This window comes from Pagrus pagrus (assembly GCF_965226575.1).
Source record: "Pagrus pagrus genome assembly, chromosome: 19".
NCBI lineage: Eukaryota > Metazoa > Chordata > Actinopteri > Spariformes > Sparidae > Pagrus > Pagrus pagrus.
This window is the reverse complement of record NC_140203.1, coordinates 1,320,035-1,581,900: the sequence shown is the minus strand read 5'-3', so window position 1 is coordinate 1,581,900 and position 261,866 is coordinate 1,320,035. Positions and strand designations below refer to the sequence as shown.

At 42.9% G+C, this 261,866-nt stretch overlaps 12 protein-coding genes across 13 annotated transcripts; 6 read left to right on the top strand and 6 right to left on the bottom strand.

The window, feature by feature from the left end:
- Window positions 1-31,437: 31,437 nt before the first annotated feature.
- Window positions 31,438-92,741, bottom strand: ap3b1a (adaptor related protein complex 3 subunit beta 1a). Its single transcript, XM_084382458.1, has 27 exons — window positions 92,392-92,741; window positions 84,660-84,735; window positions 84,474-84,548; window positions 80,287-80,382; window positions 79,906-80,066; window positions 78,396-78,462; window positions 73,076-73,258; window positions 72,280-72,435; window positions 71,295-71,392; window positions 71,148-71,202; window positions 70,988-71,059; window positions 70,668-70,730; window positions 70,451-70,583; window positions 70,259-70,368; window positions 69,975-70,151; window positions 68,061-68,247; window positions 65,691-65,821; window positions 64,165-64,309; window positions 63,772-63,949; window positions 60,218-60,374; window positions 58,305-58,353; window positions 57,544-57,647; window positions 49,146-49,374; window positions 46,449-46,533; window positions 45,439-45,536; window positions 42,529-42,667; window positions 31,438-31,802 (listed from the first exon to the last, which is right to left on the bottom strand). The coding sequence occupies exons 1-27, from the start codon at window positions 92,526-92,528 to the stop codon at window positions 31,649-31,651; spliced, it is 3,315 nt and encodes a 1,104-aa protein (XP_084238584.1). The 5' UTR covers window positions 92,529-92,741; the 3' UTR covers window positions 31,438-31,648.
- A 1,167-nt stretch (window positions 92,742-93,908) lies between these two features.
- Window positions 93,909-109,990, bottom strand: LOC311275428 (secretory carrier-associated membrane protein 1-like). 2 transcript variants are annotated; one of them, XM_084383985.1, is made up of 9 exons: window positions 109,689-109,990; window positions 103,433-103,510; window positions 102,415-102,522; window positions 101,837-101,948; window positions 100,335-100,463; window positions 98,476-98,635; window positions 98,275-98,376; window positions 97,314-97,431; window positions 93,909-97,199 (listed from the first exon to the last, which is right to left on the bottom strand). In XM_084383985.1, exons 1-9 carry the CDS (start codon window positions 109,743-109,745, stop codon window positions 97,050-97,052), a joined length of 1,014 nt encoding a protein of 337 aa, XP_084240111.1. In that variant the 5' UTR covers window positions 109,746-109,990; the 3' UTR covers window positions 93,909-97,049. The 2 variants fall into 2 exon arrangements, with proteins under 2 accessions (XP_084240111.1, XP_084240112.1); XM_084383986.1 differs by lacking the exon at window positions 109,689-109,990 and adding an exon at window positions 105,326-105,415.
- A 4,527-nt stretch (window positions 109,991-114,517) lies between these two features.
- Window positions 114,518-152,655, bottom strand: lhfpl2a (LHFPL tetraspan subfamily member 2a). The gene is made up of 4 exons (XM_084383762.1): window positions 152,445-152,655; window positions 137,320-137,385; window positions 121,004-121,760; window positions 114,518-114,920 (listed from the first exon to the last, which is right to left on the bottom strand). The coding sequence occupies exons 3-4, from the start codon at window positions 121,422-121,424 to the stop codon at window positions 114,664-114,666; spliced, it is 678 nt and encodes a 225-aa protein (XP_084239888.1). The 5' UTR covers window positions 121,425-121,760; window positions 137,320-137,385; window positions 152,445-152,655; the 3' UTR covers window positions 114,518-114,663.
- Window positions 152,656-158,274: 5,619 nt separating this feature from the next.
- On the bottom strand, window positions 158,275-176,572 carry arsb (arylsulfatase B). Its single transcript, XM_084383456.1, has 8 exons — window positions 175,738-176,572; window positions 174,299-174,485; window positions 173,940-174,130; window positions 171,981-172,188; window positions 168,249-168,492; window positions 166,907-166,977; window positions 161,389-161,502; window positions 158,275-160,526 (listed from the first exon to the last, which is right to left on the bottom strand). Exons 1-8 carry the CDS (start codon window positions 175,996-175,998, stop codon window positions 160,261-160,263), a joined length of 1,542 nt encoding a protein of 513 aa, XP_084239582.1. The 5' UTR covers window positions 175,999-176,572; the 3' UTR covers window positions 158,275-160,260.
- Window positions 176,573-176,820: 248 nt separating this feature from the next.
- On the bottom strand, window positions 176,821-191,980 carry dmgdh (dimethylglycine dehydrogenase). Its single transcript, XM_084383445.1, has 16 exons — window positions 191,760-191,980; window positions 191,277-191,445; window positions 188,803-188,901; window positions 188,558-188,722; window positions 187,976-188,180; window positions 182,486-182,734; window positions 182,184-182,382; window positions 181,823-181,992; window positions 181,579-181,732; window positions 180,317-180,482; window positions 180,066-180,196; window positions 178,865-179,082; window positions 178,396-178,553; window positions 178,050-178,109; window positions 177,831-177,965; window positions 176,821-177,576 (listed from the first exon to the last, which is right to left on the bottom strand). Exons 1-16 carry the CDS (start codon window positions 191,879-191,881, stop codon window positions 177,364-177,366), a joined length of 2,613 nt encoding a protein of 870 aa, XP_084239571.1. The 5' UTR covers window positions 191,882-191,980; the 3' UTR covers window positions 176,821-177,363.
- Window positions 191,981-198,663: 6,683 nt separating this feature from the next.
- LOC311274805 (betaine--homocysteine S-methyltransferase 1) lies at window positions 198,664-202,875 on the top strand. Its single transcript, XM_084382798.1, has 8 exons — window positions 198,664-198,812; window positions 199,020-199,152; window positions 199,243-199,355; window positions 200,023-200,214; window positions 200,505-200,652; window positions 201,528-201,710; window positions 202,106-202,334; window positions 202,409-202,875. The coding sequence occupies exons 1-8, from the start codon at window positions 198,789-198,791 to the stop codon at window positions 202,587-202,589; spliced, it is 1,203 nt and encodes a 400-aa protein (XP_084238924.1). The 5' UTR covers window positions 198,664-198,788; the 3' UTR covers window positions 202,590-202,875.
- A 6,328-nt stretch (window positions 202,876-209,203) lies between these two features.
- On the top strand, window positions 209,204-210,972 carry LOC311275342 (tripartite motif-containing protein 16-like; the record flags this gene model as incomplete). Its single annotated transcript, XM_084383808.1, has 1 exon — window positions 209,204-210,972. Exon 1 carries the CDS (start codon window positions 209,302-209,304, stop codon window positions 210,970-210,972), a length of 1,671 nt encoding a protein of 556 aa, XP_084239934.1. The 5' UTR covers window positions 209,204-209,301.
- A 2,679-nt stretch (window positions 210,973-213,651) lies between these two features.
- LOC311274833 (betaine--homocysteine S-methyltransferase 1-like) lies at window positions 213,652-224,483 on the top strand (the record flags this gene model as incomplete). Its single annotated transcript, XM_084382830.1, has 3 exons — window positions 213,652-213,709; window positions 214,354-214,536; window positions 224,220-224,483. 3 exons carry the CDS (start codon window positions 213,652-213,654, stop codon window positions 224,360-224,362), a joined length of 384 nt encoding a protein of 127 aa, XP_084238956.1. The 3' UTR covers window positions 224,363-224,483.
- On the top strand, window positions 220,603-222,446 carry LOC311275339 (tripartite motif-containing protein 16-like; the record flags this gene model as incomplete). The annotated part of the gene is made up of 1 exon (XM_084383805.1): window positions 220,603-222,446. The coding sequence occupies one exon, from the start codon at window positions 220,603-220,605 to the stop codon at window positions 222,292-222,294; it is 1,692 nt and encodes a 563-aa protein (XP_084239931.1). The 3' UTR covers window positions 222,295-222,446.
- Window positions 224,484-227,804: 3,321 nt separating the features above from the next.
- LOC311275340 (tripartite motif-containing protein 16-like) lies at window positions 227,805-230,360 on the bottom strand. The gene has a single exon (XM_084383806.1). The coding sequence runs from the start codon at window positions 229,934-229,936 to the stop codon at window positions 228,248-228,250; it is 1,689 nt and encodes a 562-aa protein (XP_084239932.1). The 5' UTR covers window positions 229,937-230,360; the 3' UTR covers window positions 227,805-228,247.
- Window positions 230,361-234,302: 3,942 nt separating this feature from the next.
- LOC311275341 (tripartite motif-containing protein 16-like) lies at window positions 234,303-236,585 on the top strand. The gene has a single exon (XM_084383807.1). It carries the CDS (start codon window positions 234,501-234,503, stop codon window positions 236,178-236,180), a length of 1,680 nt encoding a protein of 559 aa, XP_084239933.1. The 5' UTR covers window positions 234,303-234,500; the 3' UTR covers window positions 236,181-236,585.
- Window positions 236,586-237,170: 585 nt separating this feature from the next.
- jmy (junction mediating and regulatory protein, p53 cofactor) lies at window positions 237,171-258,993 on the top strand. The gene is made up of 10 exons (XM_084383799.1): window positions 237,171-238,468; window positions 244,089-244,262; window positions 253,351-253,501; window positions 254,179-254,348; window positions 254,770-254,935; window positions 255,659-255,849; window positions 255,942-256,031; window positions 256,149-256,241; window positions 256,961-257,489; window positions 258,000-258,993. The coding sequence occupies exons 1-10, from the start codon at window positions 237,683-237,685 to the stop codon at window positions 258,308-258,310; spliced, it is 2,661 nt and encodes an 886-aa protein (XP_084239925.1). The 5' UTR covers window positions 237,171-237,682; the 3' UTR covers window positions 258,311-258,993.
- The last annotated feature ends 2,873 nt before the right edge of the window (window positions 258,994-261,866 follow it).

Genomic DNA, 261,866 nt, shown 5'->3' with positions numbered 1-261,866 from the left:
GGCGTGATGAATGGCAGCACCTTGGCTCCATTGCATGCCCTATTGATTCTCCTTCTTTATTACTCCTACAACCCAGCTGGCTGCTCCTGCCCTCCCTACACTCTCTCCTCTCCACTGAGGGGGGAGGAGGAGGTGATGGTAGTGGTGGTGTGGGGGGGTCTTCTTCCTACTGTAAAGCCCCACCTCTTACAGGAAGACTATGTGTGTGTGTGTGTGTGTGTGTGTGTGTGTGTGTGTGTGCTCGTGGGCTGCTGGGAGTTCACGGGTAGGAGGAAAAATGAGTTTTCTGATTAGCGGATTAGAGGCCAACAGTCTAATAGGGACTCTGCTCAGGTGACAACGAGGGAAGAAACACGAGGAGGAAATCAGAGCGGGCTGTAAAAGACTTGAAGCGAGGTGATGAAGGACGAGGACTTTCCTCGAAGCGTCCCACAGATGAGATTATGGGGATTGTCCTCTTGGAAGCAGTCAGGAGCGGAAAAGATGACAAAAACAAAATTATAAAGACTCAAGCAGAATCTGCTGAACACCTGAAGCAGCTGGAGACTTGATTTAAAACAGAGAAACAACAAAAAAAAACCCAAATCATCAAATGTCTGCTGTAATCCAAGTTTCCAGAAGCCCCGAGATCACAAATTTTCACCTTCTTTAAGCAGAAATCTTCACTGTAGCTGGTGAGCTATAAATAACGTCTTCAAATCAGTTTGTTCTTCTGGAGACTTGGATCACAGCAGACGAGCTGTGTGAAGACATTTTATGTTCTTTGTTTGCTGTGAGGCTCCAGAAATAAAACAAAAGAAAAACCTTAAATCTTTTTTATATCAGATCTTATTTACGCCACAGACTTGTGGTCCAGCTCGTTCGTCCACTTCAGACGAGGTGAACTGTGAAGATTTTGGTTAAAAAATGGTGTAAATGAATAAATCCAGCTGTGACAGTGTCGGCTGTTGATGTTATCACCTTGTGTGTGTGTGTGTGTCGTCATGGTGTAATGAGGTCCTACAGAAACCTTCTGCAGCAGGAAGATACTGAAGCACAGAAGCAGTTTAGTGTTTCTGGTTCTGTTTCACCAGCGGACTCTACAGGTGTGTGGTTGAGATCAACATGAAGGCCGAGCTCCTTTATTTACTGGAATCACACGTGTCCTGTTCATTCAGGGCCTCCGTAGTGAGCGTGATTACACCATCATGTGCTGGAGATTTGTTAAGGAAACCCATGTAGTTTCTTCCTCTGATGGTTGTAGTCGAGCTAGTTTTGGTGTTTATGTTCAATGGATCATATATTTCTCTGAAAATGTAATAACCTTTCTGTTTACGAGGCAGGAGATGAAGGATCACACCAGTTTTTCACGAAAAAAAACATGGGGGATAATATTATAATAAATGGTTGTAACTTGTTTGGGAAAGATCAAAGTTCATCTCCATGAACATCTCCAAAACAAATGTAAAATTGGGACTTTATATGAGTGAGACTGAAACTTCAGGTTCTCCTGAATCAGATGATGTGTGACACTCGATGCTGACTGAGGGAGGAAACATGAAATAATACAGGAGAGTCAGGCGCCTTGAATAACTGACTGTAGGCTGATATATTTCACAGTAAATGACGTGTACCTGTGGGACAATGTTCTTCATTTGAATGAATATGGTTGATATTTACAGAGCTGCTCCTCTTTGTGTATTTAAGAATAAGACCAGCACACCGTCCTGCTGCCACAAACACCAACTGTGGATTAATCTGCCGCTGAAACAGTCCCCAACAAGTGCATTATTATTCTGTTTCAGGAAATCACTGAGGAAACTACATATTTGCGACCTGTTTAACTATTATCTTTGAGACCCACTTCACCTGCACATGGCAGGTTGGCTTTGAGGTAAAACAGATGTGTCATACATGAAGCCACGTGAGTGACAGCGGTGTGTTTTCTCTCAGCGTGGAGCCTTCAGATGATCTGAAAACACATCTCCCCAGGACTGTAACCTCAGTCCCACCGGCTCCGTCAAAAACAAAGAGCTGTTCATCCATCCGTCCTCTCATCTGAGTCCACGTCTGAGGGACCGGGCCTCGGCCTGGACAGCAGCTCCCGTGGGGTTTGGACGTCACTGGGGTGGCTTCCAGTTTACCGTGACGTCACTGGACAGCAGGAAGAGGGATTATATAACGGTCATGACAGGAGAGATGTGAAACTTCAAGACACTGGGATCATCCAGAGTCTCTTAAACCCACTTTCACGTGGTTGTAGTCCACGGAGAGTGCATGGAGAGAGACAAGGTGACATACGAGAGAGGAAACAAGGAAATACTTACCACACAAAAGACCTGTAGGAAGTTACTAACTGTGTAACTCCTGTATAAATGTGACATGGCGTCCATTTTCCCTCCACGCTTTGATGAAACGTTAACATGTTTGCTGACGTGCTCAGAGTAAATTGGTGAAATTGGGATAAATCAATACTACTAAACTGCTGTCATCATGCTTTTGAAATGCATGATGGGTGATTATTTACAGTAAGGGGAGTAAAAATGTTACATTACAAGGAAATACTGTTATCAGGATACAGCCATACAGTGCTAACATGCTAACAACAGACTAACAGGCCTACAAGTGGTCAAACAAGGTACACATGCTAACATGCAGACAAGGTGATATGCTAACAGGCTGACATGCTAACAAAATACAGCTCCAATCAGCTCCAGCGACCCGTATTGCGGCCTTGATGGGCCCTGGTGGAAACTGGGGGTCAGGTAACGCTGGAGGAGTCGGTTATCCAGGCGAAGCTCCTGAAGAAGACGGTGAAATTCAGAGAGCCGGGTGCACCAGCACGAGTAACACCAATAAAAATGATTAAACTTGGTGTGTAACGAGAGGCGAAATCCTCTTTGTGTTTGGTCTGAATGCATCGTTTACATCGGATGAAACTCCCCAGTAACATCTTTTAACCATCTTATCAACCAACACATTGAAGTTTAACAGGAAGCAGGACAGGTGACCGAGCTTCATCCAGGTACCAAGTTTGCTTCAACCTGTAACTGGAGCACAGAGCGAACAGGTGCAGGACTCTGGACGGGTCGATCACTACAGTTGGACTAAAACAGAATCAATCAGGTGCTGGTATTCACATGCTGCAGAGCGTCATGTTCCCACATTATGTTTCTTTATGCATCATGAACAACAGCGTTCAACTGGTGTCAGTAAATCTAAAACACAGTCCCTGATTTAAAAAACAATGCTCATTGAAAATAATGGACAATCTCTGCAGCTGATGAATTAAATTTCGATTCATTTCCTAAATGGGCGATGCAGCGATAGAAATGATCCCGAGCAGTAATATGCATTCACACGTTACCCTCCCAGGCACACACACACACACACACACACACACACACACACACACACACACACACGGTTGCTTCCTCACACACACTCCAGCATATCCACACAGCCATCTTCCTCTCAGCATGGCCTGTGCGAAGCTTCCCAGACTAAATTACAAATGTTTCAGTGGATTGGAGTTGCAGGACATAATGAAGCAGTGCAGCACGCTGAGAGGTAATTACCCAGCAGCACTCCTGCCGCTCTGCAGCCCTGCGAGGTGAGAGAGAAGATGAATAGCCAAAGTACAAAACCACTGACCCCTCAAAAGTTTCATTTACCATCTCCCCCTTCTATCTCCCTCCCCCTGGTTTTGGGGAGCTTGGAAGAGGTAATCATCTAGGGACAGTTTTGGTAGCTTGATGAATGGTGTGTGTGGCTTTGGTGCTCGTACACACACGCACACCTATTTATCTGCCGCGGCCTAAACCCAGCCGAGCGGGGCTGGAGATGCGGAGCATGCTGAGCCTTATTGAGTCACCAGGGCTGGTTGAGGGGAGAGACAGGGCCGAGGAGGAGGAGGAGGAGGTGGAGGAGGAGGAGGTGGAGGAGGAGGAGGGATGGAGCGATGGAAGGAGGACAGACTGCCTGGCTGGGAGACGTGGAGCCGATCAATTTTCCCCTCCAGCCTATCAGTCATGTCCTCTCACTCTGTCCGTTTCTGCTGATGACACACTTTCTCTGCCCATCGGCCCATTTCCAGGCCAAGAGCGAAAAAGTCTAGGTGTGTGTGTTTGTCTTCAATGTGTGTGTGTGTGTCAGTCAAGAGAGAGAGAGAGAGAGAGAGAGAGAGAGAGAGAGAGAGCACCTGGGGGTTGTCCATGTGTTAGGCGGCAGCAGCTTCTGTCAAAGTTTCCTCTCCCCCAGGAGTGCGAGCGAGGACTGAGGAGGGGGCGAGCAGAGCCGAGGCCCCTCAGGTGAGGCCGGCTCAGCCTCCCCGCTCCCAGGCGAGCCGGCGGAGGTGGCAGGATCCAAAGCCTTGTCAATGCATAATGCATTAGAGGCCTCCTTCTACTGACAGCCCCCTCTGCCGCCTTCCACTCCAGCAGCCCGCCCGCTAATCAAAAACGACACATCCGAATGTCCAGACATACACACACCCAAACAGACACACACACACACAGAAATTTACTAATCAAAAAGTGTATTTCCTAGAGGCCGACTCCCAAGAGAAATCCAGCTGGAAGAAATTGGAATAATTTATTAGCTTACAAGTTTTCGTTGACAGTTAGCCCGAGGCTATTTATCTCAGTAATAGGGAACGTCTCCAATGTGGCAAAATTGACCAAATCAAACAGCTTTGATCAGAAAATGAATCTGGCAAGGCTGTCTGTCTCTGGGTGTCCCACGAGGCGAGCGGGGAAACAAACAAAACTGAGAGACGGAGAATAAGACGGAGACGGAGAGAGAGAGATTATTTAACAAGTGACCACAGAGTGAAGGATAGACTCACATAGCAAGTGCGATAAATTATTATTAATTCAACAGAAAAAGAGGGGAGCTGGAGATATTTCTAAAATGGAGGATAAATAATGTGACAACGGCAGAACATCAGAGCAATTTGTAGAGTTTACGGTCTCTCTTCATCGAGTTTGAGATGCAAAAAAATCGTCCTGCTTTTTCATATTACAGCAACAGGACGACTAATTCACTTTGTCAGCTGCGAGAACGGAGAGATGAGAAAGACAAAGGCTCGACGCACTGTAAAAAAAAAAAGGCAGCTGGGCGCCAAAAGATCCTGTAAAAAAAACAGGAAAATACTGTAATATTCTGTGATTGAAATGTAGGTTTTAACTTCATTATATGTGAGATCTTGTTTATGTTTTGGGGTTATTTATGTGTAATTAAGAATATTTACACATTAAAACACTTTAAATAACCCTCAATAATAAATTACATTTATTGTTATTTCAACTTTAGTTCAAAGTTATTTTAGTGATACCAGAAATTGTATTTTTTAGACGACCAATAACTCCCAGCTTCTCTTGGACGATACTGATCAGATAATCGATAATGTTTGTATTTTAAAAAGACTCCTGAGCTGCAGTTTATTCACAACTGAAGGTTATAAAGGCTCAGATGTACTGAACAAAGATGATTTTATATTTGGCTTCATATTAACGTCTTTATTTATCAGTTTAGTTTCCTTTTTATTTTTGCACAATTTTGAAAAATACACAAATGACAAGAAAAACAAACACAGAGATACAGAGGGCAGGAAGAGGCAGAAAACATGACAGGAAGTTACAGAAAACACATAATTAACATTCAAAAAATAATAAGAAAACATGAAGAAGATGGTAAAGTAATAATAAAGGGCTTCAACATCAGCTATAGTTTCACTGATTCAATAAATAGCTGATAATATAACTTTAACAATATCGTGCATCTGTTTATAAATCTTTACTACTGCTTAATAAATGATGTATAAAACATTTAACTTTACTAACAATCAAATAACAATCAACTAAAGTTTAATTAACGTTTACTATTCATTATGATATTATTATAAAGTGTAAAACTATTAAATTAGCTTTAAAGAAGATATGAAATATGGTTTAACACTGAGCATAGCAACTGCAACTACTCAGCACAATGCATGATGGGAAAATTGGGACATCTCTGGTGGAGCAGAGTCGAGCAGAAAGTTTGTGAAAAACACGTTCATTCAACGTTTTTATTGAGAAAACAAATCTATGAAACTAATTTACTGTTTACTCACTTATTTGATCTAAATGTGACTAATTTAATTGTTTGTAATTGTAATTTATAAAATGTTGATGAATTTGATAACGGAAAAAAATACATTTTCTTTTAACAGTTACAGATTTTTAATGTTATCTTACATTAGACATGTCAATTAATTAACTATTTCTTGTAATTGTATTGATATTTTCATGTGTTTAGTAAAAATACAGGAAAACATTTATTTTATTTTTACAGCGTAGTTTGTGAAACACAGCTGGAACCTTGTTGTTTGTTGTGTAAACTAACATAAATGTAGAAAAGATATCAGTCAGGTAAACACACTGATGTAAAACTACAGAATTATTGTTATATTTATTTTGTGAAATAAAAATATACACTTTCTTTCTTTCAGCAGTTACAGATTTTTCATGTTGTTTTACATTAGAAATGTTTTTTTTTCATGCATTTCAAGGAAACGGCTGTAAATAAACAGGAAACTCCTGTAAAATCAGATCTGCTGTTCACAGAGCTGCTACCAAACATCCCGTCTCTCGTCCACTGTGACTCAACCCCGTCTGTGAACTCCTGCAGGATTCAGCCGACACTGTAAAGCCGGATCTATTTCCATTCCTGCAGAGTATATCTCTGTCACTCCGTCTCAGTGACAAAGACACTGAGGCGAGCTGTAAAACATGCTTTTGACATGATCCCCAGGCATGCCTCTCACTGTGAGGGACATATTCATTTGTCGGGGAGACTGACAGACAGTTCAAAGGGTCGTCAGGCTGACACCGAAAGGGGACAGTAAACACACCACAACCGTCTCAATTAGCAGCCGGGGCCTTTGATTCACAGCCGTCACGCCGAGATCCCGGAGATAGGTCTCATTATGTTAAACGCATGTCAATCACACACGCCTCAGGGCAACAACACGGTGGTGGAGGAGGTGGAGGAGGAGGTGGAGAGCTGCTGATGGATCACATGTTGGAAAAAAGATCAAAATAAGTTTCACTGGAGCAGAATGGATGGAAAAAGTGGGCCTCGCAGCTGAGCGGAGAAGTTTACAGAACAACAACAAAGTCTTTCCATAAGTGTCGAGCCGCGCCGTAAAGAAACAATGATTGGATCACAGAGGGAAATTTCTCCAAAGACTGGCATTAGCATTGACCCCCATCCCCCCCTCCACCTGTTCTGCTCCGCGCCTCCTCCCTCTCCTCGTCCTCTCCAATCTATCCGCCTAATGAATTTTTACCTGGCACAGACTGTTTTAAACTCCATTTGGACCGGTGCCTACAATTACCTCCTCAGAGTCTCCAAAGTAACTGCGCACAGCCTAATTAGTATGCATTATCAATTAACAAACTTAATAGCTGGCAGATTGATTGGATCCTCTGTAGGAGGGGTGGGGGTGGCGGTGGGGGGGGGGAGCTGAAGCGAAACACAAAATGAAAAATCATCTCCCTCCACACTTCTCATTTCTCTTGCACACAGATTCACGAGTTTAAAGACTGAAGCAGGGTTTTACAGAGTGTTGTTCATGTCAGCGTTGGCGTGTTTGAGGCTTTTATGTGCGAAACATTCGTAGAAATATGAAAAATAAAAGTGGATTACTATAAAATCTAAGATACATTCACATAATAATGTATCATTGATGAAAAATACAGCAGTGGAAGAAGTATTTTGATGTGAAAACACTCCTTTATATGTCAATCTACTGCATCAAAAATCTGAAACGTACTCGAGTATTATTTGCAAAACGTACTTTGAGTAAAAGTACTTGTCACGTAATTATATATTTAATTGTTGTATTGATATTTCTGATCATATTTCTGCTGCTGCAGCTGGAGGACACGGAGCTGATTTCAATCACTTTAGATTTTTTTGATCTGCAACAGTTTGTCATATTTTATTCGCTCCTCAAAGGTTTAGGATGTAAAATCCTAAAGGAACAGTTCACCCAAAAACATAAATGCAGTCATCATCTCCTCCTGGAGCTTCACAGCAAAACAGAGTCGCAGCATTCTCCTGAACAGCTGAAGTAGCTGGAGACGAAAAAATCATCTTAAAAAAATAAACATCAGCGAACTCCAGAAGCCCCGAGATCACAAACTGATTTGGAAAGACGTTATTTACACGCTCTTTTATGCCCAAATCTTGGGTGCACAAGCTCGACCGCACATCCAGGGTGTAAATAGTGTTTTGTTTAATCAGTTTGGGATCTCGGGGCTTCTGGAGACTTGGATTACACTGTAGGAGCTGCATGGAGACATCTGATGTTTACTTTTGTTGCTTTTTAGTCTCTAGAAGCTCCTGGATACCAAACTGATTTTTAAAAGAGACATTATTTACATCCAAGATTTGGGCACAAAAAAGGTTGTAATAACATCTTTTGAAATCAATTATGGATCACCCGGCTTCTGGAGACTTGGATCACAGCAGACGAGGTGTATGGTTGTTTTTACCTTTTAAATCAAGTCTCCAGCTGCTTCAGGTTTTCAGCAGAACGCTGCAACTCTGTTTTACTGTGAAGCTCCAGAAATGTTTTGTGGACTACGAGACTTCACCTGACTTTATATCAGCATGGAGGGAGGAGGTGATGACTGGATTTATATTATTGGGTGAACTGTTCCTTTAAGTAAAAGTACAGACATACAACACAGAATGAAGGAAATTCAGAATGAAACTGCAAACGTGTGTAGGTCGTAGTAAAAAATACTTTAAGTATAAAAAGTAAAAGGGCCCCTGTTAGTGTTATATATTATATTACTAATAAATATCATACAAGTTTATTATTACTGATGCATTCATGTTCATGTGAGTAGTATTTGACTGTTGTATTTCATTTTATAAACCCTTTAATCTATAAAAATGCTTCATACATTTTGTTTGTAAAATCTCAACCTACAAAGTAACTAGAAGTACAAGTACACAGCAGGAAATACAAGTGAAGTATCTGTAAAACGTAAGCACAGTACTTAAGTTGATGTACTTGGCTCCTCTTTACCGATGTAAACATTATTTTACACGTCATGTAAATGTCATAAAATATGTACTGTGTACATAATATACCCAGTGGTGAAGGAAGTATTCAGACCAGAAGTAAAAGTAGCAATACTGCAGTATAAAATAAAAAATGTAATTTAAGCAAAGCTGCGTGGGTACGTTTTAAAAAGTAAAATGGCCGCTGATATATGTCACGTGTTAAAGTAAACAGCTGTCAAAGGGAACAAAGCTAGTGGACTACATGTATAAAGAAGTAAAAGTACCTCATGTTTGTACTTAGTTACATTCCAGTCCTGCATCTTTCTATCCTCCCTCTCCCACAGCGAGCACGAGGCCCTGCTCTGTAAACACGAGACGAGGCGGCGCGCAACACTTCCTGTAATTCAGAATTAGGAGCTTCATGAAGAAGAAAAGGCGTCTGATGGAAGCCGGTGAAAAATGAAAAACGGAGGCTGCTTCCCCGGGAGGCGTTAAGTGGCAGCCATGGGAGGCATGTTAGGCAAAAGAAGCCAATTTGTCAGGGAGATGAAAACGATAGTTAAAGCAAGCATCCATTTTCTGGACACTGACGTCGCCATTAAATTCTGCTGTGTGACATAAAAGTCGCTGAATGGAGAAGAACGCCTGCATTTTTCACTCGTCTGCTCATTAACGCCACCTGTTTCCCCCTGAAAAACCTTTTAGGAGAAGAAAACAGATCACCTGCAGCCTGAAGCACACGCCCAACCAGACTACCATGTTAAAAAGTCCGAATTTAATCTCATCATCTGTGGTGATATTCTCCTGTTTGTCAGTGTTACAGTCCTGAGCTGCAGAGTGTGTGAGGAGGGGAGAATAATCCACCTTAATATCACTCTTTATCCACGCTGCTAATGCCTGAATAACATTCATAAACGCATTACCAAAACATGTTTGACAGACTCGTTTTAGATGCAAATTGGCCAATACGTCCTCGCCTTTAAGAGTCCGCGCCGCTAAAAGAATGAATGCTGCATTGATTCTCTGCGTGAACGTTGTAATGAATCCAAAACTATTTCACCTGATTCCAACGGTTTGATTAAAGGAACTCGCTTATTTACATAAATATCAATAAGAGGACATTATGACAATTACCCGCCCTATTGGCCACAAACTTTATATGCTTGAAAATATACTTTATTTTCATTAGGAGGCATGAAATGCAGTCATTAGTGCATTAATTAAGGCCACTATAAACAATTATCTGGGTTAGTTTTTCAGTTATCCTGTAATGGGTCATTGTTGTGACAGAATCAACACCGCACTGAGACTAATTTCTACACACACACTCAGGACAGAACAAAGGGCGCCGGTCCTGCAGCCAGAACATGAACAAATAGAATAATGTTTGGTCTTTTATGGGAGGTTTTCTGCAGTAGAAATGGTTCCTCAGCACATCAGCAGCAGCTGCAGGTCCAGAGGATGAAAAAAAAAACAATCCATTACCTGGTGCAAACACCGCTTGTCCAGATAGTTCATAGCGCGGTAATACAGCGGCAGAAATGTGCTGTAAATGCAGGGAAGCAGCGAAATTGAGGAGTCACATACAATGAGCGTCACCTCAGGGGGGGACAGTGGCCTCGGGGTGGGGGATGGGGGGAGTCGGGGGGAGTCAGGGGGACAGATTCAGCAGAACTTCCTCCAACACTGCAGCAACTTTAAAGAAATAAGAAACTTATTGTTCCTGAAATGTAAAATACTGCAGAGATTTGAACATTTTCTACAAATGAAGTCGGTGGAACAGCAAAGTTATGGGCGAAGAACACAGACAAGAAGATCAGTGTGATTCACTTATACCTGATTAATCGGTTAGTCGATCACAAATTAATCAGCTTTCAAGATAAAAAAGAAAAAAGTACTCCGGCTCCTCCACTGTGAGAATCTGCTGCTTTTCTGTGTCAAATATGAGAACAAAGTGGATATTTTGGGGGTTTTCGGACGTAAATGAGACAAAACAAACAGAAGACGTCACCGACTCTGAACCTCGATGTGCTTTCTGCAATTTGCAGATGAATCAACAATGAAAATAACATCAGCTGAAAGTCTTTACTTCATGTTAGAGCTGATGATCACCTTCGTCGTAGATTAATCTGTTGACTAATTTCCAGATTAATCGATCAGTTGTTTGGGTTATAAAATGTCGAACAGGATGACGTCCTCAGATTTCTTGTCTTGTCTTCAGTTTGCTGTCAGAGAGGAACGAAACCAGAAAATATTCACATTCAACGAGCTGGAATACACAAACCCATTAATCAATGATCAAAATAGTTGACGACTAATCGATTACACGATGAACTGTTGCAGCTCTACTTCATACTGAAATATTTATTGTTATAATATCTCATGTTGTCGTGTTATATTTGGGTGTTTGTGCTGTTTTTACTTTTCTCCCATCAATAAAGCAGATAGAAAGCAACTGTGCTCGTGCAAAAATACTCTGTTACAATTAAAAGTACTCCAAATGTCCTGATGTCAGAAATCAATCAATTATTATTATTTGTATCACAAGTTCTCTCATATTTTATCTTTAAATATGCAAATGAGGCATTTTCTGATTAAAACTGACTAATTTGCATAAATGTCCACAACAACACGAAGCATGTAATCTGAAAAGTAACTAAACTAAAGTTACTAAATATATATAATATAGAGGAGTAAAAAGTATCAATTATTCTCTCCGAAGTAGAAATACACATGTAAGGTACAAGTACCTCATAATTGTACTTAAGCACGGTATTTGTGTAAATGTACTCAGTAACATCCCCCTCTGATATGAAGTGTAGTACAAGTTTAGAGTTGCATTAAATGGAAGTACAAATACTTTGAAAGTTGGACATTACTTGAGTAAATGTACTCAATTACATTAAATCATTGATAAAAAGCACAATATTCCTCTGTGGACAACAGTAAAGGTGCATGGAAGTACAAGTACCTCAATACTTTACGTGAAAACCAGGATCAGGATCAGGATCAGAATCAGGATCAGGATCAGGATCAGGATCAGAATCAGAATCAGGATCAGGATCAGGATCAGATTCAGGATCAGAATCAGGATCAGGATCAGAATCAGGATCAGGATCAGAATCAGGATCAGGATCAGGATTTACTTTGAAGGAATGTGTCAGAGAGAGAGAGAGAGGGGAGAGAGAGCACACAAGGGCATGTGCTTCAGTGTGTGAGGCTCCTTCATCGTCACTGTGTGTTTTTTCTCTGCACTGATGTATATTTCGTTGTCCGCCGGCTTAATTTTGATTTATAGTCCGTCCATAAATTAGAAAAATATGTTTTAGAATTCCATCCCGTGGAAAAAGCGGCCCGTGATGTCAGGGGATTGGGTGATATTTAAGATGTCAGAAATACATATTGGATTAGTGCGCTTTGTTCCCCCGCAACAGCAGGTGTTTAATCATAGCTGATGGCTGGAGCGAAATGCGTTAGGACAGGCCGGGCACCAAAAAACTGGAGCTGCGTTCCCATCGCGATAAATCATACGGCCCAGTGTTGTTACACTCACCCTCCTCCCCCTGTCCTCCCCCTGTCCTCCCCCTCTGCCTCTCTCTAGGTATGTTGACTGCATCACGTGGCCCTCACACCTTTACACCTGCAGGTTAAATCAATTGATCAGCGGTGTAATTGAAGCAATAGTCCATTATGTGAGCCTGATGTGATGACAGTAAAACAATTAGACTCTAATATTCATTTAATTCTTCGGCCTCACAACACTCTGCTTTAAATCCTGTTTGTTCTCTGTGTGTCAGTGAACGCAGCAGCAGAGGTTGGACGAGCAGCTGAGGACAAAACAATACAGGCCTGTTTAGAGATGACAAGGATCTAAATGTCATAAATTAAAGCAATCCATCAAGAAAAACATTAAAGGAGCAGTTCACCCAGAAATTAAAACAATTCAGTCATCATCTCCTCCCTCCACTGTGATGTGATATCAGGTGAACATTTCTGGAGCTTCACAGTAAAACAGCGTCGCAGCTTTCTGCTAAACAAAACAAAACTAAAAAAGATAACATAAAATAAAATATAACATATATAATATAAAATGGCTCCATATAGCTCATCAGGTGCAATCCAATGTCGTTTTTTCACAACTTCTTCACAATAAAAGCAAATAAAAATCATTTAAAAGCTTTTATTATGAAGCAGCATCACAGGAAACGTTTTGAATGAACACGATGAAACATAAAAAAACCAGATGTTTGAAAGAACAAACAGGACGAGAGAAACTGAAGAGATTCAGTTAGAAGCTGCACTGACTTTTAAAACCAAAATCAGTGCGATTTTCCAGAAGCACCGAGATCCAAAACTGAAATTTATTAACATCTTTTTTTAAAGTTGATCATATTTACGGTTGTTGTTAGGCGGCAGACCGCCTCTAGTGGCTGTATTAATTATTACAGCTGCAAAGGAGGATGTCAGGATGGACGGTCGGGTCAAACAAACACAGGAGCTGTTGTTTGTGTCCACTGTGAAACCAAGAGTCAACGCTGAGTTATTCAAGCTGCGTGACGAACATGAGAGTAAATCTGAAGTTACAGAAGCAACATCGTTATTTTAAGCCGACCCACGATGTTTTCTGAAAGCAAAACAAGTAGTTTTGTTGCCCAAATCTAATCAAAATGCGAGTGTACATCGAAGGTCCGGTACGCCTGCCGCTCATGCGCAGCATGTTGGTTTGGGGCTCACTGACGGAAGAAGCTGGAGAACAAAACAAATTCTCCATCCGGTTTAATCCAAGTTTCCAAAAGCCCCGAGATCCCAAACTGATCTGAGAAGACGTTTGATGGTTTTTTTTACGTTTTAAAACAAGTGGAGCACGGAGGGAGGAGATAACGACTGAATTTTCACTGTTGGGTGAACTGTTTTCCTTTAAATACACACAGAGGTGAGCTCCGCTGTCATTTCGTCGTGTTAGCACGGATGAGCGGCTGAGGACAAACCCGACTAAAGGCCTTTTTAAGCTGATGTGAATCCAAACAACATAAATTAATGTGATCCATCATCGCAGAGCTTCAAGGAAAACATTAACTCACGCCTCTCTGGAAGTGTCATTGATTTTTCTGTTGATATTATTGTCTGTTTTGCCTCTGATCATCATGTACAGAAAGTCACATGAACATATTTTTTAAGAATCCACCTTTAAACGCATCATGTTGTCGCCATCGTCACCATCTTTGCGCCCAGCGGCGGCCCGTCCATGGCACTGCGACGCCGGCGGCTCTGTTTTCCCTGGGATCAGATGAGAGGGGCTGCAGGGAGGGGCTGCAGGGAGACGTTTAGGAGAGCAAACATTTTCAAGGTCACCCGGTGAACTGGAACCAGGGAGGGGAGATGCATGGAGAAAATAGTGCGTTTTGACACCAGCGCGCCGTTTGATTAAAAGGCAAAGTAATGGGTTTAAACACACGCACCGAGAATGCCGCCAGACTCTGTTGGCTTTTTTCCCCGCAAATTACTTAACGGTGCAGTGATGGAAATAAGGTTGTAATGTTTGGTAATGGAAAAGAAAGCCTATATATTCTTTTTTTCTGGTCTTCTTGTTTTCTGACATACACAAAATAAATTGGCCGAGCTAATAACCATGAGATTTTTTTTTTCTGTATCTGTTCTCTGGAGCAGGAGCAGGAGCAGCGTTTCATTTTACATTCGTTACTATGAACAATAATGGTCAAAATGATGAGACATCAATCTTGTAATGTAACACTAACGGTTGTGACTGCTGAGACAAATAGCCGGCGAGGACTTGAAAGAGGAATTAAAGTAGAAGAAAGAGGAAAAACAAAGAAAATGTCAAGCTTGCAGTTGAAGTCGGAGCGTTGGAACCGGCCGGCGGTGGCACCGGGGCACCTGCAGGATGAAGGAACCTGCAGAGCAGAACAAAGCAAAGCACAGGAGATGATTTAATGCAGAGGCGTGTGGGGAGAACAACCTCCAGCACATTAGCTTCTGGAGAAAAAGTGCTAATCATGCATGCTCGCCTGGCGGGAGCACGCCTGGCTAAATATGGACTTTATTGAACATGGAAATTCGATAATCAAAGTGTGTGTATAAAGCGAGGCGCAGAGGGCGCTGGATCGTCTCCGTCTCCGTGTTTATCCTGGAACCACCTCTTCAATGAGTCTCTTAATTCCTCTCTAATTCTGCGTGTCAGGGCCGCGTGTCCCCGCTGTCCCGCCCAGTGGCCCTTTGTCGGCCCGCGCTCGGCTCTCCCAGCATTACTCAGCTCAATGACACACGGCAAATTGCATTTAATAAATTAGCTTAATGGATTCGACGATCGGTTAGCGGGCACAGTGTTTCCTCTGGTTAGGCAAAACATTTATATCCCACAATCCCTCTCTCTCTCTCTCTGTGTGTGTGTGTGTGTGTGTGTTACATCACACACATCTCTGCAGGAATATGAGTGTGTGTGTGTGTGTGTGTGTGTGTGTGTGTGAAGCCCTCAGCTCTCTGACATCACCACCATTCATCCATAAGTTCACGTTCACGGTGATGTTTTTACTCCAGCTCATCTCCAGTAATGTCTCCTGCTCCGAAACACAGCAGTGGAATGTAACTAAGTATATTTACTCAAGTACTTTGAGGTGCTTGTACTTTACTTGAGTATTTCCATCGTCTGCTACTTTATACATATGAAGGGGGCATTGCTTCTTTTATCAGTGATTTATTGTAACATTGAAACATGTACATTTACTCAAGTACCAAATTTAAGTACAATTTTGAGGAACCTTCATGTTTCTGTTGTTGCTTTTTACCAGCAGTCTAATGTAAGGAAGCACATTTACTCAAATACTTTACATTAGTTCAATTTTGAGGTACTTGTACTTCACTTGAGTGTGTCCATGTTCTGCTACTTTTTACTTCCACCACATTTTTTGAGTCAATTATTTTACTTTTAACTCCACTGCATTGTGTTACACTTGATACATTTAGTTAGTTACTTTACAGATTACATGCGGCATTAGAGCCAAAGTAGATAAAGATAAACAAACAAAACAAACAAACACTGACTCTGAGCAGCAGAACAAGCTGTAAACAGGATCCGGCTGTTTTATTAATTACAGATTGTTCCACATTTTGTAAACGTCCACGGACACAAAGAGTTCAGTCGAACTCTCAGATCGAGCGAGACGTCTCACCGAACTCATCAAACTGTCTGAACTCTGTCACTGTTTCTCTTCTGAAATGTTTTCAGAAACACATTTCAGTGGACTGTTAAAGTAATAACTTAATATCATATTGTTTGTTACCAGCCGGCTGCGTTTTACTGTTTCCTGTTTCAAAACGAACGGCGAGCGAGTGAACCGAGCGCCGCCCAGCTCGCAGCACGTCACCCGTCAGAGGAGAGTCGACCTGCAGAGAAACAACAGCCGGTTCCTGTTTTCTCCGTCATGTCGCACCAACTTCAGAAGTATTTGTGTCTTTCTGCTGCAGATTTATAAACTACAAGTACATTAATCACCAGAAAAGTACTTTTTGATACTAAACTACATTTAACATCAGATACTTTCAGACTTTTACTCGAGTACTCTTCATATTTGTGACTTTTTATTTGACCGGTTTATTTTAACATGATATCTTTACTTTTACTTGTTTTAGGAACATAAACAGTTGTCGCTCACCTCCGCCTCGTCTCGACCTGTGTGGAGGTGATTCAAAAACATCTGAGCCTATAACTCACCACCACCATCATCATCATCATCATCATCACCATGAGCATCATCTTCCTCCCTCTCATGTGCAGCCACGCTGACTGCATGCGGTTAAATGTCATGACACCACCTCCTCCTCCTCCTCCTCCTCCACAACAACCCTTTATGGCCTCTGCATGTTTGGTTGCGCAAAACAATCTCATCGGACATTATTGATGTTACAGATGTTATAGTAATCAAATTATCGGCGTGTGAAGGGCCCCGCTGTCACCGCGCCGCGTGATGAATTATAGGAAAGGTCACAGCCTGCCGCCGCTTTATGGAGGGTTTGTACGGTAACGCTCAGGTGAGCGCCTCCAGGGCCACGCACACACACACACACACACACACACACACACACACACAGGTTATTCGTTCAGGTTAAGGGGCTCCTGCACCTCTCGGGAGGAGGGTCACCTTTTTCTCATAACACAACTTTACCTTTTGTGTTTACAGGTAATGGGAGCTTAACTTCCCATGAGCCTCTGGTGCTGAGGGAAAGGTTTAAAGGAGCAGTTCACCCAAACATCATCATCATCTCCTCCCTCCGTGCTGATGTAAAGTCAGGTGAAGTCTCGTAGTCCACAAAACATCTCTGGAGCTTCACAGTAAAACAGAGTTGCAGCGTTCAGCTCCCATCGGACGAGCTGTTTGGAGACATTTGATGTTTCTTTTGGCTGTTTCTCTGTTTTAAATCATCTCCAGCTGCTTCAGTTGTGGATTTTATTTCTGGGTGAACTGTTCCTTTAAAGTGAGAAAATCTGATCTCTAAATCTGTTTTTATTTTTATTATTATCATAATCATCTATCTTCTTCCTCCATTGTTGTCCAGAAACTATTAAAAACACATTAGTGAACACAAACACCGTCCTGCTGCCACAGATACTGACCAGAGCACCAAATGTGGATTCATCCGCCGCTGAAAGTAGTCCCCAAACAGACACACGGTTTATTCCTGTTTAGGAAACGTTCGCTTGAAGCTGAGAAGTCAAAGTTAAAAACATTTAGAAGAAAGAGATGTTTGTTACAGCTGTGTTCATCTCTCACTCCCACGATGCCGTTTATAAACTCTTAACATTTTAATTAACTTATATATCACCTGTGTGTGTGTGTGTGTGTGTGTGTGTGTGTGTGTGTGTGTGTGTGTGAGCGCTCTGTTTACTTTGCGATACATCCTGATCGACGGTTTCACTGGAAATGTGTCAGAGTGAAAAGTTGTGTTTGATCTCAGATCTTTATTTAAACCTGTACGTTAACATGGAGCCGTGTTTCCACCCTGACCATCATCATTACAACGAGAGCGTCACACACGAGACGAGAGCACGACTTTACTGTCGCATTGTGTCAGAAACAGGCGCTTTACAAAACTTTCAGGATAAATGCTGAAACGATCCGACGATCATGTGACGATTAATCGCCTGATCATCGAGTTTTTGTTTAAAACGATCATTTTGATCCAATCGAGCTTCTGAAACGTGACGATTTGCTTCTTTTGTCTGCACGTCGCTGCAGACTGAGCGTGATTTCACCTTCTGGACGATCGAGACGAACATTTTCACTGTCCTGATATTTTATTGGTGCAAAATGTGAGAATTTAACTTGAAAACGTTCAGAAATGAACTTCAGTGAACAGAATGTGAAGAAATCACAGTTCTGACGTCATGATGTCTGTGAACACAGTGAGGGAATGTAACTAGTACATGTACTCAGGTACTGCAGAATACTGAAGTACAATTTGTGTAATGTAATTTACTTGAGTTTTTCCATTTTCTGCTCCTTTATTCTTCCTCTCAGCTTCACTTTAGAGACAAATATTGTGCTTTTTTTTGTATCATCAGCTTTAATTTTTTCATCTGCCGACAACAGATGATGTAAATTTTCGATTATCGGGCCGATAATTTTCCCGTCTGATAAACATCGTGCATCCTGAGAATCATAAAGTCATACTGGAGTATAAGTAAAGATATGGTGTTAAAATATTAGTCTACTCGAGTAAAAGTCTTAAAGTATCTGATATTAAATGTACTCAAGTATCAAGTTAAAGTAAATGATATGTCTTCATGTGTTCTGTGGGTCGACCCGTCACCAGATCCAGTATTCAGAGTTTCTTATTAAATCACATTGAAGTACAATCTTGTACTTTACTCGAGTATTTCCATTTTATGTTACTTTATTCTTCCGCTCAGCTACATTTTGGAGGCAAGTGTTGTACTTTAGTTACAAGTTACTTTGCAGATTACTGCTGCTTCAGAGCCAAAGTAAAACATTTTTAATTATTTTATCAGCAAAAAGGTTAAAAACAAACAGATTCTGATAATCAGTGAACATTAATACCCACAGTACAGTTCATACATACGTGTAAATATATACGCATATTGTACTTGTACTTTTGATACTTAAGTTTATTTAGTATCAAATACTTTCACTATTTTTTCTAATTTTTTGACGCAATAAATTTACTTTAACTCAAGTTTGACTTCCTGCTCTTACAACCAGTGATTATATGAAATGATTTATTGTTTATATATATATTAATGTCACTGTGAGGCCCATCAGATTAACTCTGTGTTCAGTGTGAACCAGCACAGATGATTCTGCTCGTGTTACAGTCTGGACCTGCAGGATACGAGGTGTTCGTGTTCCCTGTGGTTCGGCTGCAGGACGGGACCCTGGCTGCTCCGCTGTCAGTCCGGCCCACATTCATCCAGAACACAATTACGTGTCAGAGCTGCGGCTCTCGGCCGATGATGGCCTCGGCAGAGAGCCCTAATCAGGAGAGTAAACTCCGCTATATTTCAATTTGGGAGCGCGCTCTTCCGCTCCGGGGGGCTGTGGCACCGGTGATAAATAAAACGCCCATTTACTCTCTGCGTCCGCCGCCGGCTGTAATCATGGCCGCCGTTTGGACTCTGAACATAAATCACACAATTGGAAACGCCATGATTAGAGATGCCAAACTCAAACAAATGCAGCGTGTAACCTCGTCAGCGCAGAGCTGATGCGCACATCATCTCCACTGAGGAAGGAAAGTGAATGGAACAATTGACACTCGTCCAAATCTCAGGCTGTAATCTTAACAGGATTACAGCCTCCTCGGTGTAATCCCTCAGTATTATGACACATCTGCTATTAACAAAGGTGACAAAGGTGCCTGCAGCCTCTCAGATCCTTTCACATGTTAACCAGCATGTTCCTGAAGCCGCTGGGAGTGTTAATAGGCTGATTGAGTCCATTTATCTAATCCCTGCGCTCCGGTGTGCCCTGCGGCCCCGCGGCCCCGCGCACCGCCGGTGGATTTGGGTGAAGTGCTGCACGCGATCTCTATTCAAATATTTCCATATGACAACTGCTCGCAGGACTCTTCAATTAAAGCCCAGTCACTCTCTATTTAAGGCGCCTGAATGGAGCTCCGCTGTGTGCGTGGCGCAAACAAAAGGATCTTTCCGAAGCGTTTAACTCCCAAAAGTGGCTCCGGACGACCCGCCCGGGCCTCGGGGGATTAGAGGCCGGGCCTGGGGGGAGCGCGGAGGTTGTTACACTGCCTCTCTGCCCGCAACAGAGGCGGGAGGAGGAGGCTGCGTGTGCGTGTGCGTGTTCAGCACCGTGGAAATGAGATGCGCATTTAAATCTGAGAGCAGGTCCACCGCCTGTGGCCGCGCGCTGCCAGGACACCTCCCCCGCCCCCCGCACCGCCCCCGCACCGCCGGGGTTAATGATCAGCCTCGCGGAGCTGCGGGAGGAGGCGGAGAGGCCAGAGTCTGACGCGCTCTACATCTGCGCTCCATCCACCCTCCATCCACCCAGCGGCCGCAGAGGGAGGATTTTTAAACAGCAAATTAGCATTCAGATGAGACGCAGCGTGACGTCACTGAGACGCTGACACCGGCGGACCTGAGCTGAGAGACACGTGACAGTGTGGGGAGGCACGATATGGATCTTTATCACTGATACATAACCGATAATCAGCTGACTCTCGTGGCCGATACGATAAAACAACCGATAACAGAACAGTTTTTATTGGCTGCTCACAAAACACCTGTAAAGGTGCAAACCGCCACCTGCTGTGTGGAGACGCTGCACTCCTCAGGTGTAGTTTGACGATCAGGTGACGATCAATCGACTGATAATCGAGTTGACGTCATTTCACAAACAAAAATGTGACGATCTGCTTCTTTTCATTCAAAAATGAAATAATAAAACACGTCGAGAGGAAGCATCCGATCATCACAAAGAAGTGAAACACAAACACAGTTCATCTCTCAATCATCTGACGGATCTTTAAACCAGCCCGACCCGACCCGACCCGACAGGTAGACACTGACTGAACCATCCCACTGTATGTAAAGTGTTCTCCACCTGCAGCAGCTCCAACAGTAACATGCTGCTCTGATGCAACATTTATACATAATAACACGTCAGTCACAGGAGCACGTTCACTTCTGATACTTTAATTACAGTTTAATTACAATAATTACAGTAACTGAGTACTTCAGAACTTCAAAAAAGTCCAATTTACCTTCAGACAAAAACCAGCAGCTGACTGTCACGTTTCAGAAGCAGAAACCAAAACATTCAGATTATTGATTTTCTCTTGAGATTAATCGCGCCTCTATGGACAAAACTGGGAGAAACGTTTACTCAAAATGAAAACTTTCTATTTGAGGTATTTCAAAAATGTCTCTGGCTGCAACTGATTAATTTCATCGTCAATAAGTCTGTAAATAATTAAACTCATTGATTGATTACTCATTTGGTAAAAAAAATCCCAATCTATCAATCAAAACTTCCCTGAGACCAATGTGACGTCAGTCCAAAAGTCCAATAAACAATACATTCTCACACGTGAGAAGCAGGAACCAGCACATTTTTTGGCCATTTTTGTTTTATACTGACGATCGACTGGTCGATTAATCGACCATCAATCACTGCAGGTCTGATTATTATGAATCAACAGTGAGAAATAAACCCACGTAAACAAAATGTGCTCGACAGCTTCGACTGTGCTGAGAAAACATCAGATGTTTCTAAATGTGAGTAAACAAACACACAGAGGCACTTCTGAGATCTCCAGGCTTTTATAATGACGGAGAGGACGGAGGCTGACGGAGGCTGATGGAGGCTGATGGAGGCTGACGGAGGCTGACGGAGGCTGATGGAGGCAGATGCAGATGCAGAGAGGCCGGCGCTCTCTGCAGCTCGCTCTGCTTTATTGTCGCACACAGGTCTTCATTAGCAGCGTCTGAGCCTCCTCTGTGTGCGTGAATCACGGCGGTTTATGTGTCTCTTGCCCCTCTAACACTCCGGCGTGTCAGCCGAGTGTGTTTTAGTGCCGGGCTTTATGGGGGCAAATTGGTGGCGAATAGGACAGCGGAGCACTTTAACAGCACTCACCTCCTCCTCACCCCTTTTAACTTATTAACTTATATTAACTCGCTTTAACCTGTCAACAGCTCTGCATCTGTATCGCAAATAAATCACAGCGTGTGTTTGTCCGGGTGCAAAACAAGCGGCTTTTTTTTTTTTTTTACCTCCTCGTCAGCGTTAATGAAGCCGTCCTGACTGTGTGATCACTTTTTAATGCACTCGAGTGTTTTTTAAAGTGCAATCAAATGTTAATTAAAGGCTGGTGGGAGGTGTTTTTTCTTTCCGGCCGACCATAAATGCTCTTTCTGCCTGTTCTCCTTTGTGCACGCTCGCACTATGAGTCGATTGTTAAATGCACCTGCAGACGGCCCTCAGCGAGACGCGTGTCTTTTTAAAGAGGACACAAAAAAATGGAGAGTAAACACTGCGATGAAAGCAGCTTTCAAAGAATCTGCACTGATTAGTTTCTCCTTCCTCTCTGAGTGACGGCTCAGAGTAGATCGGTGAATAAAAGCCTCGACGCTGCTGTCAACACTTCCTCACCCAGACATTCATATTAAACAATATGACGTCTGTAATGTTGCGTTTAACGCTACATAAAGCTAATTGTTGGTTTTAAAATCAATCACTGCGAAACATCACAGATCATATCTCAGATTTATGGTCACAGGCGTCGAACGTTTACATTTTTATCACATTTTAAGAGAATTTTAAAACCAAAACGTTAAAATCTTATTCAGGGACAAAGCTGTGTCGTATACACGCTGTCCTGTGCAGGAGCTGGTTTACTGAAGCTCAGGGTACAATGGTGTTTGTCCTGACCTTCATATCTGCAGGTGGAGGGACGGCGGTGGAGTTGCAGGTGAGAAGGCTGTGAAGCCACTGACCACTGTTCAGGACTGTGTTCCCACATCTGTAAGCATGAAAACAACAGACTGTGAGGAGACGTCTGAATGTCTTCGCACCGCGTTGTCACAACATAACAATTAATAACCGGACGTAAATAAACGAAGTAGAACAGCAACATGTCGATGGTTTGCAGAAATGTACATCACCAACATGTATTCTGTTGTTTGAGGTGGTTTTATGCAGAAATATGATTATTATAATGAGATAAGTTAAAGGAACAGTTCACCCTAAAATATAAATCCAGTCATCATCTCCTCCCTCCATGTTGATGTAAAGTCAGGTGAAGTCCACAAAACATTTCTGGAGCTTCTTGATCACCGTCTGCAGAAGAGACGAGATCACAAACTGATCTGAGCTCCAGAAATGTTTTGTTGAGCTTCGAGGAGAAAACGACTGGATTCACATTATTGGGTGAACTTTTTCTTTAAGTATAAAATAAAAAAAACTGACAAACAGAAAATTCATGGTGGATAAATTAAATAAGATAAAACGTTTGTGGCGATAAAGAACTTGTTGATTTTGATGTTTTTATTTTTGTTTTATTCTTTATGTTGTCTTTATATTTATATTTGTAACTGATCCTTTAATACTCGTTTCCCCTCGTCACTCTTTCATTGTTTCACTGTTTTATGAACGTGCGGCACTTTTATAAATAATGTTATTACAATCGTCATTAATAATTATAAAACTGAATTTAAGACCAGTGAAGACGTTCAGTCACCTGCATCACTGCATCACTCGCAGCTCGTCGCTTTAACGTCGAACTCAGGGTCCAAAACGAGGGCGACTCTCAGCGTGAACGTTCTGCTCTTCATCTCCGCTGGACTGTAGATTGATAAATGTGGGACACCAAAAAGGAAAGTGAAAAATCAAATCAGCGGCGCCGAATGTGTCTGTCCCCTTAATGAGCTGCTGATTGAACATTTCAGTGGGGACACATGTAGTCATTAGTCTCCATGCTCCAAAGAAGCATTAAAGAGAAACTTCAGCAGAGGAAAAAAAACAAAAACCTAATTACAATACAGGAGACACAGGAATAGCTGTGAAGCATCAATTTAAGCATAATCACCACAATTACTGCTCCCACGGCTCTGCTGGAGTCACACATGATTGTTTTGGGGGAGAAATTGTATTTGTGTGGATGTGACTCCGTCTCCTCCCGTGTCACACGTCTTCACATCAACGCCTCTCGGCTTTCAGTAAAATGTGCTCAGCTCGTGAGGGAAACATCACTTTGTGTTGTCGGAGGATTAACTGTGTCAGCGACTGGTGAAATGATCAGTTACAGAATCTGTAATCTATTTATTTCACCTTGAACAACAAATTTCAGAGAGAAATCCGCCCACATTAAAGATGAACTGACTGATTATACTGTTTAAAGGGCCAGTTCAACCAAACCACAAAAACACATGCTGTTCCCTTCATCCCCTGGTGGGTGTCTGTCAGTGATACAGGGATTTAGTTTGTATCAAAGCTTTTTAGAAATCTGAGAGGGAATTAAGACCTGGAGTGACCCAAACACGCACATCACCGAGACAAACGATGTTTTATACACTGACAAAGCAACTGACTTTGCTGCTTGTTCCCCACAAGCAGCAAAGAAGTCGCCTATACTGGTTACAGTTTAGTGTATCTGTAAAATGTGACATGTTTAGATCAATAAAATGTTTCTTCTTTCATAAATTGAGTGGCGTAGATATGTTGGGTTTCAGTGCGTTTCTCCATCATCTCCCATTGACTTCAATACAACTGACACCACAGTCTGAAACCAGTGATATTCAGTAATGATCCTTCCTTCTGCTTTAGGTTCCTTGGATCAACGAAGTGAAGTTTCACGTGATTTTTAGTCACTATTCACTATTTTTTGTCCGACTAGGATTACATCATCACAGTTTAATGCCTCTGTGCAGCAGTCAGGTTGCTGTTCCAGGTGAATAACGGCCTGAATGGTCATTTTAGGTTTCATCATTTTATCCTTTCTACTTATTGTATGAATTCAGTCTGATCTGGCTGGTGAGCGTGAGATCATCTTCAGTTTCTCCCTCCAATCAATATAAACAGCTGCGGAGGCCGACATGATGAAACCTGTCATCAGAACTGAATATTACTGTTGTGACAGGAGCTAAAACTCTCACTGATAAGAGGAGGAGATCTATAACTTAACATCCACATCACAGCCTGCGATCGTGTGTGTTGTATCTTTGCCTGCTCGCTGTCAGCTGATCACAGACACGCCGGCTAATGAGAAGCTGCTCTCGGTGGTAGGGTCAGACAGGCGTTTCCTCAGCTGGGATCCTCCTGCTTCGCCCCCTCCTCCCCCTCCGACGGCTCTCCAGCGCTCTCTTCAAACACACACCGTGAGAAGACCAACTGAACAGGCCCATCATGTCACTGTGCTGCAGCCCAGAGAGGCAAAGAAATCAAGCTGTCACCGCTGGAGGGGAAGAGAGGCAGCGCCCTGTTCTCTCATTCCCTCCACACAGCCCATTATAGCAGGTGCCAACAGCAGGAGATGGATCACACACACACACACACACACACACACACACACACACACACACACACACACACACACACACACACACACAGGACAGCCTGTGAAAAACTCTCTAAAAACGTGACTTCATCTCAACTCTTTTCCTGATATGTACTTAAAGGAGCAGTTCACCCAAACATGGAAATTCAGCCCAATATAAAGTCAGGCTCAGTCATCGTCTCCTCCTGATGATATAAAGTCAGGCTCAGCCATCGTCTCCTCCTGATGATATAAAGTCAGGCTCAGCCATCGTCTCCTCCTGATGATATAAAGTCAGGCTCAGCCATCGTCTCCTCCTGATGATATAAAGTCAGGCTCAGTCATCGTCTCCTCCTGATGATATAAAGTCAGGCTCAGCCATCGTCTCCTCCTGATGATATAAAGTCAGGTGAAGTCTCGTAGTCCACAGAACATTTCTGGAGCTTCACAGTAAAACAGAGTTGCAGCGTTCTGCTGAACACCTGAAGCAGCTGGAGACTTGATTTAAAAAAACAACCAAACATAAAGTGTCTCGTCCCAACCTGATCTAAAGAGGCGTTATTTACAGCGATGACTGTCGGGGCGTTCATCTTTTGTTTTCTGAAACTGGAGATGATCAGAAAACGACGTGTTGTTTATTCAAACGTGTCCAACACTCGCTGCTCTTTTCTTCTGTTTACGGTTATAATTAATTAAGATTATGACAATGTGGGGTTTTGTACACTGAGAGCAATTAATGGAAATATCATCGCAACGGTAAACATAAATAAATGAAGCATTGTGGAGCTGCAGGTTTCCTCCAGATCAGCAGCGCCCGAACTGAAACTGAACGGTGGGCCTCGGGCCAAGAGCAAACACATGGAGCCCGTTTCAGCCCGTTTCAGAGAAGAAACTGATGAAAAGAATTAGTATTGACGACAAAGTTCCCATAGTGAGTCATACATATGAGAGAACTGTTGACTTTTTATCTCATATTTGGCTTTTTTATTGATCTATTGTGGGAATATTTTACATTTACAGAATGTTTTGTTCATCATGGTTAATTTTCTGGCTGAAGTCGACAAACATCTATTGTATCATCAAGATGTAAAATGGTACCAGGACCCAAAGTTTTCCCTTAATCAATTGAAAAATAATCAATAATCAAGGATCCTTCATATTCAAAGAGCATTTCAACTCGTGAAAAATAAAACAGCATAAATAATATTGTAATTTTTAATACACGTGAGGGAGTTTGCTTGTTTGGTACCGACGCCAACAAAAATCATATCTTGATCATTTTTTTCAGTGAAAATGAAACTTCCCTCACCACCACCGTGAGTCGGGTCGCAGTCCCAACACCTCATAAAATAAATGTCATAAAATAATCATAACATGATGGTTTCTTTGCATTTCATTCAGACCTGAGCAAAAAATGTCTGTCCAGTATTTTGATTTATGAATAAATAAATAAATCTTGTTTTTTTAAAGCCTTGCTGTCAGTATTTCTATTTTGCTTTTTTGTTTGATTGCATTTATTTGACATTCATCGTCATAGTGTAGTCACAGTAACGGGTCACATAAACTGGCCGACACTGACGTCACTACACAGGTACTAACACCTTGTGTTTCGTCTTTATAAAGATGCTGCAGGTACAACTGCAGAATCTTTGGAGGGACTTGACCAAGAAAAAATAAAGTGGGACTTGTTTGAGATCGAACGACTCGGTCACGTCCACCTTCACTCTCTGACTCCAATGAAACACCTCAAGTGATCTTGTGGATTTCTCTGGTTTGAACATTGTTTAAAACATTTGTGATCATGTGAGAACCGAACTCAACAACATGAAGAACAAAGATCGAGTCGTTTTCACACGTTTTAATGCTGAAATCTCATATTCGATCTTTAAAGCCTCCAAATGTTGAAAAGCGAGCGTACATGTTGGGTTTTTGTTCTCTCTGTGAAGTAACTTGTAAATCGTGTTTCTGTGGATGTGTGTGATACGTATGATGTGTGTGTGTATCTGGCAGCCTGACGCAGCTCGTGTGTGTGTGTGTGTGTAATGGGAACAGCTGGCTGAGGGAATGAGTACAGAGGGAGAGGTGATGGATGCGAGTGGAGCTCCTGTGACAGATGAGCTAACAGGTGTTCACCACAGCCCTCAGAGAGACGCTATTTATGAGCCGGAAAAGACAGCCAGACGCAGAGCACAGCGCGCCGCCACCGGCTAAAACACATCACGTACGTCTGCACAACTTCACTCAACACTGCAGAACTGTCTTTGGGCGGCGGAGAGGCTTCGTTCGGCTAAAATCTTCTTTACCCGACAGTCGAGCTGAGGCACAAAGTCCTCGTGCACCTTCTGCTACGTGAATATGAACGTTAAATAAATACTACACTGGTTCTTCTTCCAAATGATTGACAGGGCTGATAATATCGTGACCAAACGGGGCCGGTCCGACCAAATATCGGTGATGAGACTGTGGTCACACTGCAAACAGGAGCCTTCCTGTAGTGAAGTGGAGGGACAAACAACGTGTGGATAAAAAAATCAGCTCTCTGAAGTTTTTCCATGTTCTGGAGGCAAATCTTCACCTCCATGACTTCAGTACATCTGACACCAGTCTGGCACCAGAGCAGATTTAGTGACGTACTGACCCGTCCTTCTTTTTCAGGTTCTTTGGTTCAACTGAGGAAGTTTCATGTTGATTATTAGTTACATTTTTTACCATTCTCACCATTTTTTGTCCAAACAGAATCACGACATCATGGGTTTATACCGCCCGCACCCGTCAAGCTGCTGATCAGAGCTGTGGCGTTTCACTTAATTCATTTTATCCTATTAGACGTTATTATGTCACATTTTATTGTGCTTATTGTATGAATTCTTGAGTTTAGGCCAAAAAACCTGTTTCCTGAGGTCACAGTGACTTTTGACCTTTGACCACCGACTTCTAATTAGTTCATCCAAACGTCCTCACTTCACTACACTGGCAGACGTTGCGGATGTATTCGCGTGTAGGCTAGAAATAATATTCAACCACATCATGATACAGAGACATGTAGAAGTACAGACGGTCGAGGGATCAGGATGTTTGTATTATTGGAGTCTTCAGGCCTGTGGAGCAGAGGCTGATATTCACCTCGCAGACTTGACTGATGACAGTAAACACGACTGATATTCAGCATTTTCCGATTATCATCTGTGATTTTTCTGTCAGATCGCAGATCAAATAAACTCATTTAAAAACTTTGGCTCTGATGCAGCATCGTCTCTCACAATGTCCCGCCCACAACAATATCTGCTGGTAACAGTCACAAGTTACATCTTATAAACACTGAAGAATCTGAATCTGCAAAGTAACTAGTCACTAAATTTATCAAATAAATGTCGTGGAGAGGAAGATAAAGCAGCTAAAAATACTCAGGTTAAATGTTTTAAAACTAATTAAAATGATCACTTAAGTAAACTGTACTTTGTGTCAAAATTTAGAACTAGTGATGAAAAACACCAAAGATTTTAATATTTACTGGAAAATTAATATCAGTCTCAAATATCGTTTTTCTCCTGCACGTCTTCTTGATTTCTAATAATCTGTATCAGCCATGAAAAAGAAATATCAGTCGACCCCTCGTACGTACGAATTAAGTCTGCGAGGATTCAGTCTGAGTCCGGAGGGTGCAGATGTGGATTCAGACACTCTCATTTTTACCAAGTTTGAATAAATTCCCTCCAGATGTTTCTGAGACGTTCACAAGAGACGGACGGACGTAAACATTTGCTTTTTCTCAGACTCGGTGTGAATCTCTCGGTTTTCACAGACGACTTTGTTCATTTATCATTCACAGCCTGAGTTATAGAACATTTTATTCTGAAAAACATGGACTGTCTGTTCCGACCGTCACCGATTTGTGTCAAACAGGCTGAAGACATGAAACTAAAACTCAAATGTACAGTGTGCTTGTTTCATTAAGTGAAGCTGAAGTTGCAGCTGCAGTTTATTTGGAATAAATGCTAAAAGTTTTGATGCTCGCTGCTCGCTAACAACAGAGTCGACGGCGTTTGATGGAAACACGGAGGAGAAGACGAGGAGGAACATATGTGAGCGGGTGGAGTGACAGATTCATCACAATCATGATGTCATGAGTACATGGTGAGCGCCTCAGCCTGCCAATTAGCAGCGCTCATCATTAACGATTTTGTGTTTGAGCCACGTTCAGCCGAGTGACCATCAATCACCGCAGTCAGCCTGAGCGGAGCAGCGTTATTATTAGCAACACAAAGAAACAAAAAAAAAAGTTTGGTTTTAATAAATTCACTTTTTATTGTTCAGCAAAAGCGATACAGATAAAAAGACCTCGTTGGTTTGAGTCTAAGGTTTGGTTTTTCTAAATTACATTATTTTCACGTAGAAGGCACTTTGATGAGGGCGGAGAGCTGGAATGTAAAACTCACTCAGGCACAGAGAAGAGTTACTGTTGAAACAGCGTCCGGAGTTTAAGGTGTGAGGACAGCGGCTCTGAATGTCGTGTGGAGATCCTCCTTTTCTCCTCACGAACACGGGTCGTCTGGCTCGGACACGAATGTCGATGAAACACAGTCAAATATCAGAAACGTGTTTTTTTTAAAAAACATTGAAGAGAAATGGGCCTGTTGGGCAGCGATGTACTCGTTCTCCCACCGCGTGATGGCGCTGATCAGAAACACCAGCTGATTTCATGTTTTCCTGATGGCGCAAGTGTCACATTTAAAGGAACAGTTCACCCCAAAAATACACACCTTTCCTCTTACCTGTAGTGTTTTTTTTTAAATCCATCTAGAGTGTTTTGGTGTGAGTGGCAGATTTTGAGAGATGCGAGTCTTCTCTCCATTATAATGGAACTAGACGACACTAAACAGCAGCAGAAATCCTGACCTGGTGACTCCAGATAATCCAGAGACCACGCTGTGAGCACTTTCATGTCGATTCAGTTTGATACATGTCAGTTAAAATAGCAGTTTTGCTTGGATATGAAAGAAATCTCCTGGTGCATTATTAAAAAATGTTTTTTCCGGTTTTGGAGATTTGCTGCCTCTGGAGAAGTGAAAGGCATTTTGTTGTGATTTTAGCATCTAATCATCAAAAATGCAGCATTGAAAGAAAGAGAAAGTAATGACGGGTGTGTGACTGTATTTCAACAAGGGAAAATAAGAAAACATTTAAATGTTGTGTTTAAAACGACGGTGTGGCCTTCAGAGCCAGAGCCATTTTCCTGCAAAATGGAAAATTTACCAATATTTGATGCTTGATGGCTGTTAGACCCTCACAGGCATCAACGGGAGGAGGTATACGCTGAAGATCAATCTCAGGATTTACTTGGATCATTCAAATGAAGATGGATCTTTTAAACCTGGTCTATTAGCGGCATCCTCGCCTGCTGAGCTGTTACATTAGCTAGCATAGTTAGCTGCTTCTCGTCCATGAGTAGATGCTCGCTTCCTTCAGAGCAATGATACAGAAAGAAAATAGTTCCTGCTCACAACAAGGTCTGTGGATGATCTGGAGTGATCGAGACATGTTTTCTGGAAAAAGACATTTCAAAGACATTTCATTTTTTTGGCGCTTTGTGCATCACAAGCAAAGTGTCTTCTACTTCCATGACATTGGAGAGAAGGCAAACATCTCTACGGCTGAGATCTCCACACATCTGTCACTGAAAATATAAATATATGTATTTTTGATTTCGGGGTGGACTGTCCCTTTAAGCGACACATTTTCAAACGTATAACCACTTCAGTGTTGCCTTCTGTGAGTTTTAAAAGGAGAACATGACCTAATTCAAGACTTCATGAAGTTATTTCTGTGCTTCAGGATCAGAAAAGACAGACCGTCAAAAATAAGAGAAGCTGAGTGTTGTTCCAGTTTATTCTCTGTTCAGGCTCCAGTTCTTCAGCTGCTGTGTTTTGGATAAAGGTGCTACATGTTAAAGTACCGCCGGACTCGTCCTAAAGCACAGAAATAAAATACATGAAGTCTTTCGTTAGGTGTTGCTCCCCTTTACCTTCACTACAGGAAGAAGGGAGGAGGAGGAGGAGGAGGAGGAGGAGGAGGGGGGAGTCTACGCCTGAGCGAGGGCTTGTTTGAGGTCTCGGAGCAACATGGACGCCATGACGCTCTTCTCTGTGTTGATGGTGAGCAGGGCGGCGCACGACTCCTTCTGCTCCAGAGACACCAGGACCACGGCGGCGCTGCTGACGGTCCGCCCGGCAAACCTGCAGGTGAGTCAGAGGACACGAGTCAGCTTCACTAAACATCGAGGACAGACTGAAGCAGGAGGAGAGAAGAAGTAGCTCCAGTTTGTCATGGAACAGAAACAGTCTTTATCCACCAGTTTCCTGGGGACGATACCGGGGTTTCAGTGATGACGTACATCTGGAGCTTTCAAGGCTGCAGAAGCGTGAGCTTAGTGGGTTTAACAGTAGTAACAGTGTTAGAAGTATTCACTCAATACAGTCGCTAAACTAGATCTTCATGTACGAATGATACGCCGTACCAGTGGAGCGTCAGCGTCCTGTTATTATGGCAAACGCTGGTTCCAGTTAAGTGAGAGGACGTGTCCATAATTTGTGCAAGGCATCATGGGAGTGAGGAGTGAGATGAATAAAACCAGCTGACAGCATGTTCTGTGTTTCATCCAGAGGAACACGAGACAAAGCAGCTCGTTTCTTCAAGTTTAATTACATTTTTTTTTAAAAAGTAACTTCTCTGCTGTTTTTCCGTCGCGGCAGATGTTTAAACGTGGTAACGTGAAGGAAAGCTGACAAACGGAGTCAAAACAATTTTAAATAGCGACTGAATGTTTCCATCCATCTGTCGACCCCCTTTATGTGATTTTTAAAAAAATGTCTGCAAAAATAAAATGTGTGAACGTGCAGGAGAAAGAAACACAACACAAAATAATGACTTCATTTTAATTACGGTGTCTCGTCTGTCACTGTTCAACAACTGGTTACAAATACTGAGGCGACAAAATGGCTGAAATATCAGTTTGTGTAAAATGTGAAATTACTCGTATTTTAATTAAATACATTTTCTCAAACCAGTATTTTGTTTTATTTGGTTATATTTGAAAAACAAATATCTGTAATCTGTTATTGTAAAATACTCTGTAATACTGTAAAATCTCTTATTGTGGATTAAAACATTTTAACTGGTTAAATTCGTAACCGTGATTAATCATTAATCATTAACATCCCTGCTGCGCAGGACGAGGGCCTGTTGGTATTTCATGTCACTTAAAAATAAAAATGTACGTCACATTTCTCTGCAGGAACAAGACGACGGCTGTGGGATGAGACTCTGCAGCTGCAGCGGTCCAACAGTGTCACGTTCACTCTCTTATCTACGTTATTGAGTTTTATTCAGTGTAACTACAAAAATAAATAATAGTTTATATAAAACTCCATCTCTGTCAGAACTAAATATTATGTGAAATTATAATAAAGTGATTGTTCAACCAAAAAAACCTTCGAAAACTGCCCTTAAGACTCCATAATAATAATAATAATAATAATAATAATAATAATAATAACAATAATAATAATAATAATAATTAAATGTTACTAATAATAATATTTACTGTGATACCATGATGGTCGTCGTACAGTCTCAGTCTAACTCGTACACTGAATGAGTCGACGTCTTTATTTCTATTACTACATTTATATTCTTGTAAACAGTAAAGAACCAATCACAATGTTTGTTTATAAAAACCTCTGTTAGCTTACTTACAATTAGTTTCTTTTTTCACCTCTAATTAATCTTAAATGCATGTTTGATGCTTTAATACATCATTAATGAAAATACTTTCACTAAAAGGACGGCTTGAATTTACCCACAATTAGCAGTTAATGTAAGATGTCGCAGTTGTGAAGATATTAAAGACGCCGGCTAAACAATATAGTTCATGAAACAATCATCAGGTGGCTCCGACTCGTGTTTAACTACACATCTTTAAAAGTTACACTTACGGCTGAAAATGACAACAGAAATAAACAAGTTTGCTGTTGTTGCTGTTGCTGTTGCTGTTGTTGTTGTTGTTGTTGTTGTTGTGAGCACGACGTCACAGTGATTCCATCTTTATAAAAGGTGAAATGTGTTTTCATGTTGAATTTTAACGCCGTGCCTCATCTCTGAGACTTCCCCACTTAAAGAAAGAGCAGATGAGTTTGTCCCATCACTGAAGAAAATGTCTCCTTTTCCTTTTCAATAACAAATAAATCACGTTAAACATCAGGACGCGAAGCCAACAGCTGAACAGATAAATATCAAACAGAAAAAGAGATAAATGTGTCGCCTAAACACACATCCACACACTTAACTCACATTTCTCCCTCAAACTCATAAATCATCACGTTAGAAAACCCTCCAACACCTTGTAATGACTCTAAAGTGCGAGACAAAGCAGGAAAGTGATGTGACAGGAAATACAGAGAGCGGATCAACAGACAGTCTATTATCCCAGCTGACTAAAGAGCTATTAGGGCGGAGACACGCCCTTCAGCCTGGTTTTATGGACTGTGGGTGTCTATGATGGGAGCCTCTGGACGCCCCGTCCCACCCGCTCCCTCCGGGCCATCGGGAGGATTCTCAGTCCACCGTTTCCTTGGATACGGTCCCTGCAGACCGGGGCCAAATCTGGGCACACATGGTCCCCATTGAGAGTGCTAACAAGAGGCAGACAGGGGCTCTGACCCAGTGTGACCCTTTTTGAGGGGCGACAGAGGACCTCTGCAGCTCGGAGCCTCACGTGGCTAACTCCCAGCCATCTGCCTCCATTTAGCACTACATCCCCGCAACAAAGACCCCCCGTGGCAGCCCGCTTAGGCCTGACAAACAGCCCACAAAGAGCCCCACTTAGGCCTGACTAAAGCCTGTGAAGAGCCCCCGCAGGACGGCCTCTGGACAGGCGACGGCGTGCTGCGTGGCAGCAGCGACTAGCACGTCCACCAATTAGCACGCACACGTTAAAGACGGGGAGGGAGGACGGGGGACACCGAGGGGACGTGCATTCACAATGAAGCAGCGCTGGCTCGAAAACACAGTGTGTGTCTGGCTGCGTCTCTGGGGAGCTGCTAAATTACCATCAACAGAGGAGAGGGAGTTTATCAGGGAGCTCTCAGGGAGGAGAGAGAGAGTCCTCCTCAGGCTTAATTAAAATATTAGCCACTTCAGCAGGAAACACAAGCCATTCAACAAGAGGACTCATTTCTCTCAAAAATACCAACCCCTCCGCTCCGCGCTCGCTTCTTTAAATAATTCAGAGGTTGTATATCAATCCAAGTCTCTCAGTGTGAGCTCAGGATGTTTCAACCTTCAGAAAAACACCAAAATATTCTGCAAACTCAAACACTGTTACCTTCTGTGTGTTCTCAAATGACTCAAAGAGTTTTATTTAATGTGACTTTAACCTAAATGTAAATGACTGTACACGTGTTTTAAAAGCGTCGGAGAGGCTGCTCTTATTTTCAGTTTTGTTTCTTTAGCTGGATTTAAAATATTATTTTTGTTAATTTGACGATGTAAAGTTCTTGTATCCATGACGATGTTTGTGTTGAAAGTGACTGATGCATTTAAAACGTCTGTTTTATTGTGCGACATGAAAATTGGCTGAAACATCCTAAACACCAGAATAGACGTCGGCAGTGTTTCTGTGAACCACAGACGTGTTGAAACTTTACATTTCTTCAGGCTGAAATCTCAGTTTTATGCGGTGACAACACTGTGCTTGAAGTCTGGTTAGGTTGAAGCAGAAAACCAGTTGGTTAGTGTTAGAAAAAGATCACGATTTGTCTCAATATATCTGGTTCTGTCTCCACAGACTCGGCTGTAAACTGTCCCGATGTCTCGTTAACGTCTGACGCTGCGGACTGGTCGTACACATGAAAAGCAGTTGGTCACGCCGTGTGGGCCACGAGACTCTTAAGATAAATAAATGTTCAGTTTTGTAATTAAGTTTGAAATATTTAGGATTAAATATTTACATTTACAAACGGGAGTTAACTTCAATGTTATTTTTGATTCATCTGACCTGTTTTTATTCAGTGTTGTGTTGAAGTCGGCTTTACAGGAAACACAACTCTTATATTATTAGACTGGGAACAGACTTCGACACGTCGACAAGTATCTTATATCACATTAAAGACGGCGAAGTGTAACTGCATGTGTTTGCAGGTGTTCACAAAATGTTATGTGTAAGCAGATGGATTATTAATCTGCAGAAAGATCTTCATCTTCATCTTCAACAACTAAATAATCAAACTCTTTGTTTTCATGACTGAATAAACAAACTGACCTTAAAGGACAACACAATTTATACTGTTTTACTTTGCTTATATGTGGCGGACCCTGCCACCTTTCTAGCTATGGAAAAAAACCATATTTCTGAGTTTGTATTATTACTGCGTTAATATTGTAAATATTAAAACCTCTCCAAAATCTACAGAGCGCTCCTGTGACTCCAGTTTGTAAGTGGCCGATGTGATGTGAACGTGAATGAATCTGTGATTTGCAGAAACGTTAACTACCAACGTTTTATTCTGGCGACTGAGCTTGTTAAAAAAAAATCACCGTCAAAAAACAATAAAAGCAAAATCATTTTTAAAAATAATTTTCCTGACTAATTTTCTGTGTTTCCGTCGTAAACACATGAAAACATGCTGGTCCCGTCTCTTGCCCCCCTCCCGTCAGCAGCCCGAGGTGTCTGTGTGGTCCCTGTGGCTTCGCTAATGGATTTAGGATATAAATCTATCATTTACTCAGCCAGTTAACACCACCCCGAGGCTGCTTTCATTCCGTCTCAGGAGACGCTGCTGTGGGCCTTTGTTCATGTGTGGTAATAAGAGCCAGTGAAAGAAACAAGAGCGTGTTGTGATTGTGTTTGATTTCCGAGCGTATTCGCTTTGAATATTCTCACTTTGCACGTTCAGGTGCACGGAGCTGATCCACATCACATCAGACCTAACACAACATCAGTGCATTTTTAGCTACTAGAAGGGAAAGATTAAGGACAAGCGGGCCTTAAACGGGTCATTGGTATTCTCCTGCACTCTTCACACACCGGGCTAAACACTGGATTAATTGCAGTGTATGGAAAGAAAAGCAAAGCATAACCCCTGGACTTAGAGCAGGCGGATTGGCATCGATCGTCAGGGCTGCGGCTAAGCATCGCTCTCCAATTATCTGCGATTCTCCTCAGTGCAGAGAGCCTGTGTGTGCCATCTGCCTCCCCTCCACCCTCCACCCTCCACCCTCCACCCTGCCACTGCAAACACAAAATGGGCTTCACCTTTACATTCGCCCTCATGCAGAGAGGACAGAGGATTCTGCAACCGAGAACGCAGGACTTAACCCACAGCGAGTGCACGAGGCCCCGAATCTTAAACAAACATCTGACAGAACGGAGCCGCTCAGGCGCTGAACGCGACCGCAGTGTGTGACGATTATAACTAAAATCAGAAAAACCAAACGTGTGGCGGCTGCTACTGTTTCCAGGCCATGTGGACAAGTGGACGAGTGTCCTTCAACTGAGTGGTCAGTGAGGCCAGAGCACATGCGAGCAGACTCAGACCAGGCAGATGGCCAGAACTATTAGCCCCAATTAGAACCAGGACCTCTCCACACATCTCCAGAGCTCGGCCATACGGACAGACCGCAGCGCCGCGCTCCAAGGGCAGGAGACGACAAACGACTACCGAGGCTGGAGAAGAATTTAACTCAGCGAGGACTCGAGGATCCCTACGACTGGTTAAACATGCAAATACGACTGCAGCACAACCGTATCACAAGTGTTACACTGCGCTCCTCCGAAGATAGATCATAACCAGAGAGCAGACGTCTAATTAGTCGGGTTATAAATGACAGCCAATTAAATTTGAAATAGGAACAAGAATTCACTGAAGAAAGGAGAATTCAGTGTTTAGAGGAACATGATCTAATTATATCAAAGTGTAAAGTAAAGAGAAAGCATAGCTTATAAATCAAAGGCTTCAGTTTTTTTCTCTTTTGAAAATTAGGCTCTAACCAGAGGGATTGGCAATGCATGCAGGATTCGATCAAATTTGCTTTCAAACGGACTGAAAAATAGAGCACATTTATTCTATTCCGCCTGTTTAGACATAAACAAGAACAGCGTTTTCTACATTTGCTTTCCTGCTTGATTTATTGCCATCCTCCTTTCCAGCAATCAATTTCTGTGTTTCAGTGGCATCCACCCCCCCCCACCCTCCGCCCGGCCTGATGCCTGTTTGGGAAAAGCAGTGCTGCACCCTGCTGATGGACGAGGGGAGTGCAGGCTGCTGCTTTGTTAAACCGAACCCGTGTTATCTCCTCTCGTTCTCAGGCTTCGTATTAAAACCCAAACCGTCCCTCCCTCCGAGAGCAGAGCCTTCGTGTGATCGTAGCCGGATCAGAGGAGCTTTTCTCTGGGGAGATCAGAGGAGAAGAAGACGGCTCCTGGATGGAGGTCACCTCACATCACGTTTAATACCAAGTGACCTCCACAATAAGCTCTCAGTGGGTGCATCCGATCAGATCGATCTCTCTGCTCTGTGTGTGCGTTATTCAAAGCATGTAGAGCAGGAACACACACAAAAACGCCACGATTACAATCACTAAAATGATTATTTGAACAACATTAAAGAGGCCGAACAATCTCTGGTTTCTGCTCCTCAAATATGAAGATGTGTTGCTCCTCTAATATACTGCAAAACCCAAAATCTTACCGATTATATGTGTCGAAAATATCTCATTACACTTAATACAAGACACAACCTCCCAACACGCCACATTTCAGTGCGATACAGGGAAATGTCTTTAAACATCAAATCTGATCTAAAGAAATTTGTCGCTTGCAGATTTGTATTTACTTATTACAATAAAAAACACCTTGTTTTCTTTTGAGTGTAATAAATTGAATATTTCTGCGATCTTTAAACTGTTGTGCAAACATTAGCAAACATCATCTTTGACTCTAAGAACCAGCATTTTTCTCTGTCATTTATTTTTACAATTAATTTCAGATAAACAGATCTATCAATAACATAAATAATTGCTGGTTATAGTTGTAATTATTACACGGCTCTTGTTCTCCAGGACTCTGTGGGGATGTGTGCAGGAGAAAATGAGCAGTAAATAAATAAAGAGTACAGTGAGTACAGTATGATGAACGTTAAATTGTTTTAAATTGGACGTCAAATGGAAAATGAAGCTGTTTCTAAACAACACAAACAAAGAAAAAAACAAACAAACTGGAAGGAGCATGATGACAAGGGCTGCAACTAAATATTATGTTCATCATCTATTGCTTGATGGTAAACAGTGTCCATCATATGTTCAGTTCAATTAACTAACAGAAAATTAAAGATTTTCACATCCGAGAATCTGAAACGAGGGATTGTTTTCGCTTTAAAATGACTTAAATGATTAATTAAATAATGATCAAATTAGTGCAGATAACTTTACGTCGATCAACGAATCATAATTCACAATAATTCAATCCGTTAAAGCTCCGACGCGTTACTTTCATTTGTGTTGATTCTGGCGGCCCCTGTGGAGGAAAGCAGTATGACAACCGCCACCTTGTTTTTAATATTATTATTTTATCTATTTAAACACAGATGTTTGCAAGTGTTTATAAGTGGTTATTCAAAACTAATAACTGTAATATGACGGTGTAACAAAGTCAGATTTGTTTTAGTGCCGTAGCACCAGACTACAGAGCAGCTTCTCCTCAATTCAACCTCAACACATAAAAAACAGTTCCTCTGCCTTTTCAGCTGTATTTTGTCTTCGCATTGTGATGTCGTTATCTACGTATCGTGAATGCCGGTTTGAAGCGACTCAAGTCTCGGTGGTGCGAGGAAACACGTATCAACGGGGGAACAGACTTCGACACAACACCGGAGTGTCGCCATCCAGTGAATGTTCTTCCAGTTGTGGCACCGTTACCTGGGGACAGTGACCGAGGAAAACAATGCCTCTTCCTGTTTGGTCGCACAATGGCAGATGTGCTTTTTTGTTTCTACAGCTGTTACACTGTGACATCAGTATTTACTTCAGAACGATAAGTCACAGTTGTCTATCGCCTGTTTAAATAACCTAAACACAAAAGCATCAAGTCCTGCTTTCTTCGAGATGTTTTCTCAGAAACACGCCTGTCAAACCTGCTTGTTTTTTGTTTGAGGAGACAAGGACTGACGATTTTGTCAGCGAGGAACCTCATCATCTCTTATAAATGGACCTCCTAAGGACAGCATGCTCATCATGAGGACACCAGCGGACAATATGGAGGAGGGTGTCTTCATTATTATACGACCACGGGGCAACATTGGGAGACTGTCATCCTGTTTAGCTGGAGAGAGATTGATAGCGGGGCGTCATTTGAGTGATTGGTTATTCTGAATGAAGTATGAGCTTATTGGACGCAGAGCTAACATTGATTTCCACTCACTCCTTCTACTCTCTGTGCCCTTGTGCTACCGTCTCACCGTCCCTCACTGATCCACCGTCTCCTGCGTTTTCCCTCCATTCCAGTTCACAAAAAAAATGATCACCTGAGACGAAGAGACGCGGGGAGACGTCTGCAGAGCGAGGTAACAAAAGACAGGCCGAGAGACGACGAGGAGGAGGAGGACGGCGCATGGCGCAGAGGGATGGAGTGAAAGACAAAGAGGAAGTGAAGGAGAGACAGCGGCGTGGAAGGAGAGACAGATGGGGGTGCAGAGATGAAGTGAAAGAGAGACAGAGCAGGAAACAGAGGGAGAGAGGGAGGTGTAATTATCTATCAGGTGTTCGGGTGTGCGTGACAGAGGAGGAAGCTCATTAGCACACTCTGTGTACACCAATTACACAGCCAGGCTTCTCAGGGCATTCCCCTGGCATGTGTGTGTGTGTGCGACTGCAGGGGACACACACACACACACACACACACACACACACACACACACACACACACACACACACACACACACACACACACACACACACACACAGTTTAACTAATCTCCACCTAAAACACAATCGTAACAGGCACATTCATTTTGTCTCAGACGCAACAAACAGACTCAGATTTATGTGACTGTGACTCACGACAGAGTCAGAGAGACTTTAGGATCTGATCGTTTCTGTGGGTTTAAATATCGACTGCATTCATAAAAGCATAGTTATTAAAGTACCAACACGTAGTAATAGAGTGAAAAGATAAAGACATGGTGTTAAAATATTACTGAAAGTCTGAAAGTATCTGATATTAAATGTACGTTAGTATCAAAAGTACTTTTCTGACAATAAACAGGCTTAAAGAAGTATTTCACGTAAAGTAAATTATACATATACTGTATTTACATTTATGTACAGTATATATTGGGTTGACTGATTATAAGAATCAGTGTTTTTTTATTTTATCAAATTGTCAATAAAATAAATGAATTACTTCCACCAAGGAGGTTGTTTTCACCAGTGTCTGTTTGCTTGTTGGTTAGTTCGTCAGCAGGATTACAGAAAAAACATTGAGCCGATTCCCATGAAAACTTGGAATAAGGACGAGTCTCGGCCCAGAAAAGACGCTGTTAACTTTTGGTGAAAAAGGGACAGATCGATGCAGATTGATGTTGACTTTTTCTACATTTTTGTTTAAAGGGGCATTATGTAGTTTTGGAGAAGAAATTCAAACTGAGAATTTTAATATTTACAACATTAATGAGGAAATAATACAAACTCAGAAATATGTATTTTTGCTATCAGTGAATAAACAAGCTGCTCTCAGAGGAAAATAAGGGCCCAGAACACTGTTTGAAGCTAGAAAGGTGGCAGGGTCAGCCACATATAAGTAAAACAGTATAAATTGTGTTTTTGTCCTTTAAGGTCAGTTTGTTTATTCAGTCATGAAAACAAAGAGAGTTTGATTATTTAGTTTAAGTCAGTGAAGATCTTTCTCTGAAAAAACTACAGAGTGCTCCTTTAACTTCTCACAGAATAATACATGGATCTTGAGGACATTTCTTTTAGGTGGCTGGTATCTATCAGTGAGTAGAAAAGGGGACTGTTGGGCCTTGGCGGAGGTATGCGCTCTACTGAGTGCCATGCTGGTTTGAGTATGCATGCAGCATTCAATCTGCAAAGTAACAAGTAACTTAAGTTGTCAAATAAAAGTAGTCGAGTAAAAACTACAGAAAAGGTTGTGAAAGAATTGCGACAGATACTAAAGTGCATCTCGTCTCTGGAGGATAAAATATGCGTTTCTAATTTACATCAAACATACAAATGATATTTTCACTATAATTTCTTGTTATTTATGCGCCAACATTTACACCGCCGCCGCCGACACCGACATATCTACAAGAAGCTCACATCCAGTTGACTTTTCATTCTAGTTTCTGATTTCAGATCCACTATTAATCATAAAAATGAAACATATTTATCCATGAGATCATCACAAACATATGAAGCTGCACGAACACTAACAAAGCTGTATTTCATTTAACAACATTAACCTTCAGATACATTAACAGAATCTATTCCCACCGTAACAAACTGATGAACAATAAAAGTTCAATTATGCATCAAACATCCGACCAGTTTAGGAAATTAAAACAAAGGTCGAAGTTAATCTGATTTAGGTGGAGTCTCACATGATAACAGAGCAGCGTGTGTTTGACTCCTCTGTTATAAATCCTTGTGAATCTCTCACTTGTTGTGAATACACTCTCCTTTCTTTATCACCTCGTGGCTGAACCTTTCCAACAGCTGATATGAAGCTGTAAACACCTGTCCGTCAGTGTGAAACGCTCTGACAAGTCTCCCGGTCTTTGGCTCATTTAGGAGAAACGTGAAAGATTTCCACAGTAATGATCACAGCTCGAGGGGAGACGACAGAGACCCTCACATTTATCTGAACAACATCAGGCTGTATGTCACGTAAGTAAGCGGAGGTACATTCACCTGTGGAAGTTGTTCTGGCTCGATGAAACCACCCCGATGTTGGCGACAGACAGGACCTGCTTGCCGATGGCCAGGCTGGACGTGTTTGCTGTTGCCATGGTGATGGTTGCCGAGGTCTCGTTCATGCCCAGGAGTTTACCTGAGAGGATGCAGAAAACGTTCAGCCATCAGACGTGGACCCAAAAAGGTAAATTATGTCTCTACTGTGGTTCTGCCTTCAACATTTCCACTAGAGATGGAACCGTCTCAGACAGTCGCAGACTCAACAGATCATTCTCCCGTCACCACATCACCAGACACACGACCGTTTCAATGATCATCCTTCACTTGTTTGATTACGGGGACACGATTGTATCATTCTTCTATCTGATTTACTACGATACTTCCTTCAAAACACACCACACCTTCTTTATCCTCTCGTCAAAAAGCTCTCGTCTTAACAAACACTGGTTTACGATTATTCACTCCTACTTAAGTCAGTTACTGCAGCTAATATTAGTGGCCAAGTACAGTTAGTGGTGCCACAATACTGAATACCTCAAAAACACTGCTATTTAATACCATTCTCGATACCAGAGAACATTTACACAACATTGAGGGTGTACAATTTTATTAAAGGTTAAATATAACAAGGCTAAAATATGACGAGATGTGACTTTTATGTTCTTGGATTGTAGCAGAGAGCAGAATGACTGTAGTTAACATTTAATATCATCATCACTATTTTAAAAACAGTTTTTTAAATCTTAAGATCAGAAGAAGATTTAGAGAAACTTGAATTCAGATGGTGGACGGTTGTATTTTTCTGTTTAGAAGGAAAATATGTGTCAAAATATTTCCTTTCTCCACTGAAGTGAACTGGCTGCTTTTACATCTCCCAGCTGAAACCACGGGGCTGTCAGACGCTCACCTCTGAGCTACAAAGAGGTGTTAGGAGCTAGCTGGTTAGCATGCTAACTTCAGCAGACATCACTGTAGCACAGAACAGAGACGTCTCTGACACAACGTCAACACTGTTGTTTCTTCACTCTGTTCATGATGTTGGTTCATTTTTTGAATGTTTAAAACTAAAATTCTGGTCACATCTTACAAATCGTTCCTTTAAGGGCCGACCTATGGATTTTTGTAAATGATACTTGATACTAATAATAACATTTTCATTTTGTTGAATTCTTCTCGCTCTTCTTTGTCGGTTGTTCGTTTGTTCGTGTCTTCTGGCTCTTTGTCTGGCAGTCGTCGTTAATACGAATTTGTTCTCAGTGTCTTTCCTGGTAAAACAAAATAAAATAAATGCCCTGCAGAAAAGTTTGTGCTGCCATGAGCAAAATTAATATTCTACAGTCAGTGTTACACATCTAAAATGTCCTTTACCTTGCTGAGTATTTCAAGACCTGGTTTCAGGACCATCAGTGATGGACCAATAAGATAAAATGGATTTAGACGGTAACTAAACATTAAAAAAGGATTCCTTCTTCAATAATGCAAACAGGGCTTTAAAAAAAGGCTCTTAACTGGAGGCAGAGGGCGAGTTCATGTGCACTTAGTAATGAGCAAGGGTTTGAAAGAAAGAATGGAGATAAATATGCACAAGTTAGGCAGAAATAAAAGAGGTCTTAAAGGCAAACACAATGAAAACCTGTTGACTGAAAGAATTAATTAACTTCACTCAATGGGTATAAAGCAGCAATTTGCCAGAGAGAGAAAAAGGTCCAGTAAAGCGAGTTGTTCGACTCTGTTCAATCCCGTTTTTTGTCTGAGTGCAGGTTGTATTCAGCAGAGCTCAAAACACAGTGAATGAAGATTAATTAAGGCAGCAGCAGCATTTAGCGGGCACTTAAGAGCACACTGATGGCTCAGATATGAGTACGCTCTCAGCTCTCAGCGGCTGCCGCAGTATGCAGCGCTGCAGGTGTGTGTGGTTTGTATGTTTGTGTTGGAAACACCAGTAAGTGCTTCGTAAGAGGCAGGAAGTGTGCCTTAATGACAGAGGGGAGGACGTGTTGGTACGAGGCAGGTTACTCAAATTTTATTTATTTTATTTTATACTTGTATCATGTTTTTTTAGACGGCAACTTTTTCTGTGACAATTAAATCACCTTTAAAGGATTGTTCTCACATTTTCCTATTTTTTTTATTTCTATCGACAAGGGATCATATTTCTTCTTCCTCTGATCCATAGAGCTCCACTGTCGTCCAAAAACTATTTAAAACACAGTAATGAGCCTGGCTGACATGTTCCTTCTGTTCTCCAGCTACAATGATATTTTATAATGGCAGATTTTGGTGAATATTGACGATAAGTGTGAAAACTGAGACTTGAGGATATTTTCCAGCCGTGTTTGTGGCGACAGAAGCAGATATTAAGGCCAAAACATTATAGTTAGTGTTTTTTTTGTTTTTGCCTTAACCTAACCAGACCTCAAGCACAGCGTCACAGCATAACATTGAACATTTAAGGTAAAGGCACTAGTCTCGTCAAAATATCTATTTATCGGTGCGTATCGATTCTGAATATTTTAAACAGTTTCAAGACATCTGTACCAGCAGTTAGCGTAGCTGCGATAGCGTCAGTTCTTTCAGAACTGGAGAGTTAATTTCATTAAAGAAGAGCAAAGAAAGACACTGGAGGCTTTTCTCTATTGGGAAATAGTTAGCTAGCAAATAGGAATTTTGCTCTTCTTCCAACTGACTTCAGGAAGAGTTTGACTGGTTGAAGTCAGCAGTAATAGACGCTGATAGACAGATGATTCGTCCAATCACCTGCAGAGTATTTATTTATTTTTGTGTCCAGCGGTGCCTTTCCAGATGCTTCTGTGTAACAAACCATCCGGCACTTGATCTTCAATGTGTTTTCAGCTTAAATGTTTTCGTATGTTTTATTTTGCAAACACTGATGACAATCTAACTCACCTTGCTCCTTGCTGAAGTCCTCTTCTGTCATGGTGCTGGGCATTAGCAGCTCTCCTACAGCCGGCTGGATGGACACACTGAACTGGTCCTCCTTGGTGCTGAGGGAGGAAAACAACAACAAAGGAAGACGACTTGTTTGCAGGAGCTCTGACAAACACAGAAAAGAAAAACAGAAAAAACCATACACGCAGAAAGCCCAGAGATCCCAAATAGATGTGAAAAGACGTTATTTACACCCTTTTAGAGGCCAAAAAGCTTCACTGTAGCTGCTCAGATAGAAGCGTTGCCGTGCACCCCGTTTGAAGTGGGCGCACGAGCTCGACTGCACATTGAGGGTTTAAAAAACATATTTCCTTTGTGAATGCTGCAGCTCTGTTTTGCTGCGAAGCTCCAGAAATGTTTTGTGGACTGGAGCATGGAGGGAGGAGATGATGACTGGATTTATACTTTTGGGTGAACTGTTCCTTTAAGCAGGAATCTTGTAAATCACGACTTGTTGCTGAATATTTTCTGTTCTGTGATTTAAATTCATCTTGACGTGATTGAACATTTGAGGACTTGCGGTGTAGTGTGTGTGTTTTGTGCACATTTATTTGTTTGTGTATTAAACATTTCTCCTCTGATTGCCTTGCGACTCACGCTCTGTGAATGGCATTTTGGGCCCGATTGATTCCCCCCATCCTGAACAGATTTTCTGATAAGGTTATTGATCGGCTGAGCGGTGGTGCCGATGGCATTCTGCAGGTTGATTTGGGCCGGGGCTGATTACTGGAGGAATAATTGTTATCCCAGTGAACCGGGATCAATCGTGGCTGATGTCTCACCTGGGAGCGCTGGCACAGAGCGGGTAGGAAAAGGAGAATTAACAAAGAACAAATGAGAGAGGCGAAAGGTAAGAGAAGAAGAAGGAGACACTTGAGGGAGAAAAAAAGAAGGTGAAAGAGATGTACAGCTGAAGGTCTGAGAGAGAAAGAAATGACTTGATATGAGTGGATGTCAGGTTGTCTCACCACAACTGGAAGTTGGCCGCTTGTGTCGAGTCGCTGAAGTCAATACCCATGGAAACCGTCACCGAGGCCTCTGGCTCCAGCCGCTCTGAGGACGGGAGAGAGGGGAGGAGAGGGAGAGTGAGTGACAAGGGCACAGTGTGCAGTGTGGAGAAGGATGGAGCAAAGGGAGAGAGGAGGAAGAGATGGAGGAGGAGGAGGAGGAGGGCAGCAGCAGAGTGGAACAGACAGGCATCCACACCACTTGTGTTTTCTACTTCACAAAGCAAGGCCACCGTGTGTGAGAAATCTATCCTTCAATCTCACTACACACACCTCTAGCCTCGGGGAAAAAAAACACATGAAGGACTAGCATATTTCCAAAACAACAGGCCTGTCAAAGAGAGCATCAGCATCAAGAGAGACGGGCTGAGGGAGACAGACAGAGCGGGAGAAACGAGAGCGAGACCGAGAGTTAAAGTAAAGCCAAAAACTGCTGAAGAGAGAGTCTGGAGGAGGAGGAGGAGGAGGGGGAGGTTAAGGATGAGAAGAACACAGACAGACAGAAACATCCTCCACGCTCCCCCAGTCGGCCGGTGCTTCTCTCTCCGTGGAGCAGGGCTGTTGTTCTGTATAACTCTTTCCACAGACAGAGGAGGCTCCAGAGGAAACCTCTGAAAACAGAGCCATCATGGACTCACTTACAATCCGCCTTCACAGATACTCTACCCGCCATTTTCTGCTTTTACCTTTCCGTTTCTTTACAGTCTCTGTATCGTTCTCCTGAGGCCTCTGCATGAGATAAACTATTCAGATTTCTATCTGACAAGAAACTGAGAGACAAGATTCAATAAGGGCGTTAATTAAAGCCGCAAAGTAACCGGTGTGTCTGTATCAGTACGGATGTGGACATTTCTTGACTCTTGATGGAAGATTCTGCCTCGATGCAGAGACAGATTATAATCTGGTGATAGCAGACTGTGTTGATTGCTGAGTTTCTGACCTCAGCTGGACAATAAAGTTGTAAAGTTACATTCACTCTCTTGCATTTAATTGCTGATGAACATTCGACTGCGTTACTTGTTTTGGAGATTTCACAGAGGGAGGCAAAGATCAGCAGTGAGGTCTTCTGAAAGTCGACATCTCAGGGTTGGATTTTATGAACTGACTAACAAACTGGGCGAGACACGACACTGTGTCACTTCTGCCTCGCAGCAGTTACCAACCAAGTCAGCTGTCTGCTCAGAGAGACGTGTGTGCAGCAGTCATGTTTGTGATGTTTGTCCAGTCTGAGAGCTGCTGTGTGAAAACGACGTGTGATGCACTGCAGACGGATTCATGTGTAGTTTTTCTAATGTTCATGTACTGATATGAGTCACGCACACGATACGGATGATGGCCAACATAACAGAATAAAACCCATCCGGTAACACAGATCACATCAAACTCACAAAGCTACTTGGTGTTTAATTTTCTTGCTTTTATGTATGAAGTGTTTAAAAGGACATGTCAGTTACCAGTTGTTACTAATTAATTAACGAGAAAGATATTAATTGATTATTTAATAACATGTTGGTGAACCAGTGACCAAAATATGTGTTCATTTGCTGCTACGACTTCAACAAACATTCATGTGGAGAAGAGCACAATGGACATTATCATGCTGCTTTTAGAGGCGACGTGCAATAATACTTATTAAATACAAACCCTGTCGTGTATTATAACTCACGAACACACAAAGCAGCTTTACAGAAAGCTTTGTCTGTATTCATCCTCTGCAACTTATCCGAACCAACTGCAGCCAGCAGCTCACAGTGTCCAGGCTCAATCGATCCAAATTACCCACTGTTTGGCTGCTCGAGTTCCTTCAATGCCCAATCAATCCGCTGCAATCGACAGTTTTAACGTGCTCCACCGCACACCATGCCTCTGTGTGTGTGAGTGTGTGTGTGTGCATGAAAAGAAAGTCTTGAGGGAGCAGCGTTCTTATATTATACTGAGTGCAGCGATCATACAACAGTGTGACAAGAAATATGGAGACAGTGTCTGTTTGTTTGTCCTGATCGATACTAATGAACAGGGATTAGCTGGAGTAATATTGGCTGTTTCAGGCTGGAGGAATGGGACGAGGCTGAACGCAAACAGGCTTAAAGGTTCCTGATAACATACTGATCATTTAATATCTGTCTGAGAAAACAATCAGAGTGTACGTAGAGCTGAAGACGCCACGATGAATGAGGAGGAGAGACGACAGGAATGGGGTTGTTTACCTGACAGAGTTCAGGCTGGAGTCGTCACCCAGCATGTGAGGACTGACGACTCGTTTAAAACTCGGCAGCATTATATTATAATGAGAACAGGGGATAATACAGAAGGCCACATACTCATTTTCTAAATGAGGCTCTAAATCTGCCCAACTTTCTTGGGAGAGCTGGAAAAATCAGTCAACAAATTGTTGTCATTTAAATGTGCTGGTTCCAGCCTCTTAAAGACATGATGTGTTATATTTCTGCATTTAAATGTCTAAAAACAACTTGACCTTCGTTATATGTGTTGAGTTGTGTACCCTAACAACTGTCGAAATAAATCCTAATGTTTCTCAAGGTAACGGTGCGTTTCATTTGGTCGCCTGTGACTATAACTTCCAGGAGAGACAGGAAGGAAGGATTTATTATAAGCTACTTCGTAGAAACACGCTGATGGAAGTTCTGTTATACTCACCGATGGTGTTGAAGCAGTGGATGTTGAGGCTCGCTGGGCTTCGGTCTCCTATATGGATCTCCTCCAGGCTGTGGTCTGAGCTGTTGGTCAGTATGACCTGCACAGCCACCATACTGGGCTGGTACAAACAGGGCTGCCGGGGGAAATGGTACTTGGCTGACAGACCTTTTCCTGTCATGTGGTGAAGCAGCTCATAGGTTTTCACGGGGCCGAAAGATGGAGTGGTGACCTGGAGGGACACATGAAATAAAACCTCCACAATCTCTGAATCTGAGCGGGGTATTGTACAGAAGTTTTGTGCAAACAAAGAACACAGAAAAAATAAATCAAACTTGTTGATTATCAGAGAAATGAACTGCAGTATGGGCTGAATTGAGCGCTGCAGGAAACAAAAGCCTGAGAGCAGAAGCAGAGAGGGAAGATGAGAAAAACAGTACACACAGAACATTTTGCCCAGAAGCATAAAGCTCTCCACATCAACAACGATATCCAGGGACGCCTCGTACATTACAGCGTAAATGCATCCACACAAGAGGACAGATTAATACAAGAAGCTCCGCTCTTTTCATCACCTATATTCATGCAATTCAACGCGTCCAATCCGCCGGCAGAATGCAGCACTTCTGAGCGGAGTGGGACTGAGGGTTGGCTGATGACACCCCGCCAACCCTCCCTTCATTAACTCTGTAGGGTAAAGAGGAGCCCATTTAAGAAATGTCCTCAATCAGCCCAGTTAGGTGGAAATGGGCTGGATGCTCGGTCAAACCCGGCTGAATAAAAACAACCTCTAATGAATAGAAACACAAGTGCCTGCATGGGCCCGACCCGCCTCTCACAGGCCTTTTTTCAAGGGGCTTTTACCTTTTCAGAGGCAGGAAATTGCATTACCTTTGAGAGATGTAGAAGAGAAGGGAGGTGGAAGTGGTGGTGGTGGATTTTTTTCTCCTCAAAATTAACATCTTGTTACTTGGATGAACATTGTTCACACTTGGTGGCAACTGTCAGCTCCCATTAGAGAGACGAGGTGGGTCGGCCCACACAGCGCACTGTCAAACGTGAGAATATTCACATGACAAGGAGAAACTTAAGAAACACCTCTCGTGTATCGCAGTCGTATAAAAACATCACAGAAGTCTGACAACTTTGATTTTCTCCTGTCGTTTTCCACACAGGTCAAAGAGGTCTGCCTGTCTTGAGTGACGGCTCTAATTGGTTCAACACATCAGGCAGGATGCAGCCTTTTCACACCTTCTCATACACTTAGCACCTCGATGGTTTCATAACACTCGGATGTATGTCGGAGTTCAGAGACTGAAAAACTGTTATTTATTACCTCAGAGGGATAAAAACAAACGACCCATCCAACTCTGACACAAGTTGTGAGAGTGACAAAGAGGAGGGTACAAATATTCAAAAATATCACGAAGCTTCACGTGAAAAAACAACAACCAGTGGTAGAAAAACAGATGTGATAAATAACAGACTTAAACGATTACGCATACTGATTAAGCTAATTGAATAGGACTGATAATAAGATATGAAGTGCAGAGCTCACAGTGTTGAGTGGTGTCAGCGTACATCGTTTCACTGAAGCTGGATGAAGCGGCAGTGTGTTCGGACTCAGCTCAGAAGTGTTCGACTTGTCACGTCGGTTTGTGAGGATGAAGAATCGGTTTGACATACAAGAAGAGCGGCGGAGATGAGTTTCAATGTGTTCACTTCACTATCACTGTACAGTAGCACCAAGACGTGGCTGGTTTGATGGTTTAAAGATTAGATTTATTTACGGAGTTACAGATGAGTCATTATCATAAAACATGAAGCTGGACTCTTCAGTCCTGTTCACTTATTATCTGACAAACTGTTTCAGACGTTACTCAAAATCACAGAAGCTGCAGTTTTTGATAAATATGTGAAAAACAGCATTATGATGACGATCTTGAGCTGCAGAGACGTCCTGTTTGGTTCAGACCCAACAAATGTCACAATTATGAACATTATGACGTCACAGTGAATTTAACCTCTGAAAACATAACTTCTCTGGCCACGGCGATCCAGAGCAGCCAAAGCTGATTTAACTTATTCTGATACAGACTTTTAGTGTTTTATGCTTTTTATTTTAATTCTCTTTATGAATGAGTTGTGCTCCTTTGGAGTCCAAAAACTATTAAAAACACATCAGTGAGCCACACTGAGGCGCCGGGCGTAGGGCAGGGGGGCGATGCCGCTTTACAATAACACTGCAATATTTTTTAGGCTATATATAATCTGAGTATCAGTGTTTATCAGCAGTAGAGCACTTCATCATGACACTGTTTGTCACACATTTTACCTTCAACAAAAAATTGCAGCTTCCTCTTATCCATTTAAAAATGTGGATAATATTTTGATAAATCATGCAGCCCTAGAGAAGGCGTTATTAAAACAAGCAGGAGCAGTCAACGTTTGACAGCAACGCAGCCTTTAAAACCAGGAAAAGACACTTACAGTATTTAATATCACCTGATAATCATAACACCATAAATCTAACACCTTATAAAGTCTCATGTCACGTTACGATATAATAGCGATATATTGCCCGGCCCTACTGTGAGGGCTTGTGTCTGAGTTTGGGCATCGTAACGTCTCCAGTATTTAAAACATGAAGTCACTTTACGTACAGAATAAACAGTCCGATCGCACCGCTATCTTTCAGTCCTCCTGACAGAGCAGCAGCGTCTCTGAAGCGCCTGTAAAGGAGGTCAAACAAACATTTGTCGCTGTGCTGTAACGCCGCTGCGCCCTCACAAGCGCCCGTCACGCCACCGCCGGCCTGCAAATTTATTGGGCCACTTTTGGATGTGTCAGAGCAGTCGGTGTCGATAAAGCTGGCCATAATGTTTGCCACCCCATCACAGCAGAGATTTACCTCCCTGACAGACACATCCAGCTTCAAGGTCCCGTCTGCTGCCTCGGCCCGGGCCGGTGGCGGCGGCTACGACGGGAGGGACGGACGGAGAGCGGGACGTGGCTTCAAACTGCTTATCATCACCAATTTGACACAGTGGACAGTTAAAGGCTGACACGAGTTCCCACACGAGCCTGTTGTCCAGTTACACACCTCAACTGTAAATAAGAGGAGAAGAAGGATGTAACCTTGACTCCTCTGTCAGTCTCCTGCTCTGTGTTTTTTCTCTTTGGCTCTCGTTCTCCGGCCCGGACAGGAAGGAGGGAGGTGACAATGAGGGAGGAAGTTGATTGAGAGGCTCTATTATGCATCAACTTAAAGGAAGCTCCTGTGATGGATGACACAGACACCAGTCACCTTCAGAACCCGGACGCCACGCTCCCAGCATCCTCTCTGGCAAATGACCTGAAAATCCCGCTGACATATTCAAAAAGGGCTAACCGGAGCTGGTAGCCTTGTGCCGTGTGCATAAGACGGCCAATTTAAAACAAAGTGGTGTGTGGGGGGTGCAGGGATGTATGGGCATATATTGAAAATCCATTTCTGTTTTTCAGACGCCGTCTGCCTCCTGCAGCGGCGACAGGCTTTCATTATGCTCTACAAGAGTTGTGAGGACTGAGGTAAGGGACATGTGTTTGACTTTAGCTCCTAATTGTTCCCCTCAGTCAGGAGATGACAATTAATTGAGGGGCGTCACAAAGACCTTGACTGCAAATTGAATTAAATAAATGTTACTACAGCCATCTAAAACTACTTTAATGTAACAAGAAGTCTCTCCGGCGCATATAGACAGAGGTTAGTTCATTTATGCCAATTTGTCAGTAAATTGGGTATTCTGAAATGATTAATTTTGAAAATTTCCATTAAAGAACATTAAGAATAATAGAGGACTGTTATTCAGAAAGTATTGTCCTTCATCGTGCTTTGCAAGTATTGTTAATAAAACTGCCAACAGTTTCTTTGTATCAGCAGGATATTTAATCAGCTAATGATTATTTTAAATCACTGATCAATCTGCTGCCTCAAAGAATTGATCAATTGTTTGGTCTCTTGAATGTTTGAGAATATTTATAAAATGTCCACAACTTCTCACAGTCGAAAACCAAAACACATTTTACTCATTAACCCAGAAGGTAAAGCTGGGATCAGCGAATCTTTGGCACTTTTTCTAGAAAAAATACTTCAAAACCAAAAATGTTGCTTATAAATTTTCAGTCAAGCGATCAAATGTTTCAGCCCTCAACAGAATGAAAAAGCTGACAGGGATTAAAAAGATGCGATCCAATACTCAATTTATGAATAATGTAGATTTAAACACAGAAATAAATAAACGATATAAGCATCTCAATTTGAAGACGTCGGACGGGAAATGGTGATGAGCTTATTTTCCCCCATTTTTTGACATTTTATAGACTGAAATTTTAATTGTGAGATAGTTCAGAGAACACAATGTTTTCCTAAACCTTACCAAACAGCCAGCATACAACAAAGGTCCGGTCACTGTTACCCTTCAACAGTCATGTTGTTTAAGATAAGATGTTCCTTTATTGATCCCCCTCGGGAGAAATTCACAGGTAACACAGCAGCACAGAGGGAAATAAGTAGCATCACAAGAGTACGTCTCAAAAAATAGAGTCAATAATCAGGAGATATTGGAAAGAATAAAATAACAATTTGAATAATTGTTAAATGTTTCTTTAGAATAAAGATAAACATACTATATATATATATATATATATACTATATTATACTGGAAGACTCTGATAATCGACCAATTCAGTCGTTCAGGTGCGAGGATGTGTCGGCCTAAAGCTAACCGACCTGAGCTCAGTGTCACAACATGAAATTGAAAACTGAACCGAAAGAAAAGTAAAGTTGAAGCATAGCTGGGTTTTTTTTTTTTTTTTTTAGAAAAATGTACATCGTCAACATTAATTCTAGCAATTGTGTTGCGCTCGCTAATGATTGCAGCTTAAAAAGTGTGTAAATAACATCTTTACAACTCAGTTTGTGATCTCTTCTCTCCTGCAGACTGTGATCACAGCAGGCGAGCTGTTTGGAGACATCTCATGTTTCTTTTGGTTGTTTTTCTGTTTTAAATCAAGTCTCCAGCTGCTTCAGCTGTTTATCAGAATGCTGCAACTCTGTTTATCGTGAAGCTCCAGAAATGTTTTGCAGACTACGAGACTTCACCTGACTTTCCATCAACATGGAGGGAGGAGATGATGAGTCGATTTATATTTTGGTTGAACTTTAAATCAGACCACATTATGTGATGTTGGACTGACTCCTCTTGTAGATCAGTGATGGAAAGCGAGAACTGTGTGAGTTAATTTGTCTTACTTGACATCGCCCATCCCGTGATGTGACTATTTCTGTGATGTGACTATGTGCACAATGTTAAAATTATATAATATGCAGCCTCAGCGTCCACTAGACCACCGTCACAACCTCTGTTACCTCAGAAGAGAAAACACACGAGTGACAAAAGGAAGAAGCTCTTCTGTCCAAAATAAAATGCCTTCACACAAACACAGAGTCACAACCTGTCCTGTCATGCTGCAGTTACTAAATCAAACTAATAAGAAACAAAAAGCTGCATTCAAACACAAACATTTCCCAAACTGTCCACTCGGCCGCTGCACTGGCTGCCTCTCTCTGTGTGGGCATTTATTCCTATTTAAGAGGCAATCTCTGCAGTTTGAGTGGCAGCGTGAGGTTTGGAGGGCAGGGGCTGCTATATTCGTGGCGCTCGGGGTCCTTCTGCTGATTCATAATTAGACGTGAACCCAGAGCGCCCACTACGGGGAGGTCAGAGGGGTGAGGAGGGAGGCGAGGGGGGAGGAGGGGCCGAGCTGGCGCCCGCCTGATGGACACCAAATGAACAAATTATGATGGCCCCCTCTGGGCGTGATGGGGTCAAACGCCCCGCGCCCCGCCGCTGACAGTTCAATTTCCCCCCAACGCAGCCCCATTCGCCGACTGCTAATTATGAATGAAAAGTTATCAGCCTGAGCCACGGCGCCGCACACACGGACAGCGGGCGGAAGAGGTGCGGGGCGGGGCGGCAGGGTGGGGGGGGATTTAAGAGGCATTTGTGAGAGATCCTAATGTCAAAATGTTATTAGAGAGAGCGGCAGCATGCAGAGAGCGGGGAGAGGAGGAGGAGACAGGAGAGGAGGTGGGTCAGAGACAGTGACCAGGGTTAATCTAAATGCCTTTGATAACCATGCAGTAATTCTCTAAAAGGGCCCGAGCGCTCAGCTGAGACAGACTCGCTGCCTCTGTGGGCAGATTGCTGAGAAATAGAAATGACACTGAGGCCAGTGTGTGTGTGTGTGTGTGTGTGTGTGTGTGTGTGTGTGTGTGTGTGTGTGTGTGTGTGTGTGTGTGTGTGTGTGTGTGTGTGTGAGAGTGTGTGCGTGAGCTGATATGTAAGTGTGTGCATGCAGAGGGAGGGGTGTGTGAATAAAGGTGAGGTTATTTACCCTTGTCTATGAATCCCGATGCCCATCATGTATTTATGCATAGAATTGACTCTAAAATCAGGTGTTGATGTGTGAAAAGTTCCCTGTTCTCATCTGCATTTCTATTCTCTATTACCGCACGGCCTTCACCTGAGGAGGAGAGACGACTAACAAGACTCGCGCTGCATAAACGCTGTCCTGAGAGCAGCTGTCAATCAAACTGACTGACAGGCGGCCGGGACCGACGGCCAGACTTGGAATATAGAGTAACTCACCACGAAGCTCGGTACAACACTCACACAGCTGCACGGACCATGCGTTCACAATATGGACTCCTACAGCATCTTCAACATGCTTCTTCTGTGACTGTCAGACTTGTGAGCTAGCTGCTTCCCAGTCTTAATGTTAAGCTAAGCTAAGCTAATTGGCTGTAGCCTTATATTTACTGTACATTATTGACCTTTTCATGTGATATTATAACTCTACTCCTTCTACTTCTGTCTACTCTGCAGATACAACACCTGCTGACGGGGGATCCCTCCTCTGAGTTTCACCACTACAGCCTACAGTATGTGGTTTAGGGTTACTGTCAAACTATGTGAAACATTTATTAATGCCGATACTGAGGAAAGCATACTGAGATCATATTTTGAACAGCGGGCGATTTGGGAACTTCTTTCTAACGTTTAAATGAATCAAATAAAAACTCCACAGATCAATCATTAAGCAAACTACAAGGCGCTTTTAACTTGTTATGAAACAGCCTCTGTTTAATACAGATGCCTCTATGTTTGACAGATTGGCTTGTCCTACATAAATATTCTTAATTCCCTTCACTGGGTTGGATTCTGAACATTAAAGCTACATTTTAATATCTGAGTGCAGAGGACAAATTCTCAGAGTCTGAGGAAAGAAGCTGTGGTCTGATGGGACGGCAGCAGATACTTCTGTATAGAGTTGTAGCGATATACCAAAATTGATGGTTATAATAAGAGTATTTTCCAAGGAGGGAGCTGCAGCATTATAGTTGCAAAAGATACAGTACACATGGCAAACAAGGCACACAGCGGCACTCCCACACACGAGATCCTCCCACCGACCTACTCCAAACCCACCAAGTAGAACGTGACATGATCGATCTGGGCAGTGTGCACAAATCAAAGGAGAAAGAAAAGCTCATTTTAAAAACAAACTAAAAAGAGTAATTTATCTAGAGCTTTCAAGTGATTTCCATAATAAAAGCACATGTCAAACACCTGTGTGATTGCTCTACACCTTTAAGAGGAGCAGAGTTAACACAGGGTCGCTCTGAGACACAAAATAGACACAGCAACAGCAGAAAGAATGGTCTGGACGTTTCCCTCCCGAGGGGAGGACAGGATAGAAAACACACAGACGTGCGAAGGCGCTCACACACTGAGGAGAGAAAGGAGCCGTCACACGAGGAAAGGTCAACCATCAGATATACACAACACGGAGACACGAGGGACACAACATCTGACAGAGAGAGATGGAAGGTGACAGAGAGGGGGAGAGAGGGGGAGACAAACGCAGGGGGAGGACTTATAGATGAGACGCAGAAATAGAGTTCAAGGGTGTGGAAGACAGAGGGTGAGAGAGACAGACTATAAGAGATACAGGAAACAGGCGGAGCAGTCGCACCGTCCTGACTGGCTATAAATATAAGAAGGCAGAAAAGGTCAATAGTTGCCATCGGAGGCAGAAATGTTCCACGAGGGAGAGAGGCTCATTTCACCATCTCAGACGCCGCCCGGCCGCTCTGACAGAGGAACAATCGACTCTCAACACACAGTTTGACAGAGGAAATGTCATCCCTGTGTGACACACACACACACACACGCACACACGCACACACGCACACACACACACACACACGCACACACGCACACACACACACACACACGCACACACGCACACACACACACACGCACACACGCAAGCACACACACACAGGTGGACTCACCTGCATGGTGGAGGAGACGTTGGACAGAGAGAGGCCCTCCAGGTCGGACAGCAGGCTCGAGGAGATCGCAGACGACTTCGGAGCGTTTGTGGGTGCAGGAGAAACTAAAAACAACACAAACACACAGAAACGTAACAAGCCTGTGCGTGTTTTCTCATTCTGCCACTGGGTGGCGCCACAGAGCAGACTTTTCAAATTCTCGTCACTGAAGCTTTAAAGGTCCTGTGTCGTAGAAAGTGAGATTAATTCATAAATACTGTGAAAGCATCAGAACACTAAACCACACAGCCCATATTCAGAAACTGCTTCTTTAAACGATCCGTCAGGAGTTCCGTAACATTGTGATGTCACAACTATACAGTGCTCGCATCAGACACGCCCCCAATATATACCAATATGTTGTATATAGATATTTTATTCAGGGCCGCCTATAAAAAAGCCAAGCCAGAGACAAGCCACTGTTCGAGAACAACTTTCAACAAGTGAAGGTGTGAAACCACTGGATATTTTCATTTTCCAGCTGTGTTGGTGGCAACAGATCCAGGTATTTTAATCCAGAACATGATATTTTCTTCACCCTAACCAAGTGGTTTTTGTGCCTAAACCTAACCAGACCATAGGCACAGTGTTGTCACAACATAAAGTTTAAATTTGAAGCTAAAGAAACTGGACACTTAAAACCACAACAACAAACACACTGAGCTGTGGCAAAGCTTATAAATGTTGGACATTCAGTGTTTTGACAGTGGAGATGAACTCACAGTCATCCAGATCCAGTAAGGACACTTCCTTCTTGGACTTCACCTCCACCTGAAAAACAAATGCAGAAAAATCACGACTCAAAACAAAAGAACTGATATTGTGTTGTTGTACTCAGAGGATAAAATGTTTCAATTCTGCTGACAGTCGCGACACATTCATCCCAAAAAACTGTATTTATCTGTAACATGTCTGGATTTTCCAACGACCACTCATGCACAGTGTCGTGTCACAACCGACACGCGCCACTTCGTGCCGCTGAGGCCGACTTGTCAGCTGCTGACTTGTGGGAATTACAACACACGGCTCCAGCTCGCACCGCTACAGGCTCAATAAAAACGCATTTAAACATACGAGCGCTTTTATCAGCGCTTCTCCGCAGCCTCCTAACCAACCACGGCTCCACTCACGTCACATAAAGAACCATAAAATTCCACTCTGCGTACTCCGGGCCGAGCAGCCGGGAAGAAAAGACACAACAACAGGACGGAGGAGGGAGAGAGGAGCGAGAGTGAAAACAAACAATAAAGTTAGAGGCCGTATCTTATCAGATCTTCTCTGACTGACGCGTGCTGCTGCTGGTAATAGAGACGGAAACCTTGTTAGTAAATGGAGGTCTGGAGAGAGAGAGATGCATAATTCATAGGCCATGTCCAAATGACAAACTGGATGAAATGAGAATTTCATAGTGCAGAAAAGGAAAGGGAGGGTGAAATAATGTGATGAGCAGAACAGGTGAGAAAAAGACGCCGAGGGCTGAAACGGGGACGAATCAAAGACTAGAGGAGAAAAATAAAGCTGATAACAGAGGAGCAGAGTTATATCCCACAGTAAAGATTGTGAAGTCGACGCTCTCGCCACATGTGCACCTGGGAACTCCCTGGGAGAACTTGGTGTTTTCTCCATTATCCTGTTCACAATAATATCATATTCTACAGTAAATACACGAGATATACTGTAGAAAGTCTTAGATGTGGGATGGACATTAAACTCTGATTGAAACTGAGGTGAAGCTACATGTTATATTATGACAAATGTAGAAGCCTTAGGTCAAAACTGCACTTTACATGTTTAAAAACAGCGTGAAAGTAGCATCTGTTGTGTTCAACACACCATTATGATCTAGAGTTGCATGCAGTGTGTTGCCACGGCTACAAAGATCTTTATAAACTCAGTTAGGGCTGCAACTAAAACTTCTTTACATGACTGATCGTGTTAAATGTCAAAAAAATTGAGAAAAAGGCTCATCGCAAATTCCCAGAGCTCAAAGTGACGTCTTCAAACTGCTTCTTTTGTCCAACCAACAGGTGAAAACACAAAGACTTCATTAACTGTCCTAAAGGACAAAGAACAGCAGCAACTCTTCACATCTCAGGAGCTGGAACCAGACATGACTGAAACAATTAATCTGCTGTCAAAAAACAGTTGGTGATTAATTTCCCTCAGTTCCTAATTCTAACTAATTTAAATTAATTCTTGATGTTTATGCTTTTATGAAAAAAGTGTATCTTGGCATTAGTATGCTCCACTCTCTTGGGGCTGTCTAATACCACCAGCCATTAAAACAATTATCCCCACATAATCCACTAACTTTGGTATTTTTAATCAAAGAAATATTTAAAATCTTCTACTTTGAGATAGACTCTGGATAAATTAAAATGCTCATAATGAAAGATAATCAGGTGCTGGAACTTTTAAAGAAAAGCTAATTTAAGTATGTTTCGGAAAATAAATCAAAAGTCTGCTGAAAGTCACACGACTAAAAAAATACTCTGAAACATCATCAGAGAGCGTCCTAACGAGGAGAAGACAGCTGACGTCACTGTGAATAAGAAAGTTAGAAACTGTTCTGCTCCTCAGTTATTCATCCTTGATCCACATTAGCTGTCTGGGCCCAGATGAATCATAAAGTCACCTTTGGTTTGGACTTGACCTCGCTCTTCTTCTTCTTCTGCGCTGTGATGTTGTCTGAATCTGAGTCGTCCTCGGAGTCGGACTCTGAGCCGGAGGAGCTTTCAGCTGACGAGCTGCTCGACTGGGCCACAGGTCCGTTACCGTTTTCATCCGAGTCACTGAAACACAAGAGAAACTGGCCTCAGACATGGAGTCAATAGATGCAATAGAACAGAACAGGGTAACATTTTATATTAAGGTCCTTGTAAAGCATTAGTTAAACAATAAGTCTCTTAACATTAACATTAACACCACAGAAGTGTTATTAACTGCATAATAAACATGTTTTATGAGATTAAAAAAAGCATTAAAGCATAAAAGCATTACAAACACATGTTTTTGAGGGTTACTGAGCTGTTTTGTTGCTTTATTAAGATTATTACTCTGCATGGATCACATGGACACTGATAACACAGACAGTGTTTACAAAAACAACTTCATAACCAAGAATCAGGTGACTGACAATAATGTCAATAGTTAAATGTCACTCTTTTCATATTTTGAGACGGGAGTAAATTAGCAAATAAGAAAAGTTGATATTTACAACCAGCTGCAAACACTCGCTTCAGTTCGGTGTCTGCTGACGGGACGTTAAACACAAACTGGTTTGAAATTAAACAGAAACCAGTCGGAAGGTTCCTGGAAATGTAAAAATGACATTAGCAGCTCTATATTAGACGCTTGTCGGAAATCAGCAGACTTTTGTTATTAAATAATATTGGGAACATTTTTGCTGTAATTTTGAGTATTTGAAACATGTTGCTTGGTTAAAACCAACTGCTTTACCACAAAGTTTCTGGACCTGTGAAAAAGTCTCAAAAACACCAGGACACTTGGCAATATGTTGTTTTGTCTTTTCCATCCAGACTGAAGCGTGGCCGCGTCAGAACAACAGCGATCAATCTGTTTGTGTTTGTGAAGTTAATTCACTCAAAAAGATTTTTTCCATCTTTCTCCTCTCTCTTCCACTCGCTCTGTCCCTCTTCAATTTGTCCCGATAATGAGTGTTTACTCCGCCTGCCTGGGATTTTCAGCCGTTAAATTAATGAGGGGAATTGTGACGGTAACTGGCTTTTTAACTTGGGCGATGATGAAAAGCCAGTATTAATTTGGCCTACAGATTTCATTTGCTGCGAACAGGAAAAAGTGATATAAATCACTGTGGGCCTGATTAGGCCCTGCCTGAAATGACTGGGCCATAATGAGGGCATTATGCTGTGTTTGTTGTGGAAGCACTGGGGTGAGCTGCTCTAATTACTGTGTGTATGTGTGTGTGCGCGTGTTTGTGTGTGTTTGAGCACTGGGGTGAGTTGCTCTAATTATACTCTCTAATGGAGAGAACAGGGTCAGCCGCCGGCCTGTCACACACCGAAATCAGGTACACTCGCTGTGAGTTTGTGTGTCCGTGAGCAAATGAAGTAGAGTGCACGAGAAACTAAATTTGCCGGTGTGTAAGAGAGTGTACGTGAGCATATTCAGCAGTAATGACTCAAATCTCATTCATTGGTAACACCAGGCTGCTAAATGACCAATCAAAAGTCATTATCCATTAGCCATGTAAATGTGGGCTACGCTACTGGAGGAAGATTCTCCTTGATTAGCTTGTTAATGGGACTCGCACTAACGATATTCAAGCAGCTCTGCCAGCCTCGTGTGTGTGTGTGTGTGTGTGTGTGTCTCACAGATTATATTAAAGTTGGTGTAAGGTTACTGCTGTGTTTACATGCACACTAGTTTCCTGCTTTTGATCAGGCTGCTGTACTTTGACGTAAGCGTTGTGGTTCGCGAGGTCACTTCAGGATTCATTCTGGGTTTTTTAGTGTGTTACGACTCTGGTTCACTTTTTCGCACATCGCCATGGTAACATAGCACCGGACAGTTGTGTCGACGGCATCTATTTTCAAAATGCACACTGGTTTGTGTTGGTTTACGTTTACTTTTTCATACATGATTACCAAATTTTTAATGTTTTTGTTACAATTTTATTCCTTTTTTTCAGATTTCCTCTCCAACACTGAGTTGTGATGTTGTGCTGGTGTAATCTTGAGACAGACTCGGATGTGTGCACTTACCCAGTCGGCTGCAACAGGATCTAAAGGTTAGACTCTTCAGTAACTAGAAATAGAGGTCTGGTCTGTTCATTTATCTAAGTATGAGGCGTTTTAAGATAAGAGCTTGTGTCTCTGCTGAGTGCGAGGAGGACGATGCAGCTGAAGGATGAAAATAACAGCAAGGTCACAGAAGGAAGCGAAGAGAAAACAACTGACAACAAGGAACTTCCTTTAACAGTCAGCCCGGTTTGAACATCAGATCAACTATCGACAAATAACAACAAACACTGAGTGAATAATTACATCAGTGTGACATGGGAGTTGCATCCACGCACAGCCGAATTAGGCATGGAATTGATAAGACAGCATCTAATACCACTTTTACACTGAAATTAGCGCGTATACGGAGGTTTTTAAATCAGCAATTAACTCTGTTCACATTGAGTTTGCCTTTGTTTTTTTCCCCTTGTGCGTCACGTTCGTCATCACAAACACATCAGAGAAACAGCAAACTGTAGCAAGCAGGAGATCATATACCTCATCAGAATAAACCCAGAAGACGTTAAAGTCTTAATCAATAATATTCTGAATAAGACGCATCGTTTTTTCCAGAGCTGATAGCTGAAGTTGCTGATGAGTGAGACATCTCGCTTCTTTCTGATCTCTGATGAGTTGCACATGCTCAGTACGATCAGGCAGCCGACAGGAACTGAAGCCACAAACAACGGCTACTTTTTAAATATCTTTAACTTCAGTCTCTCTTTCAAACTCAGCGCGAGTGAACGATGTTCAAGCTGCTCGACGGCAATAGATGGAAAGATATCAACAAGCTAATCACCTCAACTGCAACACACGTCACAGCATCGCGTGAGAGTAAATGAGCTGAGCGGGAGTCAATAAAATCCTGTTACTACTGCAGGGTTAATTAAAACTTGATATACTTTCACACTGCACACAAAAGCCAGATGTTAGCGGTATTGAGTGGGTTTTCTGGCCTGTGTGAAAGGGGTTTAATTCTGTTTTCATATTTCTGACGGCCAAAATCTCGTTTTTGGTTGCGATTCTTTCTTTTTTTGTTTTGACGTCCTTGTAGTCCGAGCAAACATAAAAATCCAGCAAGTATAAGAATCATATTTCCTCACGACGTCAGATTTTTTGTGCTGGATGAAGTATTTGTGAGTTCAGGTAGGAGAAGATCAAACTGAACAGAAGGACGTCTCACAGCAGCAGGTGGGTTCTCATGCAGACAATAAATATGGCTAAAGTTGTGAACAGATGGGAGTTCGAGCTTATTGATGCAGCAAAGCACTGATCACATTTGTTGTCGACTATGACTCACACAGACACACACACACACACACACACACACACACACACACACACACAGACACACACACACAGACACACACACACACACACACACACACACACACACACACACAGGACAGGTGGGACTTCACTGTACCTGTCAGCAGCAGTCGGCTTGTTCTTCTTCAGTGGTGCCTTCTTGGTCTTTTTCTTCTTCTTTTGTTCTGCTTCAGATTCACTGGAGCTCTTTTCAGATCCACTGGAGCTCTTTCCAGAATCACTGGAGGTCTTTTCGGACTCTTCGCTGCTTTCCTCCTCGCTCTCACTGCCCGACTCTGTAGAGACACACATACATTACACATATCAAACATCAGCCTGATGAATTAAAGTGATAATCCTCATATTATCTTATTATCTCCCTTCCTTTTCTCTGACTAAGACGAGACGCTGACGAGTAAAAAAATTGATTTAAACTATTGAGAACAACAGATCTTACCACATCTAAAGGATAAAAACATACATCGTCAACAACACAGAGACAGAAACAAACCTTCATCACTGCTGCTGCTGCTGCTGTCTTCACTGCCACTGCTCTCTGATCCTTCCTCTTCTTTCTCCTCTTCATCGTCAGAGTAGAACTTGTCTTCAGATTTGGATTTCTTGGTCTTCCCAACCAACGGTGCCCATTCTTTCACCTGAACAGATACAGTGGAGGGAGGTGAGTCAATTAAATACGAGATTCATACTTTAGGGATGAGTGTACATCTGTATTTTTAATCATTTTAACATCTTATTCAAAGGCGGTATTTTGCTTTGAAGGAGCTCAGTGGGCAGAAAATGAACCATTTGTCTGTATTCAACTACAGTGTTATTATTAAGACCAAAGTGAGGAGGAGAAGAAGAAGGAGAAGGAGACGAAGACAAAGACGACAAAATACATTTTCTGTTAAATCCAGATTACATTTAAAACTAGGGATAAAGTCTGTCCCCATTAGCTGCCACAGAGTAACAAAGATGAAGTCTGAGCTGGTGCTCAGCAGAATCAAAAACTTCTGTAATGTTTGTTCTTTAACTTATAACGAGGCACCAAAAGTTGAATGCGGGTTAATTTCAAAATGAAGCATCCTTGAAGACGAGGTTTGAACGATGATGATGTTGGAGGTCAGAAGATGTCTCGAAGTTTAAAACATTTTCTGATCGCCGCTGCCTCTAATTACATCATCATTCATATCTTACACTCTCCTGCTGTGATCATATTTTCTCTGCTGTATTTCATTTCAACTTATTTTTATCCTTTAATGATCCAGTCCCATGCATGTGTATATTTTCATATTGCTTTGTGTTTATTTCATAACTTGTCTCATGGATAAGGTCGGTGTTATTCTTTATTTTTCTTCTTGTCAACAAATCCTCTGAAAAGACTGAACCCAACATGTGTTAATCGACTCTCGGTACTTTCAGACTTCTCTGTCTGACACACACAGAGTCTTGTTATTTACTTTATATTACTGGAAGGCAGATAGCTTTGTTCCAGCAGCTATCACTCAGATGGAGAATCGTACCACATTTACACGGATGCTACAGAAGCAACATCTTTTTATTTTCTTCAGTTTTTACTGGATTGTAACGTATTTATTCTAGTGGCTATTGATTTCAGTGTTTTTTACTGTTAGTGCTCTCTTACGTCCCGACTAGTGGAGCCATGAGTACTTTTATCATCTTCATTAATGTTTGTCTGTTGTCAGTGTTGTTGTCTTAAGATGGACGCCTCGTCTTCTCCTGCAAACCAAATCTACCTACAGGTTCAGATAAAGTCTCCTGAGCCTGAATCTGAACCTGAGTCACTTATCAAAATAGTTTCTGATTAATTTTCTGACGATCAGCTAATTAACTAATCAACAAATTGTCTCAGCTCAATAAGCCATGACAGTGAATGATGATGTATCTCACACCACTACAGACTGAAAAATGCCTCATTACGTCTGACAGAGACACTGAAAGTGAAGAGAGGGTTTAGAGTTGGACACATGAAGCGTAAGTATGATGAGGAGTGTGTGAGGAGGCTGGACTCCTCACCGCCTCAATGACCTCCACGTTCCTCACAGACTGGTCCGGAGCAACAGCTGGCCAGTCTGACAGCTCCTGGTACCCAGTAGCTTTAATGTTGAGGCTGTGGGAGAGGGTGCCCAGCTGGAACCGGTCTCGATCTGACAGCAGAACAGAAAAGAGAAAAGAAACAACAAAGATGAGCGTGCTGAAAAACAAACGGCCAGCGGTGGAATTTAACTAAGGACATTATTTATCTACTTCTTCTCCACTACATCAAGAGGAAAACTTAAAATATAATGTCTTAATATAAATAAAGTACACAACAGTTTATACGAGTAAACCACCTCAGCTACAGCAGTATAAACCTGCTTTTACATTAATGAGAATCATTAAGAGTATAACAGTCTGCAGGGACACTTTACTGCATTACTTTGAATACTTCAAGTACATTTTCCTGATTATACCTTTATACTATGGACCAAAACTGCCAAAATAATACTTACACAAATAAATGACTCAATAAATAAACTAATATCCTGGTAAATGCATGAGAAATAAATGTAGGCATTAATTATAAAATGTGACAAATGAATATTCCTGCTTTGATTTGCTTCTGTGTTTATTTACATTTGTATTAATTCCCCTCTTTATTTACATTCCCATTTAATTTATTTATATTTTTTGGAATAACAATTTATGATTCTTATATATTAATTTATGTATTTATATTCTGTTTTATTTTCCCTTTGCATTTCCCCCCACTTACTCCCACAAGCCTTTACATTTCTGTATTATTATTATTTTTGCATTTCTTCACGCATTTCTGCTCCATTATGCAAATGAGAGGGGCTGCCATTCAAAGCCAGTCACAATCAATCACAGTTTGGTGGGACTGGGGGGGGATAATGCATATTTGCATAATGAAGCACAAATGTATAAAGAAATGCAAAAAGAAAAAAACATAAACCAGAATGGGACTCAGAAGCAGCAGCTTCAAATCATTTTCACTCATAGATACCAGCCACCTAAATACGCCTGATTGTTTTCATCATGATCCGTGTGTGACTCCCTAAAATCTAAAGCAAATGTTGAGAAACGCCTCATCTCCCAGTGTTCAGGAGGATGAGAAAGAAAATCTGTCCCTTCATCTGGATCTGCACCAAAAGGTACTGAGGTCTGTTCTGGACCGAGACTCGTCCTCCGTCCAAGTTTAGTGAAAATCGTTTTTGTGTCATCCTGCTGACAAACCAACAAAAAGACACAGGCGCAAACAAAACCTTCTTGGTGGTGGAAATACGTTTGGGGAAATAATAAGGGTGAAATGTAAAGTTATGTAAAATTATCCAGAAATGATTCAGAAATAAATACGTAGTTAATAGATTAATTCAAAAATGAAAAAAAAATAATAAAATTGACAACTTAGCTAAATTGAAACCGAAATATCAATTTATGTCACATTTTATAAATTACTTAATTACTACATTTGTTACAAATGTTTTTGTTTGATTTAATGATGAACAATAAACACATTTATCATTTCTAATTTATTTATTGAGCCTTTTATTTATTTTATTTATTTTGGATTTTGGCAGTAATGTTCTTCCGTACCATACTTTTACTTATAATTTGATGAATGCAGGACTTAGGCTTGCAACAGAGTATTTTCACAGTGTGTATTAGTACTTTTACTTCAGTAGGGGGAGGTAATTAAAGGATAAAGGACATGTTGTGTGTGGCAGAGAGATCATTCTCTCCTAACGAGGGAGCCAGTGGTTAAACTCTCACTGTATGCACACGGAAACCTTTAATGAAAGACCTCAGCTCTCTGTTTCTGTGTGCACACATTCACTCCTCTCTCACACAGGAAGGTAATCAGTATCTGTGCCTGGGGAGGTCTGCTCTAAAAACTCTGCTTTTCTAACAAAAAACGAGAGAAAAAGACTTCACTTGTGAATATTAAGAATGACAGGGGTGGTTAACGCTTTCCATAAACATCCAGTAGGTGCAAACTGCCTCTGAATTTTAATGCAGCGGGAGGCAGTTTCTGTCCCTTTTGTCAAGGAGGGAGAGAGAGCGAAGAGACAGCTAAATGAGGAGATTTTTTTTCCCTCCGAGTGTCTGAAAAAGGTTAGCATTAGCTCAATTATTTACCCATCTCATTAGTCCAAGGTAAAGGGGGTCTGACCTAACTGCCCTTCAGAGAGACAGACACACCAGAATAATAAAACCACCACCTGAATCAACGCTGCGTACTTCTTGAGATAGAGCCAATAGACGAGAAATAGATGAATTACCAGAGAGGAATGGTTTTTAATCTAGAAACGTTCAGCGCAGTGAGAGGATTTAATACCTTTCAAAATAAAGATAATGGGCTGATATTACAAATGTATGAAGTACCTTTGAAGGCAGACTCGAGCACTGGGGCCGGTTTGGGGGCCAGCAGGATGCGTCGGGCGTACTTGTTGAGGGCGCCGCTCTTCTCATTGGGCACGATCAGCTGTCTTATGAAGCGTGTTCGGTCTCTGATGTCGTAGTTCTGGTCGTACTTGCCGAGGTTCAGGATGTACTGGGTCAGCAGCTTGGTCTGGAGCCAGAGAGGAGGCGAAGAGATTGGAAGAGAAAAGTACGATGAGATGTTAGAGAGGGGAAGAGGATAAAGAGACGAGCATTTGGGAGTAAAAGTTTTGTGAAGGATGTTCATGAAACTGATTTACAAGCAGGAAAAATAACATTAAAAGGAATATTTCAACATTTTATTTGATATACTTATTTTTGTCCGTACCGACAGAAGATCATTACAACCCTCACGTCTGTAAGTCAAGTATAGAGCTGAAATCTTTCCAGGAGCTCAATGTCACCAGTCGCTTTTTGCCAAGACATACAGCAGATACATCACATTGATCTCTGCGAGGCAGCTGGATTTGTGAGATCATATAATCATTGGCCAATCAGCATCCTTTCAGGAACTACTGGCAGCCACAGGTGTGGTTTTAAGATGTGATGAGCAGCGAGAGAAGCAACTGTTCCTTAAAAAAAAAACAAAGGCGGCTCCTCAAGAGGTTAGCATAGCTGCTAAAGCATCAGTTATATCAGAGCCAGAGAGTTTATTTAATTGAAAGAAGAAGAAAGAAGGTTTATTCCTTTAAAAATCAATAAGAACTAGAGTATTGCCATAAACTTCACATACAACCTCCTCTCTGCTCCCATATTCTGGTTCTTCTCTCAACCTGCATGAGTGAAAAACTTGTCCCGTCTAAAAGCAGGGAGGACGATCACTTACACTGACGTATATCATTGTGGCAGGCGTAAAAACTGAAATTACTGCTGCCGTGAAGCAAACATTATAACCCAGATCCTTTTCTTTGTCTCTCCCTCTCTCCTTCTCTCTGCTCCCCGACACATTACGAGGAGCTGGAGGTGTAATGATGTGCTCGTTTGAGGAGGCTCGTCTGGGCTCATAAAGCCGCTCAGAGGCCAGAATCACCTCATCTGACTGAATGGGCCTGTAGACACCAGGCTGTGCTCGGAGATGCTCCATTACGTTAAAACCGTCTCGTTCACAGCTCTATGTTCAAACTGAGCAGCACTTCGCTCTGAGCTGCAGAAGTGATGAAGACACGGCTGCATCTTGAGAAATAAAACACTTCAAGGAATCATTCAGATTATCAATTTCAATATTTTTGTCAATATGTTTTTCAAACTGTTGTTTGTGCATTTGAAACAGAAAGCAAATATTACACAGCTAAAAAGCAACATCATTATTCTTCGGAAGGAGGACGAGCTTTAACTAATGTTATGTCAACAATCAAGAGGAAGACTCGTGGATGTGTTTGTCATCAGCCTGTATTAAATGACGAAGGACACAAGACTATAAAGAAGATGTGACAAAAGTGACCAACACGACCAATTTTAGCGGGAGTCTCTCCATTTTCATCCCTTTCTCTCGCTAATCGCCTGATTTCGTAGTGATACAAATCAAAAATGTGTTTCTCAGTTTTTTGTGTGAGACGTGTTGTAAAACAACGCTGCCTTCAGTTTGTCACTCGTCTCCGCGCTCAGTTTGTCCCTGAGAAAAGACAAAACTGGTCCCAGAACCAAAAAATATCTTTCAAATTTCAGTTCATTTGGTGAACGACGTTCTCCTTTATTGACATTTGTCTGACTTGCACCACAAATAGAAGCATTTGAGCGTCCGGTGTATAAAAGGCCTTTAAACATTTACTGCCAATTTCAGAATTGTTGTGTTAATCCGGCACAATATTTGCTCATTGTTCAGTTTTCAACATGCTGGAACAGGATTCGATTTTCTACCTGCTTGGAGTTGGTCAGGTAGAGTTTGGCTGCCAGGTTGACCGTCTGCAGCTTCACTATGTCCTCCTCCGCTGTGAAAGTCTTCGCCATCTTACGGAGGAGATCAGGTGCAATCTTTGGCACCCTCTCACAGTACTCTCCCATCAGCCACAGGATGCTGGCTCGGGCCATCGGGACCTGACAAATCACAGAGAAAGAGCAGGAGTTAGGAGCACAAACACTTCTTCCTGTCTAAACTTTCATGTTGAACAACCACACATCAAAAGTACAAAGACGAAACATACAGTGATGTTGTCGAAGAGCTTGGCCATGTGTTTGATGATCTCACTGTGCTGCGTGGGCTGAGTCTGAAGCAACTTCTTGATCACCACCACACTCTCAGCCACCACAGTCTCTGCAAAGACAATCGGTCACAGCACATTAATACACTGAGGAAGGTAAAAACACTGCGAGGCTGCACAATGAAGGCATTTTACCGTCTCTGTTGGAGAGCAGCAGCACCAGACCGTTGAGACACGTGTCCGTCACCTCAGAGATGTTGGTGGCACACCTGCCGATGGCCTGAATGGTGCCCGCCGCAAACGCCTTGTCCTGACTCTTCACATAGGTCTGAACAAAGACAAAGAAACAATGTAAGTAACCAACCTCACTTAACTGTGGATATCAGCGACAGGTAATCATTAAGAAACAAACCTGGAATTCCCTCAGAATAGTGGAAATGTTGGCTTCGTTGGCCAGGTTGGTCAGGATCTCCAACTACAAAGATCAAAAAGGAGAAGGTGGTTGACGTGAAGGCTCAAGAAAGAATCAATAACATTTTGATCTCGTCAAACAGTGTTCAGAAATAATTGTAAAGCCTTTAATTGCGCAGGAAATCACCTTTTGTGAAACTATCGAAACTGCAGGAGAGAATCAAGTTTGTAAATGTGAAGAAAACATTTAAATAACGCTGATATGATCTGTGTGTTGTTCCACCACAACCAAACTTTTCCTCACATTAAACTGGTGTTTACCTTCAGTGTTTTGATGTGTGTGGCGTCTGTAGATCTCACATAGAAACTCTTCATGAAGGGCTCAAACATCCCCTGGTTGTTTGGAGATAATTCAGTATTATTAGACCGCCTGTGTCGATGCAGTGCACCATTATTGTTCTTCACAGCTGTGCAGACTCACCTTCCTCTGAATGGACATCGTGGCTATGTTCTGAAGCACGATGTACTGCACCTCTCTGTGAAAAGACACAAAATAACAGTCAGACATCAACAGCAGCTGACTGACGATGAGGCAACAGGCAGGTGCAGCATGGTGTTTTGTCATCACCTGTGGCTTCTTAATAGTCGAACCAGTGACTTGGTGACTATGTTGACTTCATGTTTTGGGGCCAAGTGCCAGTAGAGCTGAGCGACTGACATCACCACCTGAAACACACCAAAACACAGAAATTAGATGAAATTAAAATGTGTGTATTTGAATCTCTCAGGCAACATTCTGGGTGATCAGTCTGATTTTTCTTTTTCCTGTTTTATCGTGCTCCACACTTCTCATTTCTTATCACTGTAAAAAGCACTTTGTAACTTTTGCTTTATTTCTACTATTATTATCATTGTTAATAATAAACCCACTATAGCATATCCCTGTACCATCTGTCCACCCGAGCTACAATTAAATGCCTTCTTCCTCCTCTCAGCGCTCTACAAAGACGCTCATGACATGAATCTGTGAAGGTAATTTTTCAGCAGAGCTTTAAATAGCAGGCGGACGTGTGTCCATCGTTGCAGGCAGAATGAAAGGTTGTTCAGGCGTCTATGAAGATGGAGGATGTCACTGTGTTGTCTCGAGTAAAAGACACAGCATGTCACATTTTAATCAACACTTTCATTTGGGAGCATTTTTCCTCCCGCTGCTACACAGCGACAGAGACCTTGAGGCTGCTGGGTGATGGAGATCTGCACTCACTCTGGTTTTTATCTTTTTTTTCCTACACTTGGGGGGTGTACTCTGTCAGGTATGTGTGTTTTTGTGCTGTGTGCCCAGGTGTGCGTGTAGCAAAGTATAGTATACTGAATTTTGAAGTGCCTGTACGTCCATACAGGACCTTTTATTTCAAAGACAGCGGTGAGATACAAGCAGAGAAACCTTGATCAATGTTTATATCTCTCAACAAGTTAGAAACATTTACACACCCTACACTTCCTCACACTTTGAACAATATATTTCAATCATCTTTATGTCAGTCGTGTGTTGACTCTACTGCTTGAAAATAGCTGTGTGTGTGTGTGTGTGCGTGTGTGTGTGTGTGACTCACAGCAGTGTTCCTGCTCTGCAGCAGAGGTTTGGTGTTCCTGAGCAGCAGTCGGTGGTCTGGATCCATGATGTAGGGTTTGGCCTCCGTCTGCTCTTTTCTCTCCTCAGAATCAGACTCGTAGAACGTCTTCTCATTGTTCTCATCAAAGATGGCGCCCTGAAACACAAACAACACAAAACGCACTAAAAGGGTTAAAGGGGCTCAGAGGAACTTCTGTGTTGTGTTGGACGAAGGTCGTTACTTCATGTTAACGGACTCCATTCTGAACTAGCTACTGTTGCTCTCTGTTAGCGGAGCCGAGAGGCGAAGACGAGGAACTTAAGGTGCATAAAGTCACATCCTTCGGACTGAGTCCAAGCAGCAATGAACGACTTAAACAAATTATCCACAGGCTGGTATAGACAACAGAGAGAGACGGGGAAGGTCTCACTTTTCATGTCACGTTACAATCTGCTCACATACGGCCGATTAAAAACTGATTAATACACGAAAATTACTACAAATTGTTACATAGAGCTCCTTTAACCATCTTCCATTAATATCCACCTGACTGACTGTGAGGTGGATGATTGCGAGTGTCACTCTGCCTGCCGTGTTCAGATTATTAAAAAAAGTCAATAATAATTAGGAATCATACATATTTTTAGACATTTCTACCTCACATCAAGTAAAGCAGCATGAAGAGCGATCATATTATATTTATTTTTATTTATTTGTGTTTTATTTCGCTAGAAACATCTGGCGGGTGAACATCACAACAACACACTTTATGGATCTGATATTGGTTTCCCCTCACCTCCTTCCAGGGGCTGGTGAACTGCGTCCTAGCGTAGCGCGTCAGCATGGAGATGATGACCACCTGGCCCCACTCCTCCACATCCACCAGCAGGTTACACAGCTTCCTGTAGTTCTTATGAATCAGGTCGATGCGATCTGGACACACTTCCTCAAAAGCCATCACCACGCTGCCGGCCACCAGCTGCAGAAAACAACGAAGGAAAGTAGAAACAACTCGTGAGGGAGACGCTGATGTTTTTCATTTATTTCTCTCATTTCAACACTTGAATTAGTGGAAGTTGTAAGAATATGTAGCAGTTCAATTAAACAAATACTTTTTCTCTTGAGCAAAAAAAAAAAAGCAGCACTCTTGAGAAATGAAAATAAAATAGTGACCCAGGTCAAAAAAAGTAGTATTATTGCACTTAAAAAAAATACAACAACAATTTACCACTTTGATTACAACACACACAGTTCAGCCGCCGAGTAGTTAGTTGATAATTAGAAAGAAATGTTTGCACTTTAAGTTTTAACTGGCAATCCTGTGAAAGAAATCCATCAATTAGATTCTCAGACTCAACCTTTAAATAGTATTTTTTTCTTTCTCAGGTACAAAACTCATTTTATGTTCAATTCATGGAGAAGAGAGGACGAGGAGGAAGCGGCAGCTGAGGGAGCCGATAATCAACCGTGTTTTATTGGTGGAAGGAAAAAACCCATTTGGCTTTTGCGTCCCCCTCCTCCACCTCCTCCACCACCACCTCCACCTCCCAACTGCCTGCTGACTGTGAGACTGAGTGAGTGACATGGTGGTGTATTAATATGCAAACAGCATTATCACGGGCAGGCGAGGGTGAAGAAGAAGAAGAGAAAGGGAGCTGAATCTGGTCTTCCCAATTAAAGCCTTCTGGCCCCTGGTGGCCCTGTGGGAAACCGGTGCATTTACCCATCAGCATTGTCATGAGCCTGCATTGATTGTGTGTGTGCATGTGTGTGTGTATGAAATGTGTATGTGCACAGCTGCTGTCTGTAGACCGACTGAGAAATCTGGAGTGACGATTAGCTTCCCTGACTTTGATGAGTGGATTACTAGAGGGATCAAACATCTACATTTTATGGTATCACACTGATGTATGAGGTGATTTACTGAAATACTGTAAATACTGATGTCACAGTGTGATGGCTGTGGAAAAATGGCACCATCCACGTATAGATCGGTTCCCTATAAACCTCACTGTCACTATGCTGTTCAGTTTGACACCGCGCTCGATTTGAAGGCAGCATAAAGGCTCATTCATGTTCTCGTTGGATACAGATACAAACGGAGCCTTCTGTCCGTACTGTGTGTTCATTTTGTCCGTATTTCTGCATGTTTTCGTAAAGCTTACGGATACAGACCAACGGTGCAGTACCTCTGGTAGTCATGGGGGGGCAATGTAGACAATAGTTCATGTGAGACACAAACACAGGACGAGAGCAAGAAGTTTTAAAAATGGCGGAACTTTTTGAGGTTATGAGAGTTGTTGAGAAGTTTTAAACATCTGTATAATGTACTGGACAGGAATCATGTGCGATGGACACTGGCAAAGGAAAAGTGGAGGTCTGTGCAAGACCAGTTCGACTCTGAGCGGCGCTCTGTAGTGGATGTATTATTTAGTGGATGCCAATGTGAAGGACACATGGAAGCATGTGCAACCAAAACAGGAAGTGGCAGTGTTTTCCCCGGTCGCTATCACAAGGTGATGGTGGAACAACTGGAATAACTGTGGAGGAGGTGAAGAAGGTGAAGAAGGTGAAGAGGGAGAGCGAGCGAGCAGTTCCCCCATTGATATGTGTTTCCTCTCACCACCGGGGCTTGAGATACTTCAAAACCGGCATTCTGGCTACGGCTGCTAGCGTAGCCAGTGCAGAAATATGGACGAAATTATCATTCTACATTCATAAAATGAGCCTTAATCCCACGGGGAAACATGAGGAGGGGGGAAAGTTGAAAAGTTGCTTATTTCTGCTTTAAATATAATTAGTCAAACCTGCTTTCACTGGCACGACAGGTCAAAATGCCTGTTTGCTAAGGTTTTGGTATTTAGACATCTCTCAGAGACAAAAACCCAACACAAAGGAAACAATATCAATAACGGCAGGCTATATTTCCAAAAACACTTCCTTTGAATAATCCAGAAAGTACGACACAAACTGTTTTATACTCGTCTACAGTATCAACAAATCATTTCTAACAGGTTTGCACATATCTATTCTTAAAATAGCTTCACAGCAGATTGAGAACAGCGTCAGTTAATATCCGTGCCAACACATCCTATAGTAGATAAACCTACTCAGAGCAGTCAATTAGCATACATTCATCCAGCCTGTATCGCTGTGTATTTCTGCATCTCGCTCCCCTGACGCTCTCCTGTCTCTGAGGCTATTACAGGCAGCACTGTTTCTGAGCATCCTGCTGTAAGGCTTTGTGCATTCTCCACCAACTTCCCCCATTAGACACAGCTCCAAGGTAAACTACATGCACCATCAACAAAACTGACACCCCAATCTATGGAGTTCATACACCTCCTCCTCCCTCCTCGACCATATTATCTACCCTGCGTGACAAGCCGGTAATGGAAAAATCACACTAAGCAAATGGTTCTTCTAATAACAATAAATTTCCTATAAAATTATGAAGGGCCCAAACCGTTTCCTTGCATCTATTTTGCTATGAATTCTAATTAGGGTGCCAGAGAGGCAGAGAGTGCTGGGTCATCACACCAGAGACAACGTGCGCCTTTTTGATTGATGGCCCGGCGTGGGGTCGGCCTATCCTCCCTTCCCCTGCTCTCTTCCTCCTCCCTCCTTCTTTCTCTTAAATTAATGGGCATCTCACCTAGCCCCTAATCATAGTACCCCCCCTCAACGCCTCCTTTCTGTTCTCATTTCAATTTTGCAGAAGGTGCACAGGGAGGGAGGATGGGAGGGATCGATCATTTATCTTGTAATGGCTGGATAATAGATCCATCACGGTAAAACAGCTGCACAAACTCCTATGTTGTCTCTGTCATCAGGCCTTCCCATTTTCTCTTTAAACCATCTTCCCTATAAGCACCCCCACCCGCCCCTCTGTGTGTCACAGCCATTTAACCAAACAGGCACATCTGTAAAGGTGAATGTCAGCAGGCCTGGACACCACCACAGCCTGGAACAATAACCAAATGTTTCCTCCTTCTACAGGCAGCACGGCGACATCAGCTAAACAGCATTTAGCTAAATGAATTCACTTATCTGTGGTTAAATTGATTAATTAGCATCAGATGTGGAAAAACTGTGTTACAAAGCTAAAGATGTCTAGAAAGGTGGCTGCCAAAGTAAGGTGGCGTCAGAGCTTTTGAACCACACATGTTTTGAAGTGTCAACACAGGAAAAGCACAGATAATTAATATTATTAATAACAGTTGAGATCCATTCAGGTGAGCAGGATCCAGATTACCGCAACTGGCATCCCGGACTAGACTAGAACACACTTCTGACATCACTGTGTTGTTCCTGGAGCATCATTTAAACTGACTAATCACATTTTTGTAATGTCCTAGCTTAGCAACTCGTACTCACACTGGGGAAGTTATCGTTTGTAACATGTCGTTCATGTTGTTAAAGGATTTATTTTAACCCAAACCTCACCAAGGAGTTTTGTTGCCCAACCCAAATTATTTTAGTTCTTAAAATCGCAACAGGGCTGGAGAAGCTTTGATTATATATGAGAGGTGAGAAGTAACAAAGTACAAATACACGCACGGCAGACGAACGGGGAGAAAAGGCGTGTTAGTGTCTCGTATCTGCAGAGAGTTTCTTATTTTCTCTCTTTGTTGCTGCTCGGGACGCTTTACCAACCCAACATGTGGCTATTTGACGTCCTGGGAATGAGACTCAACAATCAACTATCTTTGTGGTGCGTTCAGGAACAGCTGGGACAAATCCTACTGACTCTACCTTTAACTTTAATGGTCTTTGAATTATATTAATATGACGTGAGCTTCAGTTAGCTTTGACCACAAATGTCCTTCAGAGGGAGACTTTTTACTCTGATACTCTGAGTACATGTACAGAGCCTGTACTCTATTACTTTTACTGGAATAAAGAAGTTGAATCAGTACTTCCATTTTTACCAGTACTTATCAAGTATCTAAACTTCTACTGGAGGAGAGACTGTGTGAAGTTAACACCTCTGTTATATATATTATAACTCTCATCATGTACGATGCACATATTTTTGTTGTCTTCACTCGACAAAATTTTATATTATTCCTTTATAAAGATCTGCATTCTTCACATCATTCTGGAGCATTATTTTTATCATAACGGTGTACAAATGGTTGGAAAAGCTCAAGTGGATAACAAATATTCAGCACCTAAAAAGCTTTATGAGAAAACCGGCTGTAGACGTGCAACCACAGATCTGTAGTTTAGCTTGTTTTGATGCTCTTCACACGGGTGCTGCGCCTCAGCTTTAAGACGGTGAGGAAAACGCTGATATTATAGAAAAAGAAATGGCAGGAAGCCGAGCCATCATCGTGGGACATGTAAACATGAAATCATCCTAGCATCACAAACACGCATCGTTTGGTAGCCATTAAGTATCCACTGTGTTTGGTTTTCTTCATTCATCAGCGGCTGATAGTGGCGGTGTCTGTGTGATGATAGTGCCCTCTCTCTCCGTCCCCCTGCCTCACACTGTGAGCTCCAACGGGGAGAAGTCATCTGTCTTCGTTAGCGTCTGGGGCTAAATATGCTATGCATCTGGTACTGGGCTTTCCATCCCCCCTTGGCCTGAGTGGCTTTGTTTTGTTTGTATAACCGTAGGTATACGCTATGAATACATAATTGCACCAAACTGTGCACGTACAAACACAACATGCTCTGCATTCTGTAGCCGACGTCTACATATTTGAAATTGGCATTTAAACACCCTTAGTATTCACTGTGACCTCCTCAAATTAATATGCTGCCTGCTGACTTCTAATGGGCTGCCTGCATTGTGTCTGTGAGCGGCCGAAACACAGGATTTGAGATTCCAACTCATTTACGGTCCATTGTGGAAAAAAAGAGAAGAAGTTGGCCTTTGAGAAAATTAAGCTGACACTAGCATCAGTGCGAAAATTCCTTCCAAATGGACACTTAACAAGGAGCATCTGAAGATGTGTGGGTTTAAGTGGGTGTTAACAAACCATGGCATTGCCGAATGAGCTGTGGGATGAGAGCTGAGGGGAGAAGTGCTTGACTGGGGCGCCCTCCAGTGGTCACATGATGCGGAGATCTTACTGTATAACACTCACAGCTCGGTCTGTACTTACTGTGCTTTTGTCTTTCAGCAGCTTCTCGATCACTTCGATCAGCTGCTCCTTCTGGTCTGGATCCAGGCTGAAGACAACAGAGAGAGAGAGACAATTATTCACATAACATGAAAACTTGATGACTTACAAATTAAATTATGTCTCCTCTGTGTGCTCAGACTACAGAGAGGAGACTGTGTGGTCCCAGTGGCTCGGGTCGAACTGTCCATGTTTCATCTTCTGATCTGATCTGTGACAAAAATCAGACCAGTTCACTGCTCCATATATAAAAACAATCAGTATTTTATTCTAAAGTGAGCAAGAAACTGAGATTTCTGTGACTTGTGACTCATAGATGTCGTGTTGAACTGCACTGCGGGAGTCTTAACAGAAAGGAGCGAAGATGCCACGGACTACAGCTGCAACAATTCGATCAATCGATTGGTAGAGGGGCTGCAAAGTAAATCAAAACATTAGCAAAATTGGGAAATCCAAATCACATAAGCGGATTTTATGTAGACAAATCATGGTGGGTCCAAAGTGATTGTTCTGTTTGTCCCTGTGTCAGAATTCAGACAGTTGGTTCCAGCTTCTAACAAGGTTTGTGAGCTAATAGTAGGACACCGCTGGTATCACGTGGTTTCTGTGTCGTCTTGGTAGTTGTCAGTTTCTGGAAGAAAAATGTAAAAATGGCTGAGTTCTACAGTATGAGCCCAGCATACTGTACTTAGCTATGCTTTTTGGGGTTTCCCTTTTGTTTTGTTTTTTATTGCTCTCGCAGGTCTCTTAGACAAGACTGACCTGGCCAAGAATGGCAGCAACACAGAGTTAACAACAGTAGATTAACAGAAAAGCCCACTCAAACAATCAGATAAAACATTTGCACACAGCAACGTTGGCTAGTGCAACAAACTGGTAACCACTTGAGGGGGAACAACAGCGTGTTGTGGAGTAACTGCGATGGAACGAAACACTTAGTGGCTGAATGTTTCAATAACACCTTTAAAATAGTTGAAATGTCTGGTCCATCTACAGATCTTGGTATCAAAGTCTGGTTCCCTTGGACTTGTAATCGAACAGCACTGACTGAGAGAATAATTGGCGTTACTCAAAAATGAAAATAATCCTAAATTGCAGATGCTTTTTTCTGCATTGTAGAAACTTTTTGACACCATTACATAATGAACACATTTCACACTCAGACAAGTTAGTGGTGCAAAATGATTAAAGAGCTTGATATAGTAATTGTGAAGTCTTGTAAAGAGCTCTACCACCTGAAATCAACCATTAACTCAAATATTCAACTGATCCACTCAGTTTTACTACTTTCCTCAGATTTAAGCACTCATTCATTCTTTGATCCACGTCAGGCTCAAAGACTCAGCTGATAAGAGTAAAACAGCTGCAGGGTAAAACCCCTTATATCAACATTACCCAACATTTATTGTGTTAACTGCTCAGCTCATTGTTCAGGAAAGAGGTGGTGACCAGAGCCAGTCGAGCTGCAGCGAGCAGCTGAACAGAACTGTACCTGTAGAGCTTCTGGATGGCGTGGGCCGACGTCTTCCTGACGTATGGGGACAGGTCAGCAGCAGCCTCCTTTATGGCCAGCATCATGATGGGGACGATTATAGGGACCCGGATGCTGGACAAAACCCTGAGTGCGCTGGCCCGGATGAACTGGTTTGGGTCCTGCCACAGAAATACAGATTGTTTCAGTGCTTGAGAGGATGTTTTCTGCTAATTATGATCACTGCGTCAGAAGCATCGAACAGAACATGGTTAGAGATTATTTACAACTTTTCCAGAGGAGCTTATGTACGACAGCAACACTAAAGTCATATTAACCACTGAAGCTTTCACCATGTTAGTAATAATGAACAGAGACAGACACCAGAGGTGGAGACGTTACCTTGAGGGCCCGCTGGAAGGTGCTGATGGACAGCAAAGCCAGGTCCTGCTGCTCCTCTGCATACCTCACCAGGTACACGTACACAAGCTTCTTCAGCTGCAGATGACAATAAAATCAAACAGAGATAAATTAAAAAAGCTCTAAAGAGTTTTGTTAATAATTAAACACGCAATATGTAATTTCTGCCACCAGGGGTCTCTCAATCAAAACAAAAAGACACGTAAGCAGTGTGGGATCATGGGAGTTCTTCTGCTGATGAAGATCTATCGGTGACTCAGACACAGACGAGGTAATGTTTTAAAGTTTTATTCACTCATTCGCCGTTTTCCTTCCTCGATCTCTGACTCTCCTGGAAGTTATAGCGACAGGCGACCGAATGAAACACACCGTTACCTCGAGGACACTTGTGGATTTCTCTGGTTTGAACATTGTTGGAAACATCTCAACAAAATATAGAACTAAGGTCAAGTCTTTTCACATTGAAGCAGGTTTAAATGAGTGTATTTACATCTAATAACAGGCTTGGTTCAGCCTCCTAAAGAGTAAAAGTCAAGAGTCTTTATCCTCAAATCTAAATTGTACATATATACTGTATATAAAAGTGTAACTGGGAAAAGTCAAGTTTACAAAATAAGAAATATGGCAAAGTGCAATATGCAAGACGCTGCAATTTTTGGTAAAGATAAAATGTTACCAGACAGCTTATAATGTACTGTAGTACTGTAGAGGTACTGTGTTGTGCATCGTTATCAGCTGTTTATTTACTCTGAGTGCATGTTTTCATGATGATTATTTAATTCTTGCTAAAAGAAAAGTATGATAATGGGATCATTTCATTTCAAATATCAAAAGATTTTTGGTTTACATGAGTGATTATATCAGTTAACAACCAGATTGTGTTAAAAATCAAATGTTTTACGAGGATTATATTTAAATTCAAGCATATTGCTAAAATTGAAAAAATAACAGTTAAAATTATCATTTTCCAAACTTTCAAGACTTTGTATGAAACCTGTAAAAGATTTTTTTTTTTTTAAACTTACAAAAGGAGTAAAATGAACAATAATGAATGGGAGGACAGGGAGAGTTTCCTTTTTTTCTCCAGGAAATTTGAGTTTATTATTTCAAGAGGTGGGAATAAAGTCGGTATAGAAAGTTTTCCTGTCTTGATATCATGAGCTGCAGACTCCATCCACTGTTGTTTCAGGCCGAGGACGAGGTTATGTGTTTTTGTTCATTTGAAAAAATGACCGTTGAAATATTTGCCGCCCCGCTGTCTTGTGTTTTGGCTTCCACACTTGTTCTTTTCTCGCAGGAAAGCCTGAGATAACATTTGTCTGACGAGTTCAACTGGAGGTCAAAGGTCGCTCCTCTGCTGATTCACAGCAAGGATTCAGAAGAAGAAAAAAAAAGAGGAATCGTCAAAGCTGATTTCTGCCTGTGAGGCTGCAGATTCATAAATAATGGAACTGGTGATGAAAAATGATGATTTACTTCAGGAAGTATTTATAATTTCATTTAACGACTGATCTGAGGTCGAGGTCAGAGGTAAGGTCACACTTTAGGTACAATCACAGAGAGCTTAATTAGTAATCAGAGCCGTGCTTTGTAATGCAGCGAGTATCGACCTGCAGCAGCGCGCCACAGTTCTCAATCATCGTTCTGGTCATTACTGCTGGAATTAACGGCATTACTCACTATAAAAAGGAGACACAACCCATCTGCCCTCCAGAATCTGGTTTCTATGACCACAAAGCACACGACTGATTTCACTCTGCACCGATAAAGAGGCGATTAAATGCTCTACAACTTCAACTCAGCATCAAATAAGATTCTTGGGTTTGTATTATTTCTCTTCTTGAACAATCTTTATCCATCTTCATAATCGATTATTCTGCCGATCATTTAGTCCATAAAATGTCCAAAAATCGTTAATGTCATAAACGACAAAGAGAAGCACAGCGCGTTTTGTAGTTTTGGTCGCAGTGTGTTTTGTTTTTCAATCGATTATCAGAATAGTTTGTCAGAACGATCAGTCGTTGCAGCTCTGCTCGTCACATGACTATGAACTGAAGGCAAACACACACACGTATGGTTTTTAAATGAGGTTCAGCAGTGATTAAAGAAAATTAAGAGCACCGATATGAAATCACGCAACACTGTCAATAACCTGCATGCACCTGTGCTGTTTTCTTTTTACTGGGGATCAATGGCAGCTCACAGCGATGAGCCGAGAAGGTGGGAGTGAGAGAAGAGGCCATTTTTTAGTGAGATGTACTGCAGGTGAGTAAAGCGTGGACGAAAAAAACGGGGAGAGAGAGAGAAGCTGGCACTACCTCAGCAGCTGGTGTGTGTGAGGTGGAGACAGGAGACGTGACTGTGGGCTCTCTTCTGCCAATTACATCCACCCACCTGCTCCCCTACCCTGCCACGAGCTGCTTCGGCTGCATGCCTCGCACACAGCGGCCGGCTTCAGGCCCCCCGCTCACATGCTGCCCCTCACGCTGCCTGATTATTCTGCTGCTGCTGATCAATATTCACACACAGGCTGTGAGCATGGGAACCCCTCTTGAGTTGTTGCTTAGTGTTTGGTCATTCACTGGAATAGTCTGTGCTCTTGGCTCGCACATTACAACATTAGGAGTAGTGTATTTACACAGGCCCGCAGTGTTTAACATTACCTTTATGCTGCTGCAATTACTTAAAACCTATTTTCTTCTATTGATTGATGAGGAAATGTACTTTTTATGTTTTCTCTGATGAAAAACAAGTAGGTCAGACCTGAACTAAGAATTAAAATGAACAATTTCGTCTGGTCACAGTTAGCAGACATTATCACAACTAGATTTACTTCTCATAAAAAGGACCGCTGCATAACATAATTAAGTATAATGTTGTAATGGGAAATAATAAGACTAAGACTGACATAGTTTAAGGAAAATAAGACTGCAAGCTAGGGCTTCACTATTCTCCAAATCCATGATTTCTGTCTCAACATTGTTTTCAGCTCTGCTCTGCCAGTGTTAGACTGGATTTATGAAGATTAACAGATCGTTGGTTTTACATTTACATTTTTAAACTTTTAGTATTTTACAGCAACAGCTTGACTCGATCCTGGTGTCTTTTTGTAGGTCAGACCAGCTCAAATAATATTTACTATAAATGAAGATATACCAGCCTTCAGTGATTCAACAACAAACTACAAAATAAAAAAAACTTTTGTTTGTTACAAAGTTCAGTTTCTCAAATCTGTCCCGAGTAAACCCTCTTTTCCAAACAAATCAATTACGGATCACTGAAAATAAAAAATGAACCCAACGCGCCGGCACCAGCCAGTTAATAGTCTTCATACACACAGGTGAAGTGTCTGGAGGTGCAGCTGCAGGCTAACGTGAAGCTAGCTGCGTCATCTTTGGAGTGACTAAAATTTAGAGTCAATGTGTCACACGACCTGAAAGTTATTGCAAAAGAAATTAAAAATATGTTTAAAAATAAAAATAAAACACTTAAATCCCCCAAAAAGAGGTGTGTCTCATTCAAACACTACAGGAAGACATTTTGACATCGACTTTGAGTCAGTGGGTCACATGACCCGGAAGCTATTGAACAAAACATATTAATAAAAAAGTAAAGGAAAGATACAACATATTTTTAATCCTATTTTTCTTTAACACTTAAGATTAATAACTGTAATATAATGATGGTGGAACGAAGTTTGTTTTAGTGCCGTACCACCAGACTCCAGAGTCTGTGAAACTTATTCTCGCCTTAAAAATAGTTTTAATTTTAAGACGACAATAACTACATAGAAATAGTCTTCTCACTGATGGTCTCTTTTGTCAGGCACCAGTGTTCAACTGAGACTGCTTCATAACCAGTTAAAAGTCCCTTGGTGTGTTTAATCTGGTAAAAATTGCACGAATGTCTTCTGATACGTGCACAAAAGATTTACGTACAGTATAAAATTACATCACTGGTGTATCACGGGGGACATAAGACATGTCACGGGTATGTCTTCGTACAAACTGAATTAAGGAAAAGCTTTCAACATGATCCTGCTATTGTTCTGTCTGAGGAAGTTCCTTCTGTAACGTCACGAGAGCCCACGTGTTGAGTCACACCACAATTAAATGAATCATAACAACCGACTGTAGTGGAGAGGACTTCTTTTTTTAATGATGTCGTACCTCGATGTTTTTACTCGCCACGTTCTTCACAACAGCAGGAAACAGCTCCGATGAATTCTTCCCTTTGGCAATCAGCTGAGAACAAATCAAACAATACGACAGTTTTATCCACCAGCAGCTGGGACACGACACACACAACAATGCTGTTAGTGATTTTAAAAACGTGGATTCCCATGATGCACTCACCCCGACGATCCTCTTCATGGCCTCCAGTTTGAGCGACTCCTTGTTGCTCTCCAGCATCTCTTTAAGGTCTTCATTTCTGAGGACGGACAGACAGGATCGTTATGTACTCTTATCATGGTCGACATTACAGAAGGCACAGTGAGCGCCGCTGGGACGACTTCACTAATCAGTTTCAACAGTTAGAGCTTGACCAAAGGTACTGTGAACGCTCTGTGTAAACCACATCTGTGTCGGCTTCACAGATTAGAGCGCACACATGTTGAGGCTCCTGTAGGCTAAACACTGTTTGATCTAAACGCTACACTGACAATACACCCAACCAGACAGCAAGAACATGATCCTTAATGCAACAGAAGCATCACACCGATTTCTGCTACAACTGCCCTGCACTCACATGACATGACGAAGCTCATTCCTTGGCTAATGCTAACAGACAACAGAGCAGTTTGTTTGCTCCACACAGAGGTAAACACACAGAGAGGTAACGACCAGATGGAAACATAACAGGAATGTAAGCGATGCAAACGTGTTGCTTTCTGGGAAATAAACAGAGAAATGTGTTTTAGCAATAGAAGCTGAGACTCCAGGGGTGGAAATGTTGGTCTATAAACGCTCCCAGACTAAAATATCTCAACAACTGTTGGGGAAAAGGCTGTGAAACTTCTTACAGAAAATTACGACTGCCAAACGGATAAATCTTAACATTATTCTGACCTATTTTTATTAGCTATGATAGCAGGAGCTCGGTGCATCACTCAACATCTACTTGAGGGATTTTGATGTGCAAATATTCATGTTTCCCAAATCTTCATGTTGACTGACTTTAGTGATCCTCTAACTTTTCTTCTGGAGACATCATCAGGTCAAATGTTACTGGAATGACCTGATCCCATCAGCCTCGAGCGGTGGTGTCAGGAGTCTCCAAATCCACAACAATCTTACTTTTGATTATAAAGGTAAGCTGCAACTTACGATCATTTCTATTGTTGACGTCAGCGGGATTTTTGAATAAGCTTTCGGTTAAATGCCTGAAATAAGATCTGGTTGACACAAGGTTATGATATTTTCATGTTTGTTCTGCGTCATCCACGGTTGGATTAAAAAGTCTCTGACTTGAAGTAAAGTGTGTTTCGTACAGCGCAGTAAGATGATTGGTGGTGACGTTGAAGTCATGCGACTGCGATGTAAATCGTTTACAGCCTAAAGTTAACTTTTTACCTCCGGCAGTGGCAATTACAGTTAAAAACATTCATGGAAGTGAAAGATTATCTTGCTGATAGATTTAGGCTTGAACATCAGGATAGCACACCTTCAGAGAAAACACTTTTCTAAACATGATTTTAACATTTATTATATCTAATTTTAAAGCAACAGTCACTGAAGAGACACCGTTTCAACTTTTTCAAAAGTTTCACATAATTTCTGTTGACATTGCACATGTGGGTTTCCAGCTGACCAACACACTGAGGAAACAATTCAATTAAAAAAACACAGTTTTGACAGTTTTTCACAGTTTCCCATCACCAGAGTGCTGTGGCTGATCTTACAGTACCCGTCTTTGTGTGTCTCCTTGGGGCTACTCTTTGTGAGTGTGAGGGCCTGTTCCTCCTGACTGAGCTCAGTCTTCAGAGACAGCTGTAAGTTCTCAGCAGACACCAGCGCCGTCCTCATGGCTCCCACCGCCTCCGAGCGCAGAGAAGATAAACCAACATCCATACCGAGTCCACTCAACAACCACTACACTTATTCTGTGTGTGTGTGTGTGTGAGTGTGTGTGTGTGTCTGTGTGTTAGCCGTCCACAACCCAAGCTGACTGTATTTCAAGTAGCTGAAGAGTGAAAGCGAGCAGTAGTAATTACTTTCCTTCAGGCTGTGTGCCCTGGCTTTATTTACAGTTAGTCTTCCCGTCTCGTTCATAACTGTCAAAGCTGGGAAGAGTGGAAAAACAGCTCAGGCTCCACTGGCTTTGTGCCTGTCATTCACTCCTTCTTCCTCTTCTCTCGGGCAAAAAAAAGTCACAAGATGCTCCGTCAGCTCGCTAATGACAGCTCATACTTCTGGTAGTAGTGCTGCTGCTCGCTGTGCTGCTGCTGTCGTCCACGCTCCTGCTGAAAGGACCTGCCGGTCAGCTGTCGTCCGCTCTCGTTAACTCGTCTCTTCTGTAAATTTTCCTTGTGGAAACGAGGCCGTCTCACCTGCCTTCAGGCTGTGTGTGTGTGTGAGTCTGTCTCTGTGTGACTGTGGTCACTTCCCTCTAGGGGAAAAAGGAGGGCCTTATCTACACTGGTGGGTAAACACTGGACTACTTTTCATCACCTCCACTGCACAATAATGGACTTTAGCTTGACACCACTGAGAGCACATTCACTGCCAACAGGACAGGCCCACATCAAAGATAACAGAACCGGGCTGAATGTCAGGAAATACCCTCGAAGATGTGAACGTTACAGGAGGAGTTTGGAGGGTGTACAATGTGCTTCCTACCCTCTCTGAGGCAGAACATGACTGATGTAAGCAACGACTCAGGTCACTTTAACAAGCTAATACATATTTCACACAGTCAGGATCTTGACGTGATCCAGGAAACTATTTTTCGCAGCTCAGTCCTAAAGCTTTTGGTTCTTGAATAACTATTGACTAACATTTCTGACTTAATCACAAACCTCAAGCCTTCAGTTGTTTTCATAATTTAATTCCATGTATGCAGCAGACAATTCAATAGCATTGTTTAAACCTGCACGAACTGATTTTTAGCCATGTGGAGGCAGCAGAAACAAGCTAATGCTTTTACTGGGAGGGACATTACGAAAAACGACAGGACGGAGCTAGCTGGTGAGCACGCAACACAATACATCACCATCTTTAAAGTATCGTCAGATTTCTTATTTATTTGCGTTCTGTTTATAATTTAAATCCGTAGATATCGCACCTTTAAGGTGGCACGGCAGGACTAAACTTATTTAAAATTAAATGTGAAGTAAGTAAGTAGTTTAAGTAGTCAATTATTAGGTTAAGTTAATATCACTGGATCAGAAACACTTTACTCTCAATCACAAAATAAAATATCTGCGTCACTTCTGTTTCCTTCTGAGCTTTTCATATCTTTGTCCTTCCATCACTGCTGAGATTTATGATAATATCATTTATCCATGTCAGGCTCCTAATGAATATTTATCACAAATGTACCACATGTGCATCCATCTCATTTAATGCCATGCTGGAACATTTTTGATTTGATGATCATTATTTCAGCTCCGGATTTCAGCACAATTTTTGGGGGATTTCAACAAACAAGATTTTGATGATCTTAGAAGAATTGATTTGTTTATGCACAGACAGAGTTATTGTCAGCTGCTACATGTACACACAGGTCTGTACTTTATGTACGTTATGTATGTATTATCTTGATTTATTTTATCACTCTTCTTCTTATTATATTATTATGAAGGTGGCCAAGGCAGTTCCTCTTTATCTTTTGTGTCTCCTACTGTATGTTAATGCCAATGTAAAGCACTTTGTGACTTTGGTTTGTGAAAAGCACAATTCAAATAAATGTATAATTATTATATATCATATAAAACTCTTTAATTCAAGTGAAGTATGAAGGACAGACTGACTGCAGAGACGAGCCAGCAGTTACAGTTCCTCAACTCACAGGAGCACGGCGACGTTATACTGTAATATTTACAGTATTAATGTGGTAAGTTGTTCTCAGAGTAAAATAAGGTCCCAGAACACTGTTTGAAGCTAGAAAGGTGGCAGGGTCCGCCACATATAAACAAAGTAAAACAGTATAAACTGTGTTGTCCTTTAAGGTCAGTTTGTTTGTTCAGTTTAGTCAGTAATCAAGACAAAGACAAGAGATCTCTCTCTGCTCATTAACATTTCTTCAACAAAACCACGGACTGCTCCTTTAAATGGTTCGAGTACATTTATAACAAAGTCCAGTTTCTCTGATTCCAGCGTCTCAAATGTGAATATTTTCTGGTTTCTTTCCTCCTCTGTGACAACAAACTGAACATATTTGGGCTGTGGACAAAGCGAGACATTATCTTCAGGCATTTCTCACCATTTTCTTACATTTTTTTAGACCAAACAACTAATCAAATAATAGAGAAAATCAGATATGAAGCAAACAAATAAATCAACAATGAAAGTGACTGTTAGTCGCAGCCCTTCTGTTACATACAACCAGAGCAGTGAGCCCCAGTGAAACCCATCTTTAGTCACGGATAATAAGCCTGTAAGACGACAGAACGCTGTAGGAATGTGACAAACACTCAATAAATTCAAATAACGAAAGCGACTGAAACAGCTTTAATTCACAAATATGTAGCCGAGGAGACACGGATACTTCAGGATGCACAGGCCGCAGCATTGTGAATTGTGTGGGGCAGAGGAGCAGACAGAAGCATCATTCATGCCGCTGTGTTCTCACTCTGGTCTTCCAGCTTGGCTTAGAGGTAGACAAACATATGACCTAGACTAGCCTAACTGGGTAGATGATCATGTGAGACAGCTTAGAGGTTCACTTTAGCATGCTAAGCAACATTTAACGGTTTGGCAAAAGAAAGGCTTCGAACTGAGAATCGTAACAGACAAAATCCTGCAGCAGAGAAAACTCCAGACAGACCGAGAAGCTGCAGGGTCAATGGGCAGGACAGATGTGAGGGGTTTTAGTTACGACATTTCTAGATAAAATGTCTACTAAGGTCTTAAAGTCTGTCTGAGCAGCTCATATCTGGATCTGCTCTGGTGTGTACTTCACATTCCCACTCAGGAAGCATCAAACTGGAGCAGCTCAGCAGCAGGAACACTGAGTTTACAAGTAAATTACTAAATGTAAAGGACGGATATACTGATGACTGGCTGCCCTCTAGTGGCAGATTTCTGGGATGAAACTCTGACCACAATCCAGTTTCAGTTTTATACACTGGAAGACTGATTAGACATGGTTTTGACAAGTTAATGTAGAAGCTAGCTGTGGTGTGATGTTAGCATAGCACAGCAACAACAGAAACGAGACTGCTGTCACTAAATGTCTCATGTCTTCAAACTCTAAATATGTAAATCCAACTTCAGATCACTCTCCTCACTCAGACATGATGACGAAACACAGACTCAGTTGGTAAAGTATGTAAAACAGCTGCAGATAAATTCAAACAGGTCGCACAGTTTAAGTTCCTACGAGTTCAACTCCTCGTCTAAGACAAAGCTCAGGGTGCAAACTAACATTTATACTTAAAATTGATCCTTTAATCTCAACTGTTTTGTTTGATGGATCAACAATTAATCGATTAGTTGTCAACTATTAAATTACACAGCAACTATTTTTGATAAACAACAAAAAAAAAAGGTAAAAATTATCTGACGTCAGTTTGTTAAATGTGAATATTTTCTGGTTCCTTCCTCCTCTATCAGTAAACTGAATATCTTTGGGTTGTGGACAAAACAAGACGTTTGAGGAAGTCATCTTGGGCACTTTTCACCATTTTCTGATATTTCATAGACCAATGCAGCCCTAAAAGTATCGGCTGGTTATTCATCTCTGTGTATAAGTGGTGATACTGAACATTAATAAACCGCTGGTAACAAGCAGAAACCTGATTACAGCTCCACAACAGTATTCTGTGCATATTGCAGTTAATGGAGGTTATAATACATTTAGACTGCTGTATTCGTCTTTTATTGGAAAATCAGCAGCTGCACTCTTCAGTCACTTCCACAAATCACTCCTCCAAACCAAAGACTTGCAACTTCCTCCTGGTGCGAGCCACAAAGACACTTTAAACTTTATTTGAGTATGGACAGTTATAAAAAATTATGATTAGGGACTAGTTAATCACTGAATGCACATGTCCTCTTACTGAACACTTAAGTCTTCGTCTTTTAACAAAGATGCATCGAATGCAATTTTCGATTCAGATTTTCTTCTTATAAGTATGATTAACAGCATACACAAAGATTTTTGTAACCTTTTTGATTAAGGAAAATTCAATCGTAAGTTTGTAATAAAACACCGACTTTATATAACTAATAAAAACAACACTTTCTATGCTGACGTGTTGGAAAAGCAGAGCACAGCTCTCTGCATGGTGCAGGGAGAAGGTTAAAAAAAGTGTACAGAGGTCAAAACTCCTGCAACACTTGTATACAGAACAATAAAGTTGTTCTACTTGTTGCCGTCTCTGCCAGGACTCCCTTGTAAAAGAGGTTTTTTAACCTCGATGGGAAAATCTCCTGGTGAAATAAAGGTTAAATAAATAAAAAATACTAAAGTTACAGCATTTAGAGGAACTTCGTGCAAGATAAGCTCATCAGAAGTTTATATATGATCTAATTTAACTAGAAAATCACATTGACGTTATTACTATTCATATTATTATTATTAATCGAGGGTGAGTAAGTAATGTTTTGCAGTCGTCTCCTCACTTTCCTGTTCTGGCTTGTGACTGCAGTCTGCTGAGGCATGCAGAGGTCAGTGGGATCCACCTGCAGGCCGACATGTTATTATCATTTCCATATGGTTTGGACACGACTGCTCATTTTGTGCAGGTTTAACACTGATGTGCTGCAGGAGGGTTCTGGTAATCGGCTGTTTTTTAACATGTCTGGGTTTGAAAGTAATTTCAATGTGAATATTTGGATTTACTGAAATTTGACCTCTGAAAAATGGAAACAGCAGTCTGACTCGCTAAAATAGTCCATCTCGCATTCTTTTCCAGGTTTTTGAGACAGAGTTAGTGAATTTAAACATCAAAATTAAAACAAATACTACAGTGTTTGGATCACACCGACACCAGAATATTTCAGGGTTTAGTTGAGCCATTCGCAGCAGATCAAACCTCTTAAAACAGCTCGGTGGGATTCATATCACGCTGATAAATTATCGGCCTGGTATTGAGAAATTCACATTATCGGCTACTTATTGATGTGGCTGTAGTTCTATCTGATAAATAGAGGCGATAATATGAAGCCAAATTGCTTTCATCGACTTATTTAGAGCAGCATTTACAAACTTCAGTAAGCAGCTGCTTCCACCTTTAAGGTTGGTTTATGATCCAAGAAAAGCACAGAAGAAGAAGAAGAAGAAGAAGAAGAAGAAGAAGAAGAAATCACTGCATCATCCATTTTGTCACTACATCTTAGCCTTTTCACCCTCAGGTGTGCAGAAACTACAGGGTAGGAACTTTTTTCAAGTGTGTAATTATCGTTTATTGATCTTATCACCAGGAGGAGCAGGTGATTATCGGTTATCGGCTGACAGAAATCCATACCGTGCATCACTACTTCTCCCAAATCACATCCTCATCCTCAGCAGAGGAAGAACAACAGTTTTCAGGTGTGAAGCTACTTTCAAACATCATTAACTTCATGATAAACATAATAAAACCTGCAGATTTCGGTCTGTAACTTTAGACTTTCTGTTGCAGCTACCGTCTCTGATGGAAAAGTGAGTTTATGTCAAAGGACAGTGGCACACAGGGGACAAACACAGCTGAACACAACGTATCGACGACGCTTCAGAAACATGTTGACAGTTAACCGACAGCTAACGGTCAGTTAACCGACAGCTAACGGTCAGTCGCCATCACCGCCTAGCTTGTTGATGCTGCGGGTCATTCCGGCCTCTCTTCGGGTCAGCTCCGCCATAAAGTTCACCACAACTGCCCAACTTCAGCACACATTAACGACGTTCACAGCAGACGGAGCTCATGCTAAGCTAGCTTACTTTTTGAAGTCGGTGCTGAAGAGTCCGAAGGCAGCTCCGGTGCTGGAGGAGGTCGGGGTGCTCTCCTGACCCGCTTCCACGGCAGCCTCCGCTCCTCCCTGGTCGTTGTACAGCACCGCCGTCGACATGTTCCGCATTCAAACAACTCGAAACTCGAACTCTCACAAACTCACAAACTGCTCATTAACTTGACAACAATCTTCCTGTAAACTTCTCCGAGATTTCACCCAACTTTTACACGCAGTAGCGGAAGTGTGAGCTGGACAAGTCGGCGTCACATGACGGGGCTCCAGCTGCACACGGCGCGTAGATCCGCAGCGACTAGAAGGAGCCGCGCGCTGACAGTCACAGTGTCTGTCCCTTTAAGAATATCTAGATCTATGGTGGACACGCCCCGAGCCGTCGTGTTGCCATGGTAACAACGAACGGCACTTGGAGCTTGTCAGAGAAGAACATTACGTACTAATGAACGTGTTTTACGTAAATTAAAGGAAAATCTCTTTTATTGGTAATAAGTTATATCAGTGTTGTCTTTTTAATTGATATGAGGTGAGATTATTGGCTTTTTATTCTGTCAATTAGAAGTATATTTACTTTAGAGTACTGCACTTCAGTACAGTTTTGAGGTGCTTGTACTTTACTCGAGTATTTCCATTTTCAGCTACTATGCTTCCACTTCACTACATTTCTGGAAATATTGCACTTTTTACTTTATTTTATGTGGAAAATTGAGTTACTAGTTACTTTACAGACTACATGTCGCATCAGAGCCAAAGTAGTGCATCTTTAAATTATTATATTTTAGCTCAATCTGACTTGAAAAATCAAACAAACACCGAGAGAAGAGTTTCAATATTTTTCAATATTTCTGTAGAATATTTACAATAGTAATGAGGTAATAATACAAACTCAGAAATATTAAAAATTTTTCCATCAGTGAGTAAACAAGCTGTTCTCAGAGGAAAATACAGAACACTGTTTGAAGCTAGAAAGGTGGCAGGGTCCGCCACATGTAAACAAAGTAAAACAGTATTAAGTTGTGTTGTCCTTTAAGGTCAGTTTGTTTATTTAGTTTGTTAAGGCAGAAAAAAAATGATCCGACACAAGGACAGAACGGGACAACATAATTTCATACCACTCTACTTTGTTTATATGTGGCGGACCCTGCCACCTTTCTAGCTTCAAACAGTGTTCTGGGACCTTATTTTCTTCTGAGAGCAGCTTGTTTATACACTGATGAAGAAGATACATATTTTCTTGAGTTTATATTATTACCTCATTGATATTGTAAATATTCTACAAAACCAGAGTGCCCCTTTAATAGAAAGGTAAATAAACACAGAAGCAAATAAAAACAGAAATATCAATTTATGTAACAATTTATAATCAACGCCTACATAAATGTTTAATATTGGTGCATTTAATGCCATTTGAGTCAAGTCTTTCTTTCTTTCTTTTCTATTTAGGCACTTTTAGTCCTCCATAACTTGACACACGAACAGAAACCATAAAACACGTACAGAAGAAGAGTTTTATTCAGTGTTAATACAATAAATATACAAAACTCAAACTACTCAACATGCGACTGAAGGTGAAACCAGAGTGCTTTTCAAAATTACAGCAAAATTCAGAGCAAACAGCCGACCGTCTGTAAATTGTACAAAATATACAAACATTCCTCACTACTTTTTATCAATAATTTCAATAAAGTTTTAATTGTTAGAGACACTTCTGAAAACACAAAGTTCATTCTCAGTGTTTCTACCACAAACCATGTTGATTATGAAGCTTAAAAGCCACGGTCCATCGACAGAACATCACAGTTCACGTTGCAGTGCAGTCTGACGCCTTTCTCACATTTATCTTTTTAAAATAACAGCAAATTTCTGTTGGTGCAACTCAGTCTGATTATCTTTAAAGGAACAGTTCACCCAAAATTTAAAATCCAACTTCAAAAACTGAGTAAATAAAGTCTTTTTGAATCAATTTGTGACCTCGAGGCCTCCGTAGACTCTGGATGAACTGTATGGAGCCATTTTATGTTGTTTTGGCTGTTTTTTTAAATCGAGTCTCCAGCTGCTTCAGTTGTTCAGCAGAATGCTGCAACTCTGTTTTGCTGTGAAGCTCCAGAAATGTTTTGTGGACGACGAGACTTCACCTGACTCTCCATCAGCATGGAGGGAGGAGATGATGACTGGATTTTCATTTTTGGGTGAACTGTTCCTTTAAGAGCACACATGCACTGGTCCAGATTAAGACAGTGTGAAATAAAATAAAAAATAGAGAACTGAGCAGAAAACAAGGCATGTCGCAGGAAGCTTCAACAGATTAAAAATCTCCAGATGGTCCAGAAGGATCTGAGACTCTGACCCGCACACAGATTAAGACTTGAAGGCCAAACTCCGTCTTATTTACACTCCGACACAACACACACATACGAAGGCTTCACTGGTTTAAACATGACACACACAGACAGAGTGATCGACACATTCAGACCTCTGTGCAGCAACATGAGGTCATGTTATAGAAAAAGACACATTCGAAGAGGTCCAGATTTGATGCGTTTGATTGGTGATAATCAGATTATGACATGCAGGCATTGATCAGAGCATTACATCAACGTTACTGGCCATGTTTGTCTTCTTTTTAACTTGTTTTTTTATTGCAGTATATTGATTTACAGCACGTATATTTAAAAACAGGGCTGTCTAATTTCATACAATCTCATATCATTTTTAACCTCGTCATGCAGGTGAAGAGTACATCCTGAGTTAAACTGAGGTAAGTCTCCAGGACACGAGCGGATCTGGAGACGAGTTACACTTTCCTCTTCAGATCACCTGTAGAAACATGCAGCTGTGCACACGGAGCGGTGGCTCGTCATCAATTCATTTCTTCGTGTGAGAGCTGTGCTGAACTCAGCTGGTGAACGTTACGTGTACGAATTAACGAGCAGGAAGGCGTCATTACAAACATCCTTCCCTCTGCACACAAAGAGTCTAATGAGCGGATTTAAAGTGCGACTTGGCTTTAATTTCACAATGGATATGTAGACTGTTATAGGCAGGAGATTTCAAGCAGATAAATACTTTAAAGTGATCGAGAACCAAAATCAAAACATCTTCTGAGTATCAAACACTGCCTGTAGACAACGACAGCTCTGATTGGCTGGAACTGAGCCGGTTAAAACAGATTAAATATATGTTTTTATTATGTTCTCTGTGCATCCACACGGTCACTGAACAATGAAAATAGGCACATTTTCATGAAGATGACGTACTGGAGCTTAATTAATCAACTAGTCAGTTAACCAAGACATAACTGAAGCCTGATCTGATTTCCACAGAAATTAAACAGACGCTCGTTGTTTCTAAGTTATGCATCAGACAGTCAGTCACGACGGCCATCTTACCTGGTGACAACATTTCACTAAAAACTACGCGTTAACCTTACGGTGGCCCTAGAGGAAAAGCCTGGCTACCGCCACAGTCAGTGTGATTCTTCCTCTGGGGAACATGAACATCTGTATGAAATTTCATGGAAATCAAGCAAACAGACTGACAGATCTGTTATCTCATGCTGCTAATGTTAATGTTGTAAATATTTGTTGGTTTTCTCTTTCTTACATAATTTAAACATATTTGCTTTGTTTTTCAAACAAATCTGGATTAATCAGCTGATGCTCAGATAATGATAACCGTCATGAGCCCTACAGCGTACAGTGTTTGATACTTAATAGGATGCAGGGTGACACTTTAGGGCCCGTGTCCTCATAGGGGATTTTTCGGGCAGAAAAGTTGAAGATGAAGCTTTTGACTCTGCCCCTTCGTGGTTAACTATCTGTTTGTTTTTAACCTGACATCTGGACATCAGAGCGAGGGGGTGTGGGTGATGACATGATCCACAGGAGACAAAAATACGGTGAATATAATCGCCTAGGCCAGGAAAAAGAAAAAAACGACGTCACCAGAGCCTTTCTGAAAAGTTGAGAGAAAGGAAAAACCTCTATGTGGACACGGGCCTTTAAGGAGTAGGACTACACACTTTCTAAAACCAAATTCAGAGGAAAGCAGGAAGTCGAAGGCAAGGCAGTGAACTGGAATGCACAGCATTCATCTTCAACAGTAAAGAGTCTCTCCACCGGGGGGCAGCAGTGTCGACTTCTGTACTTATGGAAAACAGCAAAATAAACCAGAGAATAATGCTGCGTGTGCATCAACTGAGAGAAAGTGCGAGACGACCTCCATCTGTCTGATAATAAATTAACTTTTAAAACAGGAAGTAGTGATCAGATCGACGAATCAAAGACACACAGGAAGCCGATGATGGCCAGGTGAGTTCAGACAGTCGGTTCAGCTACATCAGAATCTGTCACACACAAACATTCATTTAGTTGAACACACACACACAAACAAACTCACACAGAGCAGACACAGTAGAGCACGCTGGTTGAGTGGTAGGAGTGCAGCGCAGGTGAGGGGTCTGTGATGACGGTGCACTGCACGTGTGAACCACTTGAGTTTTATCGTCAGAAGGCTGCGGGACTCTCCGTGTCAAACAGGCCAGCTGGCTCAAAGGACGCCGGATGAGCAGAGATGAGGGAGGTGGAGGGAGGGGTGAGGGGTTGGACGGAGAGATGAGCGAGCTCTCTGGACCAATCAGATCTGCTCCTTGAAGGTTCCCTGTGCGGCCCTGGAGGCGGCGTTAGCAGCGGCCGTCTGGACCGTCTTGTTGGACATGACGCCTGTGGCGAACTCCTGCTGGGCTCTCTCGAAGCTGGCGTCGGTGGTTCGGTACATCGCATGGACCTGAAGAGGAGGAGGAGGTGATTTACAACTGTGGGGACTTTAAAGGAACAGTTCAGACATAAATAAATATCCAGTCATCAGATGATCATTTAAACCTCCTTGTTGTGTGTTTACCTTTTTGAACATGATGAGCGACATGACAGCCAGGGAGGTGAAGAGGGCGGCGATGAGGATCATTATGATGCCTACTGGGATGCTCCGATTCAGGCCGGTCAGAGCTGAGATCCACCCGCTACGGAGCAGAAAGTCATTCAAGGATGAAGAGGGTGAGATTATAGAATTTTCTTTTCATAAACAATGAACACAGACACCAACACACACCGTCCTGCTGTCAGTAATACTCGAGTGTGGATTCATCCGCAGCTGAAAGTAGTCCCTGATACAGGCGTCATTTTGATTCTAAACAAGCTTCTAGTTTCGATCATTGAAATCAAAAGTAGGACTGAAGCAGATCTCCACCCAGCCTACACGTGCATGTCCGGGGATGCAACTATCAATTATTTTTACATAAATTCATCCATCGTTTATTTTCTCAATTTAAAACATCAGTCAATATTTTTGGCTTATCAAAGATATATCGTATCAGTGTGCGTGTTGTCTGATTTGTGCAGCTATGAAACCTATATATGGCACATAACACAGAAAAGATTCTTGGGGCAACAGTGAAGTTCAACACTGATGTCTCTGAAAATATAAAGTTTAGACTGTAAAATATTCTGCCTCCGTTACAAACAGTGTTAATTTCCGTATTCCAAAGGAGAATTAGAGACACTGGAAAAACTTTTTGGGGTTCTGACTTTTCTTTTCACATTTTTTTCCCAGAACTCGAGTCAGAGGAGAAAATGTCTGGATTCAGAAAAAAGTCTGAATTCTGCAGAAAAAGGTGAGACTCAATTTCTTTTTCCAGCGGCCCTGATCCTCGTCGGTACATATTTGAGGGGTCATTCCAACAAAAAGGTGCAGTTATCTTTTTATTCTGTGTATACAAGTATCAGCCAATGTGTTGATATCACATTTTTTTTCTGGCTACTCATTGCTGTTTCAAAATGTTGTTTCGATGACTGTTTCTCCTCACCTGGCGCCCCACCCGGTGATGCCGATACACTGCATGACGTAGATGCCAAACTGACAGATGTACACGAAGAAGAACGCAAAGAACCTGAAGGAGCTGTCACTCCTGCAGAGAGAGAATAAACAGGACATGAACAACACGATGAAGGAGTGTTTCGTGTGTTCATCCGAGGTAAATAAATGTGTTCTAATCTGTGTTGTTTACCTGAATGCTCCGTAAAGAGGTCTGTACCAGCAGACGAACGAACACGGTGTGAAGAGCAGGAACCAGAGGATGGACAGGCCAAAGTCGACGCCACGCGCTGCGTCCACACAGAACCAGGCCATGCAGCCCACCATGTTCGCCAGCAGCGTCCCTGTATGAACTGAGCAGGGAGAGGAAAACATGTCCAGTAAGTGTCTGTTCGAGAGCTGCAACGATTAATCGATCGGGACAATTAAGCGCCAGCTATTTTGATAATTGCTTCAGTCATTTTTAGGCAAAAACAACAAACACTTCTTATATGTGAGGATTTGCTGCTTTTCTTTATCATTTCTGACCCAAAATGAAGATGTTTGGGTTTTGGGCTATTGGTTGGACAAAGGAAGTAATTTAAAGACATCGCTTTTTGGCTTGGGGACTGTGAGGAGCATTTTTTCACATTTTAAAGACAAAACAAAAAATAGTTGGTAGATTAATCGATAATGAAAATAGTAATTAGTTGCAGCTGAGGTCTGTACGGAGCTTTTAGTGAAAGTGGGGCAGTGTGGCAGCCTCTCTGTGTCACTGTATATGTCAGCAGGCTGTTCATCAGGCTGCTGCAGCAGTGTCCAGTGTCCAGACACACACTGACGCTTAATATTTCAACATGCAGCACAGTTACACACACACTCGCACATTCAATAATTCATTCTGACCATTCGTTCTCAGGGTCCTGACAGTGACTGTGTGGTTATAAGAGTGTAACACTGAAGGGATTTTACATCCCGGTGTGAAATATGACATGAGCCTGCCTGCTGACACAGCAGCAGTGAACTCAACATCTCAAAAAAATCAGTTTGTTCTGTTTTTTTCCAACAAATAGTCTGAAATCATTTGCTTTCATCGACACTCATCTGTAACAAACCAGTAAAAGAATCAGGGAGGGACGTATCCGTATCCAAACCGGCCTTTAAGAGATCATCTGACCGAGTCACTTCATCGGACCACATGACTGCAGCACGTGCCCTCATCATGTGGCCACTGAATGCCATTTGAAGCCATTCATTCCCTGAATCTGTGACTGTCTCAGCAGCATTAAGACGGAGCAGTGGAGGGTGGAGGGGAGGAAAAGCAGCTGCTCTTATTCAGGGGGTCGGGTGGAGGTTAACTGGAAATACACATGCAGTAGGTTTAATAAGAAGTTATCAGTTTGGTACCAATTTATATTTATATTTTATTCTATTTCTCTATAGTGTGATATTTCTATTCTAAAAGGAGCTGTTGTAATGAACCAATCTCCCCTCAGGGATCAATAAAGTATTTCTGATTCTGATCATACAAACAGGCGGTCATTAAAAACAAGCGTGCTGCAACGATGAGTCCATTAATCGATCGGTGTGAAAATTTAAATGCCAACTATTTTCAAAATTGATGAAGTGTTTGAATCATTTGTAAAAAAAAAAAATATGACAGCAACGTGTAAGTAAGAAATCCTGCAGTGTGTTTAATCATCACGTTAAGATTCGACATCACAACAACAGGGATGAAATACTTCTTTTGTCCGAGCAACACCAAGAAATTCAGTTTATGATCATATAAGACAAAGAAAAGCAGCAAATTCTCATAACTGAGAAGCTGGAACGAGGAAAGATTGAGATTTTTGCTTTTGCTTTTATCAGAATAGTTTCTGATTATTTTTCTGCCAATCGGTGAACAGACTAGTCGACATTGTTTCAGCCCTCGATGAACGTCAGCAGATTAATTCAGGTGCATCTTCGTTCTCTTCATTGACTCGCTGTCCTTGGACTGACACTTAAGATGCAGCAGACCTCCTGAATATCATCAGGAGAAACATTAAATGAGGAATAAAAAGAGCTACTCACACATCCAGAGGTAATACATGATCTTGACGGTCTTCTGAAACTCTACAGGGATGTCCACTGTGATGTCGTGGTAGAAACACGGACCCACAGGGAGGTTCTCTGGGAGAGGAGGCCAGTTGTTTTTCCTGCCTGAAACAACAAAGAAAAAAACCTGTGAGTCACTGAAGCTTATAAAGAAATTAAAGTTTTACAGTGTGCCCAACAGGAGGGACAGCGTAGCACTGATAGCCGAGACTTTAAAATGTGTTTTACAGTAATGACTTACTGGAGATCATGTGATTCTTGGCGCCATGACTCGGGCCTGATGTGGTTTAAAATGGAGGCATGTAGCAACACACACGCTATCAGAGCTTAAAGGAACAACTGAACATTTTGGGAAACAAGCTTGTTTGTCGAGATGAGAAAAAAGGAAAAAGTAAAAGATGGGGAGGCTTCATGTTGTAGGCAGCAACATAAAGAAAACAAACAGCGGCAGGAAGAAGAGAAAACATGTCTCCTGTCAGAAAGTTCTGTTTCTGTGTGACAGACAGCGAGCGACGGACCTCACAGGACCATTCACACATGAAAAATCTTTTGATCAGTCGACCCTTACGGACTAAAGGAATATAAATTATTGAAGAATGACTTCTTCAAAAGTAGAGGTGGATTACGTTTCACTTCTGTCCAGACAGCTTAACAAGCGTTCCCACCTGGGCTCACCTAGTCCTAGCAACCCACATGAAGGCCAGTTGGATCAACGACCCAGTGGCCCTAGTGACTCTGAAACTCAGAGCTCACACACGTCCTCTACGACTCTGTAAGGACACTCCCACACAGAGTTTAAAGCCTGCAGCTCCTCCGGTTAGTTAGAAGTGAAGCAGCCTCTTGGATGAACTGAAACACGTCCAGTTGCCTACGATACAACACTTAGGAGCTCAAGTACAGTACTTCAGTAAATTATAGTTGGTTACATTCCTTCACTGGTTATTCTCGACTTTGAGACCAATATTTTTATTTTTCCTGTAAATGTATAACTGTGTCAATTAGCAGTTATCAGTCTCCTGGGTTACATATAAACAGTATCGCTATCGGCCCTGAACAAACCGTATCAGTCGACCCTTAACTCAAAGGTTTGGAGTCGCCTCTTTTCTCACCCTGTACAGCATGTCCACACTGACAAAAACACGTGTTACTGTGTGTTCTTGTATGTCTGTACGCTGTCTGCTGTATTTTGTCTGTCTGTCTGACGGTGCTGTGAAAGCCAAAGACTTTTGTAGTGCGTTAACCACGAGCACTGTATGTTTCTGTTTCTGTAGCCGGTTCCATCCACTTCCAGTCTTCATGCTAAGCTAGGCTAACTGCCCCTTGCTTCAAGCTTCATATTTAGCGTACGGAGTGGTATCGAACCTCTCATCAAACTCGGTCAAACTATTCTTTAAATATATTAAAATATTATGAAGTTATTGAATGTTTGGCAGAAACAACAGTTATGACGTGAGGCTGTATGTCGGTGAGTCGCCGACCTCCTGAAGCGCTCAGCGACTGCATCTCTCTCTCCCGGCGGTCCAGCTCAGCAGCCTTCCTCTCCAGCTCCTCCTGCCTCTTCAGCAGCTCAGCAGCTCCTCTTGTCTGCTCCTACACACACATACACATATAAAAACAGACGTCAACACTCTGGTCAATGCACAGGTGTGTGTGTCAGACATGTTTGGTTGACTACTTTCTTCATCTCACGACAAATTCTCTGTTTCTTCTTTTAGAATAAATCCAATTCTCTACAGGGGCGGCAGCAGCAGGAGGAGAGACATGCCGACGACATGTTCCCAGGAGCTCTGCCCACAAACAAGTTTTTTCCTCCAGCTGCCTGGATCTCTCTCCGACTGCGTCTCACAGATAGAAACAACCTCCTGCTGAGACACTTTTCTGTCCGCAAACTCAGCATGAAACCAGCCGTCGTGTTAATGGATTTTCTGCCTTCAGTACTGGACTGAAGCACCACACATGTCACAGTCTGCACTCAGTAATATCAGCATGGAGATGATGTTTCTCAGTGAACCACAGAGAATAAAGCTGGAGACAATCGGACAGTGTTTTTTCTTACCTGCGCCTGAAGCTGCGAGTAGGCCGGAGGCTCCTCTGTGGGTTTCATGATGGCGGGCTGTGTGTTGGTGGTGGGAGCTGTAGTTTTGGGCGCCATACCTGCAGGCGTCTACAGAGGAAGCATAAGTGCATTAAAAGCATGTTCAACAGTCAGAAATGGAAAGAAATGAGGAAGTGACTTTTCTTAAAATGGTGAGTATCTGTTGCAATACAGGTAAAAAAAATGTAACTGGTATCAGTGTGAGGTCAGTTGAGCATGAAGGCATCAAAATAGAAAGCCACATTATTGTTAAGAGTGTTATATATGATCACTAACTAAAAAGGTCCCATATATTTGAGGTGTCGACTTTTCTCATACTGCAGCACCTCTATTCACCCTCTGTGCCTGTCTCTTTAAAAGCCCAGTCTGCTCTGATTGGTCAGCTCTCACAGGCCTGAGGAGACACATCAGCTCTGTCCGTGTTTGTGTAACCACAGCAGCGCTGAGGATGGTGACTGTACAGTTGTGACATCACAAGTCCTGACGGCTCGTTTAAAGAAACGAACTGTGTATCTCATTTAATACTTTCACAGTATTTATACATCATCCGGATCTGCTTTATCATCAAAAAAAAAAAGGGAAATCTTTTATTAAAGTGTATAGGATTGAGAAAATGTCAAAAAGCCTCATACTGGTGACTAAATATCACCGAAAAACATTAATTAATGTGTTGAGAGCACAGGCTATGTAACCTCTTCAGCTACAGGAAAAGGTTTTATAGCACTGGGGGACAAAATAATCTAAAAATATTAAAAAGTCCTGAAAAGCTGAAGCGTTGAGCGGAGACAATTTTAGTGAGACAAGTGAGTTTAAACAACATGAACAGGAAGTCATCAAGCATGACACTCATCACCTTAAAACAGGAAGACCAAATACTTCATGATGAACTAAGACTGACTGTTCGTGCCGATGCTTGATGACTTCCTGTTCATGTTGTTTAAATCTACTGGATCACTGGATTCATTGTGAAAGTACTCACTGATTTGGCGTCTGCAAAGGGATTGTACTCCTCCAACCCCGGAGGAGCAGCCTGCCGTACCTGCGTCACTGATGGATCCTGAAAAAATAGATTCAAGAAAAAAAAGATCAACATAAACTGTAGAAGAAAAGCTTAAGAAACAGTGTTTTTACCATGAACAGCAGTAGAAATCTCTACAGTCAGAGTAAAATGGCTCACACAAGTGTAAAAACCCTCCATTATTCTGTCAGATCAGAGCCAAACAGCACCTCATTATTCAAAACGCAACAGGCCTATAATTCAATACTGGCAAAGACGGGATGATTCCAATAATTTTCACGGGAAGACGTCTATAAATAGTTTCAGGAGGGGTGGGAACGCTTCTGGCTGCTGAAGACAGAAATAAAAAAGGGAGGCCGGGTGTTTTTCTAGTTGTGCTGCGCTCGGCACAATAACTGCTAATGCACTCGATCCTTTGGAGCACATTATGATTCGCAAGAGAAGCAAATTTAAAAAGAAACCAAGTCCACACAGAAGCTTTAAAATGTCAGCTTTACTATGTAAAACACACAGAGTGGAATAAAGGCTGCAGCTGAAACAGTCAGAAAACAGCCTCTCGGTGTGCATTCAGCTTCAGGGTCGCTGGATGTCAACTCACTCAGAAGTCAGAACTTTTAACAGTTCATGTCATTGACTTTCTCGAAAGAAAATTCATGTACAACTTCTAATAAATCCTGTCGCTGTTATACAAATACTTTTTTAGCTACGACCTTTGGAAGTTTGGCTCAGGAACTAAGATTAATATCTTTTCCAAAATACACAAAACAAGATGACATCATCTAGTATGCAACAACCCAAGCCATTACAAGCTTGCAAATTTTCTGTACCCAATGAAAAACAGGCTCAATAGGTATGAGGTCTGCACAATTAACCGCAATTAATCAATCGCAATATGACTAAGTGCAATATCCAAAACTGCAAATATTTTATAAAAAGGTCAAATGTGTCACAAAACAGTGTTTCAATCACATGTCTTAGCGCTGCAGAGACGCTCTGGACTACAAGGCTCGTTCTCCAGATGTAATAAAACATGTTTGTTTGACAGAGACCGGGAGAAATTTTTCAATGACAATGAAAATTGTGATGTTAAATTTAATCATCTGTAATAATCATGAATCTTATTTCAATATCTGTCAAAATAGTCGCAATAATACGCAATACTCAATAGGTATCACACAAAGATAAGAAACCTTGAAGTCGATATAGTACAAATAAATCCACCAAATGTTTGAGTACTACAACTGTACTCCAAACACTAAGCCTCACATACTGCTCGTTTTAAAATAATAAAATAAGATTTGTGTGATGAGCGAAAGAACTGAGATTACTATTTTATCCACGAAGACAAGATGACATCATCTATACGCAACAAATCAAGCCACGATGAGCTGCGACTTGCAATTTTTTCATGAACCCAGTGAAAAACAGGCTCAATAGGTATCATACAGAAAGAAAAACAGCTGAGGTTGAAACCCTGTTAGTGAGTGAACTGAGCTTAAGGACTAAGATTCATATTTTGTCCACAGTGAACAAGTCGACGCCAAATCAACCAAGCCACCGCGAACCCAATGAAAAACAGGCTCAATAGGTGTCAGACAAAGACAGAAAACCTTGAACACAGTACAAATAAAAACTAATGAAAAACTAATGGAGATATGTTTCTTTCTAGAATTAAAGATTCTTCGTTCAAATTTTAAAAATTGATTTACCGTTATTAGATACAAGATCCCATTCATTTAATAGACATTTTGATGAATCTAAAGCTCCAAAAAACCTTTAAAATCATCAATATCCCTTTTTGCTGCAGGCTTCTGTTGAGCTACATTATCACACTGTTATTAATAATTATCTTACCATCAGCTGCTGTCAGTCACAAACCAGTTTCATTCAAATTGCTGCTCAACATTAACATCCAGTCTGCGTTTGCCTGCAGTCCGATCCTCGTCGAGTCTCAGTGCGTCTCTGAGACTCTTTAATTTCTGTGAGCGTCTGTTCCTCTGCTGCACACTCAGGCTGCAGCTCGTCACCAGACCAGGGTCGTTAATATTTCAGTACATGTTGTGTTTAAAGTTTAATGTTGCCCTGTTGCACAGCCAACAAACACATAAATATTCACCACGTGTCAAGTTTTCATCTTGAAATCTATTCTTGCAAAAGTAAAAAATCAAATCGCCCACCTGGCGCCCGTGTGAAAAGTCATTTCAGGGATTTAGATCTCCTGTGATGTTACAAGGTACAGATTAGTGAACGTGCAGCTGCCATCAGGGCTGCAACTAATGAATATAAATTATTATCAATAAAATGTCAATCCGTGTCCCTCAAAGCCCAAGATGACGTCTTTAAAGGTCTCGTTTAGTCCACAACCCAAAGATATTCAGTTTACTGTGATAGAGGAGTGAAGAACCCAGAGAATATTCACATTTAACAGGCTGACATCAGAAGATTATTAACTTTTTTTATTGAAAATATTTGTCTAACCACCAGATTGACCTTTCACCTCTTGAAGTACAAAGAGGTATTAGGAGACAGGACTGGTTGGGGTTAGCTGGTTAGCATGCTAACTTCGGAAGAAAATGTTTGACAGAAAAGATGAACTGATCATCAAATTAGTTTTCCAGGACTTGGACTTCTGTTCGGTATTTGAGGGTGAAGCTGCAGTTTGTGTTGGACCAGTTGGACTCAATGCTCTGTACGTATCTCACTTCTGATTAAGCTACTAAGGAAACACAATGTGATATCTGTGCTTTTAAATGACGGACATGGGAGAGTGATTTCTGTAATTAGCCCACATCCAGAGAAATGGGTCAAAACAGAATCTGATGCATGACTGGGAGTGATGAAAAATCAGCAGGAAAGTTGCCAGAGGGGATCGGAGTGCCACATGTCGCCATGGTGGCAACATATGATTTCATGAAGTATTGACGATCGCTCAGAGGAGGGAACAAAGCTCCGGTTCTCCTCCAGCCAGCGAGTGTGAGCCAACAAACGAGAGAGAAGTGGCAGAACAGCGGGGGGTCACCAGTCATGTCAGTATGTTAATGAGGCGCGGTGAATAATTCACTTCTCCTGCGTCTGAAGGGTCAAACTGTGCCGTCACACACACACACACACACACACACACACACACACACACCACACACACACACACACACAGCCTCCAAAATGGGATATAACCCTTTCTGATCATTAATTCATCATTTTTAACCATTTTTCAAAAAATGTCCAAAGTTTTCTGATTTCAGCTCCTTAAACGTGAATATTTTCTGGTTTCTCTCCTCGTCTCTAAAGTAAACTGAATATCTTTGAGTTGTGGACAAACCGAGACATGTGAGGACGTCATCGGCAATGTGGCCTTTCTGCCACTAGGGGTCTCTGTATCAAAACAAAACAAAAGACGTGTGCCGAGTGTTGTGTGAGGGGGATGCAGGTCCAGTCTCATCAGATTCTGCTCTGATCCAGAGCCGTTTACCGACGGGAGGAGAGCTCAGAGATTACTTTGTAACTTCACTCCTGTCTATCAGCCTGACTGCAGCAGTGATCCGGAGGTGACCTCCACTGTCGGGTGTTTCTGTTCTGTAATGTTGACTGCTGACTGGAGCTGGACGGGAAATGTACTTTACTTCATGAACGTAGCGTTACAGAGAGGAGAGAGAGAACCAGAACCAGAACCAGAGTCTCTGCTGAGTGCTGACGTCACTCAGAGCTTCACCTGAATTCAAACACACGGCTAATGTAAAGTAATCTGACTGTTGGGGCCAATAAACACAAATAACCCTGCGGTCAAACTCGTGTTGCAGGCGTTGAAAACAACATTAAAACAACCATCATTTCTAAATCTATCTGACGTGACTCGGGCACAAATGACAGACGAGGTGTTTTAAAGTTTCAACCACGTCATGTTTCGTCTCGTTCTGACTTCCTTCCTCTCTCTGACTCTCTCCTGGAAGTTACAGCGACAAGTGACCAAATGAAACGCAGCGTTACTTTGATTTCTCCAGTTTGAACATTGTTGGAAACATTCTGGATAATGTTTGATAACTGTGACTCAGTAAGAACCACACGGGACACTTCACAGCTGAGAAATAAACTCGTCACTCACTACTGTCCAGTGATAAGAGACATTTCTGTTCTTTAATTTCATGTCAATGAGTTAATAATAGCCAATATATGTGTATTGGTTTGCCTCTAGACAGAAAATGCACATCACAATTTCATTTAGAGAATAAGCATTTAAAGATTCCCAGCACTTTTATCTCATTTGAACCTGAAAGGATAAATTCACTATTCAACAGAGGATTCGCTCTCTGAGTTCCTCCTACACTGCAGCTCAGCAGAGAAACTGTCCGGGGAAACACAGAGGAGGTAACTTTGTGTTGAAAACAGAAACTGAACCTGAAGAAGAAGAAATCCAGCACATATTCACATGTGAGCAGCTGGAAGCGGATCGTGTTCAGGCATTTTTGCTTGAACAATCACTCGATTACCACGAGAGTTAAAGATTAATTTTGTGTCGTCTTATCTCTTCATGGAAATGCTAATTAGGATCTACCTTCGTGCTCATGTTTAGTACACCTGATGGCCTACGACGAGATAGAGAGGGAAGCACCACTGCAGGCTTGTTGAGGGAGGGAGCTGCTGCCGGGCTGAAGATCACATGATCAAATAAATACTTACACCATGACAAACACAAGGCCGACAGCATAACGAAGGCATGACAGCAACCACAAATTAAACTGTATGTTCTGCTCTCATTTACCTCTGTTGTGAAGAGCGACTCACTCAAATGACTGTTCTGAACAGCCTTTTGAAAATACAAGTCATTTCCTCAGAAACATCATTAACTAACCTGTGATGAGGTGTTTGACACAGACAGACACGTTTTGACTGGCCGGGTCTCACAGGTCTCTGTGGACGACCTGAAGCCACAGATCTCTTCTCTGACTGTCCTTCATTCTTTGGGAAAGTAAATAAAATCATAAATTTGGGGATTTTTATTGTTTGATGTGAAAAATCTAACACAGCGGCTTTTAGGCATGTCACTACTAGCGGTTATCAATTTGGCGCGAGCACTTTTAAAGCGTTTGTTTTCACCAGAAGGGCAGCGTGGTCGTTCTGGTGACAGGAAAATGACGTGTGGCTGCTCTCATCTATACCATTAAGAACTTTTAGTCTATAAAAATGTCCCAAAAACTGACAAAAGCTCATCACACGTTCCCAGAGCCCCAAGTCACATCTGTAAATCACTTCTGTTGACCAACTTAGAGTCCAAAATCAAAGCTCTTCCACTTGTTTGCTTAAAAATATGACTGCGACAAGTAACCAACTATCATAATAGTTGGTGATTAATGTTCTTCCAATCGATTAATCAATTACGTGACTAATCGTTGCAGCTCTAGACCTCAGGTTAAAGGAGCACTGACTTAAACAAACTAAATTAACAAACTGTCTTTGTTTTCATGACTGAATAAACAAACTGACCTTAAAGGACACAATTTATACAGTTTGACTTTGTTTATATGTGGCGGACCCTGCCACCTTTCTATTCACTCATCTTCAAAATCAGAATACATATTCTGATGTTGCATTATTACCTCATTAATATTGTTTGAATGTATTTATTGTTAGTGCCCTTTAACTTGTGTCTGTGTGGTTTGTTATAGAAAGTCCACAACAGGAATCCTGTTCCCTGAAGAATCAATGTCCGGTCCAGTCAGACAGGGAAACCAAACATGCTTGTAAACAGGAACATTTGACCCACAGCTGTTTAGTTCATCTACTTGTGTACACAGATGTTTAAGCTACCTTCACAGGTGTGTCAGGAAAGACTGTCAGACAGGTGTAAAACAGGGAATCATAAAGGAAACGTCATGTTTTATAAAGACACCACACACCTGACCCGAACCTGCTGCTGTCTGACTCAAGACAACACAGCTGTACCACTAAGGCTAACAGAGGACAGCTAGCTAACAACACTGCCTGCTACCTTTACATGTTATGTCACAGCAGCCAGGCAAAGTACACACCGACTCTGACTGACGCCTACAAACAAGAGAATTAACGTCTTCTACCAGCTCATATCACTGTTATTAACCTCAAATAGCTTCATAACAGCTGCTCGACACAGAACAAACAGTGTCTGAGAAACGTCAACCTGTCATGAAAGAGAAATAATCAAGACGCTAATGCTAATGCGGCTAACGCAGCTAGCTGGCGTTACCTGAAACGGGTGGCTGAACTCCGGGTCCGCGAACGGGTTGCTGTCGAAATCTGACATTTCTCCGAGGAGGATGATTCGAGTCGTTCCCGCTGAATGTGTCTCAAAACTAACAGTTACTATAAAAAGTTAGAGAGGGCGACTTCACGAGACACACGACGCGTGTGGAGGAGGAGGCAGCAGTTACTCGGTCCGGGGTGAAGTCCGGTGTTGACTGTCCGCAGCCTGAACGTCTCATCCGCCCGGAGACTCTACCGACGGGAGGATTGGTCACCAGCGGCGGATCAGCTGAGAAACAACCAGAGGCTGGGCGGAAGTGAAGAAACGTCACATCCGGGATGTAGAACAATATGAAAAATGGCGACATCAGTCTCCCTGATGATTCTTATATGCTATCTGATGAACAGTTACTAATTACCTTTTTTTAAATAACGTAATCCAATTATCACAACATTTAGTTAGTGTAATCTGATTACTTTCTATTACCTCTATACCAAATACATGCAAATAAAGAGCAAAGACATTTGAATAAGATGACGTTTATTTAATCTTAGTAACGTTGTTCAATGTTAAAAGCACCCAAAAGTCATACTTGAGTAAAAGCAAAGTATGAAATAGCATACAATGAAAATACTCTGAAAACTGTACTTAAGTACAGTACTTGAACATTTAAAAAAGTATTTTGAGTCAATTGATCACATGACCTGGAAGCTATTGAGCTAACATGCTAATATTTACATATAAAAATTAATAAAAAATATTTAGAGACGTAAAACGTAAAAACAAGAGGTGTATCTCATGCAGCCAGTGTAGTTACATGATCCTGACATGATTTTGAGTCAATTGATCACATGACAGCAGCGATGTACGGGCCCAAGCAGTCCACGTGCGTCGCTACATGCTGCTGTCGGGGCTTGTTCATGCAACAACTTCCGTTGAGGAATCAAAAGTGAAGGCAGTCAAGCTGTTCTTTCGTCATTTAGCAATAAAAGCGCCCCCTATTGGCCGATTTGCACCAAATTCTTCACAAACTGTCATCGGGCCATGGAACACAATTTAAAAATGTTAAGTGTTCATGGGACTGTATCTCATCAAGATATGCAAGACTGTCTGTTTGACCACAATGTGAAGGAAAATTGTTGTTTTATTTTTGGGGCATTGTTTGGACTATCACAATTCTTTTAATAAGTTTTTATCAGGAGGGTCCACAGATGCTGTGTGCAAAGTTTGGTGCAAATCGGTGAAATTGCCTGGGAGGAGTTTGAAGAATGAGGTTTGCGACATTTGGCGAATTTGAAAAAAAAAAAAACAGTAGGCGGAAATGGGCGATTTCAGGAGATTCAGCACAATTCACTGAACGCTTGGATATGAGGTTTTCGAATGTGCGGCAAAGTATATGAGTTATTAGCCAAAATGCACTTTCCTTGATTCTAGCGCCACCTAGTGGTGGAAATTCACAACGATGAGGGGATTATAATTTTTTTGCCAGGTGTGTGTTCCAAGTTTGGTGACTTTTGGGGTATGTTGCGGCCACCAAAAATGCTTCTTAGGGATGGAACAATAATAATAATAATCTGAGCAAATCCAATAGGGCCTCGCACGAGATTCGTGCTCGGGCCCTAATGATCAGATCTGATCTTCAGCTTTTTCCTGATTATCAAGTTCAAGTTCAATATTAATTGAAATAATTATTAATATTAATATTTGCCTCCAAAATGTAGCAGAGTGGAAGTATAAAGTACCAGTATCTCAAATTGTACTTGAGTAAATGTACATGGTTACTTTAAGTGATGTAAAAAGTACCCAGTATTAATACTTGAGTAAAAGTAAAGATATTGTGCTGAAAGTGAAAGTACTCGAGTAAAAGTCTTAAAGTATCTGATATTTAATGTACTTAAGTATCATGAGTACAGGTAAAAAAAATTTATTACTTTACACATGTGTACAAATACTGTAACAGATTATTGGATCAAATATTCAGAATTATTCTGATGATCTAAATCAGTGTTTTTTTCATCCGATTGAGTGAATGAACGTAATCTGTAAAGTAACTAGTTATCATGACCATGTACTTGAGTAAAAAGTACAATATGTCTCTCTGACATGTTGTGGAGTGAAAGTGTTAACACCTCAACATGGAAACAATCTGTTGTGTGTTAAAGGGTGAATGCAGAGTGTCTGCGTGAGCCTGCAGCAGCAGCTGATGACCACATGAGGTCAGCAGTGATCAAAGAACAGCAGATACAGACGTCGCTGCAGAGTTCAGATGTTCAGTTTGGAGTGAACAGAAAACATTTGAATTAAACATGAGTCAACCATCAGAAGGATCTACTCATCCTCTGTCCATCCACTACTTTTACTCCAAGTACGTCTTCCTGATATGTCTTTAATATGAACGTATTGATTAGTGCAGCTTTAAGTTCTGAAACATCAGAATGCATCTTGCTGCCTGTCTGAGATATCTGTCTTAAGTTTTAGACATTAACGTGTCTGTTACTCTCTGTCATAAGTTACTGTGCTGGAAGAAGTACTCAGATATTTTATTTAAATAAAAGTAGAAATACTTCAGAGTCCTGCGTTTAAAGTCTCAGGCAAGTATTAGCAACAAATTGTACTTTAAGTATCAAAAGCAAAAGTACTTAATATGCAAAATGGTCCCAGTAACATTTATTAAATCTTTATCCTGTAAAAATCTTTCTGTGACAAACAAATAGTAAATTGAAGAGTAACTAACACTGTCAGATGAAGTAAAAAGTATATTTCTCTCTGAATGTAGTGGATTAGAAGCATAAAATGCAAATACTCATGTAAAGAATCTTAAAATTGTACTCTGCTCGAGTAAATGTACTTAGTTACACTCCAGAAGAGGAAACAGAGCGAGTCTCTCCTGATTCTTGACTTCTCTGACTTTCCCCATAAAAAGGAAAATAAAGACTTCTGGAGACTTTGATTGCACCTGACGAGCTGCACGGACACATTTCATGTTTGTCTGGTTGTTTTTCTGTTAAAGCGGCGCAGACGTGTTGATATCAAGCTTCTCCTCACAACACTGGAATGAATCCTTCGTTCATGAAGGTTATAAAGTTCAGTTTTTACTGAAGCAGTTTTATTAACAGTAAACTGTGAACAGGTGGCCTGTACCTTCATCATCCAGCTGTTGTTGTTCATACTCAGTAAACTACTGCTTCTCCATTAAAGGAACAGTTCACACAAACTTAAAATTCAGGCATTAACTCTTTTTTTTATACTTCCGGAGTAACCGGTGGGGAGACCCCAGGCCGTTTTTGGAGGTCAACATCTGTCCGTCTTTGCTGAAGTAAAGTCAGGTGAAGTCTCGTCGTCCACAAAACATTTCTGGAGCTTCACAGCAAAACAGAGTACTGAAGCAGCTGAGTCTGCTGTAATCCAAGTCTGCAGAAGCCCTGAGATCACAAACTGATCCGAGAAGATGTTTTTTAAGATGAAATCTTCACTGTAGCTGTAAGCGTTGTTGCCTGAAGTGAGTGCACAAGCTCGACCGACGAGCTGTTTGGATCCTTTCAATGTTTTTTTGGTTGTTTTTCCGTTTTAAATCAAGTCTCCAGCTACTGACACGGAGGGAGGAGATGATGACTGGAGTTTCATTTCTAGGTGAACTTCAGCTGTTTCATCAGCTCATCCTGTTTACTTCTTTATGTGAATCTTCATTTTTTATTTCAGCTGTCAAATGATTCAGTGGAGTATAAATACTCAAGTAATGCACTGTAATTGTGCCTCACAATGTAACTAAGTACTTGAGTAAATGTTGTTGAATTTGAGGCGTGCACACACACACACACACACACACACACACACACACACACACACACACACACACACACACACACACACACATACACACACACGTAGAGTTCAGTTCTGCATCAGTGGAAAAACTGATCACCCGCCCCCACCTCAAGGGCCAAACCGAGGTCTCAGCACCAGGCTGGCTGCTCCACTTGCTGCACCTCCTCCTCCTCCTCCTCCTCCCTCCTCCTCCTCCCTCCTCCCTCCTCCTCCTCCTCCTCCCTCCTCCTCCCTCCTCCTCCTCCTCCTCCTCCCCACAGCGAGGCTTCCACTGGATAAAAAACTGAAACCAAACGTATTTTTTCCCTTCTCTTTATTCGTTTGGCAGAAACAAATGGGAATAGATAGGACACTATCTATGGACTCGACAGACTCCCTGAAACCAGACGTCACTAATAACAGCAATACTTCATTTATGAGTCCTCATTATCCGGTCCAGGACCAGATCCTTCACCGTCCAGGACCAGATCCTTCACCGTCCAGGACCAGATCCTTCACCGTCCAGGACCAGATCCTTCACAGTCCAGGATCAGCTCACTTCATTTCAGGACAAACAAAACACATCGCGGAGCTTCGTGTGCTCGTCCTCGGCGTGAAGAACAACTCCCACTGATACATTTCAAGGGTCTGCAAACACATGAAGTATTCAAACAACAGTACATTCTGAGAGCTTTACAGGACATCAGCCACTCTGATGCTGGGAGTAGTTTATTCTGACTGTTAGTGGTTCCCTTGTTGAGTTCATACTCTCACACACGGTTCACAGGTCCAGGCTCGCTGGTCGTGTTTTTAAGGCAAGAGTGACATCATCAGCGCAGCCTGGATCAAGCTGACCAATCATTCTGCGATCATAACTATCTATGTACAAAATATATATAATCACACGTATTTACAGGACACGCGGTGGACGCGGAGACGAAGCCTCTCCGGGCGTCCGACAGGATTAACAGACACAGCACCTCTAGTGGCAGAAAGACAAAGAGACACACTGAGAAAAAAACTTGGCACTTGTAGATTTCTCCCACAGAAACACAAAACAGACATGTAGAGTCAGTTCTAGTGGTAAACAATGCACACGGGCCGGCCTCGAGGAGGAGGCAGCTGCTGACTCTGATTGGCCCGTTTCTCTTCTTCTTCTCCAGAAGGATGATCCTCAGAGGAGGCAGATGAGGCTCTTCCCCTCCTCGATCTCCTCCTGGACTTTGTCGCTGGAGGTGGCGATCTCGGCCCACGCCGAGAAGACGGCGCAGACGAAGGTGAGCACGGTGCCGCCCATGGCGGTGTAGAAGGCCCAGCCCATGGAGCAGAGCCCGGCCCGGTACGGAGCCGCGTCGGGGCCGCAGTACAGCTGGACCTTGTTTGAACCCCAGCCAGCAGGGTACAGCATCAGACCCAGGATCAGAAACAGACCTGAGAGAGTGAGCAGAGAGACGAGCGTTAACGGACGGACGTTTATCAAAATGTAAATGACACAGCAGTCCAGACGACACAGTGGTGAGACATCATTCTCGACTTCAGAACAGTTCTGGATCATGTTACTGACATTAAAGGAAGTGAGTTAAAGGTGGCTCTTTTCTTTAAAATCATTATTATGATTGTGGATTAATCATTTTAAATGTTTGTCAGCCTGTCTCGCTGTTTAACCTGCTATGAAATGACATTTACTGTTTGTCGACCGTACGCAGTCTTATTGACTTTGAATGTTGCTAGCATAATGCTAGCTGTCTGAGCGAAGGGTTCGATGAGCTGAGCGGACTCCCGGTGCTGAGTCGTATCTGAGGTCCGTCCTATTTACTGGAGTAGCATCTCCTTTACACATGGACCTGATGGGACTGTACTGATTGTTGTTGCCAGGGAAACGGAGTCACTGCTTGTGAAAACGTTATATTTTGATCACAAAACACACAAAAACAAACAGAAATGGTCTCAATGTTTTTTTCTTTGTTGAGTGATCGTAGTATAAACGGGATAATGACCGACGAGGTGTCGATTATCAGGAATTAATGGGCTTTGCAGAGGAAACCTTCACAGCGTCCATTAATTCGTACTGACCCAACTCACTGAACTATCCGTCAGCAGAAACCCTTCAACAGGTCCAATGTGCTTCGGTTCTGAGGGACTGCAGCATCATCTCTTCTCTGCTACGAAAACATTTCCTGCCAAACTGCCGTCACGGCATCCAAAGCATCCCATCAGGACGTAAAAAAATGTTACACCAGGCAGAAATGATTTCCTGCCGACTGTCTGAAACTGAAGATAATCAGAGCGAGACCTCCAGGACGGAGAGACCTGAACCTGGATCTTGACACACGTGTCTGTCAGAGAGCAGAGAACAACAGGAAAAGGTAGCCTGGCCCAGTCACCGGCTGACCCTCCGGCGTCCTGCGTCTCAGGGGAAGGATGAGGTCACTTCCTGACCCACTTGGCTTCACTGACACAGAGTCCGGGTCTGAAAAGTGAAGCCAATGCAGAAGTGCAAAAGAGTGATCCAATCACACGTGGACAGCTCTGAGTACAGGTGTGAATGAACACATCTGAGATCCAATCACTCAGAACACACTCAGAGGTCCATGTGGTTCACTGTAATGTAAAATGACATGTTCGGTCTCTGTTAACCTGCCGATGTTTGTGAACACGCCGTCTGTTTCAACTGATCCAACCACTGAACTAGTAACCACAACATCACCAGACTCCCTTAACAAATGTAGTGATTTTAAGAGTTGTTTCATGAGGAGAAGCTTAACGAACTTTGTGAAACAGAAGTAGAACGTTTGCTGAAATAACAAGAAGGCCCAAATAATTATGAATGTGTTGTACACAAGTTTGTAAAGTTCCTCCTAAATCAATTACTCATTAAACTGAGCAGATTTCAAAGTCTGGGGACTTTCTCCACAATGACCAAGATGCTTGTGGAGAAAGTCCCCAGACTTCCTTTAAAAATTGCTCAATTTTGTGAGTTGTTGACTTAGGAGGGACTTTATAAACGTTGTGAAACGCTGTCTCTGACTAATTCTTCATTATTTGGGCCTTCTTGTAAATTCAGCAAATGTTCCACATGAACTTCTTTCTTTCTTTGTGTAAAAAACATTGTTTGTCCCGGTGATGTACGTTTTTATTTGCATACAGAGCAGGAAGCTGACAGATCAAGACTCATGTGAGGTCTGAAGACCTTCAGTTAGATGCAGCTGACTGTAATAAAACAACTTCCATTATTTAATAAGTCTTTTCATGTCATGAGGTCTCCATCCTTTCCTCTGCTCTGAACTTCCTCCAGACGATCGGCCCTCCACCAATCACAGCTCGGGAGGAAACATTTACCATAACGCGATTACAGATAATAAACGAAGCGGGTCGCTCTCACTGCTTTTCTTCATAAAAACAAAAAGTGGAGGTGAAACTGTCTCGCTCTCCTTCTCATTCTCTCCTAATCTCTCTCTCTCTGCTTCCTCTCCCTCTCCTCCCGTTCTCTGGCTCTTAAAGCGCCCGATATCGTATTAAACAAGGAAATGAAAACTAGGTCATAAATTCTTTCCACATGTTGCTGCACTGCCCTGACGTCCAGACCGGCTCCAGTGATGGATTGAAGGTATGGTTTTAATTCCCAACCCCACCCCTCCTAAGACCCCCCTCCACACACACACACACACACACACACACACACACACACACACACACACACACACACACACACACACACCTCCTCCACCCTCCTCTCTCCGGGCTGCTGGACCTTCTAACCTAATATCCCGCTGCACTCCACCCGTCCAGCCTCGCTGCTCCCTCTGCACTGGCTCTCGTCTCCGTTAACTTCCAGACTGTCAATTCTCCACCATCAATCCGATTGTGATAGCTGCCTCCACCTCCTCCTCCTCCTCCTCCACCTCCACCTCCTCCTCCACCTCCTCCTCCCTGACCTCTGCTCCCACAGCCTCCACCCTGTAATGCAGCACAGCAGGCCTCCTCTGAGAAACCTGCCCACCCTGACCTCCTTTCCAGGAAAAGAGGAGCTGGAGGAAAATAAGGAGGACAGACAGCAACAGGAAACTCTGCCAATCTGTCACTTACAGTGGTTACAGTGAACCACTGGAATGTAACTAAGTACATCTACTCAAGTACTCAAGTAAAATTAAGAGCTACTTGTACTTGTTGTACTTTGAGGATTCCCATTTCCCACTACTTCATACCTCCACTTCACTACATTGTGGAGGCAAATATTGTACTTTTTACTCCATTACATGGAGGGAGGAGATCATGACTGAGTTTACAGTGAACTGTTCCTTTAAAGTATGTTGTGATTAATTGGCTGTAAATGATAAAATCTTTCTATTGTTACACGTTAACTCTACATCTGGTTTTCAGCCACACCTCCACTGTCAACACAGATAACCAGGAGGAGCTTTTACATTCACAGGAATCAGTTCTCTCGTCAGTCACAGCTGACAGTTCTGCGTTTTTGAGTCAAATATCATCATCAGACAGTAAACCTGCTCTAATTCCTGTAAATCATTGTTGTGTTTCCCGCTCGTCCAGGTCACAGTCAGCTGTTAAACCTGTGATAAGGTCTGTGATTCACGGCTGGAGGGAAAGTTTACGGAAGGTAATAAAAGTCTTTCGACACTGAAGAACTGCAGACAGTTTTACGGCCAAGTTTGTTTGCCGTCCTGTCTCTAATCCTGAGTGACGACGAGTGAGCAAGGCGTTCAATAAATGTGCAGAGAATCACTTACAGGCAGTCAAACCGGAGGACGAGAAGTCTCCAACTGCGAGGCTGCCGGAGACAGAGTTTACCCGTCTGACCCTCGACAGAGGAGCGTCTGTTTTAGTCATCCGATTACGTAAAGCGAAGGGAATGGATTTACCTTCAGCCTGACCGTCACTTTAATGGCATCTGAGAAACTGCGGCCATCATAAAGTGTGTCACAGGGGACGAAAAGAGCCTGAAGTTAAAAAGTACAAGTGACATCAGTGTATGTGAAGATTGGGTTAATGGGCTTTGGGGCGAATCCAGTGCAATGACGTGACCATCTCTGGCAACGGCTTCACAATCTTCCCATCTGAGGTCAATCACTTCCCCAAACATCTGCCGTCTGGCTCCAGTTTTCTCATTACTGGAGGGTCGGCACGAATAGTGGAAATAGTGATTAGTAGAAAGTCAGTGTGGTGGATATCAGTGAGAGTGATATCACTCACAGGCCTCGAGGAAAGAAATCAGTCAAATTAAAGACTCATGCATACAGAATGATTGATCGAAGAAACATCGGCAGTTAGACTATCAACATCTGCCACGAGTGATCCTATATCCAAGAAACACGTACATCAACGGGACAAACAGTGTTTTTTACACAAATAAAGAAACATCTGCATGTAGAGCATTTGCCGAATTTACAAGAAGGTCCAAATAATGAAGAATATGTCAGAGGCAGCGTTTCACAAAGTTTATAAAGTTCCTCCTAACTCAACAACTCACTAAATTGGGTGATTTTTAAAGGGAGTCTGGTGACTTTCTCCACAAGCATCTCTGTCACCTGTGGAGAAAGTTGCCCAGTTTAGTGGTGTTGAGTTAGGAGGAACTTTATAAACGTGTGAAACACTGTGTACAACACATGTGTAACTATTTCTGTCTCTGTGTAAAAAACATCGTTTGTCCCGGTGATGCACGAGTGAGGAAGTGAGATCCGGTCAAGACTCATGTTAATGGCAGGTCTGAACCGACGGACTTGAAGCTGTCTGCTTGTGATCGGGTCACTCAGAGCAGATAAACACCAGGTGTGACGGGCCTCAGATGTCAGACAGAAGGCATTGTGGGTCTAATCTCTTCCTGTGGTTGAAATGAGTGAAGGGTTATCGGCCTTCAGCTCCACCGGCTCGGAGGAAACCCTCCCGCCTCCTCAGCTGTTTGAAGCTCCTCTCGCCCCCTTTCCTCTTCCACATCCTCATCCTCTCCACAATGAGGAGCCTCAGCGGTGAGTTTCCTCACTTTCATTACCTCGGCCTGTGTCTCAAACACAGTCCTGTATATAGATGGTAAATAGAGGGCTTTCAGGTTATGTAACTATCTCTGGTGGCTGTATTCTTGTGGCGATGAGCAAACTCCGTTTCTACATTTGAAGCTTGACAATTGAAAAACCTTCCTCCAACAGTGATGGTTCAATTACAGCCTTGTAACCATAACTAAGCACCAGGGTTTCCATTAGACAAAGACAAGTTAACCCACTAACCCTAACCCACGTCCCGGAGAAATGGAGGTAATTAATCTGTTATTGAGCCTGAAAACAAATCACAAAGGTCGCTGATGCTGTACCTGAACAACTGAAAGCGTCTGTAACTGACAACATGGAATAAGACTCAAAAATCAACTGTTTTTTAAATCCTTCCCAACACGCCCACCAACTTCTGTTTGGCCTGCACCAAATAAACAAGCGTGGGAGGAGGACAGCCATAATCAGCAGAGAGCTGAGAGCTACACTGAAGGAAGAGGAGGTTCAGTCATGATCTCACGGCCTCCTCCAGGCCGTAACTCACCACAGCGAGCCACCACCGCCGACACACCATCACACACACCCCTCACACAGATACGCATGCGTGTTCGACGCTGGCGTCAGAAAAGCTCCAGCTGACGAGGCGCGAGGTAAATATTTGCGTGAGGGAGGAAACAAACCGCCGTGTGTTTTAAACTCCTGAGCGGTCGCTGGTAAGAGTCGACAGGAGGCTCCACGAGAATCAAACACATCATTGTGGCCGTGGGAGTTGTGGCGCTCGTAATGAATGTGTTCAGCTGCAACTTTTCATTTACCTTGATGAACGGCGGACGCCACAGGAATGAGGACAAACAATAAAGGTTAGAGTCACATTTAAGACTCCTCTGTTCTCTTCAGGAGAGTCACAGAGACGAGGAGTTAGTTTGGATTTATTGTACACAGTCTGGTGTGGAGGTGTGTAACGCTAGAAAATAACTAGTTAACACAACGTTTTGTTCGGCAGAAACTTTGTCAGTCTTCTTTATTCAGGTTTGGGAAGTTGAAGCTTCAGAAAATGGAGCTATGTTTCCTAAACTTGACAATTAGTCCTCACGCTTTTAAATAAATGAAATACATCAGAAAATAATCAATATGATGGAAACAGTTAATATAAAGTGTTTTGAGACGCTTTATTCGTTTCAATATTAAGAAACGGTTGATATTCTCAGACAGTCTCTCCTGGAGGACATTCATGGAGCTGCACTCTGTTGTGTACATGAACATCGACAAAGAAATTGTGTAAAGAAATAAAGGAGAGAGAACGTAAACCCTGCCGACCTCCACACGCCTGGAAAATCACAGCATGAAGATGGTGAGGATTGTTTTAGAAATCGTGTTTGACAATCTGACAAGCAGCTGTGATAAGTGATGTAACGACACCGAAAACTCACGGTACGATATCATAACGATACGTAGTCCACCGTACGGTTTTTATCACGATACTTGTATATAATGTATGTGCGGTGTGCTCCTCACCTGCGATCCCTTGCAGCAGTCCACACACGTTGAAGATGCTCTTCTTCATGATGCTCTGGAAGCACATGGTGAAGACGGAGATGAACGCCACGGCGCACAGCAGCAGGATCCCCGCCGCCAGGAAGATAGACGTGGCCTGCCAGAACCCGCTGGCAATCTCCCCGAAGTGAATTGCGTACGGTCCACACAGTATCCCCCGCTGCAGGTGGGGCAGCTTTATACAGCGGCCGTAGATGCCTAAAGTGGGCCTGTAGGCCTCCCCGGCTGTGGTGGCCCCATGGGGGCCGTAGACGGCGTCGGGCGTGCGTGGGAATCCCACCAGCCAGTCAGTGCTCATGAAGGCGATGAGCTCTCCGAACGCAGCCACAATACTCAGCAGAGTCCACAGCATGGAGCGGCAGGTGACGATCACATGGCACATGCTGACGGCGGCTGGAGGCTCCGTTCAGGTTCAACACTGCTGAGAGGTGGAGTGAGAGCCGAGGCTGAGGTCCTTCACAGGAAGGTGACGCAAAAGGTTCAAGTCAATGATTCACAGTCTGCTGCTTCCCTCTTCTTCTTCTCCTCCTCCGCTTCTTTCACTTCTTCTTATCTTCCTGCTGGAGTCGTTTCGGCACAGCTGTCGTTCCTCCTCCGTGGACTCACCCTCCCTCGGTCGGCTCGGTCTTCGGACTCTCTTTCAGTTTGGTTTTTGGTGTCTACATTGTATTGAAGTCGTGTTCCCTGAGCCAGCCAGCTGGCGTCACATCAGACACACCTAAGACATAAAACAGAGACAGAACAACTTTAATTGAGTGTATAAAACTGTGACTGCTTTGATAAAAGAAGCTCAGACGAGCAGTAATTTCTGTTTGATTTCCCCTCTGTCATATTTGGAAAAAGCAGAAATGCTAAGTGAGGAGGAGGAGGTGGAGGAGGAGGAGGAGGAGGAGGAGGTGGAGGAGGAGGAGGAGGAGGAGGAGGTGGTGGAGGTGGAGATGGAGGAGGAGGAGGAGGAGGAGGTGGAGGAGGAGGAGGAGGAGGAGGAGGTGGTGGAGGTGGAGATGGAGGAGGAGGAGGAGGAGGAGGAGGAGGAGGTGGAGGGAGGCTTCAGGAGGCTATAATGAGCTGTTGAAGTGGGCCTCTTCTGTTTTCAGTGTGTTTATGTTTGAGGATTTGTGATCAGGGCTCTCGTCACAGATCTGCATGACTGAGGCTGTAAAGATGAAAACCAGGAAAACATGATGCATGTCTGCCTCAGTGTGTGTGTGTGTGTGTGTGTGTGTGTGTGTGTGTGTGTGTGTGTGTGTGGAGGTGGGAGGAGTTTAAAGAGACGTGGAGGAAGCGGAGTGAGAAGTGAATGCAGACGGAGAGTAAAAACAAGCCGGAGGCCTCTGGCGGAGCGGCCCACACAGCTGACCCGGGGTCGGCCAACGGTCGACAACACAACGGCCGTCCGGCTGTCACATGACCGCTGATAACCTCGCTGACATCAACCCGCTGCCCTGCTGAGTCAGTGACACCACGGTACGACCAGGAAGCTGCAAAACGGTGTCAGGTCATCGAGAAGTCACGACTGACACACACACGTCTGTTCGGATTAAAACAACTTTCTACATTTAGGTTTTTAATAAATGTCTTCTTTGCTCCTGATTAGTGTTGTCAGTAGAAAACGGTTAATTATCAGCCATTACCTGCTCCATACATACTACATACTTCCACGTGTGCTTTACATTGAGAGTTGTGTGCTGTCTCAGCTACGTAAGTTGACTCTCAACAAATAAATGTCAAACTATTCCTTTAAATGAAGGTTAGTCTTCCTGCACTGAGACTTTTCCGCTGAATCAAACTGTAAAACCATTTGCTGTAAAAGCTCCAGTCCTTGACGTAAGTGTTATAAACTGGCTTATTTCACTAATAAGATAATTACAACAGAGTTACGAGCCTCATTTTCACACCTCGTGACGGTTTCTTTACGGATGAAACGGTGAAGATGTGAAGCCTCTCAGATGAACGAACGCTAACTCTGTTTAAGTTATGAAAAGATTTGATGTATGAGAGACATTAGGAGACGTTAAACACAGAAGATTAAAAGATGCTTATGCTGTGCAGGCCTTTGTGCTCGCGTTATGAACAGCTCTCCGGGCCGAAGCCGACAGTTGTTTCTTTTCTCTTCGAGTCTTTCTTTCTGTCCTGGTTTCTCTGCCGTCTCTCGGGAGTCTGTTCGTCATTCTCCAACCGGCGTTTGGCAGCAGAGGGGCCGCTGCTGCTGACACGTGTGCCGCCCGCCCTGCGAGGTTTCCATCAGTCGTGCCCTCAGAGCGAGGGTCGTGAGATCCACGGCCGTCCTCTGTGGTGAGGGTGTGTGTGTGTGTGTGTGTGTGTGTGTGTGTGAGTGTGTGTGTGTGTGTGTGTGTGTGTGTGTGTGAGAGAGTGTGTGTGTGTGTGAGTGTGAGTCAGAGCTTTACACAAACTTTGATCTTTGTCATTCTGTCGAGAGATCAACAACAGCTCTCTTTTTTTCCAGCGGAGAAAATGACCCAGATCTGTGGTCTGTGTGTGTGTGTGTGTGTGTGTGTGTGTGTGTGTGTGTGTGAGCGTAGCGTATGTTTGGACTGTGTAAAACAGATGAGATCATAAGAACAGGCACAGACAGCCGCCCTACATGGATTTGGACCAACATTAATTTTATGAATCACAACGTTCTCGTTGCTTCACTGTGAGCAGATGCAGGAACAGATGCAGACACATTCACCAACTGGACTTTTTTCTGAAAAACTCCTCACAAGAAGACCGTTGACGCTCGAGGAGGAGGATGAGGAGGAGGAGGAGGAGGAGGAAGGCTCAGAGTCCCAGAGGTGCTTTGACGAGACTGATGTTTGACGTTTGGATTTAAGACAAACGGGCAGTCCGAAGCTTTGAGGTCAAACATTTGCTGGCCAGTTGCGAAGGCTAATTCGTCACTGACAGGGATATTGTTAGAAAACACTTTGGAGCTGAAACAATTGGAACCAGCTGGAGAGATACGGAGCTTTAAAGACCTGCACACTTAACCTCTGACCTCGCTCGGCTGCAGTGTGTTTGCATCACGAGCCCGCTGGTTACACAGTTCTGACCAGTCTCACTTAGACGAGACTGTTTCAGTCACTTGAAGGAGCAGTTCGGTCGTCGGTTCAGGTGAAGTTTCACAGTAAAACAGCGTCGCAGCATTCTGCTAAACAACTGAAGTAGCTGGAGACTTGATCTAAAATGGAAAAACAATCAAAAAAAAAAAAATCTAATTCTTCGTTCATTCTGGAGACTTGGATTACAGCCGGAGTCTCCAGAAGCCCCAAGATCCCAAATTTATTTGAAAGACATTATTCACAAAAACAAAGACGTTATCAAAAATCTTTAGCCCGAGGAGGTTGAGCAGCGAGAGTGAAGACAAATCCAGTTTTTAAATCAAAAAGTGTAAAAAAAACTAACTCTGTGTTCCTCGACTCCGGGTGTTTATTCCTCCAGAAGCCCCGAGATCAGATTCAACGCTGTCAGCTCAGCGGCTACAGTGAAGACTTCAGCTTAAAAAAGGGCGTAAATGATGTAGTTTTCAGATCAGTTTGTGATCTCGAGGCTTCTGCAGACTTGGATTACAGCAGACGAGCTGTGCTGAGACATCTGATGTTTTTTTGGTTGGTTATTTTTGTTTTTTGGAGAATGCTGCAGCAATGTTTTGCTGTGAAGCTCCAGAAATCTGAAACATGCTCCCCAAAAACAGTCAACCTGGAGGAAACACTAACTGATCCTAAGTTACATTTGGAGAATTGATTTAACAGTAAATGCTGCAGTGAAACTGTGGAGACGGTCTCTTCTAGCTCTCACTTTAGGGGGAGCATGTGTCCGATGGCAGGGAGTCCTGTAAGTGTGTGTGCTCATGAGGATTAGTGTCGGGGGTCAGCGGGGTGGTGGCTGCAGGAAACTCTTCAGTGCATGTAAACCGAGCCTCAAATAATCCAGGGTCTCCCCCGCCGGTTACTCCGGGAGTATAACAGACATCATAAATCCACCTCAGGCCTCACATACACACACTGCCATGCTTCACTCTATCTTGGGAAACTTCTGCTCCTGATAACAGCTCAGATCTGTTTGTCTGGGAGCAGCGAGCCGACGTCTGGATGTGTGTTGATGTGACAAATACCAGGTTCATTAATAGAAACAGACTCGTCCGGGCTTGTTTTTTTTTAGATCTGCTGAACCACATTCGAGCAGCTTCAGACAAAGTGACAGACATGTTTAAGTCCTTCTGTCCGAGTCTCAAACAAGTTCCAGGTCATTTTTGTTTGTTGGGGAAGTGAAGTCACAGGTTGTGTCAAGTCTGTTCCAGTTGCAAAATGCGAAAGTAGTTTCATTTGTGCAGCCAGAATTAAATATTAATTATAAATGTTTTTTGTGCCTAAACCGAACTAGACCTCAACCACAGCGTCGTCACAACGTAAAACAGAATTATTCAAATAATAACGGCCATTTAATGCAGCGTGAAATGACATGCTCGCAATGCTAACACACCGATGTTTAGCAGGTATAATGTCTGCTTCTAAACACAGAGTACAGGCGAGGCTGTTGGGAACGTCTTTAGTTTTGCAGGTCATAAACCAAAGTATTCACAACCTTAACTTGCAAAACACGAGTATTTTGTTTTAACACGTCATTATGAAGTAAATGGCCGTTGAATACTGAAATCATCGGCGTTAGACTGGTTCCCAATGACCCTCGTGTTTGCCATCTTACTTTGTCTGCCACCGGATGAGAAAGGAAAACATTTTTGAACTTCGTAGAAAGTCAGACCAGCTGTTCTCCTCTGCTTCGAGTCTTTATGTGAAGCTAAGCTAAAAGCTTCCTGCCGACATAATCGGTTTGTCCAACTCAGTAGCATTATGTGATTATAATTATTGTTCTGTTACCATTTGGATTCAGCTTTTCACGTCTTGCTAAATGTTTTTTGAAAGCTCGAGGATGTAGACGACACAGAGCACGACAATCAGACATCACGGGGAAAAGTGTCGCTATAGTTCAAGCGAGACGACCACAGGACACGACAAAGTGTCACAGGCATAAATAAGATTAAAATCAAATCCAAGTCTTTGGGGATTGTGAATATCTGCTAATCCATCAAGAAAAATGTGAAGTTGTGTCACTACAAGACAAAGAACATCAACCTCATGGTACACAGGAGGAGTCAGTAGGGTTCATCCTCTGGGGATCGTGAATAGAAACCAGAAGTTCTTTTCAATCCATCAAAATGTTGTTGAGTTACTTCATCACACATCAACATCTCTGCGGCCACGCTGGGAATAAAGGCTAAAGAGCCTGAGTACACAACTCATGTTCAAAGTGTCCACTCAGCCTTTCTCTTATCACAGCAGGAAACGCCTTTCTACACCGCCACTGACAGGAAACAATCTACATATCTATGGACATGCCGTGAGTAGAGCGCCGCGTCGCCATGGAGAGTGTTTGTTTAGAGCTGGATGAGGGTTTTACGGAGAGGAGAGCTTCTACGACCGGTGAGGAGGACTCTCTCCAACTCTCAAATAAGCAGCTTGTTTTTGGGTTCCCAGCGTTTCCAGCCCACACGTCTCTCGCCTCATGTGACCCAACAGCAAAGCAATTTTAAAACAAAGGCAGTGCTTATAATCTGAGAGGATCTGTTTGAATGAAAAGCCCCCGCAGCTACTGAGGGGGAATGCAGGAGATGATTGGTCACAGAGGACCTCAAATACTACACGTTGGTGTCTAATAACAGCTCTGCTGGGTTAGCTGCAGCTAACGGGTACTTTACGGATTAATCGATTAGTTGTTCGGTCTGTAAAATGTCAGAAAATGCCGATCAGTGCGTCGTCCTTAAATGTCTTGTTTTATCTACAACCTGACGACTTCAGTTTACTGTCACAGACGAGGAAAACACCAGAAAGTATTCATATTTAACAAGCTGACATCAGAGAAACTGAGAAAGAGATTAATTTAATTTAATCGACCGCTTGTTGCAGCTCCAAACCACATGGCAGAAGTCTCCTCATGAGGTCTGTGACAACCACGTCAATAAATCAAATCCAGTCTTGTTCTTATTGTCATTCAACAGTAATAACAGCAGGCAGAAATAAAGAAGCTCATCGTCAGGTTTTCCACAGTAAAGAAGCCAGTCTATCCAAACACTTCTGCACATCTGCTCAGCATCCTGACGCTCTTTGATGCTTGTGATTCAGACCGAAACATAATATTTAGATCCTATAACATCAGCGAGAAACAGCCGTTCACACGAGGAGCCAGCTCGGTGGGCTGAGAGTGAGATTAATGCAGGAAAAGAAAGAAGAAGACAAGACAACAGTCCAACCTGTCTCCATCGGTCCGGGGGTAATCCAGCTCTCCTGGAGATGTGGCTTCTCTGCCCTGACTCACACACTTTAATGCCTCTCTCTCTCTCTCAGACTCCGACTCCCCGACCCTCCCCACGTCCCTCCTCCCCGGACCGCCACGTCTCCCCTGATTGGCCGGGCCGACCCTGGAGCCACACTTCTTGAGAGAGTCCACATGGTGGCCATATTTCAGTGCTGAATCTGGGTTAAAATAACAAAGAGCTGGAGCTGCAGAGGGTCTCAGTTTCTCTCACCTCCTCGCTCTGTTTTCATTTCTCTCTGCACACTTTTAATCAGCCGAGGCCGACTTCTTATTGTCAGCCTGAATGCTTTTTCACCTCCCCGACAAAAAACAAGTTAAGTATGCTTCTGTGAATACGGACGGTTGTTGGATAAACTCCTGGTAGACTTGTAAGTGGATTAGTTTTGTTCTTAATTGGACTAAATTAGCCTTCATTTTAGTTCATGTAAGTGCACTTCAAAGTATTCTGTATATTAAGTGCATGCTATCTTACTGCAAAGTGTAAAACAATGCCAATTATCCATCCAATTATCTCTAGTAGACGTTCAGATACTTGTGTTCACACAGACTCTGGTAAAAGTAGAAGTACTGATTCAACTTCTTTACTACAGTAAAAGTAATAGAGTACAGGCTCTGAAATACACTCAGAGTATAAAGTATCCCTCTGAAGGACATTTCTACAATAACAATAATCCATAATTCACCTCAAATGCATCAAATTAAAGTAACGAGCCTGTTTTGAAGCTGTGAGGAGGAGAAAGTTCAGATATTTGCGTTCTGAAGTCACAGAGATACTCAGGTACAGGACAGATACCTGTGACATCTACTGAAGTACAGTTATGAAGTATTTGTACTTCTTTACTGCCCACCTCCATATCTGTAATAATCATTACGATCTCATGAGGCTCATACGCAACAGAAACATTCACCACTTCAGTAAATAGTACGAACCTTAAACATGACTTAACAACAGGAGATGAACTAGTCCCACCGAGCCGACAGAGTCCTTTAGCTCAGCTATTAGCCACAAAGAACACGTCAAGCTAGCAAGATAAGTCAATAACTTTGCGTACGGTTAACAAAGTGTAAATATAATCTGATGTGTTTAACAACAAGACAAGTCATTGTCCCAAAATCAATATCAACTTTTTAATAAACAAATGATAGTCGACGTGTCGGCGACTACAGTTAAGGTAGATTTGTGGGTACACTGGCAGTAAAGGGCCACAGGTTGAGGACACAGCCTCTGAACAAACTGAGCTAAGCTTTAAAGGTTACTTGAGGTTAGAGCTGTAAAACCTGCACGCTCAAAGACATAAAGCTCGTTGTCTTAAACCTAATACATGACCCTCATCACACACAGATCCTGTGTCATCCTCCCTCATTCAACGAGTATCTGTCTGATCAGATAGCTGCCTGGATGCCCGGGTTAACTGCCTGACGGAGCAGCTGGTTCACTGTCTGACTAATGGATTACCTTTCTGGCTGATGGGAGCAAAGTGTCCCAGGATTGCTTACAGCAGCACTGGGGTGCATTGAGCCAACGGTGCAGTCAGCCACAGCGTTTGTCTGACTTTTGTGTTTCGCTCACACAGAGGAGACAAATTAGTTCCATATGAAGACGGAAAAAGGGGCCGACTCAAACAGGAAGAGGAGCCGATAGGCCGAGGCAGCGGGGAAAAGCCTGAGGAAGAGGCCTTTCTTATCAGACTGAATGGAAGTTCAGCCATTACAGTTCAAAAATAGGTCCTTCCAGCACACATGCATGTATCCTGAGACTAATAAAACGTCTCCTTTGACCCGTTCCCAATAAATCCTGGTGACTCATCCTCACCCTGTGGTTGTGAATCGGATGGGAAGAGGTTAATGAGCCATTTTAAAGCCACAGTCTCCCCAAAATGTCTAGAATATCACAAAAATGCCTTTTCTCAGCAAAACAACAACTAGCGGATCGCTAACTCCCATCCCCCCGCCGAAACTATTGTTGTGCCTGTCAGTCTTTCTTTTCTTCTCAAACATTCACAGTTTACAACTCATAATTCTTTAAACAATGGGTCTTTGATTTCAGGCTGAAGTAGGCAAACGTAGATTTTTTATTTCCAGCCACAACCAAGATATTGCTTCTCCGCTAGCTGTTTGCTTCTGGTAACGACGACACTTTCTGCTTCTATTCTCAGCGCTGACTGAGCGGACCTCGTTCTCACAGATCATGTTTTTGATTCAGAGATACAGATCAGACCGACACTGACTACATATCGTCTTACAGGCTAATGGAAAGCCGGCAGTGCTGCCTGTAAGATGCTGCAGGAGATTTCTGTTGGCAGCCTCGGGAGCTCGGACGCAGCGCAGGCCTTCACATCAAAGACCGGAGGATCAGACGAGACAGCGGAGGAAGATCCTCAGCAGTCGTTACTGCAGCAGCACGTCCACACACATGTACACATGCCAGGCTGCGTCATCATTCATACAGGTTCGACAGAGCGCTGGGTAGAGTCTGGCTGCTGGCGCGGTGGTGCTTCATCTTTTCTTGTCAGACTCGGATCAATCGTATCTGGTAGAGCTGAAGAAAGTGGGTAAGTGTGAAGCAAAGCAGGGTGGAAACCTGACAACAGTCAGATAACAGAAAGCCACTGGATGGTTGATCTAAGATGTGGATGAACTTTGGTTTCAAACTTAAAAATAAGATACCATATTTTAAATCAAAGGCATGAATTAAAGGCAAAACATGTTTTTGGCATTTTTGCTTGAAGAATGATCAAAATAGTTGCTGATGGATATTTTTGTCAACACTCTTCTCATTGGATTGAAGTGGGCCTCGTTGGAAAAAAAAGGTGATGTCATCAGTTTCATTCAATTTCATAATTACAAATATTCAGAGTTGCACTAATCACGCTGCCCCCAAGTGGCCAGAGAAATCAATGAATGCTGCTCCAGGGGTTTCAAAGATACAATAAGTAAGAATTCGGCATTAAAATGTCCAAAAATGACTCGACCTTGGTCTATATGTTGTTGAGTTGTGTTCTCACATTATCCCAAATCTTTCCAACAAGGTAATGGTTTCTTTTGGTTGTCTGTCGCTATAACTTCAGGAGAGTCAGGAAAGAAATCGGCAAACAAGACAGATTTTCATCAGCGACGGTGGTTTAATGGTATGTTCAGCGAAGCAAGTTTGACCACAGGATTATGTTTATTCACCCCAAACAGTCGGATTACTTTACTGTTGATCAGGTGAAGCTCTGACTAAACTCAGCACTCAGCAGAGACTCTGGTTCTGGTTCTGGTTCTCTCTCTCTCCTCTCTGACGATGGAGGTCACCTCCAGATCACTGCTGCAGTCAGGCTGATAAACAGGAGTGAAGATAAATCCACTCTTTAATCCCTGAAGTTACAAAGTAATCTCTGAGCTCTCCTCCCGTCAGTAAACGTCTCCGGATCAGAGCAGAATCGGATGAGACTCTGGGTGTTTATTCCTCCAGAAGGTCTGGCTCTTCCCTCCAAGACAACACTCAGCAAACGTCTTTTGTTTTGTTTTGATGGAGCGACCCCAAGAGGCAGAAATTACACATTTTGCATTGAAGATAGTTTATTATATATGCTATATCTTCCTGTCTTGTTTCAAATGTACATCACAGAGAGTACGTACAAATGGGAAAGGGCGTATACAGTGCTGACAGGCTGCAGGCCTTCAGGAGTTTATGTACTTTTCTTGATAACGTAAAACGAAGTTGACAAAACACAAACAGCATGTTTCTGTGCCTCTACACCTGTGACCTGAACATTCAGGTGTGCCAAAGCCAGAGTCTGATAAAGCCGTCCGAGTCAGGAAGGAACTGATTTCATTCTACAGAAACCAAATGCTTGATTTTGGCTCGTGTTGTGATTCTCAGACAGGCCTCAGATATCTCAATGAGGTTTTTATCTCCACGTGTTTCCAATCTGAGCTGCGCCTGCAACGTGTTACGTCACTCCACCATCCAGCCACCCCAAAGAGGCTACGCAGGGTTCACTTTTAAAAGCCGCCGTGGAAAGAGATGGAAGCCGCGGACGGACAGATGGAACATTTGGCTCTGACGAGAGCTCATGGAGTTTCCAGTTGAGGCAAATAATAATGACAGCTCAGTGTGTGGTGGGATCAGATGTGGATTACAAACTCTCTAGAGTGCAAAACAAATGTCTTGACCAGGAGAGGTAGCATATGGATGTAAACAGTATACCCTAAATATGTCAGGCATTTCACATCACCCAACAAAAAGCTCCGTCCCAGCAGAGTCTGAAAGTAGATCTGCAGTGACACACGGATGTTGGGGAGTCTTCACTGCTTTACATTTGCCTCTCAGTGCAATCAGAGAAGCCTGAGCTCAGTTTGAATCCCACAGAGGGAGCAGCTACGACCATCTGGCCACTTCAAGGCCCATCAACAGGCACATGGAGGCAGATGTTTAACATCTAACTCGCAGCCTGGGTAGGGCTGGGTGTCTTTGGACATTTTCTGATACTTGTACCCAAGTTTCTCTACCAAAATATTACTTTTTTATTCATCTTTAACAGGTTTTTCTATCAAAAGAAGCCAAAGTTCTCTTGTTTTAAATGTTGTCTAACCAATTCTCATTCTGTTACAAAGGGAAAAAACACTCTGGCTGTTTGTATTTCTTTAAACTACACTATCACAATTGTCTTGGGCGGTGCTCAATCCAAAATGCAGCAACAATTGAGTTGGTGAGAACTTGCTTTGCACATGGGGAGGCGAGCTATTCCTCTAAAAGAAAAAATCAGAGCTGCTAGCATGCTTAGGTTGATCCTGTTAGCAGCCGGGTTAGAGTTAGAGATGGGGATTTTGAAAAGGGTCACACAATATGGACAAATAATCGACAAAATGGGAGTCAAGCAGGTCAAATAATGTGAAATCTGAGACTGCTGTGCCCACAGAGACCAGTCTGCATCACATCTTCACACAGACCTGTCTCCACCACATCTTTACACAGACCTGTCTCCACCACATCTTTACACAGACCTGTCTCCACCACGTCTTCACACAGACCTGTCTCCACCACATCTTTACACAGACCTGTCTCCACCACGTCTTCACACAGACCTGTCTCCATCACATCTTTACAAGGACCTCAAATGTCTTGTTTTGTCAACAACCCAAGGATATTCAGTTTAATGTCATAGAGGAGGGAAAAAAGTTTTTTTTTTCTTTTAAACAATTACTCACAGATTAATCGATTATCAAAATAGTTGGCTTTTAATAGTTGACAACTAATCAATCAATCGTTGCAGCTTGACACATTGACGTCAGCACTATGAAAGTATTAAGTTTGGATGTCCAGCTTTAGTTCTACCTTGTACCATCTCCTTGATTTTAACATAAACTTTGAAGGTGTTTAAAGTGGATTATATTTCATTGTTAGCTTGCATAAAATATTTTCTGCTTCAACATCCTCAACATCTTATTCATATATTTGACACTGATCCACTTATTTTATACGACAGCTGAGGTCAAGAGACAGAAACATTTCCCCAGCGAGCCCACATCAGATCATTTTTATCTGTTATCCTCTTGTCAGCAGCGGCTGTAGTTCAGCATAGTGTGGGAGACTTAACATCTCTGCGGCGTATCTGCTAATTTATGAACTTTCTCTGGAGTACAGCTGGAGCGTAAACACACGGATGTGTTGAAGGTGAGGAAATCCCAACACTGAGCTCCGGGGGAAGTGAGACGGGAGCGTGGGAAAGAGAGAGGGAGGGAGAAGGAATAATGGTGCAGAGCCGTGAGTGTTGAACCGATCCCACAGCTGGCGGTCAGCGGGGAGTACACCTGTGAGAGGTGTGGAGCTGACAGGCAGTGTTGTCGACTTATAACACCTCCGACTGAGAGGAGAAGTTGGAGGAACTGTGGAGAAACAAGCAGTCTGAGGGGAAAAAGAAAACAACCTCACCAATCCCCAGAGTGTTTTTTGGTCCAAATACATGCAGAGAACATAATGAAAACACAGCGTAGCGGTGCACACATGAACACATGTGGACCTGTAGACACCTCTATTTGATCCCAGTGTGAGCGGTCAACTGTTCCCCCTGGAAACGTCTGTTTATACGCTGGACTGACGGTGTGTCGGTCTGGTTTGAGGGCTGAGGTGGAGTCACAGTCTTCAGCTGAGGACGAAGGCGGAGGTCAACAATCCCTCATCTTCTCATATTGACCATAACAGCCCTCGCATGGCGGGCCCACGCCACAAGGGTTAAGAGGGTGATGGAAAACAAAGACCATCTGACACATCACAGTCAGGCCTCAAAGTGGGTGGCCGACAGACGGGGAGGGTCTCACCGGACCGCCATCTTGTGAAAAGATTGTTCTCTGCTGTTTGCCACAAAGCAGGTTTTTGTTTCTCCCCGGTCTGACTCTGTCTGTGTGGCATCTGTGAGGATTAAAGAGCAAAAAACACTGAGATAACATCCATCACAAAGGCACGGTGATGTCAGAGAGCGATAACAACAGAGCAACAATCAGCGCCGTTTGTTGTGTGCAAACATCGAACCCTGCAGGCTTCTTAACTCCTGTGGAACATTTCTTCCTCTTTAAATGCATATTTAACTAAATTAGTGCATTACAGAGGTTTGTTATTCATCTGTTTGTGAAAGGGCAATACTTGGCAGGTGATTGGATTAACCATCACAGGCTGACTTCAACCAATCAGATCAATAACAGAAAGCCACTCAAACTCTCAATCAAATTTTTCACAAGGAAACGCATCATCAGGCTGCAGACTGTTACTCTGTTAGAGACAGAGCTGCATAATTAGTCTATTAATCGATTACTTCTGCCAACCCGTCCCCGTTAGTCCCGGGTTGGACTAAAGAAGACATCTGAAGAAGTCACTTCACTTTTACAGACTTAACCAGGCCCGCCAAAAAATGTAAGTAAAATATAATTATGAAAAATGCTGTTTGATTTTGACGTCAAATGGACTAAATATAAATTATTTTTCATAAACTGAGCATGGGGCTCAGTCACACAGGGATCCTCGTATCATCATCCATCTTAACAACACGATTCAAAGAATAGGTGCTTGTTCTGGCCAGATTTTAGGTTTGTGTCTGAACTCACAAAAACAAGCAGCACATTAATCAATAATGAAAATAATTAGTTGCAACTCGAGTTTGGAAACATATTGACCTGTTCAGGCAGCCCCCCTCTAACGACTCACCTCATATTAGAAGTCTTTTTAACAAACATTAACGCTGCGCTTGATTTATTAACTTAAAGTCTGAATATCAGCTTCCAGTTATTCTACATTTGCAGGTTTTTGAATTTTTTGACTACAAATTATTTTTGCTATCTTTCTTCACACATTCAATGAGAAAAACTGGTGAAACTGACTGTAAAGAAGTTAACAGCTACATTCTTCACACCTACTTCCTCTGACTGTTGATGGACCGAGGAGCCCCGAGGAGCCCCGAGGAGCCCCAGCACCTCTCCTCAGTTTCCCACTGCTGCAGAGCTGCAGAGTCTGGAGCCCTCAGGCTGAACACTGTCTCCATTATGCTTAACCATTTCCAGCCCCACCTCAGCCCTGCAAACAGCCCCGGGGACCATAAACACAGGGGGTCACGGGAGGAAAGTCCATCCACTTGAGATCCCCGTGCTCCTGTTTCCAGGCCAGACTCAGGAAATCAGCGCCTGTGCTGAGCTGATGGTATTTGACCGTCTTCTCTGGGGGGTTAAAAGCATTGTTCTCACTGTGTTTTGTGCTCAGTTTAATCCCAACTTCCCTGTGGCTCCGACACAAACTCCCCTGCAAACTGAGACCTGGCTGGCTGTTTTATCCAAACGCCCCCGGGGGCAGAGCTGTTGTCGGGCACTCTGAGCTAAAACCTGATACCCTGCTCCGAATCAAAAGTAAGCATGTCTGAGGAACGCTGGCACCGGACCCTCTCCAGTTTCAGATAATAAAACTATCGAGTGATATCATCCCCGCTGTCAAGGCTGCTGGCAAACCACATTAATGGCATGTGTAGGAGGAAGGAGACAAGGGATGGAGACAAATGAGGGGAGAAGCCGACTGAAAAGGAGACGCCGAGGACACGAAGGAGAGGTGGGAGGCTGAGAAATGAAGAAGCGTGCTGCTATTGTCGGGCTGGTTTCGGGGGAGTAAAGTGAGAAGTGCTTTCACTTCAGAACAAAGAGACGAGTGTTGAAGAGTCAAAGAAGAAAAACTCACAAAAAAGGGTCAATATCAGATTAGATCTGAAGACTGGAGACCAGCGCAGCATCCTGCAGACACAACAGGAAGAAGGTCTGACTCAGAGCCGACATGGCAGGAAAAATAAAAACTGTCATGTTTCATATTGCAGGAAGAAATTAGCTGAGAGGAGATTATATAACAACAGATGAAAAACAAAAACATATGAGGTTTTTTTTATTCAAATTCATGCAACCAGACTGAACACAGGTCCAAGTAGTCAAGATAACTGTGTTTGTACGCCATTCATAAGCAGTCTGTCAGGTCGAACAGACACTCAGAGGTCAGGTCAGCGTCCAGCGTCACTTCAAGTAGAAAATCTCAACTTTTCAGAAAAAGGCTCTGGTGACGTCACCGTGGCTCTTTTCTTTCTCCTGGCCGAGGCGATAATATTCAATGTGTTTTTCATCACCCACATCCTCCTCGCTCTGATGTCCCGATGTCAAATAAAAAACAAACAGATTAGACTCAGAGGATCAGCGTCCATCGTACAGCGGTCGTCAAGAGATTGTTGTGGCCACAGACCTTCAGCCTGACAGTTAGCCGAGCCTGCTGAGCTTCATGGACCAGAATCAACTAGAAGAAGAGTCAGACCAACTGAAGTCAGCCTGGATTTAACTCGCTGTGTGGAAATAAGAGTGTTTGAAGTTTATAGGTTTCATTCATAAATGAAGCCTCATTATCAGCCTGTTTCTATTATTCTGTCCGGTCCAGAGGACAAAGTGAGATAACAGGAAGTGGAGCGCTGTCATGAGGTCGCCCTATTTCAGGAGCGAAGTGACAAACAGTTCTTCTGTTTATTGTGTTAGCGGGGGCTTTCCACTTTGAAATGACCTTCACAGGTGGTCCCGCTCATTATCTCCCAGCCCGCGTTGTTTTTCCTCCATATTGGAAAAACACGCTCACCCCCGACTTCCTCCTTCATTCAGATAAATACACCGTCAGCGCGGCAGACAATCACAATACAGCGTGAACTTGAAACTGTTGAAGATCATTTAGAGAAAGATGATTCACAGCGTAGTAAAGTGGAAAACACACACTCAGCTTCCAGTTAATGAGGAACAAATCATCAGAACTGTAAATTAAACCAACAACTCTAAAACATCTTATATACAAACTGAACATTGTAACAGTTGTAAAGGATTCAGTTTTTGTTTGTTGTTAATCATTGGATATTTTTACCTCCAAAGACGGAAAAACAACTCTTTAGCTAACTATTCCCAACTAATGAGACACATGACGCCTGCGACATGAGGCTGCAAATACACTAGAGCTCCAACTAATGATTGTTCTAATTAACCCAAACAAATAACAAATAATCAAGAAAATATCTGACAGATTTATCGACGATGAAAGTATTCATCAGTTGCAGGCCTGATGTGAGTCAGTCAGCTTCGGTTGACATAGAAATAGGAAGAAGTTGCTCACAGTAAGAAGCCGACTGAGAAGAGAAAAGGTTTCCAGGTCGTGTTAGATAACACCTGCCAGGAACAATAGGGGCCTTGGGAACAGCTTGTGTTTCCACTGGTAGCAGACAGGTGCCAGGAACCCCAATAATATCATAACAAGAAAAGCAGGAAACCACATTTCTGTTTGTTTGGTTAGTCTGCACAACTCACAAGGGCCTCCTGAGGAAAAGGATCTATTCTGGACTGAACAGTACCGATGAAATTAAAAGACAAACCTCCTGCGTGGACTCTCGTGACAAATCTTCAGTTGAATCCAGATGATGTCAGAGTCGTCTCTGAACCTGTAGAGACAGCAGAAACAAAAGCAGCGATGAGTCCAAAGCACAAAACCACACCGTCTCCAGAGAGCTGCAGCTCACTCGCAGCTGGCTCCGCGACCGAATGAGCATCTTTTTCTCTTTTTTGCTCGTTTGGTATTTTCCATCTAAACCTGAGACGGAGGAGCAGAAACACCTGGAGAAAACCTTTAAACTGTTTCACATGTTCATAAAAACAGAGAGAAGAAGGAGAAACGCTGATGTCTGCGTCCCTCGTCTGACGCTACGATGTCCCTGTGGACGAGTTGCATAATGTGCAGCACAACAAAACACACTGTTTGTGTGTTATATAAGTCGACCGAGTCACCGAGTGGGATCAGTCATCAGCTCCGTGTGAAGAAAGGTGCTGCGAGTTACCACGAATACCACATCCTCATTTGGAGGTGATGGTGGTGTGACAGCTGATGGCTGCCAGGCCAGAGACCACTGTTTTCAAGACAGCGTTTTTAACATTCATAACCGCTGGATAGTTTTCAAGAGGAGCCACAGAGTTGCAAGATGTTTGAGCCTGAAGCCACTGGACATGTTAATGAGGGACTGTGGTGCTTTTACATTTTGTCAGTGTGAAGCCACTGGATGGTTTTAGTGAGCGAACACAGCATTTCAACATGTGCAAACATGAAACCACTGGATATCTTTCACAAGAGACCACAGTGTTTTAACATGTGTAAGTGTGAAACCACTGGATGTAACCTCAGGACATTTCCAGCTGTGTTTGTGGCGACAGAATCAGGTGTTTTAAGCTGAAACATGATCTTTTCTCAACTGGTTTTAAAATTGAAAATTGAAAGAAGCGTAAATTTGACACATAAAGAAATGTGAAGTTTCAACATGTCCGTGGTTTGTAAAAACATTAATAGCCAACTTGTATTCTGGTGATTGGGTTGCATATAAAGCCTCAAACTAAATGAGCTAAGAGGAGAGTACATATTGGACACATTGTGAATATCTGAAACTGGTTTACGCCGGGACCAGCTGATCTCTCTCTTCTGTCTGACAGCGAGTTGACACATTCAGTAAAGCCCCTCGAGGACCCACACCGACCTGAATAAAGAGTTTGGAGAGGTTGGTGACAGTTTCAACATCACTGAAGCTTTAAACACGACGGCTCAGTAAACTGTTGTTGACCCAACAGCCGTCTGTAGCTCTGAAAGATAAGCTAATCCTCCTCAGAGCCAACAGGCAGCGCTTCAGTTGATAGGAACAGACTTCCCCCGTCGTACTGAAGATCAATATTTTTTATTCCAGCGTCGTAACAACACAGATCCTCCGGATGATTATTGGGCTGATCTTTGATCAGCAGCTCGCCACAACAATTTCATGACGTGATAAAATGCCAGTGTTTTGTTTACAGCTTCCCCTCAAACAATCAATCACTGCTACTTTAATCTTGAATTTCATTAAAAGTGTAATGATTTCTTCTGACGTCAGTGGAGGCGATCGGCCCCTTTAATAACAGTAAACAGCACAAACAAACAACACTAATACAAATACTTTATCTTCACCATCACAGTGTCTGTGAGGCAGGAAAGCAATGCTCCCTTTTAGGGCTAATCAGAGAAACTCATGAGGACGACTGATCAAACAGCTTCATGTTACTCTCTTCACACTAACGGCACACATACGTCAGGATGTAAATAATTAACTAATGGCCGACTCTCGTCCCTTTTCCTCGGCTCTGTCGAGGCTTTTTAATGGATTCTGTCCGGAGAGCAGCACTCAGCTCAGCTAACCGTCAGCTCAATAGTCACAACGTTAACAGGATTGCAGAGCTTTCCACTAACTGCTGTGGGAGAAACGGAGCAGATGATATTTATCTCAAGAGGAAGTTAAAGGTGGAGTTTGTGCTGATAGATGGATGATGTGACAGTGAAGGACACGGTGTCTGTGGCTGACAATGCTCTGAAGCTATCGATGGACTTGGGAGTGATCACTAGAGTGTCCTCAGGAGGTCGACACCAGTCCTCTCTCCAGTACCTGGTGCTGGTTTAGGTTCCCGACAAATCCCTTATCGAATCTACACACGGCAGCAACACACACCTCGCTCCGCCTGAAACACCCACAATCCAAACACTGACGTCAGGCGTGGACACGGCGGCCTCCAGGTCTGTCGAAACACCAGCTTTGTTTTTGTGTAAAGTGAAACTCTGATAAGGAAATGTAAGATAATCAAATAAGGTGAAATCAGGGTTTATGAACAGTGGAAAAACAAGCAGCGTTTTGCCACAAAAACTCTGGAATAATGTTGAAACAACACACGGCAGCTTCACTGGGATCACCACACTAATAAACAGCATACCAGCCACACTGCATCGATGCTCTTTCAGCCAATAAAACAATCACAACTTCGTATTTTTGGAGGATTAAGACCTGACAGTTATCACAATCTTTCACACCTGACTCATTTTCTCACGCTGTGATCTGATGAAAACAGGAACCTCAATTTTACACTTAAATTCCGTTAAATTCATTAAAAACAGAGATAAGAGCAGGAACAACCAGCCTGTGACATGTGAGTGAATAAAACAACACGACAGCAGCACAGTCCGTCCTCACACCGACGCTCTGCAGTGTAAACAATTCTTGTCGGACATTTTCCAATTACAGAAGTGGATACACAAATTGAGGGGATTTTCCCTAAGCGGCACAATCCAGCCCGTGCAGGCGTGAAACTCGGGAAACCTCCTGGTTAAGACGGTGTGAGAAGCTGCTGTTTGGGGCTGAGCTGCTGAACCCTTCCACAGCTGGGGGCAGGTTATTATGTGGGGCTGGGGGATGTCTGCTGCCCCACCACAAAAGGCTCTTTCTTAAAGTATTTAAGGGCTTTGGGAACAGGAGAGCTGGAAGGGGAAGTATGTGGGCTGTCAACTGTTCAGCGTTTGGGAACTACACTTATTAGCTTTCATATTCATCCATCTGGACTGTTTTGGTGTGAGCTGTAGAGATCTCTGTCTTCTCTTGAATATAACTGAACTAGATGGTGTTGTGGTGCTCAAAGCGCCAACAAAAATACATGTGAATAACTCGACAGCAACGTCTCTGTGCAGAAATCTTGTGGCTTGTGTTGTGAGCAGTTTCATGGAGGAACTACTTTCTTTTTCGTATCATCGCGCAAAAGGAAACGTGCATCTACTCGTAGACGAGAGGTCGTGTTTGATGTAAACATTAACAGCTCCTGTAGCTTCAGATGTTACAGACACGTGAGGGTGATATCAGTCCTCTAATCTCAGCAAAAAACTTTCCCAATATGTCAGAGTATGTTCAGTGAAAGTGTAAAGTGTAAATCAAAGGTCGGTTCTCTGGAGGCTGTGACACACGGAGCACTAACATTTACATCTGGCAGCAAGGAAAGACAAAACGAATCGTCCTCCTCGGCCTCTGCATCTGTTTAACATTCAGCATTCATTCCTCTCTCCTCTTCTTCTCTTCGGGCAGTAATGAGAGGCATGTGAGGCCGAGCAGAGAGACGCTCTCATTAAAATAACCAGCTCAGGAGCTCCGACCCTCCGGCTAACACACACACACACACACACACACACACACACACACACACACACACACACACACACAACACAGGTGTTAGCAGGCAGCTCCATCCACCAACTCTCTGCAACACTAATCACTGATGCTTCAACTAACTGTTCAACAAGTGATTCAGAGTCCTGAGCAAACATTTAAAGAGCACAAAAAACAGATCGTCTCCTGACCTCACCTGTCTGATCCCAGAGGTCAAACACAACATGTTGAAGTGATTAACGGATGTGGATCAGGAGGGAACATCTGTCTCTGGAGCGCACAGAAACACAATACGTACTGTACTGAACGTGTCAATAAGACTGTAAGTGAATGAGCGTCGCAGCTGCTGTCTGATACAATACAAAACAGACGTGACCAACGATGACCTCATCATTGTGCTCAGCTGTGTGTGTGTGTGTGTGTGTGTGTGTGTGTGTGTGTGTCACTGGAACATTTTTATAGGAGAAGGAAACTGTTGCTGCATCAGCACCACAGAAACCGCTCGGTGGCAGCTCGGTGGATCCAGTTTGGTTCATGTGGGACGATATCTCTCAGTCCTGTTGAATTAAAAACGAGCAGCAGTCGGTGATGAGACGAGGCTCTGTCGCGTAGAATGAAAGGAATGTGCAGAATAATGGTGAGGCATAAAAACGCATAAATAAAAGCAATTATTGTTCTGGAGAATAATGAGTATTGTCTGTTGCCGCTCAGCTGGGCAGCTGTATTACATTTAGCACACATTATTTTAGGAGCCAGCGTGGAGACGGAGGAGCTTTGAACGCTCTGCCAGCAGCTCTTCAAAGAGAAGAGGGAAACTGTCGGGATGCCGGAGCCTGAGCAGCTTCCGCCTCGGGTTCGGGTGTGAGTTTGTCTGTTGATGCCGACTGAGACGCAGAAACAATGCTGCTTCACAATAAAGAGTCTAGCAAAGATTTGGATTTATGTGGAGGGGTGTTTCCCCTCTCTGTGTTTCCAGTCAGCTTCCTCTTTAAAGGTGCAGTCTGTAGATGGTTAATGAGAAGAGAAAGATCTTCACTGACTACTAATCAAACTCTCTTTGTTTTCATGACTGAATAAACAAACTGACCTTAAAGGGCAACACAATTTATACTGTTTTACTGTGTTTATATGTGGCGGACCCTGCCACCTTTCTAGCTTTGAACAGTGTTCTGGGACCTGATTTCCCTCTGAGAGCAGCTTGTTTATTCACTGATGGAACAACGTTTGTATTATTACCTCATTAAATGTTGTAAATACTAAAATTCTCGGTGGCGTTCAGGGTTCTTTAAAATGATTATCTGTGGATGAAAATCGATCCTCAGTGACATTATGTCCCTTTCTGATGACATCATACCACTAACATCCAGCTCTGTCTCCTCAGTTAGTCGCTAATTCCCTTCGACACAAACACACAACCCGTCTTCACTTGCACAAAAAACACTTAACACTGCAGCTCGAGCCATCACAAAAGGACCGTAAAGTAAAAACACAAGGTGTGTTTTACTCCCTCAGGCGCACACTGATTGCACACTCTGCACTAATGCAATGATTATCCACACTCTATCCAATTTCCTCTTGTGTGTGTGAGTGTGTGCTTACATGTGTGTGTGTGTGTGTGTGTGTGTGTGTGTGTCCTGCCTGTAAACCACAGACCGCACACACAGCACACAGAGATGACATCAGCGAGCAGTGATTAGTCTGTTAAACACAACAGATGCTGCAGTGAGGCTGGTTTATCATTCTTATTAAGTGGAAAATCAAAAGAGGAAGAAGAGATAAAAAATAACGACTGTCGGGCGACTTTAACTCTTCTGCGTTCAGACGTGGTGACGTCATCACTGACGTCTTCACATATGATAACACACAGGTGTATTAACTGCCCTTCATTGTGGACGAGAGGGTAATTTCTCTGGACTGGATGTTAGCCAAATCTCTCCCAGACATGATGACAGACATAATGAGCAAAGGGGCTTCACGTGAGCTGACACACACACACACACACACACACACACACATCCCCCTCCTTTATGTGCTGCAGCCTCGCTAATGTTCGCCAAATTGTGTTATCATGTCTGAGAGACGAAGAGGCATCATCTTCCCCCGTCTAGCCTCTGAACCCGTGAACCCGCAGCGATAAAGAGTCCCTCTCAGCGTCACCGGCTGTTGGCCTGCAGGAATCTAACGGCTCTGCAGCAGCGAGGCCATAACGGCTTCTTTAACGTGCCTAACCGTCCAGAGAAGAGGGGAAGATAAGATCAGGTAAGTGTTTACGTGATGAGGGAAGTGCATGACTGCCGTTAAACTGCCTGAACTGAGCTACGTCAACTCTGAAGTGGATACGAGCTTAAAATACTGTTCAGGTGTTGACAGCGTTCAGTCGACACTTTGTGGTTTCGGACGTACCTTTAAAAAGGTCAGTTGACCAGAAATACAAACATTTTCTCTCATTTAGTTTTTGTGGTATCAAGCGACACAGACACAAACATCCACCCCCGACATTTCTGCCTCCTCAGCAAGAAACATTTAGAAAATATTCAACAACAAGCTTTGTTAGAAACAGTGCTCATGTTACTCTGTACAGTCCACACAGCTCACTGTCTGTCAGCAGGTTTTACAGACAATAGTTCTTCAGTGGAGAGTAGTTCAAATGTAAACCACTGACAGGGAGGTCTGACCTGCTGGACCGACTGGTGGATATAGACCTTATTGATTAAAGGTGATCAGGAATCAAAGTAACATTAATTCAGTCACGTTAAAATGTACAGTCCAACCTTAAAGGTCGACTGTGGAAGCAGCTTGTTATGACAACTATTTATGTTTCTTGTTAGGCGGCGACCTCTAGTGCCCGTAGTAATTATTAAGGAAGCAAAGGAGGAAGTCAGGTGACGTTATAACCTTAAAGAGCGACAAAGTCGGCATAGGGAGGAGGACTGGGTGGCTGGTTCGGTTGAACAAGCACAGGACTTTAATCCGAGAGACCAATGTTTGTGACAGTTTTAACTTACTATTGTAGCAAAGTTACATCACAATCAACGCAACATAAGTTACGTACGTAACATAGCTATTTAAACCAAAACCACAATGTTTTCCTAAATATAACCAAGTAGTTTTCTGACCTCAACCTAACCAAACTGTGAGCGTATTACAAAGATATGGTTCACCAGTTGCTATAAGGTGTGTGGTTACCACAGGCTGAAGATATTAACACATTTTGTTCTGCGACATAAAATACATCATTACATGTGCATTCTGTGTATTAAAAATGGCGGTTGCTAACAGGCATCTGAATGAGACTACAGAGGTTGTCGGGGACGTTAAACATCATCACTCTGCTTGTGGTTTTCCTGCAGTTGGTTTGTAAAACAGCCAGCAGCAGAGCTGATGCAGCAGACTGTGAGCTGTAGTTTCCCCGGTAAACACACCGACCTCTTCGGCTGTCTCAGCTGCAGCTCAGAGACACTCTGGCAGTGAAGACCAGCTCCAGAGGACGAGTGACACCGAGAGGAGCAGCAGGAGACCAGGAAGGAGGCTGAAGAGGTCGGTGTGTTTACTGGGAAGCTACAGCTCATAAACTGCCATCAGAACCAAAGTAAAACAGGCAGAACCAGAGCTACACTACACCGAACACACAGACTCATCTGCTCACTAGTCCGTCTTTACAGGCCCACTTTAGTTACACACTATTGTACGGACACTGGAAAACCTCCGTTATCCCCAACGACACTAACATGTGAGACAAGGTTTATAAAAATGTCATCTTAGTGCGGAAAGAAAAGCAAAGCAGACGAAGAAATATGCGTTTTTAAATCCATATTAGAGCGATCTCGTGTTGACTGAACAAAGTAAATTTTATACAGATGGACAGAATAATGGATGGAGGTCAGAGGCAGCTATTAAAGAAAGCGGTGCCCCTCAGAGGAAGCGATCTGCGGGGCAGCGGGGTTGTCAAAGGGAAGTCACGACGCTGGAAGGAGGGGGGCCGAGGCAGAGAGGGTACAGAGGCAGCTCCAGACGGCTGCTCCTGGAGATGGATCACAGATGTCTGACCTCGGCCGCTCCACTTAATTGTGAAACAAAAGACTTACCTTCTCTTTCTCCCTCCTCCTTTTTTAAACTTGTTTTCCTTTATGCCTGCTCTGTGTCTCCCCACACTATCATTACTTCGCTCTATGATTCACTTTTCTTGCGCCTGTGTTTACTCGTCCCTCCCTGCAGCGACGGACAGCGTAATCTCTGCTCTCTTCAGACAGCAAACACCACTTAGCTGTGGAGGGCCGGCCCGAAAGACAACAGCAAACAAAGAAATGCCTCATTGCCCGCTTTCTTTTTTTTCTCCATATAAAGGCCGACTTTGGACGAGTCAGAGCAAAGGTCAAGAATTTAAAACTTGAGACAACTGCAGTGAGCTATTGTTGCAGAGATGCTTTTCTGGCTGTGTACATTTATTTCAAGGAGAGATGAGGTGACTCTGCGCTGAAGCTAAAACTGTGTCAGTGTTTATTTAACCAGAGCCAGGTCGCTGCTGGTCATACCTGAGATCGTATCAAACAGGATGCATCTGTTGACAAGCCTGTGGCTGGGAAAACCAGCCTGGCAAATTCCGGTTAAATTCAATTAAGCCTGCTCTTATCAGCGTGGTCTACTAACCGGAGCATTGTCTGATATCGTTTCAAGTCACAGCGGAGAATCAAGCCTGACTGCGTCTTTCTTGTCGCATGAAATCTGTAATTTCACCCTTGAAACAACAGGAAAAAGATCTTAACACAGGTCCTGAAGCCTGTGTGGTCCCACAGGTCCTGTAACATTATCCCATCCCAGTCCAGTGGAGTCGTCACCCTCACCTGCAGAGTCCTCACCCTACAAATCAAATCACAGCTGCACAGATCATTAGGCGGACCTCTGCCCGGTGACCAGTCAACTTTAGTGGAGACGTTCAGTCAGAAGACTTTACGTAGTTTTACACCAAATATTACACAAACGTTTAAAACTTAACAGCCCAAAATGTTCCGCTCAAACCCTTTAGTGAATACAACTGTCTGAAATCAAGGACACATTCCTCAAAAATCACCATTACGTTTGTAAAGTGCTAACTGGTGGAGAAATGAGAGCCTGACAGCACAGCTACAGTTACAAAGTGGGACAAACAGTGAACTACAGTGAATACAGTTGGTAATGTGAGCAGGATCAGGTCAAACCAGTGACCTGCCTTAGATTTCATATGAGTCACCTCCATTAAAACTAGGTCCGCCAAGGCGTGATGCTGAGACAGACAGAGGGTTACAGCCGGCGGTCCTGCTGCTGTGCTCTGGGGGTACAGTGGTGATAATGACCGGTGACAGCCTGCCAGCCCAAACCAAAGCAGGGTTTCCATGGTGCTGTTGAAACCGGGACCCAAACACGAGGAGCAGCGTGGGCTCAGACCGGCTGCAGGATGTCGCAGGAAAAGTGAGGCAAAGTGAAACGGCTCAGTCGGAAACCTGGAAAGTAGGACGAAGCTGATCGGGGGATCTTTTAAATGAATGGAGCTCGACTCAAAATGAAACTACAGATAATGATTTTCCACCAAATGAGGATGTTGTTGGTCATTTGTGGATTTTAGGCCAGAAGACACAAAAGAAGAAACATAGACACATGCTCCAGCTTTATTCATTTACACTACTCTTAGTTACTAAATGAGTTTTTATATTTTAGTGTTTCAGTTGATTCTTTATTCTTTGAAATATCTGAGTTTTTATTTCCCCAAAGATAATGCGACGCATTTCATTTGACTTTTATTGCCTATCCAAACTATTTTTGGGTGGTTTAAGTAATTTATAAAACAAAATGCTGAATATTTGCAGCTTTTAGCATCTTAAATGTGAGAATTTACTGTTTTTCTCTGTTTCGTGTCACTTTAAGTTGAACAGCATTTGGTTTTGGACGATTTTCCACTTGTACAATATCGCGTGACGTATATCCGTTACACAGAAACTGACAATAATAATCACTTGCAGCCTTGTTTGAAAAGGTAATACATTCATAGACTCTGTTTCTTTCTAGTCATTGTTTTCTTTGTCTGCAATGAACTGAAACCTGAAAGCACATGAAGACTTTGAGCGGTGACACAAACACAAAGTACAATCCTCTTGTAATCTCGTTCGCACGGCTCAAAGCCTTTTCCGTGACCTAAAGACAGACTGAACATATGATACAGCCTTATCGCACATCACACACAGGCTGCCTATTGTGGCGGGTCAACATTATCATACAGCTGTGAGGCCGAGTCTCTGAGCGACTCCAGCTCAATCATATTCAAACGGCTCAGACACAACGCCAGCTGGTACAAAAACACAGGATACAGGAGAGGCAGCGCTGACAAAGAGACATCAAGTGAAGTGAATGTTGAACACACCCGGCAGAGTTTAATGAGCCTGCAGTTGCTCAGGGACGAGATAAGTGCCGGAGGCCATGCAGCTGCAAAACCCACCGTCCGTCTGCCGTGCAGCCCCCTGAGACCGACCCCCAGCTCGCCACAAAGGAACAAAACCCACTCTCCTCATTTCACCCGACAGGAGGGTCCTGCCCCCCCGTCTGCCCTCCACAAGTCATCCACCCTCTTTCTCTCCACACAAGCCTACAGTCACATTTCAATTGATAGAGAGGACAAGTGTAGGGTGAGGCCTTTGTTATTGTGAGGACCCCACCCTGCTGGTTTCCCAGTAAACAGCCGGCCGTAGAGCTGCTGGAGGCAGATGTACCCCCAGGAGAGGCTCATCCCCGGGAGCCACGGGGGGCTCCGGAGACGGAGAGAGCCGGAGAAAATAGAGAGACCAGGGGAGGGATGAAAAGAGAGGGGAGAGGAGGGTGATCAGCTCCACGCTGCCTAATCTAATCAGCGTGCATGACTGCCCACAGCGAAGACACGTAGAGGAGGATCATTCAGAGGGCTGTGGAGGGCTGGGAGAGTCAGGAGGTCACGGAGAGGCTGCTGGACACTGTCACGCTTCACCTGGTGTGGTTTGAGCTCTCTAACTGTACGTCAAACAGAAGTTAAGGTGAAGAGAAGAGGCTGATCGAAAAGTTACCAAAACTGACATAACTACAGTCACATGGGTACGTTCGATAAGTTACAGTCACATACAATAAAGTCATAATCAATGATTTTCTGTTTATTGTTAAATGCAAAACAACTTAATAAACCATCCACTGTGAGAACAGGAGCTTGTCCACAGATGTATTTGCTGGTAGATATTATGTGATCATCTAAACGAGGTAAAACGCGACAGTATTCATGATATACTCGCCATTTTTATTTGAAATTCAAGCTACTTTTAATGGAAGTAGTTTAATAACTTTTTAAAACCTGCTTTTGTGTTCGTGTCTTTACTACAACACCAAAACCTCTGAGTAGTACTGGACGCATTTCTGAGTCAAAACATGAAAAGTTTAGGCTGTTAGCTTAACTTTAATGATAGCTTACCACTGCAATGAGACAGCAGAGGCAGTCTGCAGCTGGCTTCATACGTTACGTTCAGAAGACACACAGCAGTTAGAAAATGCCTCTCGTCCTCTGTATGTGCAGACCGTGACACAGACTTTTCCAGTCGCAGTGAAACAGCCCGTCTCTGAACCGCCTGTATTAAAAAAGAAATAAACTCGGACACGGCGCTGCTGTAATCCACTCAGAAATACTCCTTCTAGAAGCTCGGGTGGAAAAACCTAATAACGTAATGTGCCCCAGTTTAGATTTGTCTGAGTTTTAAGACTGTCTTCTTTCGCATTACGTCAATTTTACAGCCAAATAAACAAAGTTTAAGGCAGCGAGACGCGTATTAAAAACCACCTCTGTGATGTGTTGGTTTGATTAGAGCGCTTCCTGGATGCTCCTGTTGAAAGTTTTATTGAGACTCACTGAGCACCAGAATAATACTGTGAGGTGGAAGAATGACCAAGTAAAGCGCTGATTGTTAAAACCAGATGTTGTTGGGAACTAACTCCACGTACAAGTGCAACAATTACAGTAGTCTGAGGAAGTAGAGCACAAATAAACCAGCCTTGTTATCTACAGAGGACAACATCCACAGCCGGGCTTCTGCTGCTACAAACTGTATTCCAGATGTTAGTCCCAGCCGGCCGGAGTCATCTGGTTTAACCTCTGACCCAGGAGCAGCCGGTCATTTAGCTGATTTCACACTCTGGTCACGGTGACACCACGATCCTGGCTCTGGTTTCAGACACACACTGATAGTGCTCAGGTCTGATTTCCATCAGCAGAGATATTTACACTCACAGACGCGTAAAAGTTAAGTGTTTATTTAGGATCCGAATGCTTCGAGAGGATGTAGATCAACTCATCCACAGAAAATAATCCTCATTCCAGGAGAAATATACCGACCGAGCCCATAAACTGCAGCCAGCATCCTGGATTAATGACAAAAGCAAAGCCATCGAAGCTGGAGAGAGCACGAGAGGCCGATGATGTGGTCTGCATGAACTTTTGTTTTATTTTCTGTAACGTGCATTAGAAGCATCACCAACTGCATCCTCTGCACCGGCAGGAAGGAGGAGGCTGGTGATTTTTCCATGCTTTGAAAGTTTCTGTTTTGGAAAGGAGATGAAAAAAAAAACATAAAAGAAGTTTTCCAAAGCATCTGCGCTGCCAGGCTGCCAAGGAGAGAGAAGCGCATGTATTTTTGCTTTCCTTGTGGCCTAAAGGAGTTTTTCTGCAGGGTCGTAATGAATGAACCAAAGGCTTTTTTTTTTTTTTAATGGGCCAAACACGGAGCCCTGAGGGACCACGTGCACTGGCACATCAGCTCAAACCACCGGCAATCCCTGACCAATCCAACCGACCGCCATCTTTAAAGGCTAGTCACTCATTCAGTGATGACCTCAGCATCATTAAACATCTGAAGCTCAGTTACGTGCACTTAAAAAAAGAGAAATTACAAAGACACGGCTCAAGATAATTACAGAATATAGACTCAGGAGTGAGATCACACTGCGGCTGCACACACAGCTGCTAATAAAGTGACAACAATACATTCAACTACAGCGATTTAGCACAAGAGCAGCGATGAATAGATGTTAAATTAAACTGCTTTGATAATCAATTTATCGCTTTGTTCTCATTCTCATTACATATTGCTACATTTTTCACTTAACTGACTTTTTATTGAAGGAGTAGTTTGGGTTTTTGGGGGGTAATAAGCTTATTAGTGTTTCTGTTAAGGCTTAGCTGGCAGTTAGCTTAGCTTTCTGGCTAGATGGAAACAGGAAGAAAACAGCTAGCATGGCTTTTGACTTTACAAACAAAGCACATCACATTAATTACCAAGCTTTAGCAGTGGTATTACTTCTTTTTTACCTTCGTACACAGCCATGGCTAGCTGTTAAGCTAAGCTAGCTGCCGGCTGGCTCTAGCTTCATAATAAGCATAGGCTACAGACACGAGGGTAAACAATTCAATTAATTGCCAACTATTCTTTAGATTCATCGCTTTGAGTAAAAGTCAGTATTCTCATTACATCAGGCTTTTTTAGGACAAAAAAGTCTAAATTATCAGATTCCAGCTCGTTAAATGTGAATATTTTCTGGTTTCTTTCCTCGTCTATGAGCGTAAACTGAGTATGTTTGAGTTGTGGACAAAACAAGACATCTGAGGACAAACACTGATCTACATTTCACCATTGTCTGACAAATGAATCGCCAGTGGGTAAAGAAAACACTCAGTTGGTTGCAGCCCTATTCTGCACAACACTACAAACTTCAGCTCCATAGTGTTAATCTATTAGCAGAGAGAGCAAATTCCACGTGGAAACAGAAAACATATGGCTCTGATCTTTCCTACCACAATGATGAGGTTTGGAACAAAAACACTGCGTCTATTACAACACTGCAATAAAGAGCATCACACGTGGAAAAAGAAAAAAAATCACCGCTTGTGGGGAAACACGTGGATAAAACGCAAAGCAGGGCGTCCTCATGTGAAGTCTACGGCAGCGTACCTGACTTCAGTTACACTGAGATCCAACGACCTCACATATAAAAAGGTGTTGACACACAAACAGACCCACAGGTGAGACCAGTTCTCAGGTTTACTGTTGAAACAACAAGACGAGAATCTGTGTCAGAACAACACACTCACACCTTCAACCCGTCCACAGGATCAGGTGTTCGGGTCGATGACGCTGTCATAGAAAATCAAACTGGTTGTTCGTGGAGTTGAGACTGAACTGATGAAAATGTGTTTGAGTCGTTTAACAAGAACAAATAGAAAGTTCTGACTCCTCATGTCGTCGTATTTGATGGTAAACTCAATATATTTAAGCTTCGGACTGCAGATCGGACAAAACAAACATTATCTTGAGCTTTGGAGAAATCAGAACAACGTTTTCTGTCAGATTTTGATAGATTAAAGTCATTTTTGAGTCATAATGCAAACAGAAAATGATCATTTTTACTCATTTTACAACAATAAACACAGCCACCCGGCTCCTATTTGACTGTAAACTCAATATATTTGGGTTTTGGACTGTTGGTTGGACAAAAACAAGACTTTGGCAAGTATTATCTTGAGCTTTGGAGAATGTAGGATGGACCTGGGCAACGTTTTCTGTCAGATTTTGATTAGATAAGAAGATTAAAGTCATTTTTGAGTTAGTAAACCTTGTTCCAGATCCTCATGTTGTCTCATTTGACAGTAAACTCAATATATTTGAGTTTCAGACTGTTGGTCAGACTTTAGCAAACATTATCTTGAGAAATTAGGAACCTTTGTCACCATTTTCTGACAGATTTTGACAGATTGAAGTAGTCTTTCAGTCAATAATCCAAACACTGTCTTGTTTAAATGATTTGTCAACTGACAGAAAATCTATTTGAGTCATTTCACAAGAATAGATTAAGTTCCAGCTCCTCATGTTGTCCTAATGGACATCTAACTCAACATATTTGAGTTTTGGACTGCAGGTTTGACAGAAACAAGACTTTTGCAAACATTATCTTGAGTTTTAGAGAAATTAGGAACCTTTACCACCATTTACAGACAGATTATAAACAACTACTTTCATGGACTAAAGTCATTTTTGACAAAGTAATCCAATCATCGTCTTGATTTTGCCTCTCAAACTTAATAAAAATCACTTTTACTTCCCTCAAATTGAATATTTCTGTATTTCTGACCTGAGTCCAGCTTAAATAAACACCTCTGTTCTAACATCTGTCCCTGTCCACTGTCCTCCTGGTGAAGCCTGATGCAGATGGAGGAGACGGCTGATAATGGAGCTCACATCGGGCTCAGGCTGAGCTGCTCTGCCCTGAAAAGCATCAGTCTGCTCGGCTTTCCTGCCACGAGTTTCCCCGCACAGCTCCGAGAGCCAACACACCCACACACCTGGAAAGAGTCGTCAGAAAGTCTCAGTGAAGGAGTCGGAGAGTCTCTGAGGAGCCTCCAGTCACATAATCTCTGTGTTGTTGTAGAAAAGTGGAGTAAAGCGGAGTTTTTGTCTCCAGCAGCAGATACTCACAGTCCGGCTCCTGCTGGCTCAGATTTCTGCAGCGACGCGTCTGGAAATCCACAAAGTTGACGGATCTTCTGGATTCTTCTCTGAACTTCTGCTGTCGGGTTTATTCCGGGTTTTATTGTTCTGCTCCTTCAGAGTCTCTGCTTCATCCTCCACGTTTTCTCCGGGACGACAGAAGAATGAATGGCTCCCTCCGTCCTCCGCTGCCCGGACACACCGCTGCTGGATGGGAGTGACTGCTCCGCCAGCTCCCGCCCCCTCCACCAATCACCGCGGCTCATACTGAGACCAGGGCGCCCATTGTTTATGTAATGTGATGTCACGATAGAGGCTTTATTTATGTAATGTAATGTCACGATAGAGGCTTTATTTATGTAATGTGATGTCACGATAAAGTTATTATTTATGTAATGTGATGTCACGATAGAGGCTTTATTTATTTAATGTGATGTCACGATAAAGTCATTATTTATGTAATGTGATGTCACGATAAAGTCTTTATTTATTTAATGTAACGATAAAGTCATTATTTATTTAATGTGATGTCACGATAGAGTCATTATTTATTTAATGTGATGTCACGATAAAGTCATTGTTTATTCAATGTGATGTCACGATAGAGTCTTTATTTATCTAATGTCATGATAAAGTCATTATTTATTTAATGTCACGATTGTGGTGTCATGATAGAGTCTTTATTTATTTAATGTGATGTCACGATAAAGTCATAATAAAGTCATTATTTATATGTCACGATAAAGTCATTATTTAATGTGATATCACAATAAAGTCATTATGTATGTGATGTAATCATAATAAAGTCATTATTTATCTAATGTGATGTCACGATAAAGTCTTTTTTTTATCTAATGTCACCATAAAGTCATAATACACTTATTATTTATGTAATGTAATGTCACAAGAAGATTAATTATTTATGTAACGTCATCGCGATAAAGTCATAATATATTCATTATTTGTTTAATGTCAAATACCATCTGAAGTATCTGCACATAAATGAAAACCTGAAACATTTCTCATGTTAAAATGAATCAACACTTTGATTTAAAGCTCTTGAAGGTAAAGAGCAGTTTTTTTTACTTCACTACATTTAATTTATAAAATCAAAGTCAGAATTTCCTCTTTATCTCTTTATTCAACGATTATAACTGAACATGTTGTCGTGTCTGTGAAGCAGTTGTTGTCTTCTCAGATTACCCGTCGGTCTGTACAGCTTTTATTCACACAGTATTACGTGAACATTTGGATAGTCTACATGTCACATTCTCTCTAAATCTGTGTCTTAACCTTTACTGGGAGGCTAACAGCTGAGCCGGACTCACACCAGTCAGTCACACACAGTCTGCAGACTCCATCTATTCAGGCCCAACATGTCGGTCTATACGCTGCACAGCAGAGACACACTTAGCATTATTTCCAGACATGTGTCTATGCATCTCCTGCTCCCAGTCTCCATCTTCTATTGTTGCCAGCTTCAGTAGAGAAACACCAGGCCTGGTGCGAGGATCGGCCCATAGAAGAACAGGAACAGTGCAAGACAACAACTTTTGTATATTCATGCACGCTTTGCACGACAGTGAACGAGTATGAATGGACTATTTTGAGGCTGTTGTGACTAGGAGGGGAACAACTGGTGCCAGGACCTCGCTGCCCTCTTATTTGTGCTCCTCGGTCAGTGAAACGAGACTTGAGTGGAGTGAAAACAGAAGTCTCATGACTCGGTCTGGGAGTTTCTGGCTAAACAACTCTGCAGTCATTGTCAATAACAGCAGCCCTGATGGTTTCCGTCCACTTCCTGGGATCAGACTGACTTTCGGTTTGACACTCACAATATTACACGCTCGTATATACATGAACGATTCCTGTGATAAATACAGTTTGAGCTTCAAAATGGAAATTCAACTCTCACTGATTTACAATCCTGCATGAAACTTTTCTCTCTGTTTACATTGTTCACTAAATAACCTGACACATTACATCAGATTACTTACTACATATGGGGTATCTATAAAGTACTTCATGGGTATTTATACTGGAACAAATATGTACTACAAGTAGAAGGAAGAGGAAGAGAAGCTGGGGAGTTATTGAGTTAAATAAAAGATAAATCTCACTATAAATACTTTTACTACCTCATGACAGGGTAAAATACGGAGGCCCTGAGGGGACACATTTCCCCCAATGTGTGAGACAGAGTGAAAAAACTGAGAAAAAACATGTAAACACGTTTTTAAACAGTTATTATTAATGTGGCGTTCATTATTGGCAGAAAGGAGGAAGTTCTTTTGTATCTGTAGCTTTAAACAGTAACAGGATACGTATGTTTTTAAAACAGTCGTAGTTTTGGCGTCCAGTGATACAACGAACAATCAAAACTGATGCTAGAGAAGAATCTGAACGTCTATAATGTCCTGTTATGTGATCAGATTGAGAATTATTCATGATCCCCAGAGGATGAATTAAAGTGACTGTTGTGATTCCCTGACTGTTCCTCCAGCTCCACCAACACGTCGACAGTTTTGGCGTTTACTACAATATCTCAACAACTACTGCGTTGATGGCCATGAAATTGTGTGCAGATATCCACAGTCCCCTGAGGATGAACCACAGTCACTTTGGTCATTCCTTGACTTTTCCTGCAGAGCCACCATGAGATAGAAATTTGTGGTTTTGATTGAAATGCGTTGACCGCTGGATGGATTGCCATAAAGTTTTCATCATGATGGATTGGCACATTTTTTAAAGGCATTTATGTTTTTCAGAGGATGAACCCCACTGACTTTGGTTGGACATGCTGATAAGCCTTTTGGCCGTTTTTTCGTACCCTGTTATTACTCGATATGTACAGTACAATTTATATACGTACTGATTCCCTTGTACATAGCGGTTTAGCATTTAGACAGAAAGGTTTCACACTGTAGTTTGCAGGATTTTATCTGAAGTGTTACTGAGGGTTTTTGAAGGAGAAGATAAAGGAAGTGTACTGAGACAATGCTCTGTCAGAGACCTTTTAGACCTTAAGTATAACTTAGGAACAAGTGAGATAAGATGCACCTCCAACTATCTGAGAGAAACATTATTTTATTATTAACACAACAACTGAAGGCTCGTTTCAGTTTCAGTCGACACTGTGAGGGAACGCTGGGGATTTTTTTGTTGTTAGGTGTGATGAGCTGTTGGATTTCCCCCCTCTGAGGCTCAAGGTTCAACACATTCCTGGCTGCACCGGTCAGTATGATTTTAATCTGTTTTCACAGGCAGGCAGCGCAGACACACACCATCTTGTTTGGAATTCCAGTCTATCTTCACTGCGAGTCCTTCAGTGTCTCCTTGTGGACATACCAGAGGGGCATCAAGGGTGGCAGACGTCTTTTCGTGTCCCACATGTGCTCACCGTCCAAACATCTGAGCCTCAGGCCGGCTATCATATCTTTACACTGTCATATCTTCCAGGGGCATCACACTGGAGGCTCTCACATAGCTCCGTCGCAGCTGAAAAAACAAAACGTAAAGGGTCGAGGCGACGTCACAGCCACAGATCACACTGTTGATTCAGCAGAGGCAAATCAAGAGCCGGAGTGTGTTTGTCACTTCACAGGGCCGAGCCAGAGTGCAGGATTAAGTGTGAAAGACACACCGAAACCACTCTGAAAAGTATGAGGAGGAGACGAGTTGTGACACCGCCGAGGTTGGCTGCTCATCATCACGAGAGGGGGGAAGATGGAATAACTTGTCAGGAGGGGCAGCTCACCACAGGCGGGCGATGAGAAGTGCAAAAGTGGTCTGCAGCCCAGCTGAGAAACTATGAAGCGTCGGTTTTAGATGACTAGCAAGAGCTGGCAACATCTAATTAAATGAGCTATCCCATCATACCGAAGTGTAGAGTTTTGATTGTAGAGTAAACTAACAGAGCAAGCGAGTGACAAATTTATAGCCTCAGAAATATCCGACATGCTTTCTCAGAAACATAAAATAATCATGTGGTATTCTGGTAGTCGCCCGTCACCCAAATCCCAGTTTAAGTTCCATCTAACAGCCACGTTGGCAGATAAGCACATACACACTTACAGTCGTCACATTAGAAACCACTTATTATAAAAAAAAAACAATACAATGTACAAAAAAACAAAAACAAAACAACAGATCAGGTTTTTAAAATTTAAACATGTTAGTGGCATCACTCAGTTGCCTCGGGCGGGCCATATGGGCTGGACTGACACTAGATAAATAATTCAGTGAAACGACCCAAAATCTCAGAACACACTCATTAATTAAGCATCAACAGTAGTTTGACAATAAAAACAACAACTCAAGGCCCACTTCCTGTTTTTTTAAAGATATAATGTGCAATAATTCTGCATATCACTCTGCATATCTTTTAAAGAAACAGGAAGCGGGCCTTGAGTTGAGTTTTTACATTATCACAAATGTCTCCAGTGCCTCCAGATCGTCCTGTGTAACAAACGATCAGGTCATTTTCTGGACTCCAGCTCAAACAGTCATTTCAATGAAACCATGTTTGAAGTTTAAATAGGAAATATTTGCTTTTTTGAAAGTGCCTTCCCTTCTCCAAACAGTTTCAATGGAGGATTTGCCAGATCGTTCTGTGTAACAAACGATCTGGCACGTCAGGTGTTGATACACAAATCTATATTAATTTTCTGGACTTTCTTTTCTCTTTTTAGTTAAATATTGGATTATTTTACCTTGTTGATGCTCAAACAGTCATTTAAATGAAATCATGTTTGAAGTTTAAAGAGGAAATGTTTTTCTTCTGCTCTTCTCCAAACAGTTTCCAGACGTCTTGCCAGAAAATATGTTAAATCGTGAGCATAACCTTTGAACAGAGCCAGGCTAGCTGTTCCCATCAGTTTCCAGTCTTCATGCTAAGCTAAGCTAACGGCCTCCTGGCTGTAGCTTCATTATTAGCATACAGACACAAGAGTGATTAAATCTTCTCATCTAAGTCTCAAAGAAAGCGAAAAGGCATTTTTTACAAAATGTCCATCTATTCGTTTACTAGTTGTGTGAAATGTAGTTTAGTGAAAGTTTTTTATTTCATTTCATTGTTTTAAAAATGACCAAACAACATGAACATCGTGAGCTTTGACCTCGTGGTGCGATGTCTAACAATTGTTCCATAAAGGCACATTTTTAAGGAAACCAGAGTCGGTGACACAAGCGACCTGCAGTGTCACATGACTCTCCACAGTAACCATCATTGTTGTTTGCCTCGCTCAGCTGCCAATCAATTCACATGGCAGGTTAGAGGTCACAGCCCACATTAGGACGGGGCCGCCCACTCTCTGCAGGGAGCATTTCCTGTGGCAGTCTGCACGCTGCTGCCAATGGGAGGTCAATCACCGCGGGGCCAAAGGTCAAACTGGGAGTATGTTTCGAGGAAATTAGTTTCTCTCGCTAAGAATCCGAAAATGCAAATGATCCCTTTGGAAGTATCAGATTTTTTTTACCCTTTAGCGTGTTGGTTTTCTGTCATGTGGTGACTCTGACCGATCAAATATGTGGGATTAAATCATTCTCCACAGCAGCGGCGAAAATTTATCACCATAACTCTGTCTAAATCAGCTCCGTGAGAACTGTGCGTTCACGACCGTCTGGCATGTGGGCGTTGCTGCTGAAGCCACAACAGAAAGGATCGCTGAAGTGCACGAGAAATTCTTCACATTTTCAACCTGGAAACAGAAATACACTGCTAACACATTTAGCACCTACTCACTAACTTTAAGAGAACGAGAAGAGAAACGAGTGACCTTAAAAAAGCATTTAAATGATCTGAGTATTAGACCCAGTGTGACACTTTCGCAACATTTTGGCTTCTTTATTCTGTATCATTTGTTTTCCAGACAGTGCAGTCACTGTGTGCACGATATTAATTTTAAAAACACAGTTGAATTCATTCTTTGGTCATTCAGGGGGAATACGACACGCTGTAAACACTGACACATTATCACCTGATACAGATAAGGCTAACATGGTAGCAAACAGTTTCCTGTGTAAACATCCAGCAGATACAGAGCCACATTAGCATTTATTTGGAGCCATGTGTTTGTTTCTGGCCTCCTGATCAATGGAAGTCAAATATTTGCTCTCCTGATTTCGGCCTCCAGCTCACAACTGTGACCTCAGCACTTTGGACGCTGCACCGTGATTCGGTCACACGTAGTTACCGACAGACATCTAAGAGGGAAAATGATTTTTTTGTGGTCCAGCAGCTGGTAACAAAGTCCACAGACGGGGCAGCAGATTTAAGAGGAGACTCTACAGGTGAAACATGTTTGAATGCTCTGGTCAATTTTTGTTTTTTGTTCTATAACATGTCTTTTTTCAGACGAGTGGAAAGAAAACGTCTAAAATACAAACTTAGGTTTTTATTTTAGTTCAGATTTCTGTTCTGGACATTCATACAAATAGGTGCATATTTAATTACTGAGCCACATTTGCATATTTAAACTTTATTTAAAATATCTGGATCATTTAAAATGATTATAGAACATTGTATTCCTTAAAACATGGACAAAATGTGTTTTTTATGGCTGTTAGTATTTTCTGATTTATAGAGAGATAAAAAGAGATATCCAAAATATCCTCTGTAAAAACCTTTGACTCTAATATGTCCACAACATGAAAGACGGCTTCATCCAATGATCTGATTTCTGTTCTGGAAATGTGCGTAATTAGTGCTCGCTGATTAGCACGCTAACTTCAGTTGTCTCTGCAACACAATACAGAGATGTCTTTCGACATAACGTCAACGCTTCACATTCTGTTGAAAATTGTTAATTTTTTAATGTTTTGAAGTAAGATCCTTACATATCGCACCTTTAATGTAAGTAATCAACTGGGGAAGTGTCATGGTGATATCTAGTAGTTAAGTTTTTTACCTCTGTCACCTGTAGTGTCTCCTGCTAAGTTGTATTTAAGTTGAAATGTTGGTTTCAATCCAGGCAAATGTTTGATCATTTCAAGCAGAAATAAAGAACATGTCTTCAGCTGCTCATCACAATTAAACAAAGGTCGCTCCACTGTGTTCACCAGCTAGTCTCTAACTGTGTCCGTATGCTGTAGCAGGTTCCTACTGCTGGTGGAAAAGATGAGAGCTGAGATCTGTAACCAAAACAAAGAGCTGAAAGATGCTAAAAAAGGTGCATCTGTTGATAATTCTCTGTGGGTTTGTCATGTAAAATTAACTCCTTTTACAATATATATATTCCTTTTATCCATCGTCAATATAAAATATTAATTGTTTAATAAAAATCCACTCTTTTCTCTTTTAAACACATCTAAGTCTTTACTTTCTCCTGTACGGTCGTGAAAAACCTTCACCAAGACACCAGAGTTCGGTTGGTGAAACATTTCTCTCAGGGTTCAAACAGCCTCTCGTCTCTGTGACTTTGCGTTCGACACATAAAAGCAGCCTGCAGCTTCTCAACTGTAGATAAACGAGGTGCAAATACCTGAAACAGCAGGAACGATCAGCAACATGTGCAACTTCACGTAATCACTTTCAAGAAACCAGAGCGGACACAGATCAATGAGGACGGCAGCGTCCATCAATCAATTAATGTCTGAGCATCTCTACGACTCAGAAGGAAAAAGATCAAGTCGATCACAACATTTCTTTTTGTTTTGTTTTTTTAAAATCTGCATGTTTCAAATAATTGTGTCCTGAAATCTTTACGTTGATATAAATTTCTATAACTTCATTCGTCTCGACAAATCAGATTCCAGCTGTTGTGATTCACAGTAAACTCAGTAAACAAAGCTTCATCACTGTCATCTAAGCCCAGGGTCCCCAGGCTCCAGTGGGGCCCGGGTCACATCTGGGGTCATCGGCGGGGAAGTTTATCGGCAGAGCGCTTTTCTGGTGGTGCTGGAGCCGAGTGAGGAGATACTCCACCACTGTGGGGAACTGAGCGGACACCTCGTTCCTCTCCTCCGGATCTTTTTCTACGTCGAACAGCATCACGGGCTTCAGTGGATCCTCCTCTGAGGACCTCGACTCTGAGCTGTTGTGGCCCGGCCGCGGGAACCAAATGTCACAACCTGCAGGAAACAAGATGGAGGACATTAAAGTAAACTCAGTACATTTACTCAAGTACTGTATTTAATTACAATTTCTAGGTAGCATTTCTTTTTAAAGCTACTTGATACTTCTACAATACAAAACAGGAGAGATGTACTTTTACCTTCACTACATTTACCAGACAGCTGTAGTTACTTCTCAGATTAACATTTTAAACCAGAAGCTCACAACTTTTGTCTCGTTTGGGCCCCTCGTCATATTTTATTTCAGTGAGTTGTTGGAGCTGTGGATGGAGCTGCGTATCAACACTGATTTCCTGATGTGATTCAATTAAATATCCATTCAGTTTGGAATATTTCAATTACAGTAGAAATTCATTTGTTGCCTGGCAGGTGATAATTTCAGAGCCACATCTCCAGGAAAAAGATCTTTTATGATTCAATATCGTTCGACTGAAACCTGCCGCTGCGTATTACTTCAAAACGTCTCGGCTTTCTGTTTTTCTCAGGGTAACGTCGACTAACAACACAGGACACAATGAGAGTTTAATCATTCATTCGGTTTATAATGGAGACATGAAGGCAGAAAGAAAAGGTGCCAGCCGTGCCGGTATCAAGAGGCAGCCTTCACTTTCACAGATTTCGTGCCCAGTGGCAGTGAAAGTGAGCTTTACAGGGAACGGATCGAAGCACTGATGGTCTCATTATTCTACAGACCTTCGTAATGAGACCTTAAAGTAAAAAACTCTTCTCGTGCCAGTTTAAGTGAAAGGCTCTGAATACTTGTGATTAGCAGAGATAAGAAGTGAATGTGTGTCTGTGCCTGATTTTCCGCTTCCCACTCAGACTAAACATGTCATTACTGGTGAGAGGAGATACTGACCTGGGTATCCAGTCAGCAGCTTCCAGTTGGAGGATCGGATGGCGGCGTGAATGGACACATTGAAGCCAGAGCTGACCGTCTGAGCCAAAGTTAACTGACGCCTGGTGCCAGGACCTGCGGAGAGCAGAGGACGGAGCTGATCGTGGAGGTCATCCATTTTATTTCTTTTTAAAACTAGAAACTGCTGATTAAGATGGTATTAGACTACCACTGGAAACAAAAGCCCTCTGTGGATGACAGACTGGCACCAAGCTCCAGTGCATACCTGGGAATCACAGCCAGTGTCAAGTGAAGGTGTGAAAACAAATATACCAATAAGAAAGACGTCTGTTTGAGCAGTAAAATCAACAGTGACACAGCAGCAAGTGAGAGGCTCAAAACAATCCTTCCCTTTAAGAACAGACATTGTTGTACTTATGAATTTCCTCAAATTAAAGGAGCTCTGGACCGGAGGAATGTGACCAATAAGGTGGTAATGTGCTCAACTCAGCACCAAGTCCTCTATTTCTGCCAAACACAATGAATGATTAGCTACAAGTGCAGTACGGAGGACCGAAACTGTGAAGTATAAACAAAGAGAGCAATAATCATTAATAACTTCATTAATATCCTATTAAACGCACCGAAAATAATATTAAAAATAAAAGAAAGCATGAATTTGATATTTCTGTTTTAATTTCTGTTGGTTTGTCGGTTGGTTTGTTGTTGATTTGCTGGTTGGTTGGTTGGTTGAGTGGTTTGCTGGTTGGTTGGTTTGTCGGTTGGTTTGCTGCTTGGTTGGTTTGTCGGCTGGTTTGTCGGTTGGTTGGTTGGTTTGTCGGCTGGTTTGTCGGTTGGTTGGTTGGTTTGTCGGTTGGTTTGTTGGTTGGTTTGTCGGTTGGTTGGTTTGCTGGTTGGTTGGTTTGTCGGTTGGTTTGCTGCTTGGTTGGTTTTTGTCGGCTGGTTTGTCGGTTGGTTGGTTGGTTTGTCGGTTGGTTTGTTGGTTGGTTTGTCGGTTGGTTTGCTGCTTGGTTGGTTGGTTTGTCAGTTGGTTTGCTGGTTTGTTGGTTGGGTTGTTAGTTGGGTTGTCGGTCCTCTTTACAGTTGGTCAGATTTAAAAACAGTGAGTAAATGAGGAATAAGGGTCACAGCTCTCAACTGGCATCATTTTATAAGTTTCATAAGCTCAAAGTAAATAATTGACCCTTTGTTCTGAGGATGTTCAGAAGCTTCTGCAGCACCACGAGGTATTTTCTGTTCTTATGGAAAATATCTCCCAGACGTGAGCACACACTTTCTAAGAAAGTGCAGATCCGGCCTTGAGAGTATTCTCAGGTTCATGCCATGGTTGACCCCGACAATATGGTCCCGATTAGTCAGATTTGGGAGTAATTTTGGCGTCCTGACGCCGTCAAAAACAAGTATTTCCTCACATTCTTAGCATATGGACAGATCCCCACCCACTCAGATCCCACGTTCCCATCGGAGCTGGTTTTATAGAGTCGACCCGACCACATCGACATGACTGCAGAATTAAAGCATTTCCGATCTCAGCGTTTCTGCAACCGCACGATAAAAGCTGTGACACTGAGTTCTTCACTGATCATTGCGCAAATGACATGTGGGTATCTTAATTGTTCTCACATGCACTGAGCTGGGTTGCTCAATGTGATCACAGCTTTGTGTAAACAACAGACTGGCAGAGCTCAGATCCTCGCAGAACAACAGTAACAGTCATCAGGTGTCAGTGCCGTTATGTAAGCAGGTGGGATGATGAATGATTTGGGCTCTGTGGACATCAGGGTTGGATTTATTCTGGGAGGCTCTGGCTCTTCTTCTTCTCTTGCTCCTTTCAGGAAAGGGGCCTCAAACCCCGACGCACACACACACCATCCATTTCTTGAAAGCCGGCCTCGCTCATCTGGATCCACAGCAGGAGAACCTACGAATGGGCTCAGGAGGAAGGAGGGAGGGGAAGAGGAGAGACCCAGAGAGGGCAGAGGAGCACGGAGGGGAAATTTGGGGGTGATTTAAGGCCTGGGCCGAGTCCAGGGTCTCTCTGTCGACAAGCGAGAAGTTCAGGGACCCCTCTGTGACCCATTTAGTCGGGATCCCTCTCCTCACACAGAGCACGGAGGAGGGATTCTGAAACTTGAAAGGAGAAAGTATGTAGAAAGGGTACGAGGCCTTTTCATGAGTTAAACAGAGAAACTGAAAGGAGCATGAAGAGAGACCGAAGGAGAGCAGGGTCTGAAAGAGAGGCTGGTTCATAGAAAGACCAAATGAAAGAGGGATCTCAGGCTGGAATGTCTCAGGAGGAGCTGGCTGTCGCTGCCGCGGCCGACAAGAAAGATTCAAACAAAAACACAAAAGCTTGTAAAGCTGCAGTGTTGTTCTTCACTGTTATCATCCAAATGATTTAGATGGTAACGCCCAGCAGTGAAGTCAGAGGACAACTTGAGCTCAACTGGCTTCAGTTGTATAAACAGTTGCGTCTCGAAAAATGCTATAAATCAGTGTAAAGATGAATTTAAACAGAGGCTATATGGACGTGTTCCCAGCAGTTCTTAATGACTTTGTTTACTATTCATTTCATTTCATTGTCATTATTTTGATGTAAAGTTAAATTACAAACCCACAGAGAATCATCACCCCAGCTCCACTGAGCATTTTAGCGTCTTAACACAGTGTTTTGTGTTTTTTAAAGCCCACTACTTTAATGTTGTGGTCTCACCACCAAGTCAACCTCGTTTCTACTCGCACTCGGTGTGTAACACAGAAGCAGATCTGATCCGGAGACGTTCAGCGACGGGAGGAGAGCTCAGAGATGAGTTTGTAACTTGTGGGACTAAAAAGTGGATTTATCTTCACTCCTGTTTATCGGCCTGACTGCAGCAGTGATCCGGAGGTGACCTCCACTGTCGGGTGTTTCTGTTCTGTAATGTTGAATGCTGACTGGAGCTGGAGGGGAAATGGACTTTACTTCATGAACACAAGGTTACAGAGAGGAGAGAGAGAACCAGAACCAGAACCAGAGTCTCTGCTGAATGCGGAGTTCACTCAGAGGTTGAGTAAAGTAATCTGGCTGTTTCACTAATGATCCTGCAGTTAAACTGGTGGTGAACACAACATTAAACAACCAGGGCTCCATGTCCTCAGACGAGGTGATGTTTCAAAGTCTTCTTCACGTTATGTTTCGTCTCGTTCTCCGACTTCCTTCCTCTCTCTCTGACTCTCCTGGATGTTGTAGCGGCAGACGGACAAATGAAACCGTTACCTTGTTACTGAATACATGCTAGAAGAGGAGAAAAGCCCTGAACTGGATGAATAATGTGACCCTGTGGTGGATCTATTCTATGACGACACATTACAGGACCTCCGTGAAACATTTCAGCACAAGAAAAACTCCTGTACCATTTCTGAATGAGTCAGAAATATTGTCGTCAGACCAGGACCAGGACCAGGACCAGGACCACCTAATATGAAGTGGTTAAACAAGAGGCCACTCCACTGTGTCGGGGCCGTCACATGACCCACATCCTGGAAACCTCCCGACAATCACAGAGTTTAAACTGTACACACACACACACACACACACACACACACACACACACACACACACACACACACACACACACACACACACACACACACACACACACACACACACACACACCGTCTCCGATTTCACCCCTGTTGACTGATTCAACAGCGACTGATTATGATTTCCACCCTGTGCTATCAGCATTCCTCAGATGTAAACAGAATAACAAACGGCATTTTATGAGGTACAATAATCACTAAAACATGAAATATGAGTAGAATAAAGCTCATTAATGGAGCGTTTTCTTAAGCGATTCAGATAACGTATGACTGATGATCATCTTCATGAAAAATTACTTTTCACAGGATCACGAAATGAAAACATCATGTGCACACATTTCATAAAGCGACGACCTCCTCGTGACCTTTTAATCCGCTCAAACAAATTTCAAACACTCATAACAAACGTAACGTCGATGTCTAATACGTTAATGTGAGTTTAGTCAAATGTTATGTAACGAGCTATTCTCAGGCCTCAGTTAATTAGATTCAAGATGTCTGGTTCAAACAATGAGCCCTTGATACTCGTGGCCATGTCGGGGGGAAAAAAGAGAAAACAGCAGAATTACAACATTAGAAACGTAGAAACACACACACACACACACACACACACACACACACACACACACACACACACACACACACACACACACACACACACACAGAGGAGGAGAGGTAACATGAGGTTTCCATCACCTCAACATGATTTATCAAATTGTCGTCACCGGCACATGAAGAGTGGTTCAAATGGTTTCAACATGTTTTCATGTGTCTGTGCGGAGACGTGCAGGCTGAGTTAACTGGTGAGAATGTAACTTTTCACGAAGTTTATAAAGTTTCTCCAAAACTCCACAACTCACTACATTTGGTTGATTTTTAAAGGGAGTCTGGTGACGTTCCCCACAAGCAGCAAAGAAGTCGCCTATACTGGTTACTGTTCAGTGTGTTTGTAAAATGTGACATGTTTAGATCAATAAAATGTTTCTTCTTTCATAAATTGAGTGTAAATGGTGAAATCAGTGTAAACAGTGTGTTCAAACAGCTGCTAAATGTTGGCAGGTGAGACTTTAGCACTTTAGACACAGAAGCAGACAGGCTGGTACAGCCATGCTGCCACAAACTGACACTTTGTACAAGGAAACAAACAACTGACTGTTTTCATTTAATGCTGAATTTACCAGAAGGAGACAATGATTCAGAATCTGTCAGAGACAGAGTTTCATAATGTTTGTTGAGTTTCTCCTCATGAAACAACTCCTAAAATCACAGCATTTGTTAAGGGAGTCTGGTGATGTTGTGTTTACTAGTTCAATGGTTAGCGTGTTCACAAACATCTGCTGCTAACACTGGCAGGTTAAGAGAGCGTGACAGCGTGACATGTAACAAAGTACAAATACTTCATTACTGTACTTCAGTACATGTTTCAGGTATCTGTACTGTACCTGAGTATCTCTGAGACTTTCCCTCTCTACATCTGAACACAACATCTGAACTCTTTGTGGTGCGTTCAGGAACAGCTGGGACAAATCCTACTGACTCTACCTTTAACTTTAATAATCTTTGAATTATATTAATGTGACGTGAGCTTCAGTTAGCTTTGACCACAAATGTCCTTCAGAGGGAGACTTTTTACTCTGATACTCCGAGTACATGTCAGAGCCTGTACTCGATTACTTTTACTGGAGTAATGTTGAATCAGTACTTCTGCTTTTACCAGAGTCTGTTTTTACACAAGTATCTGAACTTCTCCTGGAGGAGAGGACGTGAGGACTTTTCACACCTCTGCAGTTTCTGCTCTGCACCTTGTGTCAGATGATGTTTGTACTTCACAGGATCAGATTTACTGCACATGTACACACAGTGTGAGCTCCTCTTCAGGTATCAGGTCTTAATACTTTGTGTCCTGCTGACAGTTCAGACGGACTCGTGAACTTACATGGAGCGATGTCGTTGTACAGAGGGTCGATGTTGTGCAGCAGCTCCAGTCTGGGCGAGGCGAAGCCTTTGCTGTAAGATAAAAAGCAGTGTGACTCTTCAACATATGGATACACAACACAACACAACACAACACACACACACAGCACGCTGTCTGACTCATGCACTGTAAAATCCACTGGGATCTGTAAATCTAAAGCAGCTGGCCGCTGTTCACCAGGCAGTCATATGCTGCGACCGCACTCCACCACAGAGAAAACACACTGCTCTCACTGACCACAGTGTCTGATAACACAACTAAAATAACTCTCGCTCTCTGCTGCTCTCAGCTTCAGTCCCCGTTTCATTTTTGCTGTTTTCTCAAACAGGACGGCCAATTAGAAACGAGATGAAGCTGTAAACAAACAGCAGTCGTTGCCGTGCGTCGTTGTGCTGCTCACACGGCAACGCCAGCAGCCGGCGGTCAGCTGACGTGCGTCAGCCAATCGAGTCAAGTGCAGGCTGTGAGTGGTAGTTTGTGGTCCGGGCTGAGCCTTGATTTTCTGCTGCAGCCCTCAATTTCACCTTCCTCACTGTGTCCACATTTAGTTTACAAATATAATGTGTCAGTCACACAGGACTGCGACAGCTCCAGTGACGAGCTGTTCACAAGCTAACATGGAGAGTTCAGCTGCGGTCCGACACGCGTTCTTATTAAAGGAACAGTTCGTCCAAAAATAAAACTCCAGTCATCATCTCCTCCCTCCACGCTGATGGAAAGTCAGGTGACGTTTCATAGTCCACAAAAACATTTCTGGAGCTTCACAGTAAAACAGAGTCAAGTCTCCAGCTGCTTCAGTTGTTTAGCAAAATGCTGCAACTCTGTGTTACTGTGAAGCTCCAGACTTCACCTGACTTCACCTGACTTTCATCAGCATGGAGGGAGGAGGTTTTTGGGTGAACTGGTCCTTTCAGTCAATAACAGTTTCTTTGCAAAGTTCTCCAAAACAAAAAAATCAACTACACATAACTGAATATATTAAGTATAAAGGAACTTAAACATCTCAGGTATGTTGCCACATAAAAGGATTTGTGGCTAAACTAATTAGTGATCCACAGCCGGCTTTGATCGGCCTCAGAGGCAGAGCTGTGGGATGGAGAGAGGATAAGGGCAGAGAAAAAAGAAAGGGACGGGAGGACTACAGACTTGTGTGAGAATGACTGATGGTATTTCCTCCTCTTTGAGCTCCTATTGCCGCAGTAACAAAGGGCTTATTGAGGGAGCGGGGGCTCCGGCGAGAGGAGACGCCGGGTCAGGGAGAGTTGGAGCGAAGGATGGGAAAGAGGCACAAAGAGACGCTCACCTGATCGAGTCCCACACGTTGAATCCATCCAGCGGCTTCGTCCCGTTGGTGCTCCCTCCCGCCAGGCCGACCAGAGTTGGCAGCCAATCAGAGATGTGGATGAGCTCGCGGCTGACGGTTCCCGGCTGCTTCAGCAGCGGGCTGGCGACGAATCCTACGCCACGGATCCCTCCTTCCCACAGAGACCACTTCCTCCCTCGCAGAGGCCAGTTGCTGGCACCGTACAGCGTCTGACCGCCGTTATCTGTCCAACAACCAGACGAACCAGAGAGATTTTAAATCAGTAACCTGTGGGGCTGCACAGGTGCAATATCCACATGGTAAAGGTAAAATGTGACAAACAGCATTATAGTGAAGTCCTGTAGAGCTGCAGAGACGTCCTGACCTACAGGGCTTCAACAAACATCACATCATCAGGATTTTAAAATGAAAACTGTGATGCAGAAATGATCATCATCACTAAATCACATCTGTCAAAATGATCACATGTCATGCAGCCTTATTTCACAGCAATCCATCAAACAGTTGTTGAGACATTTAACTCAGGAGAAGAGTCTGGAAGTGACGCTGCAGGCTAACGCTAAGCTAGCTGTACAGTCTCCTAAGTGTGCGGTGGAGGGAGAAGGATGAACAGGGACAATCACAGATCTGATTTAGATGTCGATGACCGAAATCAAAAGCTCATTTCAATCGACGTTCGATGTAAAATCAGAGTCATGATACGTTTTCTATTTAAGATAGACACTTTAAATAAATCTCAGAGGATAAAGACAAAGAAAAAGAAAGTTCGCTGTTAAAGCAGAGCTAAAGAAACAACAGCCAAGTGTCAGAGAGAAGAAAACCCTGAATTTGTCAGAAAAGAAGGCTGGTAAGTTTGTGAGGTTGTTAAAAAAAGTTCCTAAAACTTCAGGAAAACTCAAGTCTGATTAAATATCGAATTCATCCAGATCACTTGTTTTCCTCAAACCTCCTGCAGTTATTGCATTTTACAGTTTGGGTTGATTTGACAGTTTATCAGTATTTCTGTGCTGTTAATGTTTTGCATCGAATATAAAATGAAATATCCATAAAATATGAGTCAGTTCACTCGATGATAGAAACGGTGTCTCTTAAGGAAAAAGGCTGAGAACCACTGACACAAACTGCTGCTGTATAATATCCAACCATTACACAAGTGCACACACAGGCGGTTCAGCTGACTGTCATCATCCCAGCACGTCTGTCCAGTATAAACACACTTTGACCAATCACATCGCGGCAGGGCTCCCCTTTCAGCAGCAGAGAGTCATGCAAGTCCAGGAAGTAGTCTGTCCCGATTCCCGCACTGTTCTGGAAAAGACCGTCTGCCCCGTTAATGCTTTCTCAAGCTGCTCTCTCTCCACGGGACGGCTCGCTCCTCGTTTTCTTACAGTAACGTTTCATCATGAAGGAATTTCAGGGTTCAGGCTCATTGATTTACGCCTGACACACGTGGGTCAGCGATAACAGCTTCAACATGAGAAAATGTTCAATTAATAGGCGGAGATATGACTAATAAAGCCACTGATCTGTCCTGATAAGTGATGTTTGTGGAGTCAGGTGTTACACAAAGTGAAGCAGGAAGTAGTTTCCCTCAGTTTCAGATGTGAAACTATTCACTACTGAACGCTGGACAAGTGCTGATAAATAATAATAATAATAATAATAATAATAATCACCTGGTCGAGGTTTATTTATCAGCTCTATTAAAGATGTTTTGCTCATCCGACCGAGGAACAATTACCCACCTGATGACGGTTGGATGAGCAAACATGCTCTTCAGTAAAGGTGATGAACAGCTCACCTGGTAGACTGCGTGGATCATGAGGTTGAGGTTGAAGGTTTGATTCCACCCTGTTGTTGCTGCATGGACTAAATTTTGGTTTCTTTAGTTTACATTAGACGTCTGTAACTGAAGAAGAAAATAAGTCCAAAATGACAACGTAAGAAGTTTGAACCCTGTAAGATGTCACGACTACGACAGTACGACAAGTATTAGGGCCATAAAATTGAGACTTTGACAAATAAAGTTGTCTTTTCCTCGTAAAATTACGATTTTTCTTTATAATATAATATTTTTCGACTTGAAGCCTCTGATTTTTTTCCCTCAGTGTGGCCCTCATACTCCACCCTACACTTGGACATCGATGCTGTACGTTGAAAAGAAAAATAAGACGTTGTCTCTGGCTCTTCAGTGGGCATCTTTTCTACAGACGGACACAGAACTGTCGTCTGCGTCTCTGCTCGCTGGGTTTCTGAATCCTTTTGAAGCAGATGTGTGGAAGAACAATGAAGCACCTACCGCAGCCCAAAAACCTCTCACTTTACTTTCACAGCATTGTTCCGGTCCCATAATTACCCTTTAAAAGCCCTAAAAATAACCCTCAAAGGAGTTACCTACCTCACGTGCAATTCATTACCAGTTCCACATGTGGAAACCTGAGAGCCGACGCATGTTTACATGATGCTGAAAGCTCGTCTGAAGTCTTTACAGATACTTTTTCAAGGTTAAACTATTTTCCAGTGATGTGTGTGAAGAGATGTTTTCCTTCAGTGTGATTCCTCTCTGTAAATGTCCACATCCTGCCTCCACCGACACAGACCGAACAAATACAACAGAACGATGCCCTCTAGTGGACAACCAGAGTATTACATGCGATATGTTCGGTGAAGCCGGCGCTGCGTCTGTGGAGAACGACTGAAAACCCTCAGAAACACTAAACACAGAATAATATCTGCTCCACGTTCCCTCTTGACCCTGTCGTGTTATAAAACGTGTTTTCTGACTCTCTGATGCTTTAATTCAATAAACCACCTGAATCACCTGAACGCCTCTCGGCCCAGGAAAACTGGCTTTGATGTGAGGACATAAAATGTAATTGCTCTTTGCTTTGCACTCTGTGATTTGGTTTCTACACTGGCACACTATGAGAGAGAAAAAATAACAGCTGTGGGAAATATGTTAACATTCCCACAGGCGTCCGCCCGATTATCCCGTCTACGTGTAGAGCTCGCTGTCTCACGATGAAACGGAAGAAGTCAACTCTAATCAAGTGCTTCAGCAAACCTCTGACTGCAACATGTACGTGGTTTAAAGGTCCCATCTTGTGTTATACTCACTTTTGTTTTGGGTGTCGACCAGCAAAAAGATTTCTGTTGGATTTATTTTCATTTATAGTAAATATATATATATATACAAATATAAATATAAATATATACTATCAGGTAAGCAGTAATCAATATATCAGGACGATGAGGTCGAGCTTGTCTGTTTTAGGTGATTTGTAAATGTTTTGTTTGTTTTTGCTGTTGTTTTATTTTAATCTTGTTAGTGTGTCTCTGTTAACATTATGTGAATATGAAGTGGGTCCATAAATATTTGGAAAATGAAAATAACAATGAAGGATATAACTTTGAGAGTTAAAGCGGAGAAGCACATCACTTGATTGATTTCTTTACAAAGTGTTATTTAAATTATTTATATTTTTGTCCTGAACAGGAACAGTTTGGGATCATTAGAAGATGGATATCAATCAGTTACTAATTATGACCTTTCCTCTACTGCCACCCGGTGGTCAGAAGGATTCTCACACTACAAAACATGTCATTACATTTTTCTAACGCAAAACCAATATTTCCTCACCCACACTGAACATTTCTGCTCTAGAAGACAGTTTGGTGTCAGGGTGTTTATCTTGGTGACATGTCTCTGACCTGTAGAGAACACGAGGACGGTGTTGTCCCACAGTCCTCTCTGCTGCAGAGCCAGAGTGATGTTGCCCACCGCCTCGTCCATGGCCGACACCATGCCGGCGTACGCCCTGCGATGGGGGTCTTTGATGAAACTGTAGGGGGCCTCGTAGTGCGCTGGAACCTGCAGCGGCGAGTGGACCGACTGCAGCGCTGCATAGAGGAAGAGCGGCTGAAAGATAAAGAGAGACTTCCTGTTGGCAGGAGGAGGTGGCAGCTCACAGCACAAACACAACAATCACAATATATACTGAAGGATGAACGTCAGAGCAGCAGCTCACAGTTGCAGCTGCTCCAAACATGTCAACTTTTACAAATACAGTAAACAGTAACGAATGTAGGCTACTTCTTTTTCACCTTTGGAAATTGTCACCAGACACCCTTTAAAAAACGTGCAATGTTGTGACTTGTTGAGTTAGGATAAACTTTATAAACGTTGTTGATGAAGGTTCTCAGTCATCCAGGTCATAGTAAATCAAGGTGCTGTATCGTAAGCAACTCCGTGTGGGAGTGTCCTTACAGAGCTGTTAAGGACACGTGTGAGCTCTGAGTTTCAGTCGTTCCAGTTTGACATAGATGGATTCCTTTACTCCTCAAAGACAGATGGTTTGAAAGAGGAGTCAAATAATTTATCTCAAACTGGAAGGACTGGCTTTGAACAGAGGAGGTGGCCTAAGACATCACTTATCACCCACTTACAATGCACTACTGAGCTCTCTCCCCCAGACAGCTTAACAACCATTCACACCTGGGCTCACCTAGCCTCAGCAACCCACATGAAGGTCGGTTAGGTTAACGACCCACAAGTGGCCCTAACGACTCCCATACAGAGTTTTAAAGCCTGCAGCTCCCCTCCAGTCAGTGAGAACTGATGAAGCCTCTTGGATGAGAGGTGACACGTCTTCAAGAAACTGAAACAAGTCCAGTTGACTACGATACAGCACTTAGATTTAGGCTATGTACACACGTAGCCGGGTATTGTTAAAACCGAATATCTCCCCCCCTCCGTTTATTAAATAAATTTTATCCACACTACCTCGTTTTCGAAAAAAACCCTTCCACACATAACCGAACATCTGCGTTTTCAATCACACTGACGGGTGATCGCATGACAGTGGACTGCCCCTCGATATGAGGACGTAATAACTCCGACAGCGACAGGAGTGAGGACCGAGACATACGGAAATTGTCACGCAATGTTATCCGTCGCCTGTGCTCTTGGAGCAGTAGTTGGGCTTGTAAAATCAAAGAGGTAAACAGCGCCTGCACAATAGTTAACACCACCACAGTTTTCACTCGGAGCCATGCTTCTGCAGTAAACAAAGGTCGCACGTTTGATGTCAGAGCAGATTTGTTGTTGTTTTGGCGCATATTGTGACGTTCGAAAACGCAAAACTCCGGTTATCTCTGTCTACACGCAAATGCATAAACGGAGTATTCGCAAATCTTCACTTTGCCCGGAGTTTTTTTAAATATTCGTTTATGATGCGTTTTCATGTGGATGACAGGTCCAAACGTAGAAAAATATATTCGTTTTAGCAGATACCCGGCTACGTGTGTACGGGGTCTTATAAACTTTGTGAAACGCTGTCTCTGACAAATTATTCATTATTTGGGCCTTCTTGTAAATTCAGCAAATGTTCTACATAAAGTTTGTTTCTTTCTTTGTGTAAAAAACATCGTGTCTGTTTGTCCCAGTGACGGACCTGCAGGTGCAAAATGGCAAAATTTGTGGATTTGTTCAATACTAACAGCAAAAACTGTATACGATAAAAAAACCTGCATGTAGTACATACAGTGTGTAGTAGATAATCAAATCTGACACTATGTGTGTGTGTGTGTGTGTGTGTGTGTGTGTGTATATGTGTGTGTGTGTGTGTGTGTGTGTGTGTGTGTGTGTGTGTGTGTGTGTGTGTGTGTGACCTCAGTGGATGTGTGTTTTTCAATGATGCTGACGGCCCTCTGGCTGAGCAGCTCAGTCGAATACACTCCTTTGTATCCGGTGGCAACCTCCTCTCCGTCCCGCAGGTCCAGCGCACAGCGAGTCTGATTCAGAGCCGCGATGGGAACACAGCGCATGTGAGTGTAATAATCCTCACTGCCTGTCAGGTAACCTGGAGCACAAAGAGGACAGGAAGTCATCCAGAGATTTATGTTTTGTGTCCAGAAGCCCCAAAGACGTTATTTACACCCTTTTTTAATCTGAAACCTGCTGAGCTCAACGAGAGGAGACAATGACTGAGTTAAATGTTTGGGTGAACTGTTCCTTTAATGAATTTTACCAAAGTAAGAGTCGAAGCCGCGGCGTGTGGGCAGGCAGTCCTTCTTGTACATGCCCAGGTGCCACTTGCCCACCATGTGCGTGGCGTACCCCGCCTCCTTCATCAGCTGGGGCAGCAGCTTCTCCTCCAGAGGGACGCAGTACGGCTGACAGGGCCAGATGATCTGGTGCTGCATGCCTGTGTGGATCTGACGAGCATAAAACAAAGACACGTCGTTGGGAAATAAACTGTGTTGAAAATCACCCTGAAGGAAGAGGAAAGAGGAAGCAGCATCTGTGGTGACGGTGATGCAAACAAACCGGTTGAAATAAACTTCCTGACAAGAGAAGACTATGTCCTCTTGTTCTACTTTCCACCAGAGTCCAAGTTAGATTTTATTGTTTCCCTGGGAAGTTTTTCTAAACATGGAAAAGTGAACAAACCCAAAGTCGTGCTCTGGGGTCAGCTCCTCCTCATGAAGCAGTGGAGGCTCAGTCAGGAGGTGATGAGCTTCACATAGACTCGGGCGATATCCAGACTTTTATATCACGATACTGACCCGCCAAAATATCTCAAAAGACGATATTATCACCACTCGTTCGCCGGGTGATGGAGGTGAGCAGCAGATGTGTGGTGTTTCAGTGATCTGTTATCATAATCACATTTTCAGTAGATTAAATACACATGTCGCAGCAGCAGACACGTAGGGAGCAGCTCTGTATTACTGCAGCAGCTGTAAGATGATGTGACGGCATTTATACATTTTTATTATTTTACATCACTTTATTATGAGGTGTTCACTGTGACTAGAGGTACAAAGAGCAGAGCGACCGACCTTTGAAGGAAGACTTTTTGTTGAAGCTGTATTTGTTTGTGAGTATCTGTATTTTTTAACATCTGAGAACCTCTTCCACTAATTATATCATAATTATTGACGCATTGACTTTTTCCTCAATAGTCTTATATCTCTATATACACAGTAAATAGATATACATCCATAATAATGCATCATCATTTATTTATTCATCTGAATCTGCAAAGGACCAAAAACAATCAAATAAATGTGGGAGGGTAAAAAGTACAGAAGCATTTCGCTGCCACACCAGAAAAAGACAAGTGGAGTTTAATGTTATAAAGTAATTTAATAAGCTACATAATTAATAATTAAAAAAACATTATAACAAGATAGTTTCACGCTTTATTATCATGTTTAAAGCATCAAACATAATAAGATAAATAATGTTAATGAAGAACAGTGTTATGATAAGTTTGTAGGATGTAATAACATGAAAATAACAATAAACTTCACATTGTAACGTGACACCGGTCCAGTTTTGTGTTCCTGAAGTGGCAGCAACAGGCTTCCGTACTGAACTAAACCGTAGCAGAAGGATCAAGAATCAGAAAAAGGAAATACTCAGATGAAGTATAAGTATCTGATGATAGTAACGTGTGAGTACCTGGTACCTGCCGGTCATCAGCTGGTTCCGGGAGGGGGTGCACAGCGGCTGCACGTAGTAGTTCTCCAGGCGGACTCCTGCGGCGGACAGCTTGTCCAGGTTCGGTGTGCTGATCTCGGAGCGGTGGTAGCCGACATCGTACCAGCCGAAGTCATCGGCCAGGACGAAGACGACGTGAGGCCGCCGAGCCGCTAACAGAACCGGAACACCGACGAGGAGCAGCGCGGCGATGAGCGAACACAGCGTCCGTCTGTCGTCCATGATGAGTCCGTGAGTGATGAGCGGAGTCCGCGATCAACAGGAAGTCAGCGGCTGCAGAGAGGCCAACATGGCGGACTGGACTCCGGCGAGCTGGCGGTTCCGACTACACGTCTCTGTAGTCATGAAGTAAAAAAGACTTCCCTGGATTATAAAAGTTACGACCCGCTCAGCCTCTCACTTCCGGGTTCTGCAACTTGAAAACACTGCCTCGGCCGCAGCAGCCAATCAGATGTCAGGACAGAAACGACGAATCACGTGAAAGTATGGAAGCCCGGTAGTGTCACTATTGGACAGTCATACGCGTTATTCAGTACACAAAGCTACATTTCCTCCATAGATCTGAAACTATTAGTCAATTAATTGATTGGCAGAAAATTCATCAGCAAGTATTTAATGAGTATTTGTGTCAGTTTCAATATTCATCTATTTTTTAATTAACACTGCATCCAGTGCAGCACATCAGTAATTATCAGCAATTATCAGTAATTATCAGTAATTATCAGGCACTAACTTCTGTCCTCAGTTCAGCCCGTTGAAAAAATGCCTCCATGAATTAAAAACTGACTTTAGAAAAAAAGGATATTAATTAAATTAAAATGTAGTGAATGAGTGAGATTTATTCATGTGCTAATTTAGTTCATTGTGTTTGACCACTTTGGGCTTCCATACCTTGTGGCTATGATGGATTGTATATGTCCTCGTGTGATGTGTGTCAGAGTCGTGTAGTTTATGATCCTAACGAGTCAGACGAAGCAGAAATAAAGACTGTGGCTCTGATGAAGAGTGGAGGAGGAGGAGTACTGAGTGACACCAAATACAAGACAGTGAGCTCATTGCTTTAATTATCAGGGTATTAATGTACAGAATTTAATTACATCGTAGTAAAAACAACAGATTTATAAAACAATCTTTGTACAAGTTTGTGAGTATTGTGTTTCTTTTGGTTATTGGTGTTTAAATGTTGTGTCTCATTTCTCACAGTCACAAAGTTCTTATGAAAAGTCCGGCTGCATCATTGATTACATTTCACATTGACCCAGTTGACTGTCGACCCGTAAACATTAACCTCCATACACAGAATTATAAAAATTAAATTACTCTTCAAACACTGTAAGACATTGTGGTGCATGAACATCGACATTTATTACTTCCCTGTTGATCAAAAACACGTTCATAAGATGCACTAAGCGCTCACACATGCTTCCTCCTCAAGAGACGAGACAGGAAGAGGAAGTTGTGAAGTGATGTGACTGTTTTTCCCTAAACTGGCCACTTCGTTTCTGACACAAGCAGTTCATATTTCCTCCATCACAGTGACATTGTTCTTCATTAGCTGGTGAGAAACCGACCGAGGACAGTCTGTGTTTATGCTTTGCTCTTCGCCTTCTTCTGCAGACGGGTCCGTGTGGGCTCGGTGAGGACTAAGGGCTCCTGGATGACCATGGCGGGGTACTTCCTCCCCAGCAGTTCGACCTCCACCTTCTGGCCCACGGAGCACAGGTCCACAGGCAGGTAGGCGAACGCCAGGCTCTGCTGGGAGCTGTAGCTGTAGGCTCCGGACGTCGTGTTGCCGACCACCTAATGAGAAACACCGGGGACACCGGCCGAGTGAGAATAACCACAAAACTAGAACAGTCCTCAAGAAGTTTAGCGTGTTCCTGATGCTTGGTGCGTATTCCCACACTAATGAAGAGTTAAGCGCCCAAAAATCAGACAGAAGTTACCACAATGATATTACGAAGTACGACGTATAATATATAATATACAGAGTGCCATTGTGACACTAACTGATCACATCACCAGACATCTTCAGTAAGGCTTCTGTTGCTAACCTTGCCGTTGCACCACACGGTCTCGTTGCCTTCGGGGTCGATATCATCCGTATCCAGAGTGATGTAGGACAGCTTCCTCCTCAGGCCCTTGGCTTTAATCTCCTGAAGGGCGGCTTTGCCAATAAAGTCAGCAGGCTGGACAAACACAAACACAGACGCAAACCATGTTTATTCAGAACTTATCCAGAGTTAAAGAGGGAATACATCCTGGAAACTTGCCTTGTTCAGTTTGATGAAATAATCCAGTCCAGCCTCCAGAGGATTGGTGTCACAGTTCATCTGGAAGAGACAAGTTGATCTCATCAGCACCGACACGACAACCCGCGCTACTTAAAGGACGAGTTCAACATTGTTTTCTTTCTTGTCGAGAGTTAAATGAGAAGATCGATACGACTCTCAGCAGCATCAATTAGCTGAAAATAAGCCAAGCAAAACAATAATGCATATTTACCAGACGGAAATGAGAGCGATGCAAGAAGGTAAATATGAGTAAATGCACTTTAAATTGTGTGTGTGTGTGTGTGTGTGTGTGTGTGTGTGTGTGTGTGTGTGTGTGTGTGTGTACCTCAGCTCCCCAGCCTCTGAAGCCCTTCTCCAGTCTGAGGGAGTTCATGGCGTAGGTGCCAAAATTGTCGATGCCTTGGTCTTTTCCTGCTTCCATCATGGCCCGGTACACAGCCGCCATGTTCTTCTGGTCGATGTACAGCTCCCAGCCGAGTTCACCTTAACACACGTGCATGTACACTGTCACTGTACAGTATCTTAAGATTCATTATGTCTTTCACGCATGGAACCGAAACATTTTCTCCTGAAAAAAGTCTCAAATCTTAAAAAACCTTTAAAAAAAATGGTGTTTTCAGATGGAAAAAAATTAAATATGATGCTCATGACAGTAAATCCACTGTCGTTCAAGGGATTTTTTTAAAGTTATTGAACTTATTTGCTTCATCTCCTGCGTCCGATGCGTCTCTGGTAGAATATTTAATAAGACTTACAAAGGTGGTCTTCACATGAACTTCACCAGGTGTCAGTACCTGTGTAGGAGATCCTGATGGCCCGCACAGGAGTACCGGCCAACTTGATGGACTTGCAGTGGAGAAATTTGAATCCGGCGTCACTCATGTCCTCGTCTGTCAGTTTCTGGAGAACATTGCGGGAGTTCGGTCCTGCGATGCCGAGCACGCCCAAATCCTCGGTGACGTTGCTGATGTCGACGTCGTATCCGCCGTCTGCAGCCTCTGCCTCAATCCACCTGAGTTTAAATCAGCGGAGAAAACGTTCAGCAGGCAGAAAAGGAGATTATAATATTGTGTGATTATTAGTAGCTGTAATTCAACAAGATATACAGCAATGTGCCAACAAAGGCAGGGGAGACTGTAGGCTGGTGAATATGGAGGTAAACAGTGCTGGATTATAATAATAATACTGGTCCTGAAAGTATTGTAGCTTCTACGAGCTGTTTGGAGACGTCTGATGTTTCTTTGGTTGTTTCTCCGTTTTAAATCACGTCTCAAACTACTTCAGTTGTTTAGCAGAACGCTGCAACTCTGTTTTACTGTGAAGCTCCAGAAATGTTTCGTGGACTACGAGACTTCACCGGACTCTAGGATACTTGGACATGCATCTGGACGACCCCCTCTACCTCCTGAGCTTATAAATATTATCACTTAAAGGTCATTAAAATGTCTTTGAATTGAATCTGGGAGGTCTTATTTGCCAAAAAACATGTTATTACATTTAATTTATCCATATTTAACGCTGACTATTCACTTTCTACTAAACATGTTGGCAAATTGTCTCTCTCACTCACCCTAACGACCACATTCCTTCATAAAACCAACCTCTGCACATTTATACTGAATACCTTCACACTCACCTGCAATTGTTGAATAAGAAAAAAGTCTTAAATTTGGTTAAATATCATCTTCAAGTCGAGACATCACACTAAACATGTCACATAACTCACTCCCACTAGAGGGCGCTACACAGTATGAAATTGTCCTCGCCTCCCTCAGGCTGATTACAGTGAAGGAATGAAGACCTATATTTTCACGTCCTGCCTCCTGATTGGAGCAGACGGAGGGGCGTTGTGTTAGCGGCTGCCGAGAGGTTTTTAGGTTTCTGTGGAGCCTGGAGAGCTGCGGCTCTGTTAGCATCGTGCAGTCTGTGTTTTCTGCAGAAGGAGTACCGCTCCTGCTCAGACTGAGCAGGTGTATTCAGTTTGATGTGTCTCACCTGAGGTCATGACCCTCTGAGCCCGAGCCGGTGATGAGCAGGAACTCTCCTGGGGTCAGCTGGGTGATGGTGACCTCAGCAAAGACTCTCCCAGCGGGGGTCAACATGTGGCTGATATTAGTGAGGCCCACCTGAAACGCAGACGACAACGAGCTGTTAGATGACGTGTGGTGGATTCGTGAGTCCACACTAGATTTCCCTCCATGTTTACAGCTGAATGCTGACGTGAGTGAGGCGTTCATGTGTTGTACCTTTGGCATGGTGTTGGCAAACAGGCGGTCCAGCAGCTTCTGTGAGTCCTTTCCCTTCACGATGAACTTTCCAAAAGGCGTCAGGTCGATCACTCCCACCTTCTCCATCACCAGTTTGCACTCTCTGCCTACCGGTCCGAACCAGTTGGTGCGACGGAAACTGGGCCTGAGCACAACAATGAATGATTTCCATTAACTTTTTATTGGCTGCGTAAAGTCAAAGTAAAATAAAAGACCATTGTTCATCAGAAGGACAGAACTATAACCGGTTTCTTGTTAGACTTAGAAGGTCCAGTGTGTAGGATTTAGTGACATCTAGTGGTGAGGTTGCAGATTGCAAACAATTGAACACCCCTCTTCTCACCCTATGAATAATATATAACATTTCTGCCAACAGATTTCTTGGCAATCCATCCAATAATTTGGGACGGTTAGCTAAAAACTACAAATGTGAACCTCATGGTGCCGAAATCTGTCCAATATTTCATCTCAATGCACCCAACGGTTATAGAGATACCGAAGTCTAAGATAGTGTCATCTCTAGAGTCGTGCCAACGGTGTTGCCTAAAAATATGGCATGAAGTTTGGAAGAGAAAGTTGCACAGCGAGTTCATGACTGCAGCTTTTTTTTTTGTAGGAAGAGAAAAAAAAGCTGTCACAGATATGAGCCAAGTATGCAGCCGATGAGAGCCAGCTGGATTCAACACTCGCCAGACTATCTCAAGAAATCTACGACAGTGTGGTTTCTAAGTACTGTCATGGTGAAGTTGTGTCGATGCAGTTATTTTATCTGCATGTGTTGAATGTTAGCAGCTGTCCTGTCCTCTCAGTGTCCTCTCTACATGTCTAAATGGATCTCTGGTGCTGTTAAAGGATGTGTGGTGAGCTCGTCAGCAGCTCCGTATCAGAACATGTGCTGTTCTCTCACCCAAGAACAATGTGTCCAAATATTTCCACCAGAGCTCCTTTTTTTAACAAGGGTATGAACTCAATGAATTCCCAAGAGACGTCACTTTATCGTCCTTCTTTCTGCACAGTGATTGTAGAACAGGATGGTGGATGTGGTGTGACTGATTAAAGGGTTACAACAGCAGTTAGCAATTAAATTATAAGCTGTTACGAAACAACAGCGAGGGAACGCTTTGTTCAAATGTTTACTTCTCTAAAACGACTGCTATTGTTCAGGTCTAAGATGGTTTCAGTTGTCAGCTTTCCAATCAAACAACAAGCTTTATAATAAATCTGCTAACTAGAAGCCTTACTTGTATCCGACGTCATCTCCGGGTTTGTAGTACCAGTGAGGTTGTTCCCAGCCGGCGTGAAAGCCCATAGATGCTTTGTCCTTCAGCAGCTCGTAAACGCCGCTCGTCCGTCTGGTTGGTCGACCAGCGAAGCGCTCCTCCTTGGGGTAACCAACTGCAGAGACCCAAAAAGAGTTTAGCGACAGAATGAAAGAAAACGTTTTCGTCCAATGACTGAGCGGTTACGAACTCGTGTTGCTCTTACCCACATTGTTGAAGCCATACGATTCTCGAGCTTTGGCGCACATGAAGGGCACATCTGCCCATGTGCCGTAGCGGTTGGGGTCGCATTCAATCAGGTCGTAAGGAGGTTCTCCGTTCCTGATCCAGTCACTCAGGAACTTACCGATACCACCAGCATGGATGACTCCATACCTGAAAATAGTCCAAGATTTGAAGACTATAAATCATGAACTCACTATAACTCTGTTTCTTTGTCTACGGATTTTATCGAGTGTCCTGTACTGTAATGATCTGGATACATCTAAGTTCCTCTTATATGCTCCTACACAGTTCACACTGGTGTATCCAGGACTCAGCTAACCGATCTCCACCCACACACGTACCCGAAGCCGATGGCAGCCCAGTAGTTGCGAACTCCTTGGTGTGGTCCGACCATTGGCAGGAGGTCAGGGGTGTATGTGATTGGTCCAGACACGATGTTGATGATGTCAGCCTTCTTCAGCACGGGGATCATCTCCATGGCCATCTCAACATGCTCCATTATCCTGTCAAGATCCGACTCAAACAGCTCCTTACCGAAACCTGCAGGCAGCAAGAAACATCATGTGAAACTGCCCCGACGAAGATATACAAGTTAAAACAAGTGTTCAGTGGATGTACAAATCTTTAGCCATGGCGGACCGACCTGGAGGCACTCCCTCTCTGACCCAGGAGTCCTGGAGCTTCATCTTCTCCATCTTTTCATACGGGCCGAACAGCAGGCCGTCTCTCTCCTGACGCAGGTAGTAAGATCCCTCCAGGTCCCTGATGACGGCCAGCTCCTTCTTCAGAGCCTTCACCTCCGGTACCGTAGCTGTCACGACGTACTGGTGATGCACTGGGATGGTGGGGTGATCGAACCCGATCATCTTGCCCACCTCACGGGCCCAGAAACCTGAAAACCAACAGATAAACACATTTAGTCGAAGCCATCAGTTGCGTGTGTTCACCACAGAATGACGACTTTATCTTGATCTAATAACGTCTGTTATTAAATTTACCAAACGAGTTAAACTGTTGAATTTGTGTGATGCTTATACAATCATGACTGTTCCTTAAGGCCGTCCTGCACAGCTCATACAGTATGTTCTCCATGTTTTATTGAGCTATATTAAATAGTTTATGTCTCCCAGGGAACACACAACGTTGGATGAATGAAGCTGTTTGTGAGTGAGAAGCTTCGCCCCCTTTCACCATTTGTGAGGAAAGTTAATTTTAGTTTTTGCTTCTGAACAGAGCGTACAGTACAGACAATGAAGGACTCTCTGTACCACCCGAGGCTCAGCTGCTACCTGTTAGACCAGCACCAGACTTTGTTATAGGGTCCAAGTTTTTATTTACTGTTATTTACCGTCATTGTCATAGAGCGATGTAGTGTGCAGTCCTAAAAGACAGACATCAGTTAGCATTTTAGCACGTCCGGTTCCCTCGACTCAAAGTCAGTCAGTTTGTTGAATGTATTTTCAGTTAAATGCCTGAAATGAGGTGTGTCGCCCGGACAAAAAGACAAACACACAAAATGTGTAGAAAACTATTGGATGAGGAGAACAAGTCGTAATGACCGCGGGGAGCTCCTGTGTTAAAGGAGCAGTCTGTGGTTTTGTTGAAGATGTTAATGTGCAGAGAAAGATCTTCACTGACTGAATAAACAAACTAAATTAACAAAGTCTTTGTTTTCATGACTGAATAAACAAACTGACCTTAAATACAACACAATTTACACTGTTTTACTTTGTTTATATGTGGCGGACCCTGCCACCTTTCTGGCTTCAAACAGTGTTCTGGGACCTTATTTTCCTCCGAGAACAGCTTGTTTATTCACTTGTGGAAAAAAATGTTGTGTTATTACCTCATTAATATTGTAAATATTAACTAAAGCAACTAAAGCTCAAAGCTTTAACTGACTTTTGGCAACTTGGGCGCTGCAGGAAATCACCTTTTAAAAGAACAGTTCACCTAAATATGTAAATCCAGTCATCATCTCCTCACCCCATGCAAACAATACTGGAGCTTCACAGCAAAACAGCGCTGCAACTGAAGCATCTGGAGATGTGAATCACCAAACTGATTTGAATAGATTTACTTACAACCTCGATGAAAGGTCAAACTCGTGCACCCGCTTCAGATGAGCTGGCATGTAGGCATGTTAACTTGTCGCAGCGTGTTAGCCTGTTAACCTTTTAGCATGTTAGCACGTGTACTTTGTTGTAAAACTACAATATTTTCAATGCTCAATCGCTGTCTGGGCTGTACCCTGTTTCCTTGTAAATTGCCATTTTTACGGTCGCTTCAGAAATTCACAGCAGCTTACTGTAATATTCCAAATAATTACCCATCATGCAATGCAAGAGCATGGTTACAGTACTCTACTGTGAAAGTTTGTTAACGGTGACAGCGGGACAACAAACATGCTGTGTTTTCATCAGTGGAAGTGGGTCGCTTAACAAAGATCAGCGTGGACCTTGTGCCAGCTCAGCTGCTGTGACCTGCAGTGTGAGGACAGCCGGTCGGAGCACCGAGACCGGATCATCTCTGCTGCTGTCGGCAGCTACGTGTTGCAGGAGTGACTCTTATAAACACTCTTCTACAAATTCAGCTTACATTTAAATAAATCCCCACTTAAAATCCATTATCTAAAAATGTTGTAAATGTTGCATGCAAGTCTACAGTCTATTTACATTCAAATATCTACGTTCTCCATATGTGAACTTTATCTCCTGGTGAGGGATCGGGTGGGGGTGCATACGCAAACATTCAGATAAGGTCCGAGGCAGTTTAGGCAGGAGCTGGGCTGCAGAGGAACATGTTTACCAGACGCCTGCTGCAGGGGCGTAGCAAGCTTTTCAAAAGTGTGGGGGATGGATGTGGACTTTCCAGTTCAGAGAACTTGTTCCAGATGCCTTAACATTTGCATTCCCTCCTGCTCAAATGTTTCTCTAAGCTACCTGTGCAGGAGCACTACCTGTGAAGCGCTGAGGTGGGATACGGACACGAGGAGAGGCAATGGGAGTGAGATGGAGTGTCTCACACATCCTTGTTGCCTCTCATGGTTACGGTACTCTACTGTGAAAGCCTGGTGTTTGTTAACGGTGACAGCGGGACAACAAACACGCTGTGTTTTCATCAGTGGAAGCGGGTCGCTTAACAAACATCAGTGTGAGAAAAACATTAGAAAAATACATATGTGGGTTTGGTGCCTACCTGTTTACTGAACATATCAGGAGTAGTTAACGTTTATAATCATCAGAGAACGTTACAGACGGTGTTTTTGGTTCCTGTCTGTTTCCTGAATATATTCGTACGTGTGTGAATGTGTAAATGAGACATTAACTTACAGCACTTTGTAGAAGGAGCTATAAAGTTCACTCCACTGACTTCGACGTACGATTCACCGCTCAGTGATAGCTATGGCTAGTTCCCGCCTCCTCAGAGACGAGCTGAACGATGAATCTAACACAACAAGAGAGGCGGGACTTAAGGCAGAACAGCCAATCATCAGCCGGTCACACTGTGTCATGTTTGAAGCAACAACAGGAGAGGAGGCATCCGTAGCACAGACAGAGAGCGGCCACAGAAACTGAGCGACTGTAGTGAGGCGTCTGTGCAAAACTGTGGAAAAACTGCAGAAAAAGTGTTGGTGTTAAACACCCACATCCCCCACGGTGCGACGCCCCTGGCCTGCACACAGGGCCGAGTCACTGGGTTACCCAGGATAAGTGATGAATGTGGCGTCAACAAGCTCACAGAAATAAAATAACAACCTTCCTCTGAAGTCCTGTTGTGCCTTTAATAACCATCCACGCTGTTAGACTGTATTCATGAATCTAAACTTATAATCCGGTCAAAGTCTGTTCAGATGGTCACAGGCTGAAGCTGTGATGGTTACTCCTCAAGTTAATTGCCAAGGTGGTTCTGCATATGGAAAGGTTGTGAAGAGGCTGAACTAATGTGATAAAATCAAAATGGTTATTTGATTTTTTTTTTTTAAATCCACATAGTCAGCTCTAACATCATGTCTTCCAACTAAGGGTGCAAAAACGAGTTAGCAAGCATCCAGAGAAGCAGAAATAGTTCGCTAAAAAGGTGGTTTAAATAATCAACTAAAGCCAGATTAATATTATTAAATGATTAGCTAAAAAGTATTGAACTAAATCAGGTTACTGATGGTTTCTCTTCACACAATGGTCAAACTTCGCCTTCCTCCTTCTCGTCTCAAGGCTGATGTATTGAAACTGATCCCATGGGGTGACACTCCAGGGAACGTGACCTTTGACCTCAATTTGGGCTCTGAATGGTCCGGAGAGTTATTGTGGAGAAGGGGGAGAACGGTATGAAGTCAACAGTGAAGAGAAGTTGTGAAAATGAGACGTTGGCCGGACAAAAGAAGTGGTTACGGTTCTGGACGAGGCTCTGAGGGGGCGGCAGCAGAGGGAAAGTATGCAAAGGAAAAAAAGTCGAGAGGGAGCAGAGAGTTTATCTGAAGATGGATGGTGTTATGCAAGCTCAACAAAAATGACCACTTGCGGGCAGTGGGGTTTTAAGCAATAATGCGAGCACAATGCCTCAAAAAAAGACTGAGGTTGGTGTTGCATCCTGGGAGTTGTTCTGCTCCTTGCTATGTGGGATTTTCAGGGATGAGACTTTAAACTAGCTGCTGAGTTATTTCTGCAGACCGCAGAGAAGCAGCATCTTTAAATCACAAAACGAAGTCCTCGTACAAAAAGGGAAACGCAGTGACCACGAGTCTGTGTGAGAATGTGGGTGTACCAGCAAAACCTGAGTCTACACATTACATAATATCTGATCGAAAGACACAAGCTTACTGTGGGAGAATCGCTCATGCCAACAAACACACATGTGATATATATCAATCTGATACGTCAGCCCCTGGATACAAAACGCAGCCAGAAAACTGTGTTTCAGGAGGTGTTCATGAGCTGCAGCTCCAAGATTGGATGGAATCTGAACTGCTGGCCTGTTTGGATTGGCTGTCGGACACAGTGAAGGCAAACGGCCAACGGGACCCACGACACAACTGGCTTCAACCGGAGTACAGAATGTGCAAATTCAGGGTGAACATATGGAGCGTGGAGATGTGCATCAGCTGAAGAACGATCAGTCTTCAGGGTCTTTACGATGCCATTCACAATATAATGCCTGTGAGTGTGCAAGAACATGTTAAACATCCGTATCAGCATCACGCAACATGAATTTCCCAATATTTATTAGGATTGAGCTGAGGTTTCTATTTCATTTCCCATTTGCATGTTACTTCTTTTAAACCTGACTCTCTGTAGGGAAAAGGTGACTGAGGTAAAACCTGCATGACCTACATATATTAATATGTTACACAATCTTCCCGACAGGCAGAAGAGAGACTGAAGCGGATTCCTGAATGTTGCCAGATAAACAAGCAGCAGCAGCAGCAGCGATGGAAACAGTCTTTGCCAACAAAATCCCCCCAGAACTGGTATGACCCAGTTTGAGCCAAAAGTTTCTCTGAACTCTGCAAGCGGTGGTCCGTGTGGGCAAAGGTCTCCTGTTAGAGAGCGTCCAGAGATAACAGGATTTATAGAGCAGTGACCACAGGATGTCTCTGCACTGTGTCTGCATCAGCAGAAATTATGAGAAACACTGCACCTGAGTTATATTTTACCAAGAAACTTTTTGTGATTCGACTGAAACAAACCACCTGAAAGTTCGTCCAAGTACAATTCAAATTTCAAGCCGAGCCTCATTTCTGTTTCAAAAGATAGAAATTCAGTTCATTTTCTCAAATCTGTCCAGAGTGAACCCTCTTCACAAACAAGTCGATAAAGGTCCAAAAAAAAAAAAACACATCTCCGACGCCAACAGTAAGCTAGCTGTGTTGTCTTTCCAGTGTGTGAGGGTGGAGAGAAAAAGATACTGGGAGACGACAATCCTGCTTGTGATCTCCATGATCGAAAAAAATTTTTTTTGATTGAGAGTTTAAATCCTGACGCCCCTTTTGTCTTAAAACTGGCGTGTCAACCTGTTTTCTTAAACCCTCTTCTTGGATCTCTGACAAATAAAAATAAACACAACATCTCCGACGGCAACAGTAAGCTAGCTATGTTGTTTTTGAACCCTTCATTTGAAATGTTCAAGTACGAACCTGTTGCATTGACGATGCGATTGGCCCGGATGGTCCCGTGAGGAGTCTGGACGTCCCACTTGCCATCAGCGGTCGGGTTGAGGCTGGTCACCGGGGCTGGGTTGTAGATTTGAGCACCGTACATACGAGCACCAGCAGCCAGAGCCATAGTCAGAGAGTACGGGTCAATGTGTCCGTCTCCTGGTGTGTACAGACCTGCCAGCACCTGAAAACACAAAAGTTGACGTTTAGGCCCAGTGGTGATGGTAAGAGGGGGATGGCTGAAATGGAAAAGTTCTTCCTCTGAGGACCAGGACTGAATCATTGATTCTGTAGATTTGGACAACTGCTGAGCAAAAACAATTCATTTCAACTTCGTGGTGTTGCCGGACAAAATGACAGGGGTTTGCTAAAATCTGAAGGACATAATCTTCTGGGGACCATGAATATTCATTGAAAGTTGACATTTTGGCCAATGGGTGGTGCGAGAGCAACACTGAAAGGTCCATAATGGAAAAGGCTCTTCCTCGGAAGAATAAAAGTTTTAAAGAACAAATTTTAAGACTAAAAACTTGGTGTAACGTTTCCATGATTCATACGGACCTTGTTGACATCAAGCAGAGGGAAAAGCTCGTGAACTTTCTCTGGTCCGATCATGTACTGCTCCGTCACATGCCAGTGTGTCCGGGTCATCTGGTACTTCATCTCATCCACCCGAGCCGCTGTTGCAGCAATACGAACACTGCCGGGCGAATGAAAGCCCACCGCCTACAGAGAGAGAGAGACGATATGAGCGATATCACCACAGAAACACCTCCAAGTTCTGAAAAATGAGCGAGGCGCCTCACCTGTCCAGTTTCAGCCTCCAGGGTCTCGTATAACTTAATGCTGTCGTAGTGGACTTTCTTGAGGTTGATGCCTGGATGGTAATATGTTGTCAAACCAGCCTGAAACACAAAACAAACAGTTGAGGACGGATGATAAGTAAACACACAAACACATCGTCTCTTTAGCTGCTGAGCGCTTCACAGCGTTCGCTAGCTGGTCGCTAAATTTGTCTGTCGGCTGTTAACACTATTAAGACCGGAGAGAGGAACCAGAACAGTAAAGTGACGCGCTGTGATAACAAAACAATGAGCTGAAAGATGCTAAAATGAGGGACGCTGCTGAGTCAGGTGAGGATTCTTTGTGGGTGTGACATCACGAACGACCGTTTTCACATTTGATCCATTGTTAATATAAAGATATTGATGAAAGCAGCTTTAACACCCTGTTCAAGCACTGAAATAGACAGATCCAGACCTCCTGGAGTCTCAGCAGATTCTGTTCCGATCCGGAGACGTTCAGCGACAGGAGGAGAGCTCAGAGATTACCTTTTTAACTTTTAGGATTAAAAAGTGGATTTATCTTCACTCCTGTTTATCAACCTGACTGCAGCAGTGACGTGAGTCAGGCACAAATGTTCTCAGACGAGGAGTTTTCTTCACGTAATGTTTCGTCTTGCTCTCTGACGCTCGTTCAGTCGTAAAACAACATCAGGACCCGCATGGCAGTGAAAATCACAACCAGCACTGAGGTGTCAGCGTCGGCTTTTACGTTTTTTTTTACGTTTTTATTATCCTCCACGTACTGTTAAACTGATGCATTTAAAACATGTACATAGACATCCAGTTCTCTGGTTTTGCGGCCAAACTGTTGAATTTTATTTAATTCTTCAAATTAGTCCTCAATAACCTGAGTTCTTCCTGACAAACAACTGATTTTTCTTTCGTCCCAGCATCAACACTGGGATATTATTTGCTGTCCAGTATTTCACATTTTCGTGTTGTTCATTTGTCCCTGACAGACCAGAAAAATACACAGCAGCATGTCTAATCTCACTGATGTCCTGTACTATAAAGAGCACGGCTGCAGCTTATTCTCCCATTATCTGTGTTTCTGTTCGCTCGCAGCGCCAAAAAACATCCACCTTAAACCCCCCATAGGTATAAATGTCGACCTGGCAACCTGCCTCTCACCACATGCATGCTGGGATCAGCTCCATCCCCCTGTACGAGGAGAGTAACTGAAGAAGGGTACGTTCCCCTCCGACATGAGTATTAATAGCTTTACAGTGAAGCACTTGTGAGTGAATGAGTGAAAGTGAGTCAAGACCTTAACTGACTTGAAAACTTTTAACAGCTGCCGACACGACGCTGCGACTGAACCGCGCTCAGTAAACACCTTCACTCAGCGAGGCTGTCGAGGAAGAAGAGGAGCTCTCCACACCAACGTCTGAGCACGACACTTCTGCAGCTTCACAGCAAAACAGCACGGACGACGTTTCTTTGGTTGTTTTTCTGTTTTAAATCAAGTCTCCAGCTGCAACTCTGTTTTACTGTGAAGCTCCAGAAATGTTTTGTGGAGACCGTTTTGTGAGTCCATGTTTGACAGCAGTCAGACAAACAAAGATGATTTGGATTCAGTGAAAAATTAAAGGAAATAGAGTTGAAATAAATAAATGGCTTTATTTAAAGACAAAAAACGCCAAATATTCCTTCGGTCAGGCGTCTAAATGGAAATGATTTGCTGTTTTTCTTTGTCTTAAATGAAACAAAATTGTTTTATATGAGTTCTGGATTCTTGGTTGTGACTTTGGACTTTTTTTACTTTATATGAAATGAACGGTCATCACCACACCAAAATTTCAAGCTTTGATACAATAGTAGTATAAAAATACAACACATCCCAGCACATGTTGATGTCTGTGCAGGTTTGGGTTGAAAATCTGATTGTGGATCTTGTTTTTAAAGCTTCGGTACTTTGGATACCATCAAATGTGGACACTGTATAGTTTTTAAGACGAGCTACCGATCGATACTTTATGAACAAAACCATTAATCGAGGAATTAATTATCAGATTAATCAGAAATGAAAACATCTCGTTAGCTGCAGGCCTGATCGTATGTGACGTAAACTGAATATATTCAGGTTTTGGACTGTTGCAGACAAAAACAGACGATTTGACGACATAACTTTGGACTAATCTCTAACGTCTGCTGTTTAAATGTATCTGTTAGTTTGTCTTATTGTTTTAATTTGTATTTCTGCACCAGCTTTTATTGTTTCTATCTTTTCTATCTTGTGTTTTCGCCTGTGTGATCTGTTAAAGCAGTCTGAGTTGTGTTTAGGCAGAAGAATCAACCTGTGTGTGTGTTTAAAATGTTCGGTCTCCCATTGAAAGCTTCCTTTGTCCTTTACAACCTTCGTCCACCTTCACATTCACTGACTTCATGAACTTCAGGACCTTCAGACATTACAAAGTCGACTCTGTGAGACGTACAGCGTGCCAGGTGGATCCAGCCGTCAGCTCGGACTTCTCCAGCAGCACCACGTCCTTCATGCCAGCTTTGGCCAGGTGATAGGCCACGCTGACCCCCACGCATCCACCGCCGATGATGACGGTGTCTGCGGTGTCCTTCCACCTTTTTCCCAGAACGGTGGCTGCATCACTGAGGGGAAGAAGCACAGGTGAATGATCACAGCTGCAGCATCAGCAGTGCGTTTACAACAGCTGTCACACCTGCAGCCAGAGCTGGTGCATTACTGTCACCATGCTGCTCATGTGTCACAGGACGCACGACCACCAGAGCTGAGCTGACTGTGCAGCTGCTCTGCATCAAGTCTGGCTGCATGGATCAACCAGCTGCGCAGCTTTACGCGCATTAGACGCACTGAAGTGTTAATGACGGCTGTTTTCTAGCCTTCTTAATGAGACACTCCGCCACTAAAAGCGTGTTTCATGAATCCTCTGAGCAGGTCTCACCTCTCCTCGGCATGTTTCCTTGAGCTGCAGCAGATGGTCCTTAAAGGAAGCCGAGCGATCGCCCGACAGGCGGACACGTCTCTCCGCAGCTGGACGTTGATGAGGTTCAATATCCGCGACATGACTAATATTAAAAAAACTAGAAACTACCTACACATGCGACTCAGAGCACACGCTGCCCCCCTGTCACTGACCCCCGCACCGCCGTGTGTAGTCACAAATACCGCAGTTTTACACGCCCACAGGTCGAGGACCGAAACTTTACCCGGATCAACTCTGAGACAGTTAACACTTTGTGCGCCACGACTCCAAATGTAGGTCAACCTGCTGCCGAGAGCGTCTGACAGGGAGTCAGTGTATTCAGTTAAAGGGGCGATATGTAGTTTTATACTTACAATATTAATGAGGTAGTAACACAAACTTTTCCATCAGAAATTAAACAAGCTGCTCTCAGAGGAAAATAAGGTCCCAGAACACTGTTTGAAGCCAGAAAGGTGGCAGGGTCCGCCACATGTAAACAAAGTAAAACAGTATGAAGTTTAACATTAAACTTCACTGGGAATTCAATAATTATAAATCACCTCGAGCATCTTTTTCTGCATTATAATCTCTAAAAAATTCAAGTTTTTGTACCGGCACATAATATGTAACTAAGTACTTTTACTCAAGTGCTGTACTTAAAGGAGCAATATGTAGTTTTAGAGAATACATTCAAACTATAATATTTAAGAGGTTATAACACAAACTCAGAAATATGTATTTGTTCCATAAGTGAATAAACAAGCTGCTCTGGTTGAAGCTAGAAAGGTGGCAGGGTCCGCCACATCTAAACAAAGTAAAGCAGTATAAACTGTGTTGTCCTTTAAGGTCAGTTTGTTTATTCAGTCATGAAAACAAAGAGAGTTTGTTTGTTTACTTTGTTTATTAGTCAGTGAGGATCTTTCTCTGCTCGTTTCTGACATTGACTTTGTCAGAAGTTAAAGGTGTAAAAAGCACCTGTTCATTTCTGTTGCTTGCAGGTTTTTTAACATAAAAAGATCATAACTGTGCACATGAATATCAACACCGATGCAACCCTTTACACTGCACCAGTTATTTGTGTCCTGATCATGTAATCTGTGTACAATGTCAGACGAACGGACCTGTCTGATCCGGTCTGAGCGATCCATAGAGACACATTTATCTCTGTTTGGTCTTTGAGCCTTTTCACAACCTTCACCTGAATCAGCTGCAGCAGGTCTGAACTGGACGTTTATCTCCAGCTGCTTTATATGAACAATGAAATACAGAGAAACAAAATCAAATCTGATTCATGTCGAGAAAATTTCACAGATCATCTGATTAAAAAATTATACTGATCCATTAAAGATCAAGTCAAGAGCAGCATTAACAAAACTGACGCGTCTGTTCTGACGAACAGCTGATTGTTTGATCTGAGTGACAGAGAATGAAACTAATCTGGAATTATTAAATCCACTTGACTGAACTATGAAGTTACACAACAACATGTGGAGTGTCTACAGCAGCAGGCTGCTCTGTTTGCTTTAAGGAGGCCCTGAAGCTATGGTGGCCCTGAGGGTCAAAATGCAACAACATTTCAGAAAACAAAATCCTTTGAGAAAATATTTTACATGACACAACATTTCTCAAAATGCAGTAACTTTTAATTTAAAATGACATTTCACAATTACATTTTATAAAACAAATTTCGCTACACGCAATTAAAAACTAAAAAATATTAGAAAACATGACATTTCACTGATCGCAACGACATTTCACAAAATGTAACAGCGTAACACAAAACACAATTTTTCCTACAACACGAGAAAATATAATAACACAACATTTTGGAACAAAAAATATCAGGTGACATGACATTTAACTTAACGCAACAACATTTCAGAAAACACAACAGAGAACAACAAAATGTCGTAACATGCAACTTTTTGGAAAACAAAACATTTTTGAAAATATGACATTTCACTTAACATTTCAAAAAACACGAAAATGTTTAATTGATCACGTCATTTTACAAAACACAACATTGTAACATTTCCTAGAACACAGCAAAATATCTGGAAACATGTGATTTAACATTTTATAAAAACAATATTTTTACAAAACACAAAAGAATGTCACAAAATGTCACAAAACACAATATTATTTCACAAAACTCAACATTTTAGAAAACACAACAACATTTCACATAATACAAAAACATTTTAGAAACCACAACATTTCACAGAACACAGTATCTTTTACCAAACGCAACATTTGTGGGACACAGAACGCTGCTGTGTTTGGTGAAATGTTGTGATTTGTGAGAGTTGTGTTTTCTGAAATGTTGTTGTGTTTTGACCCTCAGAGCCACCGTACATCCTCTTTTTTGATGCCTACATTTATTTGTACTCAATAATAGTCTCGCCTGACTCCAGTATTTACACCGGGAGAGTAAAAGAACAGACGACTGCATGGTTTAATTTCAGGTCAGCCCAATCTGGTGACACGACTAATGACGGCAGTTTTCATCCAGACTAAAATATTCATGGTGCCCAGAGGATAAATCCTACTGAGTTTCGCAATCCTCTGAATATTTCTCTAGCGCCACCAGAAGGTCAAATTTGAAACAGACACTCATGAGGGAAGTTTGCTTCACTGGACATTAAACAGCCACCATTGTTGATGAAAGTCTATCTGGTGTGATCCCGACTGAAAATGTTCTCAGGCGAGGTAATGTTTTACAGCCCTCTGGTTTGATCATTTGGGATAATGTAAGACGACAACTCAACAACATTTAGAACAAAGGTCTAATTGTCGACCTGGGAGACATAAACTAGAATATCCACAACAAATGTTGTGTCTACACAACATGTGCTATCAAAGAATTTAATGTTATATTGCTAAACATGGTCTTCCTCCTGAGGTATAGAGAGATATAAGGTATAGAGACGGTTTCTGGAGTGTACGAGAGTTTAGGTCAGATCCTCCTGAACAAAAACTGTACTTTGAACACTTTACTATGAACATTATATAAGTATGATCTGATTCGTGCAGCCCCACAGTGTTTCTCTCCAGACTAGTTTTGTGTTCAGACTCTCCTCGGTTCTTTAAGGACAACCTTCTCCCCTCAGCCTGACATACCATCGGTTGCCAGGACTCTGTGTGTTGTGTTGATCTTGGCTGGATTACAGAAGTCATCACCATGGTTATCTAGACTCAGAGAGCTCCAGACTGCTGCGAGTGTACAGAATACGTTTTTGGGGCTGTTATTGTAACAAGATGTGGTTGATGATGTATTAGGCTGGATGTCAGATGGTGAAACACACGGACCAATGAGCTAAAAAGTAATTTATTGAGAAAGTAAAATAAATATTAACCTGTCTCCATCACATCTTTACACAGACTTGTCTCCATCACATCTTTACACAGACTTGTCTCCATCACATCTTTACACAGACTTGTCTCCACCACATCTTTACACAGACCTGTCTCCATCACATCTTTACAAAGACTTGTCTCCACCACGTCTTTACACAGACCTGTCTCCACCACATCTTTACACGGACCTGTCCCCACCACATCTTTACAGAGACCTGTCCCCACCACATCTTTACACAGACCTGTCACCATCACATCTTTACAAAGACTTGTCTCTACCACGTCTTTACAGAGACTTGTCTCCACCACATCTTTACAAAGACCTGTCTCTACCACATCTTCACACAGACCTGTCTCCATCACATCTTTACACAGACCTGTCTCTACCACATCTTCACACAGACCTGTCTCCATCACATCTTTACACAGACCTGTCACCATCACATCTTTACAAAGACTTGTCTCTATCACATCTTTACACAGACCTGTCTCCATCACATCTTTACACAGACCTGTCTCTACCACGTCTTTACACAGACCTGTCTCCACCACGTCTTTACAGAGACTTGTCTCCACCACATCTTTACAAAGACCTGTCTCTACCACATCTTTACACAGACCTGTCTCCACCACATCTTTACACAGACCTGTCTCTACCAAGTCTTTACACAGACCTGTCTCCACCACATCTTTACAGAGACCTGTCTCTACCACGTCTTTACAGAGACTTGTCTCCACCACATCTTTACAAAGACCTGTCTCTACCACGTCTTTACACAGACCTGTCTCCACCACATCTTTACAGAGACCTGTCTCTACCACATCTTTACAAAGACTTGTCTCCATCACATCTTTACAGAGACCTGTCTCCACCACACCTTCACACAGACCTGTCTCTATCACATCTTTACACAGACCTGTCTCCACCACATCTTTACACGGACCTGTCCCCACCACATCTTTACAGAGACCTGTCCCCACCACATCTTTACACAGACCTGTCACCATCACATCTTTACAAAGACTTGTCTCTACCACGTCTTTACAGAGACTTGTCTCCACCACATCTTTACAAAGACCTGTCTCTACCACATCTTCACACAGACCTGTCTCCATCACATCTTTACACAGACCTGTCACCATCACATCTTTACAAAGACTTGTCTCTACCACATCTTCACACAGACCTGTCTCCACCACATCTTTACACAGACCTGTCTCTACCACGTCTTTACACAGACCTGTCTCCACCACATCTTTACACAGACCTGTCTCTACCACGTCTTGGTACCACCTGTCTCCACCTCATCTTTACAGATAGCTGTCTCCATCACAACATCCCGGATCAAGCTGCTGCACTTGTCAGACCATGAGGACCATGTTCTGGACGAGGAGAGGTGGACTCTGAGTCTAAATTATTGGTACTTGGTGCTCACACACATTCAACATTGATGCACAGTGTTTTCCTGATGTTTAAATTTAAATATGAAGATGCTTTGTTGTCATCGTCGTTGCTGTTCACATTAGGGGTGTGAATCTTTGGGTGTCTCACGATTCGATTCGATTCCGATTCTTAGGGTCACGATTTGATTCAGAATCGATTCTCGATTCAAAAATTGATACAGTGCATAGTCTGTTAAGGCAAATTATGGCATCAAAACAATACAGTTTGTATAAGATAATGTGATTTTTAAACAAACTGATTCCAATCAAGTCCAACACAAATCCAAAACATGTTTTCAAACTTTCATTTCATTGCCCGACCCTGTGTGACACATAAATCACCGTCATCAATTAAATAGCTTGATCAACTGTGTCAAAAGCTGCGGACAAATCTAAAAGAGCTAAAATGGTGAATTCATTATGGTCTGGCTGCATTACAATTTCACTTGCAATCATTCACAACAACAACTCTCCAGTCTTTTCAGGTCCTTCCACTCCCTCCTGCCCTGCATACACTGCTTTCCCATCACTCCCCTCAGCTATACAGTATAATACACACCAGCCCATTTCTAGTCATTTCTCACCAGGTTGTCAGTCACGCTTCCTCTTCAGCGCTGAAAGCTGCCTGCCTTGTTTCGACTTGTCTGAAGTTTCCCCAAGTGAACATAAAGTCTCTTTAATCCTGCTTGTGGTATGAAACCAGTTGTTCTACTTTTAAAGATCGTGGCACATTAATCAAACACTCTCCAACAAACACAGATGTTGGCTGTCTGTCTTTGTTATAATGATTTCAGTGTCTGGTGAACTTCAACATGTCCAGCATCACCAGTAAACATTCATACTGCCTACATGTCGATGTGTTTCGCATTCAGACTGCGACCTGGTCGAGCTGTACTGCATCTCACCCGCCGCCAAACAGCTCAACATGAGATACATTACCTGCAATCGGTATTTTGATGTTGTAAAACTGGTTTAATATTTTCCCCGAGGCTGTAGTTCTGCTCTGGAGTGACTCGAGAGAAGATTACAAAACTGAATCTGTCTTCCTTTTCCAGCTACCAACAAAGTTGAACTTTGTGTCGTCTTCTTAATACTCACTGGTCCAGATTTTCTTACAATATTTCTTACGTGTTCGAAGACGTCTCGCCACTTTTAAACACGATAATACGAGGAGTGCCTCTGAATAACAGTAAATGACCTCATCACTCTCCATTTTGAGGTCATTTTCAAAGTCAACTGTTTGACCTGTCAAGTTTTGTTTTTTATTGCTTCATCAGTTAGTTTTAAAAGATATTTTAAAACAACTTCCAACACATTTCCAACAATTAAAGGAAAAAAATTAGATGAAAACTAAGCTTGATGGGAAAATAGTCCCATGGTCAGTCGTAGTTAGGAGATAAAACAGCGACAGCATGAGATAAAAGTCTAAGTTATTAAAACAAGTCAAAAAGAAGAGATAAAGTCAAAAAAGGCAAAATTATTAAATAAAATCACAAATTAGCAGATAAGTTAAAAAAGAGTCATAATTATCATATTGAAAAATTATCATATTGAGTCATTATCTCATACTGATGTAAACTAAAGATAGATTTAGATAAATTAAGTCAAAATCATGAGATAAAAGTCGTTTTAATGAGATAAAGAAACAAAAGGGTCCTGATTATGACATAAGAGTCAAATATTTAGTTAAATAAAGTAAATAAAAGTCATGATTATGAGATAAAAGTCAAAGTTATGTAATGAAAAGTCATTTTCTCACACTGACATAACAGTCATCAGTTATAATTATAAAAGTCAGAATTTCAAATTTATCTGAGATAAAAGATAAAAAAGTTATTTTCATCAGATAAATAAAGTAAAATGATTCAAATTATTATTCAAATAAAGTAAATAAAGGTCATACTTTCAAGTTATAAGATTAAAAAAGTCATATATGAGATCAGTTAACTCAAGATTTTAATATTTTTGACTTATAACATTTGATCGAGGCTCAGTGTTGCTCTGCACCTGAGGAGCTTCCGCATTGTCTTGTGCAGACTCGCCTGTTGCACAGAGGAGAAAGATGAGCTGTGCGGGAGGCAGGCGGTCCTGGAGTGACATCAGGAGCACCGCGCCCTCCGCACATTATAAAGCCAGCCTGATGCGTGCACAGATCCTTTCCACACTCAGAGAGCAGAGCGCAGAGGGCCGGTCACTGCTGCAATAATCATGGCACCAGCTGGAGCAAAGAAGGTGAGCAGGACTCCACACGCGCATTGATCATGTTGGTTCACGTGTTCAGCAGCATCATCCTCAGGTCTCAGCTGTCTGCGCACTTTCTCATGCAAAACTACGTTTGCTTCCTCCCTCTCAACCCAAAGATTGCAACATGTCACAAACTTTCATGCATTTCTTTTTTTTTTTTTATTCGTGGCTTTCACGCGCTTTAATCTCCCGCAGGGTATTCTGGAGCGTCTGGATGCGGGAGAGGTCGTTATCGGGGACGGAGGCTTTGTCTTCGCCCTGGAGAAGAGGGGTTACGTGCAAGCAGGACCGTGGACACCTGAGGCCGCAGCCGAGCACCCTGAAGCGGGTACTGCTGCTGTGTGTCTTCCTTTATTCAGTGTCTGTTTGTGTCTCAGCCTGTAGATCCGGTTTTAACGCGCAGTCCTGTTTGTTTCAGTGCGCCAGCTGCACCGAGAGTTCCTGAGGGCCGGAGCCAACGTCATGCAGACCTTCACTTTCTACGCCAGCGATGATAAACTGGAGAACAGGGGCAACAAACAGCGCTTCACTGTGAGTACAGCGGTGTGTGTGTGTGTGCGTGTGTGCGACTGCAGCTGCTGTCAAGCTTCATCCTGAGTCATGAAGAGGATGGCACAGAGCTGGCATCACACCAACCTGCAGCAGCAGCGTGGAGACAGGGACGTGACCTGAAGTGCACTCATACACACAAGACGAGACAGAGCTGAGTGTTTGACACATGCCGAAGTTACAAGAAGGACCAGATATTTCAACATTAGCGTGAGGCAGCGTGGCACAAAGTTTATTAAGTTTCTCCTAACTCAACAACTCGCTAAATTGCGTGATTTTTAAGGGGAGTCTGGTGACATTCTCAGAGTGGCAGAGAAGAGAGCCTATACTGGTTACTTCTTACAGCACTTGTCAAACTTGACATCTTTGATAAAATGTTGTCTTTCATAAATATAAATATGTTGCATTTAATGCTGAATATACAAGAAGGCCCAAATAATGAAGAAACTGTTAGTCAGCATTTCACAAAGTTTATAGTTTCTCCTAATTGAACAACTCCTAGAATTAGGTGATTTGTTAAGGGAGTCTGGTGATGTTGTGGTGACTAGTTCACTGGTTGGACCTCCTCCTCGAGTTCATTCACACCTGTACTTACAGCTGTCCACCTGTGATCGGATGCCTCTGGTTCTCCTCCACCTTTGACCTACAGGGGCAGCAGATTAACGAAGCAGCTTGTGACCTGGCCAGGGAGGTGGCCAATGAGGGAGATGCTCTGGTGGCGGGCGGAGTCTCTCAGACGCCCTCCTACCTGAGCTGCAAGAGTGAGGATGAAGTCAAGGCCATCTTCATGAAACAGATCGAAGTCTTCGTCAAGAAAAATGTGGACTTCTTGATTGCAGAGGTACGTAGTGACCAGTGGTCATACTTAAATCCCTGCAGCTCTCTGTGGCTGCAGTCACTTTAAATCTGATACAACTGCTTGTTTTGGCCACTTGGGGGCGACAGAAACGAGCTGTGAGCAGAATATTGAGTTGTTGCTGGAAACCAGTTTTTGGTAATTAAAATGACAGCAGCATCTTTAAAAATGATCATATCAGGATCATCAATCTCTTGCTTTGTTCTCAATAAATCCCACTCCATCTTTTCAGAATATTTCAGCTGACTTGATGTTTACATCGTGTTGTCTTGCAGTACTTTGAGCACGTGGAAGAGGCTGAGTGGGCAGTCCAGGTCCTGAAGACCACCGGGAAGCCTGTGGCCTCTTCTCTGTGTATCGGACCTGATGGAGACCTGAACGGAGTGAGCCCCGGAGACTGTGCCGTCAGACTCGTCAATGCTGGTACATCATCTCACTTCACGGTGTTTAAACACCCAGAGCCTGAAATCTGTCGCAACAGTCAGACAACCTCCTCAGGATTCTCATTATCTCATGACACTAATTAAAACACCGTTCAGAGCTCTCAGCCTGAGGAGCAGTCTGTAAGATATGACCAGAAATTAGTTTACAACAATCAAAAACAAACTAACATGATGGTAAAGCTGTCTACTGAAGGTACAACGTGGTATTAGAAGCTAGTTTGCTAGAAAAAACTGACTAATTTTCACACATTTCGCAACAGAAATGTGAACATTGGATAAAGTCAGATTCAGCTTCTTGTTTCCTGTTGTTGACATATTAGAGTCAAAGGTTATCAACATAAATCAGAAAATACTGTCAGCAGCCATTAAAAAAGTCTGTAAATGAACAAAGCCCTCTGTGAGGAGTAAAACTGGAGAGTTGGTGTCTGTAAGAGCTGCAAACGTGGAGGAAAAAAACATTTTAGACAGAAAATTCCTGATATTTTCTGTTTGAATATGCAAATGAGGATAACTTGTTAAATGTTTACTAATTGGTGTAAACGTCCAGAACAGAAATCTGAACTACAATAAACACCTGAGAGGTGAGAGGCTGAGGTCGCCACTGCTGGTGTGGAGGTTAAACATGTGACTCTGGCGCCACCCAGTGGAAGCACGACAGGAAACACAGCGTATCTTTACACTGCAGGAAAATATTGTTGTTACAGAAGGACTCGCATGAACTCAACAGACCATAAACTAGATGTGAAGAGTAAATGTCAACACAATTTTATCTGCCAAAACATCTTTGATGATGGAGGCACTCTCTAACTCAGAACTAACTTGAGTCCTGATGAAAGTCCATGTTTCCCTTCTCAGGAGCTCAGATTGTGGGCATTAACTGCCACTTCGACCCGGAGACGTGTCTGAAGACTGTGAAGATGATGATGGAGGGCGTGAAGAAGGCCGGGCTGAAGGCTCACTTCATGATCCAGCCGCTGGCGTACCACACTCCTGACTGCGGCCGCCAGGGCTTCATCGACCTGCCCGAGTTCCCCTTCAGTACGTAGATGCACAGCTCAACATTTAAAGGAGCAGTTCACCCAAACATGAACAATCCAGTCATCATCTTCTCCTGATGATATAAAGTCAGGTGAGGTCTCGTAGTCCACAGAACATTTCTGGAGCTTCACAGTAAAACAGAGTTGCAGCGTTCTGCTAAACACCTGAAGCAGCTGGAGATGATTCAAACATCAGATGTCTCCACAGCAGACGAGCTGTATGGAGACATTTTATTTTGGTTGGGTATTTTTTTACGGGAATGCTCACAGAAATGTTTTGTGGACTATGAAACATCAACCGGAGGAGGAGATAATGACTGAATTCTCATTTTTGGAGGAACTTGTCCTTTAATTCCTCAGTCCAGCACATTAATCCCCTCATGTGGTGTCCGACAGGTCTGGAGCCGAGGATCCTGACCAGATGGGACATGCAGAAATACGCCCGGGAAGCTTACAGCGCCGGCATCCGTTACATCGGAGGCTGCTGTGGGTTTGAGCCCTATCACACCCGGGCGCTGGCTGAGGAGCTGGCGCCTGAGAGAGGCTTCCTGCCCGCTGGCTCCGAGAAGCACGGCAACTGGGGCAGCAGCCTGGCCTTGCACACCAAGCCCTGGGTCAGAGCCAGGTGAGACTCCTTTCCTTTTTACTTGTATCTTGGCACAAAGTCCCTCCAATAACCTGACGTCTTCCCCTGCGTAGGGCCCGTCGTGACTACTGGGAGACGCTGAAGCCTGCGTCCGGACGTCCCCTCTGCCCCTCGATGTCGACGCCCGACAGCTGGGGCGTCACCAAAGGCCACGCTGACCTGATGCAGCAGAAGGAGGCCACCTCCCAGGAGCAGCTGAAGGCTCTGTTTGACAAGGCCGCCCACAGCCACTGAGCTCCTCCTGACGGATGTTACACTGAAGTTTACACACCAAAAAGATAAAATGCTGAAGTTTTTCTGTCTTTAGGACCATTTTTACTGTGTGGAAGACCGGTATCGCTTCAAACTACCTTCCTAGCGTTAACCATCAACGAGTGCCTGTTGAAGTAACATTATCCACTGTGACGACAATAAAGAGCAGCTTTCAATGCACACAGATGTTGTAACACTCCAAAAGTGCCTGATGTCTTACAAAAGGAAAAAAAATGTGTAGCAATAAACTTCTTCTAATTGAATGAAATCGGTGTGAGCGTCACTTTTGTTCTGAACTTTGGACCTCGGAGGGCCAAAAGGAAAAAAAACCTATTGTGTTGTAAAGATGCAACATGTCACTGGGACCCCACGTTCTCTCAAACCTTTTTCACAGAAGACATTTTGACGTGACATTTGTAAACACGGGTGTTGCTAAGCAAGTTTATTAGGTTCTGAGCCCAAACAGAACCGCACCTGTTCACCTGAGATTTCATGTCAAAATGGCTGTTGGGGAAAAGATGATGACTGCCTGTGCAGATTATGAAAAATCTTAACAAGTATATATTTGTTTAATTATTATAGCTGAATTTTACATCCACAAAAGCACATTTTGTAGTAAGGAATTACAAACGTTATGTGGAGATTGTTTTGTTTTCAAACTTGGATAAACTATATTAATATAAACAACAATCATATTCAATCATTACTTTAAGTAACGTGTTCATACAGGACTTATATAGTGACGTAGCTGCTCTGACAAACTGTTACAGGTGGGATTTGTATTTATCACAGTGGTGTTTCACTCAGAAACTGCAGGGGGCGCCACATCACACACATGTACTGAAGTATCAAAAGTACAAGTTAAATATAGATGTAAGTATAAACTGTAAACTATGTGCCCACTGATCATCAGACTGTTATTTTTATGAGTCACAATAAAATAAATAAATGAAAACATGTTGTACAGTAACTACAGTTAACACAAATGTAATGGAGTAAAAAGTACAATATCTTCCTCCAAAATGTAGTGGAGTGGACGTGTCAATGCAAATGTGCAGGAAAGGCTCCCGTGCTCATATTAGTTTGACATGTTCTCCGTCAGCTCTGTATGAAACCCTGAATGAAGACGAGAAGAAAATACTTTGTTCATGTTTGTTTATTCATGATTTAAAGCTTCACACGCTTTGTTCACACGTCCATCAGTAAAGTCTGTTAAACCACTCTTGTTCAATGATTTCATGAACAAGACTTCATCCACACAATCAGTTTGTTGGAGCAGAATCTCAGCTATGTACAAGCAAATAATGAAGCATCTCCTTATTGATTATGATCATGTAAACTGAAGTCAGCATGAGCAGCGAGAGCCTCCGTGGCTGAACAGACACAGGAAGGAGCGCCGCCTGAAGAAAGTCCAACATTTACAGAACAACAAGAAGACGTCAAAGTACCGCCCATCATGTTTGATTGACAGGTGATCTGTGCGCAGTGAAGAAACGCCACAACAATCAGCTCTCAGCAACAATGATGGAAACACAACAAGTGTGAAGAAATGAAACACAGAATTTAACCCACTGACCCTGAAATGACTTCTGTCTAGTTGACTTTACAAAACTCAGCAGAGCCTCCAGAAAACAAACCGTCAAACCGAAGTCCAGCATAGAGAGGCTGAGTGAATGTGGTCTGGACTCTGTGGAGGAGAGTGATGGTTTCAGAGACGCTGTAGAAAGACAGAATACCTGCACTGTGATCCAGGTACACTCCAAGTCTGGAGGACTGAGGACCTGGGATGGGAGTTAAGACTTTGTTGTAACTAAAGAGATAACCTTCTGTGTAACAATATAAAATCCAAGATTTGTCATAGTGTCCAAATGTGCATTCATGTGAGCACCCTGCTCTGCTGATGTTCTTGTATGCGACTGCTACACCAACTCCTCCTCTTCCTCTCCTCTCCACCTCCCAGTAACAACGTCCAGTCAGACTCTCTCTACTCAGGACCTGATACCAGTTAGTGAATCTGTCTGGGTGATCAGAATAAGACTGTTGTTGAAACGTGAATGTTGCTTTTCTGTTCCCCTCAGATAATAACAGAAGTGTGTTTACTGTGTTTGGATCCAGTGTGATGTCACATGAATATCTTAAGAAGTCAGCTCTGGTCATCTTCTCTGGTTGTGACAGTAAAACATCCACTTCAGTCTCTGTCAGTGAGACGTTTGTCCATGTCTCTCTCAGGACGTCCTGTAGTTTGTCTCTGACCTCTGACACAGCTGCTGTCACATCCTCAAAGTTCTTCAGAGGACGGATATTGATGCTGGATGAGTGTGTAGACTCAGCTCGGTGAAGGCCATCAATGGCTCTGCTGATGAAGCAGTGGAGCACAGTGAGAAGATCTTCACCCAGCTGATCCGTCTCATGGAGAAAAGACGCTCTGATGTGAAGCAGCAGGTCAGATCCCAGCAGGAAACTGAAGTGAGTCGAGTCAAAGAGCTTCAGGAGAAGCTGGAGCAGGAGATCACTGAGCTGAAGAGGAAAGACGCTGAGCTGAAGAAGCTCTCACACACAGAGGATCACAACCAGTTTCTACACAACTACCCCTCACTGTCAGCACTCAGTGAGTCTACACACTCATCCAGCATCAATATCCGTCCTCTGAAGTACTTTGAGGATGTGACAGCAGCTGTGTCAGAGGTCAGAGACAAACTACAGGACGTCCTGAGAGAGACGTGGACAAACATCTGACAGAGACTGAAGTGGATGTTTTACTGTCACAACCAGAGCCCAAGACCAGAGCTGACTTCTTAAGATATTCATGTGACATCACACTGGATCCAAACACAGCAAACATGTGGCTGTTATTATCTGAGGGGAACAGAAAAGCAACAGTAATGAGAAAACATCAGATCTATCCTGATCACCCAGACAGATTCACTAACCATGGTCAGGTCCTGAGTAAAGAGAGTCTGACTGGACGTTGTTACTGGGAGGTGAAGAGGAAAAGGAAAGTACTTGATGTAGCAGTCGCATACAAGAACATCAGCAGAGGAGATTTCCTCGAGGGCTTCGATGAATCTAGATTTGGATACAATGACAAATCTTGGATGTTATCGTATACCTCAGAGAGTTATGTGTTTCAGCACAACAAAGTGAAAACTCGCGGCTCAGGTCGTCTGTCCTCCAGAGTTGGAGTGGACATTTAATATCAGGTACTAGACATTTAATATCAGATACTTTCACTGAAGTGAAGTAATATCTTTACTCAAGTTTGACTTCAAGGTACTTGTTACAACAGGGGATTAACAAAAATTAACAAAATACTTTAAACAAATGATTCAACCAGTGAGCATATCTGGGTTCAACAGACGATAAACAATTTTTTCTCAACATGGCAGGTCTTCATTTAGAGAACACAGATGATGAAGCCACACATGTCAGGAAGCTGTTGTTAATAAAAGCTCAGACTGAGCGTCAGTCACCTGTTTCACAAACTGCTTGGCCTCTTTAAAGATCCATCATCACCAGCAGCCTAAAAACATCCTGTATAACCTGTAACCACACCTGCACACTGAGAGAGAGAGAGAGAGAGAGAGAAAGGCCAAGTGGAGGATTTTCATGCCGACCTTAACGTCTGTCTGCAAAACTCTGATCACTTCTCTGTCCTCTCTGCCTCGACTGCAATGATCATCTATCACAAGTCAGAAAACACAAAACCCAGAAACCAGTGAGCGTTTCTGCACATCTGGTTCCTCGTCTCAAAGTCTGTGAGAGTGCTTTTAAACCAGTTTCAAGTTTAATGCCTGAAATAAGGTCAGTGGTTGATACAATTCATATTATATTACATATATTCATATTGATTCAATAAGCTGTGTTGAAGTTAATGTGAGATGATGGAGAAACACAATAAAATCCAACATATCCACGTTGTCTGACTTGTCATGAAGAAATGCCTCCAGGAGATGAGAGGACACACTTCAGAGGAGGTTAACACCTGATTTCCCCCCTCTAATACGCTCTAATACTTAGTAACACACTTTCTCTAACACGCGTCCGAACAAAGAGTTCTCCCTCATCGCCGCCTCAACGACGCAAATATATTAGTCTTTATAGGAAAGACTCTATATTTAAGTCAAAAAACTATATGCAGGTTCCCTCTCACACACCTGCCACTCATTACCTGGCGCATACCTATATGCCTTCTCTGGCGCTTGTGACACCTTGTGTTGGGACCAAAAAACTATAAGTAAAATAAAAATAGAACAAACCAAAATATTGTTATATGGCTCCAACACTAAACATTGCCTTTACATTTACTACACATTTCCTAAACATTTCCTATGCATTTCCTATACATTTCCTTTACATTTCCTACACATTTCCTTTACATTTCCGACACATTTACAGCACATTTCCTATACGTTATTTTTATCTGATTCACTATAAAATAAATTAATTACTAAATACTAAAAAAAGTAGGTGTAAATGTACTTAGTTACATTCAATCACTGGTAAAAAGTACTCAAAGTCATACTTGAGTAAAAGTCGTTCAGTACACTTCCAACGTCCAAATATGGTCACTTCTGGTTCCAACAAAACAAGATGACGAACTCCAGGCTTCAAAACAGAAGTTTACATTTAGGAAAAACTGAAACTAATAATCAAATACAACAAACAAACCAAAGTGTGTCGATCCTACAGGTTCATTGATTCATATGGATCCACAGACTATCAGCAGGAGCAGCTGATCTGGTTCATTCTCGTCCGTCTGGATTCACAGTTCACTAATAACTTGTCTGATGAGTTTTGTTTCAACACGTCTGAAGCTTGAAATGCTGCTTTGACTCAGGATGAGATTCTGAAGCTCGACTGTTTTGTCACAAATGCTTCAAAGTAGATCATTAACTGTGTGAGACAACTATTATACAGCAGCTCTTCTGGATAGGGCCCACATTCACCAATATTTAACAATGATAGATTGTTGATCAACACATTCGTTTTCCTGATTGGGAAAGAAAAAACATTTGTACACTTAACGATATCTTTGGGGGAAAGGGGTTACTTACTTTTCAGGACATTTGTATTAAATATGGTATAACGCGTACCTCCTTTTTCTTTTATTTGCAACTGAGATCTACTTTAAAAAACAATGGTATTTCATTACAGAGCCCTCTTGTAACACACCCAATCCGCAAATTGTTTGACTCTGCTAGAAGCACAAGTGGTTTTGTTTCAAGACTTTATTGGTTCGTATTGCGACACTCTTACAGACCTCTGGCATTAGATAAAACATGGAGGAAAGATATCCCAAATTTGAAAGCTACATTTGATTGGGATAGAGTATGGGTTGATGTAAGTTTAGCATCCAGAAATCCTGACCATCAACAAATACACTATAATTATATACATAGAGTATACTTAACTCCTAGGAAGCTTCATTTGATGAAAGTTATAAATGATCCTACATGTACGTTATGTTCTTCCAAAGTGATCGGCAGTTATTTTCACATGTTCTGGGAGTGTACACCAGTGGCGGAATTTTGGAAAATGGTTGCCTTGAATCTATCCCAGTTGTTCAAGGTCAGGCTGCCTTGTTTGCCTGCCACACTACTTTTAAATGATTTGTCAGGGCTGGGTTTGACACTGGACGAGAGGAGAGCTTTGCTGGCGGGAATCACAGCTGCAAAAAAACTAGTTGCCACACGCTGGAAACCTCCTCACTCACTTTCCTTCCGAGCATGGATTTTAACATACCTGGACATTGTCTATTTAGAGTTGTCAACAGCTCGAGTACACGGGGCCAAAGAATCCGCAATAGAGGCTTGGAACTCGCTCCTAACTGTCCTCCGTGCGCTTCAACTGTAGTGTGTGATTAAGGCTTTTGGAATCTGGATCCAGGGGGTGGGTGGTTTGTGTTTGGGGTAGTCATTTTATTTATGTATTTGCTTATTTTTTCTTTGACCTTATTACATGCACATGTAATTTATTATTATTTAACCTATTGTATATTTGTTTTTATTTATTTTATTTCATTTTTATTATTATTTAATTATTCCTATATATACATCTATTATTATTGTTTACTTTATGTATCTATATACGTTTATAGGTATGGGTATATATGAATACATGGCTTATGATTTATTGTTGTAATATTGACTTGTACCTTTCTAAGTTTTTCAGTAAAATAAAATAAAAAGCTGATCACAAAAAAAACTATTATACAGCAGCTTGAATCTTTATGAGAGGTCAGTTTGATAACTCGCTGCTGTCAGTCAGCTGTTTTTAACCAGGAAAAGAAAAGTGACCAGAATCAGAGGAAGAGTTAGAGAAATATCAGCAAAGCCTGAGGAGCCAAGAAACATTTTACAACTAAAAACTTTGATGTTTTCAAATGTGGAGCAGGTTTTAACTGAGGCTTCGTTGTAAAAGAGGAAACACAGTTCAGATTCACAGAGCGGCTCCTCGTCCTGGAGGGAGTCAAAGGTCGATCAGCCCTCCCTCTTCTTCCTCCTCTCACACAGCAGCTCCACTCTGTCAGGATGTTTCCTGGTTCCCTCCCCTTCAGATCTACAGTTTGTGGATGGGTGTAACTGAGCTGACGGCCTCATTCACTGCACAAACACACCCTGTTCAGATCAGAGCTCAGACTAGTTTCAGTTATCAGGAAGTGAAACTCAGACAGTCGTTGTCACTGAGAGGTGAAATGGCGCAGAGAGCAGTTCAGCTGGACCAAGAAATAATTTCTTGTCCGATCTGTTTGGATCTACTGAAGGATCCGGTGACTACTCCCTGTGGACACAGCTACTGCAAGAACTGTATTAACGATCACTGGGACACAGAGGATGAGAGGAGGATCCACAGCTGCCCTCAGTGCAGGAAGAGCTTCACACCGAGGCCTGAGCTGCTGAAAAACACCATGTTAGCAGCTGTAGTGGAGGAGCTGAAGAAGACTGGACTCCAAGCTGCTCCTGCTGATCACTGCTATGCTGGAGCTGAAGATGTGGCCTGTGATGTCTGCACTGGGAGAAAACTGAAAGCCCTCAAGTCCTGTCTGCAGTGTGTGGCCTCTTACTGTGAGAAACACCTCCAGCCTCATTATCAATCACCTACATTTAAAAAACACAAGCTGGTGGAGCCGTCCAAGAAGCTCCAGGAGAACATCTGCTCTCGTCACGATGAGGTGATGAAGATGTTCTGCCGTACTGATCAGCAGTGTATCTGTTATCTCTGCTCTGTGGAGGAACATAAAGGCCACGACACAGTGTCAGCTGCAGCAGAGAGGACTGAGAGGCAGAGAGAGCTGGAGGGGAGTCGACAAAACATCCAGCAGAGAATCCAGGACAGAGAGGAAGATGTGAAGGTGCTTCAACAGGAGGTGGAGGCCATCAATGGCTCTGCTGATGAAGCAGTGGAGCACAGTGAGAAGATCTTCACCCAGCTGATCCGTCTCATGGAGAAAAGACGCTCTGATGTGAAGCAGCAGGTCAGATCCCAGCAGGAAACTGAAGTGAGTCGAGTCAAAGAGCTTCAGGAGAAGCTGGAGCAGGAGATCACTGAGCTGAAGAGGAAAGACGCTGAGCTGAAGAAGCTCTCACACACAGAGGATCACAACCAGTTTCTACACAACTACCCCTCACTGTCAGCACTCAGTGAGTCCACACACTCATCCAGCATCAATATCCGTCCTCTGAAGTACTTTGAGGATGTGACAGCAGCTGTGTCAGAGGTCAGAGACAAACTACAGGACGTCCTGAGAGAGACATGGACAAACGTCTCACTGACAGAGACTGAAGTGGATGTTTTACTGTCACAACCAGAGAACAAGACCAGAGCTGACTTCTTAAGATATTCATGTGACATCACACTGGATCCAAACACAGCACACACACGTCTGTTATTATCTGAGGGGAACAGAGAAGCAAAAAGAGTGAGTCAACCACAGTCTTATTCTGATCACCCAGACAGATTCACTTACTGGCGGCAGGTCCTGAGTAGAGAGAGTCTGACTGGACGTTGTTACTGGGAGGTGGAGAGGAGAGGAGGAGTAAGTGTAGCAGTCGCATACAAGAACATCAGCAGAGCAGGGGGCTCAGATGAATGTGGATTTGGACACAATGACAAATCTTGGATGTTAAATTGTTTCACAAACAGTTATAACTTTTATCACAACAAAGTCAAAACTCCCGTGTCAGGTCCTGTGTCCTCCAGAGTTGGAGTGTACCTGGATCACAGTGCAGGTATTCTGTCCTTCTACAGCGTCTCTGAAACCATCACTCTCCTCCACAGAGTCCAGACCACATTCACTCAGCCTCTCTATGCTGGACTTCAGTTTTACTGGTTTGAAGACTCTGCTGAGTTTTGTAAACTGAAATAGACAGAAGTCATTTCAGGGTCAGTGGGTTAAATTCTGTGTTTCATGTCTTCACACTTGTTGTGTTTCCATCATTGTTGCTGAGAGCTGATTGTTGTGGCGTTTCTTCACTGCGCACAGATCACCTGTCAATCAAACATGATGGGCGGTACTTTGACGTCTTCTTGTTGTTCTGTAAATGTTGGACTTTCTTCAGGCGGCGCTCCTTCCTGTGTCTGTTCAGCCACGGAGGCTCTCGCTGCTCATGATGACTTCAGTTTACATGATCATAATCAATAAGGAGATGCTTCATTATTTGCTTGTACATAGCTGAGATTCTGCTCCAACACACTGATTGTGTGGATGAAGTGAATCTGTTCATGAAATCATTGAACAAGAGTGGTTTAACAGACTTTACTGATGGACGTGTGAACAAACTGAAGCTTTAAATCATCAATAAACAAACATGAACAAAGTCTTTTCTTCTTGTCTTCATTCAGGGTTTCATACAGAGCTGACGGAGAACATGTCAAACTAATGTGAGAGTTCATTTGCTGAACATTTACTACAGAGTTCCTACACATTAACTACACATTTACTACATATATACTACACATTTCCTACACATTTCCTGCACATTTCCTACACAGTTCCTGCACATTTCCTGCACATTTCCTACACATTCACTACACATTTATTGCACTGTCACTACATATTTCCTGCACATTTCATACACATTTCCTGCACAGTTCCTGCACATTTACTGCACATATACTACACATTTACTGCACATTTCCTACACATTTACTACACAGTTCCTACACATTTCCTACACATTTCCTGCACATTTCCTGCACATTTCCTGCACATATACTACACATTTGCTACACATTTCCTACACGTTTCCTGCACATATTCTACACATTTCCTACACATTTACTGCACATTTCCTGCACATTTCCTACACATATACTACACATTTGCTACACATTTCCTACACGTTTCCTGCACATATTCTACACATTTCCTGCACATTTCCTGCACATTTCCTACACATATACTACACATTTGCTACACATTTCCTACACGTTTCCTGCACATATTCTACACATTTCCTACACATATACTACACATTTCCTGCACGTTTCCTGTATATTTCCTACACATTTACTGCACATTTCCTACACATTTACTGCACATTTCCCATACATTTCCTATACATTTCCTTCACATTTAATGCACATTTCATACACATTTTTTTACATTTCCTTCACATTTACTGCACATTTACAACACGTTTGCATGAACAATTATTTTCTTCTATTACAAGTTTCCTGATATCGTCTGTTTAAATATGCAAATGAGGCTAACTAGTTAAATGTCTACTAATTGGCATAAACGTCCAGAAGAGAAATCTGAAATGTGTCTGAACTACACATTTACTACACATATACTACACATTTCCTACACATTTCCTAACCATTTCCTTCACATTTACTACACAGTTCCTACACATTTCCTGCACATTCTACACATATAATACACATTAACTACACATTTCCTACACATTTCCTGCGCATTTCGTGCACATTTCCTACACATATACTACACATTTGCTACACATTTCCTACACATTTCCTGCACATTTCCTACACATATACTACCCATTTGCTACACTTTTCCTACACGTTTCCTGCACATTTCCTACACATTTCCTGCACATTTCCTACACAGATACTACACATTTCCTGCACATTTCCTACACATTTTCTGCACATTAACTACACATTAACTATACATTTATTGCACTTTTACTACACAGTTCCTGCACATTTCCTGCACATTCCTGCACATTTACTACACATATACTACACATTTCCTGCACATTAACTACACATTAACTACACATTTACTGCACTTTTACTACACATTTCCTACACATTTCCTTCACATTTCCTGCACATTTCATGCACATTTTTCCTACACATTTCCTACACATTTACTACACATATACTACACATTTACTGCACATTTCCTACACATTAACTACACATTAACTACACTTTACTACACATATAGTACACATTTACTACACATTTACCACACATATACTACACTTTTACTGCACATTTCCTACACATTTGCTACACATTAACTACACATTTACTACACATTTCCTACACGTTTCCTGCACATTTCCTACACATTTCCTGCACATTTCCTACACAGATACTACACATTTCCTGCACATTTCCTACACATTTTCTGCACATTAACTACACATTAACTATACATTTATTGCACTTTTACTACACATTTCCTACACATTTCCTTCACATTTCCTGCACATTTCATGCACATTTTTCCTACACATTTCCTACACATTTACTACACATATACTACACATTTACTGCACATTTCCTACACATTAACTACACATTAACTACACTTTACTACACATATAGTACACATTTACCACACATTTACCACACATATACTACACTTTTACTGCACATTTCCTACACATTTCCTACACATTTGCTACACATTAACTACACATTTACTACACATATAGTACACATTTACCACACATATACTACACATTTCCTACACATTTACTACACATTTACTAAACATTTATCACACAAATACTACACATTAACTTCACATTTCCTACTCATTAAAACATTTTATTGAAGCAAAATGGCGCCCAAAAATAAAAACGATGTCCCAGCTGTCACTAAAAGGACAAAACCCATAGGTTCTGTTCAGTTAAAGGAATTAAGACAACATCAGCACTTTTGGATGGTTGGACACTAAAGGTGTGCATTCAGAGCTGCTCCACACTGAAACTAAACTCACTACAATGAACACTAAATGTGTATTTTGGACATTTTCAGTTGATATGATTTCACCTGTAGTTTCATGGGATTTCCACACTGGATTCTACCTCGTCCATCATGCGACATGTCAACAAGCTGAGATCTCCACTGCTGGTGTGGAGGTTTGAGATTGTCCCATCATGAAGCCAGAACGTGTCCAAGTTAAACATGTGACCCTGGCGCCACCAAGTGGAAGCACGACGAGAAACACAGCGTATCTTTACACTGCAGGAAAATAACGTTGTTTTTACAGAAGGATTCACATGAACTCAACAGGCCATAAACTACATGTGAAGAGTAAATGTGAACTGGAGGTCAGCGTGATGATTAAAGACGAAGAGCAGAAAAGTCAACTAATAATACAACTTATTAAACGCTCATAACGTTTATCAGGCTGCAAGTTTAACATGAAAATACATAATTTTACCTAAAAACAAACCGCTAAAACATCTTTGATGATGGAGGCACTCTCTAACTCAGAACTAACTTGAGTCCTGATGAAAGTCCACGTTTCCCTTCTCAGGAGCTCAGATTGTGGGCATTAACTGCCACTTCGACCCGGAGACGTGTCTGAAGACTGTGAAGATGATGATGGAGGGCGTGAAGAAGGCCGGGCTGAAGGCTCACTTCATGATCCAGCCGCTGGCGTACCACACTCCTGACTGCGGCCGCCAGGGCTTCATCGACCTGCCCGAGTTCCCCTTCAGTACGTAGATACACAGCTCAACGTTTAAAGGAGCAGTTCACCCAAACATGAACAATCCAGTCATCATCATCTCCTCCCTCCATGATGATATAAAGTCAGGTGAAGTCTCGTAGTCCACAGAACATTTCTGGGGCTTCACAGTAAAACAGAATTGCAGCGTTCTGCTAAACAACTGAAGCAGCTGGAGATGATTTAAACATCAGATGTTGTTGTATGGTAATATTATGCAGCCAACAGCCCCACCTGGGGGCACGGATGTATATGTACTGTTTTGGTGTAACACACCTCAGTTCGGTTACGTGCTCAGCGGTGAATACAAGTTACTGAGAGACACAGCCCGACTCTGTCTGTTATCTATGCACCTTCACATACAACATGGTGTCAGAAGTTGTAATGAACCCAGAGTGAGCCCTACATTGCCTGTCACTGGAACGGCGTGCGTTTAGTTGTTTTACTAGGCTTAGTTAGAAGTTTCAGTTAGCCTGCTAGCATTAGCACCCCGCCAAGACGATGGCTTCCAACATTCCGCCACCGGAGCCCATGAAGATGACTGGGGATCTTCACGGCAACTGGGCTAGCTTTCGATCAGAGTTTGAGGATTATCTGCTTGCGACCAGGATCAACAAGGCAGAGAAGCCGGTGCAGGCAGCAACGCTCAGGAGGCTAATGGGGAAGGACTGCCATCATGTTTACAAGCACAACCTGGGACTCACGGCGGAAGAGCAGCAAGACGCGGGAGCGATACTTGACGAACTGGGACAATACTTCACACCCTCCAAAAATGTCATCTTTGAGAGGTATGTTTTTGGCAACCTTAAACAAGAGGAAGGAGAATCCGTGGATGCTTTTGTCACAAGGCTGAGAGAGAAAGCTGCCACATGTGAATATGGAGCTATAAGAGATGAGCTCATAAGGGACAGACTTGTTCTTGGAATAACTGATGAGGGCGCCAGGCGGCGCAAGCTAAGAGAAAAGGACCTTAAATTGGAGGGGGCTATTGACATTGGTCGCGCAGTGGAGGTGTTGGATATTAAGTTAAAATCCATGTCACTTTGCAGCTCTGTGCCGGGGGAGAGCATCAATGTAGCATATGGACAGCGACCAGGGCGGAGACCTACCAGCAGGCCACCGGAGTCCACCAACACATCTGCACAGCCACAGAGAGGCACAGGTGGATGCAAGTACTGTGGCACACCGCACAGACGGGGGCGAGACCTGTGCCCCGCGTTGGGAAAGTCATGTCGCTTGTGCGGCACTGCTAATCACTTTGCCAAAGTATGCATGAAAAGAGGCCAGCAAGCACGTCAGTTGAACGCTGTGGATGACCCGCCACCAGGAGACCTGGAGGACAGCGACTGCAACGAGAGAGATGTGTACACAGCTGAGAGCGTGGGGGCTGTGAACGCTCAAAGGAAAAAGTGGTTTGTAAACCTGCCACTGCACAGAGGGGTCCAGAGATGCCAGCTTGACTCCGAAGCCACTTGCAATGTGATGAGCATGAAAGACAAGATGAGACTGGCACCTAGAGCGCCTCTTCAGAAAAGTCTCACCAGACTGAGGCTTTACAACAGTGAGTGGATGAGTTCCATGGGCGTGTACAGCACACAGTGTGTCATCAGGGGCAAGACACACAGACTGGACTTTGAGATTGTGCACACCAGCCAGAAGCCCTTGCTTTCAGGGGCGACATGCGAGAGACTTGGCCTGATGCGTTTCACCATTCCCGAAGAGCTGAACAAAGTGGAGCACTGCAGGACAGGTGAACTAACCAGAGACTGTCTCATTAACACTTACAATGACGTGTTCACCAGCCCAGTCGAGTCACTGCCGGGTCGAGTTGGATGGCACTGTGGCGCGCGTCCAGTGCGCACCGAGGAATGTCCCGGTGGCCCTCAAGGCGGCTGTTAAGGCGCAGCTGGACCAATATGAAAAGGACGGACACTTAACCACAGTCACTCAGCCCACAGACTGGATCAGCAATTTGGTCATAGTGAAGAAGCCGGACAAATTGAGGCTTTGCATCGACCCTAAGCCCCTTAACCGAGCCCTGAAGAGGTCTCATTACCTCATGCCCACTTTAGATGACGTTCTGTACAAGCTGCCAAAGGCACGTGTCTTCACCCTGGTGGATGCGCGCGACGCATTCCTGCAGTGTCGCCTGGATGAGGAGAGCAGCCTAATGACAACGTTCTGGACACCCTGGGGTAGAAAGCGATGGCTGAAGCTCCCTTTCGGCGTGACAGTGGCACCGGAGTTGTACCAGAGGAAACAACATGAGCTGCTGGCCGGTTTGAAGGGGATTGAGCCCATAGCTGATGACATCCTCGTAGTCGGCTGTGGGGACACGGAGGAGGAAGCTGTACGCGACCACGATGCAAACCTCATTGCTCTGATGGACAGATGCAGAGAAGTGAAGCTGAGGCTGAGCATAAAAAAGCTGCAGTTTCGTGTGAGAGAGGTCCGCTTCCATGGCCACATCATGTCGGCGGAGGGCCTCAAAGCTGACCCCGAGAAGGTCAGGGCGGACATGGACGTGCCAAACCCCACGGATGCAAAAGGCATTCAGCGGTGTGTCGGCTTCGTTAACTATTTATCGAGGTTCATGCCCCACCTATCAGAGGTGTGTGAACCGCTGAGGAGGTTGCTGGACAAAGAGGTGCCGTGGCACTGGTTGCCCAAACATGATGCGGCTATGAAAGAGATCAAGACGCTGGTCACGGCGGTGCCAGTACTGCGTTATTTTGATGTCAGCAAGCCGGTCACCATACAGAGCGACTCCAGTCAGACCGGGTTAGGCTGCTGCCTGCTTCAGGGGGGGCAGCCGGTTGCCTTTGCCTCCAGCGCGCTGAACCAGACGGAGCAAAACTACGCGCAGATCGAGAAGGAGTGCCTGAGCATCGTATTCGCTTGTCAACGCTTCCACTACTACCTATGTGGGAGGGGTGATATGACTGCGGAGACCGACCACCGCCCGCTAGTGTCAATCTTCACTAAGCCCCTTCTCAGTGCACCAAAGCGCCTGCAGAGCATGCTCCTTACACTTCAGAACTACTGCCTCACGGTGGTGTACAAGCCAGGCCCTGAAATGTACATAAGTGACACGCTCAGCAGGGCCACCACCCCGCCACAGAGAACGGACACTCAGTACAGACGTGAAATGGTCTGCAGCATGCAGCAGGAGCAGTGTGACGCGGCAGCCATTCAGCAAACAGACTATCTTAACGTCACCAGCCAACGCCTCGCACAGATACGGAAACACACAGAGGAGGATGTGTGTCTTCAAACACTCAAGTCGGTCGTGCTGGGGGGATGGCCAGAACACAAAGAGGAGAGCCCCATAGCCATCAGAGAATACTGGGCCATCAGAGATGAAATAAGCGCACAGGACGGTGTGCTTTTTAGGGAGCCAGCGCATCATCATTCCGACAGTTATGCGTCCTGAGATGCTGAGACGGATCCACTACAACCACGTGGGGGGTGAGGCTTGTTTCAGACATGCCCGCGATACTCTCTACTGGCCAAACATGCAGGGTGAAATCAAAGACTATGTGCAGCAGTGCTCGGTGTGTAATGAGTATGCACACGAACAAAAGAAAGAGACTATGATGTCACACCCACTCCCTACACGTCCCTGGCAGCTGGTCAGCATGGACTTGTTCAGCTACGCAAGGCAGGATTTCCTGCTCATGGTGGATCCCTATTCTGACTTCTGGGAGATCGATCTACTTCCAGACCTGTCAGCAGAAACAGCCATCAGAAGGTGCAAGGCGCAGTTTGCACGGTACGGCATCCCTGAATTTTACTTGAAATAATGAAATATTATTGTTGTTGTTTACATTAATATTGTTTATCTGAGTTTTAAAACAAAGACTTGGGCGACCAATCAACCTTTTCCTCACACAGCAACACAAACCTCCCCACATATGAAGCCTTTATTATGTTTAATTTAATATATTTTGTATCACAAAATGTAGTTTTATGGATCCATAATTCAGCTCTTCCTCTAATCACATTGGTTTGATTAAAACAGCTGAGCCAGCACATATTGCTGAAACAGAGTGCCCCCTGACAAAGACTTCACAGTATCCCCTCTCTCAAGAAAAGAGAGAAGGCATTCGTCGCATTATTCAATCTCTGTTAAACCAAGATTGGTCGCCCAGGTCTTTGTTTTAAAACTCAGATAAACAATATTAATGTAAACAACAACAATAATATTTCATTATTTTAAGTAAAATTCATATAAAGGACTCTCACTTGTAAAAGAGTAGTTTACAGTGTGGCATTAGTACTTGAGTAAAGTATCTGAATACTTTCTCCAGCACTGATGATGCCCAGTGATGGAATGTAACTAAGTTTAGAGGTACTTGTACTTTACGTGAGTATTTCCATGTTCTGTTACTTTATACTTTCACTATGCTACATTTATTAGATTATTTAGTAACTTTGCAGATTACTGCTGCATCAGAGCCAAAGTAGCACATTTTCAAATTATTCATTTTATTGGTAATCAGATGAAAAGAGCCACAGTATACAGTATATACATACACGTAAATACATGTATCATTTACTTTAACTTGTGATATCAAGTACATTAAATATCAGACACTGAAAGACTTTTACTCAAGTATGACTTTGAGTACTTTTTACCAGTGATTGAATGTAACTAAATACATTTACACCTACTCTTAACATTTTCAAGTACAATTCTGAGGTACTTGTACTTTACTTGAGTATCTCCTGCTCCTTCATACTTCCACTCCACTACATTTTGGAGGAAGATATTGTACTTTTTACTCGATTACATTTATGTGTTAACTGTAGTTACTGTACAACATGTTTTCATTTATTTATTTTATAGTGAATCAGATAAAATAACAGTCTGATGATCAGTGGGCACATAGTTTACAGTTTGTACTTGCATCTATATTTAACTTGTACTTTTGATACTTCAGTACATGTGTGTGATGTGGCGCCCCCTGCAGTTTCTGAGTGAAACACCACTGATAAATACAAATCCCACCTGTAACAGTTTGTCAGAGCAGCTACGTCACTATATGAGTCCTGTATGAACACGTTACTTAAAGTGATGATTGAATATGATTGTTGTTGTTTATATTAATATAGTTTATCTAAGTTTGAAACAAACACTTGGGTGGGTGACCAACAACAACAATCTCCTGAAGCTGCAGAGACACATTTGTGTAACAGCAGTTAATCAGAGGAGGTCCAGACCGGTTCGGTCACTATGTTAAATGTGTGGCCCAAACCTCCCCCCTGCTGTTCACCCTCTCCAAGGAGCAGACCCCTCCCTCTGCATGTCTTCTGTTCACCTATTGGTTGAACCTGCCTTCTGTCTTCTCTGCTCTTCCTGTATAAAATGCTGCTGCTTCATTTGCTCTGGGTTCAGTCACCGGCTCGGATCCGCTCTGTGCCTGTCGGTCCATCAGTCCACCGGTTCTGCAGAGACTCCTTTGTCCCAGTGGGCCATGCCAGTGACCTGAGGACCAAACTGCAAACAGACGTTTCTACATTTGTTTGTACTGAATCGCCTTTGTCCCAGTGGGCTTGCCGTACTGCGTCCTGCCGTCGCCACGTTCTCTGCGTGCTTGCGTCACATATTTCAAAACGTGCAGATGTTTGTGCACGTCTGTGAGGGACAGAAGGACCGAGGAGCAGAAAACAAAGAGAAACTTTTAGACTAACGACGTTAAACTCCACAGAGAGAGAAACAAACATGGCGGATTCATTTTCTGTCGTTTGATCGAGTCTGGAACAAAGAGACTGACGCTGCCTTCAGGTACCATCCGGAAATAACGGACAAACGTTTTATATTCTCCTCTGACCTGCCTGAAACATTAATCTGTGAAGGACTATTGATTCATACAGATACGTGTGTGTGCACAGGTTCAGAGTAGAGGGAACATTTAGGAAATGAGTTAAATGTGTCAGGACTCCAACTCAAAGCTCTGATTCACTGCACAAACACACCCTGTTCAGATCAGAGCTCAGACTAGTTTCAGTCATCAGGAAGTGAAGCTCAGACAGTCGCTGACACTGAGAGGTGAAATGGCGCAGAAAGGAGTTCAGCTGGACCGAGAGACTTTCTCTTGTCCGATCTGTTTGGATCTACTGAAGGATCCGGTGGCTATTCCCTGTGGACACAGCTACTGCAAGAACTGTATTGAAGATCACTGGGACACAGAGGATGAGAGGAGGATCCACAGCTGCCCTCAGTGCAGGAAGAGCTTCACACCGAGGCCTGAGCTGCTGAAAAACACCATGTTAGCAGCTTTAGTGGAGGAGCTGAAGAAGACTGGACTCCAAGCTGCTCCTGCTGATCGCTGCTATGCTGGACCTGAAGATGTGGCCTGTGATTTCTGCACTAGGAGGAAACTGAAAGCCCTCAAGTCCTGTCTGCAGTGTGTGGCCTCTTACTGTGAGAAACACCTCCAGCCTCATTATCAATCACCTACATTTAAAAAACACAAGCTGGTGGAGCCGTCCAAGAAGCTCCAGGAGAACATCTGCTCTCATCATGATGAGGTGATGAAGATGTTCTGCCGTACTGATCAGCAGTGTATCTGTTATCTCTGCTCCGTGGAGGAACATAAAGGCCACGACACAGTGTCAGCTGCAGCAGAGAGGACTGAGAGGCAGAGAGAGCTGGAGGGGAGTCGACAAAACATCCAGCAGAGAATCCAGGACAGAGAGGAAGATGTGAAGGTGCTTCAACAGGAGGTGGAGGCCATCAATGGCTCTGCTGATGAAGCAGTGGAGCACAGTGAGAAGATCTTCACCCAGCTGATCCGTCTCATGGAGAAAAGACGCTCTGATGTGAAGCAGCAGGTCAGATCCCAGCAGGAAACTGAAGTGAGTCGAGTCAAAGAGCTTCAGGAGAAGCTGGAGCAGGAGATCACTGAGCTGAAGAGGAAAGACGCTGAGCTGAAGAAGCTCTCACACACAGAGGATCACAACCAGTTTCTACACAACTACCCCTCACTGTCAGCGATCAGTGAGTCCACACACTCATCCAGCATCAATATCCGTCCTCTGAAGTACTTTGAGGACGTGACAGCAGCTGTGTCAGAGGTCAGAGACAAACTACAGGACGTCCTGAGACAGAAACAGACATCGGCGTCAACAAAAGTCTCACTGACAGAGACTGAAGTGGATGTTTTACTGTCAAACCCACAACCAGAGAACATGACCAGAGCTGACTTCTTAAAATATTCATGTGACATCACACTGGATCCAAACACAGCAAACATGTGGCTGTTATTATCTGAGGGGAACAGAAAAGCAACAGTAATGAGAAAACATCAGATCTATCCTGATCACCCAGACAGATTCACTAACCATGGTCAGGTCCTGAGTAAAGAGAGTCTGACTGGACGTTGTTACTGGGAGGTGAAGAGGAAAAGGAAAGTACTTGTTGTAGCCGTCGCATACAAGAACATCAGCAGAGGAGATTTCCTCGAGGGCTTCGATGATTCTAGATTTGGATACAATGACAAATCTTGGATGTTATCGTATACCTCAGACAGTTTTTACTTTTATCACAACAAAGTCAAAACGTACGTCCCAGGTCGTCTGTCCTCCAGAGTTGGAGTGTACCTGGATCACAGTGCAGGTATTCTGTCCTTCTACAGCGTCTCTGAAACCATGACTCTCCTCCACAGAGTCCAGACCACATTCACTCAGCCTCTCTATGCTGGACTTAATGTTCAGAACTCTGCTGAGTTTTGTGAACTCAAATAGACAGAAGTCATTTCAGGGTCAGTGGGTTAAATTCTGTGTTTCATTTCTTCACACTTGTTGTGTCATTAAACAAGAGCGGTTTAACAGACTTTACTGATGGACGTGTGAACAAACTGAAGCTTTAAATCATCAATAAACAAACACGAACAAAGTATTTTCTTCTCGTCTTCATTCAGGGTTTCATACAGAGCTGACGGAGAACATGTCAAACTAATATGAGAGTTCATTTGTTTGGGTGCAGTACTTGTATTTTACTCCATTTCCTGCTCTGTTATACTTCCACTCCTCTATTCTGGAGTCAAATATGGAGCCTTTACCAACTTTAGTTACTAGTTACTCTGCAGATTACATGTTCAACAGAGCCAAAGTGGTGCTTTTTAAAATGGATTTGATGGAGATTAATGTTCAATATCTGAGTCATTTGGAGTTGACATTATTTACATTCATGTAAATAGATGTTTAATTTACTTTACTTATATTTTTGATACTTAAATACATTTAATATCAGATACTTTCAGACTTTCACTTAAGTTCTATTTTTATGGGAGACTTTTACTTTTACTGAAGTAATATTTAACTATCTTTACTCAAGTTTGACATTAAGGTACTTGTTACAACAGGGGATGAACAAAAATGAACAAAATACTTTAAACAAACGATTGATTTTGTCTGTGCTTTGTTCTCTGATGAGTTGTGTCTTTTGTCTGGACCCTGAGTCAGTGACGACGTTTGAATTGATATGAAGAGAGTGGTGAAGTAATGAGTCCTGACACACAACAGAAACCAGTGAGCGTTTCTGGGTTCAACAGACAATAAACACTTTTTTTGTTCTCAACATGGCAGGTTTTCATGAATTTAGAGAACACAGATGATGAAGCCACACATGTCAGGAAGCTGCCAACATGGTAACAGCTGTATCTTCACACACGATGCAGAGGAAGCAGCACGAGTAAAGATCAGACTGTGCTGACGTCACACAGCAGTGTCAGCTCCGCTGTTAATAACAGCTCAGACTGAGCGTCAGTCACCTGTTTCACAAACTGCTCCGCCTCTTTAAGGATCCATCATCACCAGCAGCCTAAAAACATCCTGTATAACCTGTAACCAGAGAGAGAGAGAGAGAGAGAGAGAGAGAGAGGGAGGTCAAGTGTAGGATTTTCATGCCGCCCTTAACGTCTGTCTGCAAAACTCTGATCACTTCTCTGTCCTCTCTGCCTCGAGTGCAATGATCATCTATCACAAGTCACAAAACCCAGAAACCAGTGAGCGTTTCTGCACATCTGGTTCCTCGTCTCAAAGTCTGTGAGAGTGTTTTTAACCAGTTTCAAGTTTAATGCCTGAAATAAGGTCAGTGGTTGATACAATTCATGTTATATTACATATATTCATGTTGATTCAATACAGCTGTGTTGAAGTTAATGTGAGATGATGAAGAAACACAATAAAACCCAACATATCTACAATGTCTGACTTGTCATGAAGAAATGCCTCCAGGAGGTGAGAGGACACACTTCAGAGGGGTAAACGTCCAGAACAGAAATCTGAACTACGATAAAAACCTACATTTTTTTAATTAACACGTTATTGAAGCAAAATGGCCCCAAAAATAAAAAACATCAGATGTCTCCATACAGCTCGTCTGCTGTGATCAGTCTCTGGAAAATGATTAGAAAAGGATGTTATTGACACGATCAACACATGGTCGAGCTTGTGCATAAATATATAACTATAGACAGGGTAAGCTCTAATTCTTTCAGGGGCGGGGCTTATGGAGACTTGGATCACAGCAGACGAGCTGTATGGAGACTGAATCCAGAAAGGTTTTGTAGACTGAAACGTCAAACGGAGGTGAGGAGATTTTTGGAGGAACTTGTCCTTTAATTCCTCAGTCCAACACATTAATCCCCTCATGTGATGTCCGACAGGTCTGGAGCCGAGGATCCTGACCAGATGGGACATGCAGAAATACGCCCGGGAAGCTTACAGCGCTGAAGCCTGCGTCCGGACGTCCCCTCTGCCCCTCGATGTCGACGCCCGACAGCTGGGGCGTCACCAAAGGCCACGCTGACCTGATGCAGCAGAAGGAGGCCACCTCCCAGGAGCAGCTGAAGGCTCTGTTTGACAAGGCCGCCCACAGCCACTGAGCTCCTCCTGACGGATGTTACACTGAAGTTTACACACCAAAAAGGTTTTTCTGTCTTTAGGACCATTTTTACTCTGTGTGGAAGACCGGTATCACTTCAAACTAGCTTCCTAGCGTTAACCATCAACGAGTGCCTGTTTCAGTAACATTATCGACTGTGACGACAATAAAGAGCAGCTTTCAATGCACACAGATGTTGTAACACTCCAAAAGTGCCTGATGTTGTCTTACAAAAGGAAAAAAAACGTGTAGCAATAAACTTCTTCTAATTGAATGAAATCGGTGTGAGCATCACTTTTGTTCTGAACTTTGGACCTCGGAGGGCCAAAAGGAAAAAAAACCTATTGTGTTGTAAAGATGCACCTGAGATCTCATGTCAAAATGGCTGCAGGGGAAAAGACGATGGCTTAACAAGTATATATTTGTTTAATTATTGTAGCTGAATTATACATCCACAAAAGTACATTTTGTAATATAAGACATTACAAACGTTACATATGTGGAGAGATTGCTGTTGTTGGTCACCAACCCAAACTTAGATGAACTATATTAATATAAACAACAATCATATTAAATCATTACTTTAAGTAATGTTTCCATACAGGACTCATATAGTGACGTAGCTGCTCTGACAAACTTACAGGTGGGATTTCTATTCATCACAACTTCAGTGAAGTTAGTTTTCAGTTGGATATTCGACAGACATTCGCGAGCCACTCACACTTTTCAAGTGCACCCGTATTGCAGACTTTACAGTAAACACACGGAGAAGACGGCTACAGCGTGTACCGACTTCCTGTTTTCAAAATAAAAATGTGGGATATTTAAAGCAGAGATACTGTGTTTAAAGCTATTAAGAAGCTATTGAGCTAAAATGCTAATACTTACATATAGCCTAAAAATGAATAAAAAATATTTCGAGACGTAAAACGTAAAAACAAGAGGCGTATCTCATGCAGCCAGTGTAGTTACATGATCCCACACTGATTTTGAGTCAATTGATCATATGATCTGGAAGCTATTGCGCTAACATGCTAATATTTACATATCAAAATTTATAAAATTAATAAAAAATACTTCGAGACGTAAAACGTGAAAACAAGAGGCGTATCTCATGCAGCCAGTGTAGTTACATGATCCCACACTGATTTTGAGTCAATTGATCACATGACCTGGGAGCTATTGAGCTAACATGCTAATATTTACATATAAAATTAATGAAAAATAATAAAAAATATTTCGAGACGTAAAACGTAAAAACAAAAGGTGTATCTCATGCAGCCAGTGTAGTTACATGATCCCACACTGATTTTGAGTCAATTGATCACATGACCTGGGAGCTATTGAGCTAACATGCTAATATTTACATATAAAAATTAATAAAAAATGTATATAAAATATTTAGGGATGTAAAATGTAAAAACAAGAGGTGTATCTCATGCAGCCAGTGTCATTACATGATCCCATACTGATTTTGAGTCAATTGATCACATGACCTTGAAGCTATTGAGCTAAAATGCTAATATTTACATATAAAAATTAATAAAAAATATTGAACAGATTTAAAATGTAAAAACAAGAGGTGTATCTCATGCAGCCAGTGTAGTTACATGATCCCACACTGATTTTGAGTCAATTGATCACATGACCTGGGAGCTATTGAGCTAAAATGCTAATATTTGCTAAAAATGCTAATATTTGCATATAAAAATTAATAAAAAATATTTCGAGACGTAAAACGTAAAAACAAGAGGCGTATCTCATGCAGCCAGTGTATTTACATGATCCCACACTGATTTTGAGTCAATTGATCACATGACCTGGAAGCTATTGTGCTAACATGCTAATATTTGCATATCAAAATTTATAAAAATTAATAAAAAATACTTCGAGACCTAAAACGTAAAAACAAGAGGCGTATCTCATGCAGCCAGTGTAGTTACATGATCCCACACTGATTTTGAGTCAATTGATCACATGACCTGGAAGCTATTGAGCTAAAATGCTAATATTTACGTCTAATTAATTTTTAGGCTACATGTAAATATTAGCATTTTAAACACAGTATCCTACTTTAAATATCCCACATTTTTATTTTGAAAACAGTTAGTCGGTACACGCTGTAGCCGTCTTCTCCGTGTGTTTACTGTAAAGTCTGCAATAAGGGTGCACTTGAAATGTTGGAGTGGCTCGCGAATGTCTGTCGAAAATCCAACTTAAAACTAACTTCACTGAAGTTTTATCACAGTGGTGTTTCACTCAGAAGCTGCAGGGGGCGACACATCGCACAAATGTACTTGTGTTCCCACTACGTGTTATATACATCCAGTACTTAACGCAGATGAACAGCCAGCCAAACTCGGTTTTCGCTCCCTTATTTACAGTTTCCATACTGACAGGTGAAAGACTTTGAGTAAAACTGTTGTAGAACAAAAGAGAGAAAATGTGTCTTATTAGCATGAAAACTGTTACTGAGTGACTAAAACACAGGTAGCGATAAGTGCTAATGTTAGCCATTAAGGTAACAACAGGCGCTAATGTCATATGCAAATAGGAAAGGTAAACGTCATTGATATGCTAATATGGTAACAAAAGGCTTGAACGCTATTAGCATGCTAACACAGTCAAACAGTAGGCTAAAACGCTTCTAGATTAGCATTAATGCTCGCAAAGTTAGTTAGCCACTATCAAAACAGATGCAGAAAACACATCTAAGACACTTACACTTGTGCTTTAAGGTGCCAAACAACCAGAACTTACAGCCATTGCTGTGAAGGTGTCCAGAAGAAGTTTAAGAAGGAAAACCTCCATTATGTTCATCAGAATTTCGTTACAACAACAACTCGTCCGTCTCTATCCCATAATGCATAGCGCAGCAGGCCTTCAAAATAAGAGTACATCTTGGAATGGTGCAAAGCAATGTAATATTATCACCTTTTTAGCTGTAAATAGTGTTTTTTAACATAACATGAATTATGAAATGACGTTCATGAAACTTTTTAATGAAATGAATTAAAGGGCAAATCACAACTTTTATCAGAGGGCAGAACAGTACTTAAGTATCAAAAGTGCAAGTTAAATATAGATGGAAGTATAAACTGTAAACTATGTGCCAACTGATCATCAGACTGTTATCTTTATATGATTCGCTATAAAATCAATAAATTAAAACATGTTGTACAGTAACTACAGTTAACACTTAAATGTAATGGAGTAAAAAGTACAATATCTTCCTCCAAAATGTAGTGGAGTGGAAGTGTTAATGCAAATGTGCAGGAAAGGCTCCTGTGCTCATATTAGTTTGACATGTTCTCCGTCAGCTCTGTATGAAACCCTGAATGAAGACGAGAAGAAAAGACTTTGTTCATGTTTGTTTATTCATGATTTAAAGCTTCAGTTTGTTCACACGTCCATCAGTAAAGTCTGTTAAACCGCTCTTGTTCAATGATTTCATGAACAGATTCACTTCATCCACACAATCAGTGTGTTGGAGCAGAATCTCAGCTATGTACAAGCAAATAATGAAGCATCTCCTTATTGATTATGATCATGTAAACTGAAGTCAGCATGAGCAGCGAGAGCCTCCGTGGCTGAACAGACACAGGAAGGAGCGCCGCCTGAAGAAAGTCCAACATTTACAGAACAACAAGAAGACGTCAAAGTACCGCCCATCATGTTTGATTGACAGCTGATCTGTGTGCAGTGAAGAAACGCCACAACAATCAGCTCTCAGCAACAATGATGGAAACACAACAAGTGTGAAGAAATGAAACACAGAATTTAACCCACTGACCCTGAAATGACTTCTGTCTATTTGACTTTACAAAACTCAGCAGAGCCTCCAGAAAACAAACCGTCAAATCGAAGTCCAGCATAGAGAGGCTGAGTGAATGTGGTCTGGACTCTGTGGAGGAGAGTGATGGTTTCAGAGACGCTGTAGAAGGACAGAATACCTGCACTGTGATCCAGGTACACTCCAAGTCTGGAGGACTGAGGACCTGGGATGGGAGTTAAGACTTTGTTGTAACTAAAGAGATAACCTTCTGTGTAACAATATAAAATCCAAGATTTGTCATTGTGTCCAAATGTGCATTCATGTGAGCACCCTGCTCTGCTGATGTTCTTGTATGCGACTGCTACACCAACTCCTCCTCTTCCTCTCCTCTCCACCTCCCAGTAACAACGTCCAGTCAGACTCTTTCTACTCAGGACCTGATACCAGTTAGTGAATCTGTCTGGGTGATCAGGATAAGACTGTTGTTGAAACGTGAATGTTGCTTTTCTGTTCCCCTCAGATAATAACAGAAGTGTGTTTGCTGTGTTTGGATCCATTGTGATGTCACATGAATATCTTAAGAAGTCAGCTCTGGTCTTGGGCTCCGGTTGTGGGTTCGACAGTAAAACATCCACTTCAGTCACTGTCAGTGAGATGTTTGTCCATGTCTCTCTCAGGACGTCCTGTAGTTTGTCTCTGACCTCTGACACAGCTGCTGTCACATCCTCAAAGTTCTTCAGAGGACGGATATTGATGCTGGATGAGTGTGTAGACTCACTGAGTGCTGACAGTGAGGGGTAGTTGTGTAGAAACTGGTTGTGATCCTCTGTGTGTGAGAGCTTCTTCAGCTCAGCGTCTTTCCTCTTCAGCTCAGTGATCTCCTGCTCCAGCTTCTCCTGAAGCTCTTTGACTCGACTCACTTCAGTTTCCTGCTGGGATCTGACCTGCTGCTTCACATCAGAGCGTCTTTTCTCCATGAGACGGATCAGCTCGGTGAAGATCTTCTCACTGTGCTCCGCTGCTTTATCAGCAGAGCCATTGATGGCCTCCACCTCCTGTTGAAGCACCTTCACATCTTCCTCTCTGTCCTGGATTCTCTGCTGGATGTTTTGTCGACTCCCCTCCAGCTCTCTCTGCCTCTCAGTCCTCTCTGCTGCAGCTGACACTGTGTCGTGGCCTTTATGTTCCTCCACGGAGCAGAGATAACAGATATACTGCTGATCAGTACGGCAGAACATCTTCATCACCTCATCATGATGAGAGCAGATGTTCTCCTGGAGCTTCTTGGACGGCTCCACCAGCTTGTGTTTTTTAAATGCAGGTGATTCATCATGAGGCTGGAGGTGTTTCTCACAGAAAGAGGCCAGACACTTTAGACAGGACTTGAGGGCTTTCAGTTTCCTCCCAGTGCAGACATCACAGGCCACATCTTCAGGTCCAGCATAGCAGCGATCAGCAGGAGCAGCTTGGAGTCCAGTCTTCTTCAGCTGCTCCACTAAAGCTGCTAACATGGTGTTTTTCAGCAGCTCAGGCCTCGGTGTGAAGCTCTTCCTGCACTGAGGGCAGCTGTGGATCCTCCTCTCATCCTCTGTGTCCCAGTGACCTTCAATACAGTTCTTGCAGTAGCTGTGTCCACAGGGAGTAGTCACCGGATCCTTCAGTAGATCCAAACAGATCGGACAAGAGAAAGTCTCTCGGTCCAGCTGAACTCCTTTCTGCGCCATTTCACCTCTCAGTGTCAACGACTGTCTGAGCTTCACTTCCTGATGACTGAAACTAGTCTGAGCTCTGATCTGAACAGGGTGTGTTTGTGCAGTGAATCAGAGCTTTGAGTTGGAGTCCTGACACATTTAACTCATTTCCTAAATGTTCCCTCTACTCTGAACCTGTGCACACACACGTATCTGTATGAATCAATAGTCCTTCACAGATTAATGTTTCAGGCAGGTCCGAAGAGAATATAAAACGTTTGTCCGTTATTTCCGGATGGTACCTGAAGGCAGCGTCACGGTCTCTTTGTTCCAGACTCGATCAAACGACAGAAAATGAATCCGCCATGTTTGTTTCTCTCTCTGTGGAATTTAACGTCGTTAGTCTAAAAGTTTCTCTCTTTGTTTTCTGCTCCTCGGTCCTTCTGTCCCTCACAGACGTGCACAAACATCTGCACGTTTTGAAATATGTGACGCAAGCACGCAGAGAACGTGGCGACGGCAGGACGCAGTACGGCAAGCCCACTGGGACAAAAGGCGATTCAGTACAAACAAATGTAGAAACGTCTGTTTGCAGTTAGGTCCTCAGGTCACTGGCATGGCCCACTGGGACAAAGGAGTCTCTGCAGAACCGGTGGACTGATGGACCGACAGGCACAGAGCGGATCCGAGCCGGTGACTGAACCCAGAGCAAATGAAGCAGCAGCATTTTATACAGGAAGAGCAGAGAAGACAGAAGGCAGGTTCAACCAATAGCTGAACAGAAGACATGCAGAGGGAGGGGTCTGCTCCTTGGAGAGGGTGAACAGCAGGGGGGAGGTTTGGGCCACACATTTAACATAGTGACCGAACCGGTCTGGACCTCCTCTGATTAACTGCTGTTACACAAATGTGTCTCTGCAGCTTCAGGAGATTGTTGTTGTTGGTCACCCACCCAAGTGTTTGTTTCAAACTTAGATAAACTATATTAATATAAACAACAACAATCATATTCAATCATTACTTTAAGTAACGTGTTCATACAGGACTCATATAGTGACGTAGCTGCTCTGACAAACTGTTACAGGTGGGATTTGTATTTATCACAGTGGTGTTTCACTCAGAAACTGCAGGGGGCGCCACATCACACACATGTACTGAAGTATCAAAAGTACAAGTTAAATATAGATGTAAGTATAAACTGTAAACTATGTGCCCACTGATCATCAGACTGTTATTTTATCTGATTCACTATAAAATAAATAAATGAAAACATGTTGTACAGTAACTACAGTTAACACATAAATGTAATGGAGTAAAAGTACAATATCTTCCTCCAAAATGTAGCAGAGTGGAAGTATGAAGGAGCAGGACATGGAAATACTCATGTAAAGTACAAGTACCTCTAAACTGGACTTAAGTTCAGTACTTGAGTAAATGTACTTAGTTACATTCCATCACTGGGCATCATCAGTGCTGGAGAAAGTATTCAGATACTTTACTGAAGTACTAATGCCACACTGTAAACTACTCTTTTACAAGTGAGAGTCCTTTATATGAATTTTACTTAAAATAATGAAATATTCTTGTTGTTGTTTACATTAATATTGTCTATCTGAGTTTTAAAACAAAGACCTGGGCGACCAATCAACCTTTTCCTCATACAGCAACACAAACCTCCCCACATATGAAGCCTTTATTATGTTTAATTTAATATATTTTGTATCACAAAATGTAGTTTTATGGATCCATAATTCAGCTACAGTAATTATAAAAAGTGCAGATATCATAATAAACAAACTGAATCTTTACAATCTGTAGTGAAAAGAAAAAGAATTGTTTCAAATAATATATCTAAATAAATAAAAGACATATTCTTATGATAATAATGACAGAAGATGAATTAATATAAATCAACGGCACCTCCATCAGGTAACCAGACAGAAGAGCCACCAACCCCACAGTGTAACCAATACAGCTGTCAGGACAGTGACCACATTGAAACAGGAGAAATTATAACCCAAGCTCCACTAATTAAATTAGCAAAAACAAAAGAAGAACCTAATTTAATGATTCATGTGAACGGAAAATCAACATCATTCCTGGCAGACACAGCAGCTCCTCTTTCTACATTAAAACCAACAATACCTGCAGAAACAGTCAGAGCTGTGGGGGCTGGAGGTATTCCCGTGGATCTACCTGTATCTGAGCCTACTATAGTGTCTACAGGTCCTTTCACTGAAAGCATGTCAAGTGTCACTACTTCCCACTCCTTTCTTCTGTCGGGTACCACACCCGTGAATCTGTTAGGGAACATTTGTTATGCAAACTAAATTGCACCATCTATTGCACCCCAGACGGCGTCTTTTTAGAGACTAATCAACATAACAAGACAACTGTGTACCTGCTCTGATGGATCACAATCAACCCACAGGTGAAGAGAAAGGGAAAGTCCATGATAGAGTATTGTCTAGTGTGCCCCGTCAGTATGGGCCTCTTCCTCTAATCACAGTGGTGATTAAAACAGCTGAGCCAGCACATATTGCTGAAACAGAGTGCCCCCTGACAAAGATTTCACAGTATCCCCTCTCTCAAGAAAAGAGAGAAGGCATTCGTCCCTTTATTCTGTCTCTGTTAAACCAAGATTGGTCGCCCAGGTCTTTGTTTTAAAACTCAGATAAACAATATTAATGTAAACAACAACAATAATATTTCATTATTTTAAGTAAAATTCATATAAAGGACTCTCACTTGTAAAAGAGTAGTTTACAGTGTGGCATTAGTACTTAAGTAAAGTATCTGAATACTTTCTCCAGCACTTATGATGCCCAGTGATGGAATGTAACTAAGTACATTTTCTCGAGTACTGAACTTAGTCCAGTTTAGAGGTACTTGTACTTTACGTGAGTATTTCCATGTTCTGTTACTTTATACTTTCACTCTGCTACATTTATTAGATTACTTTAGTAACTTTGCAGATTACTGCTGCATCAGAGCCAAAGTAGCACATTTCCAAATCATTCATTTTATTGGTAATCAGATAAAGAGCCACAGTATACAGTATATACATACACGTCAATACATGTATCATTTACTTTAACTTTTGATATCAAGTACATTAAATATCAGATACTGAAAGACTTTTACTCAAGTATGACTTTGAGTACTTTTACCAGTGATTGAATGTAACTAAGTACATGTACAACTACTTTTTAAATTTTCAAGTACAATTCTGAGGTACTTGTACTTTACTTGAGTATCTCCATGTCCTGCTCCTTCATACTTCCACTCCACTACATTTTGGAGGAAGATATTGTACTTTTTACTCCATTACATTTACGTGTTAACTGTAGTTACTGTACAACATGTTTTCATTTAGTTATTTTATTGTGAATCAGATAAAATAACAGTCTGATGATCAGTCGGCACATAGTTTACAGTTTGTACTTTCATCTATATTTAACTTGTACTTTTGATACTTCAGTACATGTGTGTGATGTGGCGCCCCCTGCAGTTTCTGAGTGAAACACCACTGTGATAAATACAAATCCCACCTGTAAGTTTGTCAGAGCAGCTACGTCACTATATGAGTCCTGTATGAACACGTTACTTAAAGTGATGATTGAATATGATTGTTGTTGTTTATATTAATATAGTTTATCTAAGTTTGAAACAAACACTTGGGTGGGTGACCAACAACAACAATCTCCTGAAGCTGCAGAGACACATTTGTGTAACAGCAGTTAATCAGAGGAGGTCCAGACCGGTTCGGTCACTATGTTAAATGCGTGGCCCAAACCTCCCCCCTGCTGTTCACCCTCTCCAAGGAGCAGACCCCTCCCTCTGCATGTCTTCTGTTCACCTATTGGTTGAACCTGCCTTCTGTCTTCTCTGCTCTTCCTGTATAAAATGCTGCTGCTTCATTTGCTCTGGGTTCAGTCACCGGCTCGGATCCGCTCTGTGCCTGTCGGTCCATCAGTCCACCGGTTCTGCAGAGACTCCTTTGTCCCAGTGGGCCATGCCAGTGACCTGAGGACCAAACTGCAAACAGACGTTTCTACATTTGTTTGTACTGAATCGCCTTTGTCCCAGTGGGCTTGCCGTACTGCGTCCTGCCGTCGCCACGTTCTCTGCGTGCTTGCGTCACATATTTCAAAACGTGCAGATGTTTGTGCACGTCTGTGAGGGACAGAAGGACCGAGGAGCAGAAAACAAAGAGAGAAACTTTTAGACTAACGACGTTAAACTCCACAGAGAGAGAAACAAACATGGCGGATTCATTTTCTGTCGTTTGATCGAGTCTGGAACAAAGAGACTGTGACGCTGCCTTCAGGTACCATCCGGAAATAACGGACAAACGTTTTATATTCTCCTCTGATGCCTGAAACATTAATCTGTGAAGGACTATTGATTCATACAGATACGCGTGTGTGCAAAGGTTCAGAGTAGAGAGAACATTTAGGAAATGAGTTAAATGTGTCAGGACTCCAACTCAAAGCTCTGATTCACTGCACAAACACACCCTGTTCAGATCAGAGCTCAGACTAGTTTCAGTCATCAGGAAGTGAAGCTCAGACAGTCGTTGACACTGAGAGGTGAAATGGCGCAGAAAGGAGTTCAGCTGGACCGAGAGACTTTCTCTTGTCCGATCTGTTTGGATCTACTGAAGGATCCGGTGACTACTCCCTGTGGACACAGCTACTGCAAGAACTGTATTGAAGATCACTGGGACACAGAGGATGAGAGGAGGATCCACAGCTGCCCTCAGTGCAGGAAGAGCTTCACACCGAGGCCTGAGCTGCTGAAAAACACCATGTTAGCAGCTTTAGTGGAGGAGCTGAAGAAGACTGGACTCCAAGCTGCTCCTGCTGATCGCTGCTATGCTGGACCTGAAGATGTGGCCTGTGATGTCTGCACTGGGAGGAAACTGAAAGCCCTCAAGTCCTGTCTGCAGTGTGTGGCCTCTTACTGTGAGAAACACCTCAAGCCTCATTATCAATCACCTACATTTAAAAAACACAAGCTGGTGGAGCCGTCCAAGAAGCTCCAGGAGAACCTCTGCTCTCGTCATGATGAGGTGATGAAGATGTTCTGCCGTACTGATCAGCAGTGTATCTGTTATCTCTGCTCTGTGGAGGAACATAAAGGCCACGACACAGTGTCAGCTGCAGCAGAGAGGACTGAGAGGCAGAGAGAGCTGGAGGGGAGTCGACAAAACATCCAGCAGAGAATCCAGGACAGAGAGGAAGATGTGAAGGTGCTTCAACAGGAGGTGGAGGCCATCAATGGCTCTGCTGATAAAGCAGCGGAGCACAGTGAGAAGATCTTCACCCAGCTGATCCGTCTCATGGAGAAAAGACGCTCTGATGTGAAGCAGCAGGTCAGATCCCAGCAGGAAACTGAAGTGAGTCGAGTCAAAGAGCTTCAGGAGAAGCTGGAGCAGGAGATCACTGAGCTGAAGAGGAAAGACACTGAGCTGAAGAAGCTCTCACACACAGAGGATCACAACCAGTTTCTACACAACTACCCCTCACTGTCAGCACTCAGTGAGTCTACACACTCATCCAGCATCAATATCCGTCCTCTGAAGTACTTTGAGGATGTGACAGCAGCTGTGTCAGAGGTCAGAGACAAACTACAGGACGTCCTGAGACAGAAACAGAAGTCAATGTCATCAAACATCTCACTGACAGAGACTCAAGTGGATGTTTTACTGTCAAACCCACAACCGGAGCCCAAGACCAGAGCTGACTTCTTAAGATATTCATGTGACATCACACTGGATCCAAACACAGCAAACACAAATCTGTTGTTATCTGATGGGAACAGAAAAGCAGCATTCAACTACACGAGTCAACCACAGTCTTATTCTGATCACCCAGACAGATTCACTGACTGGCAGCAGGTCCTGAGTAGAGAGAGTCTGACTGGACGTTGTTACTGGGAGGTGGAGAGGAGAGGAGGAGCTGGTGTAGCAGTCGCATACAAGAACATCAAAAGACCAGGGGACTCATTTGAATGTGGATTTGGATTCAATGACAAATCTTGGATGTTCGATTGTTACACATACAACTTTTATTACAACAAAGTCAAAACTCCTGTCTCAGGTCCTCAGTCCTCCAGACTTGGAGTGTACCTGGATCACAGTGCAGGTATTCTGTCCTTCTACAGCGTCTCTGAAACCATGACTCTCCTCCACAGAGTCCAGACCACATTCACTCAGCCTCTCTATGCTGGACTTTGTGTTGATTACTCTGCTGAGTTTTGTAAACTGGAATAGACAGAAGTCATTTCAGGGTCAGTGGGTTAAATTCTGTTTCATTTCTTCACACTTGTTGTGTTTCCATCATTGTTGCTGAGAGCTGATTGTTGTGGTGTTTCTTCACTGCACACAGATCAGCTGTCAATCAAACATGATGGGCGGTACTTTGACGTCTTCTTCTTGTTCTGTAAATGTTGGACTTTCTTCAGGCGGCGCTCCTTCCTGTGTCTGTTCAGCCACGGAGGCTCTCGCTGCTCATGATGACTTCAGTTTACATGATCATAATCAATAAGGAGATGCTTCATTATTTGCTTGTACATAGCTGAGATTCTGCTCCAACACACTGATTGTGTGGATGAAGTGAATCTGTTCATGAAATCATTGAACAAGAGTGGTTTAACAGACTTTACTGATGGACGTGTGAACAAACTGAAGCTTTAAATCATCAATAAACAAACATGAACAAAGTCTTTTCTTCTTGTCTTCATTCAGGGTTTCATACAGAGCTGACGGAGAACATGTCAAACTATTATGAGAGTTCATTTGCTCAAGTTTGGGTGCAGTACTTGTATTTTACTCCAGTATTTCCATTTTCTACTCTGTTATACTTCCACTCCTACATTCTGGAGTCAAATATGGAGCCTTTACCAACTTTAGTTACTAGTTACTCTGCAGATTATATGTTCAACCAGAGCCAAAGTGGTGCTTTTTAAAAGTATTTGATTGAGATTATCAGAAAAATGTCTCAGTTGATCATTTTGAGTTGACATTATTTACATGTAAATATAGATGTATAACATCGTTTTTTTATGCTCACTAAAACACTAATATAATCCTGATGCTGGGGCATTTTGTTGGTCTGTACCAAATGAACATCTGGAGAAAGGTTCACCTTTATAAATAACTTGCATGATTTTTAACACTGCATTGAATCGCAGAACGCTCGTTGTTCCCACTCTCACCACGGACCCTGAACGCAGCACCGTGGAGGGGGTGGTGCAGCAGTTAAATCCCTCCCCGGATTTGACAACACGCACCTTGACTGCTTGTAAACAGAAGCTCACACGTGACACCGCGAGCCGAGCCGAGCCGCGCGACCGTCCGCATTGTCTGCGAGCGGACAAAGAGCGTCACGGTGAGCGGCACGGAGCGCGAGCGTCGGTCGGGTTAACGGACAGGTGTCATGACAACCGAAGCCCCGCGAGGGAAGCCGACCTCTCAGCCGTGTTCACACCGCGGCGTCCGAGCGCGTCTGACCGCCTGAACTTCTTCATGTCCGGACGTCGAACCGGACCGTGTGGACGGAAAACGACGTCAGCTGCGAGCTCGGCAGCTGCGCACGAACAAAGCTGGACAGCCTTTGTCTCCGTGTCGCCCGCAGCTCCTCCGCGCAGACCCGATTCTAGCGTCCATCCGACGGTAGCTGCCCTCGGCTAGCGGCGGCCGTTAGCTCCACGGCAGGAGAGGCTGTTTTCGTGCTAACGCTAATCTGCCCGTCGTGTTTTCACTGGCTGGATGAGATGTCATTCACGATGGAGGAGAACCTGGAGTCCGGGTGGGTGTCCGTCCGACCCAGAGTCTTCGACGAGAAAGAGAAGCATAAATTCGTCTTCATCGTGGCCTGGAACGACATCGAGGGAAAGTTCGCCATAACCTGCCACAACAGAACCGTACAGAGGCGGTCCACGGTCCTGGACCTGGACCTGGACCTGGACGCCGCTGCGCTTCCTGCCCCCGAAAAACACACAAGAAGTCCGGGTAAAGTCAGACCGCACTCGGTCCCGAAAGGCTCCACGAAGGCTTTAAAAGTCTCAAAAACAGCCGAGTGTTTGGGTTCTTGGGATGTTGTGACACCGCCGAAGGTGTTGGACATCGAGATCCTGGACCCGGTGGATGTCCCGCTGTCTCCGGATGATCCAGACCCAGGGGACAGCGAGGGGAACGGCCGCGAGGACTTCAGCTGGGCCGGGCTGTTCTCCTTCCAGGACCTGCGGGCGGCCCACTACCAGCTGTGCGCCGTCAACTCGGACCTGGAGCCGTGTTTACCGTCGCTCCCCGAGGAGCAGTCCGGCGTGTGGACGGTGCTCTTCGGCGCCTCAGGGGTGTCTCAGCGGGAGACGGACGCCCTGTGCTACCAGCTGCAGGTGTACCTGGGTCATGCCCTGGACACCTGCGGCTGGAAGATCCTCTCACAGGTGCTTTTCTCCGAGGAGGACGACACGGAGGAGTACTACGAGAGCCTGAGCGAGCTGCGGCAGAAGGGCTACGAGGAGGCTGTGGAGAGGTCCAAGAGGCGCATGCAAGAGGTGACTGCTCTTTGCTTTTATCTGGGGGATGTTGAGCTGTGAGCGGCATCAGTGAGGGAACAACACAAACTCAGACTTATAAGTGAATAAACAAGCTGTTCTCAGAGGTGGCAGGGTCCGCCACATGTAAACAAAGCAGTATGTCGTGTTGTCCTCTAAGATCAGTTTGTTGTTTAGGCATAAAATAAATCAGTCAGTGAAGTAAAAAGTAACATGTCTTCCCCAAAACGACACCATGCTCCTGTAACACACGTGCTGTGTGAGCGTGTTGTGTGTTTATGAAGGGTTATTACAGGAAAAGGCTCCAGAGAGCGTGCAGCTCTCAGAGCATGATTGTGCCTCATGGTCTGCTGCTCTCTCCTCCTCTTCCTTTGTCCCCCCTGTGATCTACCATCTGTTGCTGCACGTTCTCAGGCCTGTAACATGATCCGGCCCGGCCAGACATCACACTGAGGGCGGCTGGAGGCAGTTACACAGAAACATAGCAGAACAATCAGAGGTGGAGTTACAGGGGAAATATGGTGTGTCACCACAGCTGCTGAGATGGTTTCTGTGTCGGTCCAGACAGCTGACAGACTCTGGCTGCAAGCAAGGATCATTTCACTCTGGATTAACCAGTCGATTATTTTCTCGATCGGTCTTTAAAATGTTAGAAAATGGTGAGAAATGTTGAGCAAGATGACATCATCAAATGTTTTCAGTTTAATGTCTCAGAGGAGGAAATGATTAGAAAACAGACGCTCCTTATTGCTGCAGAACTTGCTTGAGAATCTGCATGTTTTTAAGTTTTTCTGATGAGTTTGGTCTAAAAGACGTTGGAAAAGACGACGTCCTTCACTGTCTTGTTTTATTCACAACCCAAATATATTCAGTTTACTGTGATAGAGGAGGAGAGAAACCAGAAAACATTCACATTTAAAATTCACTCAAATCTAAACAAGCTAGAAATCATAGAAAACACAAGCTCCTTATTGCTGCAGAACTTGCTTAAGAATCGTCATGTTTTTAAATTTACTTCAGTTTGAAAGTAATCCAGTGGTATCTGTCTGTACATCCATGAGTACACTGCAAACAGGAAGTGCTAACGGCTAATTCGGCATACTTTAAATAGAGCTGATTCACCAAAATGTAACAAATACAGGCTAAAGAAATGGATCAGTGTGTAGCCTAAAGCTAACTCCATGTGTGAACTGTAATTGAAGGGTAGTGGACGGGGAGTCAGACAGGCATTCATGTAATTTACAACTCATGAGAACATTTTTCTTCACAATAACTTTAATATTAAGGCTGCAACTAACAATTATTGTCATAGTTGATTATTTTCTTGATTAATCAATTAGTTGTTTGGCTTATAAAATGTCAGAAAATGGTAAAAATGCTGTTAAATGTTTCCCCAAAGCCTAAAATGAGGTCAACAAATATCTTGTTTTGTCCACAACCCAAAGATATTCAGTTTACTGTCACAGAGGAGGAAAGAAACCAGAAGACATTCACATTTAACAAGATGACATCAGAGAAATGAGACTAACTTAGATTAATGACATAATGTCTCACTTATTCCTCTGAGGGAGATGGGAACCAGCTGGTTTTATTACTCAGACAACACCTCATTTTGATCATTTCTCACAGCTGAAGGTGAAATCCTTCATGCCTCGTTTGACCTACAGTCCAAAGTTCACTCTCATGTAAGACAAAGAAAAACATCTGAGGAAGCCTGAACGAGTGAATTTATTTTATCTGTGACACAAAACAATTACTCCATCCAGAATTATAAAGCTCAGACGCAACATCCACGCTGAAGAGCGTCACGACTAACTCGATAACAGATCTCATGGTTGTAGCTAAATCAGGTGAAGATTCGTAATCCAAAACCCAAAAAAACAAACATCAACGTCTCCATACAGCTCGTACGACATAATCCAAGTCTCCAGAAGCCGAGATCCCTTTTAGAAGCTTAAATCTTCCCATTCGTTTAATGACGGGAGTCTGCTTTGGCTGCAGCGGTGGTGACCGCAGGGGGCAAACCCAATTCTTACATACAGCAGCTTTTAAAGCAGTTTTGGCCCGATAATCTGCCAGGCTGATAATCAGTCTGTCCCTGGTGTTAATGATTATTCAGAGGAATTATAATAATGTCACTATGATTGTTTTTTAAATGCAGCCATATCAGAAATTATTGCCTGGTGTGCAACAAGACAGCGTATTTTAACAGACAGAGGATGTCCTGCTCGCTTTGCCAAATTCAAAGAACAACAACTGGATTTTATTGCGGAGAGTCTTAATTCATACTTATGAGTCTTAAAACAAAAGCTCTTTCAAAGCTGGAGGAAAACAATCCAAGTGTAATCTATAAAAGAGAGTAAAGAGTGTGAGAAAGTGAGCGGTGGTGTGTGGTCGGGAACGATGCTGTAAAACATCTCGTTTGAGTTCAGAACAATGAGAATAAATTGGCCCCAACTGTTGCTGATTCATACCATATGTCCCGCCCTCCACAGACCGCTCATTGTTTCCTGACATGAACACTATCAAAACAGCTATTGTACACACAAATACAATTCATACTGTACGACACGTCAGCTTCACTCCGGCCTCAGATGATATTGAAATGTGCCACCACCCAGTCTCCGTGCAGAGTGCTGGATGAAGTGCTCCTCTCTCTGCGAGGAGCTGTAGATATGAATGGAGACTCTTATATGAACTCCAGGCTGCTCCTCCACGTTGGGGACTCGGGCAGACACTGAACGATTCAGCTCGAACACTGCGCCCACTGTTTACCTTGGGTCTGTGTCTCCGTGGTAACCACTGGCCAACCGTGCACGAGTCCCTGCCCCCTGCGGCCGCCGCTCGCCAGGAAAACCCCCGGGCCGACTGAGCCGGCGGCTGCCTGGGCGCGAGAGAGGCACAGCACCAGTGTTCAGGCGCTGCTTTAACTGGGACCCAGTAATTAGACATTTACTACCACAGCTGTTTAAAATGCAGCATCCTGCTGCAGCTGTATTTACATATTCAAAGTCAGAGGGCCAGTGACTGATGAGCCTGCACGTCTAACACAGCAGGGTTACCTGAAGATCTGCGGCTGCTGCAAACAATTAATCTGTCGATCGTTTTCTTGATTAATCGATTGATTATTTGGTCAGAAAATGCAATGTAGCTGACTCAAGTCACTGAATTAATTATCAGAACAGCTGGCGATTAATTTAATGGTTGGCAACAAATCAATTAATAGTTGCAGCTCTAATAAGATCCCAAGCTATGAGATGACTAATTGTTTTGTTGATCAATCTACAGTTGCTTTGGGCTTTAAGAACATTACGACGGAGTTTCCGACACCGACTGAATGATGATTGATTATTAATGATTATTAATGATTATCAATTAATTGACAAAAATAACCAGCAGGTTAATCCATAAAGTTGCAGCTCTAGTTTTTACTTTACTTTGTCTTTTTGTTTTAGTTTTTATTTTACAAAATGATGTCTTCAAAATGATTTGTTTCCCCAGGCAAACCGTAATAAATAAAAATAAGTTAATTTAGTTATTGAACGCTGTGGAGATGTTCCTGGAGACCAATTTAGCTGAGTCGTGTCGAGCTGTCCGCACAGAGACAGAGACGCACAGTGTGTATCGTCTGTTTAAACCTCTTTAGGTTTACTCGTGTTGATAACGTAACTCTCTATCAGTATGTCGTTCAGTTAAAGGCAGCAAATGTGGCTGATAGCTGACCGTAAACTGAAATATTTAACATTTTTATTGTTGATAAATCACCAACGTTGCTTTCTGTGTTTCCAAACACAAACACAAACTGAACATAATAAAAATAGTGGTGCAAAATGACTTTTCCGTCTTTGTTAAGAGATGACATCTAAAGAAATGTTCATATGCTAAATTTAGCCTTCAGTCTGCAGAGAGCACTCCGATGTGCCATGAGTACATAATTACAGGATGTTCAGAGTGACACGAGCGCCGCAGCCCTGTCATCACGACCAACTCTTCCAGTTTGTCGGCGCTCCGTCTTGCTGGAGGACTTTTTGCCTTTCAGTCGAACAGGAGGAACACGCCTCGACTGTGATCCGAGCAGACGCTCTGTGTAGCAGCTCTCTGAATGAACCCAGGGATATTTAGGTAAAATTCAAAATGAGTCTAAAACCCTAAAACCAGTTCTCTCCCACAAATAGCTTCTGTTCTGTGATTAATTTCTCGATGAAGTGATTAGTTGTATCATTAAAACGGCCTTCGTATTTATGCTGCATATAAATATGTGTTAGGTGGTAATACAAGATAAAAAACTCCCCGTAGACTCCAATGTGAATTGTGTAATGTAACTGTGCGGTCGGTGGCTAACGTGCACGCTCACCCTGACAAACACAAACAAAGCAGCATGCCAAAGAGAAAACATCTCAAAGCAGGAAGTCTGAGAAGTTCATTAATCTCTATCATCTGTGACTCACTCTGTAAAAAACACTGTGTTTACTGCCGACTCAGGATCAAACCCACACACACACACACACACACACACACACACACACACACACACACGCACACACACACACACACACAGAGATACTTCCCAGACTTCCCAAAGTTTCTCCAATCAGGGAACAAAGATAAATTTAGATATCTTTCGATTTATAGGGTGTAACATTACTGTTGTACGTTATCAGTGTATTCTGAAAATGTACAAATGCCACCACTATTTATTACCTCTGAGAAGGAGGGTTTGTTTTCACCTCGTCTGTTTGTTGGTTGGCTGGTTTTATGATTTGTTGGTTTCTTTGGTTGGTTTGTCAGGTTGTTGGTTGGTTGTTTGTTCTCAGAGAATAATGGATAGATCTTGATGAAAGACCTCATATTTAGGTGTATGACTGAGTTTGATGCAGATCCAAATACAAATCCCTATCTGGCGAATCTAAATATAATTCATTTGATATTGGATTAGTCTTGATTGAATTAAGGGGACTGTTGAGCTTGGTGGAGGTATACGCTCTACTGAGTGCCTTCTAGTATTACAGGACTAACTTCATCCATCCCTCAGAGTTTCAGCTCTAGTTAATGTTGCGTCAGTTTTCACACTCTTTACATTATTATCACTCATTAACGACCACAAAGCTGACAACATGTCAGGCTGACTGTAGGTGAGCTGTTAGTCTCATTCTGTTGAACTTCAGGCCACAGAGGAGGAAAAACTGCAAGTCTCTGGTCAATGATTGACAGATCCACGGCCTACATCTGTGTTTGCAACCAGGCAGTCTTTTTTTGTATCTTTGGCCCAGTTATCACAAACAGGCTGAAATTCAGATGTGATGAAGGAACAACAGCGATTCTGCTGCTGCTCCGTTAAAAACACCAAACAACCAGGCCAGAAGAAGTATGAAGGATGAGTTATAGATGGGGCAGAAAGTGAGACTAGACATTGTTAGAATTTGAGTATTGTTGTGTCGTCGATGACACAAGTGTTGTCTTTTTCCTGGTTTTAAAAGTTGCATTACATTTTCTGACTGGTCTACTTTTTCTGATGATCATTGATTACAAATCTAATTGTCAGCCTCGTCTCTAAACCTTGCAGATCTGTTGCTCCACAAGTTTTCCAGCTTCATGTTTTCTCTCCACGTTTCCGTCCCAGGTGTTGGACAGACACAAAGCCATGGACAGCATGGTGGAGCTGCTGCAGGTGTACCCCGAGGAGGACGAGGCGTACGGAGGGCTGCTGGAGGCGACGACTCAGCTCTACCACTACCTGCTCCAGCCTTTCAGGGACATGAGGGAACTGGCGATGCTGCGCAGACAGCAGATTAAGGTAATACACACTGACACACACACACTGACACACACAGATACAAATACCATCTGTTTTAGGGCTTGATTTAAGTAGGTTTAGGGCTCACTGTATCCGGCGTGGTGTGTCCTGGAGCACACTCTGACTTGTGTTCGACTGCCTCCCCGTTAGCGTCTCATCCACCAGTTAAAGTGCTATTTCTGTGGTCTGGCTGTGTTAAAAGCCGAAGCTGGTGCTGGGAAACGAGCCCTGAACCACTGCACGTTAATGTCCTCAACTGAGCTCCTAAGCCCGCTGTAATGACATTAGCATTAGCTGCTGAGGCTACATGTGATGATGCTGATGGTGTAGTAGCCGGTGCTACCCTGTAGCTTTGCATCTGGGGGCTGTGGAGGGCAGAGGATCAGCCAGAGAGGCTTTTTTTCTCGGCCCAGAGCGGCTTAACAACCAGCATAAGTATTATTACAGCAGCCACTAAACCACTCAGTAATTCTGCAGCTTCAGCACACTCCTCTGTTTTCCACACTCGCTCTGCGCTCACTCTTTGTTGTTTTTCTTCATTAGAGGCTTGAAAAGGGACGTAAATCCTCAGACTTATCCCGACTGTCTTCACAGAGCTGCGTTCAGTCTTAACGCATGCCTCGAGGGGCCAATAGGTCACAGCTCTTCACACGACTGCTACACTTGTTCAGCAGCGCCGCAGGAAGAGGTCACATATATTTAAACATTTAAACTAGTTATCAAACTGTCTCAGTTTCATACCGATGCCTCTTCATGACCTACACAAGCAAAGATGGTTATTCTCAATGTTTACTTTGTCTCACCATCGTCAAATTACAGTTATTTATTCTACATAACTACAAATAGATACATTACCTCATCGCCATGCATCCAGCAAACAGCTGTTTAAAAAGGTGTGATGTGTAAGAAATGGCTAGAATTTTAGTATAAAACATTAAAGGTACAATATGTGAAAATTTAAGAAAAAGTCACAAAAATTATCAACAAAATGTGAAAAAAATACAAAAAAATCAGTTGAAGCCGTCTGTGTAGTGTTGCAGAGGTTGCTACTGAAGTTAGCATGCTGATAGCCCCATAGTTTCAGCTGGAGATGTAAAAGTTCACTACAGACTCTAATAAATCAACAAAATAAACTCACTAAACGTTAAGAAAGGACATCTATTTTCCTTCTAAACACAGAAATACAACCGTCCACCGTCTGAACTCAAGTTTCTCTCTGACTGAACTCAGACGAGCTTCATCGCCTCGTTAACTCATCGTCAAACACACTTCATTCAAACTGGACACAAACTGAACCACAGTCACCAGAACAGTGTTGGTTTGTCTCCACAGTCACCTCTGGTTCGGTCCAAATCAATCCTCAGTTCACAGTAACGTGTGACTATATTCCGGCTCTACACGCTGATGATGTCCGACTCTCTCTCTCTGTCCTCTCCTGTCCCCGCCTGCCGTGTCTTCTCGTCCAGGAGTCATAGTCCTGGTCAGAGCGGCTGTAAATCGCCTCTGTACTGTGTCCTCTGTCTTCACACTGACCTCCGTCTCTCTCAGAGGCTGAGTTCAGTCCCAGTCTGCGGTCCAGACGTCTTCACTGGGAGGCTGCTGAGCCTTGTCGACCCTAGTGACCCCCCTGTGATCTGACGTTGCGTTGCGGGCAGTCAGCTAACAAGGCCACCTAGCTCCATGGCTAACTGAGCTCATTAGCTAATGGCAGCTTGCTACAGTTAAAGAGTAAAGTGAGCGATAACATTAGGATACATGACTGTTGAGCTTTGACATCACACAGTGCTGATGAGGCTGTTTATCTGGACACATGCTGTCTCTGTATCTGTGTCTTCTCTCAGACTCTGTCATTCCCCCGTTGTGTTGTTGTGAGTACTTTTCCCTCGTCTGAACTACATTCCTCTCACAGCATGCTCATCCAGCATCGTGCCACCAGCCAACACAAGTGACTGTGTGGGTGTGTTTATGAGTGTTCATTATGATGGTATTCTGGTTACAGGGCGGCTGCTGATCTAAATTAAGAAACTTGACAGCAGCACTTTTTCTTAAAGGATCCGTCAGATTTTTTGTTATTGTGAACAAACCTCATCAGAAACCATCAGTGAACAGGTGGAGGTACAGTCTCTCCCTCCTCTGTGTCGTAGAGCTCCACTAAAAACACACCGATGAGCCGCACTGTCATCACCATGAACACACACTGTAGTTTAATTTCACTTAATCTCACACACACCGTCCTGCTGCCACAAATACTCACTAGAGCACCAAATGTGGATTAATCCACTGCTGAAAATAGCCCATAACAAATGTACTGTTTCCTCCTGTTTCAGTGACGTTTGTAAAGAAAACAACTTTGCTTACAGATGTTGAAACACGTCTCAAACAGCTGCCTCTTGCTGCTCTAGTCTGGTTTAGGTTTAGGCACAAAAAAACACTTGGTTAGGGTTTGGAGAAGTTTTTTCTTTTGGAAAATGGACCAACATCTCATCAAAGATATCTGGTCTCTGTCTCTGGCTTTGCAGCCTTCTCGCCACCACCATCCCCTCCTCCTGACAGCAAAGGTGTTTAAGGAAATGAGTCCGTCTTTCAAGAATAAAACGATTTACCTGAAGGAGGACAGAGGGACACAGATTACAGATGTTTTCATGGGGTGACCTGATGTAAAGTCAGGTGAAGTCTCGTAGTCCACAAGACATTTCTGGAGCTTCACAGTAAAACAGAGTCGCAGCATTCTGCTAAACACCTGAAGCAGCTGGAGACTTGATTTAAAACAGAAAAACAACCAAGAAAACATAAAAAATAAGATGGCTTCTTAAACCCTGAGATCCAAAATTGATTTGAAAAGATGTATTTACCTTTGACATGCTGATGCTTTTATCTTAGCAGCTAGAGTGAAGTTTTCATCTTAAAACAGGATGTAAATAACGCTGTTTCAAATCATTTTGGGATCTCAAGGCTTTCGGAGACACTGGTCGAGCTGTTTGGACCCATTTTATGTTGTTTTATTCCTCTGCACCAGCGACGGCCGTGGTCGGGTGCATTATGTTTTCGGATTTACGAAACTTCACCTGACTTTCCATCAGCATGGAGGGAGGATATGATGACTGGATTTACATTTTTAAGTGAAATGTTCCTTTAAAAAAGGGTTATTTTATCAATGAATCAATCATCTTATCTACCATAGTGTGTAAAATGTGACTGACTCTGATTAGACGACAACATTATCAGACTCACATTCTGATCATGTAGAAAAGAAACATTTGAAAAGTAAATACAAAAACGTTTTACCTCCTCAGGTTTGAGACTTGCACCTTTAAACAGAAAGTCTCTGTAACAAACTAATGAAAGATAGTTTTGAGCTGCATTCTGGGAGTCGTGGTTTCCTGCATCCTGTCATGTTTGGAGTTTGGCCCGTCCTGCTGCTTCCACTCATATCTGTAAACATTATGAGTCAAACTGTGGACATACATCAGTAAATAGCTGGAAACAGCTCGTTCAATGTTTAATCGTGTCTTTGATGTGAACGTGTGGCATAACGTTGAAACGTCCCCCCGACGTACTTGACGTGCAGTTTTCAGAGAAGATGTTTGAGCGGCTCGAGTCACGTTTACCTTCAGGTGTGTAACCCTTGAACCACTCAGCTTCTTTCCTGAGAATCTGAACTCTGTTTTCCAGTGTGCAGCTCCACCACCTGCTGCCCTCAGGGCGATCCAACGGCTGAAAACAAAGCTGCATGCAAATGAATTCTTGATGCTGGCAGAGGCGGTTGGTTTCTCCCAAACTGATGAGTCAGGGTATCATGGAGAAGAAGAAAGGCAGGGAGAGCGAGTCAGGAATCAGAACACAGGACACTCATTTACATACAGTTTGCATCCGACTTTAATGACGCAAAGGTGAGCTGGAAACGACCGGCGCAGCCGAGTATCAGCTGCCTGCGACAATCACAGACGATGCTGAGCTCATCTGTGAGTGTCAGCAGACGACACGTGAGGTTGTTGTGAAGCCATCGCATCGCTTCAAGGTGAAAAACTGACTAATGAAGTGTCAGACAGTCGAAGGAGTGTGTAGAGGAAAACATCCAGATGATTGGTGTTTTCAGCTGTGATATTTCAGTGAGTTAGGGCTATAATTAATGATTAGTTTTAGTTAATGAAACATCCATCAGCATTTCAAAAACAAGGTGACATCGTCAAATTGCTTCATTAATTCAGAATCCAAAGATATTCCTCTGAGGCGTTGAGCGATATGAACATTTCATATCACGATGATCATCAAAATATTCTTAGAACTAAAAACAATAAAATTGCTCTGAAACATACTGGAATCACTTCAACCGCACATTTTGTTAGGAAACAAATACATTATATCATCACAGAGGACCTGATCTTTAGATGTTAACCTCCTCTGAAGGTTTTCTTCATCCGAAGTAAAACGACGTAAACCCCTGAAGGATCGTACGTCAGCGAGATTTTTACATTCTCGAGAGGATATTCACGATTATCTAGATTTACATTCGGATACTGAAAATTCACCTCGATCAGCTTAACTGAATTGTGATCTGCGACAAAATCCTTCGTCGTCCCATCCCGGCGATTCGTCCATCAATCGATTAGTCGATCAAAAGACAATCAGTCGCCGTCTATTTTGACAATCAACTCATCGTTTCAGTCATTTTTGAGGCAAAACATTTCAAAACTGTGTTAAAGCCTCTTGAATGAGGATTTGCCACTTTTCTCTCCACGACAACGGTTGCCGTGTGATAAAGCAGTCGATGTGAAACGTAAGTGGAGCTCACACACATTTTTAATTCATGACTGCCCTCTGACCTTCCAGGCAACAGGACACCGGCGCTTCACCATTCACCAAAATACCTGACACCTTGTGTTGTTCATTCATTAATTCGTTCATTCATTCACTCGCTGCTCCATCTGCTCTTTCATTCAGTGAAACTACTGTTGAGTCACAGAAAGGCTCAGATGAATATTCACCGTAGTTTAGTTGGTAATGTTGCCCCACAGTAAGAAGGTCCTGGGTTCGAGTCCCGGCTGGAGCAGGAGTTTGCATGTTCTCCCCGTGTTTTCTCCAGGTGCTGTTTTATGTGACAGCGATCAAACTTAAGATTATTTTCATGATTTATCGCAGGACTTTTCAACTTTTGTAAAGGCTCAGGTTAGCGTGCTAACATATCTCTGACCTTTAAAGGGGCACTATGTAGTTTTGTAGCAGAATTTAAATATTTACAATATTAATGGGGTGATAATACAAACTTTTTTCCATCAGTGAATAAACAAGCTGTTCTCAGAGGTCCTAGAACGCTGTTTGAAGCTAGAAAGGTGGCAGGGTCCGCCACATATAAACAAAGTAAAACAGTGTGAAGTTGTGTTGAACTTTATGATCAGTTTGTTGGTTTGTCAGCAGAATTGCACAAAAACTACTGAACAGATTTCCACCAAACTTGGATGGACGATGGGTCTCAGCCCAGAATGGATCCAGGAATATTTTGTAAATGTCTTGAACACTGTGAGACTAGGCTTTTTATTGACAGTTTTGTTTGTTTCTCGAATGAAGAATCGACTAACTGCGGCTCATTGATGTGTTTCTAATAGCTTTTGGACAACAGTGAGCTCTGTGGCACAGAGGAACAAGATACAGTATACTTGTTTATAATCACTGCTGGTTTTGGACTTTTCGTTGTATTTATTCACAGCAAAAGGAAAAATAAAGCTTTAAATGAGTAGCTCTGCAAGTGTTAAATCCATCCTGGTAAAGACTTGCTATTTTAACCAAATGAGATAAGGACCACCATGACGGTATCCTCGCTGTAATCGCAGCACTTTACCACGAGAAACTGGCGTCACTTCTATTTCCAGTGAGTCTGACACATCTGTGTTTTGTCACCAGCAGCTGTTGAGCAGAGGTGTGAACAGCCACATCGCTCCCCCGCTGCTTCCTGCCTGCTGTTAGTCGTACACAAGCAGAAGAGTAAAAAAAACATGTTAGGAGCTGATACTACACAGGCGTAAAAGACATCCGGACCTGAACAAAGCATCAGGATCTCAGGTTACCAGACTCTTTAATATGAAAGAAGTGTGATGTGAATCAACATAAAGGTTTGTAGACGTGACCTCAGTGACCTCAGTGACCTCAGTCACACTGTGGGAGTAGAGATGAATTCAGTCAGCGTCACAGGTTGATGTTGAACCCTTTTGCACAGCAGATCTTGACAATTACATCAGAATAAATCAAGAAGACGTTAAACTTGTTTTAACAAGTCAGTGATGATTACAGAAGTTGCTAAGGAGTGAGACATCTCCCTTCTTTTCTCATCTCTGTAGAGAGCTGCACATGCTCAGTTTCAGTGGTAATTTTTAAAAAATATCTTTAACTTCAGTCGCTCTTTCAAACTCAGCGCCGACTGAACGGACCTGACGGACGAAAAGACATTAAGAAGCCAACGGTCTTAAGTTCAACACACGTGATGGCATCGTGCCTGAAGAGTGGTGAGTGTTAGCGTGTTCACCCGGCCGATGTGTTCACATTAAAGCTGATCCAAGTGGAGACGATTAAATACCCGTGACTTCCTCACGTCAGTTGACCCGGGAGGGAGTCCAGAGTGTTCACATTTACATTGGAGACACCAGCCAGATGTTAGTTTGTGTTGGTCTGCTGGAAGAAGGGAGGGAGCAGCGGGCCACGATGAGTTTACAGTGTAATCACACACATGAAAGTTTTTAAGACGTCTTTTCAACGTGCACGAGTGACGTCAGCTTAATAAAATACCATGTTGTGGTCACCCGGTCTTCATGAAGAAGGCTAATGTTTTATGGTTGGAGGACCAGAACATGGTATTTAATACAGCTGATAAAAAGCTCTGGTGAAGTCGTGCCTCACGAGGCTGCTGAGGATAAACCAAGGTTTCAAATCCATCACGTAACTTTTGCTGCACAAAATTAAATTTGGCCTTCATAAAAACTTGCTTTGCATAAAAGCAGGCGAACAGAATCGAGGGCCAATGTGTTGCAGAGACGCTCGACTTCAGTTTGACAACAACAACAACACAAAGAGGTGAAACACCGGGAGCTGTTAAAAGTCGCGGACAGTGTGATGTCACCAGGTCCGACTGAGCCGCTCCGGCCGGGTTTCTCTGCCGTTTGTGGCTCTGTTGGTGTTGAAGGTTGGACTCTGCTCCGGCCTGCAGATGAATCGGGTTCAGCTGCTTCAGGGCCGAAAGTGACGAGTTCATTTTTTTCTCTCTCGTTTCGACTCCTCTCATTCCTGAAGTGATTTTCTTTTCTTTTCTGTCAGACTTTTTCCTCTCTGACGTAATCTCTCCTCCCCCACTCGCTCCCGGCTTCACCCCAAAACCACTCCCTGTTCTCTTGCCTCACGTGCAGACACACACACACACACACACACACACACACACACACACACACACACAGTATGCTGGCTGACATAAATCCAGGCCTTCTGAGGTTTGTTGGTGATAACCGTGGTCTTGTTTATTCTGAGCACCTCCACACATCTGTTTTACATTGAGATATTAATAGTGAGCGTGCACGAGGCGCTCACAGGGAGTTACTCTGTCTGTCTGTGTACATTTTGTTCCATGTGGTCTTTACTTGGAGGGTGGGGGGGGGACTGGACTCCACGTGGCACTGCCTCTTTCCCCGTTTCTCACTCTTTTTCACATGGCCCGACACGAGCTGCTCCACTCCGGTCCACGTGTGATGATGAGCTGCAGAACATAAACTCTCATTCAGACCTGCACTCGGATCAGTCTTGTTTTGTTATCAGAGCTTTGTTTTATGTTTTGTTCCAGCAGCTCAGTAGGACACTGGGTTAGTGTCACTCTGAACACAAACGTGCACAGACATGCCTGCGGTCACTGCTCACTATTACCACCACCTGCTGTGGCTCGCTGGTATTACAGAGTGCTGCAGTGAACGCTTTATAACAGGCGTTTTTTAAACGACGAGGCACTTCGGATCAGATCTGTGAGCACGTACATCACCAGAACAAACAATGTTTTTTACACTAAGAAAGAAAAATGAATGTAGAACATCTGCCGAATTTACAAGGAGGCTGAAATAATGAAGAATTAGTCAGACAGCGTTTCACAACGTTTGTAAAGTGTCTACAACTCAACAACTCACTAAACTGACACATTTGTTAAGGGAGTCTGGGGACAAAGAAGTAGCCTATACTGGTAACTCACTGTTTTCATTTAATGCTGAATTTACAAGAAGGAGACAATGATTCATTATTAGTCAGAGACAAGTTTCTCCTCATGAAACAACTCTTAAAATCAGGTGAATTGTTAAGGGAGTCTGGTGATACTGTGGTTACTAGTTGACAGCCTCCTCCTCTGATCTCAGATGCGTCCTCAGTGCGTCTTGGGTGCCGTCACACCTGAACTTAAAGCTGTCCACCTGTGATCGGATCACTGAGGACGGATGTTAGCACGAGGTCTGCACAGAGGTGATAGCGACAGGTGGATGCCGACGCTCTACAAACAACAGGAAGCTAGTTATTGTAGTGTGGCCCGCTCACAGCTCCTGCAGGCAATTACTTTAAAACCCTCACCGCCCCCAGATCACTGCAATTTGCGTCATGATAGAACCGCGGAGTCATAACTCAGTCAGAGGTGATATTTTTAGGTCTAGTGTGACTTTCCGCAGAATTAATTTTGATGTCCGTTGCCAATAAACATCCATAAATCTGCTCAGAAGCCAGAGCAAGAAGATGCTCTCATCACTGCAGAACTTGGTGTTTTTAAATGTTTTTCAGCATCAAAGTAATCCGGTGGTTTGTGTCTGTACATCCTTGGGTCACTGCAAACAGGAACTGCTGATGGTTAATTTGGCATATTTTTAGCTATAATGTTAACAAACATAGGGTAAAACACAGTGCTAACAGCTAACTCTCTGACTCCAGGGTGAATTTAGACAATACACACACACATAAAACAACTAATCGAGTAAGAACAGTAACGACTGAGAGTATTAATGTAAACTTTTCTTTTCTGCACCACCTCTGAAAAGGCCTGTTTATCACTGCTGATGTAAACACTGTGTTTGACCCCCGTCAGATCTCCTTGGAGACGGAGCGTCTGGGCCCTCGTCGCGTGGACAGCCTGAGGAAGGAGGATGAGGAGTGGCAGAGGAAGGCTCACGCCGCCGTCCTCTCCATTCAGGACCTGACCGTCAAGTTCTTTGAGACCACGACTCGAGCACAGAAAGGTAAACACACGAGACGTTTCCTCTCTGCTCGACAGCAGCTTTGTCTTTGACCTTTGAACCTTTGTGTTGCATGTTTACTCCACAACAAAGTGCAGTTAACGCTCCAACGGTCCCCGTCTCAGAGCCTCATTCCAGCCTCTCACATACCAAAGTCCCTTTAACTTTTATAGCATTTTAATCCTGAAAATCTTCAGGCTGTAGTTCACTTGTTCTTCCTACATTTATCTTATTTCATTTCACTTGTTATTCTTCATCACTGATGGCAGCGTTTACTCTTTTTACATTTTCTTTTAATAATAGTCTTTTGTTTTTGTAATTTATTCTTATGTTACTATAATTTTGAGCGTTCTCTGGTGCAAGAATTTCCTTTGAAGATCTCTTAAATGTTTTGTTTTTCCTCTGACTTACTGTCCAAAACACAAAGATGTTCAGTTGAGCTGCGATGAGTCAGTAAGTTGGCAGTTATTACATTAATCGCCAACTGTTTTGATCATCAGTTGATCAATTTGAGTAATCTTTGAAAGAAAACAGTGAATATTCTCCAATGTCGGCTCATTAAATGTGAATATTTCCTGGTTTCTTTCCTCCTCAGTGACAGTAAACTAGAGATTTACTCCAGTTTGAGAGTCCAGTTAATCGACTAATCGTTACATTTCCGACATCGATTTTTGTTGCAGCTCTGTACGAGCGGATGCGCGCCGACCAGAGGAAGTTTGGAAAGTCGGCGTGGACGGCAGCCGTGGAGCGAATGGAGCGGCTGCAGTACGCCGTCTCCAAAGAAACTCTGCAGCTGATGAGGGCCAAAGAAATCTGCCTGGAACAGAAGAAGCACGGCCTGAAGGAGGAGGTAAACTACATTACATCTACATTTAGGGCATTTAGCAGACGCTTTTGTCCAAAGCGACTTACAATAAGTACATTTGTCACAAGAAAGAAACCACAACATATCGCCAGCAGCACACACACTGATCTGAGGAGTGTGTTCTTAAAAAAGCCCTCAGTGAGTTTGTCGGCAGTCACAAGCGAGAGACACAAACAAGAGAGAGGCAGATAGATGACGGCCGTGGCTGAGCTGTGACCTCATGGCTCCGGCATCCTGTAATGGACTGAATAACATCCTGGTGAACGACAGTGGAAATGAGTCACTGGGAACGACTGCTGGGGTCAAACTCTGCTTTTACATGAGTCAATCAGAGCGAACAGGAACATTTCCACTGGGTCCACTTGTGTGAGGGCTGAAGACTGATGTTGTGTTTCTGTGCCTCCAGATGCAGAGTCTGAAAGGTGGCGAGGATGCCATGCTGCGCCTGGACCAGCTGGAGGCGCTGTACTATGAGCTCCAGCTGCAGCTGTATGATATTAAGGCGGAGGTGCTGCGCTGTGAAGAGCTGCTGCTCACCGCTCAGCTGCAGAGTCTACGGAGGCAGATGACAGGTGAGTCGTCGTCTGTCTGTAGCTTAATGTGACAGACTGGATGTTTTAAACAATACAACCACTAGAGGGCGCCGCTCAGTCAGCTCGGTCTCGCACGGACCAAGGACGTTTAACTAAAGCCTGGATAAAGCGTTGGAGGCGGAGCCCTGGTCGTTCCTATAAAGGCTGCTCGGTGGTGTTTTGAAGCCAAAAAAGCTCAATGTCCCGGATATAAAATCACCTACATGATCTACATCATCTTACGTGTTGCGTGGCCAGAAAGCCAGCTGCTCCCGGGTGTTTGCACGGACCTCGACTTTTTCTTCGCCACCATCTTGTCTCCTCCCAGCTGTTCTGTAGTAGTAACATCGTACAGATGTTGGTTTTCTCACCAGCTCCTATCTCCTCAAACAGTTCTGCCATCTTGAATCTTCTTCCTCTTTTAAGGGATTCTGATCAAAATGTTTGTTTGAGTGTGTCTATTTATATCTATCTATATGTATATTTATCAGCCCCATCCAGACTGTTCTGAAATCCTTGCACAGATCTGCTGCATTAATATTATAAACAGACCGTTTATGTATTTTATTTTATTAAAATGTTTGATCTTGTACAAAAAGCAGAGATGTATTGTAGCACATTTAGCTACAAGCTAATGTCCACCTGCAGTCTCTGGACCTTCAGGTTCGTCATTACAAGGTAAATGATTGTTTCTCAAACTTTATTTCTGTGATGTCGTCTCAGAGCGTCAGGACGAGGTGGTGTACTACGATGCCTTTGAGAGCCCCGACGCCATGAAGGGTGAAGAAGACCCCGCGACGCCGCCGTCCCCGCTCAGAGATGAAGAACTGAGCGTCCTGCAGCAGAGGACGCGGCAGCTGGAGGCTCGCCGCGGCCGCATCACCGCCAAGAAAGTCTACCTCAAGAACAAGAAGGTGAGCACTGATTGGACGAGGCCAGAGCGCGTTTCATCAGAGCTGCACAGGTCGGGTCGGCACGACATTCACGTGATTTCTGTCTCCTACAGGAAATCTGTATCGTCAATCACAACCAGAAGATACAACAGCGACAAGGTAACCATGGTGACAGCAGCTGCTCCCTGCCGATGCTGCTACAGGTGAGACTGATTCACCGGAGAAATGTATATAACCTAAAACCAACAGTCTGTTGATCTTCACTCATCCACGTCTCAGCTCGTCACCTCATCAGATCCACTTTGTTGTCTCCTGTAAAGGGAGGAGAAGCTGAGGAGGACGAAGCGAAGAGAACTTCCAGCATGAGTCAGGAGAGGACGAGGACTCTGGACCGACTCCGCAGCCTCAAACAGGTGAGACACAAACTGTTACCTCAGGTTTGACCTCTGACCTCTGACTGTGGAGAAGATGGACGGAGCTTCTGAGCCTGAGAGGTGGAGCTGATGCAGAGGTCACTTACACCTGCAGCCTTTCTCCTGGTTTCAAAAAGAAGAGATTGTGTCTGACTCCTCTCTTGATTTATACCTCAGTGAACAGTTTCCTGATGAGTTTATGGTCTCAGTGGTCAGTTTCAAGTCGTCTTCATCACAGCGTGATGTTCATTTTATTCTGTTTGGAGTAAAATAGACGATGAAGCAGGGAACGCTTCAGTTCTCAGTCTCCCTAACTCCACCCAGGATGTCTGCAGGTCCTCAAGACGTCTTAAATAGTCTTGAATTCAATGTTACACCGGACATATTAGGCCTTAAAAGTCATTAAATGGTCTTAAATTGACATTTGTGAGGTCTTAATTGCAACAACATTTTATTTTATTTAATTTCTGTCTTTTAATTTTTAGTCTGAAAATGTGTCGAGCTCTTCTGCATCAAAATCAACATTTCTGATGTTAACGCATCCTGTCTCTTGACTCTTTATACTTGTAAAAGTTTTACATTTGGTTAAAAATGTCTTAAAAGTGTCAGCTAACTGTAGACATCCTGGCTCCAGAAAACCAAGATGGCGACGGCTGTAAAGCCAAACAGGTGGTGATGTGGTTGCCTCTGACTGATGGTTTGTGTCTGACTCCTCGCAGCGTTATCCCGGTCAGGTGACTCTGAAGTCCAGCCGGCTGCGTCTGTCTCAGCCTCACAGCCGGAGGAGAGGCGTCCAGCAGCCGAGCACTCAGGCGGCCGGCGTCCAGACCGACTGCATCTCAGATCTCCCAGAACTCTCTGCTCCTCCTCCGGCCGACGCCTGGGCCTGCGACAGCGTGTCTTTACCTTCAGTCCAGCTCCAAACTCTGGACGCTCCGTCTCCCCTCCTCTCCCTGCCTCCCCTCTCAGCCTCCCCGTCTATTCTCTCACTCGCTCCTCCTCCCCCTCCTCCTCCTCCTCCTCCACCACCTCCCCCTCCTCCACCACCTCCACCTCCTCCCTCAGAGGAGCAGCAGGATGAGGGCAGGGAGAGCAGCAGCCCGGTGCGACATCTCACCTGCGAGTCCGAGTCCACTTCTCTGCCTTTGGCTCCATTTTCCCCTCGATTCTTTGACAGCAGCCAGCTGCTGACGGCGAGGAAGAAGCTGAGGAAGACGGCCTCGCTGGACTCGTCGCAGTGGAGGAGAGGTGAGGAGGAAACATCTCTACATCCGTCATAACGAATGAAAAGTCTCTGCTTAAAGTAACAGTCCTCACGGGGCCTTCAGGTTTACACCTTTTCCCATTAACTAACATTGTGAAACGGTGGATTAACGTCTTTGAGCGTCACAACCTCAGAGAAATGACTCAGAGCTGCACTATTACATTATTTAATCTCCATTCAAGTCAGCCAGGTGCTAAACTGGACGTTTAGTCTCCGTTTCACAAACTCAGAGTTTTAATATTTACAATATTAATGAGGTAATAATACAAAATAAGGTCCCAGAACAATGACCTAGAAAGGTGGCAGGGTCCGCCACATATAGACAAAGTAAAACAGTATAAATTGTGTTGTCATGAAGACAAAGAGTTTGACTGTTAGTCAGTGAGGATCATTAACATTGCTTCACCAGAGCTGCAGACTGCTCCTTTAAACTGAATCCTACATGATGAAGTTGAACTTGTATGAAACTCACCGTCGTGTCGTTGTGTCTCCAGCGAGCTCCCCGATGGACGAGGTCCTGGCCTCTCTCAAACGGGGCAGTTTCCACCTGAGGAAGGCCGAGCTGCGAGTCCTGGCGCCCGACCCGGACGACGACAGCGACAACATCCTGGCTCAGATCCGGCAGGGCGTCAGGCTGAAGAAGGTACGGACCCGGCCGGAGCAGCAGCGTCACGCCAAGACCTTCCCCCACTCCGCCGACGCCCTGACCCGCAGCATCCACGAGGCTCTGAGGAGAATCAAGGAGGCCTCGCCCGAGTCGGAGTCGGAGGACGAAGGCCTCCCGTGCACTGACTGGGAAAACTAGTTCGGCTCATCGGAGGAATGTTTTTTAAATGTTTATGGAGCCGAAGCGAAGGCTCACGAGGACAAAGCGGGGTTGAATCACCTGGAGACACCTCGGTGCAATTTGAACAAAAACCCTTGATTCCTTTTTTACCATCAGAAAACTGCTCAGAAGTGCGTTTTCTTCTTTTTTTACTTCTGCGTGTCGTTTGTAAAGATGGACCACTAATCTTTTTTATGTTGGTGTTGCTGACGAGGATACAACCTCTAACCTCTCGTTACGTCAGAGTCGTACTGTAGCTCGCTGTGATGGGTTTGTTTCAGGAAGTGAGTGTTAAGTTTTCACTTGTTTTTTTAGCGTTCAGACTCTCGTCGCTCTCGTCTTGCTGTACGCTTTTTACATTCACGTGTGACAAACGTCTGTACTGTAGACTTTAGTACACAAAGATAAACATGTCAACAGGATCAGTTCCCACATCCTTAAAGGAGAAACTCACGATACAGAGTGAAGAAACAACATGACGTCTCTGTTCTGTGTTTCAGACGTCTACTGAAGTTAGCATGCTAACCAGATAGCTCCTAACATCACTCTTGGCTCAGAGGTGATACTGAGTCTAATGAGTCAATAAAATAAACTCACTAAATGTGAAGAAACATTTTGACACCTACTTTCCTTCTAAACAGAAAAATAAACCGTCTGAGCTCGAGTTTCTCTCTGACTGAACTCAGACGAGCTTCATCGCCTCGTTAACTCGTCGTCAGACACTTATTTGAAGATCTCAAAGATAATTATCTTGTTGCCTCTGGAAAATCGTAACGACATAAAAAGATCTGGAGGTAATTATCTTTTTGACTAGAAAACATCATCACATTATGACGTTAGACGGATAACATTTGTTTTCTCTTCTTGTTATCTTGGGAAAATATTGTCTTGAGCTGAAGCCATAAAACAGTTCATCATGTGGAGATCAAGATGTTGTTGTTGATGTGATGACAAACATCTGAAAATTATAATTGTCTTCTCTTCATCGTCAAACACACGTCATTCAAACTCGACATGAACTAAATAAAACCTGTTTCAGATGATTAAAATATTAAAGCTGAAACAATTTAGCAGAAAATTAACCAGCAACTATTTCAATAATCAATTATTTATTTTATTAATTTCTCTTTAAGCAAAAAGTCAAATGATTCTCAGTTTGTGACAAGTTCCTGCTTTTCTCTATAAGCTGAGTTCAGAAACTGATTTTCACTGAAGGATTGATCAATAATCTGCAGATGAATCGATAATAAACATCGTCGGTTTCAAGTTGTTACATTCCAAAGAAAAACTGAGGAAATGTTTGAGATGATCCACGAAGATAAAATGCTTTAAACACACGTGATCATCAGACAGAAGCTCCTTCATTCAGCAGGTTGACGTCTGAGGCGTCGGCGCCCTCTGCTGGTCACAGACCCGACTACATGTTGACACTCTTCTTCCACTGCCTTCATCGTTTCCACAGATTAGTTTCCAGCTTTATTTACTGTTGTTGTTTGTTGTGTGTGTGTGTGATTTTTTTATTTTATTGTGTGTTAACTGTCAAACCTTAAACTGAAAAGCTGAAGTCAACAGGTCGTGCACTGATGGCTGAATTTAAAGGAACAGTTCGACATGTTTTTTTCCTTCTGGTCGGGGTTCGATGAGATTGATGAAGAGTGGCGTTAATCTTCTCGTCCGACTCGAACTCTTCCTGAAACACGTTGAGTTTCAGCTGCCGTTCAGACAAACACAGTTACTGAGCGTTCAAATCACTGAACGACATCACGGCCACAGAGGCCCTGAACAGCCATGTTTCAAACATCATTTCCTCCGTTTTCACAAGTTATTTACATCGTTACCACAAAATAACAAATGTCTTCCTGAGATAACGAGACACAGAAGCTACGTACGACTTAAATCACCGCAGGAATGTTGCATTTTGAGAAACAACATCAGATAAACAAGAAAAAATTATCTCATTCACTCTGAAAAACATTTGTAATTTCAAGAAAATGACCTTTTGTTCTGGTGATCGAGAAAAAAGTCTCATTTTCTCAGTAAAATCTTTGTTATCTTGTGATAATGACAAAGTTTGTTGTCTGGAGATCGAAAAATGATCTTATCTCTGAAAAAAATGGTATTTTGTGAAAATGAAGTGAATTATCTGGAGATCTTGAGAACATTTGTTCTCGTGACATACGGTTTGTTTTTGGGGATCGAGACGATGTTGTCTTTGTTATCTTGTGATAAAGTTTGTTAATTGAAGATCTCTCACAAAGATTTTCTCAGAACAACATTTGTTATCTCGTGATAAAGACATAAATAACTCAGGATCTAAAAAACAAAACTTAATTTATGACAGAAAATCAGAGGGAATAATGAGTACCAGGTCCGTTCAGGTCCAAACGCGTTGACAGTCACAGAACTGCTTCACGATATCTTTGAACATTATTCGATCGTGTTTGTCCCTTTTTATTATTTTCTACGTTTACGTTCAACGTGTCGTGTATCCTCCCGCCCTGAAGTTTGACCTTTAACCTTCATGACCTTATGCATGTGAGTGGTTTGAGGACGAACCCATCACAACGTAAGTGCAATAATAACAAAGACGAAAAGTCATTTTATGAATTATACTGTAATGAAATGTAAATCATGAAAAATATATCCGCATGCCTAAATGTATTGAAGTATTTATTTAAAACTTCATATTTGAAATGATTTTTAAAGCATACAAATGTAAATCGACTTTATAATGTTTTTCATTTTTTGTTGTTGTTTTCTTTCCTCTCTGCTTTCTATATCCCAGTTATATATTTCCTTTCCTTTCAAAATAAAATGAAGCACCAACTCGTTGTCTCTGAGCGCTCCTTTGTGTCCCTCGTCCAATCAGACGGTCGGGTTTTACTTTTATAAGTGACGTAAACACATTCCTGTAGTTATAAGGACATGTTAAATGTGTATTAATGTATTTGTCCTCCTGAGGGCGACCACTTTTTTGTAAACCATTTTTTAAAAAGGTGTCATACAAGAAATGGTCAGAATTTAAAAGGCAGCTCCAGAACTGTAGGGGGCAGCGTCACCGCTAACTGCTGCTCACTAACGCTCGCAGTTTCCATGGTGACAGGACGCTAATCCTCTTCCTCAGAGCGACTGGTTCGCCGTGTTATTCATTCACAAAGATCTAAGTTTATTGAGCAAATAGTGATGGAATGTAACTGAGTACATTTACTCAAGTATTGTTTTTAAGTAGAATTTTGAGGTACTTTACTTGATTACTTCCATTTTCTGCAGTCGGAGATGTACCTGAACATGTTTCAGAGGGAAGGATTTATTGGTAACACACATGACTTTTATACAAACAGTTTATAAATATTAAATAAACATTTTAAGAAATAAGTTATATTATAATCAGTAATGAAATGTAACTAAGTACATCTACACAATTACTGTACAATTTTGAAGTACTTGTACTCGAGTATTTCTATATTTCTCCTACATTTTCTCTTTAGTACTTTATACGTCTGTTCAACTACATTTTGGAAGCAATATTGTACTT

Excerpts from the sequence above, each read along its gene's own strand:
- jmy (XM_084383799.1), top strand. The coding sequence starts at position 237,683 with ATGTCATTCACGATGGAGGAGAACCTGGAGTCCGGGTGGGTGTCCGTC. Across the intron at positions 238,469-244,088 it reads CCAAGAGGCGCATGCAAGAG|GTGTTGGACAGACACAAAGC; the intron begins GTGACTGCTCTT and ends TTTCCGTCCCAG. Across the intron at positions 254,349-254,769 it reads AGCACGGCCTGAAGGAGGAG|ATGCAGAGTCTGAAAGGTGG; the intron begins GTAAACTACATT and ends CTGTGCCTCCAG.
- LOC311275341 (XM_084383807.1), top strand. The coding sequence starts at position 234,501 with ATGGCGCAGAAAGGAGTTCAGCTGGACCGAGAGACTTTCTCTTGTCCG.
- LOC311275428 (XM_084383985.1), bottom strand. The coding sequence starts at position 109,745 with ATGTCAGATTTCGACAGCAACCCGTTCGCGGACCCGGAGTTCAGCCAC. Across the intron at positions 98,377-98,475 it reads CCTCTTTACGGAGCATTCAG|GAGTGACAGCTCCTTCAGGT; the intron begins GTAAACAACACA and ends CTCTCTCTGCAG. Across the intron at positions 97,432-98,274 it reads ATCACCGGGTGGGGCGCCAG|CGGGTGGATCTCAGCTCTGA; the intron begins GTGAGGAGAAAC and ends TCTGCTCCGTAG.
- dmgdh (XM_084383445.1), bottom strand. The coding sequence starts at position 191,881 with ATGTCGCGGATATTGAACCTCATCAACGTCCAGCTGCGGAGAGACGTG. Across the intron at positions 182,735-187,975 it reads TCGCATCGTCAATGCAACAG|GTTTCTGGGCCCGTGAGGTG; the intron begins GTTCGTACTTGA and ends GTTGGTTTTCAG. Across the intron at positions 177,966-178,049 it reads ATTTCATCAAACTGAACAAG|CCTGCTGACTTTATTGGCAA; the intron begins GCAAGTTTCCAG and ends GTGTTTGTCCAG.
- ap3b1a (XM_084382458.1), bottom strand. The coding sequence starts at position 92,528 with ATGCGGAACATGTCGACGGCGGTGCTGTACAACGACCAGGGAGGAGCG. Across the intron at positions 80,383-84,473 it reads TGGCGAGTAAAAACATCGAG|CTGAAGAAGCTTGTGTACGT; the intron begins GTACGACATCAT and ends TGTCATCTGCAG. Across the intron at positions 63,950-64,164 it reads CAGCAGCAGCAGTGATGAAG|AGTCGGGCAGTGAGAGCGAG; the intron begins GTTTGTTTCTGT and ends GTGTCTCTACAG.
- arsb (XM_084383456.1), bottom strand. The coding sequence starts at position 175,998 with ATGGACGACAGACGGACGCTGTGTTCGCTCATCGCCGCGCTGCTCCTC. Across the intron at positions 174,486-175,737 it reads TGATGACCGGCAGGTACCAG|ATCCACACAGGCATGCAGCA; the intron begins GTACTCACACGT and ends TATGCTCGTCAG. Across the intron at positions 161,503-166,906 it reads GTACAACGACATCGCTCCAT|GTCCTGGCACCAGGCGTCAG; the intron begins GTAAGTTCACGA and ends TGCTCTCCGCAG.
- LOC311275340 (XM_084383806.1), bottom strand. The coding sequence starts at position 229,936 with ATGGCGCAGAAAGGAGTTCAGCTGGACCGAGAGACTTTCTCTTGTCCG.
- lhfpl2a (XM_084383762.1), bottom strand. The coding sequence starts at position 121,424 with ATGTGCCATGTGATCGTCACCTGCCGCTCCATGCTGTGGACTCTGCTG. Across the intron at positions 114,921-121,003 it reads ACTGCTGCAAGGGATCGCAG|GTCTGTTTCTGATCCTGGGT; the intron begins GTGAGGAGCACA and ends TCACTCTCTCAG.
- LOC311274805 (XM_084382798.1), top strand. The coding sequence starts at position 198,789 with ATGGCACCAGCTGGAGCAAAGAAG. Across the intron at positions 200,653-201,527 it reads CGTCAGACTCGTCAATGCTG|GAGCTCAGATTGTGGGCATT; the intron begins GTACATCATCTC and ends TTCCCTTCTCAG. Across the intron at positions 202,335-202,408 it reads AAGCCCTGGGTCAGAGCCAG|GGCCCGTCGTGACTACTGGG; the intron begins GTGAGACTCCTT and ends TCCCCTGCGTAG.